This window comes from Streptopelia decaocto (assembly GCF_964273445.1).
Source record: "Streptopelia decaocto genome assembly, chromosome: 4".
Classification (NCBI taxonomy): domain Eukaryota; kingdom Metazoa; phylum Chordata; class Aves; order Columbiformes; family Columbidae; genus Streptopelia; species Streptopelia decaocto.
Window position 1 is genome coordinate 59,284,358 of NC_138658.1, and position 288,358 is coordinate 59,572,715.

At 41.5% G+C, this 288,358-nt stretch overlaps 1 protein-coding gene across 3 annotated transcripts; it reads left to right on the top strand.

Moving 5' to 3' along the window:
- Positions 1-52,844: 52,844 nt before the first annotated feature.
- Positions 52,845-221,486, top strand: PPARGC1A (PPARG coactivator 1 alpha; the record flags this gene model as incomplete). 3 transcript variants are annotated; one of them, XM_082050544.1, is made up of 13 exons in its annotated part: positions 52,845-52,925; positions 160,677-160,856; positions 190,219-190,413; positions 191,376-191,498; positions 192,394-192,598; positions 196,687-196,732; positions 196,841-196,914; positions 204,765-205,677; positions 206,244-206,348; positions 206,485-206,605; positions 215,441-215,562; positions 215,915-216,066; positions 218,945-221,486. In XM_082050544.1, 13 exons carry the CDS (start codon positions 52,845-52,847, stop codon positions 219,046-219,048), a joined length of 2,421 nt encoding a protein of 806 aa, XP_081906670.1. In that variant the 3' UTR covers positions 219,049-221,486. The 3 variants fall into 3 exon arrangements, with proteins under 3 accessions (XP_081906670.1, XP_081906671.1, XP_081906672.1); XM_082050545.1 differs by having other exon boundaries at positions 215,921-216,066; XM_082050546.1 differs by lacking the exon at positions 52,845-52,925 and adding an exon at positions 155,592-155,639.
- Between the last annotated feature and the right edge of the window lie 66,872 nt (positions 221,487-288,358).

Here is a 288,358-nt window from a genome sequence, read left to right on the forward strand (position 1 = left end):
AAATGTTAGCATTTCATCTGGAGCTGATTTTGCTGCAGCCCCAAACCCGCCTGAACTCTCTACCCTAATAGGCAGTGGGCCATTCTCTTGCTCTAACGGTACATTTTACTGCTCTGTGAGAACACCGCATTTAGGGAAGTGTCAAAACCAAAGTTGTCGAAATTGAAGGAATTTTCATTTTTTCATTTTATTTTATTTGTAGACTATTTGTATTATATTTTATAGATTTCCATGTATGTAACGTTGAATAGTAAAAAGCCTTTATTCTTGCAGGATCATAGCATGGCAAGAGGGTTTAGGGCTTTTTAGGACAGCATTAACTTCACATGCCTTTAACCACCTACAAAGCAGTTGATTATGATGAGGCAGCTGTTTAGGCACAGTGTCAGTGGGGAGGGAGAGATAGGGGCATCGCCGGGATGCACCTGCCACCAGTCTTTGATGCCAGACTAAGGATGTGGCAAAAGATATACTTGAGAAAATTAGTAAAAGAATTCAGGAGATTTTGCTGTGCTGCAACAATAGCTTTCTCTGAAGAGGCAATTTCAAGATGGTGTGAACTTACAATAGTTAGAAGCGATTTCTGTATTTTGTTAAACATAAATTTAACACCAAGAATAACCTAAAAATATGCAATATTTTTTATTTGTATTTCTACCCCTTTTAAAATGGTCCCAGTGTCTGCTTGAACTTTTTAGTAGCAGTCCAATAAAGACTTGTAGCATTTGTGAATATTAAAATATAATCTACTCTGTATCACAGTATCACAGTATGTTTGGGATTGGAAGGGACCTCAGAAGATCATCTAGTCCAATGATTAATAATAATTAATAAATACTTTCCTTGATGGCTGTATTAAATGAGGTGATTGATTTTGCACTAGAGAGCACCTTTCCTTACAGGATACTTTTAACTACCCTGAGAAAAAAATGTTTAAAATTAAAATATGCAGCACTTAAAGAAATATTTTATCAGTTCAAAACAGTTCTAAGCATCAATAAATTTATACTGTGAGCCACTAATTGTTAAAAAGCAACACGAAGTCTTTGGATGTTTTTACATCGCTGTGTTTCTCACTTTGCTGGTCGTGCAGCTCTGAGGTTTTACTGCCCTTGAAAAAGAACTGCACTTAGGCATCGATTGTGTACACACAGAGCGCTGTAATTTCATAGACGAGTACATAAGGTGCTGCCGTGTTACAGCTGAGCAACGCGTGTGCGAGTGGTGCTAATCTCCCGTTCTTTGGGAGGGTTTCTGAAGGTTACTGTGAAAACACCAACAACCTGTAGGCTTGTGCTTTGTTAATGGGAAGGGAAACCTGTTAGCACTTGTGTTTCCAAGGAAAGAACTTATATTTTGCTTTTCATATTTTATACTGTTCGCAAACCTCTTGTTAACTTTACTGCAGAGTGCCCCGTCACCTGCTCACACAGGGATCCTTCGTGCGTCACTGAGGTGCTGCTGCTGCTGGGATTGTCCCTTGTAGCTGCACGTCTTCGCTGGTCCATCAGGAGTGATGCGGAGGTTAATTTCTCCCACTGAAACTTCAAAGGAATTTTAAGAGGGCAGAACATAATTACCTGAGCTGAAAATCTGCCAAGACACAGGTTGAAGTTCCCACTCTTGAGCGTTTTCTGTTAAGACTACTAGCCTGGATAAATCCTGGTCCTTTAGAAGTCAGTGGTAGTTGTCCCCTGGATTTTGCCCTGTGAAGCACCTTCAGCCTCACCTAAGTCACATCTGGATTTGCAGCCCTTGACTGTGCAAAGCTGCTGGTGTCTTCAGGGTGAGCTGTGTATAAATTTGAGGTATGTGCACGTAACTGATCTCCAAGTAAGAATGAGAAACAGCTCATTGTATAGCTGGAAAAAGGATGGGGAAGCATGCAGTGAAAAGCAGTGCCAGCTGGAAATCGGGGGTGGCAGCTTTTTGGTCTGGCTGGCAAAAGCACAAAGAAATCCAGTGGCTGGAGTCTGAAGTTGGACACATTCAGCCACGTGCAGGAAGTTGAACACTATGTTTGCTATGAGATGTGGGGTGGGGTTTGCCATGGCTTGTGATTTTTGAGGTGAAGTTGAATGTTCCTTTAGAATAAGTTATTTTCACCTGTAGGAGAGTTTCTGTGGTCCTTTGGAGTCACGGTGAGGTGCGGGTGTGTGTTTCCCTTCATCTGTGTGCCCAGGGCCCCTCTTACCCTTTTTCCTGTGCCTGCTGCGGGCAGAACTGCAAGGAACAGGTTGTTTTTTCTTCCCCTCCTACAATTAACTGTATTTATTCTTTGTTTTATAACTGTTTACATCTGATGTATTCCACACTTGGCAGTGGGGCTCGGAAACAGGGGGCTACCAATGCTCACTCCTGAGCCACGTGACTTGTGTTTGACTGATGTGGACATAGTCTTGTGCCTCATCATGTGGAGATGGGAAGAAGTCTGTCAGACAGATGTGAATGTGTGGTCACCTGCCTTGGGTTGTTTTTCTGCTGCAAGGATCTTACCCGATTTCCTCATATTTACAGAGTCTTTGGTATTGGGTGGAGCTTTCGTTTCTGTTTAGTGAGTATTGAACTCTGGTCACCTGAGAGCTGAACTATTGTAATTTAACTGAAATTTTGGATTGAATGTAGAGCATCTGTGTGAAATGCAATAGCCTGTGGGGTAACAGAGATCATGTCATGTAATCTCATGGTCTGTTCTGTCTAGAAACTGTCTCCCTTCGATTTTATCGTCCAGATATTTTGATGAATAGATTTCAGTCTAATCTCTTACAGAGAACTGAAATGAAAGTTAAATCTTTGTGCTCTTTGGGCATTAAGTATGTGTGTTATTAACTGGTCTATAAACATAAGTCTCTTAAGGTACTTGCAGAGAGACCATGACCCCAGAAACTTTCATCTTGTGTATCATCCATAGATACACACCCATGAATGTGAGCACACCGCTTTTACGGTCCACTTGTCAACAGAGGAGTGAGTGGAAAGCCCAGGAGAGCATCTCGAGTGAGAGCAGGAGGCTACAGGAGAAGAAACTGGCACTATCTGCTGTGGTACTGCATTATATTTGGAAATGTGGATGATCAGTGGAGACCCTTAGCCCATGAAGGCAAACATTGCCTTGTTTTGAGTGGTCCCAGTGTGTTTATAATGTTATCTTTCAAAGGTTAAAAAATAAAGGTCAGAACTCAAAGAGGAGAGAGTTTACTAGCAGGGAGGGTCCATCACTAGGTGCTTATCTGTCTTTTGAGTTGCTAACAGATGCTTTGTCTGTGCTACTGGATGAAATAATGAAGTCTCTGTTTATTCTCATACATATAAAAATACTCATATAAATTAGTTATCCTGAAAGCCAATATTCCTGATGCTTATTTCCATACTATTAGAATTGCAGAAAATCTGAGACTAATATATGTCAATTAATATAAAATGTGCAAGCACATCTTTATTGAAAACTATATTTTTCTAATTTCTTGATTGTTTTTAAAAGCATTTATTTTTATTAACTAACAAACTTGCTTTGTTGGGCAGTTCATTAGCTGTAGAAAGATTTTATTATTTGCATCAAAAGTCTGTAATAAAATTCTAGCGATACCATTTAGAGCTGATTTTTTCATAAAGCTTTGTGCGTCAGGTAAATAGTCTGAATGTAAATGTCTACTTTAGGCAGGGTTCATTAACGGGTAGAAAAGATGCAATTTTGACTAGGAATGAAAAATAAAACAATGAACTATTTCCTGACATAAAAATGATCTGATATTTCAAACTGCCTTGTACCAAACCCTTAAGATTGTTAGATTTTAGATGTAGCTACTATTATTTTTACCCTACATTGGACCAGTGTAAGCCAGAGTATAGTTTACAACATTCAGCAGTGTACAAGCATATAGTGCTGAACAGTAGGTCTTGCTCAGCCATAAAACTAAAGCGCTTCCTGATTTTAAGATCTGCACCATGAAATGGCAGCAGATCAGGGCTCTTTCTCTAGTGAATATGTGTGTAAACAGGGACTCAGTTGAGTCACTGTGTGGATTGACTTTTAAGTTTTCATGGTAGAGATCCACTGCTTATGGGTACCAAGATGAGACCATTGATCCATTTCTCCCCAGTGCTCGAATAATCATTATTAATAGTAATTATATCTCGAATTTACAGACAGCTGTATATTCATCAGTTTTGTAAATTGTGTAGCAAGCAAAAGAAAAATCCTTTCCTTCCTACTTTCCAAGTAGTTCCTTTGACTCAGGGGGCATCTCATGTCTGTGATATATATGCAATAGATTTTTGTGCCAGTGCTTTTTACAAGGAGCTGATCAGCCTTTATTTTAAACTCGGAGAGATCTTTGATTCTGTATGAAATGCCTCCGTACCATCTAATATCATGGCAAATGCAGCCAAAGGGTAAAGATGACATTTATATGAGATTTCCAGCACATGACTGCCAGAGTGAAATAGCTGGGGCAAGTATAAACTGACTAAAGGGCTTTTCTTCCATTTTCTGCTGCACAGGAGTAGTTGGATATCCCAGAAGGTAGAATAATTTGTTCTGTTTTCTTAGTTTTCTTCTTTATGCAATTAAAGCTTAATCTCCTGTGTCGTATGTGGCAGACAGTTATCCTTGAAACTGGGAAGTAGAATGACCCTCCTTTTGCAGATGAGGAGTCTGGGGCACCTCAGATGGCTTTCTGAAAGCCAACAAGTGCCTGCACCACGTGAATCCAGGGGCCAGGAGAGATGAGAGGGGCAGCTAGGAGTTCTGGTCCTTAAGCCTCAGCTCATCTCTGGTTCTTCTTTCTCTATGAATTACATGGTGCTCTATAAAACATGAAATGCCCTGGTAGAGGGCTGAAAACCTTGCTAATACTCCCACTCACACCCCATTGAGACCAAGAACTTCAAAAGCCTCTTGAAGAATTTGTGTTGTGCTGCAACCTGAGCATATGTTCAGCTTCCTTGTCTGGAAAGAACATTTGAAAGAACTTCAGAAACTTTGATTACTTACTCTCTGAGTTGAAGAGGTGTCACCAATAGAGAGAGGTGGACCAGGTTTAGCATCTGTCCTCCATCCTTCAGTTTAAGCCTCCCTGTATCCCCAGGTGGTTTTAAATCCCCATTCTCAGCACATCACTGCTTCAGGTGAGCTTGGCCTGCTGGCTAAAACATATAACCAGGTAAAACAAGGGGGAAGATAACCTTTACAGTCTCCACTGTACAAAGCCAGCAACTTTTATCACTGAGTGTGTTAGTCCTTCTGTTGGGGTGGCTGTGCATGGACCAACATGGCTCCCAAAGAGAGAGTCTGTTTTCTGGGTGAAATAATAAGTTTCCCTTCTCCCCTCCTCTAGTCATTACTTCACAGAGAAAAACAGATCCTTAGGAACGCATCAAGTCTGTTGGGTAAAGGGTATGTTGCCTAATTTTGTTGCAACTCAGTAGTGAAGCTTGTGAAATAATAATATATATATACTGAAGGCTCTGTGGGAGACTGCAGTGAAGCAGTAGTTACTTCTCATAAAGTTTTTTAATAGGATGGGAGCTCCAGGATTCAAGGGAGAGAACATTAATGTCCTTTTCAGAACGTTGTGGAAAATAAATACTGTGCAGCACCAATCTCTTGGCAGTTTCAAAGAATGTCTAAAGAGGATCATTATGAGACCATTTATGATGGAAACATGACTCCATTGCAAGTCTTTGGAGTCTCTGCTGGGATGTTGTTCCTACTACTTGAGATTAGGAGAGGAAAGCAATTTCAATAGAAATCTGTGGAGACCGTGTGGCAATTACATTACTGACAATATCAGTATGATTTTAGTGCGAGTCCCCGGAGACCCTGACTTCTCAGCGAAGTGAAATGCATCATGCCCATACAAATTATATTATTGTTTGAAATAAGCCAGAATAAGTTAAAGCTAAACAAGGGGTGGAATAATAGGAGCATTCAAATCAATAAGCCTAGTGTCAGCTTAGGCAAGAAGTGCTGCCCACAGCCTTGCCATGGCCCCCGGCCGCCGTCCTTCACCCCTGCCTGCCTAGGGTGATAGGTGAGTGATGCTTTCTCTGGAAATCCCACATGGAAAGACTGGTTTATTTAAGTGTCTGTAGAGCTGATGTCCAGTTTAGAGAGGGAATTGTACAACTGTGTTGTTTTACTGAGCTCCTGCTCTGCCAGTGGTGATTTGCGGGGGCTGGAGATGGCAGAAGGTGAAGCTGTTAGTGGCCTGTCTGTTAGTGGTCTGTCAAAAAGAGACGAAGGAAGGAGCTGGGGTTAAAAATGTAGCGATGAATGAGCACAGCTTTTGGTGTCGTGGCAGTGGTGAAATGATGACTGGTTAAAACCATCTGGCTTGGGCAGTGGTTGAAGTCTGCTGAGCTCGGAGAAGCAGCTCCCAGGCTTCGCTTTGCTCCAAGTACACCAAGGCTGCCCTTGCTCTTGCTCATGTTTCGCAAAGTGTTTTTGCTCACTGGGAGCCCATTGCTGCCGGTTCCTGAAGTAGTGGAGTTCCAGCACAAAGAAGGTATATGTGTGTCCATTGCTGCTGGCTAGGAGCTGAGCAAGCCCCTGCTTTTCCTGCTGGTCGGTCACCCAGAACCTGTTTTTCCTCTTCCCTTTAACTGCGTTACGTCGGCTGTGAAGGGAGAGCTGCAGCATCTCCAGGGCTGGAGGAAGGCAGTCTGGAGCAGGCAGGGTAAAGTGCAGAGTTTGCATTTTATTGATTCTTACCTATTGATTCCGATGGGATGAAGTGTCTGTGAAAGAGAAGTGAGACTGGCAGGCAGACAAGAGCTGGGGCCTCAGAGGTAGCGCGGCCTTGGCTGACAGGAGCAAAATCATAAAAACAAACACCCCAGTTATTTCCTAGGTCAGGTCTAAGAAGAACCAAAGGAAAGGAGCGTTTTTCCTGGAGTGGAATGAGATTTACCAAATTAAGTTTAGTCTGAATTTGATCACCTCTGCAGATAAAATGGGGCAAGACAAATATGTGAGCGTTTTGTGACAGATTGCCTTGTGCCAGCTACATTTATGGTGCCATTTCATGTAAGCTGGAGGGTGACAAAATGTAAATCTACATCTCCTTGCATAGGAGGTGATTTTCGTTTGATGACTCAGAGGTGGGAACAAAGAAATATGCCATAGCCTGACCCATCAGGTAGAAGGATGATGTCTGAAGGGGCACTGAATATCCAAAATATATATTGATTGTGCTGAATCCATGCTCTACTCGGTATGCTTTATATGAATTATTTTATTGGAAAGGCTAAGCACATACTGAAGAAAGCATGCTCAATAAGAGTATTGATCTTATTAAGGGTTTCTCTGCAGATAAATGTATATATAATTTCAAACAAAGCTACTCCTCTGATTGTGGCCAGTTTATTACTGACTCGTTTAAAAAAAAAACAATCTGTGTGATTTGGCGATGAAGGGAGCACTGAATTCTCTCTTGTGCCCTCTGGATCCTGGGTGCTGCCAGAGTCAGAGATGCCCTGGGGTGAATGACAGTCCTGAGGGGCTTGCTTGAATCCCAGCGGACACACCGAGCAGCACCTGTGGCGACCGCCAGACCTGTGGCTGGAGCGGTGGCACCTTCCCTTGCGGCAGAGGCTGGAGACACAGCCCAAGCATTCAGGACCAACAGGGCTGAGCTGGCACGTCTCGATGGGGAGCCCGGGTCTGGCGTTAGCAGCCTTGTCTTTGCTTGAAGAAAACCACTTGAAAGTATCAATGTTGGAAGGCCTGTTGTGTCCAGTGCCCATGCTGCACCTACCAAACAGAAACCTTGACAAATGACCTTCTCACTTCATCTTCTGCCTCATAATTAATTGTTGAGCTCTCAAATAAAATTGGTCAAGTGCCAGGACAGTGACCCTCTTGTACAACCCTACAGAAAACATGGCCCCAGCCCATGGGGATCCCCAGCAATAGCTGTCAGCGGTGGTCCCCCCCTCAGTTTCTACCAGGCTCTGACTCTGTCCATTGCTTCTTCCCTGTGGAATAAGAACCCAGCGGTGCCTCTGGTGCCTTTGTTTCCCCTTTTGCTCCTCATCTTCTAGCACAGATTTCCTAGCAGCTCTCTTTCTGAGTGCCAAATGCATCCCTTTATGGGTGTTTTGCAGAAGCAGTGACAGAGCTGTCCCTGCTCGCCACTTCTCTTTAAATCCACCTCTCCTGTCTCTTAAACGACCCTCAGTTTCAGATGTGGTGGGATTGTGGACATGGAAGTGGATCTGATTGTAAATGAAAGGGTAAGTGACTTCATGGCATGAAAAAGAAATGCAAAAGATTATAAAAGGATAGAAGAGGGAAAAGAAGGACCTTTTTCTTCCAGTCGAAGTGATATTAATCAAAGGGCTATGAGTAATAGAAAAAAATAAGTAATATGAATAGTATATTTCCTCCATCCTGCAAAGTCTTCTATGCTTAAATATAAGAGTATATTAATTTTTTTTTTGAGATGCTAACACAAACTCGGTGTGGGGAAGCATACTAGAACACTGGTTTTTAACTCCCCATTTATTCCTGCTTCTTGATTTCTCTTGCTTACTGGTTTATAGGTTTACTGGAAGATAAAGTAATGTAAAATTCGCAAACCATGGCATGTCTTCTGTTCATATTGTAGAAGCAAAAAACAGAATGAAAAATTGAAACAATTTTATCCTGCTGCTTCCCTCACTTCTTGCCACCAGTGGGTGTTAGAGGAGACAATGATGAGACTGCATGGTGGAGTGGTGGGCTGCTTGGCCGGGAGAGGCCTGTGCTGGTTTGTGTGGATGTCTCCTGGCAGGACACCATGCGGCTGGTGGCAGTGATGGGCACGGTCAGACTGCCATGGCCCCCAGATTCGCTACTGTGTGCTCTGGGGTCCTGAACAGGCAGGGCAGGCTCAGGGGTCTGCCCCCCTGCTTCGGTCACCCCAGGGCACCTCTGCCTCCTGCCTCTGCCCTGCTCTGTGCCTTTTCGCTGTCCTGCTCAGGAGACACCCATGTCCTCTTGTACCCATTCTCTGCAGCCTGGGTGTACCAGTTGGCATCCAACCCGGCTGTCCTCTCGTCCTGGGTGCTGGTGTCACTGGGTGGTGGTGTCACTTCTTCCCAGCTGACACTGAGAAACGGGATGAGTTGTGTCTGAGTAGTGTCTTGCAGGCTCTGCTGGAAGAAGCGTGCTTAGCGCGCTCCTTGGCTTTAGCCGGCGGTGTGTTACCCGCAGTCTCTAATCCACTGGATTTTGAGCTGTAAACCTAAGACGTGCTGCTCTAAGGCCGTATATGACCCAGCATCCAAGGGTGAGATCCTGCCTACACAGGTCAGAATTAAGGATGTGCAATTTGAAAACACTGTTGCCTCTAATTTTTGCTTTCCTGTTATCCTGCATGCATTTTGAATGATCTTAAATCGTCGTGGCTTTTTGCTTAACCTATTGAAAGAAAACAATAGGCCTATCGTTAGGTTTAAATGCAAGATACAATTAAAAGCTCAGATCTCTGATGTGGCACTTTAAAAATTCCTCTGTAGATGGAAAGAGGTTTCTTTTCCATTGGGAACTCTGCATTATTTAGTAGATTTGCCTTGCAGGACAGATCGTTTCAAGGCTTTATGATTATATAGAGGATCAAACATTTCTGTGGCTTGAATTAAAGCAAAATAATCACCAGCTCAATGAAACTTTGTGGTTTCCTGGACAGGCTTTTTTCTTTCCTTACCTTCTCGTCCCTGAGAAGATTCTTTTTCCTAAACCCTCTTTATTTGACACATTTTTTCCTTCGGTCTGGTTCCCTAGTGAAGCAGCTTGGCCACCTCACATAAAACGAGAGCTTCAGTCAGCTGTTCATCGCCTCCTCTCGCGAGCACCCAGGAGTCTGTGCCCCAAAACCCTGTCTCCCAGAGACCAGAGAACCTCCTCCTTCTAGTCAAATGGAAAACTGGTTCATTTCGCCCTGCACTGTTCATACTCTTCTGCTGCTCCTTAATGTCTCTCCTTTACAGCACACTCTGTAAATGTAGAACTTCTTGGCATTTATTTTTCTTTGGCTGGTTTTGTTGCTGCCCTCAGTTTCTCCAGCTGAGCAGCACTTTTCTAATGCTTCTTCAGTTTTCTTGGAAGGATGCTGTACTACTCAGTGCTTGTATTGGTCCCTGGGGTGAAGAGCTACAGCTCGAACTGACATTCAAAAAATAAGTTATTCTGGGGGGGCAAGGAGGGGGCAAAGTGTTGTGCATTTTACATCTCCTTTAATACACAGCATATATTGGCATATGCTGGGTGGTTTGGTTTGAGAGAATATTCATACTGAATAAAAAGGTTTCATTTCTGCAGTGAATTGAGACTTTCCAAAGCATTGGTTCTTTATAAAGTACTTCTCCCCACAGTTTTTTTCAGTGAAATCTTGAATCCTGGCTGCCAACTGCTGTTTGTGGTGGTGGGCTGGTGCCCGAGCCGGGGCGGGCTTGGTGGCAGCCTTACATCTGCGCGCCGTAAATGATGTATGAAATGCAAAATCCTCACTTGCCCCGTGCGTGGGGAGGAGGGAGACACTGCGTTGCTGCCGCTGGTTCTCTGCTCTCTTAGCTGAAACTCCTCAGCGGAGAATCATTAAAAAATAAATACAACGATAAAGAAAACGAAATGACAGCTGGAAGACATTGCAAAACTGCAGAACAAACAAACAAGAGAGCCAGTTAAGGCCACCTACCACTGCCCGTGGCTGGCTGCACGAAATGACTGCCAGGCACGCTCCCTTCTTCTCTGACTTGATTCTTTTTATTTTCCTGAGGAACTGTGCTTTGTATCGCCCACAGCACCTGCTTGAATCCGTCTATTTATCTTTTTTTTTTTTTTTTTTTTTTTAATTAAGAAATAATGTCAGTGGGATGAAAATAAAACTGACAGGATGAAGATCTCCTACTGTATTATAAAAACAATGTGAAGGTGAAACTGAGATGTTTATATTTGAAAGCAAGAAATCATCTTCTAGTGGCAAGATCCCATTACTGGGAGCTTATTGTTGTTATATTAATGAATGAAAAATATATATGATGAAGTGAACAGCGGGAGATCTGACTAGACAACCAGAAACTAAGCTCCTCACACACGCGATGGTGCAAGTGAGGCTAGTGGTTGACTGCTATTTTTGGACAGCCTGTCCTGGCTGCCTCAGAGAGGATTTTGTTTGGAGTTAACTGGCCTGAAGAATTGCCAGGGAACCCTGGTAAGTGATGGGGGTGTCAGGTCCTTAATGCTCTTAACTCCCATTGACTGCAGTGGAGCTGACGATGGTTAAGAAGGCAGCACAGACGTCTGTAAGGCCTCTGGAGCTGAAGCCAGAATTGTCTGTCAGGCATGCAGGCTTCCTTGGTGGTGTCTGCTGAGGGCTAGTTGCTCGACTCTGGGAACCAAAACCTGTCAGCCTCACGAGAAGCAGCATGTCTGCACGCTCAGCTGCTTACTGCAATGGGAGAAGCAGAGGAAAATAATATTTTCCTTAGTTGTGCCTTTCAGACTATTTACTGATAGCCGCAGGGAAGGGTCTCGATCTACTCACAGTGTGCAGTCTTTTACTCTCTCCTCAAGGTGGGCACTCTCATCTTTGCCGTGGACAAATTAACTTGGCTTTTTTTCCTTTAGAGGGCACCTGAAAAGAACATCTCCCCTGTTGGGGAGATCTCCACCTGAGTGGTCAGGTTTGACCATGGTGAGTTGTCTGAGGGTCTGGGTTGTCTTCTTGTGGGGATGCCCACCAGGATGCCCACCCTCAGGAGTGTGGCTGTGGGCTGCAGGCTGGTCTCGGGGGACAGGTGGGCATCGAGTAGGACAGCTTTCACACCCTTCTCACCCTCACCGAGCTGAATTGGTGCCCAAAACTTCCCCAGAGCTGGGCAGCCAGCCAGCGGGGCGGAACGACGGGCAGCGATTAGAGCAGCTGGATAGGGAACTGTGTGTTCTTGCTCCCAGGAATATGTATTTCTAATTTAAATCACTCTTGGATACAATGAAGAATAAAGCATTTTGATCAGAGTTAGCGATGACCTATTTAACATTTAAACTGTTTGGCACTTATTTCAGCTCGTTTATGAGTCCTTAATGAGTTTAATGAGTTCTCTTGGATGTCAGCATTTACTACTAGTGTAACTTTATGGCCCTGGATTCAGGAGATGTGAGTGGATGGTTCTGTGACCTTGGGCAATGCTCTGAATGTAGTGGTGCCTCAGTTTCCCATAAATAGGAGGATGTGAGATACCTTTCATGGCTGCTTGCACTGCAATCTATTTGGGACAATTACTTTATTACATTTTGTTTGCGCAATACCCTCTATAATGGGCACCTGGCTTTCTGTAGGGCCTCTAAATGATGCTATTTTAAAAGTGAAAGATGATCGTTAAGAAATGCAGCATAGCATGACAGGGACACACATATATATGTACCGTCTTGTCTTAAAGAAGGCAGAAAAATAGCAGTGTCTATTAGTCAAAGTGATGCAGTCCCAGGACACCACAGCAATTATTTCATTTGTATTACTCTCTGCCTGTGTGAGAACCCATACCGGCTTTCCAGATTTTCAAACAGATAAGCAACTTTTTAATTGATGCTTAGCCTGAATATATCTAATGTCAGCCAACTGTTGTTAATAGGAGCTATTATAACATAAAAGTGCTGATATTTTAAATGTAGTTGGTCAATCCCAGCAGGACTATACATTCAGGCCTCTTCTACAAGGTTGTATTAGTCATTTGACACTGATGCTGAATTTATGTTGTCAGATCCATGCCAGCTATTGAAACTTGACAACTAATTCTGGATAAGACTGATTGGAATTGATAAACCCTCTTTTATTTTGGGGCGAAAAATTGGAAGTGGCTGCTAGTCCAAATAGAATCTCTTATCTAGTATGGCACGATGGCATTTAATGAAAAACATTCAAACAAATCTACTCTTGGATTGCCCTGAAGATAGAGAGTTGCAGAGTTGGATGCAATTCAAATCAGTAGTTCTTTATTTTGCATAACTTTGGGGCATGCCAAGATGTTTCATCAGTACCTGATGTCATTAACTCTGGCGGTCACTGCCTAAATGTTTTGCTCCTCACGTGTATGAAACATATTATTAGAGGAATGCTTGGAAGATAAGAAAATAAGTTTGCTTTGCATTTTTTTGTTGTTTCTTTGTTTTGTTTTTTTTTTTTTTCATATTCTTTGCATGTGCTACTAGTGACACCATAAGTTATTAGAACTGAAACACATTTTGAATTAAAATATAATTTTGCCTTGTATGAAAAGCATTGCTTTGGGCTTGCAGTATTACAGGGACTTTGACATTGAAAATTTGTTTATTTTTAAACACTGGCTCTGGCTCAGCTTCTTATTTTTTCATGCAATACCCCTAAACAAGCGATAAAGCTGCACAGAAGGTGGTGTCCACTGTCAGGCCACCTCCTCCTGCTGCAGCTCCGCTTGTCGCCCTGGAGCTGCATTACCATCAGGTTATGGTCACACCAGGAAGTGGGCATGAAAATTAGTCTGAGCCTAACACTGTGACAAGGTGTCTTGGTGGCCATAGCTCTGGCTTTGGCCTGTGCCTTGCTGCCTTGTCACAGAGGCAGAGCTGGTGCCACCATGTCTGTCCCTGCTGTGGGGATGGTTCCTGGAGAGCAGGGGAGGACCAGTGATCAGAAGCCAACTCAAGCTTTGTTGGTGGTTTTAAAAATAGGAGGGATCTCCAGAAGTCTTGACAGTGTCACCTTCAGCCCCTTTGTGATGGTACGGCCCTGTGTTACGTGTGATGCTGTGGGGCTGTGTTGTGTTTTCCAAGCAGGGCTCCCATTTTGAGGACTGTCTGCCCAACTTTGCCGGGGGAGTGGGCTTTTACAGGTTGGCTTTTTTTGATTTGGCTTTTCAATGTAATTTCCATCATTCTTCAGTGCTGCAGCATATGCTAATACATTTGAGGCGTTATTTCCTCTTGTAAATACAGGTAGATGAGCGATTGCCTTGGATGTTGTTGTGTGATGACCGCTCAGTGGACCAACTTCCCAGTAGTTGTGACCCTGCTCTCCTGGCCATGCCGATGTTGTTCTGGTAGCAGCAAACTTAAACTAATGTGATTTTAATTTGCACATAGGAACTATGGAGAGAAACGAAGCTTTTATCAGGTAATAAAGCAGAGACTTGACCTCATGCCTTGTGCTTCTAAGCAGGCTGTCTCTGAAGGCATTTCAGCAGGGATAGAGAGGATCACAGTAAGGTTCAAATGTGGGGGCAGCTGGTAGGAAATCAGAGGAATAGGGACACAGGTGGGATTTAGGCAGGCTGAGTTTAAGCTTAGGAGGGTAGCTCATCTTCTGGGATGGCCTTCAGATAGGGGAATCACCTGAGGCTGAGGAGCACATCACATATTTCAGCCTTCCTCGTCCTTCCCTCTTAGAGACCTCCCTCACTCCTAGTGACAGTTTGGCCACTGTCCCATTTCCCCAGACCTTGGCAGGGAAGGTGCCTCTCTCAGAAACTGCAGATGAGCTGTCTGTGTGTCCCTCCAGCCTGCCCGCCCCCCACACCCCCCTCCCCGTTTTGCCTACCAGAGTGCAAGGGAGAAAAGTTTGACAAATTGTTGTCCACCCAAAGGTTCCCGAGTTCTTTTACTCACTTCTATTTTTAGACTGATTCCCTTTGCTTTATTTTTTTCATTGTGCTACATTTTGCCAGATTTCTGCCCAGAGGAAATTTTTATAGCTCAATTTTAAAGCCCTTGCAATTGAGGATTTATCCTGGGAATGACACAGTCCAACTGGAGTAGCACAAATGGCACAGCACTGAAATAAAAGGTTATCAAGACTGTAATTTATTTGTTTAGGCTACTCAGAGTACAAAAATGCCTCTTATTTCTTCAGCTCCCGGAGTGGGATGCAGCACAGTGGATGCTTTCAGACCGTCTTGCTCTCTCCGTCAGTCATTTTCTCTACGGCAGCATTTTTCAGGAAGCACGATTAAAAAGCTGTTTCCTGATACACCCTCCCCCGCCTCTATTCCTTCCCTTCCCTTCCCCCTCAAAATCCCAGCTTGGGCACAGGTTGTTTCCTTCTTTCTCATCCAGGTGAGTCAGGGATGACAAAGGGTAATGAACTCTCCTCATGTCTTGTTACATGGCAAAAGATTGAAACAGCCAAGTGGCAGGCTTAATCTCCAGCACTGAGGGTGAGAAAGAGAGGCAGCACGTGAAAACCACTTAAAATATGTTTCCGTGTTCTAATATACATTTTGAATTTATAGAGAATTGACTCGTGCCATTTGTTCAAAGCCAGAAAATGCATGTGGTCTGCTGTTGGACTTATCACACTATAATAATGTGCCAGGCAGTTCTCAGGAGTGATGGATACTGTTTTTCACGAGTCCTTCCTGCTGAGCTGACTCAAGGCCAGCCACAATAAAGCCGGTGATGGTCATTAGCAGTGCCCCCTGCAAAGCTATTCAGCTAGGAGCTGGCAGGTTGAGGTAAGCAGCATTTTTGTGACCCTTCCTTGCTGGAAGCTCATTGGACCTAATCACAGAAGAAGATGGCATGGCCCTGGGGGTAAAGCGGGGCACGGAGTGATTAGTCTTTAATTAGAAGCCAACTGGAGGGCTGTAGGGAGTGACAAAGAGGGGTGACAGTTCCTTGCTAACTATAAGGAAGTTGTACTGTGCTCCAGATTAAGAGAGGGAGATAACCCAGGTCCCCAGGGCACCTGGGACATGCTGGTGCCACATCGAGGACCTCCAAGGAATGCTGCCTACTCAGGGGTAGGGAGAGGAACCGGGAGACGGGACCTGAGGTGGAGGTGTGGGGGAGAGTGGGTTTCTTGGGGAACACGCTTTAGTGGGCAGGTTTTATCTCCCCTTGGCTCTGTCTGCAGCAAATGAAAGGTTGGTGGCACCATCTGTGCCATGAGCTGGAAGCTCCGACACGGTAAGTGCAGGCCTGGCCCGGTGCTGTGCCCACACGGCGGTGCTGAGGTCGTCAGGGAGCACGGGGTGCCAGGACCTGCTGAGAGGTCACCTCCCGAATGCTGGTGGGCTTGTGATGGAGAGCCTTCCCTACTGAATGGGTGGGAGTAGGGGTGGGAAGGGACTTAGGACAAGGAATCCAGGCTTTTTTTGGACAAGGAATGTGACCAAGGAGTGTGCCAGTTTTTGACAACCCATGCTACAGGTGGCCGAAGGCAGAAGATCTAGATCCCCAGTGTTTCTGGTTTTACCTAAAAAATAACCAAGCAATTTTAGATGGCTCTCTGGACTTCTATTTCAGTCTACTTGCATCAGGCTGGAAGAGTTGAGAGGCCTCTCATGGACCAGGTAGCTCTGGCTGAACCCTGTGGTCCAGGCTCCTGTGCTAGAGCATCATAGCCAGATGCATGATGCATACCTTTCTCCTATAAGCATCTGTGAAAATTCTTTCCTGCTTTCTGCCACTCCTGGAATAGGTCTGTTTTGTGTCCTATGTAATATTTTTAAAACCTTTCCACATAGCTTCCTGGCATTTTTCTTTTCCTCTGATGTGAATTTATAACCTAGTCCAGTGCATCAAATATAGAAATAGATAAAATTTCTTTTCAGTTTATCTGCTGTTCCATACAGGCAAATGAATAGCCCAGATCAGAACCCATCACTGAAAAATGCTTCGTCCCACAGGTAGCTCCTCCTCACCCCCCTGCCCACTGCGTGACTCGTGAGGAGGGAGGCTGCCAAGAGTCCATTTCAGCACGGTTGCAGGTGACAACCACCATGCTTGCACAGACTGCCTATTTGCTCTGTGTCAGGTGAAGCGATGCTCCTCGCAGGCTGTTGCACCAGTGTCCGGCTTTTCCTGACGTGTACCACCGCCATCTGGGTGGGTTCTAACCATGTAGCATGAGTGCAAGGAAGAACCGGAATGTCAGAGGGAGATCTGCTCTGGGAGTCCCAGCAGGAATTTCCTTCTCTCTCTGCAGCTCACAAGTATGAGTTCACACCACTGTGCTTATGCAGGCAGGCCCAGTAGCCAGCTGTGTAAGATATTTGGGAAGTAGCACGGTGATAAGATGAGAGTTTGGCCCTTAGGCCAAACTGATTGTATTCCCTTAGCAAGAGGCAGAGCACAAGTACAGACACTTAGAGACACAACAAATAAATAATAAACGGACTCCTCAGCTACCCTGCATTTTTAAGACCTAATAGTGGCTGAAGTCTGTGCGAATATGATAAGTATCAAACACTTCTTTTTCCAACAGAATGACAAATGCATCTGGCTAAAAAAGGGTAATTGGGTAATGTGGAGTACAATAATATCTCGGCGGTCTCCCATTTCTTTTTTTAAAGAGAAGTACAAATCATAATGCATGCAAGCTAACATGCAGCTGGAAAATGACTCTCTCAAACCATATGCTGGCTCCTAACTGGCATCTGGTAGAAGTATTTCGGCAACTAGAAACCAAATGTAAAATCTTGATTTGGTTGTTTTGATAAGCACATCTCTCATTTTATATTGCTACGAATTTTAAAGTGTGAGATTTTTCACTGCTTTTAGGATGCTGTGCAGATTACAGAACTATAGCCCATGTGTACTAATCATAGATTCATAAAATGCCAGGTTGGAAAGCACCTTGAGGATCATCTGGTCCTACCTTCCTAGGCAAAAATGTGGTCTAGGCAAGGTAAAATAGTAATTTGAAAATAAGTGCTAAGGGTAAGAATGCTGTCAGTGTTTCTGCCACTTGAATAGCTGGTTCATCTCCATCCCGGTGCTGGGAGATGTTTGCTGGCTGGGCAGGGGAGTTTCTAAGTCTTCAAATATGTCGCGTATTCCAGAAGGATGATTGAAATATTGCAGCAGGAGGCTGGGATTCCCACATACAGTAAAGCAATGCTGTCTGCTGCCATGCGGGAGGACTATAAATGTGGCGTCCTCTATCTGCTGCTAAGGATTCCTGTGCTGGCCCTTCTGATCTGCAAACTACACATGCATTTCTGTCTCTTCCCTTCAAACTTGTATTTTTATGTGGATATCTCACAACAAAGGTTCTGAATTTAGCTGCTATGGATTCAGAGGCAAATAGGCTTTTCTTTTGTACTTTTTTTTTGGTCTGTGGGATAAGGACAGGGAGCTGGGCTTGCCCTAGTTTTTGATATCATTTCTTGGATAGAGATATGGACACAGGGGCTACACAGGTGGCCTGCACATGCTCCAAAAACACTTGCTTGGGACTTCCTGACATCCGTGTCGATGGCTGCAGAGATTTGTACATCCGAGGCATCTGGCCAAATTCCTCCTTCTTCACCTGGAAACAAACTTTCAGGTGGAAAAAGAGGTCTCGCCTGGGGAAGCTGGGACATACGGCAGCCCTAGATGAAGGTTAAATTGTGTCATTTGACACAATGCTAATGCTTGCAGAAGTGCTACTTAAATTTCCACTGCATTAAAATCTGTCCATGTGCTTTTTGGAGGTGAGGGGCAGGGGTGTGTGTGCATGAAAACTGACGTTTCACACCCATTCTGAACTTCATGTTTGTTATGACATTTCCCATAGCCCGTACACAAACGGTGCTCAAAAAAAAGGATACACCTACTTGTCTGTTTGGTCAATGTTCCTGTGTGGGTTGGGGGTATCACACAGCATTTTTATGCTTACACTTGAGAAATATTAACATTGAGGGGTACTGGCGGTTACAGGTTAATAGTGCGCACTGGGCAATCTGAAGGACTCTGCTGTCCCAGCTTGCTTTCCCTGCCTCTCTGTTCCCAAGTATCCAACGCCAGTAACGCCAGTAACAAATGCAGAAAACTTGGGCTTGCTGCAGGTTTCTGGAGGCTCCATGTGGGCAAAAGTAACACTGAGGTGCTTCTGGAGAGAATACTGTACAGAAGCCAGGGGTTGTACGATATTTGACAGTCTGGCAATGTCAAAGACAATCAGAGCTCGTAGAGTTCCGATGTATAAATATTAGGGACAAAAATATTCTATACCATTTCTCTGCAGTCACTCGCCCTCTACCAATGCATATAGACCAAAAAAAAGGGTTTCTCCTTTCTATAAAATGCTTTTGGATACTGAAAAAATGAAGGCTGTGCTATTGCCTGAGCAATATTGTGTGTCAGGATCCATCACTGTCTTGTGTTGCAAGTGGGAGATTTTTCCTCTTTCTGTGCAATGGCTGAAGTCTCCACTACACCTCTGCATCTGCTTTCTATCACCTGAATTCAGCCCATTTTTGCTGACATGGTAGTTTTAAAATATTTTCCTAAGTTATTTTAAATGCAAAAGAGCTTATTGATTTTTAAAGTATTATATTGTCATTTTTCTGTTTTATTAAAAGACAAAACCAGCACCAGTTTAACATATTTCACAGCTTGCATCCTGGGCTTGAAAGCTCTGCAAATACAAATAGATCACAAAGGAGAAAAAACCACATTGAAATGCAAAGGATTGGTATTACTAGATGAGTAGAAAATTAGCATGGTAACTATTTTACTGCTAAAACTACCTTGCCCAGTATATTTCTTACTCTCCAATTGAAGATGAAATAAAGTTTTGTCATCTTGTTTGTGTTGCTGATTTGTTGGATATTTATCGATTTACTGATCATAATGCATAATTTTTTCCCATCTACTGTAAGAATATTCTGTATCTGTCATGCTTTCCTATGAGTAACTGATTTTCTATGATCTGTAAAACTGGTTTGTGCCAATAGTCACTAGTCATCAGCATTTCCAAGGACTTTCTTGAAAGACACTAATTCATTCTGCTAGGAATCAATGAATTACAACTGAGCACTAATATTGTACCATCGGATTTTCTGTAAAACATGCTGGAGTAGATTTAAATGCAGGTAAGTTTCTATTGAATACATAAACATCTTTTATGTCTATTGTATGACTTAACTGTACTTCCTGGAAAAATCAAAATACCAGATCTTATGGGAAAAAAACCGCGGCATTCATCGTCCTGTTCAGCCCTTGTGCTGTTGAGAGCAGTAACATCACTGTGTCATTCTCACTCTCTGTTAGGAGCTCGAATGGTTCTTGACGGTCCTCCTCTGTTCAAGAGGGCCGAGGATCAAAGTTTGGTATCAGCCAACATAATGTGTACAGATAAGAGAGCTCTGACACAGCAGGGCTATGGGTTGTGACTGCAGCTTCACTGCCTAGTTTACCCATCCCTTTGTATGCAAAGAAAGGCAGCAACAAATGTGCTCCTGAGTCGTTTCTGATTTTCTTGTGATTTGGGTAGTTCCTGTGTTTGGCCAGAGACTGAGCTCTTCAGATGATGTGCTTTTTGCTGGAGCCCTGACCTGAGGAGCTGTTGGTAGGAAATGCAGAGAGAAGAGCGTCCTCCTCACCTTCGTGTACTTAGTATGCTGGGGAACAGAGGTAGTTGCAGCTATTTATTGCCTGAGAAATCTCATTACACAGGAAATATCCCCGAGGTTGAGGTCTGCTGTCTTTAAGCCTCTTTATGCTACAAGAGCAACAGAAAAGACCTTGGGGCACCAGAGAAAATTTGATCCACCCTGTTCAGGAGGGTTGCTGTACAGCATCTTAGTAGCCGTAGTTAAGACTTCGCCAAAGCCTACTGATGCTCTTTTATCAACGACGCTGTTGAGAGCTCATTTAAGTATTGCACCGATCTGTTTCAGTTTATCTTCAAACAATGCTAAATCTGTGGAAAAGATGCTGACACTTGCTGTGGCGTAATTTGTAACTGAAATTTTGATGATTTTTATGACCTGACAAGGCTATGGTTTTTAATTTAGCTGAGGAAGACACCTATGGCTACGAGTACGGGGTGTTCATCCTAAATGACTTTTCTCTAATAGGTTTTGTAATCGTGAGTGCAGAAATGCAGCTTTCTTGTAGATGCTTACAAGGTGCAGTAAACCAGCAAACTGAAATTAATGCCAGGTTCCAGCCTCTGCATTCGTGTGACTTCAGTTCTACATGTCTCTTTCAAACTTTCCTAATAACTGAACTTTTTTCTGAATGAGTAAGGAGCCTTATTAGCAAATGCCTTCTTGTAACAGTCGTCTGTCAGAATTTTTCATTCTGTACAATGGTCTTTTCAGGAAAGTAATAAACTGAGTTGTTGATTTATTATTTGAAGTGTTTCAGATCTGATTGGAACATTTGCTTTTTTGTATATTCTTTCAAAAGATAACGTACTGATTAATTAATAGTGAGACATTTGCATTGCTAAACACCTTAGAGCTCAAAACTCCCTTAGAATCATAGAATAGTTTGGGTTGGAAGGGACCTTCAAGGGTCATCTAGTCCAACCCCCCCTGCAATGAGCAGGGACATAATGAGCTTCAGTTCCAGGACCGAATCCTGGCAGGCACCGAGCTCAGCACCCGGCAGCAGGGGGTCATGCTGTGTCTTCACAAGGTGTTAGCTGACTATGTAAAGATTTGGTCTAAAGGTGTTTAATTTTTTTTTCTGGATTTTTATCTTTTTCTGGGATGTTATGAAAAACCTTTGTGCTGTGTTTTGTTGAAGGACTTTGAGGAGGAGCATGGCACACAAGGAGGGAGGGCGTGCTGCTCATGGAGGAGGGGAAGAAGGTGCAACAGAGGGACACGAAGGGACATTGCTGGAGAATGCAGGCGAGGGACCAGCAGCCAGGACATCAGTGCACAGGCAGGGTCAAGACTGCTCAGCTTTCCAAGTGGAGATGAATTGCATGAACTTAATGTGGAAGGGAAACAAGAGAAGAGCAGAGAGTGAGAGGAATGCCAGGGATGTTAGAAATGGGTTTTGTTTGTTCCCCTAGGTGACTTCACTTCTTATCGCTTTTTCATTATTTCAGGTAATTGGCTATCGAATTATCTCCTCGGTTTTGGGACAGTCTAATTTGTTATGACAGCTGTGAGGCCTGTGTGATTCACCTCCTCCATTTTAAGGCTTTGGAAATGTTCACATACTTTGGTTTTGTATTTGCTTGTAACTGGTTTTGTTGAAACAGGAGCTCAGCATTCAGACCTGTCGGTCCGTCTGCTCCTCCATCACACCCACCTGCCCGTCAAGTCTTTGCCTGGTGCTTCCTGGATGGCATCCACGCAACTTATCCCCCTACAGAAGACATTTTAAATATTTTGAAAGGAAATGGTAACTTTTTAGAGGCGATCTTGCTGGTGTAATGTTGATGCGGCAGCCTACAAGAACAAGTGACGTATTTTTTGCCATTTCTCTGGTCATCTAATGGCTTTTCCCTCTTGAACTGTCTAACAGTGTCCTGGCTCAGCATCTTCTAGTGCCTGTAATGACACATCCAGAGAAAAATCAACAGCCTGTCTTGCTCTGGGCAGACTACAGAAAGCAGTGTTAAGCAGCAGCAGCTTGCTTTCTTTCCAGAAGATTGTATTAGTCACCAGGTGATGCTTTCTTGTCACAGTTGTTCCAAGAATCAGTGCATCAATGGCCAGGGATGCACAAATTCTGTTGGTCACATTTTCATTCTTGATACTTGCATTATGTAAAATGGGTAAAATATACCATTAATCAGCTGTTTATAAAGAGCGTCCTGGCATAATGATGGAGTCTTTTACTACAGCCTAGTCCTGGCAATTTATTCCAGAGTTAAAGTCCTTTTTTGGGAATATTAGGCTTATCTATGGAAAGATAGATCTCTGTCTCCTTTCCATTTCTTTTAAATTAAATAATACAGCTCAGAAAAGTGAATTTGCAGGATTACATACAGGTGCAGACCATGGGCGGGAAGGAATTGAACTACTTTGTCTAATGTGAATTTTACGTGGTTCTTCTTTGCTTGGGTTTCATAAGCACATCCAGGTTCCTCATCACCTTTTAACCATGAAAATGTTGTATTCTGCTCTCAGCCTTCATGGGCTGGTGTTTAGAGGACACAAAGTATTGCCTCAGTACACCTAAAGTAAACCTGTTGAAGAAAATGAGTTAAATCACGTAAGGTATCAAGACAGGTGAAGTCTTTTGTGTTAATAAGGCTGAAAGATACTGATTGCTGTGAGGCTGAAATGGCATAAGCGTTACCTTTGGGTTTTACCTCCCCACCCCCCGCCCCGAATTTTTGCCTCTTTTTCTCTGATAATCAGGGTGTTGACAGAATGACCTGGGGTACCCAGCAGCTGCAGAAACCATTTTGATTCCTTTTGTCATACAGGGAATTAGGATACAATAGTCTCCCCACTACCATGCATTTGCTGGGTTACATTATCATTCATACAGTGTATCTTTGGGCATTTTATATAACATAACTAATTGGTAATAAAATAGTATTAGAATGTGGGAATTGTCACAGAGTTCATTAGACAGTAAGAGAGAGCAATAAAAGAAGAGCCTTGTAACCTACTGTAAAAATGGTACTATTAGCGTGCTTTTTTTGTTGTTGTTTTTAGCTGTTATCTCCTGCTTTTCCAGAAGGACAAGATTCCTCCCATGAAAAGCTGTTACTCCCTAACACTTGCCAGCAGAACTTAGGACAAGTGACAGATTTCCTTCACCGGATTTGAGTGTACATCCAAGAACATAAAAAAAAATTAAGAGATGCTGGACACAGGCCATGTAGTACCTTGTAGGTTAAAAGAGCAATTTTAAAATCAATACTTTTGTTTAACTGGCAACCAAGGTAGTCGTTTTGGACTGGGTGAAATATGTGAAGAGCAAACCCTTTTCACAAGGAGCTTATTCAGATTATGGGCACTGGAGTGCTATGCAAGGTTGTGTTGCATGTGCACGACGCCTGGGAATTGCAAATAAAACTCATCTTGATGTGACAAAATCATGCATAATTATTTCGAAACCCAAGGGAGGTTGAAATGGCCCCAACTTGGTGATGTCCCATCAGTGACAGACAGGCAGCTGTGGAATTTATAATGGCTCGTTTTCCTACAAGATGAAAAGGAAACTGAAAATAAGCTCTTCTGCTGCAGCTCTTGTATGTTTGCGCTCCTAACTGAGAGGCTTTGAGTGGGCTGGAGCAATGGCCAACCCTGCGGGGCATGGACAGGCTCCGATGGGCCCGTGCAGACCCCGGCTTTGCTCTTCCCCGGGCTGCGTGTACCAGCCCTGTCCGGCAGCATCACGGTGAGCATCTCTGTGAGTCTGCAGGTTTGCGGGTCTTCATTGTCCTGCTATTCTTTTTATTATTAAAATTACTATAAGAAATTGCAAATTCATCGGGGCACAGTTGTCTAGAAGTACCATCAAACAAATAGTGGAGAACAAAGTCTGAAATAGTGTAATTAACTGGGGAGGACCATTTCCCACCCTAGCTCCCTGATCCTTGGGAAAATCTCTTTCCCCCTCTCAGTAGTTCTCCGAATGTTTACCATCTGAAAAGGGAATCTAGTTATACACTAATAACGATATATGATACCCCCCAAAAATAAATCAATGTATCAATCTCTTTGGCCTATACCAAATTGGAAGTGATCAATCAAAACACCAAAGATACATCAGCCAGCTCGGTTGCAATTCATTTGCTTTAGACAGAACTAGATATTTTGCAGTCTTATAATGAGAAACTTTGTTTTCATTTTTAATGCATGAGGCAACAAGTAGGAAAAATCTTCATAACAATTCTTGTGTAAGAAAGTGAGGAAGTAACAAATGAGACACGTGAGGTCAGGAAGCAGCAGAAATAACTTCAGAGCAGAATTTCTTGGTTTCAATCATATATACCAGGACAGATTAACCACCAAGCAAGAAGAAGGAAAAAAAAACCCCACCATAATTGTTATCTGATAGTAAACAAAACAAAAGGTTGCACATCTTCTTCCTCTTCAGCCAAGGCAGTTTCTGCTGCCTGGTTACTGACTGGCGCAAACTGAGCTACACGAGAGAAGACGACCAAGGTTTTCAGAACAGAGGTTCTGTCTGACCCATTGGGCTGCCGAGGTTCAGGTGCCGCTGCCGTTCCCCCTCCCCTGGCGCTGTGTTGGCCTTTGGCTGCAACGCGCTCGTTCCATTGCGTGTCTGGAGATGGTTTCAGTGTCACGGCAGATGGACGTGTCGTGATAGTGGGCAGGGGAAGAAAAAGCTCATTTTTTCTTCTTGTTTGAAGTGCAAAAATTGTTGAGGAAGGGAGAGAAGAAGAATCGAGGTAGGTAGATAGCTCCTGAAAGTGATAAAAATGTTCCTGCTTAAAGAACATCAGAGAAATAATAGCAGGTGTTTTAAAGCTGTCAGAGTTGTGGTGCTTGGTAGCCTAAGATAAAAAGTTCAATTTTCTGAAAATTGGCTTGGCTCAGGTCCCCAGGTCCCCAAAATCAGAGCGCCTCAAAACACTCACTGCTTTTTGAAGGCCTGACCCATTTTATTTTGGTGGCTTTAAAAGCAATTAAATAGAGGAACAAAAAAAAAGTACGGTAACATGCAGAATAACATAAGACTAAAAAAGAACAGGCTGAAGAAAAAAATTTCAACGTATCTGCCTGACATACTAAAATAGTTCTGTTTTCTTGAAAATGTTTATTGGAAAATGCATTACAAAAGCTTGTAACAGCTGGAATATGGTGATCTAATTGCTGTTTCAATAGCGCTGCGAACATGCAAACATATTTCCTATGCAAAATGTCAAAAAGGCTGCAATCAAAGTGAGGCTTTAAGCTTCAAAACAAAGACACAATGAGCTGATTTGTAAACATTTATTTCTAAGGTTACATTTAAAACCAAAATAGAACAGCATAGGTTTGGAGACAGTGCGACAAATCTTTTTACAAGACAGTAGATCTGAAGAGACGAGAGGTTTACTGGCTAAAAAATACTTAGGCTGCATCGAGTTTTCGTTCCCAGTGGTGCTGCAGCTCCCTGAAACCATAAATTTCTTCGCATTCAAACGAGGAGCAAGTCTTTGAGTAAGGGAGTGGGATTTTTGCCACTAGCAGGACGTAGAGAGACCTGGAGATCCTTCCTGTACAGAAGTCACTGTTTACCTTCATTTGCACTATTGCGACCTCTCTGTGGATGTGCTTGTCTTGCCATGGGACTTGGGTCAGTGACGATGTTGACTTTTACTACAGATGTTGAGTGAGGCAGGTTTGGAGTCAGTGCTGATGGATGTGGTGGGTGTGGAGTGACCTGGCGGTCCGGTTCCTGGGACTAACTGGTTCAGGAGCTGGCTTTTGCTCACTTTGGTTGTCTTCTGACAGGACAGATTGTAACTTCAAGGTACAGCGTGAGCTGGTTGTGTTACAGCGCAGCCAGTGGCTGCAGTGCAACACCAATATTGAAGTCCAAGGATGCTGCCATGTGCAATGGTCTTTGTTGCCAGAAGAGCACTGTTGATTTTCCCGTGACTTACACTGCTGTGGTTGGCGTAACCCCACAGGCATTACTTGATTTAAATGAACGTGAAATCAGAACCAGTTAAAACGAACGCACCCGCTCTGCACCAAACTGTGCCAGCAGCATACAATGAAAATCCTCTCAAATATATACTTGATAAAGAAATAAATCAGTTTGAGGAGTAAATTTACTTTTCACCAAAGCCATCCATTTGTAAGATTCTTACTGTATTGTGCTTGCAAATAACATTTATTTCTGTAGTGTAAATATGCAAGAGTTCATTTTAATAAAAAGTAAGCCCTAAAATAAGATAAACCCCATGACTAGACTTGCATTGAAGATTTAAAGTGCATTCATCTGCTGTTTTTCTATATAAATATTCATTGGTTTAGTGCTCTCAGGTGTTGGAACTTTTAATCTGCATTCAGATGGAGGTACTTTAATCAGAGAGTTCATAAAAGTCTCTAACTTTTTTTCATAAAAAATAGAGTAGTAGATATAACGAAGGGTTGCAAAAGCTTAAAACAGCTAAACTGCAGCTCTAGGAGGGGAAAAAAAAAAGTAAACACCAAATGGCATTTAGTGCCGTAATATCAATATTCTATTAAAAATAAATCTCTCACTGTTAGACTGAAGAGTCTTAAACAACCTGTCGCTTTACTGCAGTCTTCAGAGATGACTGATAATGGGTAAAACATCCCATAGCATCTGTTTACCGTGTACTCACACAAACTGTTAGGAATGTTTTTAAATGTCAGCAGTAATGTATGCATGTATTAGCTATCACAGAGCAACAGCTCAACAAAGCCAGCATCGCTGCCACACTGGGGGCTCGCGCTCCAAATTAGGGAGGTCAAGTGGCGGAGATACAACCCAAGTGCGTTTGAAACCATATTGTTTGTCTTCCTAACTCGGGAGGAAATTGTGCAGTCAGCTGCAGTCACAGTGCCGACGTGCAGACTTTGTACACTTTGAAAACAGCTAAGTGGGATTATGTTAAATCTTTCAATTGCAAGGAGGTTAATCATGAAAGGCACCGAATTTAAGGTCGGTGGGATGCGCGTGGGGGGTAATGCTGTTGAGGCCGTCTGTTGCATTAGCAAGGTATCGCATTTCATTTGGGAACCCGGGTGTTCATCGAGTGTGGAGTGTCGTATAGGTGCAGCTGCTGACTAAACAGCACTTGTGTGACAGCGTTGTTAGCAGCGCTGCATTACTTGACAATTCTGCACTACTTAACTACGGCGATATGCTACGGGGTGTGTTGTCCTGGCAAAGTCATCGTGCTACAAGCCACTTTTCATGCTGAAATTCATAAATCAGGTTTTCTCCCCTGTTACTCACTAATCAAAATCTCCTTCATGTGTGCAGGTTTTTTTCTTGTTTGCCATTAAGAGCATATGTTGTTGAACCTTAGTTCTGCAGTCAAAATGTGAGAAGAGGGTTTTGCTAAATGATTGACAAATACATTTTTGTGCCCTAAGCTTGTGTTCTCTCAAAATGCAGTGAGCCTGGGCCTGACTTGAAAGTTGTGTGGGGTGTTGGGTATTAAGAAAAGTGACATTCAAAGCAGATCGCAGGTATAAATTAATTCATACCTCTGCCTTCTTCAGTTCCTCTCCAACAAGTAGATACTGGTGTTGACACAGATGTACCACCAGTGAGGATCTGTGGAGACAATGGTGGGTGTGATTGCAGGGCCAGGCCCCCACGTGTGAAGCCGGTGGGAGAGTTTCCTGGAGATCCAGCGATGGATGTGCTGCAGGTTCAGTGGGGAGCGGGGATTGATGGGCTGTGTGGATGCAGAGCGCCTTCTGCTTCGCCGCTCCCTCATCACACGGTGGGCATTTTGGAGCTGCCCATAAACGTGTGCCCTATACAGTATATGGCCTTTCATGAGTGAAGGGAACTCTGTTGAGCATTCGTTTGAAAGTCTCCTGTCCTGACATTTCTTTTATGTAGATATGGTCCATGATGGGTGATAGCCAGTGTCCGTGGAGTTGTAGTGGCCTTTAGATCTGGCAGTTAAAAATAAAAAAAGCCAAAGAAGAGCAGAGATAGATCAAGGACATAATGTTCTTGATGGAACAGACTGAAATCCCTGAACAACAAAGAGAGGTTTTTTTTCTTCTTTAATTATCTAGATCATTTGGCCAGCTGTGAGCCGTGAACCCAGCTGGCCAGCCGTTGGTGTGAAAAGAAGGTCTGCCGGGTTGTTTTGTCGGTGTAACTCTTTAGGCCACATTACAAACTAAGCATAAGTATTTCCTTCCTTGCAAAAATGATTCCTTAGGCTGTGAGGTAAGGCATCTGGGATGTGCGGGTGGAAGGGATCAGCAGGGTCCGGGTTCACCTCGGTGAGGGTCGTGGTGCTGTGGCCTGGCCGGCTCCTCGCTTGGGTGGTTTCGTTGGATCTCAGCAGAGCCGCCATCCAATTCTCCAGCCTCCGCAGTGGGCAATTGCAGTTGAATTAGAGCCTCAAGAAAGTAATTATAAGAGGCATTGTGGAACACCCTGCTAACCCTGCAGTAAATTAAACCATAGACTGGGAACAACTGGAGATAGTGAGATTAGAGCTTGCTTTTGGAAATTGTTTTTCACTTCTGGTAAGTGTATGTCTTTCTTTTTTCTGCTTCTGAGGCTGGATGCTGGTCTTGGGAGTGGTAGACTAGAGTCGCTCCTGTGATCAGCCCCAAAGAGATTCTCCGTGGTTGGAAAAAGGTTCTGAAACTAGACAGGAGGAAGACGTGTTGGTTTTAGAGCTGGAGAAAAGCCCTGTAGAGCAGACAAGAGAGACCTAAAGTTTAACACACAGTGCTCTGCATGTTTCTTTGCCTGCCTTATTTATATATGTATGCCTTACATATATAAAATTGTTTCATAATACGGACACTTAGGAGTAAGGACTTTGAGTTAGAATATTGCAAGAAAGAACCTGATTTCAGAAAAACTGCTTGAAATTATTACTTGCGCACAAGCAAATCTGGAAGAAGAACTGTGAAACAGTAGTGGGAGTAAACAGCAATTTCAGAGGGCAAATTTGTGCAACTTTTGTTCATGTAGCTGGTTCAGAAAGTATTGACAGGGTTTTGCACTTTTTACTGTTAAATGTTTAATTCACAACCAGCTCAAAGGTGCTCTTTTTAGGCATCAAATAAGATACCACTGCGAAATTACAGTTGAGTTATTTCCCCAAATTATGCATCATTTTTAATAGCGTGCAAAATATATTCTAAAGAGCAGAGAGCTGTCTTTTGACCTTTTAGAAAACTATAATTTTTGTATGCCTTTATTAATGCCCTAATAAAATACAGAATATACTCTTATATTTATGTGAATTTTAACCCATTCCATGTTTGGTTCTGAGACTGGTGCACTGATTTTTCCCAGCTAAGGATCTGATCCCATCCAGACTCAGCTTTTTTAGCCAATTGTACGATTTGTGAAATCATTCCTAATTTGAATTCTCAGCTGTAATTTCAGAATAAGAAGATGTCCGCATTTGGCAGATAAAAAGCTCTTGATGAAACCCAAGTAAGAACATGGTGCATCAGTGAGCAAAGCAGAAAACGGGGCTCCTCCTTGTTTCTTGGGATTAGAATAAGCATCCCTGAAACAGCAGAAGCCTGTTGGGATACCAGAGCAATTTACGTGTCCTTTCAGCTTTACTGCAGGCTCTTCATGGCTGGCCAGTCCTTCATTGTGAGCCCCTTGAGTTTGGAAAGTCCCTCAGACCAAATCAGAAATAACTGCTGCTAATAGAGATGTTCCTATATTTGGGCTTTCAGCACAGCTCTCTTCTCAGGGCATGTCTGCACAGCAGTGATAAATTGTAGACAGCCTCCTTTCCCACATCACACTCTTCTTTCTTGCTTGCATTAATGTATTTGCAACTGAACAGAAGCCTGGAATGTGTAAGTAGTGATAACTCTTTATGTAACTTTGAAACATTTTCCTTGGCCTCTCATCTGGATATTTGAGATGGTCATAACTCTAATTCCAGAAAGAGATGAGAGTAGCCAAATGCTCTGAGGCAAAATGTATTTTGTGCTGGTTTCCCCAGCACTTTGCTGCTCCGTGAGAGTCTGTGTGCGAGGCAGGAGGGACGGGTGCACGTTGTCCTCAGCTCATTTTTTACTTACATAAACTCAGCACAAGACCTTATATGTAGTTTGTATACATGCACACATATGTATGCATTGGTACTGTATGGGTTTATGGGAAGAATCTGTGAGACAGCCTGGGATTGCAGATGCCGTCGTTGGGCTGGAATTTGAGACAGACATTAATCCCCACAGTGAGTGCTCCGTTTTGTCTCCCAGCGTTTTTTAACTCCTGATGTGTGTTTGATGCGACCGTTGTCCCTTAACATTAGTTTCCAGGCAGCGAAATGAATGCATAAGTGACTCTGTTTTTCACCTACCCCTTGCTTTATGAGGTTCCTGTGTAGTGCTCCAACATCCTCCATCCAAGGTCCTTTCCAGGCGGGAATGAATTAAACATCTGATGGCCATGTAGTGGTATCCTGCTTTTGTACAGCAATAGAAGACTGGGACAGAAGCAGCTAAGTCACGCAGGTGACTGCATAAGCTTTTCTCTGTTTTTAGCCCAAAGGTAAACAAAGCACATGCTGAAAATTGGATGTGTTTTGGAAACTGGATGTACGTTCCTCAGGTGTTCCTGAAAACATTGTCCTGTATGGGTTTCCCACAGTCACTATAAATATGGAGTATTTTTTCTGTGGAAATTGTAGCACCTAGTACTGTGTTATCTAAGTGCTGATAATACACCGAGAGGCTCTGTTTCATGATTCCTAGTTGCATATTTTTACCCAAAGACAGATTTTCTTATTCCTCTCCTACAAAAGCAAATATTTCGGAAGTATCTTTGATTTTATACACTCGAGTGGTTCCAAGAGGAACAATTAAATCACCTCCAATATGTGGCCTTTGTACAGCATGATATGATTTCACTATAAGTTATATTTCTCAATGTAAATTTTTGAAAGGAAGTGAAACCTGCTTTGGAAAGCAGACATTCCCGGAGGCACGTAACAAGTGTAACAATGAAAATAATTGCAATCCTCCAGAATTAGACATGGTAAAAGGCCTTCTCTGTGTATGTGAGACATCATCATCTCGAAAATAAATGTCTCAGAGTCAGTTATCTGTGTTTTACTTTTGGCCTAGTAACTGGTGAGTTCCGTAGCCCTATAGACTTCACCGATTTACAGCTCTGTACCACCCTTTCCTGGTCAGACATTGTTACCTGCTTCTCCCTCGGAAAACCTGTAAGAGTGCAGCATAGGGGTGATGCAAAATTCTGGTCTCAGTTAAGCCAGTATAAATGCACGGTACCTCTTGGGAGTTTGTCTGGATTTCATATGTGGTGGTTGATATCTTTCTGGTTTTACCCAGAGAAGACTATACGGAGCAGTCTGGTTTAGATTAGACCTTGTGTTCTTCTCCCTGTCCTTTTACTTCAAACATAGGACATGAACTTGGGTTCACTGGGAATGCCATACCCAGCTTTCTGGAGGCAGATTTCTTCATCTTCAATCTACCAACATTTCTGTCTATTGCTGTGTAACATATGGTGCTGATTCTTAATAAACAACAGTGATTTCCAGTTTTTAAATTTTTAACTTAATTATACATTGTTTAGGTATCGATACTTAGTTTGAATTGATTATATTTCTATACCCTTATATTTTTTGTTTGTTTGGTTTGGTTTTGGTTTGTTTGTTTTTAAGGAGACTGACTCTGGCACTGGTAGGTGATGATCAAATTATCAAATTTTTCCACTAAAAATCCTTGGAAGTCTTCCTCTGGTTGTCCACATACAGTGATATCTCTATTCTAAAATGCTTGTGTTTCATCACTATTAGAATAAAACATTGCGGTTTTGATATTGCTGGCGGTGATTTGGCTGATGCAGTGCTAATGACTCCAATGGATATGCTTCTGATTTGCATTGAGATTGCGGAAAAGCAGGACTGGTCCCCAGATGGAGGAAAATTAGAAGTCCAGGGCTCAGTTCTTGCCTGCTTTGCATAATGTATGGTTGCTTGCAGGATGGGTGCAGAACTTAAGATTCAAGAGAGTGGGCAGTCAGATTTTTCTGGTTTTTAGAAGTGCGATGGTGGGTGGGTGAGGAGTAGCTACTCGAGCTTCATCCCCAGCTTTGCCTGTGGCGTCCTTGGAGACTGTGGCATTTTCATTTCCAGTCTGCAAAATAGGGTGGATAATACAACATGCTTAAATCAAAGTGTTGTTGAAAAGATTAATTATTTCTAAGTACACTGAAGCTAAATGCAAGTATTAATAACCAGAATTTGTAAAATGTTAGTTTTAGAGCCCTGTGGATTTCTAGTTGATTGATTGGCACTGAACAGACGGGTATTTAGAGATCTGAAAGTTCTTCTCTGTTGAGATAACAACTCTTGTCATGAAGGAGTAAAGAAATTTGGTGTCATCAGTTACAAAGGAAAATTTAATGATTCAGTAAAACCGGAGAATGGATTTATTACTTTCAGGGTAGGGATGTGAAGAATTTACTTAAAGTAATTGTAACAAGTAGGAAGGTTTTAATAAGTTTGCCATTTTCAGCACTTTTTTGTCATTGTGGTGTCTAGCACAAGATCTCTTGAGTATATCCTAGACTGAAGTTGCTGGTGCCCGTCTTAGGCAAAATCTGGGTGTCCATCGCCCCACCTTCCCAGCTGTGCCCGCCTCAGCTGCGGAGTGATGGTCCCCTTCATGGATCATGGGAGCAAAAGGGCAAGAAAAATAGATTTAGCCAAGTAATTTCTTACCCAGCACGTTCAAGTGTTGCAGGATCCTAGAAAGACACGAGTCAACCCTGGCCTTGGACCCATGGCTCCCTTTTCTTTCCTTTTGAGAGCGCAGAGTTCATGTCCTCTGGTTAGAAACTGTACTTGTCCCCTCAGCCTGAATCTCTTCTACAATTTTTCCATCTTCTTTTGCCTTTGGTAAGAAAAATCCCAAGCGTTAGCCCTGCCTGTTGGTTTCTGTATGGAGAACCATTAAAAAGTAATGGAGCTACTTACTGGAACAGAGGAAGAAAAAGAAACAACCAGAATTCATGATTTGTCTGTTGTTATCTGTAGCAAGCAGAAATGTGCTCTTACAGAACTGGGGTTCTACTTCACAGAGCAAGCTCTGATCCAGTGTGATAAAATACATGTTGTCTCCCGGATAACAGGCATTTCACATTCAGATAAGGGCATGTTTGCAATGTGTCACAAGCACACATAGCAGAAATACCAGAGATGCACTGATTTAATTTTTCTCAAAGATGTGGATACCAGATGTGGCTCAAAAACTGGGCTGATTCTTGAAAATTCTGCTCTCAATTTGGCGGGTTTTATATATATATATATATATATTAGACTTACAGGAAACAGCTGAAATGAGAGATGAACACTTAAATTTTTCATCTCTATAATGGTAATACTCTGTGAGTCTTGGGGAACAACTGAAGACGGTATCAGTACTTTCACCTTATAGTGCCTTATCTGGAACCATTGGTGGAAAGGAAAAAATTGTGTGAGTGAAAAATTAAGAATACTTTTATAGAAATAGTTGATGCTAGGAACTTTCTAAGCTTTTCTTACAAAATTCTAAAATATCTGGTTTTGTTCCCTTTTTTACCCCATATCTTTATTTCTCAGGATTTCTGTTGTTGCCTTACGTTACTGAGTACCTTGAAAAAGACTTATTTGTGATGTTTCTAAGAAAAATGGAAGCAGAAAATGTAAGAAACATCACAAGAAAACCTATTCTCACAAGATTTCCTCTAAGTTTGTATGGATTCAAAGGATTTTGTTTGCTCACATGGCATTCGCATTCTTTGACGACAGGTGATCAAGCTAAAGCTCAGCTGAGAGCTCTGGAGCTGCTTTTCTCTCCTCAGCACTTACATTTCTCAGTATGGTTGTTTCTCCTCCAACTTTCTAAAGCATTTTGCTTTAAGGGTGCAAGTAATTTTAGATCTGCATGTTTGTCTGAAATAGCAGACGGTTGAGTGCAAAGCAGAAGAATAAACCTGTTGTTAAAATTCTGGATGCGCTCCGCTGTCTGTTCTTTCTTCAGTGGATCCACAGAACGACTCCTAAATTTACCCACAGTCTGGCACGAGAAACTTAGTATGTTATCACAGTTGTCTATACATTAAGCTCAGTGCTGTAGGTAACGTCTTATTTGTAATGAAAATATGAGCAGACATTTCAGTGCTGAGCTATGGGCTGTGGTGAACTTCTCCGTTTCTGAAAACATTTTGTTGCAGATTTTTTTCTTCCAGGAAAGAGAATACCTGGTGGCCAAAGACATCGGGAGGACATGTTCACAAATACTGCTACAGGAATAAATCCACTGTAATTGTTCCTGAAGAAAGTATTATCTAATGATCTTGTTATTAAACTAAAACCAACCTGAATGATTTTATGACAAAGTTACAGCCATATTAAATTAAAATATGTACTGTATGCATCTGTTTATGTTAAAGCAGCATGCAGTGAAACCCTCCATAAATGAACACCTGATAAAGGCACACACTGATTGCAGAGGGTTACACTCCTGAAAGGTCATCACTGCTCCTACAAGAGGTACATCTTCTAGCGAGAGCAGGATAACAATGACTTTCATCTTGGATATTTTTACCCCAAACGGCCATTTTCTCTGTTAGGAGCCAGTATTCCTGGCATGTTAGGAAACAAGACTGAGTGAAAACGTACTGTATTGGCATGACTTCCATTTGATCTGCCGTGTGAAAGTGCGTGTGCTGGTGGGGGCAGAGTTCTGTTGATTACCCACCTCATGTTTGTTGGTGGTCGCTGAATCAGCATCAGCCTCTGAACTGAAAAAGAGATTGTGTCATTTTTTGTGTAAGTGGCATGTCTAGGGATGACGTGCCAGACAGGTGAAGCCCCAGGGCACTTCCCCTGGGAGAGGCAGGTTTACCAGAACGCCATGGCCTGGACAGGTGGACACCCACGGTGCTGTGGGGGCCAGGTACCCGTTTCTGTGTGCTTTGCTCTTCTGTGTGGTGTTTGACCCCAAACGCCGGGCAGCACAGGGTTACAGTTGGCTGGGTTCGGAGGTACAAAGGCAGAGCCAAATCTTATAGGGAAAAAACCCGAGATGCATCATAAATAGCCTCAGTGAGATATAAGGACCATTACCATGAGTCAGATTCCCTCTGGAAGTGAGTCAAAACCGTTTGACGAAGTGCAGCTGCATCTCTAAGCAGGAAAGTTCAGAGATGTTCTGTCAGTTTTGTGGCCCAATGTATGTCTAGACATGCCTCTCCGAGACGCCACTTTGAGAATGAGATAGTAATACCAATTGTCTGGATATGAAATGACAATATTTGACATCACTTCTGCTAATATTGCCTGCCAAAAAGGGACATTGGGGAATGATCTCCCTATCTATCTAGAGCTGGAATCAAAATCCTAATATTGATCGTCCTTGTTCCCCTGTCATTTCTGTTAGCTGCCCTTACAAGTTTGCTTCTCCCTCATACCTGATTTCATATGTTGCTATTTGATCTTATGTGTTAAATTTAGCATTTTACTATGACTTTATGATCACGGAGTCCCCCTCACTACGCTGGAAGCACATGCAGGCACCAGGCTATGGAGTCTTGAAAAAATGTGGTTAACATCTTGTATGTAATTTTGTCTGCTGATGGTAAACTTTTTTTAGGGGGAAAGAAGTTAACTTCTGAAAAACATGGCTTTATTTTGACTGATGTTTTGCAATTTTGTGGGATTTTTCCTAATAGCCTGACTCATGCCTATACCTGTAGGATTAAAATGCGATGTTGAGCAAGCGCTCATGAGGATCGGTTTTGTCAGGAGTCATTTTCTTCTTCAGAAATAACACATGGGACTTGCACACTTATCTGGCAAGGCTGTTGATTCATAACTGTGTGATCTGAGCTTAGTCACTGGACAAGTTTGAAAAGAAACATAAATGCCTCAGGGCTTGGGGGCTCCAAATTTTGTTGTGATTTCATAAAACTTTCTGAATTTTGAGGAGGCATGAGAAAGCAAGGCTTTGTGGTTGGTTGGTTGGTTGGTTTTTATCCCTTACCATCAAAATAAGCCACATAGGTTTGTCATAAACAGTTCATGTAATTACTTTTTAAACTGAAAAGCTGGGAAGAAAAAAATCAAAAACAACAACAACAAAACCCCACTACCAGCCAACCAACCAAACAAAACCACACACGTGCGCATACACAAAAGGAGGCAATATTTGTGTGGAGGATTAATAATCTTTTGTTAGATCAACTGATTTAGCTAGGAAAAAAGCAGAAAAGCTCTCTTGGGTGTAAAGAAGAATCAGCACACATGAAATGTGTCTCAGTTTGACTTTGGAAAATTCCCTTACTTTGAGAAAAATGCACAATGTGTACAAAAAAGGATATAGGTGATAGAGAAGTGATAATGTCATTTGCCCACCTGTAAGTAGGAAAACAGAGAAGAATGTTGAATTCAGTACACTGCTATTTCTAGAACTGTCTTTGTATAATTTCTTTCACAGTGCTGATCAAAATCCATGTTAAAACCATTTGCATTTTTCACGCTATTTTTGTTGCAAGCACATCCTGAAATCCTTTACTCTCATGTTTACAAACCTTCTTGTTTGCAATCTAAATAATAGCTCACTAGTTTATGCTGTATTCATTTTCTATATATCAAGAATAGGTCTTCTCATTTTGATGTTTATGCTCTAATTTAAAGCTAGTGGGCAAACTCTTCAAGTCTGCTTGGTAGAACACCTGTCATTCCTCTTCGGCACCCACGGGGTTTGTATCTGTCTCAGGAGCCAGAGCCGTGCTCGGGAGGCAGGAAAAGGTCTCACCAGAGCCATGGATGGGCCTGCTTGAGGCTACTTGGTTCCCTTCTGGTTCTTCTCTTCAACCCACCTTCTCCGTTTTAACCAAGGATTTCCCATCTAGATAAACACTTTGGCAAAGTCCAGAGACATGAGGTCACTGTATTGTCTTGAAAATTAGTTATCATACCAAAAGAAACTGTTAGTTTAGTTTAGTCTGGTCTTGATAAATCCATGTTGATTTTCATGGTGGTTTTCATTTGCGTACACCTCTTGTGGGTATCTTCTCTTGGAAGACTTGTTCTAAAGCCTTACAGGCCAGTAAGATCAGATGAATTGGTTCATATTTGCCTGAATGAGTACGTAGGTTATTTTATCTGCTGATCTTCAGCCATATATTTCCACCCTGGCTTAATCATTTGTTCAGATGCCCAACCTGTAATTTGGTCTGCTAGTTCTTCCAGAAGTCAGAAGCTGTGATCATCTTGTTCTCCTGACTTGAAGGAATTACGGAAATGGAGTTTTGCTTTAATTATTTTCATTTTTATGCCCATAACTGCTTTCGCCCCTATCACCATCAGCGCCAACATCTTTATTGTAATTTAATTTCTGTGGTGGAGATTGCTACTCTTTCATCTTCCCTTGTTGTCACTGCATCGTTTGCCCAACCTAGTCCAAGATGTTTACTGAATTTTGCCATTAAAGGTCAAATCCTGAAGAAGAGCTACTAGTTAACCCATTTTCATGAAAATCAATGGTAAAACTCTGCAAGTGCTCCCACTGAAATTTTGCATATGCCTTACATTGCTTTTTGAGAGAAAAAAAGGTGACAGAGGTGACAGGTGTAACATTTCAATTGATCTTTAAAAATAAAGTAGGCTTCGAATTTATACTGCCCCAAATAATAATTAAATTTTTCTGCAAAAATACATTTTGTTGTGCCTCCTCCTCCCTTTTTCTTAAAAAAAAAAAAAGAGCTGGTATTTTTAGAGGAAAAAATTCCAGCCAGTGTTGGCCTGTTTGTAGAATTATAGGAACTGCAGATTGCATAAATATATACCACTTGTCAATCTGAAGATTGTTTCACTGTAAACCTCTGCTTAAATGGCTGCATTTTGCAGATGATATTTAAAGTATCTGCATTTTGAGGCTGGAAGTGTGCACTTAGACTATTAGCTCTATAAAAAGAGAGTCAGATCTTAACATCCCTTATCTGGGATGGCTTGTGTAACGCTTACAGGACTGGTCCCTCGCCTTGCAAAGGTACCCGCTTCGAGCTCTCTCTTCCTTAGCAAACGTAGAATTTACCTGGCAATAGAAGGTATCTTTGTATCATGTATAGTCACAATAATGTTTATTTAAATGTTATCTGATTCCCTCAGCACTTTTATTATTTACCAATAGAAAAAATGACACCATTACTTTTCTTCTGAATTTTTTAAAATGACAACAGTGCAATTAAATTACTGAATTCATTTATATTTAATCGTACTTTTGGTTTTAATGTGCTATTGGAGGACATTTCTTTCCATGACTGTTAGTTTTCCATGCAACGTAAGAAAATCTAAAGCTATATTAAGGAAATATATTACATGGGCTAGACAAAGTCTCATTAGTGTTATTTATGGCATGCTGAAACCTCATTAGGAAGGTATGCTGGATTCAAAAATGCATTACTGAGAATGGGTTTTTGAGGGGGTTAGGAGAGAAATTGCTTTTATTGTGTTTCTTTATCACATACAGAGTGGTTACTGGACATGTTGGTTTCCTAAAGCGTAAAATAAATTAAGATAGAAGAAAAAGAGTAATTAATCTTAAGTAGTAAGTATAACCTCATTACAGATTGGGAATAGCCTGCACATGGTCACAAGGAGTTTCTGTTTACTGTTCACCTTAGTTTCAACTAACCATTAATTTTTAACTTCTTTCACTGAAGGTAAAAAGTGATATTTTTCAGCACAGTAGTTTGCATCTTAAGCAGTAATAATGTGCTTTTAGTGCACTTCAGACCAGGGATGAGTGAAACTCGAGGTGCAGAGTCACAAATAGCCCAATTTAGGTAGTAGTATTTGCTCTAATGAGAGCTATTTATCCATTCCTGCGTAAATATTGTTTGGTAGGCGTACAAGGAAACCATTATTTGCAAGTAAATGAGACGGAGAGGAGAGTCCCTGAGTTGTCAGCCTCGGACAGGAAAGTCATCCTGCGTGGGCAGTGTCCGTCCCCGGTGGTGCTGCCACCGTGCCCTCCTGGGGACTCGAGCACCCTGAAATGAAAGCCCCCGTTCCTGCACCCTCCACCCCTGCTGGCGCACACCAGCTGCCAGCCCTACGTTCCCCTCCTCGTCTGCTCCCTCCTGCCGCCGGCCGCTGTCACCGCTGCAGCACAGTGACAAACCCCTGGCGCTGGCGCTTCACCAGGCTGCCTCTTGACAGCCGCCTCACCTGCTGGCCACGCACATTGTTTTGACTTCTTACGCCAAATCCACTTAATGCCAGCGCTGCACACAACTGCTCTGATGGCCGTGAGTATTCCAACTCCCCACGCAGTGCCTGTTGCTAAATTGTGTGTACCTGTGGGGCTCTTCGATAATAGAACATCTATTCTTCTACTAATAGTTCTTCTTACAGCCACTCCATGTGTTGCATCCGTGGTGGCATCCGTAACATTTATGAATGTGGTTTATGGGGTTTCTGACCTTATTAATGTTTATAAATATATAAAGGGTGAGTGCCACGAGGATGGAGCCAGGCTCTTCTCGGTGGCAAACAATGATAGGACAAGGGGTAATGGGATCAAGCTGGAACACAAGAGGTTCCACTTAAATTTGAGAAAAAACTTCTTCTCAGTAAGGGTGACAGAGCACTGGAACAGGCTGCTCAGGGAGGTTGTGGAGTCTCGTTCTCTGGAGACATTCAAAACCCACATGGACATGTTCCTGTGTGACCTCACCTAGGCGTTCCTGCTCCAGCAGGGGGATTGGACTAGATGATCTTTGAGGTCCCTTCCAATCCCAAACATACTGTGATACTGCGATAGAAGTTGCAAATACATGCTAACTTACCACCGAGGCTGGGTCAGCTCAGTGAACCCAAAAACACTGCATACCACCTCTCCTTGCAGGCTTTTTTTTCCCAGTATGCCACCTTAGGTTTCCTCTGAGCCCCTCAGACGTCAATGGATAATTTTGTGATGGAGTCACATAATTATTATAAGCATGTTTATCTATCAGTGGGTGGATGACTAACGCCAGGTTTTTCTGTTTGGTTTTCGGTTTGGTGGTGGTGGTGGGGGCTTTGCTTGTTTTTTTTTTTTTTTTTTTTTTTTGTGAGGGGGGAAATCCTTACTTTGATATATGAAGACCTAATAGTTGAATGAGATGCTATCCATTTTCCCCGTCCTTTCTCCACCTACTCACTCTATCTGGGCCTTTTTGTCTTATGGTTGCAGGGGACATAGTATCGTGTTACTGCAAGCACCTGCAAAATACATCTGAAATGACGACCCTATTGAATTATTCCCTGTAGTGGTGGGAAGTCATAAGCAGTCTCTGCTTAAAAGTGATCTATTTATATAGACAAATCAGATTGGGAGTGGGTGGGTGGAAAGCATGCAGGCAAAACAAAGTGATGAGTTTTAGAAAGTAGAATCGTAAAATCATTTCGGTTGGAAGAGACCCTCAGGATCATTGAGTCTGGCACTGAACCATGTCCCCAAGAACCTCGTCTGAAAGCTGATGAAAGCTATCTTCTTTTTTGTTAGTCTTCTTCTTTAAAAGGTTTTTGGGAGAAGATGAGGGAGGAAGGGAGGGTATCTTTCTGTGCAGATAAAGAGAGATGGCGAGCCTGGGAGGGACACAGGAAGAAGTAAAAGAAACTGTGAACAAAATGGACTTTGGGGAATGGTTCAGCAGATCAGGGGTCAGTAGCAAAGGATGTTTGCAGCAAGGCCATAGAAAGTGGCTGGTTATGTCTGATACTGTCACTGTGCCAGGGGCCCAGCTACAGCTAACGTGCTCTTCCTGGAGTAGCATCAGAAAGGGCTGCCCATCAAAATGAGGCCACTTTGCTGTCAGGGTGCACATGTGTGTGATCTCAGCTCACTTCAGGTCCTTGCTATAAGTCTGCTGCCTTTGGAGGAAGCGGTACAAAAAAGAGGACCAAAGGAACAGGCCTAGAAGGCAAAGACAAGTTGAATTCACACAGGGAAAACAAAACAGGGTATTTCAAATATAGATAGAAATGAGAGGAGTAGGTAAAAGTGAGGAGCTGGCTTTTTTCAGGAATGGCTTTCTGCTCAGATTCACATAGATGAAGGAGAACAAGGAAGATTATGTTTTGCTTATGCCTTACGGAGACTGAAGCTGTGGGTCTGAGAGTTGCTGGAACGTGTGGAATAAACAATGTCAGTCTTTCTTCTCCTCTCTGTAATGCAGCTATCTTGTGCTGTGTGAAGAGGAAGCTATGGCAAGGTCTCATCCTCCTTCCTCCATCCCTACCCTGCACTTTCTCTCCATGTTGCAGTGGTGATGACGAATACCTGTCTTTCCTCCTGTGCCAGCCTGCTCTGTGCTCTAACTCACCATGTAGACTGACCAGTGCTGCCTCTTCTGTGAGAAAACAAAAGGAAGAAGCCTTACTGAAGACACTACTACCCCACATTCAAGATGTGCTTATGTTCACACCCTTATTCTGATCCCAGCACTCCTGGAAGCCACACAGTGAGCATCTCCAGAAGATGCACAGACTAGTTAGAAAAAGGTGGCAGTTATTCCTATAGAACAAATCCAGGCACGGCCCTGAAAAGGGTTGCACCATGAGGGCTTCCTATTCGTAATCACCTTCACAGAGCAGAGCTGTGTGTTAGGCTGGGGGTCTGAGCCAGCCCTGGCACTTGAGCAGGAAGATAGTTTGCATTAGTGGCATCCACTGGCAAGGTGGAAGAGGAGACCTGACGGCTGTAGAAGAGGACAGGGTGGCAAGCACCTCCGCATTATCTCTAGCTATAAGTAAGCCACACGTGATTTAGGCAAATTAAGAAATCAAAACATTCTCACTCAAATCCATGTGGGTCTTGTGCTTTTGACTTCAGAATTTATATCCTCTATCATTTGGGGTGATACTGGTAACTTCCTTGACATGGAGGATGTTAGTCCAGCCTTCCATCATTACAACCGTCATTTTAAACCATACCTTTAATAATAGTTCTTAATAGCACTGCAATATGTACATAGTGCATGCTAAAGATAGAAGACTCCAGATGTGTTCATGATGAGCCTAGGAAACCTTTGCGTGATTTAGATGAATTCTGTTACGGCCACTTGTTTTTGCATGTATTACTGTGAAAGGGGTAAGCAAAGAAACCATGTAGGCTGGTCCAAGTGCTCTCACAGCTAGCTGGATTTCCCTTTGGGACGAAAAGGGACAAGCCAGGATTCCTTTTGCATTAATTTCTGGAGCATTTGCATACTCAAACAAGTAAAAAAAGGAGTAATTTTCAAGTGTGGCCAAATTCCTGGCAGACTGTGACACTTCCACAATAATCATCACATTGAGGGCTGGTGTCACATGGAGATTTACTGGCAGTACTTGTGTGGAGGCCTACTTTGGAAAGAAAAGTGGGCAAATTTCATTCCAGTTCCACTCTAAAGAGGACAGGAGAGGAAAATGACTATGAATTTGATTTTTGCTTTTGTCGCTTTTCACAAAATGAGGGTGTCTCCTACAGCAGTACCTAAAGGCTGCAAGATCTTGCACCTGTCACTAGGAAACCTGCCTCAAGATTCGAGGCAATATATTACTTGAAGGATTTACACCATTTTCCCTTTGTCTGTTCTGTACCTTGTTAGTGTTACTAATCTTCTATTATCAGGAGTAGAGCAGGCTATTTGTTGCTCAAGTGTCTGTGATGATATGTGAGAAATTAATCTGAAGACACTTGGAAGTTCTCCACCACATCGACATTGATCGGGTGGAGAATCTGAAGATTATTAGTTTGCAGGAATGCCTGCTTTTTATCATAATGCCTCAATAACAGCAGCATAATAAGTGAGAGGAATAGAATGTGCAAAAGACAAGGCTCTGCCTTGAACATGGCACAGCAGTCGTTGCCCTTTTATAAATGGGAAATGAAAAATAGCCATTGGCAACCTTACTGAGCTCTGCAAGTTTGTTAAACAGAAAGTGGAGCCTGTAATTTTTATTTTGAATAATAATTCTCAAAGAATTTGAGAGCAGTCTAAGCTCAGCCAAGGATTTGGGGAAGAGGGCAGTAAACCAGCCATGCTGTGACTCCCATGAAGCTCCGCGCTCTCCAGGACACATGTGGGTGAAAATGGTGAACCTTCCCCAGAGAATGAGGCAGGATAGGTTGATCTGATAAAAATAAAGCTAAATACTTGGCCAGTGATGCTAAAATGGTATTTGCCTCCAGGAAAATAAACCTCTTAGGGATCAAAGGCCATTTTTTTGAAAAGTCCTTGCTGTTTTCACTGTGGATCCCATGGCAGCTGCAGGGGGGTTGAGGAGGGGTTGCCCTCCTTTGGAAGGGTTGGGTTTACTTGCTGCCCATGCGTTAGCGCCAGCACAAGCCAAGGCCGGCAGTCTGGAGGTCCCAGTGGGCCTCCACCGAGTGCCAAGGACACCGACCTGTGCAGTTCTTCACCACAGCCAATAATTATTTTGTTGTTAAATCCAGGCAGCATGCTTGTTAGCTCTGCAAGGATGAGCAGCGACTTCATAAGAGGGATTTAGAGAGGTTGTTTTGGTAATTAATGGTTTACCGTAGCATTTGGACTTATTTTCTCTATTTTCAGTAGCTGTATGACCTAAAATTAAATTGGGGGGGAAGGATTTTGCTTTACTCTCTTCCTGTTAGATAAGCAGATCCTTGCACTCAGCTATTCTAATTTGTATGGAATCCTAAAAATCAGAAATGAGAAGACCTGTTAGTCCTTCTAGTGAAGGATTGTTCCTTCCTTATAGACATCGTTCTTTCTGTAGCCTGGTTTTATATGATTCAGTTGATAAGACTAAGAATATTCAACAGGATATTGTTTCTGATACATAAAGGTGAGCATATAGATGGTCACAAGATCTAAGTCAGTGTCATTCATCTTCCAAAGGTCTCACTATCAGCACTCTTCATTTAAATCCTGAAGCAGGTCTGAGTATAAAGCATTTAGTTGCCTGCAATTCATTTAGAAATAATTTGTGCTGGTTTTGAAAGTGACTTAGTTGAGGTGGACATCCCAGGTCCTTTGCTGTATCTGCTGATGATGCCTGAAATCCATGGCTGTTGCAGGTCAGGGGCTGCAACAGGGAAGCTCCTTTTAGCACATGTTATTTAGTAATGTAATATCCTATACAAAGGCCAGTTATTCAAGCTGTAAATGGAAGAGCCGAATTGCCCCATAAAATTGAAGCTTATTAATCTGAGTTGCTTCTAATATTTCTATAGGGAAAAGCCCACTTATTGATCACTTGGGGCGCTGTCTTACTTCTGACATTAATTCAGTTGTAGATTAGGCTGGAATGTATTACATTCATAAAGATCCTGAGTGGCTGCAGTCACGCAGTGAAACCAAAGCACAAATACCAGCAGACTGTGTGGCTTGTGACACCTCGCAAATAGCAGGCGGCAGCAGTGAACTGGCACGCTTTCAGTTCGGCTTCCACTGAGAAGGCTTATTACAATAACAGACAACAGGTAGGGCTTTAATGAAATAGATCTCTTATTCGAGCTGCTCAGGGATCATCCGCAAAAGTCTCCCTCTAGGTGCTTTAGAATGAGTAAGGAGGCTTCAGCAAAGGATTCGGGCAAGTTTATGTCCAGCACTGGAATAGATGTCACAAGGGATTAGCAGAGCAAGTGCGTGAAGCCAACTATAATCTTGGTAGGAAGCATTACCATTGCCCAGAAATGGTATCGGTGGCAGGACAAATCTCCTGAGAGGGGTCAGGAAAGGGCAGAGCGAGATTAAGGCCATTTCGCTGCATTAGTTGAGAACCGTGGCCGTGCTAGGGTGGCAGGAGCTGGGAGGGGGCTGCTCCTGCATTTGGTCAGCTTCTCCTGAATCTTTGTGACAAATGTGCTTTGCTAGAATCCTGCGGGTAATACTGATGAGCGTTCTCAAAGTCGTAGCAGTGGGTGCCAGCTTCATCTTTTGTATTCCCTGTACTGGTTCTGGTTTACTGAGAAACAAGGCAGCATCTTTGGCTTGATCCATCCTGTCCACACAAAGGAAGAGCATATTTCCCAATGTCCACTGCAGTGTGATGGACAGCACATATTCCTCTTCCCCCAAAGGTGACAGGTTCCTCTCTTCACAAATGGAAAGTGTTACCTTCTACTCTCTGGAGTGGGAGGCTCGATCCTGTTAGCTCTGCTGTTCCTAACAGAAGTCTTCCAAGTCCTGCCACAGCAGCATCATGGACTTGAAGGCAATTGCATGGACTTGTGTTCGGCTTCTTTTGGCAGTAACTGAGGTTTTGGGATCTGTCTTGCCTGCAGATTGGAAAGATATAATTGGCAGATAATGAATGCAGATGCTGTTTAGGTGACAAAGATATGAACAAACAAGTAAGATTAGTTTCTGATGTTTACCTTTTGGTCTGTATGCACTAAGGGCTATAAATGGAATGAAGCTATAACTGTTGTAAACCCTGGGAATGCTCTGACTCTGAGCTGACATCTTCTCTCCAGTACAGCTGACATGGAGAATGGCAGCTGCCTGCCCAGGGAAGGCAGGAGGGTCCAGCGATGATCTGTGAGGCCACGGGAGCTGCTGTACCTCCCCGGCTCTCTGATGCATCCAGGCTGGACGGAGCCTGGTCTCTGAAACTGGCCAGCACCAGGTGTTTCCAGCAAAGGGCAGAGAAGGGTTGGGGCGTCAGAGCAGTCACACGTGCCGGTCCTGCCTTATGTTCGACGTGAATCTCCAGCTCTGCAGGCTGATACGTACTGTGAAGCACAAATCTTTGTTAGTCATACCTGCTTTAGGCTTGAATTTCTTACTATTATAGCTGCACTACATTCTTTCCCTCTGGCACTTCTTTTAGCCATTTCCACTCTCTAATTACATGTTTTGCAAGAAGCATTTGATTTGTTGGTTTGGATCTGCTACCTTTGGCTTTTGTGTGTGTCCTTACCTTGTTGTTTTGAGAGTCAGAAAGAATGGACCTGCTGCCTTTTTACCATTTCCTCCTTTAGAAAATTCTATCATGTCCTGTGCTAATCATTTTTCTTCCTTAAATGAAAAGAAACAGACCAAAAAAACCCAAACCAAAACAAACACCATTTTTTCTTTCACTTTTCATAGGAGGGATTTTCCATGTTCTATTTTCACTGCCCTTCTTTGACCTACTTCTGCAAAGGCGAGTGAGGAGTTCTGTATGTAGTCTTCAACAGGAGGCTGGAAGACATATATAAGCGTGTTTCCATTATACGTGATCTCAGCTTTCTTCTGCATGCATCCTACCCTGTAAGGACTTCTTTCATCATTAAAAGAAAAAGACAACGCATACATGGTAGGAAGGATTTAGTGTGTGGCTGTGACTTTTATAAACAAGAATTAGTGTGTGGCTGTGACTTTTATAAACAGGGGCTCAATAAAAGCAGAAATGTGTACCTTAAAGTGATCATCTGCATTAAGGGTAGATCCACAGGTGGTACAAAACTTTGCGTGTGAACCCAAGTCTTCTGTTGTCTGCTCTACCGTCGTGACTGTACAGTGGTGTTCCCATCGGGTTCCTGGCCTAGCATGCTATAGAAAGTGGGATCCAGAACATGCTACAGAAGGTGAGATCCAAAACCACAAAAAGAAAAAATATATCTATAAACATGTTAAATTGTTCAGGCCACTGGAGGTGGAAGGACCTCTGGAAAACACAGAATGCATCCTCAGTTGGTGATAAGTGACTTGGCGCACTTTTAGCCGTTCCTGGTTTTAGTATTGGTGCTATATTACTACTAGGGATCCAAGTCAGAGTCAGTATACGGTGCAAACACGTTACAGAAAGATGGCCACTGTCTTTTTGACTCAAGCCCAGAGCATGAAGGGAATTCACAATGAAAAGGAACATGTTTGAGTTAATATTTCATTCTCAACTTGTGTCAAAACAATTTAGTTGTTCTTTTCCTACTCCTCCCTTCTGTCCCCCTCTTCCTCAGTGATGCTGTTTAAGGACAGAGCTTCCAGCCTTAACCCTGAACTACCTTCCTTTGGGGTTTCAAGTAAGAGGCTGGATATTGCTTTAACATAGGGGTTTTGTAGTTTAATTTATTTTGGTTGGTAAAGAATATTCATCACTCATTTAATTCAGAAGGTATCTATTGATTCCTTTCTCCTCATCTGGTATTTTCTGACATTTTATAGCACTTGCTATTGATTTATACAAAATCCGTAGTCGGAATGTCCCAAGGAGTGCTTTATTCACTTGTCATTTGCTGTTTTTCTTAACTAATAAATTTAACAGCCATGTACATCCAGTCTGTTAAGATCTCGTGGCTCAGCTTTCAAAGAGATGACAATCTGGCACTAACAAATGAATAATTCTTTCAGGCAGGAGCTTAGAAGTTGCAAGATAGGCAAGACTGAGAAACGCGATCCTCCTTGACTGGTTAGCAAGACAAAGCAAACTCCTCTACTCAGAGGACACTTAGGTTAGGGTAGGGAAAATACAGCTGTGCTTCAGCCTGTGGAATGTCACACATTGTGGTGCTCTAATCGCAACGTTATTTATAGCTTGTCAACAGGTAATCAATTTAAGCGGCACAGGCAGCAGAGCAGGTACGTCTAAACGGGGCTGATCTGGCATGCTGTCAGCTTGCCAGCTGCCGGAGTTGGTTCTGCAGGGTTGCTGCAGGACGCGGGGGCTCTGCGAGGAGGGTCCACTGCGGGTAACAGTCTGAGCTGTTCTTCCAGGAGTGCTCAGGGGGTTTCACGAGCGTAAGTCTCTCTGAAGGTCAGTGGGATTAGGTCTCCTTCATCACTGGTACCTTCTAAACTTTCTTTTCATTTGGGAATGAGGTGTGAGCTTTGTGTGATCTCAGACATGTGGGAGAAGATTCTGGAGGCCTTTGGAGCAGGGGGACATGGGTTGTGCAGAGCTCTGGGTGCTCAGGGGGTGCTCAGGATGTGCCCAGACACCCTCTTACTTGCACTGTGGATGGTTCAGTCTTGGACATATATCCTGCACTGCACCATATGGGGATGGTGCTCAGAGAGACAAGGTGGCTGTGAGTTCCATCCGGAAAGATGTTGACTTTGCGTGGAGCCAGGGGAGGGGGAGTCCTCTGCAGCAGCTGGGCCACTTGGGCATTAGGTATGTAAGTCTGAGTGTCACCCTGAGTTCTTCCTGCTGCCAGCAAAAGCATGTCCCCGGGGTGATGGTTTGTGTCAGCCTGAGGTGAGTACCTGGGCTGAAGTTAGATGACCTGCCCTCTGCAAGTGCCTTCCTCCTGTCTCTACTAAAGGGACATGAGTGAGATATGGACAGGTGACATTCAGGTTCCACAAAGCAGGTGACTTGAGTGTCATCACCAGAAACTGCCTCCCTGTGTTGGGACATATCCTGAGTACAGCAGGTTTGACAGCAGCTCCCTGTGGACTGCTCTTTGCTATCTCTGGCCTGTTGATACAGGTTCCTAAAAGGGACCCTGGTTGATGAATAAGAAACACTGTTGTGAAGATCTTTAATATAGGCTGTGTAGAAAATTATGTAGCTGTGGCTTGGATTTAGTTCAGGGACAATTTAAGTTTTACGCTTAGTAACCACTGTGTAGTTAAAAGTGTTATCATGCAGTGTTCCTTGATCTGGCATGTACTTAAAAACATTTATAAACTCTTCCTCTACAATGTCTTAGAGGGTGCTAGAGGGACCTTTTTGCTATCAGTCTTGTGCCCCCACGAGTCAAGGTGCCAGCCATGAGTCTGGCACTGAAGACACACTATGTGCTGAAGACTTGAGATACAAGAGGCAGAAATGCATAAAGATGTTCTGCACTGAGCGATCCCAAGGATCCTTTGGTAAGTTTACTTGTTCACACCATCGTCCTCTGACGAGAAAACTCAGAAATGAAGGTTATGGCAAGGCTGCAATGGGTACATGGGGCAGGAAAACAAAACTGTAGCAGGAATTTGATGCATATGAGGTACTAGACTAATGTGTTTTTTCATGTGGTAACAGAGGTCAGAGTACAGTTTGGTTAGGGAGAAGGAAGTGAAAGGCACGTATAGATAGGGCTGTTAGGAGAACACGGAGCTTTGAAAGAAATATGTTGAAATGTGGTGGGCCCATGCTTTGCTGTGTCTGAGCTGACCTCACCATAACTTTTGAAGGAGATGGTGAAAATCACCCACCATACCAGTTAATCTGCTGGTATCCAGCATGATGCTGAGTCTCCTCAGAGTGGAGTTCAAAGCTCCACTGAAGACCCTTTGTAGCAGTGAGGACACCGGGAGGCACCCAGACCCTTTCCTGCTCCATCGTCACTCCTGTCCATGCCACTGGAGAGCCGATGGCTGAGCAGGAGCTCCGAGCTGCCCTGCCGAGGTGGGGATGTATCCTCCTGACCCAGTGTAGGTAACACGACTGTGCCTGGGCAGACAGGCTCGCAAGGGCTATGTGAGAAGCCAGTCCTTACCCAGAACCAGCACCCATTTCACAGGCCAAGTGTTTTGAAAAATCAGGATGTGCTCGGGTAGCTATTCAGCATTCAAAAAACCCTCGTGTTTTTCTCACTTACTTTCTTTACACTGCTGGCAGCTGTGTGGGGGTATCACAGTAATAAATTGTGGATCTATAAAAAAAAATAGCCTGTGGTTACAGTTGAAGCTGATCCTCAGGATGGACATCTGAAGCATCCTTGTTACCTGGTGCTGATAAATCCATTCTCACAGTAGCACTTTTCTTGCTATTGGAGATGGAATTGCAGCAAAAGCCTTTTAGACTCAGAGGTGTAATATCCAGAGATGTTTTGTTTAGAGTAGTGTAAAATCAAGTATAGTGTGTGAACTTCAAGCAAGGTACATTTGAGCTGAGTACTGGATTACAGAGAATGATATATGGAGCTTCTTTAACTGTGTGGAGTTAGATTTGATTCTTAGCAAATAAGTGACAGATTCATATGTAGGGGAAAATCGAAGTTCTCATCATTATATTGTTTTTATTATGTTCTTTTTTTTTGCTTCAGGCTCTAACATACCAAAGACACTGTGTGCAAAAAAACAGTTTGATTCCCGTCAATAAAGGTCTTCATATTCTTGCAGTTCATACACAATTTGGGTTATTTCATGGTGGTTAAAAAGACAAGGGGAAACCACAAAATAATTCATTGCAATCCATAGTGTCTTAGATTGGAAGCATCACTAATATTTACAATTATCGTCAAGCTCTTTCCGTGCGCTATCCGTCTTAGATTTAGAATTATGCTCCTGGCCCCGCACAAGCATGTCGGTATGTTGGTTTGCATCTGTCTCTGCCATATGCAGAGTAAGACAAGAATTCCTCCTGCTTTGTTTTTATTTTTTTTTATCGTACCCCTCCAAAATCAGACCAGCTGTTGCCTAGATGCTGCCTTTTGCAAATGACAATGCTCTTAAAAAGCAAGCTTATCTCATCTCAAGGATTTGTCACTGTCATCATTATATTTTGTTGTCACCTGGGGGGTAGGTCTCCGCATGGTCGGTACCACTGGCCTTTGTCACCCCTTTGCTGCCAGCCAGCATGTGGGTGGCTGTGAAGAAAGGCGTGTTCCACCATCCCAGTGGCTTTGGGTAACCTTTGCTGGTGCCTCTGTTTAATTGAAGTAAAAATTATTATTATTATTAATTTTTTTTTAACCCAGAAAGCAGAGTCCTAGTAAGTAATTTTTGAATGAAAAATCCCTTTGCACCTCTTTTGTTGCCAGCCTGATGCACCCCTCTGTGTCCGTGCAAGCATCTGGCTCCTTCCGGCGTTTGTACTGCTTTACCTTGTGCTCCTGGGTCTAAAAATAAAACATCCATATGTGTAAGAGGAACCGGCGCTCACGCGTGCTCCCAGTATGTAACACAAGTCCTAAAGTCACACTGAAGGCAGCAGAAACCCACACTGCCCCAGCTCCGGCGATTATTTAGCTAAAAGGAGAAAGGTGAGGAAAACAAACCACAGAGGGGAATGTGGAGCTGCAGGAGGGGGCTCACGACGTGCCACGGTGCGGAGCAGCTGGTGCTGCGTACCGCTCGGCACCTTCAGTGTTATGGTGGGGACACTGTCAAGCTGTGGAAGGCCCAAAATATCTGACAGTAGATGCTGAAGAAATTGGAAACGTTTTCCAGCAATCTAGAAGGCAGTTGCAAAGGAAGGGGGTTTTGTTTGCATTCCAGCAGCCCCGCGCAAGGGTCTGACTCAGCTCAGTGAGGATAACTGGGGGTCTGCAAATGCAAATCCCCGGGAGCAAAAATTAATCTAAAAATCAGTCCAAACTTTTTTGGTCTACCTAGTAAATAAACAGTGCGAACGGTTAATAGTGAACACTTTAAAAAAAAATCTCATCCAAATAGTCATAAACTTTATGAATTTTAAAGATATCACAATATAATATTCTTACATGAAAGAGTTGTTTCAGCTAAAAGCATGCTTAAAAATTAATCTATTGGTTTTGCACTGAAGCGGCACTTCCAAGAAAAGTGTTTGATTTTGTTGTTCTTTGTCACTGCCTGAAACCTTGATTTCCTAAATGCAATGAGTTCAGCATTCTCAGCTAATCTGTGATGAACGTTATAATGAAGTAGCAGCACGGAATCTCCGATTTTTATATATATATTTTTTTTAGTTTAGTAAAAAAGCCAGATGATGTTTTAAGGGTTGATGTGGAGACTAAGCTGTCTCTTGGTGGGATGAAAGATGGTGGTGCTCGGTTAAGGAGCGATGAAGAACGTCGTAAAGGAAATCTGTCCCTGCTCAGGATATGCAGCTGGCATTTCTAGGTGCGATGTATGGGGAGCAAGCTCAAGCAATTTTTTTTCAAATACATAACATTGGGACTGTTTTTTTCTGGTTTGGGGTTGAAATACTTGTGTCCTGCTGAACCCATTTCTGCATTGCTGAACCTGAGCTCTGAAAGAGCTCAGCAGCCAGTATGGTAATGAGCCCATTTCTATCAAAATGGCCTGTATTATTATTCATGTTTATTGGCTGCAGAGCGGTTCAGGAAGCACTTTTCAAACAGATACGCTAAAATATTTTCTTTTAAACAGGCCCAGCAGCTATTTGTATTTCCTTTGCTTGAATCCACACCCCCAACGCAGTCTTAATTATAATGACAGCAAATGAGACAATAATTGCAATATGTGGAAAAAAACACTTTTGGGAAAGGCGTGTGAGAGTACTTTGGGTAGTATTAGCAATTCTGCCATACTTTACATCTAATTAGGGCTGTTCCACAGTGTCACCAACCCTCTGTCATTACCCTGCGAACTCCCCGGCTGCAGCGATGCATTTTCTGGACCGGCAGGGATGTGTCAGACCGCAGTCACACTTCCCCGAATCTTTTCACGTGTGGATCCTTCGTGCCGACCCTTTCCCTCCCCGCTCTTCCCCTCTCCCCCCTCGCCTCCCCCCACCCGTGGTGTGACATTTTCTTCATGACAGCGTGTCTGGGAGCTGCACTCGCTGCCGCCTGGGCACAGCTCACAGAGAGCGCGGATCAGCCTGTGGCCAATCGAGTTCGCGCGAGCTCCGTCAGCGATGGATGAAACATCCACGAGAGAGAATAAGGACTTGGAAGAAAACTGGATAAAAGGGCTGCGACGGGAAGCTAGCTGGCAGGTTAGTGATACAAAGACGTGTGCTTGCAAGCGGATTGAATCTCAGCGCTAAAAATCTCTCAACTTTTTAGCCTAAGCATAGGTGAAACATGCACGTTTATTTGTAGCAATGCCTGAAAGCTTATTCCTGTGAGAGCAGTTATCATTATCTTCTTGTTGTCTTGGAAAGAAGAGTTGTGTGATTCCAAAGCCATGTATTCCAAATTGTAGGACGATTAGTTTTATAAATCTGCAGACATTACTAAATGCACACTGGCTTAATAAAGGTCCTTGCAATAACAAGTTGCAGGTGCATGCTGTAATATCAAAAGAAATACGTGCCTGTATATATGCAAGGTTAGTCCATTAAAAAATATACACCACCTGTCACCCTGTTACTTAATTGTGTCATAGGAACTGTAACAAGGGGTTTCTTTTAGCCTCTTTTAAAGAGGCAACATCTTTAAATGCAAAGTACTTGTTTTCTTTATTATATTGGACTCACAATAGATGTGTATGCAATTCAATCCAAAGGCAGGCAGTTTTCATTAAAGTGTGCAGAGCAATAGTGTTTACATTATGCAGTACCTTTCTGGAGTTTGCAGAATTAGATATCATTTCAGACCTGCTAAGCCCCACTGAGTGGTTGTGATTGCTCTTTACATTGCATCCTAAGCATCGTCTGTGCACTTTTTCTGCTCTATTGCATTTTAATTAGTCAATCAACAATATTCACCAAGTTATTTCTTTCCCCCTCCTTGCTGCTTCTTACAAGGGATTTTAAAGGAAGGTTATTATTATTATTATTTTGGTGGTGCAATTATACAAAATTCAGATAAAGTGGCGATTTGATCTGTTCCTATCAGGTGAAGCTGCACGAGAGTCCCAGCTTGATAGGAGTTACTGCGGCAGTCTAAGTGCTACATGGCATGCTTCCTTCCCCCAGGAGAATAGCTGGTTTAGTTTGGTCCTCTCCCATAACTTTGCTCTAGAAAAGGAAATACAAGTAATACTGCTTGTGGCTTTTGTCGTGGCACCTTTCTGGTCATCTGTCTGTATCACTGACAAAATGAAGTATAAAATCAGGATGTCATGAATATAGGAGCCAAATGATCCCCCCTGTCTGTGTCGTTGTGGAAGCAGGTGGGTGGAGGTGATGGAGAGGAGATGGTCGCTGTGCAGACACAGTGTGGGAGACCACTGCTGCCCCAAAGAGCTCGGCTCCACAGGTGGGTGACCTGGACAGGGGAAGACCTGGAGGAGATTAGGGAAAGGCCGGAGGAGAGCTGGGGCTGTGGAGGTGTCTGTAGCTAGTCCATACACCCGTTAAATGACCTGGAAATCTGTTCTGCTGCTGCCCTCGTTTGTGCTGTTTCTGCCAGGTCAGATGAGTGAAGAGTGAGTTGGAAAAACATGGAATTTGCCTGTAGTACCTGGCTGGAAACCAAGCGTGCTGTGGCACGAATTAATTTCTAGTCAGCAGCTTCTGCCTCCTTTTTTGTGTGAGGAAGCGGTGGCAGCACGGTCAGGGAAGAAGTCTCCAGTGCTGTAGGTGCCATGCCTACAGCCCTGAGATGGATGAAGGTGGAATCTTGTCTCCGAGGAGACAGCGTGCCCTGGTAACCCCTGCCTGCGTCCGTCACTGTTCTGCTCCTTGCCTGCAGAAATGCCGTCCCCATCAACTTCCACTTCGGCTGGAGCACAGGGGTGGTGCTTGTACATGTTTTGCTCTGGGATTGCAACCCTGTTACATGTGAGTGAGATTTTCAGAGAAGTCCCTGGGAAGGTGTTATCCAATTCTCACTTGGATTATAACTCATCCCATATTTCTTCACGCTGCAAAGTCTTTAGAAGTCCCAGGGTAGGGCAGAGCATCAGTCTTGAAAAGAGATGATGTAGAGTGAGCGTGGCAGAGCTGGAGCTCCTCTTCAGTCCTGTCTGCTGGGGAGCTACAAGGTGACGTTGTACATCCTTTCTTCTTAAATGGGCCAAGTTTTTTTAGAGCTAGGCCCTTACATCCATATTTAGTCTCCTAAATAAGTGTCCTGATTTTCCGAAGTGCTGAGTATCCTGGGAAGCCAGTAGACATTTCAGTTTTCCTGGACTTCAACTTGTGAGACCTGTGCTTCAGGCTGCGTGGTGGTGGGTACTTGTCGCGTGGTCCTGGGGTAGGAGGCAGGCTGGGGTGCTCGGCGGCAGCTGGAGGTTGTGACGGCTGTGAACTGCCCTTGAGAACTAATTACGGCACCTTGGAGCTGCCGTGTGGTTACCGGCTCTCCTCCGCCTCAGCTGCAGGTGGTGGCAGGCTGAGGGGACGCGGAGCGGGAGGGCCACCCCGGCGCCACGTGGCAAACGTGGATGAACGGCTGGTTGTGAGAGGCTCCCTCTTGTAGTAAGAGACCTGGCAGTTCTGACTTGGCACTTTGAAAAATCAGGCCGCTTATTTAGCAGGCTAAATATAGGTTAAGCAGCCAAGCTTGAGCATCCTGCCTTAAAATTTCTGGCGATAGTCATCTCCTATCCTACCTTTCAGCCAGCGCGCTCATCATGCTGTGAGAGGTCTGTGCGGTAGCCCCATGCACATGAATAAACATCAGCTTGCAAGTGAAAGAAGGAAGAAGCTTACCGTGTTTCTTTCAAGGGGATATACAGTTTGGAAAACAGATTGCTTTCTCTCTCCAAAATGAGTCATTTTTCTATTAAGTAAAAAAAAAAAAAGGAGTGCTAAAATGGTAATTGTGGTTTTATCATTTAGCTTTAACTTTTTATCTTCTCTTGTTCTTATCATCCCAGACTTTATTGTAGTGGTCTGTATCTATTTTTGATTTTTCATGGAGAAAGGTGGGCTTTCTTGCTCCTCTTAGCAGACCTTCAGAACAGGTTTTCAAAACCTCCTATAATCCCTTTTCCTGATGTTTCCTTGGGAACAGCTTCTGACATCCGACAGATCTATAGCTGTCACAAAGCTGGCACAGTTCTGCCATAGGCCAGGCACATCTTTGGGTGACCGCAACTGTGCAGATAGACTAAAGGTTAAGAAATCTATAAGGGTGTGGATGTCAATATTTAAAGAAAAAAGTCCTGCATATTTATAGAGACAAATGGATTTTCCTTCGCATTTACACATCCAGGGAAATTTGTGCTCTCAGAGATGCCAGAGTAACTCCAGTTGATTTAGAAGGGAATTTTTCTTTGCAAATAAGAGCAAATGGTGATCCAAAATGTCCTGAGAAAGGAGCAGCGCACCAATCCCAGCAACTTGTCAGAGCGGTGAATCCTTCTGCTGACATACTGAGATTGTGAAAGCCACAATTTTCTTCCTAATTGATGGCTCAATCGGGGTACGGCCTCTGTCTCAAGCTTACTTGTAAGCTTTGTCCTTGATGTGCTGGGTTACTGTATAGCCTAAAATATACTGCCTGTGTTGCAGAGGGAGGGGTGTAGAACAAGAAGTGTTTAAGTCATTCCAAAATCATTTGTGATCTTTCATCAAGATAGGCACGCAGTTGATGAAAAATAGCCCTTTTGTCAGAGCCTTCAGCAGTTTGATGGTCATTGCCTACAGAATAATAAAAGCAGACATGTCCTGCCATTTTCATTTAATTTTTCGTTCTTGTATGCATTTGTGGGGAGTGGGAGTAATTTGGCTGAAATGAGAGCTTATCAGGCTTCAGTGGAACTGGGGACACAGCAACACACAGTATAAAGTGCAAGAGACACAATAACCTGTCTTCTCCTGTGTCCTATGGTCCCATTGAGTTAATACAAATTGGAAAAGAACACTGGGAAATCACTATACCTATGTGAATTACGTGTGCAGACACGTATCTGTCTATCTACAATTGGACTTGAAGACCTAAAAGGCTTTTTCCAACCTAAATGATTCTACGATTCAGTCTGGGTGGGCGTGTGCCTCTAAGTGTGTATTCACATCTTCAAGGTGTGATAGTGCTGAAAATTGGATGTTTTGGAAAGAGAGATTTAGAAATGCCTGCCTGAAGTAATATGTAAAATGTTCCTGTTATTTCCTGTTCTGTCTAAAGTAGACATTCTTAAACCTTGTAAAATCTCCAATTCCTAATTTAATAAGTATTTAGCTCTCTTATGTCTACTACAATAACACAATGTTTTAAGCTGTCAAAATTTGGGGGTTTTGTTTCTTCCTCTTTTCACGAGGACCTGAATGCCATTCTGTGATGATGGAAACATGAGTGAAAAAGCCTGCAGGCTCATATTTTTTTAATATTTTTTTTGAGCTGATCACAGTGCTGATGGCACTGTCCTTCTGTTTTGATGACAGCCCAAATAGGGCTGTTAAACACCTGGTGATCCAGGCATGGAGTATAATCTACTACTTTTTGTATTATTCCACAAGTCTTCCCTCCACAATATTGGATGTGAAAATAGTGGAAAATTTAACTTTGTTGCCCAAAGTGTGGGTGGTTCAGGTGTAGTATATCCAGCAGCACCATTGTAATGCGCTTGCTGTGAACACTGAATTCCTTCAGTGAGGGAAGTTGCTGAAGTCATCTCCCCCCACCCCCCCCATAAGGGAGGAACGGTCACAATTCAGTTATTCTAGACAGATAACTTCTCAAACTGTTTACTTTTTGTTGTTCCCATGAGTATTGTATTGTCAAGACAATCATCATAAAAAGATTTGCTGCGGGATTAATTTTTAGCCTTACCTAGGTATTTCTTTGCCAGTTTCCATATTTGAGGTGCAGTACGAGGTCCGTGGCTGGGCCTCCGTCCCCTGGGTCACGCTGGGTGCCCTCGGAGGAGATTCACAGAATGATCGGCAACCAAACAGAGGCGTATCAGAACTGGAAATTCTTTATCAATTCTGCCTACAGTTTCTGATTTGATTTTTGCTTTATTTGATTTTGTATATTTAATACATATGCATGATGCTTCACAGTGTGATACTAACACAGCAAACTTATCTAGGAGCATTTGGGAGAAAATGCAGGTTATTGGTAGAGGCTGCTGCTGAGTGGCAGTGCAGTTACATCTTGGAGTTGTTAGACTCTGGTGCTGGTATTTGTCCACCTCTGATGTTACCTGGGCACTCGCTGACCTTTGCTCCATGTGCCACATGTGACACTGGCCGCTGGCGTTTGGGAGGGACGGACATGTCCATCCCTCTTAGAGTGCTGGCAGTGATCAGCCCATCTGTGGGATGGAGGGTTAGGCCCTATACTGTGAGGACAAAACAATTTGCCTTATTTTCATCAGGCCGGAGGAAATGTTCTCTTCTCTGCTCCTCATCAAGTACAGCGGGAGGGGAATGTTGCCTCGCGAGACAGGACGGTGTCAGTCCTTCTGAGAGCCGGCATCAGGCACGTAGCAGTAAGAAAAGAGACATAGATGCACCAGGGTAGTACGAGGTGTCTTTTTGATAATAAGGTACCTAATTAGAGTAAAGAGAAATAGGACTGATGTGTGATGTTGTATGGACTGTAGTTTTAGAAATCAAACGCCTTAAGACTAAACCAAGGGAGAGTATCTACCAGCCTCGGTTATTTACTACCCTGTGAAATGCTCTGTGCATGCTGTGCGTAGCTTGCTGCTGCTCAGTGCTTTAAGCCTGTTCATAACCGTTCACAGCACTTAAGATCTAAAGATACACTCATCCTTTGATAGGACAAGGTCAATTATTCTCGAATTTATTGCCAGTACCGAAGTGTTTATGCGGTTTTATTTATAAGCTGGGTTTGTGCTTTTCTAACATTAAAGACATTTGATAGTAAAAAAGGGCATTTCATTTGAAGATTACTTATTCTGTGACATATTTATATTAAAAAATGTGCATGCATGTATTCATATAAATGATATAAACCGTATCTTTTGGACACCACTTAGCTTCTTTTTAACCTGATAAATGAACGTTGCGCAATCCTGAGTTACATACTTGAAGTGTACTGATGCAAAGAAATCTGGGTCTGAGAATAACATTATTTAACTAGCCACCTTTTTTCAGTGGACAATTGGATTTGATCTTACAGTTGTTCAGGCTTTGTGTTTCTCTGCTGCGCTACTAGGACCAGCACCCAGAGCCACCTTTAATGCTTTTGTCCTTTAATACCAGTACTGTCTACAGAAGGGTGGCTCTGTTTCTGCAAAGCCTGGGGAGGCAGGAGTAAGTCTGTCCCTGTGTAATGAACCACTTAAGCCTGTGCCTAAGAGAAGCCTGTGTCAACTGTCTGGCTTGATAAAAATGAGCTGCTGGTTTGCTGATGGAAACATGTGGGCTCCCTGGCTCACTCTCCACCGGAGTTTTTGTTCTGTACCTATTCAGCAGTTCTAAAACTTTTTATTTTTGGCAAAGAGTTTATTTGACAACAGGCAAAAATAATATAATAATGTTTTTGAGTCTGCTGTTTGAATCACTTCCTCTCCTCTATTTATTCTCTCAAAATCTTTAAGGAAACATCTGGATGAAGAAGGTATTCCTCAGACATAAAAGTTTTACATTTAAACCATATTTACTTATTCATATTAAAGTGCTGGTTGCCATCACGTACCCATCTCTCTGGTGTTATCACAGTTTCAGTGTTCCCTGAAGGCTTCGCACCGTGACCGGTCTGCTTTGTGTCAGACTCAGGGCAATTATATTCCAGCTCTGGAGATGGGTAGTTGGCGCCTTACAGAAACGTTCACCTCCCTCTCCCCAGGTTACCCCAGGCAGAGTTTAGCCTGTTTACATCTCTTTGCTAATTTAGCCCTTTACTTGCATAAGAAATTACTCCCAGGCATGCATGAAAGAGGAGGACAAATTATTTTCAAATGAAAACCAGTATTTTTAGTTGTGTGATGTGTCTTTAAAATATGTTCCAGCATATTTCAGAGGGGGATGTGTGGCCAACACGCAACTCAGAGTTCACAAAACTTCTCGAATTCATGCATGTTCTTACCAAAAAATATTCTTTATTTTTTTTTAATACTTCTGACTGATGAATCGTAAGTCTCTCTCAATCCTGTCTGCCAAAACTGTATGGCACGGAATTGAGCGCTTGTCTTGCTCTGGCTATTGGCTCATTCCGTCTGTTTTGCTGGGGGATTTTCACAAGCCCTGAATGTCCCTCTGAGCTGGGATGGAGAGCAGGTGGTCAGCAAGGCACCACTGGCCCCTGCTCCTGCTTCCAGCCCTGGGGCTGCAGCTCAGGGCGGGGATGATGCCACCTGGGACGGCTCAGCCACCACTGAGGTGACAAGTAGCTGGAGACTCCTCCAGATGCCTCAACATTATCCTTCCTTCTCCCCACCCACCTTCCGCTGGATACGAGGAAACTGTAAACTTGGCTTTTCTGATTCTCAGAAGACTTTTCCAGCACTACCAGAATTAGGGGTTGTCACCGATTGACACCAGAAATGACATGACTAAGCCATCACGTCCTACTCAGCCCTTGGTCTTCAACAGGAATGATGCAGGGTGGTTATTGCAGACCTCCTTGATCACTGTAACTGGAGGACAGGTGGCCTTCAACATTTTAAGTAGCTGACAGAAGGATCTGTTCCCAGCCCCTTCCCTCTAGCTAAACCTGGGATGTGTCAACCCCATCTCCAGGACACAGACAGCGCTGTAATTTTGACCTTTTACCATATTATGTGCTCTGCTTTGCCCTAAGCTGGTTTTCTGCAAAATGAGCTGGATTTTGCTTTTTGGCAAAATAACTATAGAGAGCTGGAAAATCCAAATGAGCTGATACATCTTTTATTAGCGCTATCTTATTACCGAGCAATTTCTTTTTCTTTTCTTTTCTTTTTTTTTTGGACATTCATAACGTAGGCACAGTTGTATATGGTATCTGTTTGGTTTTTATGGTAAAGGCATCAAATGGTACATCTTTTTATATCTTGATTTAGAATTAATTCCAAAATAATGTAGTGAAGATGGTGATACTTCATATTCCACGTTTTGATTTTTTTATAGGAAATTAAAAATTTTTCAGAAGTTGGTTTTTCAACTAATAATGTGAATTATAGGAGCTGATAAATGTGAGATTAATAGCTAAGAAAGCAATCATTTCAGATGGATAATTTAGATTTTTATCATTTATTAATCATAAAAAGTAAACCTGCTGTATAACTAATTTTAGTTTTATCAAGAAGACGAATTGTTCCAGCTAATGAATGTATAGATATTCTATGCCAAAGGCATTCGTAGGAATCTGTTAATCATTTAACTGTGTCATGGCATATGCTTTGTCTTCATAAACCAATTAAAACACATAACTTCCTCCACTGAAATGCGTCTTGGTCTTCCGTGCCTACAGCAAATTAGAACAGCATTTGTCTTAAAATACACTTCAGTATTGCGGATACAAAAATTTCATGGGGCTGGTGCCTCCAGGTAGGGAGCATTGCTGGGCTGCCTGTGCCAGGGCTTGGGGAAGGCCGCACCGTTTGCAGTGTTTCAGGGAGCCGATCCCACAAATAAGAGTCACGTCTGCTAAGGGGAGGGGGCTGGTGAAGGGTCTCACCCTGATCCGCTGGAGTACTTCCCTCTTGAGCTTGAAGCGTGGGCATAAACACGTGAAAATGGGGCTTAAATACAGAACTGTCTGGATGGAAAGTGGCAGTGGCAAAGTTGGTGGTTATTTATAGCAGGTCAAGGAGATCAACTTAGACCTGGCAGTGATCATCATGGATTTCAAGAAGGGTATGGCTCTTTTTGGAGGATGAACTGTAGCAATGGGAAGAAAGGCTCTTTGTTGGGAGGTGTTTGTGGTGCAGGTCTGCACGCACCTGAGCAGTGCTAATGCAGGGTTGGAAGGGACATTCTGAAAGTCTACTTTTCCTGAAAATATGGGAGGCAGTTTTCAGCATTTTGGCTTGTTCCATGCCTATACTCATTAAAAATTTGCTTTCTTCTTTGCCATTTTCAAGAAGAGTCATTGCTTTTCTTCTGTTTTCGGAGAGTCTGCAATTGCTGTTCTGCAGACCCTTCTTGTTCAACAGCACAGCAGCGTCTCAGGCTTCCTAAGCCCTGGTGCAAGGAGGTCCTGCTGCTCTCACCTCCGGCCTTGCAGCCCAGGCTCCCTCAACAAGCGTGTCATGGCGTGTAGGACAGGCAGCCTGTGGGAGAGGTGGTCTCCTGTAATGAAGGTGATAATGCACTGCTGAGACTCATAGAATGATTTGGGTTGGAAGGGACCTTAAAGATCATCTAGTTCCAACCCCTCTATCGTGGGCAGGGACACCTTCCACCAGACCAGGTTGCTCAAAGCCCCATCCAGCCTGGCCTTGAACACTTCCAGGGATGGGGCATCCACAGCTTCTCTGGGCAACCTGTTCCAGTCTTTCATCATCCTCATCATAAAAAATTTCTACCTTATGTCCAAACTAAACCTACCCTCTTCTAATTGAATTGTGATAGTTCTGCCAGACCTGCTTCTTCAGCTGTGCAGTGTCCTCCTGCTTTCACAGAGCTGCTGCTGGTGCTTTCGGGAAGGGGAGATTGAGCTATGGTGTCCAGTGTGATCTGCACGGTCCCACCTGGGATTTCACTGTGCCTCAGCTGCCTCCATGCCAGGTGGAGCTCCCCCCTTCCTTGTCTGTCTCATATATTTAAGACAATCTCTTTTCCATTTACAGCCATTGAGATGGGGCTGATCTGTTACGTTAGACTTGTGTAAGAAATTACCTCGCTTGGACTTACTCTTGGCAAGGGCTGAGAGAGGCTGCTGTAATACAAAAAGCAGCGCTGATTGCTGCTGGAGATTTTCCTGAGAATGGCATATGCAGTTGAACCAAAGCTAGAGGTTAGAGGGTAATAATTGCACTCATAGTTATTTTTAGTCCATCCTGGAAGAGACAGTGAATTTTTTTTTTTAAATGGATTTTTATATTTAAGGAAATTACAGCTTTCTGGAAAAACTTCAGAGCTGTGACAAAAAGTGAGAGGCAAGAGGGTGTTTAAATTTGCAGGCTGGGTTTCTATATTCTGGTCATTCAAAGCTGTTTATTTCATCTCCTTTCTTACTCCCAGTGAGGTGAATAAAATAAAAGTGTGAATGTGTTTAGGTTTTATCCACAGCATTGTTGTGATGTCAAAGGAAATACAAACAGAGACAGACAGTAAGCCCACGATGGAGAAATCAAAAACCAGCAAACATTCAAATAACTAGCTCTATCTAATCCAACTCGAAAACACACTTTGTTTGGCTGGTTAACAACCTGTATGTTGCTGTACCACCTATACTGTGTTCTTTTATTTATATCTTTAATACGTTATCTGTAGGCGACATTATGGGTGAAGCACTGTTGCTAAAAGAGAAGGAAAAATTATAGTTATTGCTATAATAAACAGCTTGAGAATATCTTTTTAAGAAGATTGCAGTAATACAAAAGGAAATAGCGTTAGATTGCAACATCAATTATTTAGAACAATGTTGTTATATTCATTTTTTTACCCTATTTCTTTTCTCAGAGATAAAGTTCAGTCTTTCCAGCATCAGGTTTCTGGAGCCACAAAATGCCTGCCTGGGTCAAAAGTCCGCAGCTTTCTGATGAACCAGGTGTTGAGGATGGAGTGGGAGCGTGTCCTTGGCTGGAGGAGGCGGAGGTTCCCTGGGGTGGATTTGGGAGGTGGGGGTACCGGACCCAGCACCCCAGCATCTCGGCCGCGCGGTGTAAGGGAGAGGTGCCGGTGGCCTTGGCTTTTCTGGGACTTTGAGGAAAATAATAATTTTAGGCCATCTTGCCCTAGTTTTAGCAGGCTTCTGGGAATAAGAAAGGGAAAATGGATCTTTGTAAAGACTTAAAGAATGTTGCTGAGAGGGAGGGGGTGAAATCAGGTCCTTATGGAGCACTGAACCTGGTTTATAAATGGAGTGAGGAAATGTAAGTCATTGTGCACTTCTAAATTTGGGACTTTTGTATGGATATTACTTACTTAACTGAAGACAGAAACCTTCCCTAAAAAAGAAAACGCAATTGTGTCAGGCAGGCAGGATCGGTCGGGTTTCATTAGAGGCAAAGGCGAAAGCAGTAAGTTATCAGAAGCATAAAAAGATCTTTTTTTCCTTTCTTTTTAATTCTGTCCACATATAAGAGTTCATGAAATAAAGCCCCTTGTCTGTAAGACATACTAGTAAGCGTGTGGGTTGAGAACTTCACACTATATTAATGTTTGGAAACAATGGTATGAACAACCCGCTCAGCAATAGTTTTCTCAGTGCAAATAAAATCTTCAGTGGCACAAACCTCATAAAAATAAATGATATTTTTATATAAATGCTGAGTGAATACACATAAGCTGTGAGTACAGTTAGGGTAGCTGCCACTGCTTAAAGGTCAGTAAAGCATAGCATTAAACAGCACATTTTGTGCTCCCAGACACGTAACCCATGATAAATTTTATGCAGTACATTTCTGAAATATCTACAGACACATTTTCTTCAATAATTCACAATCCTTTAAAAGCTTTTTTTTTCCTTTTGACAATCAATATCAGGACATAGTGTCTATAAAAGTTGCTGGTACTGAACTTCCACGATCATTTTAATTGGAGGACGGATGATGTTAAACTCCCGTAGCAGCTGATCTGAGCTAAAGCCACGACACGCCAGCCCGGTCTGCAGGATACAGGCTGGACCTTTAGCCTGGTACTTGGACCATTTTGACTGGGGGAGGTTTTGATTATTTTTGTCTCCCTTTGCAAGGTGATGAGCTTCCGAAGCAAGCCTAGGAGGACTCAGAATGCGCGTTAGTGTGAGATATTTAGTGGGAAATGTCATTCCTACGACGCAACTTTTTCCTGCTTCTGTTTGCTGGTGTAAAGTCAGCAGAAGTAAATTAGCTGGCAGATTTCAATGGAGACTGTTACCGGCGTCCTCTGCCAGATAGTGTGTGGAGTGCCAAATTAGAATTGATTTCTCAATAAAATTGAGCTCAGCCTCTTCAACATAATCTAAGACAGAATGACAAAATCTCTCTCACTCACTTTTTAATTTTATTATTTTCAGTCAGTTTTGTTCTTGGATATTTTTGCTGCCCTAATTGCTTGTTATAATCTTCTTCCTCGAATCTTTTCCCTTGTCCAAGAGAGCAAAACCTCATCTGCTTTTTTAAGTAATTCAGGAGTGAAGTAAAAGGGAAAAGACGTCTGCACATCCCCTCCCTCGGCCCTTCTCGTGCTCTCAAGACTCTTCCAGCAGCGGAGCCAGGAGTGCGAGTTCCCTCTCCGTGCCGTGACTCAGAGGCTGAGAGCACAACAAGCTGTTTACAGTCCCATCCTCATTTCTCCTTCCCACTCACAGCACGTTGCTTTGGGAACCACCAACCAACCTAATTAAAACAAATTTTTCCTATTGCGGGAGCAATTCCCCAAATGATGCGCCTCGCCAGAATCATGCTGTGTCTGCTCAGTTCGCTACCTCCATCCAGCTCCCGAAGAGGCTCATCTTACTGTAAAGAAAATCAATGCCTTCTAATGTGGCTTTAATTCTTAAATTCAGCGCATTTATCACACATACTTCTAGGGAACCTCATGTAATATATGGAGGTGAAAAAATGTCTTCTTTTTAAAAGACGTGCACAGTAAGTGACTTCTGAAACATTAGCAAAGCCTGTTACATGATCAGGTAAGAGAGCTATGCAGAATTAAATAAAGCAGGACGTTAAGTGGGGAGGCGCAGGTGGAAACACAAGATGGCAGCACTGGAAGCATTGCAAAAAGGTCTGGAAGTGTAACCACGATCTGGAATTTGCTGCCTTGACTTGCATGGCAGACGAGGCATTGCACCCAGTTGTTATGCCCAGCCCAGCCTTACAGGCTTGCAAGGACAGCTGTGATTCTGTGATTTCAAGGTGTTGTGACCACTGTCTTCTTTCTTCAGTGTCTGAGTCCTGGTTCTCACCCCACGTGAACTCCAGCCACAGAGGTCAGCGAGGCTGCATGGCTGAGGCGGTTCAGTCTTCCCAGGCACTGAAATCTTCCATCCCTCAGCTCATTCTCTGGAAATCAATATATAACATGGTTTCTGAAAGCACCTCCAGTACTATTGGAAATACCTGTGTTTGAAAGTGTTCATCTGGTGTCACTTGTGTGCCTGTAGTTTCTAGGTTTAAATGGCATATGTTTATACCAGCCCTGTTTTCACAGAGTTCCTGAGAAGTGCTGAGCAACATGGTGGGTCTGTGGCATTCCTCAAAATATTTCTTTTTCAGCTGTTCAGCTTCTTTCCCTTGCCTTCTAGTTCCACCAGTTTCTAGCTTTCTCCTTCCATCAGGATGTCTGGACCAGCCACCTTTACATTCCCTCTTTTGCCCGTTTTCACAGAGCTTTACGCACGTTCTCTCTGGTGTGTGAGTGAAAACGTGACTCCAAACCTTATTTTTTTCTTTTTTCTTTTTCCATGTGAGATTGGTAGTTTTTTGAGTATTGAGAGTGTCCTCTCTGTTCTTTAATTCTCCAAACCAATACTGGTATGTAGCTGTCTTTCTTCCTCCTTTTCTCTCTTCACTTGCTGTGGTTCTAGGTCTCTCTGTTCCCACCTGTATTCTGCATATTTCTCTCTCTGCAGTAACCGCACTTAGATCATAAATCCTTCTTTACAGATGTTTACTACTGAAGAGCTGGAAATACAGAACCCTTACTGCCACAGTTTCGCTCAGAAATGGACCCCGTTGACATCACATGGTGCAGTGTAGGTATCAAAACACCAAGTGGCTGCCAGAACCTATGGAGACAGAAAGTGATGGGTCTGTGAGCTTTCAGGCATCTGAGAGCACCGTCCCTGTTCCAGCAAAACACTGGACGAGATGCTTAGTTTTAAGCATGTAAGCAATCTGGTGGAAATGGCTCAGACTAGTGATATACCTGATCTTCAACATATTCTTAACTACCCACAGGCTGGTGGAGCCTCAGAGTTGCTTTCACTCCCAACCCAAAAGCTCTGATGGAGTATGAAACAGAATAACTGAAATATTGACTAAGTGAAAGACACTTATTGGAGAGGAGGACTGCTGTTTCCAGCTGCTTCCAGCTGCAGAATGTGGGAATGAGAATTTCATTCAAAGGACTCTTGTGTCTCCTGAGTGCATTTGCAGACTGGCTGGTGGATCATGTTAGTTGTGCTTTCTAGGATTAGTGCTGGTTGTGAATGAGATGAACATTTCAGGTGAAAGGGCTGGGACGTGAGAGTCCTCATCCACCCGCGGAAGATCCTGTACTGGACATTTTTATGCTTCCAAGCTCTAATCAGTTACCTTTTCTCCGAGATCTCCCTTAATGGCTTTAGTCAAAGGCCAGGAAGGACCAACTGTTGGTGTCGTGTATCCATTAGCAGGCTTAGAGGTCCCCTCATTGCGATGGATTTGGTACTGAGATCCCTCCCCAGTACCAGCATGGATTTGAGACTTGCCCTGCTTTCATTCTTTCCTCTTTGGCCAAAGAGATTAAATGGATTAACTAACACTTTTGAGAGAAGTCTTCCTGGCAGTCTTTGAGTCTCAAAATGTTGTTTCTCAAGGCTGTCTTCACAAGGGAGTTAGTCCTATCTTTTGCCGGCAGGTTGAAATTACCCTCTATAGTTATTGTATTTTAAAAAAAAAAAAAGAGAGAGAAAGAAAAAGAAAAAAAAAAAACCAAACAGGAGAGCAGGGATTTGTAAAGGTGGGGGTTGATGACTGAGCGCTTATCCCATGGAGAGCGTATAGTGGGATGTGCAGGGTACAGGAACAGAGAAAATGAAAAGTGCTAGGTCATCCTGTCCTCTTCTCAGGCATATGCGTATCCCCTTGGTAGCGCAGGTTTATTTGCAGGAATGCTTTGTCCCTGAGTCACGCTGGATGGGGAGAGGCTGTTACATATGCAAAAAGGTGCTTTGTCTTCTAGAATTTTTACTGTTTCTGAAACCAGCTAATTTTGGTGAGCAGGTTTGAACACGTTAAGTAGTATATACACCATGTGCTAAGCATTATTATTATTTAGTGGTTTATTTACTATTAATGTATTTTTTATTAACCATTGGGACTTTCAACCCTTCCTTTGGGAAGCTATTGTACATTCTCATAGATTTCACTGTCAGAGTTTTTACTGATAGCTTGTATTTTCCTTTCCTTAATTGCTGCCTGTTACTTCTTCTTGTGTCCTCTTGTACCTAATTATAAATGTTACAACATCAATTTAGGAAAAATATCAGGGGAGGTTTCACGAGGGTCAGTGCTGATCGCAATATTGTTTAATACTTTCCTAAACAATATATACAGAGCAATACAATTTGCAGATGATGCCAAATTAAGAGGGATCATAAACACAGTGGAAGGCGGAGAGAGAGAGATAACAAAACGATGTTGAGAGTTTAAAGAACTGTGCAAAAATTAACAAGATGAGATTTAATTTAGATAAAATACAAGGTCATACACTACGGGAGAAAAATACCAACTACAAAATGGAAGATGCTGGTTAGAAAACAGCAATAACGGTGATATATTTTACATTTGTGTAGCTTCTTTCATCTTACAGAGTCCCAATAAGCCTTACAAATTAAATAAATTAATATAGAAACTACACATAATGATTATTTTATTCTCCACGGAGACACCTCCTGTGTTGGTGCAGAATATGACAGCTACTCAGCTGAACTCTGCAGTGCTGTGCAACAGTTCAGGACAAAATATTACAGGTCCCCTTGAAATGGCAGTAAAAGTTAACGGAAGCCAGCGTTTGTGCAGCAGGGCACTGCTCAAAACTGTTCCTCTGATGAAAACTGCCAGGGCTTTTTTTTTTTTAAAGCTGCAGATGAAGATGGCGGTTTTACATCTGTCTTTACCTTTGCTGCAGTAATGCAGAGGCGAGCCCACCGAGTCAGGGTGGACACCGACTGCATGAAAGCTCCTTGTGTGAGGCAGTTGGGAAAGAGCTGTGGGTTGGTTTGATTTTACTGGAATAGACAAATATATATGACCTATTTATTAGAATGTATATAACATTATCTGTAGTTATTTCAGGGCTATTCATTTTTACATGGACAGAGAGGTTTAACTGGAGGATGTATAAAACTGGTGATGGGTAAGGAAGACACATGGTGCTGAACTGATGGTCGATGGAAAGAGCGAGATGAAGAAGATGGAAGTCATAAATAAAGACGCAGCAGAAGGACAAGATGGGTCAGGATGAATAACACAGGAAAGGCTGGGGATATTTCCCTTAATACCTCTCATGTTGCCTGCTGTGACTACATTATTCGGTGAATATTCTTTCAGCGGTGGCATTTCAGAAGGACACAGCAAATTTGTGGAGGAATACTGCTCCTAACTCTAGCCAACATTATGAAGGTTGACACAGGGTTTGTATTTACTCACCTACAGATATATACGTGTCTCATCATGGAGGCACAGCACAGGTTCATAGAATCATAAAAAGGTTTGAGTTGGAAGGGACCTTCAAAACTCATCTAGTCCACCCCCCTGCACTGAGCAGGGACATCTGCAACTAGATCAGGTTGCTCAGAGCCCCATCCAGCCTGCTGTTGAATGTTTCCAGGGATGGAGCAGGTTGTGTGGGGAGGCATATAAGGTGTCTCCTCAGAAGCTAATGGAATGTTGTTTTCTGAAGGTGGCCGATGGCACAGCGTACCCAGTGTGATGGAGGAGTCTGTGTTCGTGGTGTGTACCAGCTCTAAGAGTTTGTTCTGGGGGGATCCCCAGGGGGACAGATGTGACTTCGAGGTGGCAGATGCATGCAGTGTGCTCATCCTGCACCCCAGGAACCACAAGTCTTTGCAGTGTCCAGGTCTGATACCCTTGATGCAAACTGCATAAACTCAGGTCATTCCACAAGCATCAACAGGTCGCATGTATCTTATCAAACAGATGGGTCTCTGATTGGGAACAACTCAGAGCCATTTCAGGCATCACCTTAAAGTGTCATTTGCCCTACTGAGGGGGATTTTCTGTTTTCAGTGGTCTGTGTGTGTGTCCCTCTGAATGTACGTTTAGTGCTTCTATCTACTGGGCCAAATTGAGAGTTCATTTGTCAGATTGGCCTCTCTTTCTCTCTGCAATGGCACTTGTAACATGTGGCTAGAAGCTGGAGGAATTAGAAAGGACATTTTTTGAGAAGAGTTTGCAGTACCTGTTTGAGCCTGTGTTTCTTGAATCTGCTCTTTTTTATTCTTCTTTTCTGTTTGGCAAATAAGAAGTAGAATTTGTTTTCTTCCTGCTCTCCCACCCCTTCAAATATTTTTGGTGCTCAGTTGGTGAGGGAAAGTTCTTACACTCATTTGACTATTTTGAGGTCAAGCTAAGTGCTTGGATGTGTAACTGCTGTCCCATGTAACCAAGCAAAGTGAGTTTAGGCTGACATCTCAAATTTTGAGGTTTTCCACATTTGGGTTCCAGAAGTTGCTTAATATTTCTGGTGAGCATCACCAGCGTGGCCTGTTACGTAGGGGGCAGCTGCTACTGCAGACTTACCTGATTTTCCACCAGCCCACCCCTTGTGTCACTACTCACAGCTGTGCAAAATGCCACCATTGTTCTTCAGCAGCGCTTTCGCATCCATTTTGCGCAGGGATGAGTGACGACAGAGAATGCAAGCTGGTGGAAAATTCACCTTGTGTTCTGTGCTCCATCTTAACTGAGGCACGAACCAGCACCCTCATGGTCTGTTGACTGTAAATCTCTTACTTTTAGATGAGCTAAGAAGGAGCCTTGCCATGGGTAACCTAGTGTGAATCATGCTAAGCTTACTTCAGCTAAAAAACCTCCCTTTTTCCTCGTGAACGCAGCCGTCCTCCCTCCCTGTGGCTGCGTTCGGCTGTGTGCAGTCTCACGGCATCCCCGTGCTGCCGAGCTCCACACATCTGGGAAAAATTGTGCTTTGGGGTTATTGCTCCCAGCCAGCACAGGGATGCTGGCTTTGGGCAAAAAGAATTCAAAATGAAGTGTTTCAAATAAGCGACTGCAGGAAGAAGGGGCTGGGTACTAGTCTGTTATGCTTTTAAAGTATATTAGCTCTGTACTCAAAATCCTTGTGGCTGTGCCTGTGTATGGAGTAGCTCAAGGTTTGTTCAGTTTTGGAGAGAACAAGCACTGTCCTTAAAAACTAAAACCTGCTCTTGAAGACCTTCTGAGGGAGCTGTCAAGCCAGCATCTCATTTGGTTTTTATTATGTCTGAGTAGTTGTTAAAACTGGAAAGGGAAGAAACCAGGCAGTTGAAGGACAGACCTTCTCTCCCCAAGTGTTGTAGAAGCGCCTGCTTCAGTCTGCTGCCATTTTGCTTGAGAGAGCTGGAGCACTTGAGTTATGGTGACATCTATTAGAATTCAATTAGAGGTAGTTCACTGACCCAAATTAACATTCTTTGTTAAACTCCAGTCAGTGTATACATATGCTATTTCCAGGCCAAACGGACCTGCATAGAAAAGAGGCTCCGAATCTCTGAGCTTGTTGGCAGTGTCTTAGTAACTGGATTCAGAGCACAAGCTTATCTAATGCCAGCGCTGTAGGCTGGCTAATAGAATTGCACATGTCTGTGGTTTGTAATTAAACTGTGTGGAGCTCTGACTCGAGGTGAGCGGGGAGAAGGACGACGATGGGGGACGTGCCTTGCGGCTCCTCTCCTCCATCCTGGGGCAGGGGCGACTGCTGGGGCATGTTGGAGGTGGTGGATCTCCACTGGGTTATGTTGGAGGTGGTGGATGTCTGCTGGAAAAGGCAGCCTGGCACGCAGGGTGGTTTGGAATATTTCAGCCTTGTGTTACTTCTTATTTCAAGCCTTTCACAGGCTCCTGACAGCATCAGATCTGCCCAGGTCCCAGACTGGATGGTGTCTGCTTTGGTGTTGGGCCCATTGACGCACTCCTCTCATCCACTAAACTTTTCAGGTGTTTGATCCATGCGTTGCTGGGTTTGTGGGAGTGATTTTGGCAGTACCTTGCATAGTTGGGCGTGACTGTCTTGGAAATAATACCATTGCAGTCAGTAATGCCATTCAGCGTCAGGAGAGGAAACCGAAGGAAATTCCCACTTTATTCCTTTACCATGGTCTGTTTGGTGCCTTGAGATGCTCTAGAGCTGTCCAGATGGTTGTAGTTTCCCTACAGTTTATTTTTTTGTTGAAAAAAATCCACTGCACGGTACTGACCTATGTTTGCACCTTTTTTTTTGTTGTTATTTCATGTGCTTGTATGGCTTTATCCCACTAAGAATGAGTGAATTGCTGGCTATGACCAAGTACGATTTCATTTGAAAAGAAAATGTGGCTTATTAGCGAATAGTTGCTAATGATTGATTTTTAAAGGGGAAAAAAATCTGTTTATGGTATTTTTTCACAGAGTCTACTTCCACGCTGACATTTACACTAAGACGGTGGGCAGAGACATGTTAGTCTGGATCTGTTCCCATGTGTCACTTTGACTAGTTTGAACTGTCACCAAGCATCTTAGCATAGTCAGCATCGTGTGTCGTGTGGATACCAGTCATTATATTTCACATTTTAATTTTAATGGCGACTGATGTAGATGTCAAAAAGTATTGAGGCATTTGGGCATTGAACTTATGGATATATTTTCTTATTTAATAGGGTTTTGTCTCAAGATACAGTTAACTATTATAAAACTAAATTCACTCCTGCTGCGACTGAATGTTTCCCATGTGTGTGGATTTTAATTTGGCCCATAGAGAGCGAGTGCTTTTTGTGTTGCAGTGATTTTCCTTCATTATCTGTGCCTGTTTTCTGTTTGGTAACTTAGATATACACATTTTAAATTTAAATACACCAGTCCCTATGAAAAAACAGCTAAATACATGTCAGCTTCCATAGAGCACATGTTTCTGATGCTGACTGTGCTCAGTACAAGGTAAAACTTCAGAAATCTGTTTCCAATATACTTGAAGGCATTTACTTATCAGCAGCACAGATGGCACTTGAAATGCTGAATAATAATAGTTAAGAGCCAACATAAACGATGGTGCAAATGTAAAAGCAGACACAGGAATTATAGTCTGTGTGGATTGCACTGCTTGTATAGACAGGTGATAAAATTTGCATGTGCAAACTCTGCTTTACTGCTGACACAATCAGCTAATGTGCCTATTTGCTTGTGGGAGCCTTGGGAGCAGAGGGCAGGGCAGCTGGCTACCCACTGAGGAATGAGGTGTCCAGGCCATGTTATAAACTCAAATTCCTGCTCGCCCTGCTTGGAAGTGACAAGGAGCAGGCTTTGTAGCCATGGATGCTCCAGCCTTTAAGGCAATACAATCTAACTGCTTTTTGGTTGCCTCAGGCCATACCTATATGAGCTGCCTCTCTCCTTCTGATAGCGGTTTCTTCTGGGTGGCCTTCATAAGCCTTCCGTAGGTTCTGGTGGCACATTGCAGTTTGCGGCCAGCATGTCTTTGGTGGAGAAATACGCCCAACACAACTCGGTATGGAATTCAGCATCAAGTTAAATGACACAGTGACCATCCCCCAGTTGTGGGTTTTTTTGATATGTCCAATAACATCTCTGCATCCGGTTGCTCATAAAGCCACTCCTGAAATGTGGCAATGCTGTAAGTTTTGCAAGTGCAGGGGTGCAGCGATGGAGGAGACTGGCAGCTCCGTGGGATCCGTGCTGTCAGAGGAGCTGCGGGAGCTCTGCCCACCCGCTCCGTCTCTGCCCCTACACCCCATGGCAGCCTCTGCCCGGGTGGCAGGAGGAGACAAGCGGAGAGCAGGACATGGAAGGGTAAGGAAGCTGTAAACACGGGGGGAAGAAATAAGTGTGTTGGGGAGCATGATGGATGGTGGTTTCAGTTCAACAGCAGCTTAACCCTTGCCAGTGTTTTTGTAGGCGTCATAGTAAAGGAGAGTTTTAAGTGATAATGTTGTGCTGGCACTCTTCACAGACTGGATCTCCACTCATGCTGGAGACTGCGTTCACCCAGAGAGCCTTTGCTGGAGCCTTAACTGTGCAAAGCCCAATAATCTTAATGATGAGCAATTGTTTTTTTTCCTTCTGGTATCAAATGGCCATATTTCTTTCCATCTTTTTAGGATTAGAGTAAGAATAGGTCTTGCAGCAAAGACAGCATCATTCAAAGGCTGTGGCTGACTGTGGCACCCAGCAGCACCCTGTTAGCCCTCCCTTCACCTCTCAATTTCTTCTAAGTTTGGCCAGTCCTCCTCCAAAGTTGTGAGAGTCTCCTCCCATTTCAGCTCTTTTCTAGCTGTTCATTTATTTACTGCTGCCATCCGGTATGGGACCACTTTCACCTGCGAATTCCCCATATCCTGATCGGCACCAGCAGCCAAAATTCACATCTGCAGCCGGAGATTTTATTCCTGCTGCTGTCCTCCCTCCTCTTGTGAGACAAAGTGGGATAGTATATGGCATATACTAGATACATAAGATAGAGAGTGCCATAGATTTCCATTGCTCGAATTACATGTAGATCCTTGGCTGGTGGCATGACTGTGGTGGTATAACAGAACTTGACTACCGAAGGCATTTGGAAAGTCTTGAAAATGTTTCTTTTAAATAGTTTATTTGGAAATATTTTGCTTTTAGTATCAGGAATGGATTAGGGATGGAGTTTGCTCTTTTTTTTTACTTTATAAATAAACCACCTCTAATATCCTTTGTCTCCATTTCTCATACCTCTGCCTATTCCCATCAACAGAGAAGAAGATGGAAATTTATATTAGGGGAATTAATCCTGTTAGCAAGATATTTTGCTCCTAGTTTCAGGCCAGCTTGGAATGCACAATAATAAAGCAACAGGCATTTTGTGGCAGAATATCTTTTTTTGGTTGGATTTACATGTGATATTAAAAAAGTCAGTGTCCATAGAGTAGATGAAATAACATTTTAGTACTCCATTGGCTACGTTCTCTTCAGGAGTCGATACAGAGCAGCATTTGCTCTGCGATGCAGAAAATAATCTGTTACAGAAAAAAAGATACGTACATCTGTAAGCTGCACTTAAAAAAACCCTCTAGACTAGCAAAGAACAATAGTATGTGACATTGAGACTGGAGAAGAGTTAATAAAATGTTGAAAGTTTTAAATGAAAAGTAAAATAAGGGAAAAGCGGTCAGCCTCCTTCATCGTCAAAAAACCCCATGGATAAGGAAATAGTTTGTGCATTTTGTTGCTTTACTCAGGTTGTGATTTCTCTTCAGAATTTTGGTTTTGCACCGAAATTCAACAGCCTTGAGGGCGTATTAATGCCGCGTGTTGGAGTAATTAGTCTGCATTTTAAGTTTATTAGTGGACTGACTAATGTACTCTTAAAAAGCTTTATTTGGAAAAAAGTCAATATATGAAGCCAATAGAGCTCTTGAGAGTTTGTGCCACATACGCATTCACACATAGAAAATCATGTTATCAATTTTCATTTGACTTTTAATCAATTACGGTGACAAAGAGATGATTTGAAGTCAATTTTCTGTTGGTGCTAAATTAGTGTTTGATCACAGATGTTTACTCTGGTGACTGCTTTCTTTTGCAGAAAGCCTTGTAGAACTCTATTGCAGAGACTGATGCTTCTCATTTTCAGGTGATTAGCAGGTTTTTCTCTATTTTGCTGCTTTTAGCAGCATGAGGGATGCGCCACTGCTGGGATATGACTGTGTGGGAACCTCTTAAGATAAACACAGAATTTAGTAATTTAGCGGCTTAGAAGTGCCGCTCTTTGAATGGAGATGCTCCTTCTCAGTGATCCAGCGCTAAATCAGTTCTCAGAACAACAGACTTCTCCATCCCATCTGTTTAGATTTGTAAAATATATGCTAACAATAGCTTTTGACCAAAAGAACATTTTGGCTCCTACTTATTTTTAAAGGAGCAAAAGAGCATTTTGCTTCTTACTTATTTTTAAGGAACGGAATACAAAAGAAGAAAAGAAGAAAATGCTATAAAAATAAATGTGAAAAATAAGATGCGAGGGTTCTTTGGAAGAGAGTCAGACAATCAACTGTGAAGCCTTTTTTTTATTATTATGCTCCTTCTTTATTTATGAGATGTTTAAAATAGATAGGCCAAGACTTTTCATTCTCTATTCATAGGAGAGCAGCTCCTGAGGCCACATAGTAGGCACGTGTGGAAAACTACTCTGTCTTCTTTTGCATTGCCTGGTTGGGATTCAGAATGTTGTTTTGATGTTTAAAATTGTATAAAGCCGAGCTTTAGACCAGATTTTGAAGTGGTCAGTGCTCTCAAATGCAGCCAGATTTTTTAAGAGTGCAATTTTTATTTAAATTCTAGCATCATTTGCCAGAGAGCAGGTGTGAAATGCTGGGATTTAATTCTTTTTTTTTAATCTGTGTGTCATCCTAAGAAATGCAGGATACTGAACGTCACTGAAAATCCAGCCATAGAAAAATACTGCATCAAATGCAAACCATAACACACACAACCCAAACCCATCATATAAATCAGCCTAAATCATCAAAGCGATAGATCAAACAAATGCCTCAAAATTCAATTCCCCAAATGCTTTGCATAATACCCTGAAGATCAGCAAACAGATTTTTCCTGGTATGCAGTAAAGTGAAGAATGCATTTTATTGAGGGACAATGGAATAAAAGGACCCACCAGGAGCCTTGACTGTGATAAACCGAGATTGTAATACCAGTGGCATTGCAAAGAGAAAATTCAGGGATTTTTCAGTTAGACTTCGGTGATTTGTTGTTAATTGTACTCAGAGTACACTGATTTAACACATCCTCTTCCACTGATAATCCCTGAATCATGACTGTATAGGTAGAAAATCATAGATTATATTTGGAGTCTACAGCTGCCTGAAAATTGATACATAGTTCTGATAACTAAATTTGTAATGCCTCGTAGCAAAATTACTACTTCACAAAAATGCTAAAGGCTTAAGTGTCCCAAATTGCCATCCCCAAAGAAAGTACATCAGCTTGTATTCTTTGGGACTTGCCTTCTCATCACCAAAAAAGTACTGAAGAAAACAGAAAAGTAAGAAACAAAGCAGCAGAAGGGACAGTTTGATAATCTTGAGGAAAAGTGAGAAAAATTCTACGCAAATGGTAATTGCTTTCTCTTGTAAAGGCAACACCCTTCTTTTACCAGTATTTACCAGAAATTTTCCATCAGTAGTACTGGGATTCGGTGTCAGAGGAAGGCTGTGGTTTTCTGCCGAGCTGCTCACATGCCAAGGTGGTGAAGCATCTGGTTGGTATATCCAGATGTGTCCCGCATCCTGCACCAACTCTTTGGAAGGAGATGGAGATGTGAGAAGTGGCTGAACTCTCCTGTTTGCCTTGCTGTGTGTAAGAGGTGAGCAAACTCTGTGCTGTGTGTAAGAGGCGAGCAAACTCAGTGAGGTGAGAAAACTCAGTGCTCTATGTGAGGGGTGGGCAAACTCATGGAAACCAGCTCTGTCTAATTTCAAAGCCCTGATTTCAAAACAATTGAATTTTGATCTCTGTGTGCTACATGGTGGAAGGATGCAGGAGGGAGTTAGCAGGGTGTCTCTGGGGGCAGAGCCCCCACTCTGTCACCAGCAGCAGCTTTGGTGCTCGTGCTGCTGTACCCCCGTGTGCCCATGGCATCAGCTCTCCCCATGTGTACCAGTCAACTACATGAGCTCCCTTACAAGAAGAAACGTCGTGACTCTTGCTAACAGTGCCACATCTGCAGCTAGAGCCCAGCTCTTTGTACCCTGACCAGGGCATAGACCCTTCTCTGGCATTTCCCTCCCGTTACCTCCCAATCCAGTACATTAGCATATGCAAATTATCAGGTTGCATACAATCTGCTTTCTTAGTCATGCATAAAAAGTCACCTCAGTGAATGATGACAGCAAAGTCCTGTGTTTAAAACACGGTGCCTTCAGTCTACAAGAGGTAGAAGAACATTGCCTTGGCTGTTCCTGTGCCTTGATTGTCTAAGAATAGAAGCTGGGGAGCTAATCAGATCTTTGTGCAATGCTGGTTTTATTTTACAAGCCTCCCTTTCATGCTATACTTACCTCTTCTGTTACACTGTTGTCTTACATCATTTTACTGGGGTTTTGTATTTAATGGGATAATCTGAGGACTGATTCACTTCCCGCATGACATGAATACCTCTCTCTGATTTTTAATCTTACTTTCTAGTAAAGTAAATAAGAATTATTTGTGTCTCAGGAGGAGAATCAGAACCTGGATTATTGGGGCTTTTTTTGGCTCCAGCTCTATTTTACAGGTTAATGTATCTTTTTAGAAATGCACATGGCGACTCTGTCTCCAATAATTGTTCAGTAGACATTGCTGTCTGCTCATGGGGAGAGATTTTTCTGCAAGAATAGAGGAAACCTCTTGCCTTGTTTTACTTCTGCTTCACTGTAGAAGGGAGTGCTCCCAGTGGTGTCCAGAAGGGCTCTTTCTTCTGTTTTCCATTTGTCAGTTTTGGTCTAGAACATGAAGGATGAAGTAGGTGGTTGGGGTGAATCTGCTCTGTTGGGAAGGGCCTGGCTAAGTCTAGAGATAATGAAGGGTTTTGTAAAACTTTGAAAAAAATGTCATTATGCATTAACCTATAAATCTGTAAGTATCAGGTGAGCTTTATATATAATATCACTTAGCAGGAGAAGAAAAGACATTTAAATGCTGTCAGGAGTTAATGATGAGAGATGCCTGGAAAGCTTCATGGCAGAAAAGTATTGCGTTCTTTGCTGCTTTACTTTTGTACTGAAATAAATATTCAAACTAAATTTAGCTGGTGTGATTGGGAGGCGTATGTCTTCAGCATTTCCATCAGGATTGACCCGTTCCAGCTGGCCATGTTGCCGTCATCGTCAGTGAAGTGACAAGCCAGTTGTTCTGTGCAGGAAGCCGGCCAGGGGTGGAGGGACAGAAGGACACCGCGTGGAAAGGGCTGGTCCGGGGGGTGGCCCAGAGCTCCTCCGTGGCACAGCTCTGGGTGCTCGTGTGAAACTTAAATTAATTCCCAGCAAGCAGCAGTGTGGACCCTGTGTGGCCATCAGATTTGTGGTGAGGCTTCTGTCTGCCTGCCCTCGTAGCAGTCTGGCACTTAACAAGGGGCTATTTAACTTGAAAAATAGTTTATTTTATGTAAGTTCCAACCAGTGTAATGTTTATTAAAACAGCCATAAAATTTCCTGCATACCACATGAAATTCAGCTTGATAATGACAGTGCTGCTATTGTGATTATCTAAGCACACAGCAGCTGATTTAACTAAGAAATAAATTCAAATAACATGTTCCTGACCTGCGGCTGGGCAAAAAATATGGGTCTTGAAAGCTGGTGCTGGAGTCAGTATGAGCATCAGCAACAGGCTGCACCAACTTTCAGCTTGAGGTTCCTCATCTGCATTGAAGCTGAATCAGTTACCACAATGTGACGGCTTTGTAGCAGTTTGCGTAAAATGAAGTGATGGTCTCAGGTCTGTTTCTCCTACACCCACAGCAGCAGCGAGGTGGCCAGCAGGGGAAGCTTCTGAAGAGAGGTTTAGCGTGGAACGGGGATGGGGCTGAACTTGCCCCCTTGCAGCAGGGACATTGTTCCCAGCCGCAGGGAGAGATCAGTGCTGCGTAGGTTCCCTGGGACATTTGGGCTGTGAGTCCTTGGGCTGCCATTCCCAAAGGGAGCCAGAGAGCTGTGAGCCCGCATGGGAAGGGTTGAAATGGCAGTGGGGGTGATTACTGGTGAATTTTCAAAACACTGGGTGGTACAGCTAGTAGTTGAGATCAGAGATATTAAGTGCTTTAAGAATTGCCATTTCGCCTTTTTTTGGGTGCCATTTTATTGTGTTTTTATTAGAAAAATAAAAGGTCAGCATCCTGGCAGGACATTGCATTGCCAGTCCTAGGCTCTTCAGGGCTCCATCTCTATCTATTTATTGCTTTCAGTTTTATCTCCTGCTGAAATTCATGTGAGAGAGAGCAAATAGACACATCCTGGGTAAAAGTTAGATGTAGCACATGCCAGAGTGAATGGATGCCTTTTAATTTTGGAGATTACATCAATCACATGAATGTTATTTGGACTAGCATGTGTGTTTGGAGCAAGCAGCCCATGCATATTTAACAGAACAGACCACAGATGATGAGAAGCCTTCAGGAGGCCGACAGTCTAACAGGTATTTGCATATATCACAGCATTTCCATAGAAGTACTGGGACTGAACCAGTAGCCACCCTCCTAAGTCAAATGAGTTGTGTTTGATTAGTTGTGTGCAAATATTATGCAGCCCTTGGTTCTTCAGCCTGATTTATTAACACCCCAGTCCATTCATTCTCACTTTATTTTGCTCTTGGACCCACACTCCTTCCACCCACACAGGAAAAAGTCTGCCCAGGTGCAGGTTTGGGGTGAATACCTGGCTGAGGGGTAGGTTTGGAGCAGAAGCCGCCACCTTCACTGCGCAGGGCCAGCCACATCCCTTGGGGACCAACAACCCCTCAGCTCTGCTGCTGCCATTTCCCCGAGGGACACGCAGGTTGCTTTGCGGTTGCACAGTCATCACAGTCATCTGGGAAGGAGTCTTACTGTGTCTTGGCACAAAAATCAATGAGATGTGCTTCCACATACCCTTAAGCAGGAGCTTGGAGCATGAACGCACAGCAAAACAGCCGCGAGTGTGCAGTAGGAGAGCTCACACCAGGGCTGTGCTATGAAGCTCAGACCTGGTTGCCAGTTGCCCAGGTTGACCTCAATGTATAGATGTAGCCCATATAGCCAAGCCTACCCGAGTCTTTGCTCAGACCAACATCAGGAGGTATGTCATCTTAAGCATCCCAATCCCAGGGCTTTTTTGCTTTCCTCTTTTTTTTTAAAGCAAATTCGTGACTAGTGAGTTTTGCTGTCCTTCATTTTTGCTGAACCACTGCCTCAACCGCTACTTCATCCTGTACCATCTGCACTGTATTTTTCTTTGCTGCTTTGCCTGTAACTACACACAGTTGAAAATATCCATCTGTTAAAGGCTGAGGTATTAGAGAGAGAGATAGATTTAAATAGGTATTACAGGCACGTCAAACTTAGTTAAACAGAAGATTACACAAAAACTGTCCCAGGAAAATCTGGGTGGCATTTTATCCTCACGAAAACATGAAAAATGATCAGAAGAGGGGTAGAAGGAAAAGGCTGTTTAATCAGAGAATCTCCCATTCTAGTTAGAGTTCTGTCATATTCCCAGAATACAATGATCTAACCATGACATGAAGATGGTGATGTGCAATTGACTGCATCAACAGTTTCACAGATGTTTATTTGAAGTTAATATTAATGAAATGCAGAGATGTGCCTCTTACATTTTTTTTTCTTTCCTCAGGTCTCAGTTTTCACATTTGGTCTTCCTAATAATGGAATTAATTTTTCTGATTTAGCACGTGAAGAACAACAGTCTTCAGGAAGTGATTTCATGAATGACTGCAGTAGGAGTCCTGTGTTTAAGATGGGCCAGGATGGAACAAGCGGACAGGTTAAAACTGAGTGAGCCTGTAGGACAAAAGATCTCTGTTGGGGTCTACTGGAAAATCTTATGTTGCAGCTCATAGTCTGGCAGGTTGAAACTCCCTTGTCACCAGGTCTGAATTTATCATTATTAACAGTACTAAGTAACATGTCATTGCCTTTGTAGCTGTGAGAGATAATTGCAGGCTCCATACTTTAAGGAAACAAACTGAGGAAAAGACTATTTACATACACTAGGAACATGCACAGATTAGCTTCGGCTGGCCTGTTTGTACTGTCAGCCTGTATTATATTGGAGATTAGATGAATGTACATAAATGTTAGGCATAACAAATATTTGGCAGTGTTTCTCTGTCCTTGCATTATGCTCCATGTAGCCCCTGACAGGACCTGCCTGAGAAGGCTGGGGACACAGAGGTGTTTAACTCCTTCAGGATGCTTGGGGTAATAGGCTGCCCAAGCAAAATGGTTTCTTAATAAGCCCCAATTTTTGGTGTATTTTTTCCTTCTGAATGTTCAGGTTGGAAACTGCTGCAGCTTAAAACTACGGATCAGGAGTAGGCATTATCAGGATATAATTCTGCTATTGCTTTTGTTTTATTTGTAGTTATCAGTTTGCATTGCCAAGTTAAGACCATTTGGTTACTTGTATTTAGCAGGTAACCAATCCGTTTACTCTGTGAACTGGGAATAATAAAACCTTAAAGATCTTAGCGATCAGCACTATCTATTTAAATATTTAGCATTGTATTTTGTAATTTCCTTCTCTGTATTTTTGTATTTAACTGTATTGATTTTTTTTCTTTTTTAATGGCACAAGAAGAAAAAAACTATATGTAGGAATAGAGTATGTTTGTCTCACCGGCAGAGTAGGAGAGCTGGGCAGCCAGGAGACAGTAGGGACAGATTCTGCTGTGTGTCCCTGGCAGTCCAGGTGTCCCTGCTCCGAAGGAGCATCCTCAGGGCCTCGGTGCAGTACAGCACTGGTGAACTAGAGCAGGGCCAGGAGCTCAGGGAATCTTTTCCCTTTCTCTTTGTTTCTCAAGGTTTCTCCTGCATAAGGTGATGAAGATTGCTCATCGTGAAATACACAGTTTAGTATTTGGCATGTGTCTGTTTTTCCATCCGTAGATTTCGAAAGGGATTACATAAGCGTATGGATTACTAGCTCATGCAGAGTAGTGCACAGAAAGCTAGACTTTGTTATTTAAAAAGTGGCCTGCTTTTTTGGCTGTCCAGTTGTAGACATCTGTTGCAGCTTTTCCAGGGGACCAAATGTGCCCCAGCTGCTGTTGTTTCAACATTCAACACTTACAATAATAAATACTATTTTATTACCCCAATACTCCATCTGGTGTCTGGCCCAGCAAGTGAATCCCAGGCTCTCAGAGCCAGTGCCATGAAACGGTCATGATCCATGAGGAATTCTTTGGAGCCTGGGAGAACCATCCTCACAAGCACAGTTGCAAAGGTGATGGCGTGGAGAAGAGGTGGCAAAGCACCTCATGAGGAAAGAAAAGCAAGAAATTATTGAGAAAATGAGATTCCAGAGAGCTGAGAATATGATTTCAGGTGTTATGTTTGGACAGGCTTGTTTGAGTATTCGCAAGTCAAAATGAATGAGTAAAGAAATTTGTCAATTTTAGACCTTGATAGTTTTTCAGCCTTCCTTGATATGAAGATCTGTGAAATATTTCTCCTGGATGTATTAACATCTGTACAGAAAGTTTAAGACTACAACCAGTAGTCTCACTTTGGTAGTAATAATTCCTCAACTCCTCAGAAATGGAGACTGAGAGTGATCTGCAGATCACAGATTGGAAAGCACTGTTTTGAGTGCTCTGGTAATTACAGAGCTGGCAACTGCTGAATCTCCAGAAATATTTCTAGTTGGGAATCTTCAGATTGCCTAAATACTAAAAACATCAGAGCTGCATAAGGGTTTTCTTATAGGAGCTGTGGGACTGTCTTTGTTGCCATATCTTATTAAAAGCTCAGTGGCTTCTTATTCATGTACATGGAAAGAGAGCTGATTTGAAGCTTGGGGTGAAACCTCCTCCTAGGTCCTGCAGTCTGGATGTGGCTGTCACCTGGCTGGGTGTTCTCCCTCGCTGGACCACGTGGCACATATCCCCCATCCATCCAGTTCCTCCCTCTGCTTCCCTTTGTCACTTGTCTCCTTCGCTGACTTTCACTGTACCTAATAACTGCACAATGAGAAAGAAATGGTATGGTGTTCCCTGATGTAAATTGGTGCTTTTAATATAATTTCCCTGTTGAGGTTTCTTTTGTTTGTTTACTTGCACTGAGTCTGTATTGAGCATGTTCTTTCTCTGAAGATTGTCCAAGTAGATTTCTTTTCTTTCCTGGTTACTAGAGTTTTGCTCTATATTTTTATATATATTTTAAAGTGCAAGACACAAATCATACAGAGCTTTAAGTGGCATTACCTTGTCAATAGTTGGTTCTGAACCTTCAGAAATTGGATATTTTGTCATCTCCTGTTAGCAGTTCGTTGCTGTAGATGGAGAAGACGCATCCAAAAGTGATAATGGAAAGATCTTCTGAAGATGATGTCAATATCGCTGATGTTATTTTCATAGGAATTCCAAAATGGACAGTGTGATGTATTTCTCTGAATACAATTATGCATATACTATCCCATTTCAAAGCAGAGAAATACATGCCCAAGCATATGTGTGGTCACCTGCTGCTTCAAAGGGAGTAGAAGGATGAGGCAGCTAGTGACAGTGAAAAATTCGATTACTGAGGCATGAAAGGAGAGTCTGAAGGTAAATGCTCTTAGTGCACAGAGCAGACTTTGGGAATCATGACATAAGGGCCTGTTTTCACTGCATCACGACTGGAAGGACACATCTTAAGATGTCCGACATGTTTTTGTATTATAGAGATATGCTAAACCTGCTAAATTGGATTTTTGGAGACAGCATAGAATATTAAAATATCAGGTAAGTAGCAGCTTCTACAGGTGTTTCCATTTGTACTGTACCTGTAAAATCCAGAAGCTCCTACTGACTGTAAAATTAATAATAGGCAAAGTCGATGCTAGGTGGCCTCAAGAAAAAAGGCACAAAAATCTTATAAAAAGTCAGGATCAATAGGATACCTCTTGCAGTACAATATTGAGCCTTCTTTCCCCTTCCCCCAAAATAACTTTGTCAGTTTTGCAGCAAAGCTTTTACTTACTTCTGCTAATGGAAAACTGTGATAACGATCTTTGAATAATAGGGGTTGAGAAACAGCAGCTGCTGGGTCCTCATACCAGTTTTACCAGTCAATACCGTAGTTTTCTTTTCAAGAGGCAGCAGTCCTGGATGCTAGGAAGGAATCAGTGCCACCCACCCAATAGATCTCGAATAATTTTTTTTTTCCATCTCAGATGAATTATTAAATGCAAATTCAGCAGTGCAAGGGAGGAAAAACCAGATTATTTTCCTTTTGAGTTTGCTGATTAGTCAATTGCCTAGTTCATGGAGGATGCCACTTGTGTCAAGTTTCTGTATACTTTCATAGAACTGGAGCACGATACTTACCATATCTCAAGTGAATGATTTTTCAATTAGCCTGCAGTTCCTTGGCTGTATTCCCTTTGCAGTCCTACCTGGGTGATGTAGAGCAAAGGTTTAAGAGGTTTTGGACAATTTATGATGTTTGGAGAGGCTATTTGTCAAGAAACAATATCTGCAACAACTTTTATGTTCCATTTTAGTCCTGGGTCTTTTGTTTATTTTTATAGCACTATTTTCTGAGGTGTTAAAGCTTACTTGAAGGTATTGTTTAAAATGGGGAGGGGGGAAGAAAGAGGAAAAAGGGCCAGTGTTAAAAGATCAAGATATCAGGGGGCACACAACTGTTTTTCTGATGGGAGTTGCAGATGGGAGTGCAGCGCGAATTGGTTTGCTCTGCCAGCCAAGCCACGAAAGAAAGAAAAGATCAGAAACATTTGAAAATGAGATCATACAGTACGTGAACTATACAGACATCTTGCCCATGTTTTTTTTTTGAGAAGTCTTAATGACATTTGAAAAGTAGAGACCTGTTCCCTAGTCTTAAGGTTGACTGACATTTAAGGGCAGCGTAAGGCATGATTTCCTTCTCCTCTTTTTAAATTGAAGTTTTCATAAATCGAGGTGAGGGAGAAGCCTGGTTACATCTTGCAAAGTGTTAAGATCTCTGTAGAAATATGAAGAAAGTAACCCGTGGCATTTTAAACACTTTGCTGAGTCTTGTTTTGTTCTACATCCATAGAGGCATGGATGTGGAGCTGCACCGTGACGGGGAGGGAGAGAACCTGAAAATGGTTTAACACCAGGTATTTATCACAGCAGCTCTTACGCAGTTGCACACAATTATCAAAATTAGGGAAATCTGGGGCAGTTTAAAAGCACCGCTGAAGAAGCTGCTTCTCTGTAAGAGCAGGGCAGCGTGTTTTATCTTTGTCCCAAATGCAAGCAGGCAGCCAGACCCGCTCCGGGGACAGATTCGGGTTCAGCTGCGCTTGCTGGTGTGGGTGGGCTATACCAGCCCTGGCAAAGGGCCCTCGGTGGGTGCCACAGATCCAGGGAACAAGCACCTACCGTTGGTCACTGAACGAGTGTCATTGTTCAGAAAACGTTCACCTTCCTATGTTTTTCTTCACTAATGTGTTTCTGTGCTCCGATAGGCTCAGGACACTTCCCCTGAACGGGCAGTACCACAGGTGATTTATAAGGCTGCTGCTGTTTCCAAGTGTCTTTGCTGAGGCTGAGCATCAGTCACAAAAAGCTTGAGTGGCTCCAACAGACTCAATGTAGAGTCTGTACTTACCCCTCAGCTGCATTTCTTCCAGCAAAGTCCGAGTGGCAGTTTCAGGGTGTTCTTAATTATAGAAACCAAACCTGCTTCCCTGTGAGGTTTTTGAGACATTCTCTTCTTTGACTCTCAAGCCAGCTTCAAATGGTCATGTAAGAACTTAAGGAATGGCCTGATCTGGACATCCTGAGTAATCAAAGGCAAGGTCCCATGGAGTTACTTAAACTGGGAACCAGGAGGATGTTTTGTGGTGGTTCAAAACCGGTTTCTGGGAGAGCAGCATCGCTCGACAGCTGGTCCTGCTTTTGTAGGTGATGCTGGCCAGACATTGCAGTCAGGCACTGAAACCAGTTTAGGACAATTGTTTTATTAAGGCTAATAAAGAGCATCAGTGGAGGACATTACTATTTAGATGGGTTCCTGTTAAAGCTAACTAAAGAGGAGTGATATAAAGTGACATAAAAATTCCCGTATTATAATTTGAGTAGCACAGAAGAGTGACGAATTAACAGCATTGCTTTTATAGCTAAATAGACTGAGAATAAGACTGGTTCTAATGCATGCCCACTACACAATTATCATGGGAAGAATTTATATCACTTTTTGTATTTCATTTGCAGTATCGTGTGTTGCATGTGTGTGTGTGAATATTGGCTTCTTTTGTGCTGAGGAACAAAAGCTGAGCAGTTCACCTTAACACTAATTTTGTATCTTTATCTCTTTCTAGTCTAGAAATCTTTCTATGTATATATTTGAAAAGCACTTGTTAACAACTTAGTAAGCCTTTTTTCACCAACACAAATTGTTTGTTTACTTATGTTGCTGTTACCTTTTTAAAATAAACACCGGGAATACAGCACAAGCTTGTCTGCTGCTCCAGCATCAGCCATCACAGAGTGGGAGGACATCAGGGAGCTATTAATGACACCTGGCTTCCCGAGTGATTACTGCTTAGGACACCAAATAAATGATAGTAGCTTCAGGGTTTCTCTGATGCCCATGATTTTCCTCTTTTACTGCTCCCAGCTTTCATCCATCTTCCCATCATGTAGAAGTTTCCTCCTTTCCTTTGAAGCAGCTGAGGTTCATTCAGAGACGTGTTAGCCTAACGTTGTCTCTTTCCCCTGCACCTTTCGTGAGCTTATTGTCAGGCATATTGCTTCCTCTTGTAAACAACTCCATGGAGGATGCTCGCAGCAGCATCCACAGCGCAGGACTAAGTCCTGATGCAGTGGGCCTGAGCTGCAAGGCGAGTGGCCTTGAGGTGCACTGGCCATCCAGGACCCACATCTCCAGGGCAGCGATGAAGCCAGGGGATGTGGCAGTTCCCTCTCGTCTCTATGCCACTTTTTTTAGTGTAGCCTGAGAGTTCCAGTCTGGAAGTGTTTTCCAGGTTTCTAGTGAGTATTTAACGATGTTTGACCATGTGGGACAGTATTGGTAAGAGTCTGGAGAGCAATAAACCTCCAAAGCCTTAGGGTCTGTGTTCAAAACATAGCAAACAGAGGAGAACACTCTGAATCTCACACCTTTGTAGTGAGTGCTTTCAACCTTCAGCCTTGCCTCTTCCTGGAAGTTTTGTGATCTTTTGGTTCCTCGAGACAATCCTTTTTTTTCCCTTTTTCTTGTGCCTGGGTTGTAGGACTCTAAAATAACTGCTTCGCTTGTAGAAGACTGCTTAGAAAGAGAAGATTTTGTCCAGTGGAAATATCAACATTGAGAAGAAAATCTCTTAAGGCTTTTGCTAGACAAAAAGGACAGTGGGTAATCCAGTAACTGTGTGAAAGAGATTTATTCTGGAACAAACATTGCAGAAGAAAGCATCCAGCCTTCTCCAACCACCTTGAATTCTGCAAATCTAAAAAGAAGGGAGGATCTAGCCCAGAGTGTCCATTCTTGCCGCCTGAGCTTTACTCTCTGGCTTGCACAGCCCCGCAGTACTGCACAGCACTGCAAAAGCTGGAGAAGAAAACCCATTGTGGTGGAGAGGTGAATCCCACCTCCAGTATTCATCTGTCTCTTCCCCTGAGGTAGTTACCAAAATAGTTATTTTCTTGATTTAGCTTGAGCAATGACTGAAGCACAGCTCTTATCTCCAGCTTGGAGAAGATAACTTCACAAGGTTTGGAAGCAAAGTGGGGAAACCTGGGTCCATCCCACCATGGAGCAGCCTATGGCGTCCTGAGTAGTCAATGGACAGAAGGTGATACCTGCAGAGGAGTCTCTAGGTCTTTGTTTGGAAAGAATCACACTCTGTGGTGGAGCCCCCAGCTGCCCTCGTGCTGACTGAGGTGCGTCAGCCGAGGCTTCAGGTTGGGAGTCTGAAGTGAGGCCTTGGAGACAGGAATGAGATACTGGGGTAGAAAGCAAGTGAATCAGTGAAACTTGGTGAAACTTCTGCCGTGCTTAGTTCTACTCTTCTTCTCCCAGCTAATGTTTAGGCTTATTTCTTCCATACTGTTAAGCCGGTGGTACTGAGTTATGATGAGAAAAGACTTGGTCTGTCACCAAGCATTAATTTTCAGATAATTAATACTTGGCACCAGAGTAGCACTTAACAACCATGACTGGAAGATGACTGACAAAAAGTCCAGGCATGGCATCATCTAATTATTACTTCTTTTGTATGTGCCAAGGACTTAAGGATTTTTTAGTTTTTCTAGGGGAAGGGGAAGTGATTACAGGTTTCTTATGGGAAGCAGAGGTACCACTGGCACCATTAGCAGTGCCGTGGGTATGAAGGGCAAATTAAGCTTGGTGATCCTGCCAGGCTTACTTACGTTCACCCAAGCCAGGCTCAGGATTTATAAACATTATTCTCTGGTGATAGATGTAAGCAGCCCTCTTAGCAACAAGTCTCCGTGTATTTTCTGCCCTTGTCCTTCACATCAGTTCTGTCTCTTAATGTTTTTGCACTTTCATCAGTCCCATCCCAGGATGTGGCTCATCCCCAGTGCTGCAGCTTGAGGTGCTGCCCTCTGGATGAAATGGTGCGTTGAAGCACCTCGTCCTGGTGACTAGTGGCCAGGTAGAAGTGGAAATATCCCAGAGAATTTGTTTATTTTTTTTGTAATTTATTAGTGAAAAAGGTATAATCCTTTTGTCCTGGTAGTATTTCCTCTTTCAGCAGAGCAAGTACAAATGTCAAGATCTGTGTGTAAGAGCCACAGGTAAGCACGTAGTGGCATCTCTCTTCAGGCAGATGGTCACTACCCTGGCAGTTTAGTAAAAGGTATTTAAGGTGCTGCGTATTTGAGAGGCAAATTATGAAACTAAACTTTGAAACTAAACTATGAAACTAAATTTTCAAATATAAGAAAACACAGAAACAAAAAGCCGAGTGCTGGGTTTCATATTGGATACTTCATTAACTTAAAAACAGAGTACGAATGTAAATTATAACCCTTGTTATTACTCATAACTACAGTTCAGACGATAACTTGGCAGTTTGCCCACAACTCTTTTATAAATCAGTAACCTCCGGAATAAATTATACATCATACATAATACATAATTGTCCTTAAAAAGGCAATAATTGTTCTAAAAAGTGGAGTTTGTTTCACATGAAATGCATGCCACAAAGCCAGCCTGGTTGCTTGGGCTCCAGGTTCCTGGAAAACCTGTGTGCTTGGTGGTACTGGAGCTTCAAGCTGTTGCCTCAAACTTGTGTCCCAGTATGGGACTATTCCACAAGCCCAATATCTCCTTTGCCAGGGATTTCTGTGCTTCCTTTAGCTTGGGCTATAGCAGGTGCCCTCAACTTTCTTTGATTTATTCTTGATGAATCCTGATGTACGTGGCCTGCGTCATCCTGGAAGGATAATCGCTGGGTGTAAAACAGAGTCTCATTTCTGCGCAGTCAGCCTAAATTCTTTGTTCTCCCACGATGAGCCACTTGTACTCAGCTGTGCTCTGAAGGGGACATCAGGACAAAGCCAACAGCAGAAACACCTCACGAGGAGCATCCTTTCCCCAGTCTCAACATCTCTTCAAGTACACAGGATTCTGTGTACACTATTATTGTGATATTCAGGTGAAGAACTAATACATCAAGAGTACCACACTCGGAGGAGTTATAGTGTTTGTCCTGCTAATCACCTGGTTATCTATTCAGAGCTACTCATTATTTGTATGGAGGATCATGTTATCTCCGTGCCAGTCAACTATTTATAATAATAATGTGCATTTCACAAAAACCCTCTTTCATAGTGTTTTGTGCCCACCACACCCTATCCCAAATCCTTTTTTGAAAACATGTTTCATCATGGTTTTTTGCTTCAGATTTTTTCGATTTGCAGTTTTATAATGTTAACGTTGGGTTAACAGCTTGAGGCTTTCTTTCTGTGATCAAACTTCCAGTTAATTCTCTTTGCTTGTAGGTATTTTTGTAAGATAGACAGCAAGAAGGTTATGTGTACTTTGTCTTTTTTTTCCTCTGTGTTTATTTGTCTACACAAGACACATTACAGGAAACCTTTCACACGGGAGTTGCCGTGTCGCTGTAATAATTGATACTGGAAAGTTATGTGAAGGTCTTATTGTGCTAAATAAACTAGCTTTTTCTCAGAACGGAAAGATAAATGGTGGGACCTAAAAAAGAAAACTCCTTAAAAATGACCTATGGTGTAAGATATATAAACTACAGGAGAAATACTCACATATTTTTATCATTGGAAAGAAAGGTCGCTATTTTTCTACCACAGTAACAGAATAATAATATGTTCAGTTAGCAAAAACTCATATAAGCAAATGTTAAGACGCTAATAGATGTTGCAAGCCATAACTTGAACAGAGAATTCTGCTTTTCTAATGTGGGTTTGCTGCCCTTCAAATGATTAGATTCTGTCAATCAAAGACTGTTTTCACATATAAAGCTATTATAGCCTGATCTTCCTCATTTTTGAAGGGCAACCAAACTTGAATGCTCTTGGTGATAAAATACTGGTTGCTTTATGTCCTGATTTTATAGATGGGTGTTAAAACAAATTTAGTCTCAAACTTTCTGTGGAAATAATTTGAAATGCAATTTACTATGCATGTATTCATCTTCTCTCCTCTTGCTCTTCAGATTTTTCCACTGATATATTGATCATAGTGGATAAGAAAGGTTGTCTTACAGCATTTTCCACCATGGCCCGTCTCACCATCCAGGCTTCCCGCTGAGCTTACTCTAAGCTATCTAAATGAAGAGCTGGCAAGAAAACACATCTCTGCTCCTGAGCTAGCAGCCTAATTTTAGGTCAGAGTAGAGTGAGAGTGGTCTTGGAGCCGGGTTACTCTGGCAATGTAGGGCTTGTAGGTCGCCTGCGTCTGTGCTGTCCTGCTAGCCTGGGTCACAAGTGACATGGAAACCCACACTCTGATGGTCAACACGGCCTCCCCTGTTCTGACTCTGGCTTTGCATTCATGGAAATTTCCCCACAGTAAGGGGAGATAGAGGGGACACCGGTGACCAAATGGCATGGCAGCCCTGCCCCAGGGACAGGCCATCTCCCCACCGCTGCCTGGGATGGGGCTTTCACCAGGGCTCACCGCGGTGCCACCACAGGAGGCGGCAGCAGAGGTGTAGTCGATAGAGAGAGCTGAATAACTGCAATCAACACACACAAAAAAACCCACGAGACTGAATAATTTAAAGCAAACATTAGTTAAATCTCAGTGTTTTGTGGTACGCTGTTGTGTTTTTTCTGTGTGAAATGCTAGATGATAATAAGGTTCTTGTGTCAAACTGTGGTAGTGCCTGTTGAGATTTCTTAATGATATTTATTAATTTCATTAAAGAAAAATAATTTATTTAAAGGTATAAGCACGAAGACAAAAGTAAAGTTGAAGTATCTATTCAAGCTCTGCATTTCCTGCTTTTTTTGAGCACTTGATTTCAACATTTATGTTAACAGTAACATGAACAGTATGTTTGGGAGTGGCGTGTATTTTTGAACAGATCATTACAGATATATCAGGTGTTGCTCTTCTTCTCTCAGGTCCAAAACTTTTTTTGGCTTTGGTGGTGCAACACTAAGTGTCTTATCTTTTGGGGTTAGGCCCATGAGGGTACGGTAGAGTTGCCATCTGTAGTGATACAAATGCGATAGACTGCTGCACTCTAGTCACCTAGAGTCTCTTCTAGTCTCTTTCTAAATACATCTTTCAAAACTGCCTGCTAAAATATCTCTGAAAAGTTAAGAGAAAAGGTTGCAGATACGGCTAGATGAAGTCCACTTCTTCCTCAAAATAATAATCATGGCTTTTAGCAATGGTACCTGGTCTAAACACCCTGTTTTTGTCAACAGCGGGTGTCTGGCACCACATACTGTACGAGGTTGTTTACTGGGAGGATCAATTCATTTTCTGGCAGGCTGGATGCCTTACAGCCCACCCAGTACCTTGCTCTGAATTTACCCAAGTCCTGGATAACTGGGCAAAACTTTCCTGCTGGATGCATCCTCCTCCTGCCCAGCCTAAGCTGACGTTGAATGCCGGTGTGCTCCTGGCAGAGGCATCTCACCCTTCCTATTCCCACGCTGGCTGGTTTGCCTTGCTGTCTCATTTATCTCAGCCCCCGCATCCCCGTTATGATACGTGGCTCCGGACAACTGCCTTGTTGATTTGTCCCCCAAAAGTTTTACCTTCTGTCTTCCCTCCTTCCTTCACGTTCTTATGCAGAAAACTGTGCATATCACAGCATGTTGACATCCAGTGTGGCGTGATGCTTAACTGCCTGCTCTGACGCTGTTCTCCTCCCAGAGGTACATCAGCAAGTGCCAGTTATCATGTCCTTGTCAGCCAGAGGTTGTCAAATAGTAACTAGCTTCCACCCGTGCCGCACGGTGCTTCCGTGGGAAAAGCGCTTAGAAACAACTTGGGTTTTCCTTGCTTTGGCTGTGAGGAAACCCCCTGGTTAGCCCATGATGTTAAGCTTGCTCTGCGTTGTGGCAGAGCCTGGCTTTACCGATGGGTTGTGACAGAGTTACGGTATCTCCTTGCGTGGAGTGCCCCGTGTTTGTGCACCACGAGCTCATTAAAGGCTGATACCCGGCCTAAGTAGTTTACATTTCTTTAACAGCTTTTATGGTGGTGTCGCGTGGAGTGAGATCTGTCTGAGGACAGCCAGCGTTCAGAGCAGTTAAAGCGTTTGAAGGAGATTACCGTAATTCCAAGTGATCAACATTCAGTGCTTTCTCCCTCCCTGCTCAGCCGAGCACGGCTTCTCCTGGGGCAGCTGCAGGGGGAAGGCTCAGAGAAAGTGGCTTGGGGGTGACATACAGACATGGTGCCCAAAAGGGTCATGTCGCTGCCGTCAGGTTCAAGTTGTTGCTGTATTTCCACCAAAGGCAACTGAATCGGTGCTGTGCTCAGCAGCGCTGTTATGGATACTCCTTACCTTCATCTGTTCTTTTGTATTTTAATCATGACCTCATCTTTTACGTAATTGAGATTCTTGTTCTGTTTAAGTGGCATTCCCCGCAGAATTGCTTAAGAATGCACCTGCAGGAATCTTACTTAGCAATCTTCCCTCAATTACATCCTGTTCTTGCAAATGTTTTGAGGGAGTAGACAAAAGTCATGATAGTGCTAAAAGAGTTAAAATGAAGAAATACAAATACATCCTGGATAGATGAAACCATTTTTCCACTAATTAATAGCATACTTCTAACAATGGAAAGCTATTAAAACATGAAGTTATGTTTTGTGACTCACATTTATCAACCACTATACGTGCCAAAGTTCCATTATTTCTTCTGTATTTTCAACGTAGCATATGGATTTTTTCATTCAAATGTAGAAGGTAGCAACAAAAAACATTTTTTCCTCCATTTAAGTATATATTCATGCAAAAATGAAAATGTAAAAAGAACAGTACATTTTTATGTCAACAGTAGCCTTTATATGTTGTTCTTTAGATAAAACTGTGAATATTGTAAAAGAAAAAAGAAAGATACGTGGTTCCCATATTTATCTTAGTCCAAAATCTATTTTACCCGCTGCTGGTTGTTGGCATTGTTTGATGATATGACACATTAATGCAGTATCAGATTATCAGAAAGGGAGATTCCTGATTTAATAGTTACTTGGAGAAGTCAAGGTTGTGTTGTTTTGTTATTTTTCCTTTATCTTAACATCTCAAAAGTAAGTAGCTGTTAAATTTCAAATTGTGTAGTCTTCCAGATTTATCATCATATCATGGATGCACTTGGCTGTCTAACATCAGGGAATCCAATAAGTCCTGTCACATAAGAAGAAAAGAGAAAATACTATTGGATAATGGTTTGCATTCTCCCCTACAGTGATTTATTTCTGTCACAAGACTTAATTTTATCATGGGGCAGATGCTTCATCTATATCAACTCAATACATTCCTGCATTCATTTGTTTCACACCAAAATTGTACCTGATCTATTTTCCGATGCATTTTGGCTTGTTTAGTACACGGAGTGATTAGATGGTGTTTAATCACATGTGTAATTTCCAGTTTTCATAATTCTCAAGCATAATAAAGTGAGGCCCATGTGAAGAAGCATAATATTAAATTAAATTGCAGAGAGGAGCAGTTAGAGATGCAGCTGGTGTTAACGTTTCGATCTCCAGCGTGTCACGGCAGAGCACGTCAAGTGGAATAAGCTGAGCTTAATCAGGTGATCAGCCCGAGGAGACCATGCCAACTTTGCCTTGCATTAATTTCGCCCAAGCTATAATGAAAAAAATAGTCATCACACCTTCTCCTTTGGAATCTGCAGTTCCTCCAAGTGCAGAAAGGCTATCCTGCATGTTTTAACGAGAAATGTGTGTCCTATCAATGCTTCCCCCCACCCGTCCGTCTGCTACTTAATACAGATTATACTCTCCTGAATAATCACCTTTATTCAGCGGGGCAGCTGAGGTGCACAGGTTGGGCTCTTCTGCCCACTGTCACACACCGTGGAGTGGGCGGCAGCTGCTTTTTGGGCCGAGGGAGCCCGGGCACCTGCTGGGGACACCGAGCGGTCCTGGAGAGAGGCTGTCAGAGCCGGGACTTCTCCGTCAGCGGAGGATGGATGTGATTCCCGTTTGACATTCTGCCTGGAGGACCGTGTCTTGTCAGCTGCCTTTGACAAGTGACAGCAGAGTTGTGACTTCCAGGAAGTTTATTTTCTTCTTCACCCTCCTTCCTACCATTCCCTTCTCTTTTTATAAATAAGGCTTGACCAGCCACCCCTTCCTTCCGTATGGAGCATGGACAGGTGAAGGTAGGCGCAATGTAAAGTTTCTCAAATTTACAATTTAGCGGTAGCACTGCAAGGGAATGCATAGATGGGGAAAGAGACTGAGTTAATGACAATTCTCTAAACAGCTGTTGTACGATTCAGCTTCACTACTTCAGTTAATTAATCAGCACCTTGCTGGCAACTCTAGGGGAGATACTCGTTAGATACTGGTAGCAAACAGGCAATGCTTTCATATCAAATATGTTCAACAACATCTAATACAGCGATAACTTCCACAAAAGAGGGCAGGGAATACAGAGGCTCGTAAAGGTGCTCACAAAGCAGCATTTAATATCGTGGTACACATGGATGTGCTACATATGCTGCTTACTTTGTTGTTGCTGTCTGGCTTAGAACACTGTGGACTAACAATTGCAATCTTCCATGTGTTCATTAGAGGTATTTCTTTAAGATAATATTTCTGTATGTATGTTAATGTAAGTATTGTGTATGAGTCTTCACCATATATTGCTGCGTTTGTGTAAGATTCCAGAGCAGACCATACGTTCTAAATGAAACTGCTCTGTATTTTGCCGCAGGATGAAAAATGGGCAAACTTAAATCCTTCATGAAAATATATCTTGTAGAAAGTCAAAATGTTATTAAGATCAAAAAACTCAATCGGGAGAGTGCTGAGTCTACACATCAGGTTGGAAAATGGCTGTTGTCTCAGAGGTTTCCCTCTTTCCTCTTTGGCTTTAAAAAGGAGAGACTTTGCATCCTACCTACTAAGTCGATAATAGCATTCATATTTTATGAGGAATAATGCACAGAAACCTTAAACCAATGAAATTACATCTCTACATTTGTAGTATATTTTATATTTTAGTACAGTCCTAAAATTGCCATTAATGAACGTTAGCTTCAAGTTCAAGACAAAACTGGCTTTAAAAAAAATGTTACAGCCTTGTTATAACAAAAATTTCTTTCTGCCATGCTGATTTACTGGTAAATTGCAATTCAATGCACTGTAGTTCCTTTTCTGAGACCTCTTCTCTTGCTTTATTCACTTTTCTGATTTAACCCTCTTGTAGTGTAGGCAGTAAATTGCAATGAAAATGACAGCGCTTAAGAGACCAAAATATATTTGCTGTCAAATGTTCCATACATGCTCAGTTTAATTTTTCAGTTGACTTTATTGATTTATTAAGAATGATAATAGCCTAGATATCACTTCATATACATAATTGTCACATAAATCTTCAATATTACTGGCACGTAATCGTGTCTGCCATGGGACGTAGTGAACGGGTTTAAATGTTTAATGCAGAGTTGTTTGTGGAGTTCAGCACCAGGTGGTTTGACGGGGCTTGGGGTTGTTCTGGGTCCTCCGAAGCCCCGCGGAGCTGCAGGTTGTGGCGTAACCTCGGCTGGGACTCGCTGGTGTCACCGTCGGAGTCACCGGTGCTCTGGAGCAGGGCTCGGGGTTGTGCTAAGCAATTTATGTGGACAATTTATCCAGTCTGCCGCTACGTACTGATGTAGACAATTATAGCTCCAGCTCTTTAATGAAACGTGCATTATGGTAGAAAGAATATCATAGCTTCTATTATACTCAGGGGAACTGTAAAGAGAAATGTCCTTTTTTAAATTAGCTTTACGGCACTGAAGCTTTTATGTATTTACATGCAAGTGCACTATTAACCCAAACTCCTTGTTTTGAACTCTCTCTGTTGTCAGCTCTCGGAAAGTGACACAGGCTGGTAGAAAAACTTCTTTTGTGCCTTCCTTTAAACGATGCTGGCCTTTCATGTTAATGCGGAGCCTGCTAAAACTTCCACTTTGCCGCAGTTGTTCACACGACAGAGCAGGATGCTTTCTTAATCCTCCCTAATCTGTAGCAAAAACCTCAGATAAAAAAGGACTTTTGTCTAATCCGGCTTCTCAGGTATGGTTTACTTTAGATTTGAGCTATAAATATCTTTCTTTACTTTGTTCTTCTGAGAAGCAAACTGTTGAAAGTGGGGCACGGATTCATTCTTCAGCTGCCTGTTCGAGAAAGAGAGAAAGACCATTTCTAATTTGGAAAAGAGAAAAATAGAGACAAGGCTTTTGGTGTGTGTCTCTGTTTGGTGAACGCACTTGGGAGCAAACCCTGTTGCAGAGCTGCCTTGTTGCTGTATCAACCCCTGGGCAGCCGTGGGCACGGGGTGCCCAGCACTGAGCGCTGTCGGGCATCACGGAGGTTCAGCCTTGGTTCTCAAGGGTTTAGGGCAGGTGCATCTGTGTCTGATTAATCATCTCCATAAACCTTGGTTTTAGCATTTTAAAAATATATACAATTGTATTCAGGCTTATGCATTCTTTTACGCTAAAAATGAAAATTGCACTGTGAAATGAGAGGTGGGATGGGGGAGAGACTGTCTGCTTGGAGTGAAATAGAATTAACAATTTTGCCATTGACTTCTGTCAACTCAGTATTTTATCTGCATGTTCTCTGTTTACATGCTCTATGTATCAGATAGATACCCTTAGATCACAGTTGATCTTTAGCAGAAAGCCAGTCCAAGCAGAAGTGAACTCCACAGCTTGTTTTTCTTTGTTACCAGTGATGAAGCTACATGAAATACCCACTTCCCTGCAGTCCAGTTTCTTGTGTACTGTTTCTTGTCGGAGGTCAAAAAATGGAAAGGAGGAATAGTTAAAAAGTGAAGTAAATGCCTGAGAAATGAATTGGAATGACTTGACACGAGGGGTTATAAAATTAATGGACTGTCTGAAGGCTTTTAATTATTCCTGGTTTCTTTTGCAAACTTTTTTGGGGGTTATAAATTGATATAAGAAAATTGCTTCTCAGAATTTACTTGATATTCAAAATCAGGCTTTAACAAGACCTTTAGTAAATCATTATTCTCTGTTAACAGTGTTACTTATGATCATCACCATATCCAGATGAAGGTGCCTGTTTAATGTTGTCACTCAGCTAAAAAAACCCTACATTTATGTCATCTGCCTGGGTACGGCTTTTGCACATCATATTCCACACAGCCCCCAATCTTCACCATAGCAATCCCTGGACGTCTTTGTGCAGTCTGAATAAATTTCCTTTCTTTTGCTTTGAAAATCTACTGAAAAAACTCCTTTTGAGGAAAAAAAAAAATGTCAGTGCCCTGAAAATAGGATGATTCTGAAATGTGCAATGTTTTCCATGTACTTAATGCAGGGGAAAGGTAAAGGGTGGATTTTATAATCCCTTGAAACCATGTATGTATATCATAGTTATAAAATGTATATAAAATTAGAGAGAAAAGGTTGAATTTGGATCTATAGTCATTGGGAGTCAAAGATTAACGATGACAGTGTCATCTGGTAATGAGGGGCTAATGGGGCTAAACTTCATCAATTAAATCCTTTCTCTTTTATAGATTCTTAGATTATAATGCCAAAAGAGAATACTGCGATAATCTAGTCTGACCTCGTTTTATAACATATACTATCAAACTTCCCTGAAATAATTATTGTTTGAACAAGAGCATTTCTTTCAGAAATAAAGCATCCAACCTTGATTTTAAAATTGCTGTGGTTGGAAATGCCTGAGAAACCTTGATAAATTGTTTGAATGGTTAATTATATCTCTGTTAAAGGGGCGCACCTTTTTTCTCCTCTGATCATTTCTCTCTTCTGGAGGATCTGGAGAAGCAGGGTCTGTGTGTGCTCTGGATGTGGTGTGGCATAGGTTGCCTGGGGGCTTTTTATCCTCAAACAAGCACTTGCAGGTGATTTAGAGAAGGTGAGCCAGAGCCTGCTCAACAAGGTATGAGTGTGTGCCTCACCCTGCGTCCCGACGGCAGAGGTAGCAAGCACAGCCTTGGTCAGCACAGGGGAACTCCCCGCGGGCATCGCTGCAGCACTCAGGATACGAGCACTCCCCGTGGGCATCCCTGCAGCCCACCACAGTGCTCGGGATGCGGGCACTCCCCGTGGGCATCCCTGCAGCCCACCGCGGTGCTCGGGATGCGGGCACTCCCCGTGGGCATCCCTGCAGCCCACCGCGGTGCTCGGGATGTGGGCACTCCCCGTGGGCATCCCTGCAGCCCACCGCGGTGCTCGGGATGTGGGCACTCCCCGTGGGCATCCCTGCAGCCCACCGCGGTGCTCGGGATGCGGGCACTCCCCGTGGGCATCCCTGCAGCCCACCGCGGTGCTCGGGATGCGGGCACTCCCTGTGGGCATCCCTGCAGCGCTCTGCAGCACTTGGGATGCGGGCACTCCCCATCGTCTGCCTGGAGCAGGGACCAGTATGTGTCCTATATGGCTTTTAAGCATCCTGAGCCTTCCTGTGCCTTGATAGCAAGATACTCTAGCTCAAGCATACCTTTAATTTGGGGACATCAGTTGTCCCTGAGTATCAGATGTGTAGCTATCAACTAAGTACCAGCCAGTGAGTAGTCCTTGGTATAAAGGACACAGTTGTCATCCTGGGACTTACCTGTGCTTTATGGGCTTGCCAGTGTTAGCTATAGGGGCAAAACTCTCTTGAACAGATACTGTTCAGAGTTGCTTTACTTGAGCACCTGTCTTTTTCCTGTCATACTGCCTGTCTCTGCCACTCTTCTCCTTGTTCAAAAACCACTTTTAAACAGGAGATAGTGCAGAGAGATGCTGCCTGAGGCCAAAGGGACTTACTTGCGCTGCTTTATTCCTAATCCTTTTGTTGCTTCCTCGCCGTTGCCCCTTTGCACTTTCTTCCTAAGGATGTGTCTGGGATGCAGTAAGTACTGAATAGTATTTACCAGGGAGCACTGAGAAGAGAAGGAATAGGTGAACTGCCTCCATGAATTGCTCAGCCCTCTCCCTCAACTCAATTGCTTTTGCCAGCCACCTCTTTGGAGGAGGAAGGAAAGGGATGCATTTCAGGGCCCTGCTGGAAGGGGAGAACGGCATATCAGTGCAGGGAGTAAATAATGGATGTATCAAAGCTTTGTCCTCCATCATAAGCCTTTCTCCTCAGCCCAGCTCATGCCTGAGCTGGCCACAGCCCCAGCATGTTCCTACTGAGGGGATGCAGTGCCCATTTAAGAAGTGCTCATCTAGAAAATGGAAGTAGAAAGGTTTCCTGAGAGACCCAGAAGAAAAACTACTTTAGTAATTAATGATATTTGTACATGTCTAACATTTAATATTATGCAAGGTTTTGCATGCACTGGAAAGTCTTTTGCTACTGATTCAGGTCTCTTGCAAACCGGGGACATAAAAATAATGGGGCTCACATGTGGGAGTGTAGAATTCTGGCTCTCCAGATCAAGAGGCAAATTTCTTACCAGTATTACTTTCACAGATTTTTTGTGTGGCTTATCCCAGTGTCTCTTCACGTTTTGCACATTTGCTGCACGGAGAAAATCTTTTGTATTGAGCAGAACATTTTCCCTGTGAAATTTTCTGATATATAGTTGTTGCATTTTTGATTGGGGAAACTTCAGAAATACACTTAGCAGGCCAGTAGCACTGTGACTGTGCTCCCTGTGGGATCGAGATTCTCCATTCAATGCAGTGAGAAACAAAGACCAAACAAAGTTTGGTGGCTGAAGACTGTCAGTCCAGTCCCATAAGGGCTAGCCTGTCAGACAACAGTCTGCAATTGCATTTTTCCTGAGAACAGGAATTCGGAGGGAATAAGGATTGCTTCTGGCCAAGAGTTAGGGCAGCCATCAGAATGGGTCAAATGAGGATTTCCAGATTATATTTTAAGCCCAATGAATATTTACGGCTTTTTCTGTAAGCCAAAAAGCCCTGAGTATCTCAGGAGGAGTTTATGGCCTTTCACTGTCTTCATTGATCAGGGTCAGTATTAATCAGGTAAATTAATCAGAAAAAGCTTTCGCCTCTGATCCTCACAAAGCAAAGCTCCACCTGTCTTGTCCCCCAGTATTTTTATTATATTGTTTTGACTGAGAAAAAAATTAGAGAACCCAGAAGTGCCAGGGCATCTGCAACTCCCAAATGAGGCTACTCCTGCAGCAAACTTTTCCCAAATAGCTTCCCATGTCAGTGGTACCTACGTGGCTCCAACGTGTCTGCATCACCAAAACACTGGCCCATGAACCTCATCGTTTCCCGAAATGCCCAGTGCTGCTCCTCGGCAGGAGCTCCGTCTCCAGAGAGGCCAGCTGTGCTCCTGCTGCTTGAAAGGACAGATAAATGGGGTTCTTTAAGGCAGATGGCAGTTTCTTATGGATAATGTAGTATTCCAGTAATTACTGTAGGAAAATAATGTAACCTAATGTGTATTAGTTCTGCTTACTATAATCTAAAATGTATTAATATTGTGGCAGTACTATTCTGTTTAATGGTTGCATTAATATATACGCTGTGGATATTACGGTACACTTGCATTTATACTGTACACTTTACTGCAGTGTTTACAATAGTATTATTTTCAAAACTATGAACAAAGTCACCTGATTTCATGGGTGGGTCCTACCACAAATAGTAGATTTTGTGGCTTGTTATAGATTATTAGGAAAGTCTTATGAGGGAATCATTTATATAGCTTAACTAGTTATCAATACAAATTTTATGAACAATATAAAAACCCCACCAGTCTCTCAACAGTAAATCTATTGACATACGTATTATAACATTTGTATTGAGGCTTCTGACCGCTTACTTGTTCCCAGGTATCAAGTTCGGTCAGTTGTGGGAGCACTCAGATGCTGGAAGCTGGGCTGGGTGGCCCAGGTTTCTTGAGGAGCCAGGCAGGATTGCAAAAATACCTTCTTGCCAACCAACACAGATCAAATCATGAAAGAAAATAGCCCTTTTAAGTTATGTCCAAAAACACCATTATAAATACAACCTATGGTTACTGTGTTGTACTTCCATATAGTATAGGTGTAATATGTTGCTACAGCTCTCTGCCCAACACTCAGGGAAATAAAGCACTCCCAGGCCTCTCAAATGTTAGGATTTTTAGCTTGATGCCTGTAAGTGTTTGATTTCCAGTTCTTCAGCCATGAGGATACTCATTAAACAGACTCAAGTGGGTCTTTCCCCACCAGCAGCCACTCTGGATACAAGTGGAACTGAAGTGACGGTCCAGCCCACAATACGGGGAGGCCTCCCTGTGGGTTACTCGCAGTTTCAGAGGTACAAAATGAACTGCACTGGGACAAGACAAATCCATCCATAATTCTTAGTGCTTTTCTGATCTCTCAGTTATTTTTTTGTTATCTAGAAGTAGATTTCATATTTTAGGCTATAACACTGGCAGGATCTGTTTAAAGACAATTAAAATGCAAAATTTAAGGTTGCATGAGAGTATAATTTAAAATGATTTACTGTCTGGCTTTTGCCAAGTACTTCACTGTCACCAGCATAACATTTGGTAAATAACTGAATTTAAGGAGTGTGCTAGCCACAAGTTATTATCATACCAGTCTTTTTGGTAATCTGCTTTGAACAAGCTGTTTTATATATTGAAATTTTGTTAACAAACAGAATGAGGCTTATACAAAAGGACTGAGCATTTAACATTTTCACATGCTACTGAAACATTAAACTTCAAAGATTTTTTATTCTCATTGTGAGGCCTTAAGTAAAGCAGATTGCAAAATGTTACAGTGTACAGTGTACAGTGAGAGATTTGCAGGAGGTATTTGGAATCATAACATCTCAGAGATGGTTTAGTTATATTTTCTTCTGACCTCTGAGCACAGAAGTTAACCAGCTGAGGTTCTGAGAGTAAATCCTGGCAGCATTAAAGCCAAGAGCAAATTCACTCAATCTCTGGAAAACAGGCCCTACAATTACAGACTTAAGCAGCTCAACCTACTTACTTTGTCCAAAAGGAGGATGTGAGATGATGGGATGATGGTCTACAAGGTATTACCTGAAGACAATTCCTTTGATAGCAGATAGCTCTTTAATCTAGCCGAAGAAGGCAGGCTGAGTTGCCAGGGTTAAAAGATGATCCCAACAAATTCAGAGGGGAAATGGGCCACACTTCGCAGGAGTTGGATGGATCAGTAGCTTCTGCATCGCGTTGCTTGGGAGCGGGATGCATTCCCCACCGGGAGCTTTTAAGTCAGATTACAGCTTCAGAGCCATGTTTCCCCCAGGGGATGGAGGACCCTGCTGGGACTTCTGGTGCCAGGACCTGTGGAAAGTGTTGCTGCACTAAGTGCAGTCAGAAGATTTTCTCCCAGAGAGTTTTATCAGTTTTGGTCTTGCATCTTACAGTCCCTTAGGCATCAAGCCTGACCCAGGCAGTGCTGTTCCCATCAGCTGCACCGTGGACATGTGGGTATGCATCACACATGCGAGTGACAAGAGAAATGACAGGGAATAGCTGGAAAGTCAAACCTAAAAAGGGTGTGGGTGAGACCAGTCTATCCCAGGCTGCCAAAAGCTTGGTGGTCCCAACAACTGCCTGTTGTAGAGTTACTGAGGTCAAGCAGATGCAGCTGTCACACTTTTCTGAGTGACATGTTGCTTCTGCAAGAAAGAAGTTGGAATTTCCTCCAAAATTAGAATTTCCTCTCCAAAGCTTCCTTGGAGGTTGTGGGGGTTAGTGCTTCCCATCCAGTCCCTCGCTATCCTTCCCTGCTGAGGACCACGCTGTCCACCTGGTACCCCACCAGGGATGGGAGTGCCGGGCTCCCTGCGCCGCTTCTCCCATGTTACGTGGGACTCGACATGGCTCTCCGGGCAAGGATGGGATAGAGGGGAAGTTATCCTGGCACACAACCTCATTTGCAGTAAAAAAAATGGCCTTCTGTAATGACAGAGGTTGTTATTCAGAAGATAGAGTGGAAAGAGGATTAAGATTCAGTCATACTTGCATGCTTGGTGTGGTGTTTGCTGTACATAGAAGGATGATGTACCTAAATTACATATCCCCAAAGTCTCCCTGACAAATACTTTGTGAGAGCCTTGAAGAGAAAAAAACCACCCCAACCTAGTGTCTTCTAAACCTGCCGTTAAAAGACCAATCCTCTAAGTGCTGTTTTGTTAAAAATAGTTCTGGGGCATTTCATCGAGCCATGTTTTCTCAGACTGCAGATTTCTTTGCAAGGGGTTTTAATTCTGAGAAGTCAAAAAGTCTTGTATTTAAAGACTAATTGATGTGGATAGCTATAAGGAAAACCATTGTGAATACCCTTTTTTATTCCTTTTCTTATCCAAGCTCTGTTACTCTCATGTAAATGTTTCAAAGGCATTTTTACTCTGCCTTAAGGCATTTCAATTAATGCTCAGATTCATGCTGATATAAAGCTTTACCTTATGGTTGTTTACTCTGAAATTCCTGGTATTCAGCAGCAGGTTTAGGACATCAATAGGTAGCAACAACTAACATGAAAAAGTGAATTAAACCTTTTTCTCTTGAGAGACTTAATATTTTTCACGTTGTTTTAGGAAGGCTGTGCTCCCTCCTTACTGGCAGAGATGGGTCCCTCTCTTGCAGGTAGTATTTCCATGCTTGTAGCTTGAGAGTGGGCTTGCCGAAAACAAAATGTGTGTTTTAATGACATCATAGTTATTATTAAAACCGGGGACAAGGCTATTCTTACCTAATTCCAATACACCAAAGCATTGCAGGAATATTTATGGTGTGCAGAGGTGTTAACATACCGTGTATCCTCTCCAGCAGACCCATGACCGAGTCAGAGCATCTTACTCATGTTCATTCACCCCTGGGCTGTGATACCCCACGAGTGGAGTTTGCAGCTGACAGCACTGACCTGACAGGCATTAAGCTGTGGGTTAAGATAGCTTCAACAGACTTTATTTATTGCAATTATTTGGTATTGAAACTGTACAACTAATTGTAAATCCCTTGGATTACTCCCTTCTCTCTCTCAAAGGGAACAAAAAAAAACTTTCTGTGGTGTGTAGATTCATGCTGTTTATTTTAACACTTAAAAGATCACCTTAAAACGACATGACATGGATTTATGGCTTTCATGTGATGTGAAAAGTTGGGTTTACTGTTGATTCCTTTTAATATGCTAAGAGTAATATTTATCCAGTTTGCGTTTGTGGAGCCAAGTCATTTCTAGTTGATTGGAGAAGAGGCTTTGGACATGCAGCACTGTGGAGCTTAAATGATGTGTTTACAGGCAGAGGGAGAATTCCTCTCTAATACTTCTGTAATACTGCAGTATTACTGAAATAATACTGCCATATTTTTCTGAAATACTGATATTTTCACATATTCCTCCAACAATACCGGAGTCAGTCTTCCCCACCAGCAATCCACTAGATGGACTGATACTTCTAAGCATGGGACAACCTGAAAAGATTGGTGGTATTTAAAAGTAGATAAAAGAGTGTAAGAAAAACCTGGAGCCCAAATAAACAGATTAATGACTTTCTGTAATGGTTTCATGGTCTCTCAGTGTTCTCCAGTTGTCTTTTTTTTCTGCTTTCCAGTCTATTGTCCTACTTCTAGGCTGAAGTAGGTGTTACTGATTTGCATGCGATGTCATTTTATTGGTAGAATAATTATATCTACATAGATATATATACACACATATAAATTATATTTCTGAGCGGGACCCTGATCTAGAAAGAGAGGAAGAAAAATTCATCATTAAACCTGTGACAGGGTATGTTATGTGAACCTAAGGAAAATATCTAGATTATATCTCACCCTCCTGATTTAGGCACATAGTGAAGCAGTCCTTCTGAAATAAATACCTACATTGTGAATAGAGAGAGGTCCACATAATTTAGGTTCCTAATCCCTAATTAATTAGATTCCTAATCCAGATCACCCTCTCTGATTACAGAGGAAATTTCCACCCTCATCTCCATAAACATGAGGGAGTTGGTTGAGCAGTAGTGGTGAGGAAAACCTGGAAACTGAGGTGACTGGGAGCAATAGGATGAAATGTGATTTAACATATGGGGCATGTCAGTCTATACAGAAGTGCATGTATGCGGATTTATGAGGGAAAGGGGAGACCTTTTGGCAGTAGCAGCAAGAAGAGAGGGAGCATTTCTACACTTGGATTGCACAGGGCTGTTCATAAGCTTCACTCATACAACACTCACTTCAGTGGAGCTAATTCTTGATAATTTTATTGCGACGCCTGTTTTCAGTGGAGCTGTTAAAACCCAACCAGTGTTCCTGGGCCGTTGCAAGTTCAAATGCAGAAAACTTCCCGAAAAATGTTTCAGTACTGAAGCTGAGTTTTGCAGAGCAGCAGTAGCTTCAAAACTGAACTCCAGAAGTCTGGTTCCTGCCTGGATTCCCGGTTTGCTGGGAATCTAGTTAGCTAATAAAAAATGTGCAACATTTTTCTGCCTAAGCTGCAGCAGCTATGTAAATATCAAACTGTTATTCTGGGTAATCAAACAATGAGAAAGTTGTTTGTGTGTACTGCATTATTGTTAATTAATTTACACCCAGAAGTACTTTAAATGTATAGGCAAACATACATTAATCATGCTTTAAAGGCAAATGTGGGAAGAGCAAAGCTTATAAGAGTAGCCATGTAGATGTAGAAACCGTTAATGTTTCCGATGCCCTGTGGTAGGAAGAAATATATTAAAAATTGATTTTTGGTTTCTGCCTTTTTCTTGGTAACATTTACAATAAAGGATATAGCAGAAAGTAGCCTTTAAATTGATATTTCAAAGCTTTTTATGTTTGGGATATGTTTTTCTGTATTGTTAATGGGTTTATATAGCAGAGTAAAAAGGTCAGCCTCTGAATATGAAGGTTTTATTCTTTAAAAAAAAAAAAAAGAGATGAGTTTAGCATTCATGAATTATTTAAGCATCAACCAAAATATTTGGCACACCACTACAGTAAGTGGTATTCTTAAAACAGGGCTCAGAGAAGTGTGTTGTCCTCCAAATGTGGGGTGAGCGCAGTGCAGGCGGCGTGTGGCGCCCGCTGGCTCTCAGTCGCAGCGCGGTGCTGCTGCTGTACCCGCGCGCTGCGTGCGGCGGGTGATGAGACGTGTATTTATGGTACTTCCACCGCCGGGATTCAATCTTCAGCCGTTTACACTTTTATAATTTAAGAGCCTCTCTTCGCCCAAGAAAAGCGAACTATAATGTGTTTCATAGCTTCTCCCAGTTCATAGCCACGCTGTATTGAGCAAGCAGCCCTGTCAGATTGTTTTCTTTTAATAAGATGCTTTGGAAAATAGCAGTTCTTCCCGGGCTTCCAGGTACGTCTGAAACACGACTCTGAGGAACCGCAGCAGTATGGAGTTGCTCTAGACACGGTCTCATTAATCAAATGCTGGGCCTAATACTGCCTTATTTTTTTTTACTTTTGCAAATAACATGCATTTTTGAGTAATTTCATAAGAGTAGTGTAGTCAGGTGCTAAGATTTACAACGTGTTGTTCTAACTCAGCAGAACTCTTCGGGGATATGGTTCTGTATTTTTTTTACAAGTATTTTTTAAGCCTTCAATACAGTCATAATGTTTTGAAGCGCTAATTGCCAAACCTCCTAAAGTGTATAAAGAATGACATTTCATGCAGCATCGTTGATCATATTTTTAGGGAGTCCGTTGATGGATTAATAAACCGTCGTAACCTTCTGTGCAAAAAGAATGTTGATAATAAATGGACTGTAATTTAAAAAGCCTACTGCTAAATGAATTGAAGTTGCAGCGGTAACTGAAAAACTGAATAATTATAATATCATGGTGACGAAACCCCGATGTGGACGTTAAGTCTTTGCAAGAGCTGCTCACGGAGGTGGGGGGCACGTTGTCCTCGGCTGTCCCCACCGCTCGACTCGCCTGTGGGGCGGTCAGGGCCGGTGGCAATGGGTCTGGGCAGCCCATCTGACCTGGAAGGAGCCTTTCGGCAAATATTTACTGAAAATGTGGTAACTGATGCCATTCAGTGCACTGTTGTAAAAAGTTTAGTGCCTGTTTAATGTTGCCGTAGCAGCTGTAATACATGAAAAGTGAAAATTTACATGGTAAATGAAATAATATATAAAGAGTAATAAGTAATTTAAAATCAGACATCAAACATAAAGGTGTCATTTAGCACTAGTTTATATTTTTTCAAACTTAGAGTCTTGTTCCTTGAAGTTTGATTACCACAAAACCAGATGGTTTCATTTTAACGTATTTAATAGTGATGAAAATAACTCATTCTTATTTGCATTTATATTTAATTAATATAAGTCAGATAGCAGGCTGAAGGCGGAGAGAGAGGATTATGATACAGGCTTTTAATGTACGCAGGCTGGGGTCAGATCAACTTTCTCCTCAAGCCGCAACCCACTAGGACATTTTCCCCCCTTTCACCTCCCAGCTCGTGTCTCATCAGCCACTCAAGGGGTATTTTTGGAAGGGGTTTTGAGCCACTGTTCTCACACAGGACGTACATGACCTAGTGCACTGTCGCTGCGATGCTGTATCTCCACGTTTAATGCCTCAGACACCCAGCCTCCCCACGACAGTTCCGCGTCTGCTGTATTTCTCACACTTATTTTTCGTGTTTTTGAAAAATAACGTTATGCTGTGGAGTGGTATTGCTAATGTAATTCAGTGTAAGCACATGACGTAGAATTGCCAAAATAACTGTCTGGACCCTTTATATATATATATATACACATATATGCGTACACATGTACGTATACATATTCATGTAGCGACATGTGTATATAAAGGTTTTGTATTCTGTTCCCACCCTGTAAAACCTCCAGGCAAGTGTACCCAGCATGTTCTCATGAGTTCTTTGCGACCACGTTGTGCTGTGAGAAAGGGCCGGATCCTGCTGATGTCACTCTCCTGCTGCTCTGCTCTCCATAGCGCTGCTGTCCTCCGCCATGCACGGGGGATTTGATCCTGTCGCAGCTGATCGTACTGGCCCCACAATGAGCGTACGTAGCGACTGCAGATACGGAGCAGCCTTTTTTCAAACTGGGACTGCCCTGTGAACGGAAGGGCGCAGGGCAAACCGTGATTTTTACACCCTTTCTTTTATCTTAATTGATGTTTCCATCTTATTCTTCTGTTCCTCCAAGTTATGACATTGTGTCCAAAACGACATTATGATATTCCCTCAAAATGTCATGGCATGAAAGAGTAATTTCTGGTGAGTGAATCCCCAAGGGGACAATTTGAACTCTCTCTGCTCCTGCTATTGAGTCCCATTCAATTAAACGTGGAAATCCACAGTCAGTCAAATGTGGAAGAGGAAAGCTTCACGGGATCTTCCCTGAAAGGCAGCTGTTAGCGGTGGGAAAACATTGAAGTCAGCACTCTTTAGTGTTGTTTCTTTTGTGAGACATACATTAAAAGAGCCGAAATCTCTTGAGATGCTTCTGATAAGCACTGATATTAAATGCCACGGTCCTATCATGCTTCTTTAAAGGTGAGCATTATTAATAGAGCACTGTGTCTTTCCATTGTGCTTCAGCTGTCTTAATTCTTTGGTTTCTCTCAGTTTCTTTGCCGGCTGCTGTGTCCAGTGTACCTATTTTCTGAAATCAAAGTAGCTATCTCTTGATACAGAAGTAGCTCTCCCCTTTTTCACTTAAAAAGAAAACAACTCTCCTACTTACAAGTTAGATGGCTCTGGTTACTTTAGTTTCTGTTCCCTATTAAAGAATTAATTTGGTGGTGGTGATGCTGTTGTTAGTGTTATTACCATCATCATCATCCTGGTACCTGGTGGTGGCCAGCTGTTCTGCAAGCCCTTTACCTTGGAATTTTTCTGGAAGGCATCTGTGATTTGCTCGTCTGTGGCTGAAGCCTGTACATCTTTTCTAAACCCTGCTTCATCTTTATCAAAGCTGGTGTAATCCCAGCCAGCCTCCGCGCAAAGCTTTCATACACACCATGTTCGAAACAATCCACGTTTTCAGACTGTGAGCATTCTAAATACGGAATTTTTTGGTGGTTTCTTCTGTATCACTTTCTTGACATCTCTGCTCTGACGGCCACAGTTCTCTGTGCCGTGCCCCCGTCACTTCAGCGTAAGCCTTACAAAGAGCAGGTAGAGGCTTGGTTGAGATTAAAATGGTATTGATGGAAATTATTGGTTCGTTGTTCAGGATTTCCACATGCAATGAATAATAGCTCTTGTTTTCAAACAAAACTGCAAACTAATGCTGCCATTGTCTCATTTATAGTGGGCTGTGGAAAATCTGTAGTGAATTATGCTTCAGCTGAAAACCAGAGATTATTAAAAGAACAGTATGTTTGGTGGCCTACCAGTGCTAGTCGCCAGCTTGTGTTTAGCCATGAACACTTCAAACTTCCACATTCTTTTCTCATAAAGCATTCCCTGAAGACTCTATTTCAAGTAGATAAGTGCTGGTAGTATTATTTCGATAAATTATAATTTATCAAGAACTTTGGCTGAGAGAAAGTTTCATCCTTAGATATCAGTTTTCCAATGGCAGACCAAAGTGAGAGCCAGCATTTCAGTTCTAAACCATCCCGACTTCCCACAGCAGCAAATTGAGCGGCAGTGCTTTACATCGATGGAGCACGCACTTTCTTTTGCCTGAGAAAATGCATGTTGGGGAAGGTTGTGTTTACATTCAATTAAGGCAGAAATGTTTCATGCTTACAGGTGGATATTTTCATCTGGGTGGAGTTTACTGAGTTATTAAAATGTATGTGAAATTTTACTGTGTAGTGAGAATGCAGTTCTGTTCAACCAAAGAAAAGGGTGCATGAAATTTTAGTATAGGCTGTTGGCTTTATCTTTAAGGAACATTAAAATGGACATCAAAAAATATAGTAATGTAGTGGGTTTAGAAAAACAGGAAGGAGAAGCACAGGAATTTGTGTGACAACCAATTTCATAGCAAAAACTTCGCAAGAAAAATTATGTATGTCCAGTGCTGATAAGACGTTGTGAGTGTTCATTTTCAGATGCAGTTCTCTTAGTATTCCACCCATCCACAACAGCACTCCAAGAATAGTAAGCACAGTCCCCAGCCTTCTCTCCATGAAAGGGGAATAAATATAGGGCACGAAACAAAACTTTGGTATACAGAACTGCCACTGCAAAGTTAAGGACCTGATATTGAGAGGAATTTGTAAAACACCCTTCCCTGGCTTCTCTGTCCCACTGCCTGCCATTTCAGTTTCCATTTGTATTTGCTGCCTCCTCTTATTCAGTGCTGTGAGACCTCAATGCATGAGCTGGTTGGCAGTGAGTGAAAATATATCTGTCTGAAGGAACCACTGACACCTACTCGTCTTAAATCCTTTTCTTGGGCACAGTGTATTTAAATTTTAGCAAATGTGTTTTTTATCGCAGAGCTCAGAGTTCCCTGCCTGAGATGCGGCTGTTGGCAAGGGGCAGCAGAAATACAAGTCAGGCACATAGTCGGTGGCATGAAAGAGAGGAGAGCCGGGCCTGGGGTTTGTTTCTGATGGCAACATGTCCCGAGCAGCTGCAGCGTGTTCCAGCCGAGCTGGGCCCTGCCGCTATTCAGGGCTCCTTCCAACAGCACCAGTCTGAGAGGAGTCATGGCAAAATATTATTTCCCTGCGTAGCTGCTGGGTTTTCCCCTGGAATAACAGTCCAGCCTTGTTCTTCAACGAGTTATTTCTCACATCTTTTTAAGAACAGCCCTTAATAATGTGCACTTGCATGTAGGTAGGTGGAGTGATTCTGAGAAGGGTTTTCCCGAGCATTTATTTTAGACGAAGGCTTAGTTATGACATTCTCGTGTGACATTCCTGGAGGCTTGATATTTGTGATCTTCACATGGTAATAACGTTCACTGTGGTAGGTAAAACGTAGCTATGGTAATTACGCCTTACTCGTGTTCGATGACAGGATGTTGTTTCTTTTTGTTTCCAAATAAAATCATGAGGAAAGAAAAGACGAGTGGTCCCTGCTGCCAGAGAGGGAAGGAAGGAAAGAGCACCTGGCATGACCCAGACTGGCTGTGGCGAGGAGGGCAGACCATGGCTGCTGCTGCTTTGCTGAGAATGGATTTTTGTGTTGAATGTGCTGCCAAGAGCCTGCCAAAAAAAACCTGGGAGTCTCCATTTCTGTGGCAGCAGGCCCTATATCTATATAGCATGCAATATGCAGACAGATGTGGGGACCAGTGACAGCATTGTTCATTTTACTGTCTTCATGTGGGTAGGAAAAGGCAGGGCAGAAAACTTATTACTTTTCATTTAATGGCTTCTTGATTTCAGGGGCTTCTAGGATCTTAGAAGCAAAAAGCATAAAAATCCCATGGACCAAAACCATCATTTCTTTATGACCCGCCCTTTCACATCAACCCCATTCATATACAAGTGTATGTATTCTGAGCTACCCCTTCCTTCCTCTCACACAAATGGCATTTCATTTTATTGAGATGTAGCTAAATGTGCAGTAGACGATTCTGGGTTTTTTTTCAGGCCCTTCCTTAATACTATTAAATAATAGTGTAATTAAAGGCTCCAGCAATTTGCCATCTCTTTTCACATAGAATTACATCAGATGCCTGGCATACACACTCACCCTGTTGTTCAAAGCCATTACAGTCCATACAGTCAATAATCTGCAAATTAAAAATTCAATAAGTAGGCGCATTAAAAATTGCATGGTTCCAATTCAGTCCATACTCCTGATTTAGGCTGCTTAGTGCTGGAAGGTGGTTTCTGAGAAGCAGGAGATGATGCCACCGTTGCAGGATGCCTCAGCCCATCCTCAGCACATGCCTCACCACGGCGTAGCTGCAGAACAAGGGCTGGCTTGCAGGCTGTAGTGAATCTGTCGCTATCATATGAATAGAGAACACAATAACTGTGTGTATGTGTTGTTTTCTCTCTTAACACCAAGCTATGGGAGTAGCTTGGCACGGTTGGTACTGGTCTGCGCATGCCCCTAAGGGGAAGTGTGTGTCTTACAGAGTCATCGAGAGCCCAACCTGGGCATCCTGAAGTGGCTCCCCGCTGAGGCTGCTCCAGCCCAGCCTCCTGCAACTCGGTCGGGAAGCAGTGTGGCTGAAAACCATCCATTCTGAGAATCGTTCAACAGAGATTATTGAAGGAGACTGGAGTTAAATCTCCATAGACCCTTCTCCTTGCTTGTTTGCTTGTTTTAATACAGCCTGTCGTTACGGGTTGGGAGGAGGGTGGTAGGAAGGTTGCAAACCATCATGCTTAATGTTTGTGCTTCCAGTTGTTTCACTCATGTTTCAAGACCTGGTTTCTAGTGGGGGATTTTTGTATGAAAGCCCAAACGATCAGTCTTGCAAATGTTGCTTTTCAGTAAGTAGTCCCTACTAGCGAGAGGCCACTGTAATTCAAAATTGCTGTTTTCGAAACATCTTGGGACTCACCCCCAGGGGAAGAAGCTTGTTACCTTTGCAGCAGTGGGGTTGTTAACACTGAGCACAGTGAAGATAGTTTTCCTTTCAAACAGAATAGACTAGAAACCAGCTAACAGGCCATAGCTACACTCTGGGGGCTCCGCATTGTGTGCAGTCAGTGGAGCAGTTCTGTAGGCACAGGTTGGTTGCACCCTTTTGAGGGACATGTAAAGCTGGCAAAATGATCACTCCCCAAAACCAGAAGACCCTGCTTGTGGAAGGCCTTTGTCTTTACTAGGGTTCTTGTTCTGCCCACCAGAAATGTTATTTTCCACAGCTTTCTCCATCCCCACCTTTTTCCCTGAAGTGAGAGGAGCTTCTTCACTGCAGCTATTGTGTCTCTTTTGAATCCCTGTCAGTCTATGCCTTTTACGCAAGAGATGCCATCAGACTGCACAGCATGCTTGGGAAGATGTAAAGCCCCAGATGGCTGTGCCCAGCACAGGCTTGACTTGACAGCAAAGGTAAAAAAAACCCAAACAAACAAACACACCACCACCAAAGCTACCAGATGACATTCGTTTTAATCAATGCAAAAATATTTTAGCCCTTTATTCACACATGATATTAGGGGCAGTTTTATCTCTAATTCTGATTGATCAGCACAGCGTTACACAGATGCTTTACATGTCTCTCTCTTTTATCTTTAGTGAAACGTTTGTACAGTGATTTGTTTTTTTTCTCCATTGTGGCCAAAGGCATAAAGACCACAAAACGGGATTTTCCTTCTGGTGCCAGGATGTAGGGGCCAGGGCAGTCACAAGCTCAGTGACAGGGGACTGTGCGCCCTGTGCTTGCAGGGCAGGGACCGTCACCGAGGCTCTGTGCATCCGTACCTGTGTGCTGCGGTTCTGTCCCAGCTGTGCCGCGTGATGAACAGGTTTGGGGGTGCCTGGAAAAATAAAAGTTTATTCAGGGTTTGAGAAGAGATAGGGATGGTGAATTTTAGCTCAGGTAGGTTTGAACTTGAGCAAACCTGATCTTTTGGAGGCTAAGGGGTGTCGGATCTGATAAGGATACACAACGCTGTGGCATGGCTGGTGGTCCTGGGTTTCCGTCCCAAGTGCATTTAGCCAAGCAGAACTTAGCCTGTTTATCCCGATAATTAGAATCTTGTTTTCTATTTAATATTTACTAATAACATGGTGCACTTACAGGGCCTTCCATCCAAGCACTTGACAAACCTTAATGGAATAAGCCTCATAGCACTCTGGGGAGGGAAGTGAATACCATTTTGTTTATCATGCTGAAATAGTAAGATGATGTAATTGTACCTCCCTGAGTTTATTTATTTCTTTTCTCCCATTATCTGTCTGATAAAAACCACTAACTAGCCAAAAAATCTATTGTTTTAGAAATCCTTCTGGTAGTTTAACTATAATATAAGATTAGTAGCCAATTTAGACAGGAGCCTAATTAGCGTAAATGTTTCCAGTAACTCCCTCTGATGAATGCCACTGCATTTGGATATTCACTTGTAGGACATGAAGCTGAATAATAAAGAGGTTTTCTCTACGCAGAGTGTGTAAGCGATGACTCTGAATGGAAGAAGGCTTAACCGGAACTCTCTGAGCTTTCCTGAGCCCCGCTGTCGGTGAGCAGAGGCAGAGCCACATCAAGCGTGGGTTGAGTGGGGCACCAAGAGCACACAAGGCGATGCCGTAGGGCCCAGTGAGAGGTGCTGCAGGAGATGGGACCAGCCCAGAGAGAGCACGCACTGGGTGGAAGATGCTGAGGGCACAAAAATGTCATGCTGTGGTTCTGATGGGGAAAATACGGAGTGAGTCATGAGAAAGTTGTATGTGCAGTGGCAATGGGGAGATCTCTGTCATGCTCTCCTCATGTCGTTAGCGTTAGAAATAAGCTAGAGAATTACTAAAAAAAATGCATGAAGCAATTTGTCTGGGTGATGCATACTTTTGCTGTGAGTTGTGGAAAAAAAAAATTGCAAACTTTTCTCTGATATTGATATATATATTAGGCTTTGCTTAGAGATTGTAAGTATTTATCATACCCACAAGTCTGTCTTCTGAGCATGTAATCGCCAGAATTAACACTGTGTCTTATGCAATTAAAAAAATGCTTGTTATTTCATATCAGACTGGGATAGGACTTTATTAGTCCCAATTTGAAGGTAATTCACTAATGGCAGTATTTCTCAGATGGGTTTTTGCAGTGTGGAAGCTGGTAGGAACTGTGGGAAAACAATCCAGGACGATGATTTGGGCTTGTTTTCACATTCCAGCCTGGAGTGCATTCTGCTACAGCACAACAGCTGAAATGTGTAAAGGAAACACATTTTACTTCTTCTGGCTCAGAGCGCAGCAGCAATTTGGCGAACAAGCCCACCATTTAAATCCTGGTGCACTTTAAATGACCAGGTGTCCGCTCACTTGCCTGCCTCATTCGCTGTCAAAAAAGGAGCTTCTCACTTGCTGCCGAGTTCATTTGGAGTGACCGTGCGGTGTGTGACACCTCCCTCCAATCTATGCGGTGGCATTTACATTTCCTCTCTGATCAGACAGTGAAGGAAGACTTGTTTGTATTGTAAAGGATCCTGGTTTTTTGATCCGGTCACTCTGCCCAACAGATACTGCCAATGCTGGGCCACACAGTTTGGCAATTTGGGGTTTTGGACCAACCCCTGCAAAAGACTGGTTGGGTGTCTTCTTGTTAGATCTCCTGAGGTTTCTCCACAACCTCTGTCCATCAGGATGAAAATACCTTTAGGTTTGCTTTTCAACAGAAATATAAGCTATCTTTTAAAACACATTTTTAAATATCCACATGTGAATGAAAGTCTTGCAGTCGAATATTACATCAGATAGAAAAAATGTATTTTCTCCCTCCTTCACTTTCTTTTTCTTAAAAATGACTTTATCTGCTTCAAGGGGAAAGCCTAGCCACATGCTAGAATATCTACTAATTATAGGGATTATGTTTAGACTGCTGTATTCAAGATTTAACTCTGAACTAGAAACACATATATATTTTCATATGATAGAAATGTATCAGTACTCTTAAAAATACCATTATGGGATTGAAACTAAATCACCTTCATCTTTAGGTTTGTTCTTAATAATGTATCTGAAATATTTGTTGAGACCCTTTTAACTTTAGTAGGCATTGATTTAGACCCTAAAAGAGGCAAATTCAAGGATTTCTGCTTTTTTGCATCACTTTATGTATAATAATAATAGTAACAATAATTATAACAACAGCAGTAATAACAATTTTTAATCTAGGATATGCTTTAAAATACCTTCCCTGGATGTTAAAAAATGCGAAGTAAAATTTACTTGGATATTTTTATGCCATCATAAGTAATTTTTATTCATTGTAAACACATTTCTTGTTTTATAAATCAGTTTTGTTTAGTACTCACTGCAGATAAGAAAATGTATTTCCAAAGGTTTTCAGGTGTAGAAAATTTAACAATTCCTAGTAGAAACTTAATTGTTATCTAGTGCTTTCAATACAGTTAGAAAGTATCAGCAAAAAATCCTAGCCTTGGATTTGTTTCCCATTTCACATAATATATTACAAGCACTCCTTAATAAATTTAGCAGTTGGAAATTGATTTATGCTGAACCTTTGTGGTATTAACATTCTCATTTTATAATTACGAGCAAAAGGGGCATAACCTTTTCCTAATATATGGAAAAGAGAGATGTGATGTTTCAGGGAAAATCATATGTCACCGTTTTTACTTCTCTCTCTCTCTCGTTAGCCGTGCTCTCGGTTCTTCAGCGAACACGTAGTGAAAGTACCAAGGCTGCAGCAAAGCTCTGCGCTTCTGTCTCGTCGTCAGGAATGCAACGTGTGGTCCCTTGGCACACTCCCTAAATATTGAAGTAGCATGTGGATCCTTGCAAGCTTCTGGGATCTTTATTAATACAAAAATAACAAAACCCTTTGTAGTCTCTGCTTTAAAATGTTGGCATAGACATATAAGGCCTGATTTTAAAATACCTTGAGTAGCATTGGTGTCAGTCTTTCTTTATTTTTCAGGACCATTTTCAACATGAAAAATGAAGTATATTATGATAAAGGGTTTTTACATTGCATTATAGCTGTGAAAACTACAAAGTACATGCTGTTGTTTTACATAGGTTCTGATGCTGAAGAGACCTGAGATCAAAAGTGGGTTTTTTCTCTGTATCAGTGATATCTCTTTACACCTGAAATTTTCATTAATATAGATAGAGGGGTTGACACTTAAATCCCCGCACGACCTACAGTCAGCTGTGCCGTCTGTTTAAAGGGCAGCTCTGCTCCCCGGCTCCATCCAGCCTGCCTGAGCTGCACAAGAAGAGCTGCATGATGGAGCTGCTGTGTGGGATCAGCAAACAGAAGCTGGGCGGGAAATAATTTAGAGTTGTTATTCTGTCTTAAGGGGGTAGGGGGGGAGAATAGTGTGTTTTTTAAATACTCCCAAGTCCTGAAAATGCAAGGTTTTCCTCTTAGCAGCAGATGGGCTTTTTTTTGCCTTTCCTTTGGGAAGGTATCACCTCCCCATCCCAGAATTATTGAAAAGCATCAGGTACTAAACAATGAAGTGAGGAGCTTTGGCAGAATAATGTGTTGTGGGGTTTTTGTTTGATTGGTTGTTTTCCTGGAGAAAATATTAGTTGAAAAGAGAGAGTTCTGATCAATAAGTCTATTTTTAAAAAAGGATGACTTTCTATCAATACATTTTTAACAGGCTTTAAGAAAAAAAACTGGTTCTCTAAGAGGCACCCATCTCACTGTTGGAAGGCAGCTGCCATTTCCACTTGAAGTTAAAATAGATCTTTTCTTTATCTCATCTGGGTGCTGTATAAGGTCCTGGAGGTGCCTTGCTCTCCTCTCCCCCATCCCCTCTGCAGTTTGGGAGCCCCTGCAGAGACAGAATTTCTACCATGCATAAGGGCTCAAATCCAGAAGAGCATTTAATTCAAGTGTGTGAATAATCCTACAGAAGTGATTTAAAGTAATCATATGCTTAAAGTTAAGTGTGTGCTTAGAAGCTTTGCTAGGCTGGGGCATGGCCTGCCCCCAGACACCACACCAAGGCAGATCTGTGGCCAGGAGATCTGCTGCAGCAAACAGGATTGCCTCCCGTGGCCTCTGAACTTGAATTTCACCTGCTAATTTATGCTGTACCTATGTTTTTTCCTGCTACACAAAACACCCCAAAATATTGAAGAGAAGGTTCTCAAGACGTTAAAAAATATAAAATGTGAAAGACGTAGTAAGTGAAAATTGCAAATATGACACAATTGCTAAAAAAGTAATTAAAGTAATTATTAATGCTAAACCCAAATATGTTTGGTGTTATACAAGCATATGCCTGGGACTTGCCTATTAACAAAACTGCAATACACAGAAACAGTGAAAGTCCCTGTGCATTACTAAACTGCTAGAGTGGAAAAATTAAGCATGCCTTTTTTTTTTTTCCTGTCCACATTCAGTATAGTCAGTTTGTTCTAAAGACCATCCCTATTTTTTCCTTGGTTTTGTTTTTGATTGTGCTTTTTTGAGAAAGAAAATGTCCTGGATATAGTTCGACAAAGGCTATTATCACATAGATAATACACGTCACATTTAGATGCTGATAAAATGGATTTGGATTTCCTTTGCTTTGCTGCAGCGTTGATGGTGCATCAAAAACTGTAATATAAAGCGACTTTCTGTCTTTTAATATTTTTAAGTATTTAAGACTGCTATCAAAACCAGTTTTTGAATGACAGCATAGTTGTTAGGCATAGGCATGATACCAACTCCTCTGCCCTGTACTGCAAGAGAAATAGGCTGTGTTATACCACAGTTTGTGAACATAGTTTATATTTTTAAATGCTATTATTTAACTGGCTAGTTCAGTTTTAACTGTCCATTCAATTTCAAAATATAACAGAGTTCTGTTTACCCAATTTCATAGTGGGTGGATATTGTGGTATATACCGAATATATTTATGGTTTAAAAGAATGATGATTCAGCAAACTTACTGCATAATAATCCTTACTTCATTGTTATACTGTAAGTGGTTAAAGCCAAGTATACATGAATATATAATGTGTTCCTCCAGTTTTGTAGCATAGTAATACATTATACTGGTGAGCTACTGAGACATTTATTCCGAAGGAAATGCAGAGAGTGATTTAGAAATGCCAATAACAATAATGCAATTACAGTTGCAAAACATCTTAGTTGACCAAACAAATCTTTTCTAAACGCACCTAGAATATTTCTTTAGCACATTTAATTAAGTATATATTCAGCATATTTAGTTTAGGACCCAATTAAGCCCCAAAAGCACAGAGGTATAAAATACGATGCTTGTCTTCCAGACTCTCCTGCTTAAATTCAGCAACAGTTGCATTTGGAGGCATAATATTGCTGCAAAGATGCGAAAGACAATACAAGCACAAGAGTCCATATTGTAAACTGTCACTGGTATCTACAGTAATTATAGGAATCATTGAGATGTTCTAGAAGTCCATACAGCTGAACTTTAGACAGGTTGCAGCTCTTCATTTTTTAATGCAATATTTTTTCTTTATGAACTTCTCAAGTCAGTCTCCTCCTTGTAAATGTGTAATTAGTTGTGTTAGATTCTCTTCAACTTTGTAGGAATGGATCCTAGGGCAGTATTTACAACTATCTTTGAGTCTCTGGTTTGTATATCAAGGTGTCAAGATGTCTCAGAGGCAAAGAGCAGAACACATGCAGCGAAAGTGACAGTGACGTGAAGTTCCATCGCTCCAAACAGTAAATCATGATGCTGAGGGAGCGGAAGACATTGACAATAAGATCTAAACAGAAGGACATTTTGACCTACAGCATAGCACCAGATTAATGGCTGGCTGATACTAACTGTCCCTATTTCTAGTGGCCGATAAAAAGCTGCTGTTGATGTTTGTGCAGCTCCTGCCGGGTGCAGCCGGGGTGCCGGGCAGGCTGTGCAGCTCTCAGCCTGCCAGCTGCAGCGGCTCTTGCTGGGGTGGATGGGGCCACTGTCCCAAGGCTTTCCAGCCAGGGTCCCAACCTCAGTGCTGCGCCAGCGACCAGGCAATGCTCTTATGTTCCTGACGGTACTTTACCAGGCATTTGCACACACGCTTGTCTCCTACAAAGAACAGCAGCGCTGCACGTGCCTGGCTGCGCATTTCTGCCTGGCCGCCCTCGCTCACGGCCCGGCAGAGCGGCTCCTCGGGCATGGGGATTTTCACAGCTTCATCTTTGCCTTGCAGAGCTGTGGCGGGGAAAGCTATCAGATTTCTCCTGCTGTCCTCCATCTGGTGTAAAGCTTCGTGACAGGGTTAGAGAACCAAGGGGTCTTTCTGGCTGACGGTGCCCGCTGAGGTGAGCACCCTCTCCCTAGTCCTGACGGGAGGCTGTCACCCATGTTCGTTAGTGGCTGTGAACAGTGGGCATGGTGTAACTCACAGCAGTGGCTCCACCGTAGAAACAGATCCTGCAGTGGTATCTTGTACAAGTACCATAATCTGTCTGTGTTTTCAGGATGGGCATATGGTACATCTCTCTGAGATTTTTTCTGTCATTGACTGATAGTTTCTGTTACAGCAGCATGTCCTTAAACTCCGGTGTATACTTGAGGTTTAGGTTAGGCAAACAATGCAAAAATGCTAAAAGGAAAAACCTCTGAATGTCTCGTAAAGGATTTCTTGCCCTTGAAAAATTGATAGGCTGTCATTTAACCTTGTGGCACCTCTTCCAGCTGTCAGTCAGAGAACATTTGAGACTGGTGAAGTATGATACGGAGTAGCAAAATGGTATCCACTTGTTCAAAATAGTGAGTATTGGATTAATCTCTTGAAGTATGTTGATAACAGATGGAATGAAAAATCATGTGGCACAGCTCACATAGGTTCAGGTTAACCCCAATGTCCTGGGCAGTGTCCCTTTTCTTGTTTAATGCCACTGCTAATTACCTGGCACAAGTGTTTGCAGCCTTATGTGGGATGTTGCTGGAAGCCTGCTGACTGCTGGCATACCTCGCTGCAACCTCTACCTGTATAGCACTGCTTGATTTGTGTTAACTTAGTCTTGTGCTGGGCACCCTTAGCAATGGGGAGGGGGCAGAATTGCTGCAAATGCTCTTGTATTTGCCCCTTTCCTAGGGGTTGCTGTGTCTGGATGCAAGTGGGAGGTTCAGTTGGCTCATCAGAAAGTTAAGGAGCTGCTCTGCTTTTGGTCGCTGTGTTGGCTTCTCCAGCAGCAGCAGAACTGGTCAGATCAAGCTGAAGAAGATAACAGCAGTTAACATGGAGATGCTGGTCTTCTCCCCAACTTTGCCTTTACATTTTGCACTTCATGCAGGTGTTCATTGTGACTGGAAAGAACTGGGCCCCTCTTTCGTTATAAAGAGGAGAATGGTTCAAGTTCAGTAGGTTGCATAGTATTTTTTTTCCTCTAAAGTTACATTTAAGTTCAGGCTAAAATGATTTCTTCCTTGCTAAACAAAGAAATAATAAGACCTTTTATGCTGCAATACAGTGTTCTAGCTTCTGGTCTTTGTCTACATACTTAGATTTATATATATATATATATATATGTCTTTATTGTGAGTCAGTAAGTGCCAAGTACACTTAGGATTTTGTGTATCTGAGAATAACAGCAGCATCCTGTAGATATGTCCCATATCTTTCTGCTTGTGCTATTTCCATGGCATATTTGGTGATGTGACCCCATCAAAAATACTCTGTACAATTCAGGTTGTCTGTATGCACAAATGATAAATTTAGTTTAGAATGGGTACTGAGAAGATCAGAGAAATGGTGTGTCTGTCTTGTGAGAGAAGACTTAAAGAGCTTGGCTTGGGTAGCCTAGCAAAACAAAGGCAGAGAGAGGATTTGCTTGCTTACCATAAATACTTCAGAGGGATGAACACCAGCAAGGGAAAGGACTGTTCAAGCTATAAGAAAATGTTGCCACAAGATTAAATGGGTATAAAGAAGCCATGAGTACAGGTTGGCTGAAAATGAGAGGAAGAAGTTTAGACTGTGAACTGGGTGCTGCTGCTGCCGAGGGTAGTGGGGAGACCCCTTAGGGGGGCTGGTGATTGCTTTCCAAGAGGGACCGCACCGCGTTGTAGCTTGTGACACCAGGGGCCTGGATTTGACGACTGAGAAGATCATTTCCATTCCCGAGTCCCTGTAGCCCTATTTAGTGCAAGGTTTGTCTTGTACTGATATGCTGGCAGGGCTCCTTTCCCCCTCTCCCATCTAAAAGGGGTAGATGCCAGGCTGTCATTTGCTTTTCTTTCAAAGCATCATGCTGCTGAGATTAGAATCAGGACTTAAAAGAAGATACAAGAATAAGTAATGCTGTGATCTTTCAGAGGATGTTTTATTTTCATCTCTGTTTCCATTGTGTGTGATGCAAGGAGATTTTGCTCCTTTGTACACCGATGTTGTTTTTCTGTCAGCTTTTTGGCATGCAAAATTAGGAAAGGAAGTGTCCTAGCGTTAAACTAGAGACTCAGGGACTGGGAAATACTCCTGCTCTCTACGTGTAGCAGTACAAGGCTATTCTTCAACCTGAAGGGACTATAGAAAGCAACACATTATGTTGGCAATTGTTGGAGCGAACGCTGCATCGTCTGGCAAGAGGCTCAGCTTGATGTGGACAAAAAGTGAATTTCTCCTTTGTGCGTACATCCTTAGCTCCCTCGTGATGAAAATAGAACGTGCTTTAATCTTCCCGGGGCTGACGGAAAGATATCTTGCAGACTGCAAGTCAGCAGTTGCCCACACAATTGTTTGGCAAAATCTATTTTTAAAAGTCCATAAATTCCCCAACTAGACAAACCAGGATCTAACAAAAAAATATCGTCACTAATGTACTATCCTTTTAAAGAAAGACAATACTCTCCCCTCTCCTCCTTCTCTCTTGGGGGAAACCTGCATATTTTAAAACGTGAATGCAAAGTGCCTCTGAAGAGCCAAAGCAGGCCCGATGCTGCCCCTCGGCTGCTGCCCGGCCGTGCCCCACAGCCCTGTGGATGGTGGGGGGACGAGGGGTGTGGCGCAGGCAGCGGGGCAGCACTGGTCCCCGTGGCAGTGCTGTTCCCCGTGGCAGTGCTGTTCCCCGTGGCAGTGCTGGTCCCCACCGCCACACCTCGCAGATCACATGCAAGCGACCTTCTCGGGCGTGCGTCAGCAGGGCTGGAAACACAAACTGGGAAATCAGGTTAAGCCTCCTCTCAGTTGCCATTCCCCTGCGCAAACCCTTCTTTCCTGCTCACTGGAGTGCGCTACGTGGGAAGCTTTTGCTGACTGTGGAGTCCGCCTTGTAATTTTTTTCCACTTATTAAGGTTACAGACTCAGAATGAGTTAAAATTGCCTGTCCTTACCACTGTTGAAAAAACCTGGAATATGTAAGAACACACTGTGCACATGAGTCACCTGCACTAAATACCCTTTGAAAATATAGCCCTGGGCTTTGATATACAGGCTTGTATTATTTTTCTTATATTTTAAACCATTCATGAGTGGTTTTCAGGCTGACCTACTGGTCTTTTATGCAGAAAACTGTACAGATTACCTGAAGTGAATCTGTAGCGCAGAAGTTTATTTAACTCTCTATCCTTACACGTAAGAATTTCATATATGAAAGGGTTATTTGTGCATGAATGAGCTTGCACTCAACACATAAATTGTTTATGTAAATCTTCAGTGAGGAAGCCTCCTTTTTGAATTAACACCTCCCTCCCCCTAAAAGAAACCCTAAACCAACAACCTGAAATGAGAAGTGATTATGATAGAATTATAGTTTTCGATGTGTATTATTATATGTGCCTACATTTAGATTCCCAAAGGGACCAATTTACTAATATTAAGTATTCTTGCAATAAATGGGATGTGGTAAAGAGAGAGCTGCATATCTTTCTTTTTTCCTTTTCTTTAAAAAATAAAACAAAACTTAAGAGTTGAATTTCAAATGAATAATAGTAGCACCGGAGTTCCAAATGAATGGGACTTTTCCCTAAACCTCTTATTAATTAGGAATTATCATAGCACAAAATATCTGCATTAATTTGCCAAAGGGAGAATAAAGATTGGTGTACTGCAGTACTCACAAACTTATTCTGGTGGTGCTGCAATGCACAAAACTTCTAATAAATTGGGGAAAATGATGAATTTGACAACAGGCAATTAATGCTAATCTTTCCCTTTGCAGGGGTACATTTTATGCTGGTGTTGTAAGAGCAGAATTTTTAGCTCTTCCACTTCACATTCAGCCAAACTGCATGCAGCATTCTGCAGTATGTTGTAGTAGTCTGTGAAATGCCTCCTCAAAACAATGCTTGTGGCTCACAAACGGCAAGAAGCTGAATTTGGGGATGATCCTGTAGACAGAAGACAGAGTAAGACAGCTTGGCTACTTCTGCTGCCCCCTTTGTAAACTCCATGTCTTCAGCAATGAGAAGATGCTTTCAGAATAGTTTGCATTGTGTTCTCAAGCAGCTCATTGTTGTGAGTCTGAAATTTGGATGGATGTGATTCATTTACTGAGGAAAAGAGCTAAACATTTACTGAAGCAAATGGCAGTTTTTTATAAAGCTAATTATTCATTTTTTTCTTCATATATAATTAAAATAATGTTAAATTATTGCGGGGGGAAAAAAGCCCTATAGTTTCTTGTGGTTATAATGGTATCTGGTTAGCAAACTCTTGTTCTTCTGAATACCCAGTGCATGTAATAGAGCATGGGACACGTTCAGAGTCTATGAAAGTCTCTCAATGGAGAGCTGACACAGATCATAAAAATAAATAGCTTAGTGTGTCTGTATGCATTGTGAGGGTTTCATTTTTTAAAGTCCCTATTGTTCCTATTTTTAATTTCTGAGCTGTTTTGTATTAGAATAGACCTGGGCACATGGGACACTATAATAATATTTAGGCATTGGATATTTGCAACTTTGGTTTAATTTCTATTGCCAGTTCATTTCAGTTAGCAGAAGAAAAGATATGCCTACATAAGTATCAGATTTCCTTCCTTCCTTCCTTCCTTCCTTCCTTCCTTCCTTCCTTCCTTCCTGCCTGCCTGCCTGCCTGCCTGCCTGCCTGCCTGCCTGCCTGCCTGCCTCCCTCTCTCCCTTCCCTCTCCCCCTGCCTTGGGTTTCAGTTGTTTGGGGTACAAAGTATTTGGTAAACAAATACTATTTTCTTTCTTTGTGTATGTGTTGATACCAGGTGTAAAGATACATAACTCTGTGTGAGTTAACACGAGTGCTGAGTGACAAACCCCAGTGCTTCCTGATCTGTGAGACACGGGATTACCAGTAGAGAATAGCCCCATTGTTAGAAGCGGAGGTTTAAGGCGCTAGTTTAGCATTATTGTCATGCTCTATCTTGAAATCAATTTCAAAACTAATTACAGCGCTTGCTTCTACTATTCCTTTTCTTACTCATAAATCTAGCTGCATCTCTTGTGTGTGCTTGCAGGTATGTATAAATTTTTATATATATTTTTTTCTTCTCCTGTCCCACCGAACACCTCCACCAAAAGCCAGGTCTTCCTGTACTAGATGGAAGTGTCCATCAGCCAAAGGCCAATACTAGTGTATTATTTCCATCTCTGGTTTCAGCAGCAGAAACAATAGCAAGCCACATTTGTTTGCGTACCTTTATAGGCCACTGTAAAGCAGTTGCCTGTGTCATTTTGTATGTCTGACATGAAATGATTCAAATATTGCTCTGCTCCCATCATCCAGTGGTCACTGGACCATCCAGTGGGGACAGCCAATCGTGCTCCTGGTCTAGCCCAAATAGCTGAGTGAGGCCTGGGGGATTTTGGCATGGACAGTGAGAAGAGGAAATGACCTGTAACAGACTGGAGAGAAGGAAAAAAAGTCTAGATGAGATTGAGATGATGTTGCTTGTTTTCTGGAGTGCTTGCAGGTTTCTGAGAACATACAAGCAAATATACAAGTTCTCGTGTGCCTACATATGCACACCAACGCCCCACGGCATGTGTAGGTAATTTCCATCATGTTCAGGACACTGTGGTATATCCATAGGTCTCAGCCATCATCCTGTCGGATTTTGATGTGCCAAGTCCACTGGTGAGCTCCATATAGGACAATGTCAGTTTCTACTGGGACAATGGGAAGCCTGAGGTGGTCCTTAGAAGGAAACCTTCTGTAAGCCCAAGTAGTCCTAGGCCTTACAGAGAAATATTCTGGGCATTAACCTTTCAGTGAGGGAACAGGAAGATTTTGAAGGTATAAGGCAGACACAGCCCATTACATCTCCCTAGATGAGTAGCTCTCCTCGCAGTACACTGAAGTGACTGAGGGAGGAGAGTGGAGATTTCTGTAGCAAATGAGAGTTTCTCTGCCAGCAGCTAAATCCCATGTGGGAGCATCAGCTACACTTCCAGACAGGAGCGGAGTCCTGTGGCTGCTGGAGAGATAGCGTTAGTTCCAGCCTTGAGATTGCTGAAACTCCCCACGGGGCTTTCCAAACAGGAGTAAATCTGTTATTCTCTGACACAAACTGCTGAAGCTGGGTCTTCCCCATCTGCACAGTGCCCCTTTTTCCCCTGAACAGAAATAAGGCATCTTTTGCCTTCCAGAGCTCCTATGGTTCAAGCAGGAACTGGTGCTTTCCACTGGGTTAGGTTCTGTGAGCTTTGCATATTCTTTTTACCATATTTTGCTCTGCAGGACTGCTGAGGAGATAGGGGACATTCCTTCCACCTGGACTTTGCATATGTATAGTAGGATCCAGCGCTGCTTGTGGAGTTTTCACCCGCAATGTTATTTCACATTTGTTAGCACTCTATCATTTGTGCTGCATCTTAAAAATCACTGCAGTGCTCGCTGTGAAGGTGCCCCACAGACGTTGATACTGCAATTTTTAAGGAGCAAAGATCATTACGTTTTTAAATGTTCTTTTAGGATCCTGATTTAAAGCCAGACGAAAAACCTAAAAGAATCCAAGTTAAAGCAGGAACAGTTCCATGCTAGAATAGCTGCAAATGGTAAATCATACACTTAGTTACGTTTGATTGAGAGAGTTTATTGCTCATGTGAGCAAAATGTCTAGCCCCAGGCACTGCGTGGGTAGTTACTGTGCAAGCATACCACCTGCAGCCATGCCAGAATACCCAAACCCCCTGATACCACAGCGTTCACTGTCCTGAATAGGAATTGGAGGTCATGCCAGATTGCATTGCGGTGCAGTGAAGTGGACTAGAAAGAGGCCACCCACCTCATTTGCACTTGTGCCTTACAGTAATCGGTGCTTGAATGTCAGTGGGTGGTGATAAAAGGCTAATTTACTCACCCCCAGTGCCGAGCACACCCCCTTTCTGCACGTGTGGTGGAGATCATAAAGGATGCAAGATTGCCCACTGTACTGAGGCCTCCATGTTACTTTTACATCTTTTTTTTTTTTTCTTTTTTTTTTTTTTTTTTTTAATCTTGTATGCTCCAGTTGAGCTACATTAGTGGATTAGAATACAGTGTGATCTTGGGAGAATTCCACTACAATAGATAGATAGTTGGATGGACAGACAGACAGATGCAAGTTTAAAGCACAAGAGGATTTGCATATTTAGTTCTGCTTTACAGCCTCCTTTAGAGAGTGGGATTAATGATCTGCTAAATTATCACAGTTGAGAGTCTTCAGCATTAGTGTGAATGCGTATCCTGCCAGAGCTAGTTTTACAACTTTTCCAGAGACATTTACAAATCTTACTGCTGGCGAGGTGGGGAAGGGAATGGGGGGATATCTGCTTGTTGATAAAGCAGCTGGTGACTAAAGGCGAAAAATCAGAACATCGTCCCTTTTCTGGCAGGTCTAAGAGCCATTCTGTCACCTACCACATGCATTTACAGCAAGAGAAGGAAGAGTGTTCTCCAAGGACTGTTTACTTTTTGAGTACCTGAGATGCTATGTTAAGCACTTATTGCAAGTTGGCTTAGAGAAATGTCTTCCAAAAACATTTATTTGGAAAGGAAAAAAAATGCTCATGAAATCAGGTGAATGCCTAGCACACCTTTTGGTCCCTGATTTTAAAGATTTTAAAACTGTGTGCTTGAGCAAGGTGTGCTGCAGAGGATCTGGGGAAAATGCCACTACTGACTGAGCCAGCACCAGCCTCATAAACTTGCCTTTGATGTAGCCATTAAAGGGAAGAACATTACTTGGCATATTTCTTGGTTACACATATTGCATTCTTTGGTCCCATTAAATAATAATGAATAATAAATGGTGTAGTTTGGAACTAAATTCTGCACAGCTCAGTAAGAGGAGAGGGCTAACATACCTTCTGCCTCTCATGGAGGGAGATGTGAGTGCATCTCAGAGCCCTGCCTAGGGTTAGAGGTCCTAAAAAAGCAGGGAGCCATTTCCAGCCATTTCACTGTTGTGTAACACCAGTTTTGACATGTGTCAGTAGAAGAGAAAAAAAGCTCAGGCTGCGGTTAGGTAGGAAAAAAGGGTGCTAGCTCCTGAGATGACATCCCACAGTATCCGGACTGTATCCTAGAGGTGATTCTTCACAAGAACCGTGCAGGAACTGGGACCATCTAATTTTAGGAAACAAATTTATGCTCCTAGATTTATCCCACTTAATTTAATGACTAGAGAGCATAGTTGTTTTCAAAGAATGAGACAGATATGTCCATAAAATGATTCAAGTTTTAACTGAGCCAAGAGGTGCCCGTGTCCATTGACTGTAAGCAACCCAGCACCTGTTTGCACGTCTCAATGTGAGCGCCCCTTCCCTCTCCTCCTTCAGTGCAATACCCAAGAGAGCAGGTATTAACGTCGTGCCCAAGAGACCTGCAAGTGCCAAGGAAGGAATGTCTTTCTGTTGTGCAGTTTTTGTCTCTTTGCTGAGGCTGTCATGCTGAGTGAGAGACAGATGATCATTCTTGGCAAGCCCAGGCCTGATCCAGCCACCCTTTTCTGTTGTCTTCAGGACAAGGTCTGGGTGAGCAGCCTCTGCAGCCCACATTTTGAATACTCTGGCTTCACTGAGCTTGTTTGACGCCATTCTTTTTGGCTTAATGGGGGGTTAATATGGGGATGCATTCAGTGCCCAGTGGCAGTTTAATGTTACAGAGATTAACTTTTGCTGGATGCTTAGCAGTAAGATTCAAAATCCAGATCTCGTCGTCAGGGGGCAAAACTTGCTGTTTTAGGAGGTACAAATGGATTATGCTGCAGTTTGTAAGGACAGAGATAATTCTGGGGAAAAAAGTCACTATTTTTCCATTTTCTTTTAACTTCTCTCTAATGCTATGTTTCCATTTCATATTTTTTGGCAGTTGTTTCACTCATTTTCCTTTTTTTTCCTTTACTTCCCTTCCTTCACACAACAGTCCCATTCTACATTTGTGTTTCCTCCCCTTGCCCCCTCCGCAAGCTGATACTTTGCACCAGCCTTGCACAGCTCTTCTCATGTCTTGGCAGTCCAGCTGTCCCCCTTGCCCTCTCCGGAGAGCGGCTCCGCACCACGCAGCCAGGCTGGCAGCTGCCAGAGCTTTGCCATATTGCTGAGGCACAGCCTGGTAGAGCCCGAAAGCTGAGCCGTAGGAGATAGGCAGACTCATACTGCTGGAGCTCTGGCAGGATAACATGATTCTTGTCAAGAAGGATGTCTTCACATCCCTTGTAGCTCTGCAGCAGATTTCCCTTCGCCTCTTGTTTAAGCAGGGTATTCGTACCGTTTCCCTGGTTTGCTCAGCACCAGCTCACAGCCTGCTGCTGGCCTGGGCTTGCTGATATTACTTGTGCTTATTTGACATCCTTGAACCCCAAGGCAGCATTGTGCAGGAAACTTTACACACAAACAAAAAAAGGCATCTCCCTTACCTAAAACAAATGAAGTATAAACCAGCAGACAGATACACGGGGAGATCGTATTAACCCCCTCTGAGCTGACCTGGCCTGTAAGTGGTGGGTCTGAGTTGTGGTTCATAGGGTCCAGGGGAGGTTGTTCCCTCTCTCTGGGTGGGTCATAGGCACCCTGTGAGTGGGTTCAGAGTAGTCTAGGGATTTGTAGCTGGAGCTCTTGACTTTTCTTACATTTTCATTGCTTTTGGCACCTCTCAAGGCCTGCACCAACCAGTTCTGTCCCTTTCTTTTTTTTGCTTGATTTCTTGCACCAATTTCTCCAATATTTTCTTTCCTCTTTTTGACCACTGTAAGTTGGCCCTTTTTGCCCTCCTTGAAGCAGATGCTCCCAGCCTTGCCGCCTCTCCTTGTGGCACCTGCTCCCCTCCATGTACCTCTGCCCTGCCCTTACCCCCCTCCCGCTCCCCAGCCAGGGTCCCTCCTCCTCCCAGCCCCTGCCCTGCCTCTCTGCTCCCTGTTTGGCCCAGGGCTGCTCACACCTCCCCGCAGAGCCAGGAGCAGGGGACAGGCAGGAAGCACTGGTCAAAAAAGGAAAAGTCACCCTGCGTGCCCCCTGCCAGAAGTGCTTCCCTCACCCCAGAGCCAACTTATAAAAATCAGAGGGGGGTGTCCAGAGGGTGCTTGGGGCGGCAGGAGGTTTCCCCTCGCAGGTGCAGGGAAGCGTCCTGTAACGCCAGCACACCTTGTGCTGGTGTAAAACTATCTAAGCCAAAGTTCAGGTGAAGGGCAGCCATGTAGCCAGAAAGTCATGTGGCTCTCATGTTGGTTAGTATGTCACTTTGAACAGCCCTTATCTGATATTATTATGACTAACCCGGTGCTGACAGCATGGAACAGATTACAGGAGCCATGTGATGATTATTTAAGGCATCGCTGAGTGTAACATGCGGCTAATATTAACCCATTCTTTCCAGGGCAGCTCCGTCTCTCTGTCAGCAACACCCGCAGCAGCAGCCCTGCCCTGGAGTCTCTGTCACTGAGCTCACCTCAGGTGCCATCCTTCAGACAGGACTATTTTTTAACCATTCCTCTGTTTTAATGTGGCCTTACAGTTCAGAGCAGTTCTGCAAGCTATAATTGTGTTTTATTTTATTTTGTGTGGTTTTTTTTTTTTAAGGATCAGTTGTGACAGGTGCCCGTATTCCATATTTCTTGTGGCAGCACGTGCCAATAAAATTCAGAAGCCTTTTTGTTTTGTTATGGTTGATCTTTAAAGTTATTGAGAACAGCGCTGAAGTCATAGCTGGCAAAATAGACCTCACTGTTCTACATAAATGTCAACAGCGCCAAGGCGATACTTTCCGAGAGGTAACGATTCGCACGCTGAGGGGAAGGCAAGGCGAGCACACATATTATACCCTTTACACAGGCTGACACCTGTGCGGGACATTCAGAAAACAATGCTAAAAATGCAGCATTATATAAAGCGTGACAGTAGCCCTAACTGTTAAACCACTGCGACAGATGCATTAAATGCCATGTGCGAGGATACTGGCCGAAAAAGCTTGGGCTCCTGGTGAAGTGCTGCGTGCTGGCCCCAGGGCTGCAGCCTCGGGCAGGCTGAGGGGGCCAGGGTGATGGTGTCTCTCCCTCACAAGGTAATGTCAAAGGTGTGAAGAATTTAAATTTCACGTGTGGAAATTCTGGTCACAAGAGTAACGTTACTCATGTGGTAACCGGAGGGTAAGGTTACACCAGCAACCTCTGGAGTGAAAAGTGAAACGCTGGTGGGATGGGGGCCATGGTTGTCTCCTCGCTGTCTCCTCTTCGGAGCTGCCTGCAGCTCACCCTGTACCATGGGCAGGGAACGGGGCAACAGAAAATTGAGGCGTTGGGATCAGCTTCCCTTTGCATGAAGGGGAGAAATGGGAGTGTGAAATCAGCATTGTCGCTGGTGTGAAGGCCTTTCCTGGGGCTGTGAAGCCGGAGAAGGTTTGGCTGCTGGTCGGGAACTGGGAGAAAGCCCAACAGAAAGGTGTTGCGTGAAGAAAAAATCATGGCACTCCTCTGGCCCTGTATGAGTGACCATATATCTCTTCCTCTCATGTCTGCAAAACCTCAGCCACAGGGGAAAAACAAACAAACAAACAAACAAACATGAGGGAGAAAGGTTACGAAAGTCTGGAGCAGGAACGTGCAATTGGTGCCAACCCTTCCCTCCATTTTCCCTCCAGTTGGGCCAAACCCATCTGCGATCACAAGGATTAAGGACTACAGAACATGGCTGAAACTAATTACAGTGAGACTGGAAAGGCCCAGAAGCTTTTGGAAAGGGGCTCAAAAATCCCTGAGATGGGGCCTTGAGCACTCTTTGTTTAAATTAAAAAAATTAAAAAGTAAAGAAAGAGGGAAACAAAAGAGAAACAAAAACCCCCATGGGTGCACATGCACAAGTCAGTGTGTTGGCAGAACACATCCGTGTGGGATTTGTATCGCTTGGGCGGGGAAAACTGCAGAAGCACAAAGATGTCCATGTTGGTGTGGGGCTTTGCTTCCTCCTGCAGCCAAACTGCAAAAGGTAGAGCCACCAGGGTAGGGAACAAAAGAACGACAGACTGAACTGTGTAATAGTAATAGTTGTAGTAACAGTGATAGGACTAATTTATTGGGAGCTTTGGTCAGTACTTGAGCCCAGCTCTCAGGGTGCTCAGGCCTGCAGGTCAGTTCACGCTGCCTATGTGTATCATAGTTGCTCCGTCTGTAAAACATGACTGATGAATTGCTAATGCGCAGATTTGTGATGAGCTCAGATCATTAGTATTTTGCATTGCTTAGAGATCCTTGATTAGAAGTGCACAGAAGACTAAACCATTACTTTCTTCTTTTCTTGAGCCAAATTACTCTTGGAAAAAACTATTTTCTGCAGAGGCTCTATGAGATGTTTGTCCTAATGCTGATTTATGGTGAGTGGCACTGATGGAACGGGTGCTGGTATGAAGCAGATGTATCTGTGTAATAGTTTACTTTGATGGCTCCTTTAAGAGGCTTCATAATCTTTATATTTTACCATTGGGTTTGGAATTTTATGCTCCTTTAACAGGTGTATTACCTTGATCAGATGTTTTCATTTTAAACTATTGACTTATGAGCACATGGCCTGCAGGGATTGATGTGCAGCAAATTGATTCCTTTTAAAAGATTTATTCTTGTATTCTCTTTTTATTTAGTCCAGGAGTTCACTAGAAAACATAAATGCTTGATAATGACAGTTCATGAGTAAAAATGAAAGTGTCCCGCAATTAAAACCTACATTTCCCCCTATGTTTTCCTTTGGTTAAAAGCACATCTGTAGAAAGAAATCTGTAAGGATGGAAATACGTGTAGAAAAATCCAATCTAAAATCAGACAGTTTAGTTATCTGGGTTAACATTTAAAACACCCCTGCTTTTTAAACATTTCTTCTCCACTCACAGCCACTATTGTTTTTGCGCTCTTTTGTCGTTCAAAGAGTTCAAGCTATTTGAATAGGATGTGTACAAAGATTACCTTAAAATGACTCATTGTAAAAGCTCCCTACCTGATGAATTTGTCTTATCAGAACCAACATCCATTTTAACAGAACCCACTAAAAAAGCTCAATCCCTTTAGCCTGCGAAATGGAATGCAGCGGCAGAGTCCTGCCATGAAAATAGCTTGCGTAATCAGTGGAATATAAATGGCAACAGCATCTTGTACTCCCTTTTATGATGGTGGGCAGAAAAGGAATTCAGTGGGCAACCATATGACCAGATCCTGCATGACTGGGAAGCTCACATTTTTGCGTTGCGCTGTGGCACAGGATCTCATGTGTCCAAGAGGAGCTAGATTGTTCCTGTGCCTTGTGACCAGAATCTGTGTCTGGAGGAAGAAGCAGAATAAAGGACCATTATTTTAGCAAAGGCATTAGAAATCTGTGCAACTGCTGGAAGCATTAATTAACAAAATATTTTCTCATAATGGCTAGCATTCTTCTGAAAATAAGAGTGGGGAAGCTGCTTGAAATAAAAAACTGCATATATGTCTGGGCAGCTTATAGTTTTTAAGCACTGCCTATGCTGACAGAAGAGGCAAGGACATGGCAATTACTGAAGGTTTAATACAAGGATAAATTTAAAGCAACTGTATTCTGTATGTGAGCCTCCTATATGTATGCATGATTTGTGTTGGTGCCAATGTGGATGGCATTCCTTAGACTCTGGTTGGAGCCCAGTCTGTGTTGCTGCATGAAACAAGTGTGATGGGGTCAGGTCAGTCCTCTCTGAATGATAATCCACATCATAAAGCTACTGTAAATGATTCAGCATGGTTTAGTATTATTTTCAGCCAATGCCCAGGAGAGGCCAGGACTGAGCCAGCATTAAGAACGAATTGTCCATGCTTCCCACTCTTTTATAACTGCAGGTTCAGGTCACAGAGAAGTACGTCAGAAAAATGAATGCAGGTTCCTTCTGCAATGTAAATTACTTGTCTTCCTTAAGCAAAGGTTCAGAACCAAGGTGGAGGGATGGGACATGGGCTACAAATGCATTTGATTTTCAGAAGGCACCTCAAAGCTTCCTGGAGAAACTGAGTTACAATGCTGCAAGTTGCCAGGATTTTAGGGAAGCTGCTGAATATCCGCTAGTGCCACAGTAACCATTTCCCCCATTTTTGTAAGCAGTCGGCATGTTGAGATTGCACATTTAATTTCTAAGTGGATGTAATGTGTTACCTTAAGGCCAACAATTCAGTTGCAGACAGGTTATTGCTGGAATTGGTGGCCATTGTAATTTTTTTACTGCTTGATTCTTCTTTGATCACTTACTTAGGCACCTTTGCAACATTAATTTCATTAAATTTTTGTTTCAGGTCATACCATATTGCCATTTTCTTTTATTGTCATCCTCAAAAGGGTCTGAATAACTTACTGATGTAGATAGATAGGTCATTTTTTAAGTGACTGAAGAAGGCTACAAAAAGGCGGATTGAGATGCTGGACTTAAGAAAGGGACAGAGCAGAAGGAAAGAGAGAAAATTCACAAAAGCAGAAACCGTAATTCTTAATTGTCTAAACTTCATTTTGTAGCAGCTACATTTAGGCTGGACTGATGGCTGCATGATTGCTCCATTTCATTGAGTAAAAATTATGAATATTGTGGAGTTTTACTTACATACCAGGAAAAAAAAAATAAAGCTTGTGTGCTTCAGACTTGGCTAGCGATTCCAGCCAAGAACAGATGGAAACTCTGCCAAGTCCTTTTTCATTGAAGAGTTTTCTTGAAGCTTTAAGAGGGGAGATAGAGCACTGCAGACTAAATTGCTGATTCCTGCTCAGGGCACCACTCTCTTCCCTGTGCTTAGGGCCATCCTGCAAATGTGGGCTGGGCGCCTGACAAACCTAGGCTGAGTTCAGGGACTGTGTTTGTGAGGTCTGCCCAGGCTCAAGGACCATTTGACTTGGGTCTGAGATTAAGCAAAATCTGCTGCATTTTGTTCATGTATTTTTAGGAGCTTTGAAACCCTGCTGTTTAGCGTTGCCACTAAGGGACAGTTTCATCCTGTCCCTGGCCAGTGGGAGATCCCACGTAGAAGGCTTGGTGGTGTTTGTGTTGCTTCCTCACGATGGAGCTTACACTGTCAGCTATAATGTGCTACTGGTGCAGGCGCCAGCCACAGTTGGGCTTTTCCTGCCTCCTAGAAATGTCAGTATCTTTTTTTTTCCCTAGTTCTTCAGTAGTTACATTGTCCTTCCAAGTATACATGTGCTCCTTTAGTTACAGAATTTTTTCTCCTTTAGGACTGTACAATCCCATTATTTCAAAGGGGACTGTGTCCTAAAAGAGTAGAAAAAAATGTTTGTTTCTGAGTCTTTTTTCACTCATATATAAAGAAATGCCATGAAAAACCCATGGAGATGGAGTTCATTATGTTAATCCCATCTCTAAAAACACTGCGGTGCTGCGGGCCTCTCTTGTCAATAAAATGTCAAGCAATGGCATGTACAGCATGTTGTGCAGACTTCAAAATGCCGCAGCTGTAGGACCGCGCTGTGTTTTCTACACAAGAGCTGAGAAATATGGGAGGGATTAATATCAGGTGCAAGCCTAAATGTTAATACTGAAAACCAAAAAAAAAACCCCACAACGTACAAAGAGTTTTCTTCAGCATATTTGTAAAACGGGTTGTCATTCTTCATACTGTGAAAGGCATCTGTTCACATTTTATAGTTCACCCCTAGTTTACCTAGGAAAGCTGGTATACTAGCTTGCTTTCTCAAAGGGGCAATATCTTTCCAAGTGTTAACACCAGTGTACAGCGTAATAGTTTCAAAGAAGGGCAAAACCTAAAAAATGGGGACCTTTTGGTGCTATATCATAGTTATAGCCATTAATTTATCACACTTGTGATAATATGGGGCTAGGTAAAATACCAGAAAGCAATTTGCCCTTTTAATACCAATAAAAGGGATTTTTCTTCAGCACCAACTTGTTTTATGAAATTGTGGATTTTGTGTTGTAAAGGACCTGGTGCAAAACTGTGACCAGTTTGAAGGGCTCCCCTCCTGTTATGGGCATGCCCGGCTACAGGAAGGTGAGCCAAACACATTAAAAATATGACACTCACCAGCAGAAAGGAATGGGGAAAGTATTACTTTCCTGGAGATGGGTTTTTATTGGTGTAGTACAGAGACTAAAGGACAGCACCATTTTGCATTCTCCTAAGCACTAAAACAGGTAACTTCGCCAGAGTCTGGGCATGGGATAAGGGGAGTAATGGCTGTGAGCAGGTAAACTACCCCTACTGTAACTCTGAAATAAGTGTCACACCTTGTTTCTCACATGTAGTCTTCTGAAAAATTCCTCTTTTATCGGAGGGGTATCACCATCACCACCACAGCACTGACACAGTGTCAGCCACTGGTGTGCATTAATACCAGGTCTACATTATAGACACAGTTTCTACTATACGTGAGCCTCTGTGGCCTTCCCGCTGTACTTGCTGTATGGAGCTTTGCCTTCTGCACGGGGGGCCAGCCACTCTGCTGTTTAACTCCATCCACCTCTCCCTAGAGTAGCTTTGTGAGGTTTCCTATAATTATGGTTGATGTCTCTCAAAAAATATTGCATGTTATATTTTATGTTCCCTTTTGACACCTCATGATAGGGTTTCTTTCAGCAGATCTCTATGTGCAAAATGTGGAAAGATTGCAGCTATAAAATTAATTTCATTTGTATTTAGCCAGGTGTGGGTATTAAGAGACAACCAAAATCTGGCATCATAAATCCTCTTCCAGGGAAAAAAAAAAAAAAAAAAAATTAGTATCTGCATTCTGGGTTTCTCTTGTCTTCCAGGCTCTTTTTTGTTGTTTCACTGAACACGCTGGTGCTGCCAGGTTCCTTACAGCCATTCTCATTTTGTCTGCTGCTGGTTTGTGTGCTGATTCAGTAGCTACAGTAGTGCACCTTCCCTTCTTTCCTCCCTCCCTTCTGCTTTCCCTTCTCTCCTTCCTTCTTTTTCTCCAATATGGGGCCAGACAACCTGAAAAATACTTTCATCAGCACATAAAAAGGTTACGCTTGCAACCAGCTCTGTGTCTAGTGATTCTGTGACAAACTGTTTTATCAAACCTCATTTTTTTTTTCAGTGTGGGGGCATCTCTTTTTATAAGTAATATCAACAGAGATGCTCTCTTTATGTACAGTTTTGGTGTGTTACAGGTAGCTCCATAATAACCTGTATGTCCCAAAAAGTAATCTTCTACTTGGAGGAGGATTTGGATTTAGCAGAGGGAGCCGGGGCTGTTGTCAGGGCTTTGGTGCATGGTGTGGTCTGCTGGGCTAAGTTAGGCAGCAGCGCAGGACTTTCTAAGAGTAGGTATGAGGATGAAGAGGTGCTACTTTTGTGCAGAGCCCTTGTGACTGACATTTCTACTTGGAAGAATCCCCCTTTTAAGGGTGAGAAATAGTTTAGTTTGTCTGCTTGGCCCTCTGTGATATGTTCCTACTTCATGCTAATGCCAGTCATATCAGATAGTTCTAATTATAAATGTGAGAGCTCTGAGAATTTGGATTTTAAAATCCTGTGGGGTTTTTTGTTTGTTTTGTTTTGTTTTCATGTGATATGCTGCAACTCCAAACTAGAAAAAGTTACTAGTAGGCTTCACCAAGTTAGAAGGCAGTGGTTTAGCCACAAAAGCACCCAGTCCACACCTGGATTTGAGCCAGGGAGTACATCTGCTATATATCTCGGAGAGAAAAACAAAAGTATCCTATGCCCTGAGATTGGTATCAGCAGGGTCCCCAGTTTCCAACCATGCACATTTGCTCTAAGTCATGAAGTTAATTAATGGAGAAAATGTCTTGTAAAATAGAGCAGCAGTTCTGATTTACATGACTTCTGTGCATTTGCAAGCATTTTTTCCCCCTATGGCTAGGGCTGTATTAGCAGGTTTTGTTCCAATAAACAAACTTACAAGCATGCATTAGGCTGAGATCTGAGGGATCCAGTCTCTGCAACAACTTCTGGCTTTCCCTCCCTTTTGTGTATTTGCACCGATCCAGATGCCTCCCTCTCCATGCCATCTCTCTCTCCCCCAGCTTAGCTACTAAGCCACCTCTTCGGTGGCTGCAGTGAATCAGCACTTCTGGCAGGCTCATCCCTCCCGCGCTGCCTCCCAGCACGATGCCGGCGCAGCGCACAGACCCCTCTTGCTCCCATTCATTGACGATGGATCAGGGTTTGGCCCTTAAGGCAGTTTTCGTGCAATTTTACAAAATAGCAAGTAGTAGATCAAAAAGTCACACTGGCTTTTCCTGCCTTTTGGGAGGAGAAGATTTTTGCTGATGGTGATCCAGGGGAGATTTGCAGCCTCATTTAAAGCACTGTTTGTAATAAGTGTAATAAATACACTAAGAAATGAAAGAAATTGAAACTAGACACATTACACTTGGAAAAGATGGACCTTGTAAGATTCACAGATCTTCGAAAATTTTGATAAACTCTCTGAAATAACTGCAGAAAATAAGCATAAATCCAATAAATGCACAAGCTCTCTCCCCTCTCCAAGCTTGTTTGTAAATCTTTTTTAGGTCATGCTACCTAAAAAAGAAAGGAAGAGAAGAGAGTTCTTGTATTTATTTCATTACAAGCAAGATTTTCAAACCCAGGAAGGTCACTTACTCCAAGTAAACCCCCTCAGAAGATGCTCAGTTTCTCTCTGGGCCTTTGGAAATGTTCCCCGAATTATTAATATCTCCTTTGGTCTGGCAATGCAGAGCAAGAGGGTATTTGTAATCCCTTTGCTTGGAATGAATAATACTTGAAACCACAGCTGATCTCACCAAGCTGGTTGGTGAATAAGGTGTTACTGAATTAAAGGCCCAGAGTATGGCCCGCAGGAAAGGATAAATCCTGCTTCACTGGAATCTGTGGCAAGGCTGTTGTTGATGGGGTTGCAGAAGGGCAGGATCAGGCTCTGTGTTTTGCTTTGAATGCAGTTTTCTTAAATGGTAAGGGAAATGAAAATAATTTGCCTCCAAAAAAAGTTTTCTCTTAACCAGTACAGTAGCAATATGCAGCAGCATTCGGAGGTCCTGAGCTGTATTGTTGTTGTTTTATCGTTGAATAGTTTTTTTCTCTTCTTACCTTCGAATCTGAACTCAAATCCTAGCTCAGATCCTTTGTGTGTGTTTTCATGTGTGGTTCTGTAGGTGTTGTTTTCCTTAACGTCCACTGATATAAATAGTTAAATAACGGAGGGAACTAGAACCATCTAGTTACTCCTCTTCATCAGATAATTGGTGCTTTGCGGGCCTAATATGCAATATGTTGATTAGTGCTTTTGTTATATTAAGGAGTTTATTTTTAACGTATGCCAAATCTACTGTAGATCAGGCTCCTGTATGCAGTTCATTAGCTGTCTTGGATGAGGTTTGCAAAGTGATGTCAACCTTGCCTCTACTTGGGAACTCAGTCCTGCAGAAAATCACGATATAATCTATGCATGCAATGCCTGTCACCTCAAGTGAGACACTGGGGACCTCCAGAGTTCAAAACATGAGCTCCTGGTGTTGGCTCTGAAGTGCCAAAGTTCCCTCGGTGGTCACGAACAGACTCACTTCCTTCTGGAGGTCGTGCACGGAGGGTGCCCTACAACACAGGTTGATCAGTGGAGCGCTGCACATCTCAGGTGGCGTTCACGTGTGTCCGTGTCATCCTGTGTATGCTGACGTGTTCTCCCCTCTGCCGTGCAGGGAGTTGTACGAAGGAATGCATGCAGGTGTTGGCCCGCAGAGGGATGTGTGAATATAAATGGAGTCTATATTTTCAAAAGTGGTCCATTGTCTTGAGGATTAATGGGAAACTTGATTATCCGGTTATTGCCTGTAACTGCATACCCTGTGAATACACCCAGTATTCCACATTTAGTGGTACGGGTTTGTGGTTTTTAAGGTGATGATTGCTGAAAGGATTATTTTTTTCTTTCTGTTTACTTTAGTAAGGCAATTAGAAATTTCAAGACTAGGAGGTGTTTTTCCAGGTCTTATGATACCTTTAGTTAAGCAAGAGAGGGATAAGTGAAGAAAGAAAACAAAGGGCAGAATAAACTGTGTAAATAAAATACAATCACTTCTGGTCTGGTAGCATCTTGCTGAGCAGCCTGATTATTGACTACCCAGCCAGTTCTGCTGATACAACCAACATAAATTCATCTTTGCTGCTTTTTTTACCGATGCTAATGCCAAAGAACCAGAGGAGCTCTAGGAAAGGAGAGCTGGATTCAATTCTGGATCATGAATCACATATTGAATTGTCAGAAAAGGAACAAATTCTGCCCCAATTACCACTATAACTATGATAGGTTGTACTCTTGTGTCTCAGGGCAGGATATGGTCTGAAATGAAACAGGTGAGGTCATAATCTTTTTTCATTGATCACAGAGAAGGCAGTGAAGCTGTAGAGGCAAATGTGACAGCAAAATATTGTCAGCAAGGCCATTCCTCTTGCCAGTCATGTATCACAGCAAAAAATAAGGCTGTTTGATTTTCAACCTTCATGATGTCTTGGTTGGGTTGATAAAAAAAATAATCTTTCTGTAAGCAAGCAAATTGAACTGAAAGTAAGACACAGTGATTGACACTGAGTTGCAAGATGCCATTTATGTGCATTCTTTTTCCATGGTGGGGGGGGGGGAATCAAGGGACATTTTGCTTTTGTTGGAGAAAGTATTATTTTTTTAATTTTTTTACTTATATTTGTAGAATACTACAAAAGGGAGACCAGGAATGTGATTCCAGGAATATTTTTTTTATTCCATTGTATGTTCTGCAGCCCATTCCATAAAGATGACAATAATAAAGAAGCAAGGGATAGAAAATGAGAAACAACTTTCTGTTAGGGTGGATGGCTTTATAGAATGGATACTGAAGCAGCAAAGAACTGAAAGTGGTTTCTGAGAAGTGTTGACCTCCTTTCGTGCCACTTACTGTGAATTAAAGCTGTGAGCAAGAACTAGTTTGGGCATGTGGTACAGCACTTACAGCAACTGCTGCCAAGGAGCAAGATTGTGTTTCTAAGGAAATGCAACAAAAGAAAATGGTTTAAGAGGCAGTGGCTGTCACTGTGTAAAAAAAGTATGTAAGTACAGATAGGAAAGGCCAAATTGGGTTATTCTATACACAGGTTAGTGTATGTGTGAATTCTTGTAACGTGAGATTCAAAATGAAACAAGTGCGGATTGTGCAGGATTTAGCATATCTCACACTGGTGGAGTTTACAAAGTCGAGCTCGCTAAAAGCAGTTGTGAGCTGCTCTGTGCCTCTGACTGACTGTTGTTTGTCATTCTTACGGGCATTATTAGCAACAGTGAGCTGCTGTAGGGAAGGGATACATTTAGAGCAAGGAAACTGGGGTTTGTGGCTTCTTGGAACTCCTTTCTTAGCAAACCAAAAGGCAAAAATCTTGAGCACTTCCAAACCAAGGCTGCCAAACAGTATCACTTACCACTACCTTTAGGGTTATAAATATCTTAGGACATGACATCCACTCACTGATTTGTAGCAAAGATGTTACGAGAATTGTTCATGCACTGAAGTTTCATTAAGGGATGAAAACCGTAGCAAAACACCGAGGAAAAAATATTGCTATATTTACACCATGTCTTAACTCCCTTTTTCCCCCTTCTGGGTTGGAAAGGGAACCACCTGTCTCCTTTGCTGATGTCAGATTGCTCCCTGGAGACACGGTGCTATTGGAAAGCACATGATACTGTACGTATTTACACCAAGCTCGTATCTGATTGAGATTGGGCTACGAGACCCGTGAGTTCACAAGTTTCTTCATCATACTCTCATGCATTAAACATGTGTTTGAACTCTGGCTTGAAAGCCGTGTGATCTTATGATAGGCGTATTTATGTAATAGTTAAATGAATGATCATGCGCTCTCCAGCTCCTTTTCCATGCAAATGCAGAGGAAATTGAATATTATAATATTTCAGTGAGATGTCCTCAATAACAAATTACTATTTAAAATAACCAATATTTGTATGTATATCAATTGCCTAGCAGTTATTTTTGTCTGCTGTTTGCATGATATGGAAAAGACTTTTTCTAGCAAACGTTTTAAGCTACTTGGTGCTGCTTTCTTTTGGAATGATCACAAGGGTGCACATTTAGGGACGTATTTTCCATCTGTTTTTTTGAAGCTGGCAAAGCGCATGATTTGGAATAGAAAAGAAGAAGTCTGAAAGTACCCAGATTTGAACTGGTATGTGTTTCAGCCATTCTAGGAATTCTTATTCTGTAGCAGTTGGTGAAAGTGAAGGACTATATTGTGCCCTTGGTTGCAGTACACCTGCAGTGCTCAAGGCCAGTGGGAGCCCAGTGTGAGTGCCCAGGGGCACACTGGGACCCCTGAGACCTTCACCGCCCTGTTCCCGAGGCAGAACCTGAGATGATTAGGAGGACTCTCTGAACCCCAGCTATTTGATGCTGTCCTGGGGTGTGCAGGCTGTTTGAAATGGGTCCGGGTGCTTTTGCAAAGTCCTGGGCTCGTGCATTGCTTCGTACAGTCTTGATGGACACACCTGCCAGAGGGACCCACTGAATCTTTGGTATCCAGCAGTGGTGGGCATGGGGCTCCCAGCGCTACCAGGCTGTGGGATTGCTGAAATGTCCCTGTGACTTTTTCCACAACACAGGATCTTTGCAAGCCAACATCAAGCTTGCTGCAGCTATATGACCCATGTACAGCTTGAAACCTGAGCTTCCACGCAGAGCAGTGCTGGGGTAACGATGCCTCTTTTTGGAGCGGTGGTCTTCACCCGCTGAACCACAGCTCACCCATGCTCCCTCTGCTCATCCAGAAGTGTCACCTTAACTCCTCACACTGGTCACCCTTTTGATGTGGCTGCTTGTTGCACGTGGTGAATGGAAGAATCTGGCCCTATGGCTCTGCTAGTGGTTGGATCAAGCTGAGCATGGTGCAGTGCAATAATTTCTCAATATAGGTGGACATTTTGAAAGCACCGAAATACTTGGAGATGCCAGTGCTCTTGGGAATCAAAGGGGCTGCAGCAGGTGGGAAAAAAAGGCTCAGAGAAATGTGAACTGCCCCTGAACCTTGCTGCAAAACCTCTCTAACTATGGGGACTAGAGTAGATACGGAGATTTTGGGTTAATAGTGTGCCTGAGGTCTCAGGTTGCCCAAATCAAGCCCTGAGAAAAGAACTGCATTTCTTTTTGCCATGTTCTAGAGTAGGATGGCTACACTACAGCTGTTGAACTGCTTATGTCTCCTGAGCAAGTGCAATTCCTGGGCTAAGGAGATGTGTTTTCATTAACAACTGGATTTTTTTGTGTCTGAAGGCTGGTAGGTCCCCATGGAAAAAACATACCAGTGGGGTTTGCTGAAGACAGCACTTCTGGGGCATCGTGGGATCTAGCTTATTGCCAGTGTACACCCAGCTCATGGTGGTACAAAGGGAGCTATCAGTGTCTCATGCTCCAAGATCGCCTTCCTTTCATTTTTTTTTTTTTAGGATATATGATATATTTATTGTAGTTCTTGGCTGCATGTTATGCATTTTTTTAAATTGAGATTGAATGGTAAGGAAAATCTGGCCATCCCTGTCCTAGAGACAGAGAAGTTACAGCCAGAAATTAATTCTTGGGTCATCTGTTTCATCCTCATGTGGCAACACCTTTTTTTTTGTATACTAAACCACACGGTGTTGTAGTATATGATTGATATTAATTAGGTTTCTGCAAAGTACTGCACTCCTCAACTTGAACTGAACCTGAAATAAATATATTGCCATATATTAACATTTTATTAGTTGAGAAGAAGAATAGGATGAAGGCACCTATGTGAAATCCAAAGTATGAGCTTCAGATTGAATTAATGCCAGCAGCACCTTGAGATTAATTTGGTTACTATGGGTACAGAATAAGAAGTAGTATACCATAATGTAACTATGTTTACTGATTCATTTCTGGCATTAAAAACTAAAACCATATTATATATGCAACAACAGTCTTTTCTTCCTTGGATGAAGAAGGTGGGTACATTTTAGTAATTAAAGTGAATGTTGCCCTCTGAAAAGTGCCAGTAATCTACTGGAAGAAGAGTTGCTGTTGTTTTACAGGATCTGCCCCATCACAAGCAGGAAAGCTGCAATATTCCAAAAGAGACCTAAAAGCTAGAGAAAATGCTGCCACCCCAGGAAGCTTCCAGTCTTCTACAGTTTCTCATTAAATATCTCTTGTAACAGGATAACATCTGCTTCAGGTACCATTCAACTGTATTGGTCAAATGGCAGTTTTCTATCCTTGTGCCACTTCATATCTCATCAGTATGTAGAAGAGGGAGCAAGTTTTGCATCTTAAGATGTTGAAAGCTGGGTAATAATAAAATAATGCAATGGAAATACCATATATTCAGAAAGCAATTATTTTAAGGGGTTTCAGTTCTGACATAGCTAGATTAAGTATGAAGCTTTTTGGTTTTTATACTTGCTGTCAAGAATGTTGTTAAATACTGATACCACCTCCTAAGAGAACAACTTTTAAATACCAAAATGAAAAGGATAAGCATTAAATATTTTGGTAGATATATTGTACCATAATGTCTACTGCCTTGTTCTTAATACAAAGCACAGTAGGGCTTAATTAAAAAGTGATTGTACGATCTATCACAAACCTGCATTAGGGATATGGATGCCAAGAAAATTAAGTTGAAAAGGTGGTGATAATGAAATCGATATTTTATTGAATAGTTTTTATTCCTATGCCTTTGTCTCCTATTCTTGCCTCTCTGTCAGCAGGTAAGATATTTTCCATCCAAAATTCTTTGAAAGAACTCATTTAGTCTGTTGCTGCTTTGTTTCCTTGTTTGATCAGTATAAGTTATTTCGTTCATTTTTTGGCAGACTGAAATGCCTTGATAAACTTTTGACTCTGTCAGAACAGAGCATGGCAGTAAACAAAGAAAAGCAAGTCCTTTCGAGCTCATTCCTGCTAGGAATAGCAAGCTAACAACTGGTACAAGGTGATTTTCTATTTCGTGTAAGCAAAAGTCACAGTCACTCAAAGCCTCCAGGGCAGCCCTATAACCTGGTTTAATACACATTTCTCCTGTTCCAGCTCCTGGTGTGGCTTCTGGACCTGCTAAGCAGAGTGTTTAGCAGTAGCGAACATGGAAGTACATTCACCAAAGCATAACACCCAGTGAAGAATATTTACAATAAAAGAGTTTGTACAGCCTGGGCCCAAATCACCCTTGTTATAACTTCATCAACTTAAAATGCTATTGATTTTTCAGATACGACTGACCTGAAGTTGCTGGGATTGTGCTTGGGATGAATTCGACCTGTACTGTTGAAGCCAAGCAGAATCACAATTTAGAAAGTGCAATGCAAAGAAATAGTTACCGCGTAATCTGCTGTCTTGTAATTCTACACCAGTCACTCAGGGTTCAGGGCACTGTTGGAAAGTCTCATCTTTAAATGGATAGAAGTGTGTCTGCGAGCGCTGTAGCAAACAATAAGACAAAAGAGCTTATTGTTCCCTGACATATTTTTAAGAGTTGTATATTGCAAACCAGGCAGCTTGCTTGTTGTGAGCAGAGCTGCTGGGTCAGCCGGCACAGCTTCGTTTTCACATCCTCACCAGGTTCGATGTTGCCAGTGTCCTTATTGAGGCAAACTCAAACAGCCAAAAGGGAAGGCTGGTTTTGATGCTCTTGCTGCATATCCCGAATTAACACATATCACATAATTCAACATGCTGCACATTGCGACTTGCAGCTCATCTCGTGCCTGGGTGCGATACACAACAAGGGATAATGTGCTAGAGGAGAAGACAGACACAGCACAAGGATCTGAAAGCCAGGAGAGGCACTGAAAGCTTGTGTTTCTGGTATGCAGCAGTATAGACATTGGAAAGGTTAGGTCTGGTCTATTTTTAGGTAGCCTTCACTTTGGGACTGATCTAAAAATGAAGGTGAAATAAAAATTGCACGTGTCTCTCCTGATTTGTCAGAGATTTTTGACAAAATGCATAAAAAAGACTATTCTCTGAGAGATTTTATTCTGAAGAAAAGCTGTGCCTCTTATTTAGGAGTCTATATTCTTGATTGAAATGCTAGTGCCGTCTATTTCACTCCAAGATCAGCATTTTCAGATTTTAGCAAAGTTAAAGAAATATGACTTTCCCACTTATTGTTTCAGAAGATTTATTCACTTGTGTAAATGAATTTTAAAAAATTGGCAAGGCCTTTTATCTCATATAAAATAAATCTGAAGATAAATGATCTTTTCCGCTAACATCACCTATCATTAAAGTGGCTAAATGAAAATCAAAATGTGTTCCTATTTAGTGCCTGCTTGCCTTTTTACGGGAGATGAAATTGAGCATGTTTACTGGGCAGGAGTTGACAGCAATGCTTCAATTTATAGCATTGTCCAGGATGCAAATTAACAACTGCTGTTTCCCCCTCTCCCTGGAAGACGGTAGCCCTGTCTCCCCAACGTGTACATCTCCAGCTTGCTGTGTGCGCGCCTACCCTGCCTTACACAAAACCTGCAAACAATGTGAAATTTTGTTGCATTGAGCTGAAGCACAAACATTTTTCCGTGCCTTTGTGAAGAGGAGCGCATGTGAGAATGACACAGCTGGAGGTCTACCTCCAGAAACCCCTGGGGATGTGTCACACTCATTTCTCCAGTCTGTGCAATCTCGGTTTAATAAATTGGTAAAAATATTATGATGAAGTGCTCGTTGGTGTTGGTTTGCTGTTTTTTTCAGAGATTTTTTTTCATAGCAACTTGCAACATAAATTAAAATAATTTTCTATTCAAACAGTTCCCTATTTTTACTTGGTTCTTTGCTCCTGAGAGAGAAAGGGGGAGCCTGCAATGGGCAATAGGGAAGGTGCACTGTGGGGAGGTCTCTATTTCAGTGGGAATCCTACACGGTCCTTTCATTGCTTTCACCTAAATGCATTGTCCTGGCTTTCTGTTCTGCATGTGGAGTTCAACAGAGCAGAGACAACAATTAATGTTTAATTGTGTCAGATTGTCAGGGAATTTTATTATGGTAGAGATCCATTAGGGACAAACATGAAAGAAGCAAACTTGTCTTATCTGTTGATTGGCATGAAGTAATTAAAGTACAGTCATGGCTCTTTTGGGGAGGAGGTATGAATCTTTGCTGGTACCCACTTAAAAAATAATTGTGAGACTAACCAGTGCCCCAGAGCAAAGGATGTTCAGCAGATACTACACAAAGATGCCCAAAATGGTGATAGCTGGTGCAGTCTCAGCGCTTTATCCCTGTTCCATTCACCGGGGAAAGCTGGGGAAACCCAAGTAGTATGAAATTTTTTAAAAGGTAGAAATGTGTGCAGGAGTTTCTGCTTTAAACTGTCTTGGTCCCACCTTCTGTGATAAGGTCTGATTCAAAGCCTGCCTATATCCATTTAAAAATTCCCATTCCCTTCCAAAGGATTTAGAGCAATCACCCCTTCCAGCCACTTTAATCCCTCTTTTACTTTGTTGCATTTTTCCTGTACAGCCATGCAAGCAGGTGATTTGGATAGGATAGAATAAAATAAAATTAGAATAAGATATTAACTCAGCCCAGACCTCTCTATGGGTAGTATGGCTAGTTCTCCCATTTCACCTCTGCACTAGTTTGTTTGGTCCTGAGTCAAAGGTGGAAGTACTGACAAATTTCTCGTCAAAAGCATCGCTGGAGAAGGGGCAGCCTCCAAAGGTTTCCAGCTGCCATTTGGTACAGCTAATAACCCCTGGGCTAAATGCTCATCTTCCTTTCTTTCAGTTATCTGGATTGGGGATGGAGGCAGGATGACATCTCTTGCCATTTGTGCAACTTTTTTAGATTAATATTGCAGCTCCAAGAAAAATGAATAATTGGACTTTTGAGCAGAGAGTGGAACCACGAAACCCATAGGGATTCCTCTAGCACTAGTCACTAGTTTGCATATTGCAAGTTAACTGCAGCTCATGAAGGGTTCTGGCTAAAAATAACTTCAGGGCTCGATTTTGGCCGCCAGGAACTACTAGTTAAGAGGTCAGGCTAAGCTGATCCTTCAGGAGCCTTGTCTGTGGGAAGACTGTGTTGGCTGTCGCGGTGAGGTGACCCCGTTTCCTCTTGGCCTCTCCTTGGCTGACTTGGGAAAACGGGGTGCAGGGGCTGTGGGCAGCTGGGGAAGGGGACATTTGCTGCGGTCTGGGACCGTTGGAGGCCACACAGCGTGTGCTGGCTGCTGCGGGAGAGCAGCTCTGCTGCCCACCAACCGCAGCCCCGCAGGAGCTCGCCCTCCTCCGCAGCCAGGTACAACCCTATAAAGGGTGAGGTGGTGCATAAGCAGGTTTAAAACAAAATAAAACACAAAACACAACAACTCCAGTTCTTTTGTGTGATATCTTCATTTTATTTTGTTTGCCTAAAACTGCAACAAAGCAAATCTGTGGCCTGTGTTACTAAAATCCACTCAGATGACTACAGTTCAGAATTATTTCCACATTATACTTTGTTTTAATACAAAAAATGCCAAGAGCTAGGCCCAAGAAAAAAGGCTGACTCAGTTCCACTGAGCTCTGTCTGAAGAAAGTCTTATTTGAAGATGAGAGATGTGTTGGTAAGGCTGTCTGTCATCTCTAGTTTATTAAAAAAAATTGCTAGGAGGCACTAAAGCTGTCCACTGCCTTTCCCTCTGTTCCTTCACTCAAAGGTGCTTCATTCACATCGACTTTACCATAGCGGTTTTGTGTAAAACAAGATTTGATTTTAGCGTATTTAAAGGTTACTGTTCTCTCCAGTGCGGCGCTGCAGACTTGTGTGTGCTCCACTGCAATCGCCTTCCCAGCCATTTCAGAGAACAGATAGGCTGTGTTATGGAAATACGGGGTTTTTTTTCTTCCATTAGCTACCACGGGCCTTGTCGTGGGGCCAGCAGGAGTGTGCTCTCCTGTGCTGCCATGGCAGCCTGGGCACCACGGCTTCCCACTGAGCTGGGAGGTTGCACCTTGGTGGCCAACTGGCCAGGTGGCAAAGCCAGCCCAAATGCAGCGTGGCAGCCGAGCTGCAGCCTCAGCAAGGGATGGTGGCTGCGGAACAGCCCTGGCTCCCACCACACTGCTTACAGTTGCATCAGGGAATCTTTTCTGTACCCTAAGATATCAAAACAATGGTGGTTGTTCCTGGGATCATCTTCAGATCCCCCTCAGAAAAAGTCAGTAGAAACTTGATGGTGTTAATGATGAATGAGTCAGGAAACAAGAGCTCCAAGGTAATACTCTAGATGCCCCAGGGAAGGTGGTGCAAGGTGGATGCTCGTAGGGCTAACAGGAAGGATCTGGGCGGGGTTTTCTAGGGCCCTGCAGAGCGTTATAATTACCACATGTATCTCTGAAGCTTCCCTAGGTTCTATGCTTTGTGGCTGGAGCTGGAGGAGACAGTTTCCCATGCCCAAAAGGGTTGTGTGAGCATCTTGGCGAGGCTGGGCAGGGAAGAGGAAGGACACAGCTTCTGAATTTGTGGGGACAATGCGCCCAACTGCTGAACAGGAGTGCCAGAAGCCACTTCCCTGGGTCTGATAATATCAGATGTGAGCAGGTTTTGGTCTCTTCCCAGAGATTTAAATGCTTGGAAGGAAAAAGCAGGGGGGAAAGAATTTTATGAGTTCTTTTGTTCCAAGGAAATATCAGTGGTGAGGTGAGTAGAGGAGAGTTGATGAAGATCTGCAATGGTCTGCAATTTTGATGTGGTCGTGCCTGCTCTGCCAATGTGCAAGAAGTTGCAAAACTGGAATGTGTCTCCTTGGCTTGTCTGGGTGTCTGCACCCAAACAGCACCAAAGCCTCCGCAGGAAACTGATGATTTTACAGGGCTCCATTTCTCAGACATATAGCAGCAATAAATTTAAATGTAGATGCTCTTTTACAGATTAGTCTCTCTGCGAAACAGTAGCACCCGAGTGAAAGGCATTGTTCATGCTGCTTTTAACAGGCCTGACAAGCTGGATTTTCCTGCAAATCATAGTAAATGTGGGTCCTGGAGAACATATGCTCCAAATGTTGGGGAAACAAGTGACAAATATTTTTTTTTATGTAATCAGCTGGGTGGCTTTGCTTTTCATGTTTTAATAATAAGTGAAATATGCTTGTGAAGAGAGACATGTTCAGGGAGGTATGAGGAAATTCATGAAGATTTCTTGTAGCGGGTACCTGTGCTCCTGCTTCACTTAGGCAGTCCTGGAAGGTTTTACTACATGCCCCAAGTTATAAAGAGTTGCATGTCTGCAAGCCTGGTTAACACTGATAATCAGCTAATCTGCATTAATAGTGAATATTCAGAGTCAGGTCCATTTGCATGTGAACAAGCAAGCGAATTCCCCTGGCATTCAGTGCTGTTTATTTGAGCCCTCAGTCTGGAGGCAGATGTGGCAAAATTCAGCATGGTGTTAGTAATGTCAGTAACGCATTGCTGTTCAGAGAAAGTTATTTTGGAATCTCTAATATATGGCTCCTGAGACAGCAGCCTGTTGTCCATAGTTGGGCCAGAAATTAATTTGGCCCAAATCTCTTGAGTTTTACAGAGAGGTGGTGTGGAGCACCATTGTGGTTTTCCTCTCTCTCTCTCTCTCTATGTATATATATATATCAGTTCATAACTGCCCTGGCAAAATTGGAGAGGGCATACTGCTTTATTCCATTGTAGAATTACTGCACCAGTGAACCCAGAAGTTCAAGGAGTTTGACTCACTGGCTTATGCTATTGAGAGTGTATTCTGGGTAGGATGAACTGGATAAATAAGTAAAATAAACTGAGAAGGAAAAAAAAAATCAGCAAACAAATAGGATAGAAGTGGAACTGAGAGAATGGAGTGGAAAACAAATACAGAACTGTGCAAAAAATAAGAGTAAAGATGCACAGAAGGAAGATTTCTAATAAAAAATTAATAGGGTACATATACTTTATATAGAAGTCCATTCACGCTAACACACCTTTGGAGTGCAGTTTGTTCTTTTATATACAGCACTGGCTGATCTTCTGCTGTAAGGCCATTCTGTCTTGGAGGGTCGAGTGGAAAGGGTTTAACTGGTGTAAGAACTGGTTTGCAAACATCAGCTTGGTGAAACTCCAGCACTGTTTTTATATACCAGTCTGGCTGTCCTTACTGCACTGAAAAAGGAGCAAACTTTGCTGAAAATCAACAAGTACCATAGTCTTGGGGGCAAGGAAAGAAATTCTTTCTTCCTCAGTGCCATGATGAAGGGACTAAGTTTTGGGTTTCAAAATTATGGGGGGCTCCAAAATCAGTAGCTTCTTTGAGAAATCTAAACTGCAGGGAATAAAAACATGATCATGGTTAGAAAACGTGGGTGAAAGAAGAGGAAGAAGAGATAAAATGAATGCTGAATTCAGGAAAAAGTCAAGGACAGAGTGCCTGAAGGCTTTGGTCTTTGAATCCTATTCCGTGTTGTTGCAGGCAGACATACCTTCCAGTCCCATTAAAAAATGTATCAGCATTTGGGAATTTGTGTCCAAACGCTGTTGGAAGGCTTGCCAGAACTCTCTTTGACTATGGCCCTTGAAGAACAAAAGACAAAGCTTGGGAATCTCTGAGAATATGTACAGAGTAACCTGAAAACCAGGGAAGCGCAGGGATTGAGGGGGTGGTCTGATCACGGACATTTCAGCAGGGCAGATTGGGCCAAAGGGACCGGCAGACTTTGCTGAAAGAGGGTTTTCTTTGGATGTGTTTGTTATGGAACCAAATAACGTGCACGTGCTCAGGTATTGCCCCGGGAAAGATGTTTGTGCAATTCTTTAGTGTTGTCAAAACACAAGGGGAGGGCATTGCTAAAGCCACTAGGGAATGTTCAGAAGACAAGGTTTTCTTTGAGGAGAGCAGCTTAGGTGCTGGCTGGGTTTCACAGGCTTCATTTACTTAGGCTGAGTCTGCACCGTTTCCAAACTGCACCACCACTGCAACTGCCTGCCTTGATTTTCTTCTCTTATGTGCGCTACGCTCAATAAAACACATTAAAACATATGAGAAAAAAGGTCCTAGTGAGTAAATTTATACCATGGCTGGGGTAAGACACTTTGATTTTTAAAAATAAAATTCTTCCTGAGCAATGCGGAACCTTTGTTGAAAGCTCAGAGTCTTTTGTAGTTGGAATTGTGCTTGGCATCCGTTCCAGGTAGCGCTGGGACTGCCAGTAAAGTTCAAGCTGTAATGTGGACAGGGCCATAGAAAAGCTCTCGGGGACTCTGTTGTTATTACCTATGGCTTGCACTGTCTACAGTGCACTAAGAAAGTTCTCCAATCTCTAAAGCTTGTATAGTGAGAGCACCACTAAGGTCACAGTTTATATTTATCAGTTAACTTGCTAATTTGAAGGGAAAGCAGTGAAGTGGAAATGTAGAAAATAGAAACAACATGAGCAGGTCAAAATATCCAAAACAGCAATATGAAATGTTCCAGTGTAAATACATTTCTATAAAAGGTGTGAATGAAACCTCAAAAAAAAACAGATGATGGATTCGGCACAGTCAATGAACACAATTATAAGTAAGTATTGAAGGAGAATATTCCACCAACCATGGATCCACAGATAATAATTAATAAGAACCGACTCCACTCCAGGCAGGCAGGTGCCCAGCATTATTTCACAGTTGACTGTTTGGGGAGGGTAGAGGTACTCACCTTTGCCCCAAATCTTAATAATTTACTGCTGTTTTATCATTAAATCAGCATATAATTGGGAAGGAAATGAAGTTTTTTTTTCATTGTGCGAGCAAAGCAATACCGTTAATTTAATCACTCGTAGGAAAGGCTTTCTGTAGTCATTCAGTATTTTGCTGTGGTTTTTTTTAATTAAGTAAAGTAAAAACAATGCCATTTTTGTCATCTGTGCTTGGTGAAAATATGACAGTGTGATGTGATTTGCAACTTAAGCAAGAGCCGGGAAAACTGTACATTTTATCAGGACTGGCAATAATGAATTACAAGGGAACACAAATAAGCTAAGAATATATCTGAGACCTCCTACCATTTCTGAAGTTTCCAGTGTCTGCGGGAGAAAGACTATTTCAAGAACTGTACTTCTTTTTATTTATTTTTTCTCTCAGCAAAGTCGCCACAGCCTTGTATAATAATTGAATTCATTTAGCCTTTAGAATACTGAAGTTTGCAAATAACAATGAAAATGAATATTTCATGACAAGGAGGATGATCAATTATAGTTTTGTGACTGACTGCTAGCCCAGTGCGACGGAGCCAGCGCTTACATTTCACGAGATTTTTGCACCCAGCTAATTAATATACCTGCAACTTAAGTCAATAAGCAGGCAGGTGGGGATAGTTACACAAGACCTTTATTTGATTTTTTTGTCCCTGTTGTGGGCAGCGTTTTGCGGTTCAGCGTGGTCCCTGGAGTTTGTTGGGTGCGCAGGGGCATCACAAACCAGTTGCACCTGCAGCAGCCCCTGTTTTCTGGGCACGGCTTCGAGGAGGAGACACTTGTGTTAGCAGCGTGGCGGGGTGTTCACACGACAAGAGGGGTTTTCTGATTTTCAATGTGAGAACGCTGGCTCCAGGTCAGAGAGGCTGGTGCGTGGTGTTTGTACAGAAATGCACCCTGGGGCAGCGGTGCTTGTAGGGAAAGCAGACGGGGGGCTGAGCGGTTATGGGCAGGACTGTGGCGGCTGCTTGTAACAACCCTGGTTTCTAGGGGGAGTACACTGGGACAGATAAGTGATTAAAGAGCAGCTGAGAAATACTGTAATCTAGCTGGGAACAGGATCAGGCTCCCTCCTTATAGCAGGTGAGATAACTGTATGAATGTTTTTTATAGATGCTTACTCCATTCCTGGGAAATGCTGGGGGGTGGGAGGGGGTGCGTGCTGGTGCATTTGGTGTGGAAATAAACTCACTCAAGTTGAAGTTGCCGGCGAGAACCTGTTAAACTTACGAAAATACTTGATGAGATGCACAGTCCTCAAGTGGAAAAAAATAAAACTGTTCAAAGGTGTCATAACTTTTGGCGAACTCTGGGACAGCCTCTCGGAAGGAGGGAGCGCCGGCAGCCCGTGTGGGTGCTGCAGAGGTTGGGCTCGGGCTGCTCGGAGCACGCAGGCTGGAGCTCGCCTGGGACTTACTTCACTTTTTCTTTATAAGCACAGCTCTGCCTGTTGTTTGCGTGGAGGGAGGGGGTGGAAAAAGAAAGCAAGCCAAGAAATTTAAAAGATAGGGAGGGCTAGGAGCTGCGCTACGGCAGGAGCAGAGTTTCGGGGGTGTGGCGTGGAAATGTGCTTGGGATCGCAGCGTGGTGCCGCGGCCGCCCAGCTCTGAGCGGGTTTTGCAAAGATTTACTTCACTTCAGGCTGGGTCTGCCCCTGGTGACGTCACGGGCTGGAGCAGCGGCACCAGAAGGCTGGATGAGTGACAGCCCAGCCTACTTTTTAATAGCTTTGTCATGTGACGGGGAACAGTAGTAAGACAGGTGCCTTCGGTTCACTCTCAGAGAGGGTCTCGTTGCCTGCATGAGTGTCTGCTTGCTGCCTGCCTGCCTCTGGACCGTAGTTTGCCAGCTTTCCTGCCGTCGCTCCGCAGCTGGATGGCGTGGGACATGTGCAACCAGGACTCTGTATGGAGTGATCTGGAGGTGAGGGCAGCGCGGCGTGGGCAGCGCGTGGGGCGCGGGCACGGTGGGCTTGCCAGGGGCCGGCAGGATGGCCGAGGAGGCAGACTTTGCAAACAAGTCCCAATCTTATCTTAACTCCACTAAGTTTGCTATTTTAAGGTTACTCTGTGATGCCTTGAGCAAATCAAAGCTGAGCTCCTGTCATCAGTATCTCCTGCAGTTGGAAACTATTTTCATGTGCCTCTGGCTCGCTTTCCTGTCATATGCAATATTTATGCTCTAAGATATTGATATGAATCGGTGTCTGAAGTCTTTCCAGTGGCATTTAGTGGCCTGGTTGGAAAAATGCCATGTTTATTTACAATAAGATTAACATTAATTTCCCCCCCTAAAAAAAAAAAAAAAAAAAAAAAAGTTGTTAAAATTAACCAACGGCTTCATATTTTAATTGCTTGTTTTACTGTGCTCTGTCGAAGGTTTTTTTTCCTTGTTTATCAGCTGCAGAATTCAAACATGCACACAAGAATGAATACCCTGTTGTTTGGCTTTAAATGCTTTAAAAAGAGATTTCTGGAAGGAAACGTTTCCCTGCTTCTTGTGATACTGGAATAATGACGCTGTAGCTAATGTCCAGTAGAGCAGGGTCGCAGGCAATCCAAGTAGTCCAGCAAATGGTTAAATCCCGCTGTACGGCAGAGACAACAGGATGAACCATGAGAATAGAGTTTATGCAGGACTGTGTGAACTGCTGCTGCCACTGCTGCCGCTGCTGCTTGTGTAAAAATAGACGGCAATACATCAAATCCACAGCTTCTGCTGGCTACAATTCATAAAGGGGAAAGAAAAAAAAAAAAAAAGGCAAGCAGCTCCCTGGTAATCTCTGGAGTATAAAGTGAGGTTTGAGGATTTCTACATGTTTGCATTTGGCAAAATGGAGCGTTACCTGAAAGTTCGGGCAACTTGCAAAGCAAGACAAACTTTCTTTGGACCCTATGGAGAGGAATCCCAAATACAGACCTGCTCAAAGGAACTAACCCTCTGGCTGCGAGCTTGGAATAAGTGCTTAAAATGCTCCCCTCAGGCAACGGGGGAAGGAAAAACAGGTTACAGGCGATGCTTTTTAGGTATGATGTTCATGCCGTAGAGAGCTACCCATCTAAAGTAAAAACGTTCCTGTGTTCTCCAGTACATTTTTCCCATCTGGTGGGGCATGCATACGGATTCTCAAGTCTTTTTGTCGTGTTTTAAATATTTGCAGCTTGCCATTGTATCCACTGATTTCTGTTTGCATATTGTAATTGCTCTTATCTTGTTTTGATTTCTTGGTAAAGTGGAATAGATATGGATAATTCATATGTCCTGTAGCTATTATGAGTCAAGGCTGTAAGTGGATGACTTTCTGGCTCCAAAGTCCTAATTGTTTCTGAGTAGCTGGAGTATCCTGTGGGTTGTTGTCTGGCTTGTAGTGTGGGTCTCAGCTGCCGTAGCTTCATTTTTCCATCATGTATTATTCCTAATGCTGCTAGGAGCTGATTGAAGAACCAGCTTATATGGAAATACTGAAGATTTATTTTAATCACTAGAGTTCCTGCAGTAATTTCAAGCTAGTAACAGAATAGATAATTTATGTCAATGACTTTTTCATAGTGCGAAGAAGAAGAAAAAAAAAAAGGTTTGATCTTAATATTAATTGTGTGGTGGATGGATTAACTGTGGGTAGGATTTTACCAACGTGCTCCTGCATTGCACTTCCTATAGCAATACAGTAGTGTCTGTGTGGTGCTTTGGCTCGGGGGATCATCTTTACTGATCTAAAATATCACAGGCGGCAGGTACTAGAGGCAGCTTTCATTTTTTGAATCATTAATGTTTGCTGTCAACGTAAAATGTATTATACTCTCACTCACATAATGACAGGATGGCGTGTTGCTTAATAAAGGCCTGCATCACTGTAGCTGATCAGCGTCCCCAGTGCTTCACAGCTTAATGAAGGTGATATACAGTAAGGTTGCAAAGATTGATAGAGAGAATCCACATGACACACATTCTGTCAAGTCTCTCTTTCTGGGGTTCACCCCCTAGACTGTTTGAAAAATTTGTTAAAAATAAATTGTAGATTATTTTTTCATTAATATAATTAATATGGCACAAGTCCAGTCTTTTTTTTTTTTTTTTTTTTTTAAATTTACCTTCAAAGGCACAAAAACATCCAAAAGGTTAATGGAGAATTATACTTAATTATAACGATTCACTGTTGTCAGTGCAGTTAAGCTAATTTATTGTTTGCACCTGAACTAAGAGAAAAAAAGTCTGTTGGAGTGAAATAATGCACAGTAATTAGCCTTTTGTGTTTAGTGACTGCTTTATCCTCCTAGATATTACTATAAAATTAAAGCTATAGTTATGGAATAACTATAATATCAAATAACGGTGGGAAGACAGTAAAACGTATGCTAGCAATGCGGGTGCACCTGTTACAGATGTATAGGCAAACAGTAAATATCAGTGTGTCAGATGAGGACAGTTTTAGGACTTGGAGTGTTAAATCTGGCATCATCAAAAGGCCAAATACAAATTAATAACAGGAACACTTGCTAGTAATGTGTCTCAGATTAGAAGCATAATGTCATATTCAGAAACATTGATTTTATTATCATGTCAACATTGGCAAGAGCATATATACTTCACTTCAGCAATTAAATTTTTTTAGGTGACATTGCAGTCACTATAGGCAAATTAAAGCTGCGATGAGCAGGATTTTTTTTTTTAATGCCATCATTTATGTTGCTTCAAAAGCCCACTGTAGGAACTTAAAAATGCAGATTACCAAGAGTAAACATGTTTAAGTAGGTGGTTCACCGAGTGAAGCTATTTTTACAAACGAAAGCAGTAACAGATCAGCAGGATACTTTAGAAGTCTACAGTATCGGTTATAAGCTACTGACCTCCACAACACAAACCTGAGAATAATGCTGAAAATCTACCTTTTCAGTCAAAAACTAGATTATCCTTTAATGAGATCAGAGATTTCGGCCAAGCATCAAAAAAGGTCATCCCTGCATTATAAGATTGCTGCGGGAAGGTTGTGTCTCGCACTAAAGAAGAGGGAACGCTCTAATTTTTTTTTTTCTCTCCCCTATGACCAAAATAATGATAAAAAATTGTGTGCAGTGAAAATTGTTTAAGTGGGGTTTTGACTTCTTAAAGTTCTGCAGCCGCTTAAATAATAGGAAGAAAAGCAACTGCTATTTCAGAGCCTCATTTCGCAGCCTCGCAGCTCCCTTGCCCCTTGGCCTGTGGGGTGATTATCTCGCAGTGTCCTGGTAGACGTAGAAGTTGTCTGGTAAATTATAGCTCACACCAGCTGCACCGACTCTTTGTGCCAACAGACAAAATCTTTGCTGGTGGCTGCGCTGCTGCATCCAGCCCGCGCACTGCAGACGCACTGAGGTTCCCAGGGACAAAAACCTCAATGAAATGCACCTTCAGCAGCTCCCGCTGGCATTGTTGTGAAAGGCGGTCCTTGCGAGAGTGACATAACCGGTATCGAGCAATTTGCATCCGTGGACACTGTGTTAGTGCCCTACAGACATTCCTCTTCAGAAAGTGACGCTTTTTGGCTTGACTTCAGTTCAAGTAGAAGTTGGGAAATCATTCAACCCACCCGGTCAACTGACGGGAGTTGAGGAGGACCTGCTGCTGACCATCCATAATACAACACTAGAAATATGCAGGGTGGAAGCCCTTAAACACAGCTGACTTTAAATGACTTTTAACCATTCAGCGCCTAGTGCCTTTTCAGCTTTATGTGTGGTTTGCAGTACAGCCATGTCAGCGCAGGTGTTCGGAGATGGGTTACAAAGGTGCGTGGTGCAGTGCAGGAGGAATTACTTCATCAAGCTGCGTTGACGTATGGCACTCTGCTATTTACCAAGCTGTCACTTTGTGTTTTCCATAATTAGGAAATGGTTTTGGTGGGTACTCTTAACATTTCAATTGCCGTGCTAAAGTGGATGTGTGTTATTAATATTTTCTTGCTCGGTGGGTCAGTCAATACCCTATCTAGCTTCATACTAGCATATAAAAGGACACTTATTCCAGGTTTATTTGTATTTATCACTATTCTCTTGGTAAGTCACAGAGACAAAACCAGTTTGCACTGCTCAAGAGGGTCTGTGCAGACTAGACTTTGTTTACTACCTCAGCCAAAATGTTTCACAGACCCTTTACATTAGAATTACTGGATCAGAGGCTGCTAGAGGAGGAAAATCTATTTGTTTCCCTCACTGCAGCCACTGTCTGGGGACACTTAGGAAGCGGACTGGGACAATATACGTGTTCACACCAAGCAGGCGAAAGGCTGCGTTAACTAACTCTGCCTGACATCCGGAGGTGAACACGGGGGTGTTTCAGAATTCCCTTCATTTGTGAGGACCCTGATGTGTAAGTGGGTGGTTGTGGTTTGTGCATCACAGCGTGCATCGGGAAAAGGGCACAGCAGCATCACCTACCTGTACCTTTTTTGTGCCCATATGGTAGCCACCATCATGACTGACCTCAAGGAATACAGTGAGGATCTGCAGAAGTGTCACTATCTCCAGCTTGAGCTAGCCTCCAGGGCTGAAGGCTGTAACAGGCTGTGCCTCTTTAACCTGAATGCATCAGGAAATGCATGACAGACCTTGCCCAGAGGTATTCATCTGTAACTTCTACCTGCACTGGTTCGCTCTGAAGCAGAATAAGGCCATGCTTTGGCCTCTGCTGTTGGATTTAATAAAGCTTTGAACACGATTGTTATCAAAGAGTATAGGGAGAAGGAAAGCTGTTGCCCCTGGACAGAGATATGATAGAGAAGGCAGCTTACGCCCTTCTGTTTCCCCTTCCCCATTGCATACCTGTATAGAGCTAACAATGATTTAATATTTAGTGGCATTTTCTTCCAGAAAACAAAGTCAGTTCTAGTGACCCTGTGCTTAATCAAGGCTTAATTCTTATCACATGATATTAGTATATTCCTGGTAAGTAATGAAACTGCTTCTGTGTTGCTGTTTCCTGCAGTGTGCTGCTCTGGTTGGCGAAGACCAGCCTCTTTGCCCGGATCTCCCAGAACTTGACCTCTCCGAATTAGATGTGAACGACCTGGATGCAGACAGCTTTCTGGGAGGACTCAAGTGGTACAGCGACCAGTCAGAGATCATCTCCAATCAGTACAGCAATGAACCTGCCAACATATTCGAGGTAAGGCAAGGTGATGCAAGTACACGTTGCAAAATCCTTGCTTACTTTTTTTCTATTTTCTTTAGCCTGGTGGACAACAGTTTTACCATTTTTCCCCTGTTAAGAGACAGCAAACATAGTGATGTGTGTTATGGATTATTACAGGCACCCTTAATCCTCATGATGAAAACCAGGCCTGTGATCTGGAGAGAGGAGGGAAAAAAACCTTGAAAGGAGTGAAATGGAACTTTTCACTTTTAAAAGAAATGGCTTAACAGTGCCTAGAGAGCACTGCCCTGTGGTGTCACGGTGAGGAGTTGCACGGCTGTCAGCTATGAAGAAAAACAAAAGTTGAAACGTGTTTGTTGTCTTCCACTTGCATTCCCCAGCAAGAAGTGGAGTGTGGCACAGCAGCTAGCTGATGAGTAGCATTTCTAATGAAGGTTTTGGCTGCTTGGAGTGTTACAGTGTAAGGCACTTGCACACAAATTGAGAGCTCCTTGTAGTTGATGTATAGGGGAGAAAAAGCGTGGACGTGGCAGAGAAGGCAGCGAGGGCTGTGAGGAGTTCAGGAACCAGCACATCATTTGGGATGTTTCATAGATCTCTTGGTGGAGAGCAGTCTTAAAGTAAAAGTTGAAGGGCGGTAAGAAAGATTTAAATGTTTTCTTTAAAATTCTGCATAGAGGATTAAGGTGTATGAGAGGAGGGTTACGATCTCTTCATCTCTGTCTTCAGTCTTCCTGCTTTTGTTGTGCAAAACCTTCATGATTCTCCCTGTGGTTATGGAATAGCCATGCCTCTCCTAAACCCTAACCTCCCTCCCTCCTTGTTGATAGGAGATGCCATAGATCATCCACTGACTAGGAAAAGGGACAATAAATTGATTAGCTGGCAGGAAGACCTTGTGCAACAGCAAGCCGCGGGTGCTGCCTCTCACACAGCAGGTGCCACAGCTCCAGGAGGTGCGGCTGGCCCACTGGCTCAGGGAAACCCTGAGTTATCATACTGGAGTTTAAGGGCTTGAAAAAATAACTGAAACAGTATAGTAAAATGCTTACCCAAGATGTCCTGAAAAAAAAATTCTTTATATAGCTCTAAACCGCAGTGATCTCCCTGATGCAGATGATGTTACTCTGGATTTATACTAGTGTAACTGGTAACAGAAACTGGTCCTCTCTTTTGAATTTCTATCATTTACACCTAAGTAACTTGGTGTTAATTTTATTCAAATAAAAGTGAAATTAGTCCTGCAAAACCCCTTGCTTAGGCCCTTTTTTTTTCGTTAGTTGTATAATGTTCTGTGCCTTGTTTTACAAAGTTTCCAAAGCCTGTCTAGTGTTTGAATTGCAGTTGTACAGCCTCAGGCAGGGTGCGGTGTGCCGGTCTGCAGGTCTGGATGGTCAGTGGCAGGGGGGCAGGGAACATGTTTGCAGCTGCTGTGAGGGATGGTGGTTTTGCTTTTCACATAACCGAGATGTATTTTAACTCATTCATAAAAAAACAAATACAGATGCATTTTTCTTTTGGAAAATGGACTTCTAAGTTGCAAGTTCCTGATAAGTAATATAATTAGCCATCTACCAGCTTTAAGCACACAAATTGTTCCAGTAAAACCAGTAGAACTTGATGTGACTTACCACAGATTCATTGCTTGCCCTGTGCATAACTGCTCGGCTGCACTGGTGGCCCCAGCTGCTGAGTACAAAATTGTCTCATATAGGTAGTGATGATTCCCCTATATACCTTTTATAGGAATTGTCACTTCCTATATGAGACAATTCCCATCTCAAATCAACGCATATTGCAAACTGTGAGACAAACGGTTAAGCATGTGTGTAACGGTGTTGGGAGAGGGTGACACCAGGTACTGGTCATTACGTGTAACCTCTCATGGGCCCGTTCGGGTGTGTCTGAGGATGAGCAGCCCCAGTGTGACGAAATAGGTGGTATGCAACTGGGGAATACATCTAGGCAGCAACTAATAGGTCAGAAATGATAGTTTGGAAATGAAATATGCGGCTTCCTTCCTAATGGGTAAATTCTGTTGTCCCTTCTACAAACGCACAATTTCCTCACCCTCCCCAGTGTCAGTTGCAGGCTGTCTTGCTGTCTCTGACAGCACCATTTGGCCCACACAACATCTAGGGACAAACTGCTCTGGTGGCATTTTGCAATACTGCAGTGCAAGATTAGACTATTTTCAGCTTCATACTATGTTATATTTACATTGCTTGGTTGCTTGGCCTAGAAAGATGGGAATGAAACAGTTATTTTCTCCTCCCATACATGAACCCTGTCCCCATTCTCCATCGTGCAGCTGGATACCTTGCACTATTTCTCGCCTCTGCCACTCTGTAATGTGACGACTGGGGGTGCTCAAGAACAGAAGAAGATGTTTTCTTCCTCCAGAGACTAACTCACATGCTCTGTAAGGAACTATTTGATTTAGCTGAGAGAATGAAAAGTTTTGTGCAGTTTCCCAGTTGGCAGTCTCTAGGTTTTTTTCATATTGATCTGCATTGCCTTTTATTTTTAAAGAAAATAACTAGTTTTGTTTTTTTTTTTTTCTTTTCTTCTCTCTTATTATCATGGGAGCAGTAAGCTTCCAGGTGAGACCTTGTCATACAAAAATGGAAATACAGTCTGTTTAGGATGGAAGGGAAAGAACCAGAATGGCAAACAAACGTTGGGAAGTACAAGTACAGTGTTTATTGTACAAGCTGTACAAGCTACCAGACCTAACCTTGAATGAAGCATGCTCTCCTTTGAGGTATTAATGCAGTACATGTGGCATTGTCTAGGTGAGGGCCGGTGCTCAAAAGCCCTTTACAAAGTTCCTGGATGTCTCAAGCTGGTGCACTTCTTTTTAAGAAAGGCTTGTCATTCACAAAGTGAATTTTCTAGCTTTCTGCAAACGACATGCCTGGAAGCTCGCCTGAGCTGAGCACCCACAAGCTTAGACACTCCCAGTGGCACTGGGACTCTCACGGACTAAAAATTAATAGTTATGGTAGCAACCAAGAGCCAAGTGAGATAAAGGTCCAATTAGTGTAGGTAGAACGTTACTGTTGACTATAAATCCCTGCTCTCGTCCACTTAGGTGTGATGAGATACTGGCGTTCTCCGTAGTATTAAAACACACCAGTAGACGTACCTAATTCATCACTGCGTTATTCTGCTCACGTGCCAGTGTAACCGATACTGATCCTGAATTGAGCCTGTACCGTCTGCCCCAGCGCGGAGGCTCTTCTTATCAACGTGTGTACAGATGTATGTTATGAATTAGTTGATTTCTTTCTATTCATAGCTTGATCGCTTCTGTTTTTCACCTAGTTTTCTTTGCGGGTTGTTCTGACTATTGGCAAGATAAAATGAAGGAGTTCTTGCCCCTCAGGGCACACTGTCTATTGACACAAGTTCATGCAAGTAAATAGTTAACAAGTCACCCAAGACCAGTTATTTAGATGGTTCACTTTCAGGATTTGCTTTTTGTGAAGAACTAGACTTTAAAAAACTTACATTTGTAAAAAAATTAATTTGGCTACTTTTAGAAAATCAGAATTATTAGTTTTTCCTTCTCAAAGGCAATGCTATGTGAAAGCGTGAACAAACATACAACTTAATGTGGCATGAGTGAGAATGCTTTTTGTTTGGGAAAACTGTTGTCCCCTGAGGCTTCTTCAAATATACCATACCCTATCATATAAGGTTAGTCATATTCAAAATTATTTATGACTCATGCCTAGCATTATGGAGAGAAAAGACATCTACAGTGGATATATCTGTTGGCATTGCTTACACATAACTCAGCTGATGTTAACAGAAAATGCAGCCCGTAGATAGGCAGTAATCTGTTTAAGTATAATGAACTTATGTAAAATCATAAAGATTTCTAAGTGTGGTATTCTTGGCAAAACACTTTTCTTAGCCTTTAAAAAGACTTCAGACAACCCACATTGCTTGCCGTTCCATGGACTTAATTTATTTACGTAATTCTGTGTTCCAGAGAGATGCTTGCCGTATTTGATGACTATATTTTTAATTGTTTTGCATAGGTGTAACCCAGGTTACTTTTCAAGACCACGCGATGTTCCATGTATTTGGAAAGCCTAAATAGGCTACTATGTTTTATTGTAGGCTGCCAAAAAATGCTGTATTACAAGCAATGAGAATGTGGGGTGAGAAAGAGATGCACAATAAAATGCATACTGTCTTGCCTCTGGCAGCAGGGAAATTTGTGGAGATAAATGATTTCTTATTTATCTGGAAGGGAAGATGGTGAGGGCAAGGGGGAGCCTTAACATCACCAGGATAATTTGCATTGGTTCCGATTATAAATTCCCTCATGTTCTGTAGTGCTGCCAGTCTCTTTCACTATTTCAGGTTATCCATTCAAGGTTTGCAGCCAGATTCATTAATGAATTACCAGATCTTGCGTAAAATGACTTGGCCTGACTTTTAAACAACCACCAATGTTTTCTTTGCCAGTCTTGTGACTGGTGTTAATGGGTTTCCAGAGAACTGAGCCTATATAGACTTTCTGTACTGGCCTCCCCTAGCATTTTTTTCCACTTTTTAATTTTCTCCAAAACTAGTAGCCCAGGGCAGGCAGTTCAAGGAGATATAATCTCAGGGGGGGAAAAAAAGACATAGTAGTCAAATCCTTGATGGCTGATGCCCTTCAGTGCCAAATCAGCATGATTTATCATAGCCATCTATTCAGCACAACAGAGGCTGGAGGTGAGCTGCATGGTATACCTCACACAATATGCATAACTAGAGCTCTGAACTTTGAAGGAAAGCCTCAGAGCTATTTGCAAAGTGCTGGTGCTTAGTGAATACTAAATTACATTTAGGAAATAGTCTACTGCTACCAGTTATACTTCATTTTTATTCTTGACACAGACACCTAAATCAGAGAACAGTAACATTTCAGAGATTATGGTAGCAGTTTGGGTATGTTCCAACACTATAATAGGATCAGAATTTTAAGGCCTTTTTTATTATTACCAATAGTCACTTAGTTTCTACTGCAGCGTACTTTGTAGGGAATTACAGCTTTTACTAAAAAGATTAAAATGCTATTATGCAAATGATTGCAGTATGTTATTATGTTTACAAATTAACATCCATGGCTCAACACACAAATTAACTAACTATTCCATCTATATTATTAAGGATTTAATAAAGTAACTGTTGATAAAAATGAGGAGCTTGGAACAGTTAATAGGAACTGATTGTGATTTAACATAGAACTTAAACATTGTGTTTAATGTTCTAGATGGTATAATGGCAGAGTAAAGCTTATCAAAGTGCTTAGAAGAACTGAGATTGTGTGCACGGCATGGCAGCATGTCTGGGGCCTCAGAGAGCATGAATTAAACAGCTCTGGGCAGTAACACAGAGTGAGCAGCATATTGTTGAATCTGAAGGTTGTACAGGACCATCTCATATCAACATGTAGTTTCCTGCTCTGATAAGTAGGGTTTTTTTGAAATTCAGATTCATACATATTGAGTGTTTTACATTATGTTTTACATGATAAGCACAGGTAGGGAGGGTACTTGGGAACTTGCGTCCCTCTAAAATGCATCCTGTAATGAAATGTTTCTATGGCAAATGGGATTTCACTGCAGAGAGTATCGCTGTATGGCAGAAAAGGGGAAGGCTGAGTTCAGTCTGAGATGACTTTACAAACAGCACTGCAAATTGCTATTCCTAGCAGTTCATAAGAGATCATAAAAGCAAACAGATAAGAGCTACTGAGGTCCTAGAGAAATGAATGTACAGTATGTGCTTACAGGATAGATTTAGTAGGGAGACAGACAACATTGTAGGTTTAATACAACAATAAACATAAAAGGCAAAAGATGCAGATTTGGGATAGGAAACTTTATAAGAACAATAAAAGGTAACAATGCCTCATAAAAACCGTTTGCGAGAGTAGGAAAAAGACCCTCAGTTCCAGGAGAAGAAAACAGTGGAGGCTGGGCTAAAGTGCCAGAATTTTTATATTGCTAATGGAGCAATGTTACCCTCCTTGTATGTTTGAATGCTTCACCTTTTCCAGTGTCTCTGACCTGACTCAGGTTTCTACGTCTCCTAAAGAGGAGACCAGCAGAATAACATCACATCTATGGGGATGATGTATGTAAACTATAATCTATGGCTAGCTATGCTGAAATTTAAAAAGGCTCAAGCAGTAAGTGGAATTTATTTTACTCGAACCAGCTGCTAGGTAATAGGGAAGAGTTTATGCAAATGCTCTGTATCAAGCATTAGCAAGGTGTTCTGCTGCTCCCTTTCCGGCGTGGACAAACTACAAACTGTCTAAATGTGTCTCTGTTTTAAAGCAAGAACCTTGCATGTTGTTTGAAACCTTCAGGCAGAAAATAAGTCCCAAATGAGCAAAAAAACAATTGCTTTGAGAGCTTATTGTTTGATGTATGAGGCCACCAAGACCATTCCCCAGGCATCTGATCAAGAAAATGCAAGTGATTGCTTTCGCAGTCCCATTAAGGAGATATTTCACCTGGAGCAGCCATGGCTTGAGGTACCCACGGTGTCTCTGCTCTGCTGAGCACCTGTCCTTTCTGCAAGAGGGAAGGCTAACACTCACCAGAACAGTAGTAAGCTAATTAGGTCATTAGACGAATGTCTTGGCCTGTGTTAAAACCAGCCCTTGAGGACACTGTGTTACACTCTGTTCCCACTGGCTCCGTATCTAAATACAAACTGGTGTCAGCTGCCATACAGACAAAAATGCAGTAGCCTCCTTTCGCAGAGGTCATCTTAAATCCACTTTGGTCACAGTCACACTCCACATCTGTTTTAGTGAGATGCAGCTTCTTAAGGTGGCATTTGGACTTCATAAGCACGCAAACAACCGAGCTATAAATTGCTACTGCTGGAGTTATTTTGAATAAGTGTATACTGTTTCATATTTATAATGGTGAGGCTTCATAATATTCACAGTGAATATATAACACAGATCAGTTCAACAAGCATGAAATTGTATGTTGTCAACTTGTCACATAAATAGAGCCATATTCTAGCTTACGATAATGTTGAACTAAATATTTTCTCCCTAGAACTGCAGAGAGGGTCTCAAAAAAGTGGGACAGAGGCTCTGTCTTTTAGGAAAACACAGGGACATTGCAAGTGTGAAGTAAATATTTCTGATTAGATTTTTCTGTTTTTTACTTCCCAGCTTGCTTAACAACAGCAACAGAAAGTTTGCCTTTCTTAGACAAATGCTAATTGGCTAAACTGTTAAATTTATTTCCCTTAATGGTTTTATTTCTAGTGTAACCTCTTTTCTTTTTTTTTTTTTTTTATTGTTGCTATTTTTGCACTGTGCATCACTGCTAATTGCTACTAAATGCTCCATCTTAACCCTGGCGTGCTCTTTCCCTGCTGCCCCGTCCCACTTAACATTAACTCCGGCCCATGCCATTACAGGAGGATAAAATCATAGCAAGGCTTAATTTAGGATTTTTTTTTTTCTTAGTGCCACTAACCTATTGTGTATGTGTAGGTCGGGAGGAAGAAATCGCATGGAGCAAATTTGTTGCAAGGAGAAAGTTTTAGTAGTGACTCATGTAGAACTCTTTTTTCCCCCTGTGAGGAGAAAAGAGACAAGGGAGAATGTATGTGTGCACATGTGTGTCTATGAAAACTTATCCACTTGTAGCTCTTGTTATACTACAGTGGTTAATACTCAGACACATCAGAAATTTGCAGCCTTCCTGGAGCAGTGCTCCCTGCCAGATTTTTGGGGTGTTTTTTTCTCCAGTGTCTGTTCTTTATTTTGGTGGCTTTGTGCAGGTGCACACAGGATCCTAGTGCCCACGTTTGGCGGACTGCAGCACTGGCACGCACGGGGATCGGGCTGTGCGCTCACGCGTGCTCAGCCACGGAGGCTGGTTTCGGGTGTCTGTGGAAAGCAGCACCTTCGCAACACGTAGTTGGTGGCTCTGCCTGAGTGTTCCATTCTGACACCATGGAGCAACAGCCTTCTTTCATAATCACCACTTTGTGGTGATGATGGGTCTGAAAGTCTGTGATTGGAGTTAGCTTTTTACCACATGCAGTAATCACTGGGGTTTGTTTATCAAAGCACAAAACCAAAACCTATAGAGATTTTGGTGTTGTCCTGAATTCTGAGCTGTGTGATGCACTGGAATAACATTTCCATTTCCTCACACACATCTGTGCTTTTGTGCTTTACTGTGAGTAACGCAATGGGATGTTGGTCCATAACGGGTACTTCTGATCACTAAGATGATGTTCAGAAGAACAGGGTATTTCTGTGGGGAGCCACAGTGGCAGCCTTGGCCAAGTGTTGTTGACTTGTTCATTTATGACAGCTTTGAGTTGCCTGAACTGCTCACAGCCATCTAGCTCATCACATGAAGTACAGAAGGATCAGCCCTTCCAAGTTTGGTACAAGGTTAGGAGTGTCAACTGGGCAGAGAGAACTTCCTACACCTCTGCACTTCTGTCTGCTCCTTGAAGGCTCAGCAGTATTAAATCTTCATAGGCATTTGGAGAGGTAGTCCATCAGGTTGTCTGATGGACTGCAAATCTCTCCTACGGGAGACACACTTGCCTGAAAATAGAGAAATTGGGTGGAAAACTTGTTTCTCACCCAAGAGTTTACCTGCAAGGAGGTGGTGACAACAGTTATCTGGAGGATTGGTTTGGTCAGAGGAACATTCTGCTTCCCTGTGAGCTGCTAGAAGAAACAATCGGAGTTTTCTCCTGGGATAGTAGTTTCTTCTAGAAGTATTCCTAAACTTTTGTGAAAAAAACAGTTGTGTCCAAGTTGCTGTTTAAGCGGTGACATAATGATCTAGAAACTGCATTGGAGAGCGTAGGTAATAAACATTATGGAAGTGAGACTTCTCACTGGGATTTTTACTCTAGTGACAACGCTGAGAGTTTGCACTTTTCCACAGGGCAGTCAGTGACCCTAAGTGAAAAACACGTATGATAAGACTATTAAAAGTCTTCTAGTATTCAGGATTTTTTTAAAAAATAAATATGCATTAGTTGACATGGGACATCTAATTATAAGGTGCTCTATCCTGCCAGGCCCTGTGTGTTGAGACTGAGTGAAGAGGACCTTGGGTCTATTGTCTCTACTTCAGGAGAGCTTGTGGGTGAGGTGTGGGCAGCCAGGCAGTGCAGGTGACAGTGTGGCTGGTAAAGCATGAAGAATGAGTTTGGAGCAGGGGAAGGTTTCGCAGAATCACAGAGCGATTGAAGTGGGAAGGGACCTTGGGAGGTCATTTGTTGCAACCCCTCCTGCTCAGGCAGGGCCACCCAGAGGTGGAAGTTGAAGAATGATTTCTGCAATTCCTCTGCTGCTGCTTCTTCCCCCTTAAAATGGCACTTCATTAGGCCTGGTAGTGAGTTCCTGATCCTATTTGGAAAACCTTACACTATAGTCTTGAGCAACTGTAGATTCTCCAGGAGCCATGTCTCTGTAAAACAAAAGCCCATCATGACCAAATCCTAGTTTTCAGAGGAAGATGGCTGGCAGGCAGGAGTGTTCTCAGTCTGGCCTCAGTTTTCATGTCAAATTTTCATTTAGGGAAACCTACCACTTGGGCTAGTCCTAGCATCCACAGGTACTTAGCTCATCCATTTCCAGACTTGTTGGACTAGGGAAATCTTAAAGTTGCCAAGTAAAAAAGGATGCATATGCAATTACTTAAGTGTTATTTTAAAAAACAATAGCCTAAGTACATGCTTATTAACATCTGGTTGGATGTGTCCTGTAAGGCTGTTGACCCCCCAGGCACGCACAAAAGAAGCAATAGGCTTTTATTTCTGCCCATCTGAGGGAAACTTACGCATTTTTTAAATTCTTTCTCTGGTTTTATATTTGCTTTACTTTTTTGCCCCCACCAGGATGGTGTGGATTTTCTTGGCTGTATTGACTGTCCTTAAAAGCCTAACAAGCACTCTTCACACAAATATGAAGGTATCAAGCAAAATGTTACCGATTGTCACCTCAATTGCATCTGGAGAAGAGCCAGAAAAACTTGCAGGTTTTTTTTTTCTAAGGCATAAGAAAATATTGCACAGGCCTCAACATGACAGAGACATTCATCCATTTCCAGTGAAAGGGTGTTAAACTGCTTCTGCTCATATGTGATGGGAGTGTTGCCATCTCTTGTCATTCTCTTTGCTGTTGATCCCACTCTGGTATAGGAAGGGTCAGGTCAAATGCCTCTCTGGAGACCAGGTCTCCCATTTGCAGCAGGAAATCTTGGGCAGAGAGGATAACGTTACAAAACAGTGGCTAACATTACAAAACAGCTCTGCTGCCTCTGGCGCAGTCTAGAGCATCACAGACCAATAATTCCTATCATGTCACTCTTGCAGGACCTTATTATCTATGTTTTTCTGTAAATCCGATCTGAGACTGTCATTACCAGTTTCAGGTAGGTGAACACCATCTGGGGGAAATAACCATGTGCCAGTGATGGGCTGGAGGGGGCTTTTGTTAGTTAATCATCCCTGCCTTCCCTTTGATGAGTTAATTTGTCTGTTGAGCCATGGAGGAGCCCCCAAGAGCTCCCAAGAGCCCCTTGTTAAAATTCTGCCGACAAATGGGAAGATAGGGATGATTTCACTCTTTTTGCTGGAGCCTGTGCTATCTATGATATTGCTAAATCATCCGTAAGGCATAACTTTCTATGCAATCTTTTTGTTACAGTTCTGGCAGCACATTACTTCTTTGTGCATTTACTTTTTAAACATTGTCACTGGATACCTAACCCTCCTGAAAATCTCGTGCCATGTATTAAGGTTAATTGTAGTACTTCCATGTGGCATTTTCGTAGCTGCCATACCTCAGCTATGATACCAAGCTACACTCATTTTTTTGTTCCCCCAGTTTTTTGTTGTGTTTTTTTTTTTTTTTTTTTTTTTTTCACTTACTCAACACAGGCTTTATAGACTTGTCTCATGGTAATGCCTGAAAATGCTACTGGGCTTAGTCTCTTTGTATGTAGCAGTGACCAGCCCATCCCTGTTTTATAGTGTGCACTTTGAAATTCTCAGAAGGAGCAAAGATAGTGAGAGAAGAAAAGAGCTGGTCCTTGCAGCTTGTGAGTGAAGACAAACTCGAGTTATTTTTCCTCTGCTGTCTAACTGGACTCTTCTTCCTCCCAGCCAGCTGGAGGTGGTTACAGCCTGCTGATCTTGCCCAACCCAGGGAATGAAGTTCTAACCTACAACACAGCTAGGAGATGCTCACTTGAAGTTGCAGTTGTGTCAACATGATTTGGGACTACTGAACCTGGGGAGAAGCTGCCTTACATAGTACATCCCAACATGGAGACTTGTTTATCTCCAAACCTAAGAAGAAAAATAATTAAATTGAAAAAAAATTTAAAACAAAACAAACAAGCACCCCCAAAAGACTATGAAGCTAAGAAATACTGTCATTTGGAAAACGCTCTGCTCCAGTTTTGACTAATCAGACAGGAGTTATTAGCTCTGATACAGTGCTCTTGCAGGCAGATGAGGAGTTCCTCTTGCCAGGCAGTAACTGTGTCTCTGCATAGTGCTGATGGCTGCTGTCAGTGGATTTATTAGCTTTCACTCAATATTGATGTTTCTCCTAGGTTCCGTTTGGAGGGCAAAATCCCTCCTGCTAAAACAGAGGGAAAATGATGGAGGGGCACTGGAGTAAATCTGGAAGGGTCAGCTGGGATCCTACCAGTTTATAGGCTCTGGTTAGAGCTGACCATGATGTACCAAGCAGGTTCCTGCAGAGTTAATCGATGTCTTTGTATCATGTTTTCAGTTCTGGGCTGGGAAGGAGTATTTGGCTTCATCTTGTCCACATCTAGATGGTGTCCAAGAAGCTGCTCTCTGCTGCAACTGCCCAGGGTGCTTCCCCAGCATGCCAGGGAGCAAGAATTATGTTGAGGTCTCCACATTGAGTCAGTTCAAGTCCTGTATGGTCAGAGCTAGTAGGCCACGGAGGGCTAACTCTCTGCTGGACCATCAGCATCACCTTCCAGACGGCTCCCGGCACTTGCAGCTCTATGAACACAGTCCAGATACACTTGAACTGTCTCTCTGTTGACACCATCTGGACCTAAGAGGGCTTGTTGAGGGCAGCCCCATGCTGTATGTAAATGGTTATTCTCTTTCTCGATCTCTCACAAGATTAGAAACTTCAATTTTTAGACTCAAAGCTGAAAGAGGAAAAAAGACCTATCCCTGAACTTCAACCTATAATAGCTCGTATTTCCTAAACTGTGTTTTTGAAAATTGTGTCTATATATTCTTAAAGATGTGCTTTGGCCCAGCAGGCATGTCAGAAACTTTTTAGAAAATGGCTTTTGTGGGTAGTGAGCTTTTCTGGCAGTCCAACTTGAAACGTCCAGGAACGCTGCCTTCACCAGCCTGTTACTCCAAGTTGTACCACACCTTTAGCAGGAACCTCAAACTGAACCCTTCCACTTGATCTCCCTTTATTCCCTTGTATACCATCATTCCAGCTTGCCCTCCATCACTATAGTGTTACCTATTTGCTGCAGCTTCCATCAGCTTGCTTTTTTCCTTTACCAGAATTCATAGGGAGGAACAAAAATCCACTCATGTCTCTTGTCCTTCCCTACACCTGCTTCTGGGAGTGCAATGACAGATACCAGTTTTATTGTGTGCCAATGTTACCGCTCTGTTTACAGCAGATTTAAGAGTTTACATTAGGCCACAGTGTTATCTTCCAGTTTTCCTAATTCTATCTGCTGGCAATCCCAGCGATGCAGTTGGGGTGGCTGCCCCTGTCCTAAAGGAATTTGTGTCAATTTCTGCAGGGACAAATCCTCCCTGCACTAAACCGCTTTGCAGTATTTGCTCAAACTGAAATTTTGACACAGACATTCTGTCCACATCCACCAGGACAGATCGCCTGTTTTTTTTTCAGATGCACTTGGAGGTAGATGCATTGGAAGCTGCCTGTACCTGGCTGATAACTGAGACTGAGCGTCTATGTAGCACGATCCATGCCCTTTTCTAATTTGTCTTTGAATGACAAATGTGTCTTCACTGAGTCAGCAGAAGAAGAGATCCTACAGTAGAACTCATTGCCCTTCTATCCCTTTTAAGTGAGCAGCTCAGTTTTCCCAATTCCTTCCAAAAATTAGTCTTTAAAAGAGCTCTTATAAAGATATTCTTCAAATGTATTGTCCAGAACTGCATTATATTCTCTAGTTATTTCCAATTAAGACTCATCATGTGCTGTTATTTCTTTAGAACCCCTCCTTAAACATAGTGGTATGTTCCCAATTGGAAAAAAAAAATCTTTTTGAAAATCAAAGTTGCTGGGATTTGGTGACAGTCCATGAGTCCTCACCGCTCTTGCATCTAGAGAGTCAAGTATAAGAGCAGAGTGTGGATGACCTCAAAAAAGAAAAGCAGATTTCATTGCAAGCTTCTGAATTTCACGCAGGAACCATGCACACGTTAGCCAAGGTTCTCTTGAGAGGCTTTAAGACAATAAATTAGTCAAATTTTGCATGGCTTCAGTTTTCATTGTAAGTGTTCCATTCAGTTCTAAGATAACACCTTTTTAACTTTGAAACTGCAAACTGATAAGCCAGCCCTTTCTCATGGGAAACACCTTAGTAAAATAACTGTCTTTGTGAGGAAGATGGCAGGACAATAGTGTAGCATACTAACATGCTTGTTTTCAATAGCAAAAATGCTCGTAGACTTTGAATGAAAACGACAAAATGTTGCTGACTGCTATTTAAATGTTTGAATGCATCTGAATTACTTCTGTGCAAAGAAAATGCATCTCCTAGTGCCAAATTTGTGCACTGTAGAATTCTTGGAGATGTCTGCCTCCTACTTTTTGAATACTTGTACCTTTGGATATGTGCAGGTGTCCTTTATGGTTCTAAATGCTGCTCAACTAGTGAAGGATCAGGGCCACTTTACCTGATGTTCCCCCTCTCTGAAATCCAATAATTGTTTTGCATCAGGGTATAATTGTACCTGTAGGTATTAGACAAACCTGGTAATTCAGAGTCTGTAACTCTTGACTATCTTCCCAAATTGAATTCCATGATTTGGTTAGATTATATCTTATCTCTAACCTTCTTGCTTCAATAAACACACAATATCTAGCCTGTCTTCTCACACCTTATACACAAGGAAAATCATCAAGACTTAATCTGTTGCTGGCATTAATGACACGATTCCTCATCTTAATTCCCATTCACGCTACCTGATATCCCACAAATGCCTTTGAGAAAGTGTTTCATCCCTGATGGTGTGCCAAAGACACTTTCTTCCTCCATCACTGCTGTTTGACTTCTTGTGGGCTTTGTAATGACCTTTGCAGGCTGTGGTGGATGACACAGTCTTACTTACAAAAGTCCACAATCAGTGCCACACCTCAGGTCAGAAGATCCATAACAGCAGATCCCTGATCTTGAGCTATTACTGTATCAAGAAAGTGTAGCCTTTTCACTAGCAAAGAAAATAATGCAAAAGCATGCAGTTAAAAAGGGGGGCAGCAACACAACAGCTTTTTTTCCTCTGTTTTTCTGTCTGGAAGGTGGTCAGACATTGCAGACACCCATGCACTGCTCTCCCATGGGTTCTGCTCCTCGGGGCCTGCATGCAATACAGCTGCTGTCACAGCAGCCTGATGGGGACAAACAAGGGTTTTTTTGTTTCTAAGTACTATCCATATTCTAAAGTAAAATGTTTTCTTCTGTGGCTTGTAGTAATTTGGGAGTCTTTGAGATGAAACTCTGCTGAACCCTCAGTCCACTTTCTCCAGCTTATCTTTCCTTGGGCAAACCTGTCTGTGTGACTATCTGTACAGGTAATGACTTACCCAGCCAGCTTTGGATGTTTTCTGGTTTTTATCTTCCCAAAGTAAGTTATGCAGAGAGAAGGCCCCACTCAAGTAATACGCTTTGTGGACCCTTTGCCTTTCCAAGATGCTCAGTTGCTGTTACAGCATTTTCCTTGTGTGTTTTGGGGGGTTGGCACAAGTTTTCATGTTAAGCTGGATGTTCTCCTTATTAAGTTTTGAGCTGAGCCATTAGTGTGTTTCTTCCCGCTGGTCCAGACTTGTTTCTTTTGCTGTAGTGCACTGATGTTCTCCCTAACATCTGCTACATTGTACAGGTATTCTGTGGCTTTCTGGTAGGAAGGTACATCTAGCACAACTATCCTTGTTCTGTTGTGGCCGTTCACTACTGCCTCTGTGTTAACTTTCCGTGGAGGACTCCATTCTGGAATGCCACTAATAAGTAAGCAAATATGATGGAGACTTTTTCAGTACAAAAAATGGCAAAATCACCAAGTTCCAGGAATGCACAAAATGAGCCTCCCCTTATTTATATTGCTGTGACTCAAATACTCTTGACAAGCAGTTTCCAGTCTTCTTCTGCCAGCTGGAAGCTCAGGTGCAAGTGCTTTGGGACAGGAGCTGTGTGCACTGTTGGTGTCCGTGAAATGTTGTGCCCTGCTTGGAGGGAGAGGCTGGTGTTGCTGGTTGGAGCCCTGCCCGTGGGCACTCTCTGGCCTGGACAAATTAATTAATCTCTGTGCATCAAATCCCCTGCTATAAAGTGAGGATTATAATCCTCCTTTCTTGGTATTGTCTGTTTGAACTGTGAGTACTTTCTGCAGATACTTTCCATTACGATGTGACGGGAGATCATTCAGTGCAACAGGGCTGTTGTCTGGGTAGTGCTAAAGTAACACTTAACCAGGAGAAATTTAAATTGCAGGAGATGGATGGTAAGTTTAATCATCATCATGGAGATGGAGCATTATTTTTGCTGCATGACTGTGGAAGGAAAAGCTGAGAAAAAAGTAGCTAAAGTGACTGAGTGCATATTTTCAAAGACAGGGCTTGTTCAGCAGCCAGGTGACAACAGACATGTTGTTTATTTGACAGAGAGGCTGTGAACTTAACTCCTTGACTCAAAAAGAAAACTTGTTTCCCAAATGAAGACATATGGAGGGTTTTAATGGCAGTTGCAAGACATGTGGCTAGGTTATGCCTCTATGCGTGATCTTATAAAGGCACTGGGTATATATCTGGTGAGGGAATCTGTGAATTCCACCACTATTTAAGAGTGAAAACATTTCTCACCCTGAAAAGAGAGCAAAAGAAAAATTGTGTTTGAGAGGACAGGCCCTGCCAGCTCCGCAGCAGTCAGATACGATGCCGGCCCAGCAAGGGAAGGAACTTCTGTTCAGTTGCATGGTTGGGTTTTAGCTTGACCTTGCCCAGCTGTGCCTTGGGTCTTTAGAAGTTGGCCTTACTCAAGGTGTGGGTTTTAAATTATATTAAAAGTCACAGTAACACCAGGGAGAGGAAAAAATACTTGGAAAACATGCTAAAATACATAACTGAATCAGCTTCCATTTGGTACCCTTGTTACAGCAATCACTCAGGTACCCAGACTGGTGAAGGACATGGTGTGAAAGGCAGTGGGCAGGAATTGGTGAGCAGAGGCACTTGCTGCAGGACTTCTGATGTTCCCCATCAGAGCTGGTACAGGGAGTGCCCACGGTGGCATTACCTGCAGAAGTGCAGAGAGTGGGGGCAAGAACAGCAGCGGGGACGTTACACCGCGTGGCTGATTTCTGCAGTGATGTCTTTCAGACTGACTGTGTAGCACAAGTAAAATGGATGTGAGGGCTGAGAAAATTTGTGCTTCGCTTTGGAGTTTCATTGTTGTGATATCTTCTTGTTTTCAGTGACGAGCAGATAAACGGGTATCCTGCTTAAGATCATAGAATCATAGAATGTCTTGAGTTGGAAGGGACCCACAAGGATCATGGAGTCCAGCTCCTGTCCCTGCATATGACAACCCCACAGCTCACACCATGTGTCTGAGGGCATTGTCCAGTCTCTTTTTGAACACTGTCATGACTTAAAAAGCACTGCTTGTAGCTGTTAAAAAAAAAAAAAAAAAAAAAGCTAATTTTACGTGTTTTAAAGTTGAGGTGGCTTCATGAAAGACTGGACTGTAGGGTCTTGCAGTTTTACCCCAAAGAAAACACTCATAGTTCAGCTGGCAGGGAGCAACGTCAGACTGTGCAGCCGTGCCTCTATGTGTGAGTCCTCTTGCAGCACCAAAAAACATTTGGTTTTCTTCTAAAGTTCTGGGCAGTGAGCTAAAAATGTCTCACTCAAATACGCGTTTTGGAATTTCAGAATTAAATGTAATAAAGCAGATTTTTATTTTTACTCTCTTTTGATGAGACACGCAATGAGAAAGTGAGGACGTGGCGTTAGAATATCTTTTGATTTGCTATTTGCTATGAGTTAAACATTTATATTTCAAAGAAGCGTTTGTACCTATACCGAGTGTTTGGCAAATCCAACAGCTCATTAGATGTTAACAATAGCAACGCTGCTAAATACAAAGGATTCATAGGCAAAGTACCCCTCAGGCTATATCTCTGAGAGAAAATGTGGCAAATAGAATCAGAAACTAATTAAATAGTCAGCTAAAGCGAGCATAACTTTAAAAAGCTCTAAAACTACCAAAAATGGAAACATATTACAGTTATCTGCATTCACAGTGCAGAACAAGTTTGGTAGTATTTAAGATAATTCTCTAGTGCCTGCTATTTTTAGTCCAAGGGTAAGCTTCTGTAAGAGCCTTTCAGCGTTGCATCCCTTTAACCTGGCCTAACAAGCTAAGCCAGTAAGCTGTCTGATTTCCGCCTTAAAGGAGGCAGAGAGATAGCTAAAACAAACCATTTGTGGTGAAAACACTCAGGCTAGCTTGTCTTAAGAGCTTGCTTCGTATAGATTTTATTTTGGTTTATTTTCCAAACGCCCCACTATTAAGCATTGCTTGTCGGAGACCAAAATGTCAGGCTTTGCTGTTTGGAAATCATAGAAGCGCAGGAATGAAAAGGAGGATTTTATAGACCTAGCCTAATGGAAATAAACATCCTCGTGTTGCCACCGGTGAAACCCAATCAGGGCTGTTTAGGCTATTGATATCCATGTGTCTGAGGAAAAAGGAACATATTTCGTTTTTCTCGGGGAAGGAATGGCAGACATAAAGGGTCTGATTTGCCTTCTCACTTACATTTAATCTGTCCTGGTTTAACTCCATTGACTTCGCCGGGTGACGCTTGGTTTGTGCTGCTCTAATCCAGGGGAGTTGAGCTGGGGCCAGTGTTGTGCTGCCGGGGCTGCCGGGGCTTGGGTCTGGGGCACCTTTGCTGTTGAAAAAGGGGCAAGGGCACATGCGGCTGTAAAACACTGCGGTTCTCCTTGCATGCTGGTGCTTTGGAGTGCTTCAGGTCGATAAAACTTTGCAATATATTTCATTTACAGATAGCTCTTTTTTACTGGAAATACTAGGTGGGTTCCACCCCCACTCCCTACCTTATAGGATAAAATGCAACTGTATTTACTTTCTTCTCTTTCCCCTTCTCTTTTCTCTCTCTCTTGTTCTTTTCTTCCTCCCCACCCCCCAGCCTCTGATGGTGTGTGATCCTGGCATGCTTACAAAACAGGATTTTATTGCTACCTAAACACCAGTGGTCGCACCCGCTCCTCTCAGCCAGCTGAGCAAGACTTCAGCACAGTATCCTGCCCTCTGTCTGAAATAGCTGGAAATGTCAATTTAATAGGATTTCCCTTCCCAGGACAATGAATCAGGATTGCCGCTCTTTCATCTTGGGCTGCTCCTAGTCTGCATCTCCCTTGCCCTCTTTCTTTGTCCTCATTTTGGGTGCTGATAGAGCAGGCCAAATGTCTCAATACAATGGGAGGACATCTGAGCCAAGAAAACCTTGGCTATGTTGAAGCCAGTGACCTGCAGGGTCCCACCTCTGGTTTACTATTCAAATGGCTGCAATTTAATGACTATTCCTGAGGTCAGGTATGTCCTGTGTGGTTTTGGCTGTGCATCTAGCGGCTACATAGGCTTGAATTATAACTTGGGTTAACTTCAGTAGGAATAACTTTGAAGATGCACTGACATGAGCACATATATCAGAGCATTTCCAGTAGGAAAGGATGTTCATGAGCGCAGTTTCTACTTCATTGCAAGATGCACCCAAGCCACATTTGAACTCATCTGCTTAGTCATAGCAATGTAGCGCTCAGCTGAAAAACTCACTTGGTAAGTAGGAAGAATTGGCTCTTACTGGCCTTGGGCTGGACTGCTGTTAGTCGCAGGCCAGGCTGCTCCACGTAACAAGTATGCAGGAGCTGCTGCTCTCAGTTTCAGCATCAACATACCCAATGAGCAGAGGACCAGGGCCTCAGCTGGTATAAATCTGCATAGCTCTGTTAAAAGCCATGGAGAGGCCCTAATTTACAGTGGCCCTAATTTACAGCTGAACATCTGGACCCAAGTTCTTTTGGTTACTAGCTGGATTAAATAGAAGTACCCAGAATTATTTATTTTAGGTTCTGTGGCAGCATCTCAAAGCCCAATTGTAAATCAGGACACTATTGTGAAAGGGGTTGTGTGAAAACATAACAAAAAGACAGTCCCTGCCTAAAGGAAATTGTGGCCTAATTAATAATGGAACTTAGTGCATTAATAGGTACAGCTGGACTTGACTGCTTGTTATGGGTCATTTTTAAAGACACAGGGCAAAAAAAAGATGCCTAGATTCATTTTCACCATTTGTGATGAAAAAGGGACCGGTTAACATCGAAGCCTCGCAAAGAAAAATGAAATCTTTTACGTTGTACAGACGGAGCGCTGGTGATCAAGAGCACACACTTTTAAAGGACTAGCAGAGAATGAGCAATATGTTCAGTTTTGACTAAGAAATAAATAGAAGAGAGGCGACTGTGGTGGTAGCTGTAGCATGCAGGACAGTATGCATGTGCTACATAACTCTTCAAGGCTCACTGAGGGTAGATGAACAAGGAAGCTTTAGCATAAACTAGCACGTTAGTTTTACATGTTAGTGTCAACCCCATTTTATCAACATTATCTATGGAGACTAGTAACTTCCAGGAAACTTAGAAATGAGGCAACAGCCGATGAGCTCTAGAGGAGGCTTTGCAAAAGATAGCTCTTCAGTGATCTTTATATTTTTTTTTAAGGTTTTTGGTTTTAAAATCACCATCTCTAGTTTATGATTCTATTCGCAGACACAAAATTGCATTGAAAGAACATTAAAGTCTTGGCACCTAGTGACAAATCAAGGAAATACATAGTTAAGGATATTATGAGACATCTAAACGAATTCAAATGCTTAACTGGTGGAAAATTCAGACGCATCTCCTCATCCTGAAGAGTGTCCTTGGTGGCTGTAGGGATTTACCAGGATGCCCTGTTCAGTTGCTGCTTTTTGAGGCGAGTGCTTATTTGCCTGCTGGGATAAGCTTACATTTTGTTTTCATGGGACTGTAAAAGCAAACTGAAAAGTCTGGCAAAATGTACCAGTGACCTGTGCAGTGTTAAACCCTATACCTGTTAGCACCTTCCTTACTCTGGCATCTCCACATTCTCACTTGGTGCTTCATTAAAAAGGAAACTTTTATTGCTCACAGCCTGGGATGCTCATGGTAAAGGTACCTGGGCTGTTCTCTCAGCTGAGCATCTCCTTAGATACAGGGATGCCACCGAGGTTTTTTGAAATTTCTTTAGCATGGTAAGAGTAGAGCCCACGTATCTACTTTTTTTTCCCCCTTCATAGTGATTTCCTCAGGGGGGTTTTTTGGTGCCTTTTTTTTTTTTTTTTTTTTTTTTTTTTTTTTTTTTTTTTTTTAGGGCTAACATCTGCTACCTTAATTTATTTTATCTAGCTAAACCACCTCTGTAAATGGTATGTGTGGCACTCAACACATCTGCTGGTATACAGCCATTGCTGTGACACTAAAAGACAGGAGTATAGCTACGTAGGTGAAACATATAGAGTAAATGCATCTTTGTCCTTGTAAACAAGTTTTTGTGTTGTGCCTGTATAAACTCTTTTAGCCAGCTCAGACCAGATAGCATCCATCCACTTAGATCACAATAAAAAATGATGGGAAGCCCTGATGTATTAATGATGTACTGATCCATTCATGCTGCAGGTCTAAGGAGAACTGGTATTTTTCTTCCCATGCAACATGACTTGTATTTGTCGTACCTGTTCAGCAGGCATGGTGGGTAGGTTTGATGAAGCTGAACGTGCTGAAAAATTAAAACATCGTAAAAAGCATTTAATGAAGTTGATACTTTACAAATGCTAATTTTCTGGTCAAATCAAATTCTAATTTTCTAACAGTAAAAGCACCAGATAGAAGTGTCTTATTTTGCAGTTTAAAAAGGAATTTTTGAGTGTGTGTTCTGTTCGCACAAACACGTTTCCACATAATTGAACAAAATTTAGAAGTATATGTAAACTCTTCTCTGCTATATTGAATATAATTTTAGCCTGAAATTTATTTTTGTATAGTCATAAATCTCTAGAAAGAAGCGGGGATTATGATAGACATCCTGACGCATCCAGTGTAATTAAAACTAAAGCAAATGCAACACTGAAGTGGAGAATGAACAAAAGCAACAAGATTATGCTTTATAGTTGGCAAAGGAAGGCTCTGTACTACCACTCAAGTGCATTTTTTAGAAATGTCTGTCATTATCAAGAGGAAAAATAAGTTTTTATGTCCATTACATGTGTGAAATAATCATCGCAAAGTATATGTAGCTTTTTTTTTCCCTGAACGTGCCATGCTGCCTAACAAAGGTATATGAGTGTTGAAAAATTTTATGTCGATGCATAGAGGGATTAGTGTGGGTACCATAAATCAAGCAAATAAATAAATCTGAGCAAGCAGTGTTTGAATTTGGACTGAAATACTGCTGACACTGTCACTCAAAGCTCTGCCACAGGGAGAGTCCCAAATATCTTCCTGACCTGATGCTGTAGCCTGCAGCCTTCCTGCCCCCTCTTCCCTCTTTCTGCAGTACCCATTCCTTGTTAGAGCTATGGATTGGGACCCTTGGTTGGGAACCATGACTCTCTGCCCTCCAGTATATTTTAAGTGCATAATAATAATAAAAAATACCTGTCTGGGTTGTTGCTCAGGACCATATCACGTGCATGAACAACTGATTGTCTGTAAAAGGGACACTACTGCTGGCAGCCAGCAGTCACCTCCCCGTGTCCTTTTCTGGCCATGTTGCACATTGGAGGAAAACTTTCTTTTTTCTGTTGCTCTTCATCAAGCTCTTCCCTTTGCACTTCTGCCCTTTTCATGCTCCTGTTTCTCCCTAACAAAGACTTAGGTAGAGTTTTGTGGCTCGGTGTGGAGCTTTGCCCAAACCTGACCCGCCATGGGCTGGACAAGATGTGCCAGGTCTCCTCTCCCTGCAGCTCCTCACCCATGAACACCGCATCGTCTTCCCCAGCCCTGGGCGAGGCAGCAGGACAGTGTGTCCATGGTGTGCCTCAGTGCTGTGGGAAAGCGGTTCCTGCTAAGAGGTTTGGTAATGTTTTTACAGTGTCAAGTCCTGTACAAGTTAAAAAGCCCCTCTGGTGAGCTAACCCAACATAGGTAATGCATTTATTTAGTAATCAGAAAATTAGCCTATGTAGTCAGTAAATGTTGAGGCCCAAACTGCTGATAAGATGATTTGCTTTCAGGTGTTTTCTCAATATAGTGCTCAGCATCAAGTATAAATTGAATAGAGTGACCTTTTGATACTGAGTCAAATTGACCGTGTTTCCAAAGATTCTGCGGTTGCAATTACTATAAATTTTTGATACTGGGTCTACCACCAGTGCTCTGATTCCAGCACAGCAATATCTTAGCATTGGTCCCCTTTACACAGTCAATGGCATGATAGCTTGCTTTTAGATTATTTTTTGTTTTCTCTTTTCCCCAGAATCAAAGATTACTATCATACGGGGGAAGGATGCAGTTTACACAAATGAAATGGAAATGGCTTGCAAAACGTGAATGAATGTTGGTCGGAAGATGTAAAACAGGTTACAGGTTGCTAGCTGGATCCTCAGTTTGCCAGATGAATAAGTCAATTAGTAGCTCTTCAGTTTATTAGAAACTTAATTGCCAGGCTGTAATGGAAACTTCTGAACTGCAACAACTTGTTACAAGCAATAAAAAAGTGGCTTTGTGGTAGAAGAATATTTAGTAGGCTTTTTTTTGTTTGTTTGTTTTAGCAGGCTCTTTTAAACTGACATGTTTAGGTTAGATTTTTCACCTGAAAAGATAGACCATCTCACAGGAGCTGTGGTGGCATTACTGCAGGTGATGAAGGGCACAATCTTAAAGAAAACTCTCTTTGCAAATGGCCTGTACAATGGGTTTGCATTGTGGTGGCTTAATCCCAGATTCTTGACAGAAGTTTTATGAAGTCTGGTGAGCATGTCTTCTTTTAAAAAGAGAGAGTAACCTGAGTTCAGATACCAAGAATAAAGAGGAGAACCTTTTGAGACTAGAAATATACGCCATGTTGAGTATATGCGTAATAAGAAGTATTGTTAATTTTATGTCATCGTACCCTGGAGAAGGGAGGAGGGGAATGTATGCTGCGGCTGTTCCCATCTCCTTCAGCCTGTGGACCTTGCGCAGGTCCTTCCTGCGGTGCTGTAATGTCCCTGGGAGTGATGCTGGGAGGTTATTCTACTCCAGGGACCTGGCTCTGAAAGTTAAGCATTGCAGTACCTGCATTGTGTGTAATTACACTGTTTGTTTAACATTGTTTTGGAGGAGAGTGGTATGGCAGAGCCAGGTCTGTACAATATCCAGAAATCCAGCTGCAGTAAAGCTTTTACATGAATAGGGGGACATGGTCAGTCCTAGAGATGAGATATATTCACAGTCCGTATGTTGGGGAGTGTGACTGCCAAAATCAGAAGGCACGCTCTGCATTCAAGTGGTCTTTGCCTACAGGGGCATGTGAGGAGTACGAGTGTAGCTGTCTCCTTCAAGAAGAAGAGAAGATCTCTTATTTCTTCCCATACCCTAAAGGCATTTGCACAGGGGTGGTGATAATTAATCCCCACATTTATACTACATATAAAGAAACCTGGCTGTAATTTTCTCCTAGTGGGACTCCATTTTGTTTTTAAAGATAATTGATAGCTCTGGACTTAAGCATTTCAATTATGGGAGTGTCTCCTGGGGACCAGACTAACAGACCTTGGAAAAACGTTCTAATGCAAATGCATCATGTGGATTTTTACTGTAAGACAGCTCAGGATGCCTGAGGATTTGCAAAGGAGTTGAACAGTAAAATAAAAGCTGAAATACATAATATATATAAAATAAATAATGGCATGGGACTGGTTGTGAGGAGGTAGAGTGGATCAAGTGGTTCACCTCTTGGACCATTGATTCCTTTTTGGCCCGGGGAGAAGATACTGCCAGCTACAGCCAGCTCTAAGTTGAAGGAAGGAGAAGGAGGCACTTGCCTTGGACAGCAGATTGAGAAGGCAGCACAATGACCATGACAGCACTATCTGCACCAGTGCTGTGGCAGGTTGGCTCCTTCTGCTCCAGACATGGGAAAGCTTGGGCTGTAATTCTTCCCTTTCACTGTCCCTGACCTCAGCTCTCATTTTTCACCAGCAGGAGCAGGAAGACCAGCCTGCATCCTAGTCCCTGCCCTGCGTCTGCCTCCCTGCGCTCCTGCCCAGCCTGCAGCTCCTGAGCTTGGTTGTGGGGCCAGGGCTGAGATACCACCTGCCCCTGCTGCAGGTTTGTTGACAGGAGGTACTCAGGGCTGGGGTGGTGTTCGTGAGCTTTTCAGGGCCTCTGTGTCCCTATGTGCAAAATAGGGCAAATCTGTACCCCTCGTTTCTCTTAGTGGTGTGAATCTTAAGGATGTTCTTATTCCAAAATGCGTCATTAAGGAATTAAATCCTGTTGGAAGTCCCAGATGTGCTCACAAGGCCTTTTTTGTGCTTTCGAAAGTAGTACCATAATGTATTAGTATTTTTAGAGCACTTGGATATTTTCAGCTGGAGGGAAATCTTTTATTTTCTTTGTTAATAGTGCTATGAATAGATCTCAGGCTACTGAGGAGAAATGAGTCGATATGTTGAAATGGTGATCCCTCATGAGTTCAAATGTACACCTGGCTGCTCTGAATTGCTTGCTGAGCTGGGCTGCTGGAGTGGTGACAGCTTCTACCAGCTGTGGATCTGTCCCAAAGTTTCCTGGGCTTTTTACAAAGATGTGGCAAGCTGCCACTACTCCCAGCTCCTCGGGGCTGTGGATTAATGCCACAGTTTAGACCCTGATCTTTCAGTATGAATCAAGATCGTCCCCATACACCATTCAAATTATCGATAAAGAAACTTCAGAGCAGCAGCATCATTCATTAGCTGATTTCACTCCTTGAGATACAGTAAGCAAAAGCTGTGCATGTGATCATCACAAATGAAAGGCGGAGGGAATCAACCAGAGGGAAAATGTTGGAAGGTACTATTAACATTTGGAAAAGCTTTTCTAAATGATGGGCTTGACCCTTTTCTGGGGTGAATCAGCATACCCAGGCTGACTGTGAGAGAGCTACAGCAGACTCTTGTGTCTGGACCTCTGCAGGGTGGCTTCAAGGTTTTCAAGAAAGGGTGTTGGTGTAGATGAAAGACGAGAGGGCCGAATCTTTGTTACAGCTCAGTCTTAGGCACCTGCAATGGGATTGCTGACAAGCAACGTGTATTACAGACACAAATGCTAACCGTGAGGTTGAACACGGCTCCATCAGTAGGCAGAATAAGCAAAGGGGAAAGAATTATCAGGGGTAGAGGATTTAAATACCTTTGTGTGGGTAAATTATCAACTCATTTCTTATAGCTTTTTGCTGGCCAAAGAGAGAATATCTCTGGAGGCATTTTACTGAATACAGAAACCCAATTAGAATAAGATTATTACACAACTAATAAAGTGTTTTCAGACAGAGAATTCTTTTTAGTGCTGTAGAAATATTAAAGCGTTTTAGAGCAAAACATGTAAAAGCAGAGAAGAGAGCAGTTAGAAACTTTTCATTATCTTTAGGCTCCTAGATCTCTCGTTTTTTGAGGATCAGTTGATGTTCTGTCAGCTTACGGTGCTAGCCGGCTTTCCCCATTGCGTTTGCCCGTGCACAGTGACACCGATGCCAAATTTTATTTCTTTTCAGAGCTAATGTCATTCTGGATATACAAGGAACATTTCCTGTCAGAAACACCGAAGTGTGTGCATTCAGTGGGGTACTCTGGTTCCTTCCCTTCTGCTGGATGGAAGTCTACAGGGTCAGAAAACCTCTTGGCCCCCATGTCTTAATGTTAAACTAACAACCAAGGGTGTGAAGAAGTTCACACGGTTTGGCTGGGAAGTGATGCATAACTGCTTCTGAATTAAAAACATCCATTAGTTAGCAAGATGCAGTCATTACAAATTGTTTTCATAAGTGTTTAATAATTGCATGCATTTGCCATGCAGCTCTACGTTCCAGATCAGCCTCCATCCCTTTTTCTTACACAATGTAGTTCATTTAGATGGTCTAAATACTTAGGATCTCCTCCTTTAGAATAAGCACACGCTTTCAGTGTGACCCTGCTTAGAAGTTAGGGGCACGGCAGGGTGGGATACTGAGAGCCCATGGCGCTTCCTCTGAGCTCAGTGGAGATCGAAGGTGCTCAGCTCCTCCTGACCCACCGAGCCTGTGCGACGTGCGGGTTGGATGCCAGTCTGAAACAAGAGCTTCTCTGGTGACACTGCTGAAACGGTGCAAGAGCCTGCATTTGGCCATGGTGCTCCTGCTCCCCAGTGCTGTCAACACCAAGACTCAAGTTGTGATTGCAAGGCAGAAAGCTGCTGCTTCGCTCATTATTGCACAGACGTTGATGTAGCCGACCATCTCTCCCTCCGCATCTCCCCTCAGCACCATTTCTGCTGTATCTAATAATTGTGTTTCTTTATAAACAGTAATTTAGGACAATTAGGAGCAATAGCAGAGTTAAACCTTTGAAAGGTTATCTGGCAATGTCATTTTCTTGACTAATGTGTTCCTGCTGCCATGTCATTTGTGAATAGACATGTGTTAGCCAGCTAGTGTGCTTCATCTGTGGTGACTTTGATTTATTTGCTCTGTAAATTGGGACTGAAGCAATAATGGAAAGTGACATTAATTGTTTAACAGAGTCCTCTTTGTCACATCCTGTGCTTTCTCTGGGGTGTTTGAATGTTGAAACTTGTACAAAACTAATTGAAATTGCTGTGATGAGGACCAGTGTCCACTCAACTTTCTGTTCTTGAATGTCAGCACACTTGAATGTCTGTTTAAAGCACGAGAGCTGAGCAGCTAACAGCAAATATCAGGGTTTCTTCTGGCATGCTGTTATTAAATAAGGCATTCCCCGTTAGAAATAGTAACACTTCCAGCTTTGTTGTCAGCTTTATAAGCTGCAAGGCTCAGTACGGGGGGGCAGTGGTGCACCCCACCAGCTGGAGAACTTCCCGGTGCGGGGCTGCAGGTCAGGCAGGCAGAGCCCCCCAGTTTCCCCAGGGCTGAGGGCTGGTTCTCCCCGTCCCACCACCTGCGAGCGCTTTGAAATGCCGCTGGAAAAAAGTCAGTGCTCTGTTACATCGCAAAGCACTTTTTCACCTGGTAACACCTTTTTGTACTCTTCTAGAAGTGGCACCATGATTTCATCTTTGCATCTCAAAAAGTAGCTGTGAAAAGCTGCATTTGGAGCACAGTTTTATTTGCAAGGTGGCTTCCCTCTGCTTTCCATACTCTGCTCACTGAATTATCACAGCACTGTGCATATGTCTGCGTGGTACGGTGGAAATCACCAGATACCCAGACTTACACTCTCTGTCTCAGTGGCCAAGCTCCTTTTGGCCTTTTAAGTAATTGCTTCTCCTTAGCATTAGCTTTGCCTGAGTGTTTATTTGTTTCTTGGGGATGATGCTGTAAGCACCAGAACAGTCTGTGCTCTGCCATAGCTTCCTAGCTGGAAGACAGAGCTTTTCTGTAAGAAGCCGTGAGGTGTGATTTGGCAGAGAAGCCTGGCAGGAGGAGTTATCTGTGTGGTTTATGAGCATCTCTGTTCAGAGTCTGGTAGATACAGTATTATTGAAAAAAGCCATGCTATTGGGGATACACGGATTCACCTGATTTTTGTTTTCTCTTCTGAGGTATTACTGGCAATGATGTTTTTTTATTGACTTTTTCTTTTTTCAAATGGACAGCTTTTTGTTTGTCTTACTGGTGTGTTCCTTGCTAGTTCACTTTTAAACGATGAGATTTGAACTTAGCTGAAATCTCTTTGCAGTGTGTATCTGGAGCGTGATGAACCACTCTGAAGGTGGTGGAAAAACTCCCAATTTGATATCCCTAGAATCAGTGAAAGGCTTTTCATTTACTTTAATAGCACTAGGATCAGCCTAGGAAACCTAGATAATTGATCTGTCAAGATCAATTTCCAGTCTTTCTGAAAAATAAATATAATGATTTTTACACAATTCTATTCCTTAGAACTCTCAGTACTCTAAAAATCTGTACCTTAATATACAGTAGGGACTATATTTCATTTAAAAAATTGGAAGCCATTTAAATTTACTCAATTTGACAAAAGAAGTCTTGTTGCTGAAATAAGATATCTAATATAAATTAACATCTGATTAGGAATTAATCTACTTTTTATAATTGCAGTCTGAATTAGATAAATGCATACAATAGTTGCATTGAGCACTCAAACGACGTAACTCGAAAGGACAACTTCAAAGACAACCTGCCTCATACATTTTTTTAAAAGAAACCCAAGAGCTTGTCATTTACAATATGAGTCCTGATGGAGAGTCTGATGCTGAAATGCTCAGAAATGAGAAGCTGCTTGTTGGGTTTGGAGCATGGATTTCCATGAGTGTGGAAGGGAGGCCCTTTCCCTCTTACAGCAAAGCCACATATGTGAACAAGTTTTTCCAGATTTCACTTGTGATTCATTTTGGTCTTCTGATGAGCTGTCTTATTCTCTGATTCTTGTAGTTTTGTCAGGTCAATTAACAGGTGTTCAGTGTTGAAAAGAGAAAGAAAGAGGCAGCCTGGGCTGACACCATCACTAGGTGTCAGCAGTTTAGGCGCGTCCTGTAATACAATCCCTGGGTGATTACTTCTCATTGTTAACACTTGACTTTTTTATAAAAAAGTATTGTGGAAGAAAAGTAAACTGAAGCAATACACAGCGACTGCCAAAAAGTTTCTCCTGAACAGAGAGATGGATCATTTTATTGCACTTAATGACGTCTTCTGAGATGCTGTTGCAGGTTGCCGTTTCAAGGGCTGATTTAATTGTGTTTTGACTGCTTTTTCACATACAGGGGCATCATTTTGTTCCTTTTCTCTTCTCACCTGGTTCTGCTTTTTTGTTTTGTCCACTCCCACAGAAGATAGATGAAGAGAGTGAGGCAAACTTGCTAGCCGTTCTCACTGAAACACTGGACAGCATCCCTGTGGATGAGGATGGGTTGCCTTCATTTGATGCACTGACAGATGGAGATGTGACCAACGAAAATGCCGCTAGCCCTTCCCCAATGCCTGACGGCACCCCTCCAACTCAGGAGGCAGAAGAGCCGTCTCTAGTAAGAACCCTTCCTACTGTTTAACAGGAATTGGATGTGCCTCTGGCTACCCGCTGCATGGGTATGATGTAGTCACAGTAAGGTCTGGACTTTTCATTTAGACTGAAAAGGAAAATCAAGTAAAGAACTGAAAATTAAGTGGGGGAAAAAAACCCCACCAGATAGCCATAAGATGATTAATAAGGGAATCTATTAAAAAGTGTGTTGAAGAGATTGTTTTTGAGATTCTTGTGCTAATGGCTGACACTTTTGCTTATCATTCTGTTCAAATAAGTCAGGGTAATGGCTTTTAATTCATATTTCATTTCTTGGGGCTCTTCCTGTATGTATGTTTAGACATCACTTTTGGGGATCTGTAAAGAAAGACCCCTTGAGTCTGGTGGGATGTAGCCCTAATGTTGTGCTTTTAACATTGATTTGACCAGTAAGCACCAGCTTAGTACTAATCAGGGCAAGCCCAAACCTTGACTGAGGATGTGGGTGAAACCTTATATGCGTTTTGCTCAGTAAAACCGGTCAGAGACGCGATTCTGTTTCTGCTGAAAGCCCTTTATCACTGGCTTCTGCGGAAGCAGGGCCAGATATGTGCATCTTGATGCTGTATCCATTAGTCTGTTAAAGTTAACATCTCTCTTTAGATCAGAGGCCTCTCCTGTCAGACAGATTGCCAAGAATTTCATTTTGCCATGGATTTAGAAATCCAAGGCCCCTGTCATTTCTGCCTGCCCTGCAGTATACTGCAGTAAAGGGAGCAGAAATACACTGCCAAGCCCGAAGAAAATGAAATCTGTTTACTCCTGGGAATATTGAACCTTTCTTTCTGTTTGGTTGTAGTTTGCTTGCTGAAATTGATACAGCTAATTTTAAGTAACTATGCAAAAATGTAGGTAAGTCATTTTAATCCATAATGATGCATAACTTTACTCTTTTCCTTCCACCTCCCTTTCCCTATGTGTTTGTAGCTTAAGAAGCTCTTGCTGGCTCCAGCCAACACTCAACTAAGTTACAATGAATGCAGTGGTCTCAGCACACAAAACCATGCAAACACTAATCACAGGATCAGAACAAGCCCTGTGGTTGTTAAGGTACAAACTTAATCTTTGTAATAACAAAAAAAAAAGAGTATAGCAAGGTCTTTAATGTTTACAGCAACTAAGCAAGCAGCAGATCTATATGTATTGTATTAATCTGCCTACTATCCTGCACCTGCTTTAGAAAAAAAAAAAAAACATGAACAGATTATAGACTGGGTTGCAGAAGTTCACCTGAGCTCCTTTATGCTCTGAATTTTTCATTTATGCTTTTTCTCTTGGCACAGTTCAATTGTAGTCCCACCGTCTGTTACTCTCACCTACTTTATTGATACACAGAGTAGTAGGGGGTACTATAAAATTTGCTGATGGGCTGATGTTGTTTGTGAGATACTCCAGGATGCAGGACTGCCATTTTGCCAGCTGTCTGAGCTGAGAAAAATGACACTGGATTCTTGACAAAAAGACATATATCGGCCATTAATTGGATAGAATGGGGGCTCTGACATAATTCTGTTAGCAGGCAGTATTAAACAATGTTTGTCTTGCTGTTCACTGTAACTGAAAACGGAGCGTTTAGGGGTACTTAAGAGAGTTGTGAATACTGGGCTCAAGCGATCAGCAGCAAATTAAGGTTTAAACCAGCTTATTTTTTTGTTCACAGTAAAGGCGCTGTAGGGTCTTGTTAGTTACATGTTGCTGAGTAGGAACATTGAAATGTGGGAGAAATGAAATAAAAAGCTGCATAAATGTCATTTAGGAATTTTAAATGTAATTTTCTTTCCTTGTTCTGCAAACAATTATTCACAGCTCATAGATCTAGTACACTTAGACTGAACACTTCATTGAAAATCTCATCTCTTCAGAAAACCTGTATCTATTCTGATAAGGTTCAGCTCACTAATTTTAGCTTTTTTTTTATTTTATTTTATTATGCTCTGTTTTTAAGACTGAGAATTCATGGAGCAATAAAGCGAAGAGCATTTGTCAACAGCAAAAGCCTCAAAGACGTCCCTGCTCTGAACTTCTCAAATATCTGACTACAAATGATGACCCTCCTCAGACCAAACCAGCAGAGAACAGGAACAGCAGCAAAGAGAAATGCACCTCCAAAAGGAAGCCTCATCTGCAGACTCAGACAAATCATCTGCAAGGTAGGTGTGGGACTGCAGAGCGCAGCTTTGGTACCAGCAGTAATGCTGAAATACCACAGCTCTGAATACCCTCGATACCTCTTCTGTTCTTTGGATTAGTATTGTAAATCCGGCATCTCTTCTGCATAGGGAGAATTTTAAAACAGTGTAATGAAGTTAGAATTAGTGTGCTAGATTTAGCTTTTAAGCAATTCTAATCCTGTCTCTATCACCCTCAAACTCAGAAAAGGAATCTCAGGGAGAAAAAATTTTAACAAATACCGTATGTTAATATACCAAGTTAGCTGGAAATATTTATTCAGAGAGTACTGTACCACGAAGAAATCATTATAACCCTAAACAAGCTGGGCAGGCTGGTTCATTAGTGACTTTCTTTCTGGTTTTGCTAGTGTAAAACTGAAGGCATTGTTAACCTGCCACATAGTCCTTAAGAGACAATAAATAGTGCTCTCACTGCTACAGAGAAAGCAATAAATGTGTCATTCCTGTTAAAGCTGGAATGCCGGTTTGTAATTTTATTTTGTAAATAGTTGAAAGTTTAGCTGCCATGCTGATCTTTCTCTCTCTTTTTAGATTCTTTATGGCCAAAACTAAACAATTCTGTTGACTTTTAGTGTCCTCTGGTGCCTGAAGAACTGGTCTATATTACAACTACCTTCTAAGGCAGACGTGCAAGAGCTTAAAGACCCCTCTCTTGCTTTCTCTTCCCCTGCCTGTTTTCCCAAGATAAAGGAAAGCTGTAAAAGCTTGCAAGCCCAAAGGGAGCTTTTTTAAAGTTACTATTACTTTAAAATACATCTGTGTATTTATATGTTGTACCAGCATTTAGAAGGCCAAGTGCCTGTCTCAGTCACATCACTGCCAATCCTGGATGACTCCACTGAAGTCAGTGGAAGTTATCCAGATGCAACAGAGATCAAGTTATGACCTTAAATGTGTTGTTCTGGTATTTTTAAAGCAGCAATTATAAACTGCATATGTTCTTTACTTGTCTTCCCCTCCCCCTGCTTTTTCTGCCCCCATCACATCTTATTTTTCACTCTTCATAGGAAGTATAAGCAAACTTAACAAAAATGATCTTACCTTCCCACCACTAAATCTCCTTTTTGCAGCTGTACATTCTGACGTCCTAAGTATAGTTTTCCCTATTATGGTCTTAAATTCTATGAACAACGTTCCTTGTAAGAAAGAAATCTAACTGCCCCTAGAGCTTCTTGGATGCCAGCTGCCACTCCTTCTGGATGGCTTCAGCAGTCTGCTTCACAGCAAAACCCAGACTGAACTGTTCTTGTAGAACCTGGGTGTCTGACTGCAGTGGCACTGAAACATAGATTTGCCAGAGGCTATAGGGGGCTTTACTGATATGGTTGAGTGTTAAAGTGATATGTGATAAGGTATATCATGTATAACATGCTATATGCACCTGTAAGCTATACACATACATAGATGCATGTGCCCACACACATAAATACTGATTACAAAATCTTCCTATTCAGGTCAGAGCTCCATTTTTTCCCCAGCCGAAGCAATTGTTTAGATTCAGTGTAGTGAAACAAGGCACATTGTGTTGTGGAAACAGCACGGAAGGAGAGGTTAGGAAAGTCCAAAGGGACATATAGCTAACTTACTTGTGTTTAACAGATGGCTGTGACTTTGATGATATTGCAGGTGAGTCTGTGGGCAGAGAGAAAGAACTCTCTTCATTAATTCCTGCAGTTTAATTCACACGCTTCTGCAATGTTGTTTTTTCATCAAATTTACCTCATACACCAACATATGACTTCAATATCAATGGATTTGCATATAATACAAATACAAGAATATAATGCTTTCAGCTTGGACAGTCAATTCATGCAGAGTCAACCTTGCAAATTTAACTAGTATTCGCAGACCTGCAGTTATTTGTTCATACATTTAATCAAAAGTATTAGAAAATTGGCTCCTTCTGTTTTAAAAAATAATTAAGGTCTTATATTTTCTTTCAAAGTTAGGGGAAGCTCACAAAGGATAAGTCAAATGGTATTTTCCTTCAGGCTTGCTGTTGCAAACATATTGCAAACCCACAGGAATGTCCACAAACCCATTCATGCCAAAGATCATCTGTGGTTTTGCATTGAAATTTGCCCATGAGGAAACTTAGTGCTTTTGAACATGAATGTTTTCATTTTACATGGACAAGAAACTTCATGTGAACCCTTTTTAATAAGAAAAAAACCACACCACCATAGACCTTGGAACTCTAATAAACAGGCACCATGGAAAATGATAGTGTTTTGGTTAAATATTTACACTATCAATAGCTGTATGTGAGGACAAATCCTTTGCAGGAATACTGTTTGGTCAAGCCCATGCCTAGCAATAAGAAAACTGATGGCTGTTTTGGTATGTGAATTTCTCAGTGGGAGAGCTCAGTGATATCTGCTTAAAATGAATACATACGAGTGTGAGATAATGCTTTGGTTCTGTGCCCATCTCCGGCAGATTTGCAGTGTGCCTCAGTGCTTCAGATTATACATACATACATATATCTCAGAAAAAATGTATATATATTCTGATGTGGGACTATTTTGTGGGACTAATGAAAGCTTGAATTAGACTTTTTAGGGGCTTAAATGGCTCTTTCACATTCAAATTCCTTAGAAAACCTAAACTGGGTAAGAAAGGAAGCCTTTGTACAAAACTTTATTCCTGAGCCTTTTTATAAAGTATCTTTTTTTTTTTTTTTAAGCCAGTTTCTCCTCTAGGTAGCCACTGGCAAATATGAGTGTCCCTAGATGTATATAAAATACACAAAAGATGTGCCAGGTTACATTCAGTCTTATAGCACCTGGTTTTATTCACAAATCAGTGGCAGTGCCAGATCAGACAAGTAACTCATTGAGGTGCATCTCATTACTCCGGCGGTGACTTCTGAGGAAGGTGAACCTGAGGTGAACACCTGAGCTTCCATTTCTAACTTTCATATGGGGAGGAGGAGAAACAATATGCAGCTCTTGAGAATTGAGTTAATTTTAAAAAAAATGCAGTATTACTTCAGGAATGCTCTAGAGCTTATAAAAGTAATCAATTTGCATATAAAATCCTTTAATGTGGATGAGAGCTCCAAGTCTGGAATGAATACGAAATACACAGTAGTGACACTCTGGACAAAAGATCTGCAGTGCAGGAGTGTTCAAGGGGAACATTTTGTCTTAAGTAATTAATTTGCAGAAGAGATCCCCTGCTGTTGTTCTTGGTACAATGCTTTCTGCGTTTAAATGTCAGTCTAACTTCTGAAAAGTAAAATTTGCAAGTAATATTATTCTTAATTTTTAAACATTTTACTAGCAATTAAATGAATCTTGGTTGTATTACAATATCCTATCTATTGGCTTGCTTTGGGAAAATACAAGTTTGCATGAATAAAAGCTACAAAGACTTGTATTTTTATAGCTAGGGCTTTGTTTTTTGTGTATGTTTGGATTGTAGCGCTGAGAGCTTCAACCCCATTTTTAACCATCTGTGACTATGTCAGTGGCTTATCGTAGTTTGCAGGATAATTTGCAGAAATTTGGACTATAACTGGTTGGACTCTAGCCTCATAGAAACAACCTATTCTCGGTGTTATATATGAAATTGTATATTGTAGAAGTAAAATTAACTGAATATTCATAACGTTCTGTTACTTGATAGTTATTCTGCTGCTCCTTTTTCGAAATAAAACGTGAACTGTAGCCTAAATTAACTCTAAGAGAAGTAACATTTTCACAGTGTATCCTGTACAGTTCTTCATTGATTTTTAACATGTACCACTCTTCTTGTGAAAGGTTCTTGGCATTTGGGTTGTGTACTGTATTTCAGAGGTATAGTAATTGGTGTAAATCATTGTTGAAATTTAGGTGCCCTTTTGGTACCAGTTATAAGGAATCAGGATGAGTCTCATTTATCTATCTAAGATACGCTGAAGTGGCTTGAAGTATCAGAGCTCAGCCCTAACTGACTAACATGGGATTCCAGCACCAAAATTAAAAAAAAAATAATAAAAATCTTTTTAGTATGTGTTACAGAGTGTTTAAATATTGCATAATTGTTTTCTTTTTTCCCTTCAGCCAAACCAACAAGTTTATCACTTCCATTGACACCCGAGTCACCAAAGTAAGTACTAAAAAGTGTAAACATTTATAAAAGGGAGGGGGGTTCAATAGATTTTGGCTACAGCAACTCCATTTCAGCTTGTTTTTATAAATGTGCCCTGTCTTCCAGTGATCCCAAGGGTTCCCCATTTGAGAACAAGACTATTGAACAAACCTTAAGTGTGGAACTCTCTGGAACTGCAGGTGAGAAATGGGGAGTGCTCGCTCTCCCATTAAGCATGGTTTGTGTGTGTGTTTGTACATTTTAATATAACACACGTACACCGAGATCTCTCAGAGGTCTCCAGTAGATTAACTTCAGTGCAGTCTAGCTTTGACTTTTTATCCAGTTACTTGAGAAGAAATGTGTTTGAAAATATGTCTCCAAACCTACACAAGAGAGCATAATTTCTGGGAAAATATGAATGAAGCCATTTGTCTGTTATACTTCCCCATTTCCCCATAGATTTGTGTACTGCTGAGCACCATCTTTCAAAGACAAACCCCAAAGAAGAGAGTAATAGATGTTACAGATGGAAAACTTATGTCATCCAGTCTGTCTCCAGGCCGGTCCAGGGCTGTACATGACTGCGTGTTTCAGTGCTTTGTCAATTCTAGATTAATATGTCACAAATAACAGCTTTCTCCTCTACCACTGAAAAACTATTCCATAGCTTAGAGGCAATTTTTAAAATTGATATTCATTTTATATTCTTGCTTCCTTTTTATATCTTCCATTAGCAAACTTCACACAACCTCCCTTTATCCTCCTCCTTTCAGATCCCTGGTGTTTGTACCTTTTGAAGATTTGTAGATTTTTTTATCATGTGCTGGTGTAGTTGATGCGTCACCTGTTACACTCATTTAATTCATCTGCTCTTTCTGCTAAAGTCAATTCCTTTAGACCTCAGATCTGTTTTATTGCTTTCCTCCTAGCTCTGTTTTGCTTCCATTTTCCTGAAGTGTGCAGAACTGAGCCCAAGAGCACACGATGAGCTATTGCCAAGACTGTTTTTTTTCTCAGTTGTGTAATATTAAAAAAAAAAAAAAAAAAAAGACATATTTGACATGTCTTTCTCTTGGGAGCATCCCTCAGGGATGACAGTAGATTGTAAATGGTGTGATCTCTAGCATTTTGGGGTCCATCACAAAATATATCTTCAGGTACTATACGTCAGCTGGGCACCCCTGAATTCAGTGACAGCTTTACACAAGAGCAGGTCCAAGCACTAAGTTTGTGTAAGTACTTGGGGCTTTCACTTCCCTGCAACCATCATTTCACTTTTGCGGAAACTTCTTCATTAGTTCGGCATTAAAACACGCACACTTACCTCTACCATGTCCTGAAAACCTGCAGTCTTAATAATTCCTCTCATGACAAAAGAAAGTACCTTCCAATGTACCTTCTTTTTGCAAAACCAGCATGAACATGGCAAAATTCACTGTATGCAGCAGGATAATCCCATTCAGTGCCAGTAGGCCTGCACTGTGGAGGAGCCTCTTTTGTCTTACTGGAGAGCAAATCTGCATGAGGGTGCCCATTTGTAAGCACGCTGGTAAGTCAGTGCTTAGTGCTGCCAACTGAAAGGGGCAGATGAGGTGAGTTCCGCAGAGTGGTACAGGCAGCCATGGAAATCACTGGAGGGGGAGCAGTGTTTTCTCCCGGCCAGAAAGTCAGCAGCCTGCTCTCCCTAGCAGCTTACTAGATGGAAACTGGGGGTTGGTCTGACCCCTGGATAATTCTCTAGCATTGCCTCCGGAACGGCAACAGGAATGGCCTTGATATTACCAAATTCATTCCACTCCATCAGCTGTGCACAGAGGAGGAAATGGAACAGCTCTGTAGTTCTCTTAGACAGTCTAACCAGAACTACCATATTAAAAAATGTGTCAGAAGCTGCGAAACAGCACAACTGGATGAATATGTGAACAGGAACGTTCCACTATGAAAACGTGATTTTTTTCTTTTCCCTCCGGAAGTAAATAGAGTCTAGCTAGAAAACAAACTGATGATAATCAGGAAGAGAAAAGAGTTGTTGGAGCATGTGTGGCCAGGGAGTTGGGGTAGTGTTACCAACAGCTTACATGATGGTGGCTCTTGGATTTCATGTTGTTCTTGCTCTGGTCTTCACAATCCCTGGTGAGGAGGTTTCAGGAGATTGTATGTAATCACTTGGTAGCAGAATTAATCTCTGCCTTCACATACACATAGACTTTATTTGTATATTCATATATATATATATGTATTTCTATAAAAAGATAAGTGGTCGTGCATGTATTTTTAACTCATTTGTATTGCAATAGTGTCTTGTGTCATGAGTCTGTGCTGGAAGCAGACAAGTACATAACAGAAACAACCTCAAGTACTAAAGAACTTACAGTGTATGTGAGTAGATCATGGCAGAACTGGGACCCACTTCAGGGAAAACAAACCACCACAAAAAAAAAAAAAAGAAAGGAAAAATAGTGGCAGTAGTGATTAATAATACCTTGGAGTTCTTTAGTAAGACCCTGGCAACTCCAAATTATATCCAGATAACCGCATTGCTCAGTGTCCTTATATCGGGCAGCTTGCACTGTACAAGCACTATTTATTATAATTTAAATAGGAGTTGCCTTGATCTCACTGCCGAATTGAAAAGACCATTAGCAGTGCTGCTCGCACTATCGAAGCACAAAGTATTTTAATATAAATAGCAGCTCCCTTGATCTCTCTGCTGAAAACAACATTGGTTCCCTCACTGATGAATTAACTATAGAGTAGAAAAATAAATAAATAAAAGCATTTCACACATGAGCCATCAATCTTCGTCACACACACAATTTGGATTCATGTATCTAAAGTCAAACTGAAACTATTCTCTTATTGATGCTATATCTTGCTTTAGAATGCATTTGTTAGTAGTCTAGAATGTAACTTTGTCCTCCCTAAACTGTCAAAACTTTGATTTGTCAAATTACAAGGAACAAGTATTTTTTTAAGTGTTTTCAAGCCACACATAAGAATTCTTTGAATGCACTTAAAATAAATGGCCTCTGGTAGAGGGATAAGTCCATTGCTATCTAAAATCCCAACTTCTGCAGCTGATTTCTGGTGCTATTCTGAGGAAGATGGACCAGAACATCATGATATGGAGGGAGTCCTAGGTGATGATAATGTAGTGAATGAAATTTCTGTGTAAAAGACAAGTTTCATTCTGAGTAAGGGACTTGCAAGAGGTCCTTCTCCCTTTGTTTCCACAGCTGGCTGTGTTACCAGCACCTTGCTAAGGGGCTGTGGGCTGGAAACTCTCTGATGTCTTCCAGGAACCTGGGATGGTTCTTTCCCCTTAGTTACCAGTCAGGCTGGGGGGGACCTGCAGGCACAGGGACCAGGAGGATCACTCACCCTCTGGAGTGACTGTCTCTTAGTGACTGAGGTCTCCCCCGTGATTGTCTTAGACTTTCTGCTGGACTTCTAAATGCCAGAAATTGGATGGTGTGGCTCCTGAATGTTTGAAATTCATCTCTCTCTGATCTCTCAGTGTCTTTTTAAGCCTTCACTACTAAGTAGTTGAAACCATCATGTAAGTGCACAAAGTGAGTTTACATGCTTGAGTCTCAATCAGTAACTGGAAGGCTATTTCCACCTTCTTATCTACAACAGGTGACTTGTTGAAAAGTCTCATATTTGCACACAGATCCCTGTAATTTACCTAAGCATAAAACTCCTCACTGGTCTTTCTTGGGTGCAAAATTTCTCAAAAAAAAAAGGACAGAAAAGCTGTATGAACACAGTCAGCTTGAATAGTGATTTAGAATTCATGAGCATTCTTGAGGATACTTGTACCCTGCTGTTTGCCCACCTCTAGATCTGTGTTGCCTCTTAGTTGTCAGAACAAATACTTAAAATCCATTGTTTAAGAATTTGTTTGACCTTAGAATGATCTCTGATAAAATGAGATGTGAGATGCAGAATTGTCCAGAGGGAATGAAATCTAGTAAATTATTTGATATTTTCAGACATCTGTGTTTATTGTCTGCAGCACTGACAACAGGATTAAACTGAATACTCAACGAGCATGTAGTTTTTTATTATATGATGGCTGTTTAGTTTTATTATATTTTCCTGGCTTCTGCAATCTTGTGCCACACAAAAGCTCTTCTGATTCTTTTACTGATCTGAGCTGTTGTCTTGTGTTCGGTGTTTTAAATGGCCTCAAACAATGTTTCCCTTGACAATCCATTTTCAAACTTAAAAGGTACAAAAGAATTCATTTTCAATGCCTCTCAAAAGTCCTGTGCAGATGTAGAAAGGTTCCAGGGCTGTGTTCCCCAGAAGACACTAATTCTCAGCCCCCTCAAAGCACAACAAACGTCATGAAACTTTTAAATGCTAACAGAGTTTTAGAAAGATCGGTGTCTATGTAAAACAGCATTGCAAATCAGTCCTTAAAAGTCAAGATGTCATGTTTTATGCAAAGGCAGTCCCCTAATTTATCAGCCCAGCTGAGCTAAATTAGTTACTAAGGGTTTTTTAGTGGAGCTTTGAAATGTAGCAGAAGTAGTTTCACTCTCCCAGAGACTTCCTTGAAAGAAGCCGTCCTGCCAAGGCGGCAGAGTCAGCACACGTGCAAACACCTTTTGTTGCACAGAGGCGGGGAGGCCGGGGCTGCTTCGGCAGCAGTGCTGTTTTCATGAGCGAGATCGCCGAGCGAGTTCGTAGGATACAGACACAGCCAGGCAAAGTGCAAACGTACCATTTACCAAAGCCATTCAATTAGAGAAAAGTCCCTACAAAGAAAATGGTTTTATAGCATGTAATGAAAAAATACTTGCCTTTTACTTTAAAAAGAAAAAAGACTGTTTAAGGGGGATGATTGTAGAGTATGTACCACTTCTAGCAGATTTGCTGTGCAGAAGTACATAAGTGTGAGTGATGTAGAGGTACTTGTTTATTATAGAGCACATTTCAATGCAGTAATCATAAATATTGCTAAGGTTGTGCTCTGTTGAAATATGACCTACATACTCTTGATTGTTTGTGTTACGTGATTTGTCTGACACCCATTACATTCTGGGTAATGGCAGCCATTTGTTGCTGTGCACAGCAGGCTCTTTTGACAAAAGAAAATAGGCAGCAATAAAAAAGCTATAGTCTGAATTACATTCTGCACAGCGCTGCACTGCTGAGAGTTTGTGCAAGTGTGTTAACAATGCTCTGAACTGCCTCTTGTCAGCCTTCAGCCCGTAATGGCCATCTGTCCTTCCATAAATCTGTCAAAACCTGCTAAGTTCAAGAGAGAGCACAGAATATACCTTGTGCTGTCAACGCTAAAATGTACACATGGGTGGAGAAATCAGCGCGTATGAAATAATCCCACGGTTATAGAATATTGTAACGATGTTGATGTGGGATCGTGGCCCTTGGTGACGATTACCAGGGTTTAGTGTGAAGATGAACAAGTCTGCAACCAACTGGTTTTCTCAAAGTTCACGGTTTGGACACTGGTCACGGGACACGCTGAAGGTGGAATCCACAGTGGTGACATGAATTCAAAACTTCCCTCCCTTCTCCATCCCCCGATGGATATTTGTTCAGAAGTTAAATGAATGTTTTCCAACTTTTATCTTTTTCTACTTGACTGTGCGCTTCCTGCTTCTGCTGAAAACCAGGAAAAAAGCCAAAATGCCACGAGGAAGCCCTTTCTTAGGCTGTCCCCAGCACAGTTTTGCCAGCAAGTGAAGTGCCAGTAAATTTAGCTCAGCCTGTACTTTTGCAAGGGATTTTTTGTGTGTTGTTTTTTGGTTTTGTTTTTGTGTTTGTTTGGGTGCTTTGGTGGTTTTTTTGGTGTTTTCCCCCTCTCCTATAAAGATTGTTGGACTCCTTGGTAGGCTTCTGGAAATCACTGTGCTCTGTGTTTAGCTTTAAAGAAATGGAAATTGAAACAATATTTTATTTTGTATATTAGATTATCCCTGGCACTTCTTTGCCTGAAATTCTTCAATATGCATGTTCTTTGTGGAGTGGTTGTAAGTTGTAACGAAGCGGGGGCTGGAATTAATATTCTGCTTCATTCTTTCTTTAAAACTACATCCAAAAAATCAGTAACTAAACCCACAGCTGCTCATGGGCTGTAGAATTTCATGAGTAAAAGTGACAGTTCTAAACTTTTTTTATATAAAAGAGTCTTTGCTTACTGAAATCTTTGTTGAATCGGAGCCTAAATTTTTAACCCAGAAATTATTACTGCAGAATTTTGAAGAGGACTGTTCTCTTTATTTTACCAAAAATTCATTTGGTAGTCAAAATATTTGCTAGCGAGAGGGTGGACAAGGTGTGAAAAACATACTGCTATCTCAAGTGAATTTTCAGGAAGGAATTAAAAGTTGAGGACTCAAAGGAAATAGTTTAACAGTGATGACTTTGCACTAAACTTTTTCACTATTAAATTCAAATTTGAGGTAACTAGAGTTTTAGGTGTCATTACCTTTGCCTCTGATTCTCTGACTTTGGTGACATTAGGCAAAGTCATATCCATGATAGCTCATAGCCATTTTTTCCAAATGTGCAGACAAAAATCAAGCTTCTCCCTCACATCAAGTATTCATGCCTTGGTACTCCTGTCGTCTTTTCTCCTGGAACAAATTCATTGCAGCTAATGCAATGGGACTCCCAGTCTCCATTTACGCTCCTTAGGGAGCACTGTGCATTGATGGACACTTTTCCTTCTTTACAGCAAAACGCTATAAAACATGTTCCATTTGCATTGATCTGCTGAGCTGTTGCGTGGTTAAAAATACAGAACAAAATTCTGTATCCATGTATGAAATACACATTTCCTGTAAGTGTCTCTGCCCTCCTTTTTCATTCTCACTAAGAAATTAATAGAGACCTCATTGCTTGGGCTAGAAGATGAAATCTTGGGCAGCATCAGCCGCTGGAGCACTTAAGGGTGGTCTGGATTATCTAGGACAACTCCCTAATCTCAGCCTAATTTGTTTAATTTTAAGCATATATACTTCTAAATTACATTAGGGTCAATTGGAGGGAAGCACCTTTTTCAGACATAATATATTAAGTACCTTCCTGAAGAGTGGCTGCAATTTGCTGTTACTGTCTCCTGGTGTCTTGTGTTACTCTTTTGTAAAGTCTGAAGAACTTCCATGATTTCTACATAAAATATTGAGAGTTATATTCTACCCTTATAAAAAATACTTTGATTCCTAGGTTTTACTCAAATGGGCACTAGTCCTTCCTGCAATTTTGTCTCACCATAGCGATATAATCTATTGAAGTTATGTGAAAAATCCTGGTAGTTACTGATATTTTTAGTCTTTGAATACTTATCTGTTTCATTTTGACTCCTTGCTTCATGACTCACACTAATACTTAGTTCTAAATGCAATGATTATTTACAGTTGCAGTTGTCCTGTTCACTTGGTTTTCAGTTGCAGAACCACATTTCAGGTGAAATGTATTAGTTATGCTTGCAAGAATGTATTTATACATACATTAGCAATGGTTTACTAAGTTAATGGACTGTGGAGACGAAGAGTCATTGCATTTGAGTTGTAGAGTCGCTGTACTGCCTTGTATTCAAGTTCTGCATCCTACCGAGGCTCCTTTGGTAGCACTCATTTATTTTTCTCAGGCTTGCTTTTATTCAGGTTTTTGTGTGATAATTTCTTTAGGTTTTTGACGGTGCCATTCTTTTGACTTTTGATTTTTAGATCAAAAACTTTTCTGATTTTTAACAAAAAACTCTTTTGATTTTTATCTCTTGATCTTTTCTGTCAAAATCTACAGAAAGAGAGGTGTATGTCATGGAAGAAGGGGAGGGGCAGAAGTGATGCTGAAGATTAATGGCAATGCATTAGTACTGTTGCTGTTATTACCAGACCTTTGGTGTCTCATACCCTAAAAACTCTTGTTCCCAGTATTAGCAGTGTTAAATTAAAGTGACACAGAATGAGTCTTGCTTTGTATCTGTTTTAAAGAAACACATGAGCCACCTTCATAAACATTGTATGTGTGCTTAAAAATATTCTGTTCCTCCTTTTTTTCCCCTCAGGCCTAACTCCACCTACGACCCCTCCTCATAAAGCCAACCAGGATAATCCTTTTAGGACTTCACCTAAGCCGAAGTCATCATGCAAGACTGTTGTACCACCTTCCAAAAAGCCCCGCTATAGTGAGTCTTCTGGTTCTCAAGGAAATAACCCAACCAAGAAGGGTCCAGAACAGTCTGAGCTGTACGTACAGCTTAGCAAGACTACAGGACTGTCCAGTGGACATGAGGAGAGAAAGACGAAACGGCCCAGTTTGCGGCTGTTTGGTGACCATGACTACTGTCAATCTGTGAATTCAAAATCGGAAATACACATTAAAATATCCCAGGAACTTCAGGACTCCACACAACTAGAATGTAAGGATTCTTCACCTGGGTGGCAGTGTCAGATTTGTTCTTCTTTAGAACAAGACCAGTATTTCAAGAAAGAGACTTTACAGACAAGTAAGCAGGGATCCCATGGTAATAACAGAAAACAGCTCCAAGACCAGGAAATTCGGGCTGAACTGAATAAGCATTTTGGTCACCCCAGCCAAGCTGTTTTTGATGAAGAAGCAGATAAGACCAGAGAACTAAGGGACAGTGATTACAGTAATGAACAATTCTCCAAACTACCTATGTTTATAAATTCAGGACTAGCAATGGATGGTCTCTTCGATGACAGTGAAGATGAAAGTGATAAACTATGCTACCCTTGGGATGGGACACAAGCCTATTCATTATTTGATGTATCGCCTTCTTGCTCTTCTTTTAACTCTCCATGCAGAGATTCAGTGTCTCCACCCAAATCCTTATTTTCTCAAAGATCCCAAAGGACACTCTCTAGATCAAGGTCCTTTCCTCAACGCAGGTCTTGTTCCCGTTCTCCATATTCCCGATCGAGATCAAGGTCGCCCTGTAGCAGATCCTCTTCAAGGTACAGTACAGCAAATTCATGTATCATCTTCATAGTTAATAAGAAGAAAAACAGCAAAAACATAAAGCAACCTAAAGGAAAGAGAGAAAAGACAAGAAATAGCTCAATCCAGCGCAATTCATTCTGTCGCTCCTGAGCTGATTAACTCTGAAGGTTACGGGGTTTCTACAGAAACACTTGTTGCCATTATCCTTTAAATTTGCTAAGTTTACACTTTCTGAGTGGAGGCAGTCAGGTCAGCGGCAGAGCAATTGGTGAGAGATGTACACAACTAACCTTTCCCATTATCTGTGAGCTGCCCACTGCCAATCTAGCTGCACTCCCTATCAGATGAAGTTGACAGTGGCTGACTCTCTGCTCTGTGTTACTCTCAATAAGGAACATTACAGAAGGGGTTGGGGGTGGCGGAAATCACCTGAGACCCCTTAGTCGACTAGGACATAGCAAACTGTCACTGGGAAATCTCACTGGTAGCTTAGAAAAAACTGTAAGTTCAGGGAAGAGATGGAAAATTGTGTCAATAGATTCAAACTGAATGACAGAAGTGAATGTGTTTCTTCCTGCAGATCTTGTTGCTATTATGAGTCCAGCCACTGTAGACACCGAGCACACAGAAGTTCTCCCTCACATGCAAGATCGCGATCCAGATCACCGTGCAGTCGCAGACCCAGGTAGAGTATTTTGTGTGCATTTGGTTGGCTTTGCAGCTGGTTCTCAAGAGATAACAAAGCTTTGCAGAAACTGTATTGCTAATTTTACATTCACAAATGCAGGTGCTTGATTTAATGACTAAGTTATGTTTCCTAGATATGACAGCTATGAGGAATATCAGCATGAAAGGCTGAAGAGGGAAGAATACCGCAAAGAGTATGAAAAACGGGAATCTGAAAGGGCCAAACAAAGGGAGAGACAGAGGCAGAAAGCAATTGTAAGCACTGTGAAGATAACTTTTATTTTGAAATAGATTTCTGTTTCTTTTCATAGATACCTAAAGCTAGAACTCAGACTTTATTTTCTTCCTTTTTTATAAAAGAAAAAAAAATACAAAAGTCTACTTATGTGTATTTCTTAGTATTTAGAATTTTAGGCAAATACATGTTTTTGTAACAATTTGTGTTTTGTTATTACAATACTATTTTTTTCAGGTTCTATAAATTGCAACTCTCCATGTTTTTCACAGTCAACAGATACAAAGGGCTTACTAGAAAACGGTTTCATCTCTTGACAACAGACAACTAAAAGTGAACCAGTCTGTTTCTTTCACAGATGTATCAGTGAACCTGCATTTTATACTATATATCACCTACCAGAGTACCATTAATTAATGTTTATTATCTATATTTCTTCTTTTTTACATAAAGAGCATAAGGAGTCAGCTTACATACCAATTGCTGGACTTTCATAGTAGCTGTAATTGTCTGTGTAGAGGGTGCAGATGACAGAATTCAAAACTACGATCAAAAACCATGAGTTTAATTCTTTTTTCTGTCTATGGCTCGCTTAATTTTTAAGTTATTTTTAGAAAAATAAATAGTCTGAAGACATGATGCAATTTAAAAATGTCACTTTATGCTGGCCCTTTCATAATGGGTATGTATTATTTAATTATTTGTTCATCATTGTTCTGTGTGAAAGAACTGAAATATCTTGAGGCGAAGGAAATACCCATGTGGGGCTGAGCAACTCTCTTGGCTGTTGTAGCTGTAGGATGGAAGAATGGCTATTAAACGGACAGGTGGCTTTTGCCCCTTTTTAGTTCCCCATTGGCAACTGTGTGATGGTTTTGATAAATTAAATTGGGAGCTGCTATAAATCTGGACTCCTAGTAGTTGCTAAGCCCCTTTGGTGGCTTGCCTTAACATTTTCCGCTTGGATTTCTGTGTCTTGCTCTTTCCATTCAGTTGCGCCATTACTGCTGTTCTGGCGGTGCTCTGGCTCTTGCATGAACCGGCAGTCTGGGACACTTCACCTTCGTTTCCAGGTTTTCCCTTAGTGGTCTGTCCAGGGCTCACCACAAGAAATAGATCTTTTTTCCAGTGCTTTAGTGGACTTTGTAGTAAAAGGTAATTTGTCACACACTTGGTAGCATTTCTTCTAATAGCTACAGAACTGGGAGTGCACAGAGGTTGGCAGAGGCTGGTGTAGTCTGTGGCAACAAAAAGTTCTGGGGAGTAATGGACACCTTTAGTTTCTGATTCTTGTCTCTGCTGCTGTTGTTCTTAGTGAGCTTCATCATATCATTTCACTTTTCTCTGCTTCAGGGCCCCTGTCTACAAAGTGTGGGTGATAACGTATATTTTGTAAACCATGAGATTTAGAGCCATAACATGCTCTGCTGTGCTGATCTGCAACTCAGTGAAGGCAATAGAATAATTTTGCTTGGCTTCAGACAGGGCTATATTTAAGTCAATTGTTGCAGTTAGTTTTAAAATATCTGGCTTCCATCTGCTTAGAGATGAGCACTACCTTCCAGCAATCGTAACTTACACAGCCTGTTCTCATGTAGATCTAACACAAATTAGAGATTCAAGTAGACCTCTGTCATGGGTGTATCTTGCTACTTCTCAATTACGGTACCTTGCTGGTATAAAAAAACCTGAATTTGCCTGAGGAGGCAGGAAATTTGATTTAGTTTAAAACAAACAAATATTTGGCAATGAGCTAATCAAGAGAAAAAGAAGGAAAGGAAAGAAAATAAATTTAAAAAGCTCCAGATACACTGCGTCATAACTTACTGTGTTAAAAATTTTAGATTTTTCAAAACCAAGGTTGAATTTATTTTCTTTCTAAATTGAGCATTGTCAAGATAATTAACTTCATTAATGAAATTATTTATTAATGGACATCAGTAAATCAGAACTAAAAAAATAAATATCAATAAATAGAACATTGCAGAAAATTAATCCGGTCACCTGTGTATAAGAGCTACAGGAGATGTAGATGAAATCCTGTTAACTCCTTTATCCAAAGTCTATCAGCACTTTTACTTTAAAGATCTATATTGAATCATGCCAGTTTACTCCCTGTGCAAATAAGTGAGGGTTAGGGGACAGCAGAGAAAGGAAAGCCCATGAAGTCAGTGATAAAATTTGTATTATTTCTAGCATTCTCTGCTCCTTTTCTTACTCCTTTTGGCTTCACAGAATGGTTGGGGTTGGAAGAGACCTCTGGAGATCATCTAGTCCAACTCACCTGCTAAAGCAGGTTCACCCAGAGCAGATCGCACAGGAATGTGTCGGGCAGGTCCTGAATGTCTCCAGACAAGGAGACTCCACACCCTCTCTGGGCAGCCAGTTCCAGGGCTCCGGCACCCTCAAAGTAATGAAGTTTTTCCTCAAATTCAGATGGAACCTCCAATGCTTCAGTCTGTTGAAGCATGGCTTATGGGTCTCTCCTGTGTCACTGTTTTCTTTCTTGAGGGGCTCAACTCATTTATTGTTCAGCCACAAGAATCTCCTCTCTCTTTTACTTGAACTCTTTCTACAGTCGCCTAAGTTTAGATTTCTTTGCTGTCTGCACTGGGGAATTTTTTACTCTCTTTCTAGCTCATTCTTTTGCTGCATGAATTGATTTATGGTCACGTCCCTCCAGATACTGAAAAGAGTGGCCTAAAATTGGGCAGTACTAATGCCTCAGGTGTTACACAGGGCAGGTGACTTTTCTTCATGACAAGCACCATGCTATGATCTCAGGATTTACTTGTAGAAAGGATGAACAGTGGAAACAAAACAAATTACGACTGAGCTGAAATCCATCAAGTATTATTGGTTCAATATCTAGAATCAGCCTCCACGTGACAAGCAGAGTGGGAAATCTAGGAAAAACAAATGCGGAAAAAATTCACATATTTTAATCTGTCAAAACCATATGTGCAGCAGGGCCCTCTGCTTGTGCAGGCGGCTCGTATTTTGGCAGATGTGAAGGCATATTGGCGGAATGCTGAGGAGGTTTGTTGCAGAAGCCTGCGCTCGTGCTCTCTGGCGGGAGCATGTTTAAATGGCTGCCCCTTCAGTCTTGCTTGCACCACCATGGCAGCGGTGCCTTCAGAGCAACGGAGAGCCCGGGCTAGCATTTCCCTCCATGGGCTCCTGAATTCCTGTCTAGACCTACATCTATACACAGGCAGTTTGACTTCAAAAGGTACTGTGATATTCTTCTCCTTTTCCTTTTCTTTTCCCCTCTCCGATTACTGGAGATTCGGTGCCTGTTTTATAGATTGGGGTCTTAATTTTGAGCAGTCACATTTGAAAAATATGGGTGAAGCTCACAAGCTGTTTTCCATTTAGAGAGTAAGAACTATTTTTTTCATTCATTTTATTTTTGCTTTTGTTTGTGGTTCCTTTGCTCATGGAACAAACTTTAGCACAGTTTAGCTTGATCATGACTTATTTCACTGGGTTGACATTTCATTTTAGAGTGGCTGCTCATTGAACATAAGGATGATCTACCACCAACACTTGCTTAATAATGCTAACCAGATCACAGTGTAGACACATTCATGATGAAAACTGAGGAGCAACTGCAGGACAGGACAGTCTGCTCAGGGCCTTGTAGGAACTGTGATCCAGTCCCCAAGCAAAGCAGATCACAGTGATTTGCCAAGAAGCCTGAGAACCACTTTTTTCTTCCAATACACCCCAGGAAATTTCTGAGCTATGCAGGACTTTTACTCCAGCAGCTTATTAGACCATGTGGCAAATACTTGCCAAGACACGGCTCTAGAAATACGGTTAGCATGTTTCAATTCTGGAGCCATCAGTTTGTGCTTCCTCTTTGGCATGGTGCAGCAGGGCTGGGAGATTAAAGTGTCTGATGAGCAGCCTGGTGCTCTGGATCCGTGCTGCATGCTCTGACTGCTGCTAGGAGGGATAACAAAGTCTGCTTTTATACCTGAATGGAAAATTACTATTAACATTACTGCTTTTCATTTCTAAGTGCTGACAGCTTCCATCAGACAAGCATAAAGAGTCCCTGTCCCAAAGAGCTTACAAGCATAAGAAAATAAATGTGCTGTGAGGCCACTGCAGCGGAAAGAAACACATGGTTTCAAAAAAAATAAATTGCTCTACAACAGGAAGGCAGGAGAAGGGTGGTTTCATAAATGAGTGCTTGGCTTCTCTAAAGTCTAAAACCGGAGTCAGAGTATAATGGAGTGCATTCCCGATAATGGAGGATCCAATGTACATTGTATATTTAGTTTGGATTTTTTTTGTTGTTGCTCATGTTGATGGTCCTGATCCCCAGCGCTCTACCTTTGCTGTATGAGTTGCTGAAAATGGATCGAACAGGTTACCAAAGTATTGAGTTCTGCTGGTCCATCACTGTTTTTCTAGCAGTCACCAAGGAGACTGATGCAGCTGATCTGTTTCAGTCCTCAGCTGCACAGTAGCATTTGAAAGTTTTGTGCGATGTTCTTTCTTTCTTTTCCAGTTTTTGTGTATCATGCTTTTGCCATTCATACTTGCCCAGGTCATACTTAGTCCACAATTCTTCTTTAATCTAAAGCAAATTTTTTGTATTCTTATTATGGCAGAATCTTAAGCTTTACTGTCTTTTCCATCCATAGCATTTCTGGTCTTTGAACTCCGCCCAACTCCACCCATTGTGCTTTCAAAATGGTATTTGTCCTCCAGCTCTAAGGATAAAAGTCTTCATGGCTTTCTACTGGAAGAGCAGAGGTTACTGGGTATGGAGGGCAAAGCAGGCCCGGGGCTTGCACCCAGCCAGCCACCCTTGCTGGCAGGAGCAGCAGAGCCTTTCACAAGCCCATGGCAGACCCCAGCTTTAAAACAGCCCTGGATTTCTTCTCTCAGCTTCACATGAACTATTACCTGGCTCTTAAAGAGCTAAGTATGCACCACAGGTGTGCAGACAACAGGCAGTAGGGACGGCAGCACTGTGGGTTTTACCACTGGAGTGGCTGCCCTCAGCTCCACAGGCTACTTAGCCCAGTGCAAAAAACCTGTGGAAACTAATATGCCCAGTGGTCTGCACTTTATTTCCATGTGAAATAAAGGTTTAAGAATGAGGAAGGGAACACAAAGTAAAGTTTTGGAGAAAGCCTTTGCAACACAAAAATATCCTTAGCATCAGTAAATGTTTTGCAGGATGAGGGGTCCCTTTATTGCTCCTTAGATGTGTAAGGTATATCCTGGTCCTGATTTCTCAGGTTTTGACATTTCTAATACTATTTTCATTTGAGAATTGAAATGCTGCTTTTCAGTCTGAAATTTGCTGCCACATCTGCCCATTCAAATGTTTTTTACTGCAAGGAAGAAAGAGCAAGATTATGAAGGAATTTAGATAAACCAAAAGAAGACAGATATGTTGAGGCTGAGGGTGGTGGCTGGACTCTTCTTCTTTTATTTACCTGGTACATCAATGAACTATGCTTAAACCTTACAATGCAAAATAAATCAACTGCACTTTTGGGAGAGAAATATGAACAGTATCTTCTGGAGTTTCCTGCATCTTCCCTCTGCCCACATTAAATTGAAAACAAAAGCTTTTCACTGCCATTCTCTAGGTTCCTAAGTCATATATCATCTGCTCTAACAAGTGCAGTAAAAAGCATACTTAATATGCATAAACGGACATATGGATGTAACTTATTATAAAATAAAGGTCTTTAACATTTAGAGGTGTGTTGTAATCTTGTTAGGCTTGTATAGCTCTTTATTATTAATGGGAATAAAAGGCAGGTGTCTCTGTGAATACAAATACATTTTTCATAGTTGCTTTAAATAAACTAAAGTTAACCAAGACAATGCTGTATGAATCCTGTGCTCTCCGGTGTATTCCACCATCATGGCATTCTGCTTAAAAAATACTTGAAAGAACATCTCATGTGTGCACACTGGAGAACATATGGTGCATTTCAGCTTTAAATTTGAATTTCCTCAATTTTGAAGGTTTAACTTATTCCCTTAATGATAGTTTAACAGGCTTTTTTAAAAATTGTTCAGTTTTGCTTTATTACAGTTGTCTTAAAGGGGTATTAGAGCTATAAAAGTTATTAGAGGGGTAGAAGAAGGAAAAATTGTGCAGGCATGCACACAGTCTTATGGAAGAGTATGCAATAGTTATTTCTATCACACTGTAATATAACAATCTCCATGTCAGTGAGCAAAACATTATGTTTTTTCAGTCGAGATGTATTATCTCAGCTAAAGTATATTAGACAGTCTGCTATGTTATGTTCTGCTCCATCTGGTCAGTCATTTAGGTTCAATAGCAGGTATCAATGGAATTGTTTCTTATCAAGTGTTTCAGTGCGGTTAAATCCTTGATTTGGTAAAACAGTCTGAAAAAGTAATTACTGTGCATATGCAGATTTTCCTGATTTTCAAGTTTATGGCACCTAACCATACTGAAAGTAGGCGGAATTAGAATGGGGAAAATGGAAGAAATGCAGATTTCATTTGCTTGCACTCTAGAGTCCCTAGCTCACTGGAGCCCTACCCAGACTCCTTTGGACTGGGACACAGTAGAGACAGAGATAAAAACCAGCAGCTGTCTGTAAAGTTCCCCTCTTCCCTGGATTTATGGCCACCCATGAGCATACTTATCCTTCTTTTAGCTTCTCCAGACTGCACTGCAATGGTAGAGAACAAGGACAGCTTTTGGACCACACACTTCAGATGATACAGCATTTGAAAGTGAAAGGTCCTGTCCGAGCAGGGTTAGAGGGGACCACCAAAGCTGTCACCTCGGTTCCTCGTGTAATCAAAAGAAGCAGTAGTTTAGAGCATCTAAATGAGATACTTACCTGATCCTGTTGATTAAGGAGAGCATGTACATACTTTGGTAGAGCAACCAGGGACTCTGCTGGGCTGACCAGGGAGCTAGGACCCAGGTGGTTCCAGTGGTCACATTTTCGGCCACACCTCAGCGGATAGGGCTTTGGGGTGCGAGTAATTGGATTTCTTGGATTTCTGTTTTCTGGATCTGTGAACTGACTGTCGTTTCTCAGGAGCTTAGATTAACTGGATCTGAGCCCCTGAAATTTGTGAGGCCAGGAAAAGTGTCAGTGAAAATAGGTGACTGAGTGTGGCAGTGAGAAGGAGTTTTTGTTGAGAGGCAGGTGTATTAGTTTCAGCTTCCTGCTGCAGAAATTGTTTATTTTGTATTAATCAGTTCGCCGGAGGGAGTGCTCTTTTGGGAACGGGGAGCCACAATTGGAACCCTGGTAGCTAAGAAGAATTCTGATGGTCCCTTTATTTCAAATGAGTGCTCAAAGAAGTAAAGAAGAGCCATCAGGATAATTTCTGTTTCTACATGTGTTGGGTCAAACCTCAATCCCTTTATCTGTGGTCCAGGAATGCCTAGTGCTTTATGCCTCTCTGGGGACTCATGGAAAAGATCCATTTCTTGCTATATCTGAATTTCAACATTATAAGCTACCTATCTCTCAAGGCTAGGATGTTTCTGAGCAGGAATGCAAGTCTGTATTTAGGTCCCATGGGCCTTTCGCATTGCACAGTTGAGGTGTCATTAGCCTTTAGGCACCTCCAGGTTACGACAGTCATGAATTCTCAACAGTGAGTATAGCTCCTTTGGCATTTGGCACCTAAATTCTGTGCAAATCTCAGGTGCCGAAGCTCATGGTTTAAACTGACATTGCTCCACTGACTGACAGATTTACGCCAGCTGAGAATGTGGTGGTGGTGGTTTGATTTATGGGACCAATGTGTGGGGGATGAGCAGTAGGGCCAGTAGTGCCAGGGTTCTTCAGGCCATAGGTGATCTGAGACAGGAAGGCTGAGCACCCAGGCCATGTGTAGCTGGTGCTTCTTTGCCCTGATTAACTTAAGGTCAGTGTTTTGAAGATCTCTTTCTGCTTTTTGCTTTGCTTGGCGCTCTATCTTCATTAAAGTGTTCATCAAAAAAATCATAAAGTGACATTCACAGGGTTTCCTAGTCCTTCTGTCATTCTGCTGAGCATTTCCACTCAGAAAGGAAGGGTATGACCGTGACTCAATTGTTTTAAAAGTATCTTTGATGCTTTGCTCCAAATGTCAAAGGAACATGTAAATGACAGCCTAGCCTGTAAAAATCAGGGAATTCAATCAGGTTCTTTTTCCTAGGAAAGGAAAAGGTAATGGTGACCACTGGGCATATTTTATTCTGCTGCTTTCATGCAAAAATAATTATTTTCATAAAAGTTATCTTCTAAGCCCCTAACAGTTTTCCCTCTTTTTTAAGGTATGGAATGTGGTAGAAAAGCTAATTGCCGAATGAGTCAGCTAATGAGTCATCTGAGTTTATGATGTTATGTTTGTTACACATTTTGTCACGTCTAGGGTATATTTCTGCAATTACTTGTTACTTTGTTCTACTCCACAACTAAGATGGATTTTGCCCAGTATTGGATACATGACAAGAGAAAGGGAGCTCCTGATTTGGAAGGGTTTACAGTCGTAGAGGGGAAGTGGTAGAAAGGGCAGAAGGGAAGAAGGTGCAACAGGATGCAAAGGGGGTTGTCTGTCAGTGTGTAGCAGAACTGTGACAGCAAGCACTGAAACCTTCCAGGAGCACACCGCCTGACACCACAGTGTCGTTTAAATACCTTAGATGCTTTCCAGGAGAGAACTATCTCACTTACTAGCAGGATGAACTAAGTCTTCCACAAGAGACTATTAACTATAATTATACATTATATAGCTCTGCACATCCATGTGTGTCTTGCAAGCATATATGTAGAGGTCCATCTCTATTACACATTTGATAAAAATATGCCTTCCCTGTTGCTGTTTCTCAATAGGAGGAACGTCGTGTGATTTATCTGGGTAAAATCAGACCTGACACAACCCGAACAGAACTGAGGGACCGGTTCGAAGTTTTTGGTGAAATTGAGGAGTGCACAGTAAATTTGCAGGATGATGGGTAAGAACTTTTGAGATGATTACTTCTTGTTTGCGAGCTGCCATATGTAAAAAATCATGTCAGTAGGATTACTGGTATGGGAGTTACTATTGTAAGTGCTGTGACAGATGACATGCTGAGTTCAAAACCTTATTTATTTTCTTTCATCCTTATTTATTAATCTTGCTAGTTGAGATTTCCTGTCCCAGAAATAAGTATTTAGCTGCATGACAGAACAATCATGCTGATAAATGGATGCAGTACTTCTGGCATTTCCACTGCTGGATCTCCTGTTCTTGCTCTCAGGAAGGGGTTACACTATATGTGTTAACTCTTTTCAGCTTTTGTTCACAACTGTATTTTTCAATTGCAGAGACAGCTATGGTTTCATCACCTACCGCTATACTTGTGACGCCTTTGCTGCTCTTGAAAATGGATACACTTTACGCAGGTCAAATGAACCTGACTTTGAGCTGTACTTTTGTGGACGCAAGCAATTTTGCAAGTCTAACTATGCAGACCTAGGTAGGTATTTTGCTTTATATGAATTAAAGTACATCAATGGAAGCTTGCAACTCAGGAGGATTTAGTATTTGCTTCTCTTTTGTTTGCTGCTTATATTACTTAAATGATTGGGGGAGTTAAAGGAAGTGATCTTCATTTCCTGCAAGAAGTTTAAAAATCTACTGATCTGAGCTGTAATCTGAGCTGGCTTCTTTCACATATTACAGGCTCTGAAAATTCTTTTAAACCTCATTTCCATCATTATCAAAAACAAGTGCCCAGTATTCCCGTATTGAAATGATAGCACCGCAAAAACATCCCGCACACTTTACTATTCATTGCTATGCTATGACTGCTTGGTTCTAAGACTCGGTTTATTTCTATGATCAATAAACAGAGACCAAAGTAGATGCCTCACCCCCCAAAATTCATTGATTCTTACATTGCCGTGAGTTGTGCTGTAGAAGTGTAGGACTTTGCAGAGACTCTCCTTAAACAGAATGCATAGTTTCTCAGATTTAAGAGCTAGAAGGGGTTGTGACCAAATACGACTCTTGGTATAGCAAAGGCCATGGGTCTCAACTGATAGTTCTGACATCATGCATAAGCATCTATGTATGAAAGTGTCCCCTTTCAGGGCCTTCCAGTCATGACATAAGAGGCTCCAGCCTGTGGAGAGCTTAGCAAATCTCTTGGTGTTTGCTGTCCCCCTGATGTCGGGCACTGTGTACACCAGTCTCCAGACCTCAGTATGCTGAGATAACTCCAGTCCCAGCTGTGCATACTAGCTGCGATAACACACCTGGGTCTGTCCTAGTCCTCTCTCGGCAAAAATGTGTGGTTCTGTCCCATGCTCTGGGCCAAGGTCTGATGCTTCCCCTTGCAACAATGTTTGGAGACGCTCAAACTGATACAGCAGGAATGCTAATGTTAAGTATATGCAGAAAGAGACCATGCAGACTACCAAAACGTCCTCTGTAATATTATAATATGTCATAAACTCGCCGTTTATTTAATTACCTTTTAAAATGTAAAGTATTCATTGAATGTTAAACCTTTCCTGACACCTGTATAAATAGACTAAAGGTATGGGAGATACTCTTTTCTGAATAAAATAGCAAGGGACATTTTGCCGTTGAATCTATATTAATCAGATATTGTAGGTTTTTTATGAAAAAACGACCACAGTCATTAAAATCTCTCATAACCCTGTAACATAGTGCTAATGAAATCTTGTATGTGCTGCCCTCAGCTTTGTACAATGCAGGAAGTGAATACAGATATATTTTTTCTAACCAATTGATGTATTTTCAGAGTAAATGGTAAAGATGATATGCATTGTTCACAATGAATATGCTATAATTCACTTCAGTGGCTAAACCGATAATGTAAAGCTAAGAAAAGGCAATTGACTGCTGAAGAGATATAGGGTTGATGTTGAAAATATAAAAGGTAGCAAGGCATTTGTCAAAATGTAGGCTGATAAAAACAGTAAAACCAGATTGAAGTCTTGACTTGATTTGACTTATCTTCAGCAGTGGAAGCCAGGGTCATCTCTGTATCTCAGAAAATCTGGGGTTTAAAATAAGTTGTCTGAAGGGAACCCTCTTGAACATTATTCATCACAGGGAGTATTCCCTGGCAGGTCTCTCCATACCAAGTGGGATTCCCGGAGTATCTCTGAGCAGGATATTTTCACTTTGTCCTGCTGACAGCTTGAGCTTCTCTACTTCAGACTGCATTCCCTGTATTTTGCAGAGTATCTGGTAGAGCTACATAAGGAAATGGCAGGATGAACTTTAAAATTCATGAGCTAGTACAAGGACAGAGAGAATTAATCAGCCTTGGGTTGAGTACAGAAGAAAGAAAACACTTGAAAATAGTAGTCAGAAGTTTTAACACCTCTCCTCTGTGAGAAGATATTGTCTTAACAGAACTTGTAATGAACATTTAATGCACAGTATGTCTTATAGTGGTAGATGGGGAGTTCTCATTAATTCAACACAAGAAATGGCAAGAAAAGGGCACTCTAGTAACGGAGCTGTGACACAGGAGCCAGGGAGAGTCAGTGTTAATCAGAGATTACTCCAAAATTCAGTGCTTGCAGCCATGTCAATAATTGTCCTTCTGGAACGGTATGGCCACAAACGCACAATCCCTCCTCTGTGCTAGGAAGAGACTGACATCTGTGTCTGAGCAACTAGCAAAGCTGGAGTGGGTATCGCAGGTCACAAGAGCTGGACGGTTGCTCCTGCTCTGACTCACCCACGTATGCTGCAAAAAGCTGAGGAGCTCACCTGAGATTGTGCAGTGATGCTGAGGCTTGGCCATGAATTGGGCACACACTAAACAAGCAAAGCCCCAAAAAATCAGAGTAGAAGCAAAAACAGAGACCCCGAGGCAGGGCAGGCATGCACAACGGTGTCCCCTGCGTGCTGCCGACAGGCTGCCCTGGCTTCCTGCAGAGCCACCCCCTATTAGCTTTGTCAGAAGAAGTCTTGGGCGTTGCATGTTGCAAAATGATGGTGGAGTTTTCAGTGAAGCATCTATCGAGATCATCTGGACTCCTCTGAGACCTATACACAGCAGTGTGTTGTTGCTCAAGTCCTTGGAGAAACTGGTTTTGGTTTACGTGCTCTGTATGCACGTGCAGTTTATGGCATGCCCCCTGCAATGAGGTGTGCTTGTTTTGTTGAGTCCTGCTTCGTATCAGAAAGCTCTGTCCAGACTTAAAGCTTTTCTGATGACCATTTTTGGGCTTTTATCATCCTGTATAAGCTGTGGTCACAAGTGGATTGGTTCTGCAGTGCCGTTTGTACCATTGTACAAAGAAAATAGTATTAAGTACTCAAGAGCCGTTCTTGCCTCTGACCTGAACTTGCTTCTCTTTGGGTTTCAGATTCAAACTCAGATGATTTTGATCCTGCTTCCACTAAAAGCAAGTATGACTCCATGGATTTTGATAGTTTACTTAAAGAGGCACAGCGGAGCCTGCGTAGGTAACATGCATCACACCTGAGGAAAACGGAGGGATGGCGAATACCTCACGGACATCACGTCCTTCAATAACGGACAATTAAGAAGTCATACTTAGGAATTTCTCCTACTTTACACTCTCTGTTCAAAACCATGGTTTACATGAACACAGCTGCTCAACGAGTGAAGGGCAGGATGCCTGTCCAGTAAGCACATGCGTGTCCATGGGTGTCAGCTTGGCTTTCGCAGGGGATCCGTGTTGGGGGAGCCGGCCGGGCTTCCCTCGCCAGTTCGATGCAAACCACGAGACATGGCAGCAGTTCCACAGAGAAACACGTACAACGATGAACTGCAAAATCTGTACATATTGCATTTTAACAAAAAAAGAGAACAAAAATGAACAAAAAAAAAAACCCTAAATTTGAGAACTATGGCTGCTGATGTCTGGGAATCAGACACTGCATTATTATTTTTTTTAAATGAAGCTTCTTCTCATGACATAGTGATAATATGACAATCCAGAAGAAACCACAGGTCCCAGAAGCCTACAATCTGTTTTAGCTTTGTTTTAAGATTTTTCCTTTCTTTGTTTTTTTGGGGGAGGGGTTGGTTTGTGGTTGGTTTTTTTTTTCAGTCCTTGCAGAAGAGAAAACGAAAGGCTCAAGCTTCCCTAACATTTTGAAGTTTCATCTTTTAATTCTGACACCCATGTAAATGTCTACAACGTTGATCTTCCACAGCAAAATTTTCAAAGCCTTGTTAATGGTCAAATGTGCAGCTTGTTCAGCGATTTATTCTAATGAGCGGACGTGGTGTTACATTATTAATGAGAGTTGGATATAACTATCTGGGTGTGTGCACATTCTCTAAAGTAGTTGCGTATTTACAAATGTTAAATGGAGTATTTTTATTTATGTACATACTGTATGATGATGTTCTTTTTTTGTTACAGCTATGCACTGTAAATGCAGCCTTCTTTTCAAAAACTGCTGAATTTTTCTTAATCAAGAATATTCAAATGTAATTATATGAGGCAAAACAATTATTGTACACTAACATATGTAGAAAGCTGAACTTATGCTTATATATATTTGATTGTAAAAAAGAGAGAAAAGCGTGCGGGTGAGGGGGTGTTTGTGTATATGCGTGCGTGCGTGTGTCTGAGTGCAAAAGCGCTTTACACATATCCATCCCTTCTTTGGTGAGCTTACATAAGAATTTTGTCAAGACTTATCCTAGCCCAAAAGGTGTTAACCACTTCTGCAGTATTTTTTCACACTTTTATCATTGCTTGATTTTCTTTTGCAGTTTTATACATGGAATTTGTTAGGGGAATGAAATTTTCTCATCTAAATTTTTCTAGGAGATATCATAATTTTATGTAAAGTCCCTCAGATGGGTAATCATTCAGAAATGTTTTTATTTTATGTATCAACAGTAGTTTTGGAACTAGAGGTCAAAAATCTTTTTAAAATGCTATTTTGTTTTAATTTTTGTGATTTTAATTTGATAAAAAGATGCTGAGGTACTAAGTACACTATGATTTTTACAGCGATTCTGTGTCTAAACACTGTTCTTGAAGCCAGTAATCTTTTCATTGGCAAAGTTTAATGATGGTATTTATATTTTTTACAGTTATGCATCCTGTATAAATACCTATCCTTCATTCCTTTGTTTACTAAAGAGACATATTTATCAGTTACAATTATCCTATTTATTATAAATTATGAGATGACTAAAATAATTAAAAGGCCAGTGGAAATTTTATACCTAGGATGCATGACGGTTGTCAGTTTGGAGTTAGTGCTTCATCTGGAAATTCAGCTTTTGCAGAAGCAGTGGGTTGTTGTTTTTTTTTCTTCTTCTTTTCCGATGCACTAGCATGGCCTCTGATGTGCCCATGACATTGTTGCTGATGACATTGCTTCTGCTAAATTAAATAGAAACTTCAGGAAGGAAAAAAACCACAAGAGTAAACTACTGCTTTTCTGAGCATCAGAATTTCATCTGAACTTGGAGTCTCTAGACTGAATCAGCGAAGTCTGGAATTTGCTCGCGAATGTATAGATTTGGTATTCTATTACTGTTTGGCATTCATGACTCCTCTTAAAGGTATGGCACACCCAACTATTTAATCTCCTTTCCCACTCCCAATCATAGAAAACCGATTCCACCCCTGTGCCAGTGCAGTTGATTTGGATGGCTGCATTCATTTTATCACCAGCATATTGTGTTCTGAGAGATTCCACTGTCTGCCCTGTCGAATGCTCGCTTGATTTTTTGGCTTCTTATTTCTCAGTAGATAGATAGCAATAAAAAAAAAAAAAAAAAGAAAAAAAAAGAGAAAAAAAAAGAACTTTTTCGAAGGTTCTGTGTTACAACTGTAACATTCTTTAATCTGCATAATTCTTGTTGTTGCTCTGTAGGTTAAAAATGCAGGTATTTTAACTTTGTGTGAATGCCAAACTAAAAGTTTACAATTTTCCTTTCTGGATTTTGAGTATCTTCTGTTGTAAAGAAAAATATTAAAAGCAATAAATTATTTTTAAGAAATCAATATTTAGTATATCATATTACGCGTTCAAGGACCAGATGCATTACCTATTTTGCCTTTACATTTCTGTGATTAAATTTTAAACACATTCTCTTTTGCCCAGCATTGCTGACATGAATAAATTGGTGTGGGCTTTGGGGGGGATTATTTATTTTTCACCAAGCAGGCACAATGACATGAGTCAATTTTTTTTTTCACTGGCCTGGTAAACATTCTCATCTTTAAGATGGCTTTCCTCTGTGGATTTACAAATTACATGTGAAATTAATGTAGAGCTAGGATTGCTGAATAAAGCTATTTGTATCCTTTGTAGACACTGTAGTAGGTAACCCATCAAAATATAAACTCAGTGTTTTTCTTTTTTTGTCCCCCAAGAACATTTCAAATTAGAACATGTACCACGTTGTCACCGGAGGCAAATTGCGGCATAGCTCTGTGTGTCTTTTAGATGAAGATTGTACTGCTGCTTTCATGCTGTGGTAAGTACCACATCTGCAACACAGGTAACAGAACTGGTACTTAGAAACTATGGTCTTTCCTAGAGCTGTAAAAGAGTAATTTCTACATAACATAAAATAATCCAAATCCAAACAGAGGGAGCCTAAAATTGAAGAAAAATACCTGTGCTAAACTACTCTGAAAAGCAGTTGGGCTGCCATCACCAAGAGCAGCCCTGAGAGGAAGGTTCGTGCCTCTGGGGTGTAATACTTGGGTCAGTTGAAAAAAAAACCAAAACAACCACACCTTCTTCTCATCCCTTTAGATGTGAGCGTGCAGTGGGTAATGATTATGTGTCCTTTTTGATGGCTGTAATGGGAACTTCAGTCACTGTAGTATAAGATCTGATCTATAAATGACCTAGAATAGCCATGTAATATAATGTGATGATTCTAAATTTGTACCTGTGTGACAGGCATTTTTAATAATGTGAATCACTGACCTGATGGAGCTACTGTAAAATTTGTACAGTAGGTGAACACACCAAGTGTTTGGTTGGACTATGCTGAACAGGGAAAGCGAGATATCAGTTAAGCCCGAGCTGGGCTATTTTCCACCTGCCAATTCTACATGTACTTTTGTGGTTTAACTCATTGTATGAAAATTCCTGTGATTTTTTTTTTTTTTTTTTTAATGTGCAGTACACATCAGCCTCACTGAGCAAATAAAGGGAAACGAATGTTTCAAATCCATTTCTGTTTCTCTTTTTTATCACAAGTGACAGGTTTTTCCCCCTCAGCTGGTCATGTACTGTGTTTTCTGGTACTCTTCCTAATGGTCATAGTTGATTTCAGATAGTACTCCAGATCACACCTGCATGATGGCACTCTGGGCCGGGGACAGAACCACTAGTTTTAGTAAGTTCAGTAGCAGAATGATGCTATCTGCCTTTCTGCTGTGAGAACCCAGGGCTGTTGAAGGGCCCAACATAAACCTCGTGGGAAAACTTTTGAAAAATGCTCAGTGGAGTTTGGGGAGCTGCTGGTTTGAGTTAGGAGAAGGTGGGGAATGTAAGGGCTTTTCTGCATGGCCATGCTTGGATCCTGGTTGTACAGGTAGTAGGGACTAACAAGTCTAAAATAGTTGGTGTCTTCCTTCCTGAGATGATCAATATCTGTACTAGGCAGAAGCACCACCGTGATTGTCCTTTACCAGCCTCTTTGTCTCAGCAGACAGGCTAGGAGGGTCAGAGAGGTGGGCAGGTGGACAAACATGAATTTTCTGGATAGCTGGCAAATGGTATTCACAGCCCTCTCATTGAGATGCGCAATAAAAAGGGAAAGGAATGGCTTTGGTTTGCCCAGGGTTGGTTCACAGGTACTCAAGGTACCGCTATCCCCTTTGTCTCTGTGGCTCAGCAGCACTACAGGCTCTGACGGAGCCTTCTCATCTCTGGGGGTTCCTCAGAAGGTACCGCAGGTGTGTGCAGCTGCTGGCCAGGCTGGTTCTGCTCTTCAGGTAGAGAGGACCACTGAAGTCACTTTAAAAAATTGCCTCTTTCAAGACAAACACCCTCTACCTCATCTCTGCTCCTAACATTACTGTTTACTTTATACTCTGTCATGATATTTTTTTACTTGCAAAAAATATATAGCTTTTGCATTTTTACCATTTACTAATCCACCCCATTGTGCTTGGTGCTTGCAACAGTGATAGAGCAAAATTCTTCGCTGTGTGCGATTTGCTTTGTTGACTCACTGCTCCTGATCAAATTAATACTCAAAATGTAGTGGGCCAAATCCTTCCCTGATGTACTTCATCACTAGTGCTGCTGTTCCACAAGGCATGAATTTAGCCCAATATTTCTCCAGTTACTAGGCTTTTTAATTTGATTTGTTTATTCATTTAATATTTTTGCATAGCACTTCAATGCTTGCAAAAAAAGCACTCTATTAGATTTCCAGAAAGTATTGTGTTTTACCTCCTGTCCCTTCATTTTATGTTATTAAGGTTTATTGCATAAAATCAGGATCTCATTTATTAAGAAATCATCCCTTCCATTGCCTGCTCTCCTGGGTTACCATTTTCTCCCCCGGTGAATGCTGCAAGCTGAGCACCTGAAATCAAATTCAGGCACCTCAATGAGTGGCCTGATTTTCAGAAATGCTGAGCATTTCGCAGCTCCTATTGACTTCAATTAGACCTGCCCACTCTCAGCACTTTTAAAATCAAACCGCATATTTAGAGCCCAAATTCAGCACAGCATTTACATTTGTGCTTAAGTCTGTCCTGATTCGGCAAAGCACTTAAGCACGAGTGTTTTTAGATCCATTGAAGTCAAGTGCTCGGCTGCTTTGAATAAAAATAGACTCCTGGATTGGGGCCTAAGAATCCAAATACAGACATCAACGCCTAATTTTAGGCTCCATTTGGAAAACTTCGGCCTTGCCCACCACCTTTAACCTTTAGTGCTTGCAGAAAACAAAAAAACACCCATCAGGTCATGAGGGGAAGAGCAGGAGGTTTAGGGAAAAGAAGTGGAAGCCACAGACAAATTTTTTCCTTGAGGAAAATGTTTTGAAAACTTTAAATCCAGCTTTAGCAAGGTGCCTTGCTTCATCACTATTATTTCATGTTGCACTGCTAGAATCTCATTCAAGATTAACATGCAGTTATTCTATTGTCCTCCACCATTAATTAATAAACCGCTATATTAAACTTTAACCAACGCCAACTTCCCCTGCTTTTCTGCGAGTCACACTCTCGCCATTGGCATGCCATGTTCACAAGCAAACTAAACTATAAATCAATTTTCTCTACTTTATCAAACAGCAGAAAGTAATAAAGAAGGTCACAAATAGTACAGTAGTTCCTTGGAGGTTTGTAACATCATAATTTAAGGCTCAGAAAGATTGAATCAAAAGTTGAATTAATCCCTAAGGGAAAAGATTCTATATAGATTCTATTGATAGACGTAGGGCAGCCTATCTTCATTGGGAGCTGGTATATTTGTTAATACTTTGGGACAAAGGAGACTAGTCTTCTCAGCAAAGAAGAAAATGAAATCCTCCACGAGAGGAAGTGAATATATCCTCTGCACTTCCCGTTGCTGTGCTCTCCTTGTGCTGCTTTGCTGAAAAAAAGAGAAAGCAAACTCATCTTCTGCTGCACGATGTGCTCTGCTGAATGGCTGGTGTCTGTGCAATGCAATTATGGAAACTGCAGCTGGATGGAATACATACATAAATCGTAAATGTTGCACTTGATCGGTGTTTATTCCTCGACTGATATTTTTTCAGTCAAGCAACCTGAGCCCAAAATCTTTGCAGTCTAATGAAAGGTTGGGTTTTTTTCAGTGACAAATTTTGGTGAAGTTACAAATATTTCTTCTGCAGCTGGAAACATATTCCTTAAAACTTGTTTATCATTTGGGGTTCTTTTCAATTATTGCAGCTTCCTTTCAACATGCTTCTGAAATCATACTTTTACAAAGGCATTTCTGATTCTCTTTTATTTAAAAAAATCTATAACCTTAACGACGTGACTGGACCTGATGAATTAAGCGCTTCCAAATTCATATGGAATTAATTGGGAAAAAAAGACTCCCATATAAAGGAAAAAAAAAAATTCAATAATGGCCTCAGCTGGAAAAGTTATACACATAGGTGTGGTAAATGTTGAGATCTGAGATCCAGTGTACCTTTTTGGAACACATGCATGGTGAAGTACCAGGTGATAGAAGGATTTGCACATGCATACTGGCTATTTTATTCTGGTATTTGCTAGTGGAGAGGAACTGAGCTGCTCTGTGACAAAGGCAGCTGAACAGAAAACAGGTACAATCCCAGCCTCTCCAAAATCGGTGACTAAACTCCAGCCCTTGTCAGCCTTTTATTAACCTCAGCTTGTGTAAATAGTGGACAGTGATCAAATGTAAATAATCTCACATGCCTTATTTGCGTCATGATAGATTGTCGGCCAGATGTAGTGTAAATTAAACCCATAGCTATGTATGAAGAAAGCCATGTCTGAAAGAGCATAATATGTAAATTACTATTAGCACTCTTAATTGAATGAAATATTTGCTACAATTTATTTTTGACAATGTGCATTCCATTCTCTATTAAATTAGTGCTTGGTAAAGTAATAAAATTATTACAGCCGTAAAGTTACTGTGCTATACCTTCAAGGCAAGGCATTCGAGAGATCTTCTCGTTCTCCTCAGATTATTGACTTTGGCATTATGAAAAACGCACATTGGTGCCTTATACTAATTCTTTCCTACTGCATTTGCAACTCAGGCCTAGGCTTATTCATGCAATGTGTTGGCAGTAAATTAAAAAAAAAAAAAAGAAAAAACAGCCACACACTTGAAAACTACTGGAGTGCTTTCTTTTTTTAACCATTTATTGGAACAATACCATAGCTAACTGTAGTTTTCTACTGCATGAATAATGTATTGTTGTAGCTAGGCATGCCCTCAGTTACACACTCCTGCCAGCAAGTAGTGGAGTGGTGAATGCTGTTGCTGAATAATGATTAATTACTCGCCCTTCTGAAGGAGGCCGGTTTTGTAAACTGGTCACACAGCATGTTACGTGGATTGTGTCTGCTACACAAAAGGTTACTTGCAATCACATAATGAGACATAATGATGCACATCACAACAATTCTTTGGTACGAATCTGCACACAGTGGAATTCAGATAGAAACCCATTTATTTACATATCCTGTTTGCCAGAGGGTACAAAACTTAACTGCATTGCTGCAGTGCTGCCATTGCTCCTTCTGCAATGCTGACATTTGGGGTGGAAACAACGAGATGGCTTCTTCAGGAACCTCCAGCCGCAGCTTTGCAGAACTGCCCTGTGAGAGCCTGCTGGCAAACGCTGGCAGGGCCTGGGATCCAACGGTGGGGTGGAAACGTGAGCAGGATGTTTGCCGAGGCGTCTCTCGGTGGGAGGCTGGGATGCAGTTCCTCACTGCAAGGCGAGGAGTTCACGTACAGTATGGGGTGAGCACACCTACGAGTGCTTGTACCAGTCTGATCTGGGAAGGGTAAGCAGGGAATACGACTTTTGCAATATATTACGCTTCATTGTGCAGTTAAAGGAAGAAGGGCGTTCAGAAGTACCATTCTAAAACCTAGAGCCACATCTTTTCTGAAGCCTTCAGGGAAGCAGATCTAGTTGTTCTCAGCTCCTGCTCTCTGTAAAACACGAGGGCCAGGGCTGTCCCAGGGCTGCTGATGGCAGAGCAGCAGTGGCTCGTCCTGCCTGTTCTCAGCAGGAGGCGTTTGACTGTCCAGTGACCTGTGGGCTACTTTGACGTTGCTTGTGAGCCCCTGTCACGGAGGCACCCCAAGGTTAGTTTAAGGGACAACAGGGTCCAAACCAACTTTTATCATACCGGTGAGAAGCAGGGCTTTAGCACTCCAAAAGAGACTTAAATACAGGTTGGGGTATCAGTTGAGGAAAATTATTAAGGGGCAGCAACTAACACAACAGGCGGTCCACAGAGTGCATGCATGTGGCTTCACCAAAACAATGCCGGAGCTGTCTCTGAGTCCCGGACGAATACACACTTGCCTACACACGGTGTGGGATTATTTTAAAGAGATACACGTACTCGTAGTGAGTACGGAAGGTTTACACTCGTGATTCTGCGAGGGTAAATTGATAATACACTCACAGTCCTGCGAGGGTTAATACGCGTGCAAATGTGCACGGAATATTACACGTGCTTATGTGGAACACGGGAGGAAAATACACTCGCGATTGTGCGAGGAAATAATTTATACACGTGCTCGTAATGAGCACGGAAAGTTACACGTGCAAATGTGCATGGAAAGTACACGTGCAAATATGCACGGCATATTACACGTGCTTGTGTTAAGGACGGAAAGTACGCGTGCAAATGTGCACGGAAAGTTACACATGCTTATGTGGAAGCATGGGAGGAAAATACACCCGCAATTATGTGAGGATTAATATTACACGTGCTCATACTGAGCACAGAAAGTTACACGTGCAAATGTGCACGGAAAGTATAAATACACTCGCAATCCTGCGAGAAGTTTTACTCACACCCGTGGCAGCAAGGCAAGCGGAGTCTCCATCCCAGGGAGGGGGGCTCTCGGCGGCAGCATCTTGCTTGTGCTCCGAGAGACTCGAGACAATCGGCGAAGTCTCGACGAGAGTCCCGTTATTATATTGGCTGATCAGATCTGACTGTAGGCATTCCAGAAGCTTCTCTGCACCCCCACACTGGCTGTGGGTGCCCCTGAAGCCTCCAAACATCCCCCACACTGGCCACAGGCACCCAGCGGCTCACTGGCGCCTCGGCACTCCCTTCTCCTAATGGCCCTGGCCAGGGTGCTCTGGGGCCAAACAAAAGAAGCTGTTAGCCTCAAGTAGCAGAGAGAGAGGGAGATGTGCCTACTCCTTCCATACTGAAGGAGGAAGGGGGAGAGAGGAGGGTTTGCATCCTGCCACAGCCCCTAAGGCCCTGTTGGTCAAGCTCATCAATAAAGCTGCAGAAGTTCGAGTTACTGAAGATGTGTCATGGGACTTGGTGTTCAAGAACTCCTTGGCATCTTTTAGCCAAACTGCTTGTTTTGTCCATTGTTGTCTCAAGAAGAACAAAATGTTATGGTATTGTTTGTAGAAGATTTGTTACCCTATAAAACTTCTTGTTTTCCTATAAATGAGGTGCACTTTGCTTATGTGGCATGAGTTTCTACTTCGTATATGCAGCAATGAATAAACTGCTTCCTATGACCAGATCATCATCAGCCTCTAATGCAATTATGTACTTACATGGAGCTAGAGAAGGTTGTTGAGGGTAAGACCAGCAAATGGCACCGTGCTACAACCAACATGGCAGATATTTCTGCTGACATTTCCCACAGCCTTGCCCTCTAGCAATGTCACGGTCTCAGCCACCACTTTGCCCTCCAACACATGACAGTTATGCGAACCATGATGGAGTGCTATGTGCCCTTTCAGCGAGCACAAGGCAACCATGAGACGCTTTGTGGGGTGCCAGGGGCCCGGTGGAGCATGCCAGCAGCCCGGCAGGAGGGTGGCCATAGCGCCGTGGGGGCACACGGTTTGTGTAGTGGCTGTCATACACCGAGCCAACAGCTGGCTTAATTCTGCAGCTAACAAATATAATTTTTCTTCCATGAATAGTTCCTTGAGCAGTAGATCATGCGCAGGCTGATTTACTGCAGCGCTCTCCTGTGCGGATTCTCTGATTTGTTATAATCTCGCCGAGGCGGCTCTGCAGCCTTTCGCTCCGCAGCAGCGATAACAGAGGGTGTCTCTGCCTCCATCCCTCCCACTGGTTTCATGAAATAGAAAATCTCATCCTCTCAGGAAGTGAGGGGAAAAAAAAAAACCTCAGTGGAATTCTCCACTTTGATGGCTCAATAGTTCTGGTATTATTTCCTAGCCACCCAGACATTGTCCATCTAACTAATAAGGTGTCAGTAGTTTCAGATTCGGACTTTGCATATTTACAGCTGGGCAACTGTAGTGAGATTTTTGTAGAAACCTTAATGAGAGTGGACAGGGAATGGACATGAAGCATCAAGTATGAAGCCTCAGAGCTGTGAAGCTGTACAGGGAGGCTTATCAGACATATCTCAATCATACCAACTCTTTCTTCTGCTATTCCTAAGCTGTTGACATTGTATGAAAGCTGATATGTAATCGAAGAATCTACATATTCATTTAACAATGGAAAAGGCATATAAATAATAAGACTGCTCCTTAGTGACCCTCCTAGGATGCACCTTCCTAGCAGAAGCAGCTTAGCAGGTACCTATTTACACTTTTACTCTGAATCTCATGGCACTGGTCTTGCTCTACAATGCTGGGTCTGATGAGATCAGATGAGGTTAAGCTGCCACGAATATCTGCTGACTGGCAGTTTATTCCCTCGCTTGCTCAACAGTGTCAGACTCACTACATGTCTGGGAGGCAAAGAATACAGTTAGGCTAGACAAATGGAATAGGAACCAACTGCAAAGTGAATCCTGCGCTGTCATATACATTTTTTATTCGCATTGCACATAAATCTCATCTGAGCTCATGGGAGAACTTTAGCATCCCCTTAAACTCCCATTTATTCTCCATCCTTCTCATTCTTTGCACTATTAAGAAACAGATTTATTTTCTGAAAACTACTCTTAATCATTGTGCAAATAGCAATGGAATATTTATACTCAAAGTAATAAGTTGATGATTCACATCATAATACAAGACTGGAGATTATTCTGACTTATTTGTGTTTACTTCGTGTAACACACAGATGCTATTCTCACTCTCTGATAGAAATGTTAATTACGGGATTTCACTATTCTCATTTAGATTTATGGCTGGTTTTGTTTTTGTTTTTGTTTTGTTGTTTGTTTGTTTGGTTTTTTTTAACGCCATAATGTGCATGGGACAATTCTACAAGACATGAAATGAAGGTGTTCAGTGTTCCAAAACACTAAAGACAGAGAAAAAGAAAATTAGGTTTAACTGGACAGGGCAATAAACTGAAGATCTGTGCAAAATACAGAGTAACAGGAAGCATGAAAATCCACTTGTTATTATGCTGGTTAGTGGTCAGTCTCTAGAAGAACAAGCCATAGCTTTCAATGATAATGAGAACATCGTAAAGTGACGGTACGGTCAGCTCTAGAGTTTATGTCCCTTGCCACAGAACTAATATTGTCAATTCAAGTACCTCTGAATATGGGAAAGTGGATTGTCAAGTCCTGTTAGAGTGGTTCTTCTTGGACGAATAGGAAATGTTTTCTCTGGTTATGTCTGACTTTATTATTTTATACTGCCAAGGGCAGTATCTGGCCCTTGGAACTATATATTTGTTGCGTGCACAGAGAAACATTACACAATGTTTTCATTGCTCCATTTTGCTCACACAGGTTCAGGTAATGCCAAGGAAACTATTCTGTGGTCAAACTAAAAGTCATGCGGACCTTGGGTTCCTTTCCCAGGGCTGTAAGACTTGTTTGACATTTAACCTCTTGAGGTATGTTTAATCTTCATTAATCTGTCGGCATGCCTGTTCTTCAGCCAACACATGCACACACCTGCATGTGTACCAGATATGTGTGTGTTTATAAGTGTATATGTGCAGATATACTTATCAATACCCTAATATAGAAAAGATACATGTGCACGTAGACTACTCATCTGGGATTTGTCACTGAGAAACCTCTCTGTTGTAATAAAACATGGACTCCAATAATAGTTTTATCTCCAAACAAGGCTGTAGGCTCTATCTACATCCTTATGTTGCAGAAGAATTACTTCCTGCAGGCCAGTACAAAGCTCTGATTCCTCTTGTACCCTGCTGACATTATTGCAAGGAGCCTTCCTGCCTGGATCACCATCACAAATGGAGTCAAAGGGAATGTCTTCTGCTCTGTGGGCATGACAGCCCCCTTGCATTCACGGCGTTGCTTGTAAACTGGTTGGGAGATATGCAGTACTGCTTAACTTGTGGTAATTTGAGTGTTTCTAATCATTCATCTCAAACCTGTTTCCTATACTTTTACAGTCATAGTAACCGAGTTCAGGGCTGCCTAAAAAAATAAATAGTTGTTCCTAAAGTTGTTCTTTAGATACAGATTTGTGTGCTCTACAAGCTGTTGGTAATGGGCAGACTCAGACCCTGTGATTTTAACCCAATGACACTAAAAAGGTGGAAAACAGCAGTTTTTCACTTACAGTGAACCAGTGTCTGTTGAAATTGCTCTGCAGGTACCTAGTGTCTCCAAGGCTGTGGGCTCCACAGAGCTTCCACACCACCTTGGCTGCTTCCCAGGAGCTGAAAACAGCCTGGGGAGCGAAAGAGTCCCAGTCTCAGCACCACACGGGTACAACCAGGGATCACTTCAACGTGAAGGAAATTGTCATTTCCTTAAATCTGGGATGGTGTATCAACCAGTCCAAAACATGTGAACTGGTAATAGAAACTTTCAGCTAATGAACTCCTACGAACTGCTTCCTCCAATTATACAGGGCCGTATCTGTCAACTGAACGGGAGTTTGATTTTTTTGTCCCAATTTCCGTATGTTTGTTCTATGATTAAATTAATGGTAGCCTGTAGTGTTTTAAATGTCAGTTCCAATCCCTGATCATAAACCAGGAAACATTCTCCTTCAACAACTCATAGTGATGACACTGTAAGGATTTGTTCCAGCTCCTATATTTAAGAATTCATTTATTTGTTTATTGATTTCTTACAACACACTTTGGTACTTTTCAATAGCACCTCTAAACTGAAATAGTTAATGTCCGATGCAACAGCACCAGGTGGCTTCTCAGCACAGCCTTCCCAAATCAGCTCAATTGGCCACAGTTGGGCAGAAAATGAGGGGAGCATGTTGGCTTCTGTAGGAGTGCCTGGGATATCCATATCTATGGTTACTCTGAAGTCTCAGTTTTGTGCTCAGCACAAAATTCCACTCCGTTTTTGAGTGTTACTACCACAGCTCTCCAGGGCTAAGTAGCAAAGGTAATTTCTTTTGATTATGTCTGACTTTGTATTTACAACATGTGGCACTATCCTATTTATTTAATAAGAACTATATACTCCCACTTAAGAAATCGTTCTATTCAGATGTTTAAAGGGAAATAATTGCTCCATTCTACTGAATGTCTATTATTACGGGAGAAAGTATTTAAAGATTTGAAGATGCCCCTGCTGCACCCTTCAAGAGCTTTACAATCTCTTTCTTGTGTTTTTATCACTTCAGCATTGCACTAGCTTTCCTTTAGCTTTTGATGAAATCACCTCCTTGATGAAATCACTGGAAAACCAGGCTCTGGGAAAGTGCTTTATCTGAGATCCCAAAGACAAGTTTGTTCTAAAGATGTTCATGCTTTACAGTCTTCATATTTAGACCTCTCCAGTGATAGTACAAAGTCTTTGCAAATGCTCATATTGTTTCTCCAGGCCTTGGGTTACTTCGCCAGAGAGATGTTCTTTTGTTAATTAAGTGCTCTTTGAGGATAAAATGTTCATCAGAAGTCAGAGTTGCAATATCATTATTTTCATCATATTACTTTGAAAAGACATCATTTATTTATTTTTTTTTAACCTATTTTCCTAGGGCATATGTAACAAAGGGATTTTCCTGCCTCCTGTCTGAACTTTGTAGCAATTATGTAATGGGGCAGAGTAAAGCCTCCAGCCAGCCCGTTCAGCTGGATATCTGAAATTAAAAACCTCTTGTGGATTAATTTTTGGCATCCTTTTGCAGTCATACATTGTTTTATCTCTCTTTGTACGTCTCCCTATAATGTGGTGCTCCCTTCCAACAATATGTAGATAAAATGCAGATCTATAAATTGAGGTAATTAACAAAGTAATTAAAAATAAAACTACTGGTGTCTTGTGGTGTGTACTAAAGGAATATAATGCATATGTATATCTAAGCACATGCATATGTGTGTTTATATATCTATATCTATATATATCTGTGCACTGAAAATATTCCCAGCTTGAATAGGGAGAACAAATTCTGGAACGAGCTCCCTAATATCTTTCACAGGAACAACCCCAGCTGACCCTTGAGGATGGTCTGATAGATATGAATTGCTAGTGGCATTATGCTATTGGAGAAACAGGGCTACTTTGCCAAAAAAATGAATCCATTTAGTCATAAACACCACAGCTAAGTTGATTCAGGGTTTATCTAAAATAGCCCAGCAGGTTTGGTGTAAAATGAAAGGCAGAATGTTAATTTAGATGGCAATTGTTTTTCAATAATGCTAATTTGCACTAAACATCCTGATTTACATAAGCAAACAAAGGCCAAATATTAGGCCAAGGAGCACAATCAAATCTTGGGTTCAATTATAGAGGAAAACCAGGCTGCTAGAAACACAATTCACTAAAAACAGCTTTTTCAGCTTTTGCCAGCTTTCAGTCCCTAAGCATTTTCCAGTGGAAGTGGGGACACCTCTGTCATTAAACTTAACCCAATACATGTATACTTAATTTACTTAGTTGTCCTTCATTCATCCATTGAAAGTAACCTTAGAGGCTCTGGGACCACAGGCTGAAAAGCCCTGCTGTGCTCCCGCTGCTCCTTTGTCTCGCTTTCTCTGCGGTTCTGCCATTTCCCACAAGACAAATATCTCATCTTGGGAATCCTCGGAGCTTCTGTTCACCCTGGTATTGCCCTCGATCTGCCTACAGACACTTCACTGCTCTCATCTTGTGCTCCTCTTTTGACTCGTCTTGTAACGCAGCCCCAATGGAGCAGGCGGGTTTATTTCTCCTGAAGAATGGGCAGGTTCCACAATCTGGTCCCACTTGTGTCACTACTCCTGGATGAGACTCCTGGATTCCTTTTGTGTCTTAAGCCAGGAACTGAACTGATACCACTGATGGATAAAAATTTCCCCTGTGAACTTGTGCATTTGGGTTTATCTGTGTTGACAGTTACACAAAGGTCTCCCCAAGAGAAGCCCCCACCATTGCTGATGGATCCACAGGGCTCTGTGCCTCCCCAGCCCTGCAGTTCCAGTTGCCACAAGCCCTGCTTCTCTCTGCCTAAGGCAGTTCACCGATTCCTTGAATCTGCCTCGTTCTAGTGAAAAAAAATGGAAGCTTCCATTTAAAACAAACAAAAAAAAAAATCAGCATTTTTCCACTGTTCCTGATGAGTTCTTGATGGTTTAAAACAAGAAATCTGGGGGAGGAAAACTGAAAATCAGCTATTATCTCAACGAAGTATTTTTTCATAAATAAATGAAAAGGGAAATAATCTCTAAAGCAATATTTAAAGTTATGTTACTGCCATTTCAGTTGTTTGTCAAAATGCAACCTAGAGCTAATAACTATTCAAAATGAAGTTGCTTAATTCAGTTTTTCGAATTAAGCAATTGTAATTGCAATATATATCAAATTTATTTGCCTTGGCAGTGAATTAAGGATATATATGATATAATCCTGATTTCCCAAGCTTATTTTCTAGAAATCTGAATTTAGCCTGAATCATTTATTATTATATATTACATCTTTACAATATTACATCGTCATCTATTAACTTACTAGCTGAAACCCTAGAGTATACAGAACTTTCAATTATGGTAACAATAGTGGTTCCTTTTTTTTAATCAAAATATACATTCTCATTTGAAGGGAATGAATGGCTATACAATTCCAGAGCGTGTGGCCTGTACACTGGCTGTATTTTACCTGGCCTTAGCTGTACGGGGATTAGTCTGGTTGGGTGCCTGGACTTGCCCCTGGTCAGTGGAGTCCTGGTGCCATTTCCCAACCCTCGCAACCCGCACAGCTTGTACCTCAGTTAACAGGGAACAATTGCAACTTGAGCTCCTGATTTCTCTTCATTAACTATGTAGGAAACACAGAGGCTGATTTAGGGACCTGAAATTTGGACGGATGAAATCAGATGTAATGAGACCCGCTCTTGAGGTGTACTATGCCTCAGCCACTAGCAGTAGGTACGTTTGTTGTTACCTGAGGTGAAGAATGCCTTGTCTTTTATTTCATAAACATATGTATGAGTCCTCTATGTACTGAATAAATTGCACTCAATGGCCTGCTCATCCTTAAAGAGGCAAAGCAAGTTTAGTTTCGATAAGCAGAGAACCAGGAAGGCATTACTCTTTCTTCTCAAATTTCTTTCCCAGTACCTCAGAAGAATGACATCGGTTCTTCCTTGTACCTTCAGCAATGTGGGCACAGAGTCAGTGCTTTGAGCAAACTGCAGCTGGATTCCTGCAGCAAAAAATATTGTGGCTGAAAGAGTCTGAAACTCATAAATGCCGTCCCAAGTCCTTTCTTCAGCCCAGAATCCAGCATATGTCATTGCACTGAGCTAGGATGTGGATTTGTGCAACTAAGATAAATACAATTTTTAGAATTGCACCAAAATCCTGGGCATTCTTTTGCAGTCATACAGAAGTGCAAAAATCCATGCAAATTTTTTCCTCCTTCATCTGTAACAGAACAAAATTAGTGTATGTGATGATTTACTATCTCTGAAGAAACATGTCCTTTTTATTTTTAAACCTAAGCAAAAAAGCTTCAAAGTGCAAATCCTTTAAAAAATAGATTTCTGGCCCTAGCAAAATAAAAGTCAGACTTTCAAAAGAAAAGCAGATGTTTCCTTATATTAATTAGAAAAACGCTTCCTACCATTGGCACATGTTAACATCCTGTAAGTCACACTCCCCTATTATTTTACCTTATCTTTGTACTGATCACTCAGACCAAGGCTTAAATATATGTATTATATAACAAACCATTAAAATTGTCTAACCTTGTTGTGCTCTACCATTCTTTCTTATTGAACAGTAACAAAATGAGCGAAAGGGACCTGGAGTTTATACTAGTAACTGTGTTGGAGAAAAGCAGTTACCGCGCAGTCCATTTCTTGCTTAGGCTACGTGTCCTTTTTCCGCTGGCAATCATACACTGTGCTGTGACCCCAAAGGCTGTTTGCTGTTTCTTTTTCACACATGCCTATGCAGGAGCATGGATTCTCTAGAGTGGGCTTTAGTTTGCCCCTGGCCTTTTAAGCATTCTTTTAAAACCTGTTCTTGCAATAGTAACCAATTAAACTACTTACTAAGAAGGAAGCATGTTTCAGCACTTAAGTTAATTGAACTGTTACAAACTAAATATGATTCCAAATTGTTTCTGTATTCCAAATCACTTCATGCATGCAGATAAAATGAAAAAATTACTAAATCGTTTTGAAATGTGCAAATCAGGCATACAATACTGGCATTTAGATCTGTGACCTGATCACAATGTAGTAAGTACCTTTGAAAACTTTGCAGATTTTAAAGCTGTCATATGAAACCCTTGAACCACTGCTTGATGTGATATTCAATAAGTGGAAGTCAGGCTGCAATCAAATTGTGGAACTGTCTGCATCAGGGTTTTACTACCAATTTACCCAGAAAATAATCTTTCCCTGATTCATTTCACGGGCCAAGTAAGAAAGGAGGAATGACTTAATGTATAAAACACCATGCTTTATTCTTTGGGACCTTGGTTTGAGTTCAATTTGTGGACCTAACTAAAATGAGCAGCTCAATCCCTTATGAACAGTAGTCCATATCGCTGAACTACCACACACAATTAGGCACAATTGGCTGTCTCTGCTTAGGAGAAGTTGCAGAGTGATTCAGCATGGAGACTAAATCACTTATTTCATCTGTAAAGTGGGGTGGCCCTTTCTGAGACTCCGTGACAAAAAAACCCAAAACAGACCTCGTATTGTTTCTTTATTTCAACATTTCTTTAGTACAAGAAAAATAAGGGATAGGAAAAGCCTCATTTTCTTATAATAAAAGCCAGATGGCAGCCCTAATTTGCAGCTATTCTCTTTTATTAAGAAACTAGTAACTCCCATAACTGGCAGAGTGGTGGTAAAAATACCGGTATAGGGAACAAATGGACACGACTAAAAAGAGAAGGGCAAAAAAGATGATGAAGAAGAAAAGCAATGATGCTGGAAGTTGGCAAAAGCTTTCCTCTCTGAATCCTGGAGTAGGAGAAGCTCTTGCTGGGTAATACATCTATCTAGCTGCATGTCATACACAGTATTGAAGGGTTTAGCTGTCCTGGGATTTAAACATGTTGCTACTGGGATAAGCTGCACTTCTACAACACAGAGTAGTGTAAACTATTTTGCCAGCAGTATGAGTGGCGAAGCTTTGGCAGAGGTGATTTGAGACTATCAAGGCTTGCGCTGCAGTACAGGGAGGAGAGGGCGATAGCTGGACAGACTGCATGAGCCTCAGAGAGAGCTCAGCCAGGGGTGAAGGGAGCTGCAGCACCGCTAAGCAGGGGATTATAGGGAAGCTGAAGGCAAAAAAGAGCCTACACCCGTGTGGTATAACGAGAGAATTAAATTAAGTCACTGGATCTATTTCACAATACATCAGCAGAGGATATTGGCTAGTACTATAAAAGAGAGAGATTTAGCATCTCTACCTAGAACCGTCCTAAAACGTAAGGATCAGAGCATACTTTACTATATTATTGTGTATTAACAGGCTCAGTTGAGTCCTGGAAGACCATTAGTGTGGTGCTCCACTTTGAGAAACAGGTCACAGTAGCTTGGCAGTGGGGTGCAAGGGCAGGGCTGCACCGCTCGCGGTACCTGGGCTGCTGCAATCAGGGTTCCCTCCTGGGGATCGGGGCATCACTTTGCTGTGACATACAGACGAGAGGCTCTGGGGGTAGCTGGAGAAAGCTATCAGCCCTTGCACTACAAACTTTTGTTCAACCCTGTGTACTAACATTAGATCTCAGAGGAAATTCACAAGCTTTTCTTTTTAACAGTATTTTTTTTACCTGTTCTCAGGGATTCCATTAATTTTCATTATGAACTATACTTGCCTCTTTCATCTTAGGAAGAAAAGACTGCAACTGGAGGTACACGGCAGCTCTCCCTTTTTAGCTGCTGGGAATAAGTTAATAAATGCAGTCACAATACAGGGTACCATTCTCTTTCCTTATTGATACCAACTATACTCTAACAATGAATTTCAAAGTGCTGCTGATGTAAACTCTACCTGAAGCCTGTTTGATCTCAGATAAGCATCTTCATCCCATTCTTCATTTCAAGAAAAGAAAATCTTACTGCACAGCAACATATTCATCTGCTTTGGGTTCAGTTCAAGATAAGCCGTGCTTTGCAGAAAACCTAATTAATATCAATCACAAGGAAAACAGAAATTGGAAGGAACTGTTCTTTCATTTCTTGATAAACAGATCACCCATGATACGTACGCAAATGGACATACCAATTTGCTTTGTTATGGAAGTATCAGAAAAGAAACGGTTCTGTAGGAAGCATTTTTTTAAAGAATAAAGGAGTAGTTGCACTCTTGCCCTGGTGTAAATAAGAGTCACTTCATTCTGTTAAATAGGAGTTGAATGGTGTAAGTCAGACCAGAATTACATCTTGTAATGGTGGATTTAATGACATATAAAAGAGTGTTTACTCCTAGCACTCAGAATAATAATTATTAATGATAGCTCATAAATACATTTTTTAAAGTTCCTATAATGTATTTCATGCATTTCTTTTCTTCTTTCTCCTCCCTCCTGTCAGAAGAAAAGCCATGGCTTATGACCTAAGCGACCTTATGTGCTTAGAATAGGACTTTTAAGGGTAATTATTCATATTTGAAAAAAATCTTGCAAAATCTGAGCAGATAGCTTCTGTCGCAAGTCTGCTTCACAAAATAACAGTGCAGTAGACCTTTGAGGAATTTTGCTGTTGACCAGCACACTTTCACACCCATGGATATTAGACTTGGGACTGGCCATATAGTACTGGCTATATAGCTACTTCCAAATTATGTCGGACTTGGTTTGGATCTGAATCACAAAATCTTCTTGCACAAAGCAGAGTTCTGCTCTTATCAGTGCTCTAGGTCACTTTGAGAAGGAGAGGGTTTGGAGGAAAGGTCACTAATCTTCAGCAAGATCCCCACCTTGGCTATCAATCCACATTTGAATTCCTTCATGTTAACATTTCAAGTGACAGTATGGTATATACTGAGCTTGGGAAGAAATACAAGCATTAGATGGTTTAGTTTCATTAAGGCATTGACTCAACAAAGAATTTATGTGTGTAAAATATCATTCCATTTGACCCCAAGTGAATATTAAAAAAAAAAAAAATTATTTAAAAATTTCCTTTGAGCTTCCCAGTACTTGCAGCTCTGTTCTAGCTTGTCTTCAGCTGTTTTCATATGATGCAGCTTTTTAGCTGCAACATTACAAGGGTTTATCCACACAAAAAAACCAAAGGACCGAGCTGTTAATATACTAAATGTTTAAAGGATAGGTCCAAACACTGGATTGCTGGAATGACTGGAACACAGTAGCTGAGGAAACCTCTGTTTCTTTCCTTAAACTTTGTGGGTATAATGTATGTGTGCACATCCTTTAATGTATTTCAGATGGTGTCCCTTCACAACCTCTGCTTTCCTCCATTTAGTGATGTCTTGTGTTCAGCTATGGGAATGATGTCTTTTTGGCATTTTGTGGCATTACTGACAAAGTTTCTGATGCAATGAGTCACTTTAAGGACACAAAAATCTGCTGCCTATGCTGAAAGGACTGATCCTTTCATTGCAGGAGGAAAAAGTGGAAATAAAATGCAAAAAAACTGCCTTTAACAGCTTTGAAGGAGATACAAACATGAAGAATGAAAAGCTTTGGCTTAAGATGAAGATCCAGACCTTGGATTAATTCCTGATTCAGCAAGTAAGCCATCAGTGCGCTATTATTTAGCCAATGGTCCATAAGGTATTGGTGGTCCGTACAAGTCCTTAGGTGTTTCTGAAAATCAATGCATCTCTAAGGGCAAGAGAAAAAAAAGAGAGAAGAAAAGATTGAAGCACTGCAGTAGTTAATCTTGCTCTCTCCTTTATTTTATTTTATTTTATTTTATATTTTATTTTATTTTATTTTATTTTATTTTATTTTATTTTATTTTATTTTATTTTATTTTATTTTATTTTATTTTATTTTATTTTATTTTATTTTATTTTATTTTATTTTTTTCTCAGTGTTTACCTGCACTGACACTAAGATATTAACTATCTAGTCTACCTCTAACTGCAGAGTTTGTCTAGCAGTCTGGCTGCATCAATGCTATCTTACTGCCAAAATAAATCCTCAGATTCTCTGTTTTCTTGAACCCCTGCACAGATATTTTCTGCTGAAGCTTTCCTTGGTGAAAAATAGCTAGGATATGTATGTGTGGTATGTCGGTAGTAATAAACCTTAGGTAGAGCATGGACCTACTCCACAGAATGCATTTGGGTATTGTATTATGCTGTAAATAATGTGAGAAGTACGTAGATAGATGGATTTATGTTGCTATTTTTCAAGTAACAGTGGCTTTGAGGCACAGTGCATGTATCTGTCAAAATAATACACACAGCTCTGCAGTTAACTATTTACAAGGGATTAAAGTTTAGCTCCTAATAAGATCTACTCTCTGATGCTTTTGCATTTGCTACCTAATACCATGAGAAAAGTCTGTACAAATTACAAAGAGAATGTAGGAATTCATGCAGATCTGAAATATTCTGTTCAAAGGTGCGTATCCAGAATAGAAAAAAACAGTCCAGACAAAAGCATTTCTTGCACGATGTAAGAAGCAAAATAGAAGCAAACCTTTATTTAAGTTCAAGAGTGACTTAGACATACTTCTTTGTTTTGTTGGGTTTCCATAAGGCAAGAGATCCAGAAAGCTACAATACTTGAGGTCATATTTCTCCCAGCACTTCAGATGAAACTCTCTTGCTTCACCAAAAAACAGTGAGCTATCTAAGGAGAAAGGTCTACGTGAAAAGTTTCGACTATATAAAAGCTACAAGTAATTTGTATGAAGTTTACAGCTAAATATTGCTTATTTGCTATTTTTTTAAATTTGTCTCTCCATCATTTTGAATATTTATTTTCCCCAGCCTCCTTTTGGCAGAATGTGATTCTTTGAATGAGGGAAAGCTGACACTATGTGGATACTCCTCTGCATCTGTGTTTCTAAGTTAACCACTGTTTTTTTTTCCTAATTGGGAATCACATTAGCATATGGACTCACCTTTGTTAAGTCATGTTGTCATTCTGTGCATATCCACTGAATAACTGGGATTTTGGAAGAAATAATGACTTTATTAAAACAAAATGGAAACAGACAAATGACATTTAAAATTAGAAAGATTACAGAGGTGTTTTTAAAACAAAGACTAAAGGAGCACTAAAAGCTGTAGAAGATCACAGGTTCCTGGCTGATAAGTCCTCTCAGCTGAAGTCATAGAGATGCTGTATCCTCAATGATAGGATACAGTAGAAGCTGACAAAACTTAAAGCATCTAATAATAAGGACAAGGTGAGCAAATTAGTTCCTATTTAAGTAGAACCACATAAGTGGCAATTAGACAAAGGACTGGCACTGCTTTACGCACTTTAGAAGTCTAAAAAAATAAAACAGGAGTATGTGGCTTTAAACAAGGATCTGGTGTATCATAAACTTGGTGGAAGAAAGAGAATCAGCCAGACCATGTAATACCAGAGGGCAAACTGCAGAAAATAAAGAATTTCATGGAGGGGAAGGAGTGGTGCAACATGTGACAGCATTCTGATAGTTAAATCTTGTGAATAACTTAAACATATCCACAGATAATATAGATTCTGTACAGATGGTAATTATACCTACATGGAGAAATGACAGCACTGTCTGTTGACATCAGCCACCCGTTCAGGTTGGTTATACCTCATTGTGACAAACAACATGATCAAAGAGGCTATTATGATAGGATACTTCAGTTGTAAATTAGGATGTAAATTAAGATGTCACAGACAGAAAATGATGCCAAGGTTAAGTTTTCTGATGTAACGAATGATTGTTTAATGGAGAGATAAATAGGAGTCCCAGAGGAGAAGAGCAACTCTTTACTACCAGAAGATCTGGTTCAAAATTTTGCTATTACTAAGCCAGCATAACAGTGCCTATGATGTAACTATAAACAAAACCCTTGCTTGAACAACAAAATCCAATGGAAAGTGAAAATTAAAACTAATTTTTTAAATGGGAACTTCACATTTTTCTTATTTAGTCTTTTACTATTTTAACTATGAATGCAGGAGTAGGAACTCTTCTGGTTGCCCTTGATGGCCCTTGTAAGCATCAACTCCAGGTGAATTTTGATTATCCTAGTGCCATCCTTATGTGCACAGGTTTTTCATATGTCCTTCCATAGACTGACAAACAAAGAGAAATAAGAAACACAAGGGGAGTTCACAAGTGAATATGTGGCAAAATGGAAAATTGTTATGCATATGATTCACAGCATATGCATTAAGGGTCTAGAAATTATCTTGAGTTTGCTGAGGATGATAAGTTAGTCTAAGGAATACCAAAACAATGGTAGACTGTTGCCAAGGGATTCTACAAAATCAAGTTACTGAGCAATAGAATGGCAGATATATTTGAAGTTAATAAGGGCAATATGACATACATTTGGAAAAAAGATCTGGACGTTATATTCATAATATTAGGTCAATGTTCTGTACTGTGCAAATAAATGAGATGAATGGCAGGAAGCATTAAGGAGGAGATAGCAGCAGCAAACTTCATTATATCATTGTTTAAACTATTTTGACCACAACTTCAATATTACATACAGTTCATTCTATTCAGTCTTGAAAAGTATATCATAGCATTAAAAAGGCTGGAAAGAGGAAGGATTATGAGAGAACCTTCCATATGAAAAATGACTAAATTGGACAAAAACATCTCAGCCTAGAAAAGACATAACTGAGGCACAGATGTGATGGAGATAAAGAAAACATAAATGGAAAGAGGAGGCAGATATAAAATAATTATTCACTAAGTATTATAATAGCAGCAGGACATAAAATCTGCCCGTCTAAGATGTCTCAAACACAGTAAGAGGTGGAATTCTGGTGTGCTGTGAAGCTAGATAGTTCCTGTCTCAGGAGGTCAGTGTGGTAGATGCCAAATTTTACATGTGTTCAGAAAGTTACCTGACAAACTCATGGAAATAAATCATCCAGAATTATTAAGACAAGGATGTTCTCAAGTCCAGGCTGCAGATCACTAGAAGGTGGAAGGCTTTACCAAGGGAAATAGGACTGTCCAGATATTTCCATCTAGCTCACCGTGTCCTGGCACTCCTCACTAAACTTTACATTAGACGGGACACACGCACACAGGGGGTGCAACCAGCCCATGTGTGGGTGTGGTGCCCTTATTCACTAAAACAGGAGCAATACTCAGTCTTTTCAGTTGGCCCAGGGCAGCACAGAACCTCCACTACTTTTGTAACCTGAAAGAGGCTAAATCAGGCACTAGGATAAAGAAAGATATGTTCCTGATGTCCATTGGTCCGTTTGTCTTAAAATCGGCACAGAAGAGCCAAACATGTGTCTGGGGAGAAAGAGAAATAAGAAATAGAGGGAAATTAGTTTTCAATTGCTCATTTAGAATTGCTAGTTTCAATCAATGACAATTTCAAGGCGTTAAACACATTCCAGAGTAACTTGTCAAAAAAAAAAACACCCTGCAGTTGCTGACATTCTCAGAAGTTTTTTAATAAGATCAGGGTCAGTGATGGGAAATAAGCAGGAAGATGAATAGGATGTCAAAATTAAATTGAGTTCCAGAAGAGTTATCTTAAGTTCCCAGAAAAATAGAAACTCATGAAACTTTGTCTCAAACTAAACAGGAAACACATGTTTTAGCGTAGAAGGTAGCGAGAAGGCTGATGACTGTCTTTAGAGGTATTAACAACCCATGCTATTTTAGCAGCTTGAAAAACACCTTTGTCCTTTGAATTCTGGAACAGAGAAGGTTCTACTTATTTTCAATCCTAATGATTTCTGCTGCACCAAGCTCTTTCATTTTTACACAGGAAAACCAGATTAATTGTTTCAACCATCTGACTATCCATTACAATCAGAGGATGTACTTCTTGTTAAAGTTTCAGAACTGTTGAATGAAATACCATTTTAACAACCCATATGTCCATGTTTTTGTTCTGTTCTCTTTTGCTAAATGTTGTAGCACTTCGTCTTCTGGAGTCCACATACACTATCGGCCAGACTGTCATTAATCATCATTGTTGTCAATGAACAAAAATCCAGTGAGAGAAAACAATTGAATGCCTAGGACTGCAGAACAGTTCAGGTTTCTGAATGACCACGCTGATTAATAATATGACTTTCATTTGGGAATTTGTCTATGCACCACTTACAAATTCTGCTCAGGTCTGTGGTCTCGCTATATATTTATGCCATTGTTTAAGATAGTCTGTCTACCTACTTCTTGGGCTCAAGGAGGCAGAATGCTGGGTCTGAATAAGAGCACTAAAACTGTAATTAAAAACAGTTATCTCTTCTCCTACCAAAATTGTGCAATGACTTGATCACAGGAAAACAAGTTCTCTCTAGCTTGGCTGTGGATCAAAACCTAGAGTTTTAAGGATCAGAAAACCCTTAAAATGAACAAAAAGACCAAGGACTGTATAAAGGCAGGGTTAAGTAAAGGAAGCCTTGACAAGCAGGGAGTAACACAGGAATAGATTTTGCACTGATGTTATGGAGTGCCAAGCAAACAGGACCACCAGAGCAAGTGAAATAATGAAAAAACAGCATTTCAAGGAGTCACCCTGAGCCAGGTAATGCAGTCCAGCAGGAGGGACCTGTAACTTAAAGGTCAGGAAGATCTTTAGGACCCCGGGGGAGAGGGTAAAGATGGGGATGTTGCATGTTTCACATAAAACTACATCTCTTGGTCTATGTGAAATAAACAAAGACCATATAGTGAGTTGTTTCTGTTTGCTTCGAGTAGCTTGAATATGTTAGAACAACAGTGAAATTGCCCTCAAGAATGGAGGTATGGGAAAGGAGGTTTTTAAGCTTTTTTAGGAGCTCTCTTTTGGAAAAGACTGTCATTTATAGGTAAAGCAAGGGATGTATAATGTTGCATTTAACAAGAGTACTGAATGAGTTAGACCCAGAAATGATGGCTGGAGGCAACCCAGAACAAAGGAGAGCTTACAAGTTCAGAGACCCAACTTGTAGGTACGTCGCAGCAGCTTGGTGGAATCCAATGAAGCGACGGAATGAGCTTCATAAAAAACATTTGAGCTCATTTCTTAACCAAGTTCACAATCTAAATGTTAGGTCTTTCGTGTCTTCTGCCATACTCCAACTGCTGACTTAACAGCACTGCTGCTATAAGTACCTAGTAGATCGATTTTTATAGTTACACTTATCTATATCAAGTTAGTGCTGTTTTCTACTCAAAAACTTGTGATTTTCATTGAGGTTCTGCTCTTAGCATTTTATGTCTCTTTAATCTACAATACAGTCTCTTAACTAAATGTCATTTCACACCTTCTTGGTTCTCCAATAAGGTGTTCTTGCCTTACTACTCTAAAAAGCACTGTTGTAGGGACTTAGAGCATCATTAGTTTCTATGCTTAAACATAGAAAATGATATATAAGATCTAAGCTTTATTATTCTTAATGTTTTCATATGCTTGCAGGGAACTGAAAGTCTACAGGGGACAGAAATAAAAATGGAAATATAGTTACATTTTACTAATATAGGAGTGGCTGTGAGGGAATGAGTGTTATGCTCCTGAGCTCAGGGAATGCTGATGCAGAAAAAGACTGACTCACCTGAAACCAGAAACCAGAGAGGACCTGCATGTGCCAGCTGGACACATAGGAAGATGCTGGACTCCCTCACTGTGCCTTCTTGTACCTCTGAACTTGAATCCCAGGACATGAGACTGCCTATCTGGGTGTGCAAAACATGAACACGGATGTATCAGGCTATATGGTGCACATGTGGGTAGTCGTGTATTGCGTGTGGGTCCTTGTGTATCATGTCACACAATGAGGGGTTGGTGGTGGGGCAAGGCTGAGAAATGCTCCAATGCAGGGCACCATCGTGCTGGTCAGCGACTGCTGCTCTGTTGGGCCCAGGGGCAACCTGCTGTCCTTCCCTTTTCACCTGGAATGAGCTGCTAGTCTTCTCCAGACTGAATGCAATGATGTGGTGACATCCATGCAGATTTAATTTATATATAAAATATATATATACATGAGTCTGACTCAGAGCTGTAGGCATCAGGCTGTTGTACTTTATATTTACTCTGGGCTTGATGGAAGAAAGTATTAAAATGACTGATAAGTTCTCTGTGTTAACGGATTTTAAAGAAAAGTTAGATATTCTGGGTCACTGTGCAGGAAGTTTATTTACTTCAGTAATTTAAAATCTAATGACTTTCATGGTTAATCCTGTTTCCTTTGCTGCTGCTTTATCTCTTTTGGTAGTGATGTAAGCTTGAATGTAAGTGTGAAGGGCATAAGTTTATACCTGGAAAGTCACTGAGGTCCTCTATTTGATCATGCAGATCTGTCTCACAAAGACCTGAAACCGTGCGAGGGACTATGTGCTACATTTATTCCAGTGACAACATCTATTTCTTTCCTGATGCTCTCATTGAAAATGAAAATTGCCTGCTTCCTAGTCCTAGAAATACATAATTTCCTGTATATTTCTTCCCTCGACTTACTTCAATCTCTTCTTCTAATCTAGCTCAGCATTGTACATATCAGCTCTGGTCACAATTCAAGGAAGTGAATTTAGAGTGGTTCTCTTCACTGAAGGCCCGACTCCTTCACTGTTGACATCAGAGGCAAAATTCAATTATTTCATTAGTATGCAGAATCCGTTACAGAGAACTAAAGTCAGAATATGGAGAATGGGAATAGTCAAACTATTGCAAGAAATGGGTCAGGATACCTGAACACAAATTTAAAAGAAAGTCCCACAAAGAGCAGAAAACTCTGGAGAAAATGGAAGTTCTTCAGTGTTGGAATATATTGATTTGTCAACAAGCGTCCTCAGTGAAACACTGGTGGGATTAAGGATTTCTACAAATGTTGCTGTTCTTTTTGACTCATGAATGCCAAGGGCAGTTTGTGTTTCTGGAAATGAGGTGTTCTCAGAAGCAGCTGAGCCATATGATACAGTCGTGACTCATTTCTTGACTCAACTGAGTTCAGAAAGAATGGTGGAGGAGGACAGATAAAGCGAGGGCATGGAATAGATCACCATTGCAGTCAGTTTGTTTGCTCTCTAAATGAAGTGGGCAAAATTCTGAATCTCAGAGAAAAAGTATATTATGGTAGGAACTTGCATAAACACCGCAAAATCAAAATTTCTCTGTAAAGCTGTAAATTAAAGGAAAAAAAATCATTTTTCACCCACTTAATAGCTTGCATGTAGATGAATATAATTCAAGTTTTTTGTATTGTATTGCTTCTGTATTGAATTAAGTCTTTGTCCATTTAAAAGCCCCATCTTGTTCTGTCAATCTCTGAAGCAGCTATTCAGCAGCCAACCAACACAACAGAATTTCTCTATGCTGAACGTTCTTTTTCATTTTTGCATTGTATCCTATTCTCTTATTATAATGGTGCTGCTAGCAGAACTATAGACAAGCATGTGTCAATATTTCTATGTCAAACCCTGTTTTATTAGTAGATGTTTGTAACAAGACCATTCTAATTTATATAACCAAGATGAAGCTAAATACAATTATTATCCATCCTGACACTGGTTTCCTCTAGAAATATGCTTTATTTTCTCAATCACTTTTAAAAGATTGGTAATCAAAAGCTAAAAAAGTCCTGAGATTGCAAAAAAGCGTAAGACACCGTGTAGACATTTAACTCTAGTATTTTGATACACTAGAGGCCAGGGATCTCCTTGTCGTGGCTGAAGGTTTTTTCTGTCTTCAGAATGTTTATTTTGACCTTGGTCTGCAAAGCAGGAGACTATCTGTAGCTGCAGATGTAGTTTATCTTCCATTAAAATGATTTTGTTTGTAATTTGTATTTTACATTGTACATAATTTGGGGTTTGGGCTTTGTTATTTTTTCTTTTCTTTTTCCTCCTGATGACTGCAGAGGACATAAATGACAGTTGTATCTATGCCATGTCTGTTTTCAGGAAAAGTGTTTGCTGCCAGCCATGGCTATGAGTGTGAAGGGAAAAGATAAGCTCGTGGAACGTATGGCCTCATTTGCATACTATTTTTAGTAAAGACCAATTCTTTCATCTTTGTAATGACTTCACTTCTTGCACAAGGTGAACTAAAAATAGTATTTGTTTCTCCCTTGGTGCTATACGGCAATGAACTGTACTGCAGCTGTCCAGCTTTCAGATCTGCCGAGTTTTGAAGTCCAGAGCTCCTGACATTTGCAGATCTCACAGGCTCTCTTAAAACATTCCCCAAAGTTCAACCAATGACCAAAAGATTGCTTGAATTCCACTTAATATCATGGTAGATTTCCATAGAACTAGTAATTTCTTTCAATGCTGGAATTAATAGTATGGTTTTAGCTTACAGTGATGACTACAGATGTGAGCCTAACAGCTTGGGGCTACAAAAGAGCTCTCCTGCGTTCTCTCTTGTGTCTCCTTTTCCCTCTCCTGTACCCATCTGCGTTCGTACTGTCCTCTTCCTTGCACTAGTTCAGATAAGTTTTGGCCTTTCCTGTGGGCTCATTTATCCACTAACTAACCAGGCAGCTAAATACATTTTTGCTGACTTAGTTTTCTCTGGAGCCAGTGAGCTGAGTCAGTTCAGACGAGCTCTGATGGTAAATGGTGGGAACACACAGGCAGGAGCATTGAGGCAGAAGAAGGGGGCAGGTGTGTTTAGGGAGGAGGGAGATCTCCCCTTTCTGCTGATAGTGAATTGTGAGATCGTTTCACCCTATTTCAATGAGCTACACCCTATGTAATCTGCAATATAGCAAATGTGGAACTACTGCAATTTCCCCTACAAACCAGGCCAGAATTGAGGTTCAGTGATCTTACTGCAACAAGGATTTGAAATATTTTCTTGCTCAACATCATTGTTCAAGTTCATAGCCCGCTTGTGAAAGTGGCTTGTTGGAACTGCCTCTCCGGGGAGAGCTGGGATTATCACCACACTGTGCAATGTGGATGATACAGCTGGTGCTGCTCCTGGCCTGCACAGCTTAACATCACACACTATGATCACTTGTAGGCAGCTTGTCATAAACAACTCAAATCCTTGAGCTAGAGGAGCACATTAGACCTGCCAGACTAAAGCTTCTCTTTTTTGTTTTGTTTTGTTTTGTTTTTTCAGTGGGCAGAAGAGGAGGGGGCTTTCGCATGAAATTTCACCCCTGGATAAGTACACACCAGGTGAAATTTGCATTTATTTGTATTTTTAATCTGAATTTTGCACTAAAAATCCCCAGATGAATATGAATATTGGCCTCTGTTCACAGGGTTGCTCTTTATGCTTTCCCATGGTAGTAAATTTGACTCCTGCTAATGGCAGGTGAAACTGCTTTTCGTGGAACAAGACACTGCTAAAAATCTTTAACTCTTTTCTTGATGGATTGTTGCAGACATTTGTAAATGCATATGTTTGAGGTTTCTTTGACATTTTAAATTAATAACTACACATGTTTTTTTAGTATGTGCTATTGTTTTACCACAAACAAACAAAGCCCTCACTTAGAAGACTGAGGAGGATGAACCCTCCCAGATTTATCGCATTCCCCCAGTGAAGCCAATGGCCCTTTTATGCACCTGTTGTTATATGACTACATTTTCTTGGCCAAGAATGTCTAGAAATGTACCTTACTTTCTGGATGACAATTTCCCGGAACTACAGTTGGAATAAAATTAGGAAACAACTTTAAAACATGACAATTTTCCTATTTCTGACTACATCTCTTTGGTTATGCCATAGGAACCTATTTTTAGACATAGGTTCTGAAATATGTCTCAGTGTTAGCTCACAAAGATATATGTTCAGCAATATGGATACAACCTTTTCCCTTTTTTGTTCCTTTTATTTCCAAAGGACAAACTCGGAGTTGATGCATGAGTTCATGCAATAAAACATTACTCTATATTAGTTTGTGATTTCTGCTGTCTTATTCCACCCAGAAGCCACTGTCCTTTTTCAGAGTTCAAATTGCTCAGTGAGGGTATCTTGTTCTGTCCCTTCCTAAGAAGACTGATTAAAAGTGCAGAGTGAGGTATGCTTTGTGTGACTGAAGGTCCTGGATATTTGCAGTGTGCTTGACAGTGCAAAATGTTACCAAAGTATCGATTAGAATCGGTAGCATATTAAATTCCCTAAACTTTACAATGATGTGTCTGATTATTTTTGTATTTATCAATATTTCCAGTTGTGTCACACATTCTTTTTCATGCTTAATGACTCAGCAAACATGATTTTCTTTCAAGGAGTTATAGTCCTCTCTTTGAAGTTAACATTCAGTTCTATATTGTATTAAATGTTCATTGCCACTTTGCAATTCCAATCAATCAAGCACCATCTCTTTATTCTGTCACTGTACTTTCTACCAGTGGAAAATTTTAAATACCCATTATTTTGGGTTGAAAAATTGAGAATATAAACTCTGCAGAAACAGCTAATTGATTGACATGGTGGCATGCTCTGTGATAGAAGAGTTTTCCCCAGGAAAAAAAATGTTAATCCTAAAATCATAAAATATATACTCAAAACAAAGAGAAAGAGAGAGGAGTAAAGGAATTAAGTTAATTATACAATTCCACTAATGGGAAGAAAAAACCTAATCAGACATGAACAGCTTGTATAACCATTAACCAGGCTATGGTAAACCATTACTTAGCTCTGACTTAAGAGATCCATCATGGGATTCATGGCAGCCAGTTAACTAATGCTTAAACAATTCCACAGTAATTTAAAGCTGTGGTAAATGGCATCACTCAACCAAGCAGTGACTCTCAGTCCTAAGAGGTATTTTTAACTGGTATGAAGTTATGCTAACTCCCTCCTCCCTTTCCCTGCCTAAACTGTAATCCTAACAAGTCTTTACTAGCTGTGTGACACTGTATGAAGTCCTGTAGTGAAGTCCAGGCAGATGACATTCATTGTTTGGGGTTTTTTTCTGAAAAAAAAAAAAAAAAAATTAAAAAAAAAATTCTCCACTGAAGAGTAGTGTCAAATGAATCTGGCAAAATCTCCCTTGGCTATCACTGTATTTCATTTAAATCTTTGTATTTATTACCTTATTTTTAATTATTTTGGACTTTAAAAGTCATTCAGAAATGGTATACTATTAAGATCAATCTAACAGCTGGTAGCTATCCAACTCATTTTTTCCTGCATTCTCACTGACTAATAATCAATCAAACTAGGGGAGGGAAGTGAGTCGCATCAGGGTGGTAAAAAGTTGACTAAAGTGAACATGACCCTGATGAGTGTTGAAGAGGTAGTGGGTGACAGGAGCGAGGCTACTGGGGAGTTTTACAGTGGCTCTGTATTTGTTTACTATTTTTACTTTGAACCTGAGAATCAAAAGTGGGAGTGAACCAATAAATTATGATAGTGACACAAAACTGAGTGGCATTGCCTCTGCAGAGAAGGATCAAAATATCATACAGGAACAACTGGATCACTGAGGACAGAAGTAAAAAGAAACGGATGAAACTTAATAGTACAAAGTTCAAGGTCATGCAGTCACAGCCCAAAAAGAATTTCTGCCAAGAACCTCATAGCCTGTATTTTGGAAACAGTTGAAGAGAAGGAAAAGACTTGAGGCTACTGGCTGGTTATAGGTGAGCAGGAAAATTAAATTCCTTCTGTGTTTTGTTCGGCAGTAGAGCCACTCTCTGTGCCTTTCTTCCCACACCTCACAAGGCACACATTCCTGTCCCTGTGCCACAGATTGCTGCCCACTCGATGATGCCAGTGCAATGGGATCCTTCTGTAAAGTACACTGTGGCAAAAAAATAAAAGAAGTTGGAAGCTGTTCCAGGTGAAGTAATTGCAAAATGTCCACTGTATCTATGGAGGCCACGTCATGGAAAATCCTCCATGCAGCCCTGGTCAAACATGTGCAAGAAATGTGAACACAAAGTGGAAGATGCACATGAAACGGCTACAGGGTATATTTTGGAGCACAGAACTCTTGTCTTACTAGAAGACGTAAAATCTCCTGGCTAGTTTTGCTTAGCAAAATGGCATCCCAGAAAGCCTCATGTAAAATATGTCAGGGCAAAGGAGAAAGGATAGATAAAAGGGAGAGGAAAAACTATTTAAACTGTTGGAAAACGTTACTGTGACAATAAATAGATTCAAAGTAGAATTCATTTAACACAGGCATGTTTTGCCCTGTGAATTAAAATTAGGTTCCTAACCACCAGGTCAGTAGTAACCAGGGGAGCTCTGGTCCAGAACCGTCTGCCTGGTGGAACAAAAATCTGTTCTTGTCGGACTAGAGATTGATTTGTTATGAAATATTATTTGATATGGAGCCTGTGATAGCAGGGGCATGAACTGTGTCTCAAGAGGCTTCCAATCCTAAATTCCTGGGCAGTAGAAAGTGTTTGGTATAGGCAGGATGTAGAGGATTGATCTGTAATGAATACCTGACAGGAGCTTTTGTGCTTTAAAATTTAAAAGTTCAGAACTGGATTTTGCTTTCAAATACACATATTTTTCTGCAGACTTTGTTTTATGAGGCTCAGGGAACAAGAACTTATTCTGTGGGAACCAGCTGAAATGTTTAATATATGGCTGATTATAGGTGACACCAGTAAATAATGACACAATAATTTTATGTATTTCTATTTTTTTCCCCTGCCCCAGAACATAAGTATTTAGAGAATCTGGAAATGAGTCAATTCAAACAAACTCTCTTCTACAACCGGCAAGAAAGCAGAAAGGAGCTTACAAGGAGAAAATGAGACCTCTTGCACCGATTCTGACACCCCACTGTCTGCCTCCCAGCCCCAGCTGGTGACCGGTGTCAGGTTAATGATGGGGAGATGGCAGCACGCCTCTGCTGTAGTGGCTCTTTCTTCCTGTAGCATCCCTGATGATCTCCCTATAGCGCATCTCTGCATAAGCAAGCTATTAGCACTGAAGAGCAATTCTAGGAGTTCCATCGTGCTTTCTCTCGGACACTGATGCTCCTGCTGATGAAGAAGAAAGTGGTAGACTTGGCCATGCTGCAACATGGAAAAGGGGACGGATGGAAAGAAAGAGAGAGGGAGAGGAAAATGACAGTCTGGTGTTATTTCAGGAGGTATGATGTGTTAAGGGTCAGCATGTATAATTGTCTTGTTACAACTCATTTGAAAAGTAGTTTAAGATCAGTTATTGAATAGAAAGAGCTGCAAGGGAAGGAGCATCATTCTTCATTACACAGGCTTGAGGTGAGATCCAAATCAGACCTGCCACATATATTCTCCCAGCTGCACATGTGTGTAGCCAGAAGACTGACAGCTTGATACCTACTACATGTCAGTCACTCTCTTTACCCGAGATAAACTTTTGCTTCTGTGGTATCCTATGCTTCAAAGCAATGCTGACAAGGATTTATTGAATTAACCTAAATGGCTTTAAGCCCCAATTCATGCTGGTGCAGCATGTCTCTATCAGGGGTTTGCACTGGTATAACTAATTGATTTAGTTACAGATGGGAAAATTTTCTTAACAAGAGAAGGCCTTAACTGCTGGCCAGGCTGCCTTTGTTGTTTGCAAGTAATCTCCCTCAGCCTGTTGTTAGCATAAATCTGTTCTATTTTGGATTCCCATAGAGCTAATTTGCACAGGAGTCACACAATAGCATGGTTTACATTTCCAGCTTCTTTTCAAAATGGGATGGCAGGTTTTTTTTTTTTTTTTTAAATTACTTTTCATGAGTTGTCTGCATTTCTGTGAATATTTCATTGCCTTCATCACAGTGTGGAAGAGCAATTCATTTGATAAATGAGCTTTTTCTAATTGGGCGCAGAGGGCAGGGTGTGCAGTTCTGCTCCTGGAGTGGCTACACTGGACACACAGCACCCTTTGAATCATATTTCTGATATAAAATGCTATATTAACAAATCAGACAGCTGCTTCCTTTGGCTATCCTGTAATACTTAATATGAATTTTGTCTTATTGGTCTTAGTGCTAAGCTTAATCTGCTACTGTGTCCATGGGAGCTCAGCTGAAAACCCATGCATGTGTCTGAAACCAACAGGATGAAATCCGAATTGATATTCACAGAAAATGTTCCAACATATTCTCACCTGAATAGAATTAAATTGAAAATTAAATCAACCTTTTTGGGGGGAATTATGTATGAGGTCTAAGTTCAGGTAAATCAGGTTTGGAGGTCCGTTATATACAGGTGTAGAACCTGGGACAACTGGATCTTGGTTCCATTTATTTTATACACACATTTATAAACACAATGAGTTACTGAAAGCTTTCCTGCTTATTCTAGAAGACACTGGAATTAGGGATAATTTTTTATAGTCCATTTATGTACTTTTACATTTTTTATGTCTTTTCAGGGGACCAATGCAGAAATCTGGATACAAACTCCATCAATTACTATCGCTTCTCAAAACATACAGTGTTTTAGGAAACATTTTACATAGGACAGTATGTTTGTTACCCCCCAAAAGTGTGTGTGTGTATGCATGTGTGTGTGTGTTTGTTTGTTTTTTTAATTATCAGCTTGATTCCTCTTTAGTTCTAGTCTGTTGTATTGTTCCAGTAATTATGAAGTAGAGGTGGTACTACTGAATGGGTCCAAATGATTCACGTTAATTTAGGAAATATATAACCATTGCAGTCTTTGCCACAGTGAGAACTGTATTTTCCTTGAAATCATTCATGCTCTTTGTATATTTGAACAGTACCCATTTTGCAGTCTAATCCGAAGAAGAAATGGTCAGAAAGTGTGGCATTACAGAATCTGATAAAGAGCAGGTGAGTACATCATAGCAATATTTTATTTGCCTATATCATTAACCTGTGTGTCTAAAATAGCTTTAAAATGTTCACCTAATTGAAAAATAAAGCATTTCCAAAAGAAAATAAACATGGACAGGAGACTTTTTACTATGTTAAGTATTCTTGTTGCTGTCTTTTTGCTTAAACTAATTCAAAAGAAAATGGTGTTTCCATATCAGGAACAAATAATTCCATTCTCTAAAGTATATTGTTATGGCCATATACTTTTTTCTTAGTTATTGCAAAAAGATAGACATGAATAAGTAATGCAATTTTCAAGGAGAAGATGTTGCTACAGCCCAGAAATATGAACTTCTATCATACAACATTGTATATTGCAAAGACTTCTGAAAATCAGCTAAAGGACTGGTTCAATAGTTGGAGAAGGAATTGAGATGTATCTTGACTCACTTACCAGACTGTGCAACGTTTATGCAGCAACTTAAACATTTGTTTACCAATGAAAATCTTCAAATATATATCTAGCTCAGAATTAAATTCTCTCTGAAAAGTCAGTCAAAAGCAGAAGAAACTACTCACTTATATGATCTGGATATAAATGTAGATTTTATTTTTCATTGTGGGAAATGCCCTACTATTTCTAACAATGTTGATAATTTTCCGATGCTTCTGTGGTTTGTACCAGAGTTTTTTCTCCGTTTTAGGAGGGTCTCTGGCTGCTTGACAAAGTGCAAGGCTTAGTAGTGCAACAACCAGGAGTCAGGCACAGGGTGAAGGAGCAGAATCCATGGTAAAAAGTATCGATGTTCCTTACACACTAAACACTGAAGTTCGGCTCCAAGGATGGGATTTGTAACAACCACTATGGTGTAGGGCAGGGGTGTCAAACTCATTTTCACCAGGCCCCACATCACCTTCGTGGTTGCCCTCAAATTGCCAAATGTAATTTTGGGACTGTGTAAATGTAACTACTCCTACTTTTATACAGTCCCAAATTTATGTTTGGCCCTTTGAAGGCAACTGCGAGGCTGATGTGGCCCCCGGTGAAAATGAGTTTGACACCCCATCCTAATCTATACTTCTCTGGGTACTCACAGAATGCTAAATAAATGAGGAATAGAGTCATCATCACAATAACATTTGTTGACTACAGGAGTCACGTATATGCTATCGGGGTGGGTTTTTCAAGGACGCTATTGGTAGCTCCCATTCTGACATGCAAGTGCCACATTTGAATTTTACTTGCTCTAGCCACTATATATAAATGCATGCCATGTATTTTAATACACACTGTATCTTCTACAATAACATATTGATGCGAAATATTTTATGTATTTCATATGTTCTATAAAACATAATGTAACATGTTCTTTTTCAATAAACAAGGTAAAATGACACTAAAAGAAAAATTAAAGATTTATAGTTGCTTGAACTTCATGTGAATGGCTGTGTCCTTGAGGAGCCAATACTGATTCTATTGAAAAAGATTAATCCATACATATAATTAAAAGAATCCAGATGCATAAAGCACAGAGGATAGAGAGTGGCTTGCTGGAGTCTAAACTCATCTGTCCCTTTCTTCTGATCTCAGTTAACATGAGTAAATTAGGTTGCTGCTTTAACATCATATGTTTTCAGGTCAATGCCAAGAATTACTAATAATTTCTCAGAACACGTTTTATAATAGAAACATCTGACCAGTGTAGAAATTAAAAAGGACCCTCTTGGCACTTCAGGCACGTGTGGAGGGAGAGCACAAGAGTTTATAGTCATCTAAGCAGACCAGCTGGAGAGTAAGTGGTTGGTTGAACAGCTGATGTGAGAAGGAGCCATCACAGGAGCAAGTATGAGTTCTGAATGCCTGTGGAATGAGATGAGGAAGTAATTTGCTTCATATAGACACTGTCATCCTATGAATGCTTGTTTATGTATTAATTTCATGCCAATGAGTAGCCTTACTGACTTAATTAGGACTACCTATGTGTTTAAGTTTAATCACAATATTTTTCAGCTAACATTAATGTATTGCCTCAGATCTGAGACCTATAGTATTGCTTACCAGTGTAAACACTGGTCACCTGCAAATCACATCACAGGTCACCCAACACTGGACCTGCTTCATGGGAACCAGATCAACATCTGGGCCTGCAGCCCTTGGCTGAAGATGGAGCAGGACACACTGGAGCCAGGGAACAGCAGAAGGTGAAGGTGAAAATAGCAGTAAACTGAAAAGAGAGCAAAGGGAAGTTGCTTAGAAAAGCTCCTGGGGGCCAAGGACTTTTGAAAGAGTGGAGGAGTATAGCAAGGCAGAGGTACACATGATATTTTACATCAGCCTTTTCAATAGGTAAAAATTAGCACTGGTTTAATGTTTGAGCAATGCTATATTTATTTCTGCTGCATTAAAACACCAAACATCTAATGTGCAGTGTGGTAACACAGAACCCTTTGTTACAGAAAAAAATACTCTGTTGCTTGAATTAGTAAAGTTTTATTTGTTTATTTTTAAAAATATAAGTATCTACAGATGCTTGCAGTCTAATTTCTTAGTGACTGACTTCAGAGTAGAACCTCCCCCTCCCTCACAAGTATTTAAATACCTGGTTGTTCTCAAACTTGCCAGGCTGCAGCAGGTAGGAGGTGACACCTGGGAGTGTGACCTATTATCTCCTCTGGTACCCACTGCTTCACTGCAAGTGATGGGCAAATACATTCTTCCTCTGGGGATCATAAACCTGGAATCCTCTCCTGATAGCAGTCTTCTGTAATGATTTCTTCAAAGAATTGATCCCAGCTCTCTCATCTCTTTTAACATTCAGGCAGGGAAAGGTGGTTTCCTTGATTCCTGTTAGAGATCAGAGCGCTCGCTGAGGAAGTGAGACACCCAGGCTCAATACCTGCTGCAGTATGAAATGGTTCAAATGCACGTCTCTCTAATTAGTGGGGAATGTGCAAAGCAGCCTCTTGGAACTCTCAGAGAACTTTGGCTGAAATAGCCACAGCACGCTTCCCGGAGGCAGCGTGGTCCACATCCCCCATGGGCACTGTGTGCAGGAACCTGGCTGACCTCTCAGCAGACTGTTCTGCAAAGAGGGCTTTCTAGGGAGAGGTAGGGTGTAGCCAGAGCTATGGATTGCGGTGGAGTGTTAGGTGGGAGATAAGCATTCATTGCCTCAGGACAGGCACTTAAGAGCATATCTGGGAAAATAAATGCCTGGAGAACTGGCAGATGAAGTAGGGATATGGCTGATAAATCTGGGTCCTTCAATAGACCTTTGGTGGGTTTAGAGCCCCTAACTTAGAGATAAGAAGTTGCTGGGCTGGATCTTCCCAACATAAAGCTCAGATGGTCAGAAAAACTGTCAGAATGCATTTAAATGAAAAACTTAAATGAAAATGTTTTTTAATTCATTCCCTCCTCTTCTCCTTTCCTTTTTATGTCCTGTTATGAATTTGAACTCTTTCTCAGAATTTGTCTCTGGAGGGCTCCTCTATCTCACACTTTAGGTTCCTCAGATTTAGAGAGAAATATAAAGACTATTTTTACTTCTGCACTGGGATTAATAGAATCCAGCCCGTCTAGCTGCAGGGTAAATCAGCACAATTTCCCTCTATGCCACATGCCAGTGGTTTGTCATAGATGTGCTTAAGTCCCATCATTAACTGTGGCTTGCAGTACACGCTGTGTACTAGTAGTGGTTAGCTAAGGGGAGAAAGATACAAATGATACCCAAAAGGCTAAGTAAGACCCCCTTTCATACATCCTGTGACCATATCCCAAAAATGAGAGCAGCTATGCTTTGCTGATCATAAATGTTATATTATTTGGATGGACTCTTTAAACCCTGACATTTTTGGCATTTAAAAATAAAAGGAAAAACAAAACCACATCTGGTCTGCAAATGTGCATGCCATGTTTGAGCTTGATGCAATTCTGAATTAGTTGTTAAACATTGAAAATCAGGGTTCATAAGGGAAATGCCTACTCAGCTGATTGTAGTGCAACTGGTGCAGCTATAATAGACGCCAGACACTCCTGGAATAGTAGATAACTGTGTATGGCTACACAGGCATAGATGGAAAGAAAAGCCAGATGGTGTACTTAACTGCACTTAAAATCTGATTGTGTGTGTCAATAATGAATGCCCAAATCGGATTCTGCCATAAAAAACAACTATGTGTGCATACTAGTAGAACAAATGTAGCCGTATAGTAAAAAAGTGTGGATTCCATCACGGCGATGATGGTTATTATGATGATCAGTTATTTTGTATTTGCTGTAGGTTTTTTAAGTCTAAACATTAAGTATGTTACAACACAGTAACAAAAATAGGGAAAACTCTGACAAATAGAAAACTATTATTTATAGCCAGTTTATTTAAAAATACAAATGATGTCTGCTGCTCAGATTGCTGGAAAAAGTTGCTGGATGCTACAGTCTTAAACTATTTCCCTTCCTTGGACATCACAATGAAATCCTAGCAGGGTCAGCTGAGTTCTTCATCATTTCAAGGCAGATTAAGTTGTTTATTCTGGGTGAAAGTTAGGCCTGGTGGTAATCAATGGAAGCTTTACTGTCAACCACAGCATCATACATATGAACAAACATTTCATTTTGTGCTTTAAAATAAAGAATTTTCACTTTTCTGTATGGAAATTAAGGTGCCCACAGTTATTCAGTCTGAGAAAAAGAATTTCCTTGGCTTGATTAAATAAGAACAATTAAAGAATATAATTCCCTGTAATTCCTCCATATGGTCACTCCCTCTCTGTAATGGAGAGATTCTGAACCCATTACATTGAGTGTATTTACTGTTGGCAGCCCGACTGATTCCAGTTGGAAAACTTTTGGAGTAGGATGCTAATCAGTTTCAGTAAAGCTGGCAAAAGCTGGCCTTAAATAAGGACTAAATTCTGTCTGACTCAAACATATTAATCAAATTAGTCTCAATATTTTATCTGGATATGTTCAGAAGGCACGGTCTAAAGCTATGCCATGATACCAGCCCAAGTACACTGGCAAAGGCGAATTTGTTAAGTGTTACCTCTCCTAGGGTTTTATCTCTGCATGGAGTGCCATGTAGACATGTCGTCCTAATGCCTCCACTTCTGGAACTACCAGCGTTTCCTCTAGCTGGAGTAATAGCAACTAAGGTTGCAATGACACTCACAGAATTTAGGCTCTCAAATCTCTAAAGTACTTTGGAAAATTGTATGCAATATTTATTACCCCTTCAAATTGCAATTCAGTGGAGCAGCAGAAGAGAATCAGACTGCCTTTCATTATAGTTTCCTGACCTTTTATCTAATGTAAAAACCTATTTTTAATTGCTGGTATCTTTGCCAAATCTTAAGAATTGCCTTATATGGCCTTAAATGAGCCCCAGTGGGTGTGAGCATTATGACATTGTCTAATTACATGGTCACATTTGAATTTTGTTCTAAACTATTTGTGCTTCAGTCTGTGCACAGGACAGAAGGAGCTTAGTTCAAAAGCAAATATTCAGTTTCAGTTCTCTTCCCATTGCTCAGTATGTCCCCCATGCCTTATTTACTGCATAGTATTCAAACCCTGCTATGAAGATAATTACCATGTCCCTTCCAGGTTTTAATATGGTGCTTGTTGCTATAGTACCTGAACATTTTACAAACTTTATTAAATTTATATGCACAAAACCCCTCTGAAGTGAGGACTAGTAGTATTCCATTTTGCAGATGCTAAAATGAGACAGTGTTAAAAAGAAAAACCCAGGCCTCAGATTTGAGGTGATGAGGTCTGAATTTTTGTTGTCCTACTTTATATATTCAAAATTGCAGTGCGCTACTTGTATAACACAGATATCAAATCAGTCATTTGGAAAATCAGGAGTGAACAAACAGTGTGAACACAAGACTTAAACAAATCCCTCCCAACACATATGCCAGTGACATAAATCCAGCATTCCAGGTCATTTTTCCATTGCCTTAACTTGAAACCCTCTTCCCAAAATCCTTGCCCAAGTAACCACTTTTTTGTAGTGAAGAGGCGCGGGTCCCATAGACAACATTCTTTCCTATACAGCCAGGCAGATTTAAATCCTTCTCTCAGCAGAGCAGAAGGAAATACTGCCAGCTCTGCAGGTCGGCTGATGACGGGGTCATGTAAGGAGAGCTCAGTGAGGGCAAGGCTGTGGCGGAGATGGTAAATAAGTGTTCTGCTCTGATGTTCGCCATAGGAAGACTGGGAGGGAGCCCCAAACCCTTTGAGAGGACTCAGCAAGGGATTGTCTGAAACAGAAGAAACTGTGGAGAAGTAATCGAATAAAGAGATGATAGGATAAACACTAAGAAATCACTGGGGCTGTATGATGTTCACCCAAGAGTCTTAACAGAATTAAAGGATGAAATAGTTGAATTATTGGTGGTGCTGTGCAACTTTCCTCTTAAAATGTCACTCATTCCTGAGGAGCGGGCAGTGGTGAGTGTGGCACAAATTTTTCAAAGAGTTTCTAGAGAAGATCTCAAAGCCTTGTGAGCTTGTCATTAAGGATGACTCTCTTGCTACAATCTGCCTGATTTCCAGAACATTTTTGACAAAGTCCCGCACCACAGGATTTTAAGGAAATGAAGCTGACATGGCTTAAGAGAAAAGGTCCTAGCTTGGACAAATAATAGGCTCAGAAACATAAACAGAAAGTAGGACTAAATGTTTGTTTTTCGAAATGGAAGGAGGGCTCCAGGGCTCTTTTAGGACCTGTGCTATGCAATGTGTCTATAAGCAACCTGGAAAACACAGCAAAGAGCAAGGTGACAACACTTGCTGGCTATAAAAAAATTGCAGAATGGGATTATGAGACTAGGAAATAAAAGGGCAGGTAAAATTCAATATAGATAAAGTGGTTCAGATGGAAAAAAATAATCCTAAATTTACATAGGAAGTAGTTGTCTCTGACCCTCCTATTACAACTCAGGAGTGAAACCTTAGGTCTTATCATAGAGAGCCTGAAAAAAACCAGGTCAGTGCTCAGCAACTGTCAGAAAAACAAATTGGATTTTAGGGGAAAATTGTGAAAGGAACAGAAAGGAAAATGAGAAAACAGCATTACAGCTCTGTAGCTATGGTCCAGCTGCCCCCTGAATACTATGTATTGTTCCTGTCTCCTTGTTTCAGAAGTGCATGATAGGACAGAGAAGGATCTGAAGAAGGGAATCATAGAATCATTTCAGCTGGAATCAGGAATGATTAGAGTCATGTTGCAGTTTCTGTACCAGGAATTGTGAAATGGGGTGTGTTTCTTCTGACTGGAAAAGAGAAAATTTGACTGTGGGGGAACAGACATCTTTGGAGTCATGAACGCTGTAGGAAAGTGCAACTGGGAATCAACTGCTTCCTCCAGGACAGGAATCAAGGGGCAATGACATCTAACGTCCACAGGTAACAGACCTACAAAGCTCCTCACTGAAGGATATTGTGTGCCTAAGAAGTTTCAAGAGGAGACTGGGGAAGCACTTGGAAGAGGGGCATGTTGTTGGTGATAACACGGAGAAACTACAGCAGGCTCAGGATTACCCCTGGCTGAAAAGTGTCAGCACAGAGGGACTGCTGGGAGAGGCTGGCTGTGCCCCCGGCGTGACACTGGCCCAGGCTGTCCCCACTGGTGGCACTGCTGGAGGCAAGGTACCAGGACCCTGCTCTGGATCTTCATGACTGCTCTGATGCCTTATCCTGCTGTGAAGAAGGTAACAGTCTCAGGTATGTGGTCAGGCATCATAATGCATAATGCAAAGACGCTGAATTAGGTCATATCCTCTCCTCTGATTATAGGATAGAAGAATGTCTGATTACAGTGTCTTGGGACTGCTATGAAACAGGCTTGCAAAATCAATGCCTTGTTATATTTTGAAAATGAACAGAAACTGAGAAATGAAACCCACACATTTAAAGATGCTAAGGCTGATGAGAACATTTTCACTTTCTCCATTTGAAAGAAATATAATGAAAGCTGGGGATCTGTTTAGGGATACTCCCGCATTTGAGAAATGCTCATATGCACACTGCACACTGGGTGTTGTGGGAACAGACAAGGAGTAATCTAAAGATGATTTTCAAGTCAAGAGAGAGACATCAATCAGTAGCGGTAAGTAAATTGGAACTGGCACCTTAAGTGCCTTAAACGTTAGAAGTTAAACCTGAAATGGTATCCTGATTCTTAAAGGAAGGTAGTAAATTACTTGCTGAACAAATGGGTGACATAATCAAAATGAGTAACGTTACTGAATCCTGAAAAGAGTGTGGAGTCTGGGAGTAAGGAGTTAGGAGACAGGGCAGGAGTGGATTGCCAGTTTCCACGTAAACATCACAAAAAAACATAAGATATGTAAGAGGCACAATTGTAAAAAAGACAGTCTTTATTTTGTGCCAGTCTTAGTTGAGCTTAGCAAGAGAAATCCCAATTCTCAGGCAACTCACCTTACATAAATTTTGATGTTATCACCCACCAGTGTATGCAACAAAAACATGAACCCAAACAAGTAGTAAAATAGAACAATCCTCCCTCCTAAAGTTGAGATGAAATTAAACTAGATATATTTTCCTCTTCAAGAATCTCTCATTATTATCTTCAGAGTGCTTTTCTGATAGTGAAATGAGTGATAAGATGGTTCTAGATGAAAAGGAAAGCCTTTTAATTTACTAAGGAAAAACCCCAGAAGGCTACTGTGACTGGCAATATTAAAACTTACTCTTCTGTAATTGACTTGTGTCTAATCTAACTTATTTACTCAGCATTAATGTTGGTCATGACAGTGAAACAATATTACTCACTCTAAGAAATATCAAAGATCTCATTTTTTCAGAAAACAAACTGGATGGCTAGGAGGTAGAGATCCCAGAACTGCCAACAAAGAAGAATTTTGCTTGTACAAAGAGTAAGCTAGTGCGGATATTTTAAAGTCACTTTTGAGTCTGACCTCAGGTTGCCCCACAGGAGGGCAATTGACCTCAATTTGGAGATTGGCCTCAGGTTGCCCTCCTGTTCTATATAACAGTGTATGGCTGCCTCAAAACAATTAATTTGCTATGCAGAGGTCTAACAGGAACTGGTCTGCTGATAACTCATCTCTGCTTCTGGGCTTGTCCTTCCTTCTTGTGCTAAAAAGGAGAGGAGAAAAAAAGCAGAACTGCCTGGTGTTGTAAGCAAGGAATTTTTTCACAGGTGCTTGGTAGATCTCATAGAATATCTGCCTGCAAACTTGTATGGATTGGAAGTCCAGCAAGTTGAAACAGAGCTGACCTTGCACCTGGGGGTTAGTACCTTGCTGGTCACCAGGAACTGGACAAGTTGTTATGGGTAACTGGCTTTTGTAGACTTTAAAGAAGTTCTAAGACAGAGAGTCATTAGATGTAGTCTAATGAAATCTCATAGCTGTTACTGGGGTGACCTGAAAAGAGAAGATCCACTGTGGCTCAGATCTACTATGATCTACTTAGACCTACTATGGCTTAGACAGCTTGTTGTGTAATGTTTATTTCTTTACATTTTACAAGGAGCCTAGAGGTTACAGATGAAAACTGCAAGTTACAGCACCAGTTATAAAAAAGGCCGTGCATGATTTGGGAACTTGCTGCAAATTCTGAAGTGACTTGGGCAACATGAGTCAGATTTTTAAAGGCATTTCAGTGTTGAAAATGTTAAGGGCTTTTGATACCTAAGCATTTCAAAAATTCTTCTGAGTACCGCTCTGTAACTTTAGCAATGGAAACACCTTCATATCTGGCATGAATACCCTTAAAGATATAATCAGTTTGCACAACAGGCAGGTGGTCTGTGTCCAAGAGCTTAATTACTTCTGAAAGTGGGCCCAAGTTCCCTAGTTCACTCAAGTTTGAAAAGTGATATTTTTTCTTTCCTTCTGACTGTTCCTTGTGCTTATCATGCTCTATGTATAAACTTAAAAATGAAAGAATTTATAGCACTGTTATAGCACAAGTCTAACTTGTTTGATTTCTAGCCTGCATGTAAAAGCTGAGTAACATATCTAACATTTTGAGGCTGGGATATAGGGATCCATTTTATTTATCTACCTGTGCTTTTTGAAGACCAGCTATTCCGTTTTATTGAAATACATAATCTTAGTATGCCAGACATCAGTGCTATGAAATGTCATCTGTGCCCATTTCTCTATATTATAAATCCTTCTACATTGCAAAACCAGTTAAAGAGTAGAAGCAGTTAAAAGACAATGAAGAAATTGTAAATTATATATCTGCATGCATTGGCCTAATTCTTATTTGTAACTTGATCTGTTCATACTGACAGAAAAACATAGCTCTCAACTAAGTGCAAGTGCAGTCTGCAAGTTTTGCATCACTTTAAACTCATACTAGACTGGCTCCATGCTGACTACCACCCATGAGCTCATGGTCTTAGGCTCTTTATATCAGTGCAATTATTTATATCAGTGTAACAATTAACATCAGTTGCTTACACAAATATAAAAGAAATTTAATCTATGAAATCCCCATAAAATATATAAAAGGACTTGATACTTATATCAAAAGTTTAACTACATGTAGGCAGGTAAAAACCCTTTCATATTTTGTTCACTTTGTTCTTCCTCCAAACTATCTGGGAGCAACGAGCACTTGATTTATGCAATATGAAGAACTGGCTACCTACCTGTAGTGAGCAGCAGGTTGGATAAACTTGAACTTGGCAGTTTCCTAATGATAACTACTGGACAGACCAGCTGAAATCACTAACAGTTCCAGGCACAGTACTGCATGTACACACTAGGAGTAAATAAAAGTCATGCCTTATCAGCACAGAAGCCTGATCTATTCATTTTTTATAGATCCGTCTGATATGAATTGCTGAGGTTAATTGCACTGCATGGGTACAAGGTTTGTATGAATGGATGAACTGGGCCCTACATATTTAAAGTAGCATACTTAGTTAACTTGTGCATTAATTGAACACAGAACAAATGCCATTACAACCAGATGAGGAGGAGTTGTTTATATTATGACTTCATCTGGCCCTGTACCTGTTTAATTGGGAGGCTCCTACAAGCTCTTTTAAGGTTATTTGTCTTGTATTGACATCCTCCCTTTCCATATGTTTTTAGACACTGCAATATGAATTATGCTTATTATGGAAATGACAGCCAAATCTATTTTGCTCCTACAAGTGATGTGCCAAGACAGCCTCTGTTCTGTCAGCAAGCATTGCCAAAGTACAAATGCATATGGCAGAAACCCGTTTTCAAGTTAAAACAGAAATGCTGAAAACTGACTTCACTAATTTATCAAAACTGCTTCCTGGCTCTCCCAGGATTTCTTCTGGCGGCTACAAGACATCCTTCTCCAATGCAACTGGAAACTTTTTGGAGCGAAGTCAATATTTTCATTCACAATTCATGTTAACACTGAACCTGAACATTGCAAGGTGCTGAATCTGTTGACAGGGAGGCAACCAGCACTTTCCAACAAAGAAATCATAGCCCTACTCTACTGGTTTGCTGCCACAGCTTTGGGCTTTGTAAAATTACTTCTAGTTGTAAAGAAATTGGTTTGAATTACTACTAACTGAATATCTGCATTTTATCCTCATTCTTCCTTCTCATTGCGTATAAATGTACCTGTGGGGTCAGCATAGAGAAGAATAAGTCACAACTCCTTTTTCTGCCACAGGATTTAAAATCTTAATACTGGGAACAGTGAGACTAGAGGCCTCCTCTCTGCCTTCCTTCCTGCAGAAGCTCATGTGCTTGATTGTCCTCTGGTAGCTTTGGTAGGCTTGAGGCATGGTTCACCTCATAAAGGAGCTGCTTTGCCCCTTTTCTCTTCCATGTTCACATCTATCCCTGTTTTGATTCTGAGAACTGGAGAGCCCAGTGCTGTTGTCCTTTGACCAGCAGAGAAATATCACTCAGCAGTTCCCTGTTTTATGAGCCTGACTTGGAAAGAGAGCTGCATGCTTTACATCTTCAGGAATTATTTACAGTCATTTGTTAGCTGAATTCACTGATAAAGTTCTTCAGTGCCTTTAGACATTTATGAATGCTGCTGCCATGTATCTTAACTTCACTAGCTCTGCTCAGTATACAAAAGACCCTTTTTTATAATCATTGTACTGGTTTCTTGTGTATAGCGAATCAACTAGTGAAACACACTTTAATTTTGTGTAGTGTAAGAATTGTGTTGGGGAAGGGCTGTTCTTGAAGGTGAATGGATCCTGAGTTTTTTCACTGGAGGAGCAATGACATCTCTGAGGGACAATGACACTGTCATCTCGATATTGTAATGGAGATTTCAGTTACTCTCTTCCTATTCTGAAGGTTCTTGTTTAAGAATGGAAAAGCCACTTCAGTCACTCAAAACACTAAATCTCTGTTTGGCATTTTTAAAATGAATGCCTTTTAGGTGCTACTGATCATAACCCAAATCCTTAGCTAGTATTAATCATTAGAGGCCTTATTGGGTTCGAATATGATGCTGATTTACACAAGTTAAATGTACAGACAGGGCCTGTAGGGCATAATCATTAGGAAGGAGCAAATTTTCATGGGTTTTATTCATTTGGGTCATGAACTAGCAGCATTTTTTGTAACTGTCACCTCAAAAATAGCTTTCTGAGATCTAGGCACTAGCAAAATTAATCATAATAGTTCCCAATACAGGAATTCCTTCAGAGAGCGGCAAATCTCACCTACCTCCTTAGGAATCTGAGTTACATACCTAATGACTAGAAGTGGTATGTGTGAGTTTCATGGCTTGGGATTGTTAATACATAACAAGCTCATGGATATGGGGTCAAAATAGAAAATGCCTTGTTGTTTCTTACAAAATGCAATCTTGAATTTTATTTCTTATATGTGAAACTTCAAGCATGTCCCCTCTGAAATCAGTGTCGAAACTCTCCTTGGCACCAAGCAAGAGCAGGGCTGAGTCAGCTGACGGCTCTGCTTTGAGCTGCTCCTGCAGGAATGTGAAGGATGAATACACACAGAGTTGTACCACTAGATTAGAGAGTCCCTAAATTGGATAGGTCTGCCCCTGCGTCTGGCCATCACTTGGCAGACATAACAGTGCTAAGTTTAGCTCTGTATCGATTGCATTTTGCTGTGGGATGCTGGGCAGGGAGGAAGATCTAGAAATGGAAGATTATAATGTATTATTGCATTCACAGTATTGATATTATTGCAAATCGTTCCCTAATTTCTACAGGAATACTTTGGGCACAGCCACATGAAAATACTAAAAATAACAGCCTTGTTCTGTCATTTGGAGAGCCAGAAAAATGTTAGATTGCATACTGTGTAATAGAGTTAATTCCTTTCATAAGTTGGGAATTGTTTAAGATGCGTCTGAACTGAACTTCTTCCTAACTGCATTTTAGATTAACCAAAGTCTACAAATTTGCAATAACAGATTTGGAAAGTGACTGTTGATAGGAAATGAAGAGTTACAAAGTGTCCACTTGAATGAAAATCTGAAAATGCCGAAGTACTTAACTTTCACTAAAGAAAGAAAATGTTTCCAGAGACTAGAAGAAAACAACAATGTGTTTCCAGGCTTTCCAGCAACTCTACAGCTGTAAATCTGCACAGAGCATTTAATGACACCAGAAGGTGTGGACTGGCACGGGCATACACACCAATAAGGTATGAATGAGGAATGAGCAATAACATGCCAAGGTGTATGAATCAGCTGAAGTCACACAGGCTGAAAAGACCTACAAAGGGAGTCTTGGCAGTGGAAGGAACAACCAGCTCAACCTTTCCCTCTTATTTTGCTTTAAAGTGTAAAACTCAAGGCAAAGAATTCTAAGGCACTTGGTGCTTTACAGACACTTTGCCCTGTAGCACTGTCCGTTTACCTGAAATGGTTTCAGCTGCTCTAACCCTCAGTACAAAGCAGTATGACCACATCTGCATGGTACTTCATTCAGGAAATTCAGTCCTTTTGAGGTTGGTCAGGTATGAGCTGCACTTGGTAAATCCAGGCTGGCTCTTCCTACTCACCTCCTGGTCCTCCGTGTGTTTGGATATAGCTTCCAAGAGACTTTGTTCCCACTGCTTTCCTGGAAATCAAGGTCAGGATGACCACTCTGTTTTGCCTCAGATGCTCCTTCTTGCCCTTGTGAAAGAGACATGTGGTGTTTGCCTTGTTCCAGACATCAGGAACTTCCTCTGAGTGCTACAATCTTTCCAAGGTGGTAGAGAGTGACCTTGCAATGACATTGGGTAGCTCCCACAGCACCATTGTCACCCACAGCATCCCATTCCATCAATGTGCAATCTGCTAAAGTGGTTGCTAAGTCTATCTTTCTCTATTTCATGTAATGTCTCACTCCTGTGTCTCTGACAAGGCTTAAAGAACCACAAGGTGTATGTGCAGACTTTATCAGTAAAAGCCAAGGCAGAGAAAGTATTGAGTGTCTCATCCTTTTGGCTGTCACAAGGGCCTCATCCCCACAGCACGCTCATGTTTTCTTTTGCTTTACTTTTTCTGATAATATGCTCTAGAAGCATTTTGTCTTTCAGATTGCCGAGTAGTTTCAACTTCAGCTGAGTTTTGGCCTTCTTAATTGCATCCCTGCAGGCTTGGGCAGTGCCTTGATACTCCACCTGGCTTGCTCACTCCCGCTTCCACATGACATAGATCCTAGGTCATGTATTGCTGATACAATTTAATGCTGTGCACTGCAAAACTCCTTTTCTTCTTAATACCATTTGCTAGGATCAACTCCAGTGATCTCTGGTCACTTCGTCTATCAGTTTAGTTGCTGCCATCTTGTGATCACTGCCACCTTGTGACCAGCCTCAACAATATGCCAAATTTTAACCTCTTATGGTAGCCTAGAAACCAGGAGGTGGAGCCAAATTGTTGTTTTCCTTATGGTAAATAGAAAATGGCTGATCAGGAAATAATTGATTACTAGGACAACTGCACTGAATGAATGTTTGTTTTCTCTGCATTGAGTTGTGGATCTTTTATCCAAACAGAACAGCTCTTTGCAGATACTTAGGTCAAATGACGCTTAGTTCTTCAGTTGTAAGAAAGATAAGCTGACACTCCCAAGAAGAGAAATATAAAGGTGTACATCTAGCACATTTACAACTAGGATTATACAGAATGAGACTGGCAGAACAAAAATACAGCATTCACCCTCCAGATGTTAATCATAGTAACACATTATACATAATAATTCTTTCCCCCTAATGGTTTCAAGAATAAATAAGGAGTCTTAAGTGCTTACAGGCTACAATAATGGAAGCCTACTGTGTTATTTCAGAAGGGATAAATAGACCAAGATGCCTTGGATATGAAGGCAAGAGAGAAAAAACTTTCAGAGATATAAATTAACTGAGCTTTATGAAGCATGGTTTTGAAATAAAACATTTCTACCCTTCCCCATCTTTTTACAGGGTTTTTCCACTCAGATAATGTAGATGCTTAAGGTACAATTATAACATCTTTAGAAGATTGTTAGATTATATGAAAGAGGAAATAGTAATATACGTACAGAGAGATACTGAGAAAGAGGGTATGTGGTTTGAGTCAGAAATCCTCTGATCTCAAAAGAAGCAGATGATGCAGATAAAATGCAGGCTTCACTGGCACAGCTAGCAGGGAACTTTTATGTGTACACAAAGCAATTATAAAAGGTGTTTGATTTTGTATTAAAGCAGCCAATTAGTTCCTTTTTTGACTAAAAATATATATTTCTACTTTTTGTATTTTCAGCAGACAACAAACCGAAATGAAGCTTGGTAGAAGTCATTGACTGGAAAAAGATTAAAAGTGCAGTAATTCTGATAGGAAAAGTCGCCCCCATACCGAGACACCTTTCCCACAAACTACATGCAGAGGCTTCCCAAGAAAACTGGCAAAGATGGTGGTTTCAGAAAGACACCTTTGCTTCTGGGATAAACTTGGACATTCAAAGGCAGAGTCAAGGTGCTGTTTGCTGGGCAGCCCGCATGAATGACATGTTGGCCATAGCTGCGGTGAACCCTTGCTGCAGGGTTATTCCACGTAGAGCTGTTTGTTGGTTTTGCAAGTATATTTCTCTTGAAAATAGGAAGGGGTCAAGAAATGCCAGTAACAAGTGACTGACTGTGACACAGAACAGAGAGCACTGGGACTGCCATACACGGGAGAGCACTGGAGTCTCTGTTTGTTTTTTGCTGTTGTAATTGCACTGTTGTATTATTACACAATGTATTTAGCTTTTGCTCTCGTGTGGGAACAGCTTGCAGGAAGGTTTCTGCAGCATAATAGCTTCCCATGAGAAATGATTTCAAAGGGTAACTCTGAGATATAGATGTAAGAGGGCTGCTGATTTTAACATGTTTTCATAGCAATTGTTTCAGAATAACCATGTTTTAAAGTACTAACGTTCATTTATCAAAGAATATTTACTCAGAGGTAAGCACTGCAACCTATTTAATATTCCTGCATTTCTTGTAGCCTCTCAAAAATCATTAATGTTATTTCCAGACATTATTTAAATATTTTTAAATAAAAAATTGTTAATATTGATAAAACAGGATGCTTGAAACAAGATTAAACTGACTCATGGGGATGTGGAAAATTTGCATATAAAAAGTCTTGGAGGCTATGTCATGAGACCAGAGGATCAAGATTGCTATCCTGGCACAGAACAAAAGGGATGTACCCTGTCACAGATATGTTTGGTAGCATTTTAAGGATTTGAGAATGCTTCAGTCATATTCACATGAGCACTGAAGTAGGTCAGTCACCACTGTGTGTTGTGCTCATGGAATACCCCAGTATCACTGATTTTTCAGTCTTTCATCTGTTGTGAATCTGTTCAGATTCACTGATTAAGAGAGATGCCCCAAAACTCACTTCCATTTCCAGTACGAAGCAATGGCAACGCTATAATAAGATTTTGAATGAATGGGACTAGCACTGAGATTTTAAGCCTCATGTGGATATCTTCAGCTGGTTTTGATAAGACTTCCCTGTATCTTGTGTAGTGCATTTGGAGACCTTATACGTGGTTATTTTATTGGGCAATCTCAGGAACCAAAAGACAATAGGACATACTCTTCTAGCCAGCCTTGATTATTACCCAGGGAAGAACTAATTTATTTTGAGCATACAGCTGATAGCAGATGAGGGGAGAGGACACAATCAATGTTCTGGTTCATAACACAGACCTTGCCTTTTCCATGCTGAACATAAGCTGCTAAATTCAGTATATCTCTTGAAAGTATCTATTCAAGAATTTTTATGTATGCTGTTAACATGAACAACCTTGATAGCTTGTTACTCAGCTGTTTTTAAGAATTTCAGGTAGAAACAGCTCTGTAAAAAAATGTAAGGTGATAAATTCAGAAGGCTTTCACTGCAGGCCATGCTGTAAAAAAGATATTTCAGAAATAACTTTCTCCAAAAACTCTTAAGTAAAATAAACCTTTATTGTTGGCAAACAGTGCTAGAGTTAGATGCTTACTAGCATTTGGCACCTCTCTCTTTTCTCATTATTTCCTTTCTTTTTACATTTTTTTAAATTTTTTTTTTATCCCCAAGGATGAGTTTTAAATCAATCTATCTATCTATCTATCTATCTATCTATCTATCTATCTATCTATCTATCTATCTATCTATCATCTATCTATCTATATCTATCTATATATATCTTGAAGAAGCAGAAAAGATCAACTCTTTTAGATGGACAACAAGGAAAAGCTCTGCAAAGGAACGGTGTCTGTGAAAAACACATTGAGAAACTGAACTCTTTAAAAAGCAGGGAACTCTCCAAACTCATGATAAAGGTTTAAGGTGTGTTCCTTTGTAGGGAACAAGGTCGGTTCTGAGCCATCCAGCTCCTGTATTACTCTGAACTTATGGACTTTTCTTCCTACTAAAAGTAAGTGGAAGAAAGCTGTATAAAGGCCAATGTGGACTTTGGGAGGTAGATGCCTGAACTAAGGAGGCTTTTGCTCATGCAAATCATGCCTCTCTGTGGTACAGATCAAAAACCACTGTAATCAGGAGCATTTTTTTATCACCAGTCTACTAATCAAAAGCAAGAGGAGCCTTTTCTGCTGCTGTGAAATCATGAATTTCAGATGCTGAGATTACCATCTGTGGGACATACTAAGTGGGGTGTATACCACACTGCTGATGTTAGCTGGCTTCCCAGCTGAAGTGCCTTATGCAGCAGCTAATCACCTGCTTCTGAGAAGGAGGAGGTACAGGAAGAATTTGTTTTTCCTATAAATTGATCTCTGATCCTTTCATCCCTCAGTATAGTTGTACTTGCTTAGTCTACAGAGGCCTCTTAGGGCTAACACGTAATGAAGCACAATCGCATAAGGATGTTCATAGCCACAGCAGTGCTGTTAGCTGTGCTCTTTAATGGATTTGGATAAAACCTCTCTCAGTAAATAGCATGCTAAAAACAAATATTCTCTTTGTTGTCTTAGGATATACTGTCCCCATTGCTGTACTGCATTTGTTCTCAAAACAGACCCACACATGGCTGCATTTTGATCTTTGAACTCTGAGCTGACCGGTTGTCAGATACTGATGCCTCAGTGTGAACTTTAGCACAGAAACAGATCATTGGATTTGAAATAGCAGGAGAAGGCGTGCTCTCCTGGTGGGCGAGCCATGTGGTAGCTTTCTAATTTATTCATAATTTTATTGAAATACGAGGTTGTATGCAAAAGTAAATTAAGTAAATACCCAGCTGAATGCAGTCTGTTTGAGCTGCTCCGCACTGTGCAGCCAACCGTGAGGGGGGGAAATACAGCCTTAGGACAGCAAAGGCGGTGAGGCCAAAAGCTCAAGGGGTGACTAAAGCACCCAACACATTCATAAAGATGGCAAAAATAATTAAATCCATTCCACTGCTGCTCACCAGATGCCACTGCAGAAATGAATTAATTGCACACAGTGAGCCAAATGGTGTTGTCCTTTCTGACAGAGGGCTACATCTTGGTTTGGACTGTGCAAGAAGCCAGTGCAGGTCTTCACCTCTTGTGATCCCATCTTTGAGCATTAGGACTTTGACATCAAGGGCTATAAGCAAAAAGGTGGATAATTTCTCACTAACATCAATGACAAATCTGGAATTTGATCTTTCCCTGCCACAGGTTTAGGGGCAAGTCAGATTCCCCCTTTCCTGTCTGGAAGAAGGGGAAAGGGCAGAACTTTGGTTTTGTCTGTTTTCTGGCTGAAGCATTGTGGCCAGTGCTGGGGTTTAGAAATTACTCTCCTAAAAGCCATGAGTCACGCTGCTCCCCAGGCCACTGCTGGGACCTCCCAGACCAGGCAGTGCTGTCAGCCTCAGGCTGTGCCCACAGCCACAGCCTCACCACCAGCCACCTCCTGGAAACCTCTACCCAGTGTGTGCTCCCCTGGTTGGCAAACAGATTTGGGAAGGGGTAGCAGAGGGGTGTGTTCATTTAACAGGTGTGCCTTTGGCATGCCAGGTCCCAGAGTGAAAAGGCATAACAGTGTGAATAGGAGGTTTAATATTGCACCAAAATGTCAAAGCTTAAAGCACCTGCTGGAGCAATGGAAATGCCTATGTGAGGCTGAAGTGAAAGCACAGAACACTGTAGAATTCTTATAGCATTAATACCAATGTGATCGTTAGAGTAGTTATTCACTGTAGATATGGTTAGTAGTATGCAGGCAGCAGGTTTTTAGTTCTGTGGCATTTTGCTGACTTTACAGTAAAATGGTCTTCCTTTCTCAGATTTTAATGTGCTATGTCAGGAGTAAATTATATAATGGATGCCTGGGACTTTTATCTTGTGGTTTGATTCTATAACAAATTTCACCCTTCTTTTCCTCAGAGAGGGTAATTAATGAAGTGTACTATGATTTCCATATGAGATAATCTTCAGAGAACTTTTTTTAGTTGTGTATGTATAGTCTTGTGAATCACTTGGTTTTAAAAGAAACTGCATTGTGCAACGCTTAAGCAGTACTGACGATCCGTTTTTCTGCAAAGTACCTATGTAAAGTATTCATCTTTCTATTTCTTACTGAGTTAAACATTTGTATTTTTTAGCATTTACCTAGCTCTGTAGATCTACACACAACCTTTTGTAGTAAAAGATGGTTTTAACATTTATGTAGGTTCAATGAACTAAGAACATCTCCCATAGGTAGAAGCTGTAGGATCAGATTACTTAACTCTGTAGTTAATTTACTGTTAAGCAGTGCATGCTTCAGTTTCAGACTACAGATCAGTAAAGGCAAGTGTCCATAAAGCAACAACGTTATTGTTACATCGAATAAAATCTAATTATGCTGATCTTAGCAAACTGAAGTGACTCACACTAGTCCTGAAGCTTTTTTTTTTTTTTCAAACTGAAAGTCAACATGGAGAATAGATCCAAGAATGGGGGAAACAAGAAAAAGAGGAATGAGAATTCTCTGTGACTTTATTGTCTTTGTTCACCTGCAGTAGTAAAAGTTGCCTGAGTATGTGGTAAAATAATCATTTATCAAAGAGGTAAACTTACTGTACACGCATGTTCTGCATTTAAAAGATCCCTAGTGTACTATGAACTATATAGTGTTCATAAAAAGTCATACTCAAGAGTCAAATATTCTTCCTTCTTCAATTACTGTAGTTTTCCACTGTCTCTAAGAATGGGCTATTAAACACTCAGTGTCAAGGCACACTACACTGTACTTCTATGATGTATGATATGTTAATTAGGTCACATTTTCTTAAAAAAATAAAGTTCTGATCATATGTAGGAATAGTTATCATGGACTCCAAGAAAAAAAGAAAAAAAAAGAGGGGGGGGGGGGGGGCGGTGCTCTAAAAACCAGGCAGTCAGTAGGCAGAGTGACTCCGAGGATACTGCACTTCCGTTCATGAAAGCCTGAGGTCATTTTTGCTTGGACATTGCATAAAGTGTGCCTGCCAGATTCAATATATATAATCCAGTGCCAAGTGACCAAAATTAGGGTTTTACTGTTTGATCTTTCAGGCAAGTAAGCAAATTGTCACTTTCGTTTCTCAGTAATTCCTGGGATAACAGATCTGGCTGTTATTTTTTCCAGTCTACACTATTAACCAAGATATGGAGGAAGGAGTCTAATCAAAGGTAATTAACGATCCTGAACAAGACTTCATTGGGGTATTGGATCACATTTCCTTTACACATGTCAAGGGGAGTATATCTGAAAAGAGGACAAGGCTGGTTAAATGGAAATGAAGCTTCCAGGGAAAGTTACGTTCTTTTAGAGGTAATATGCTAAAAGGCTGAGATTACAGAACTATTGCTGAAGGAGCAGCATGCTCTTACACATTGTTAAGTGCCCCCAAGCTGACATCATCATTAGTTATTTATAGCACACTAATATCTGAAGGTCCTAGTCAGAAATAAGACCTCCTGATATCATCCTCTGTCCAAACTAGAAGAATGTCCTTGGTCCCCAAAAGCCCACAACGACATTTAATATCATTGGTGATGAAGGCAAGAAGAACACCTAAGCTGGGGTTTGAAACTATACGACGAAAAGGTTTTTGCAGAAACAGCATCTCAGAGAAACCTTTCTTGACGGGTAGATTAATAATTCCTTAATGAAATATTTTAATTAATTTGGCTGACACAGGCAAGTACTATGAATTGAATGAAATGGAACTTAAAATTATCACATACCACTCTTCTTCAAACTAGCATAACTTTAAACATAATAAGGGAAAAATTTCTTTAAAGATTTGATTAAAATAATATCTTTCATGATCTAACAGTATATAAGGACATATAGTCAAGAAGAGATGACAGATACAGGAACATATATATTTGTGCATTGCAGTTTCTGTCAAGTGACTGACAGTGGAGTGAACAATTTGAGAATTCAGAGTAGTGGTGGTACTCAAACCTGGAGGTTGTGATAAAACATTTTTGAAGGTTGCCTATTTTACACAGCATTTAAGTCAATACAACTGCTGCGCCTGCCTTACAAGAAATCCATTATTTCTTACCAGAGAGTGAAGAAGTTCTGTTTTTCTGTTTTTTAGAAAGCACTTTTTCAAATCTTTCTAATCTGTATTCTGCAAACCCACCACTAATGGCAGGTTTGTTGGAGTGTAAACCACTCTCTACTTTGCCTTGGGCTGTCTGGTTTGTTCAAGTTACCCTGAAACAGAAATAGCTGTAGTTTTGGCAGTATCAGTCCTGCTTTACTATGGGGAATACATCACTATTTATCAGTGAGCATTTCCAAATGCAAATGACCCTCCAAATTAGGGATGTCCTGCCTCTTAGAACCACTACTAAACGACCACCTGCATGTGTTCATATTCAAAGCTGGTCTACTCACCCCATATGCATCTCCTCCAGTGTTTTATTCGACAATCTGTTTCAGCTTCGCAAGGGAGCTAGCAAATTATGTATTGCTCATTTTGTCAAAGTCATCATTGATGACAATTCCGGCATCAAGAGCCTCATTTTGTTCTGCAGATGTTTTTTTCAAATAGAAGATAAATCGAGGTTTTCAATCTTCTTTCTCTCTCTCTCTCTCTTTCTTTCTTTCTTTCTTTCTTTCTTTCTTTCTTTCTTTCTTTCTTTCTTTCTTTCTTTCTTTCGAGTGAGCATATGTGCTGTGATGCTAGGAATAGGACTGGGAACACATAAAAAATAAATTAATACAAAAAATATTGAACCTCAAGAGGAAATCCACTGCAAGCCTACAGAGCCCATTAGTATGTTATATTTAGCACCAGCATAATGGATAGGAAAAAAAAAAGTTGTTTATATAAAGGGAATGGTCTCATTCATGTTGGATAACATCCCAAATTCCAAACCATGATTTACAGTCTCTGGCCAACCCACAGCTGTTTTGTGACACAGGATTTCCCAAGCTTGTAAAGTGGCACCTTCAGATGAAAAGAACAAGTGATCTCAGAGGTAAGACGCTGTAAGAGACTCTTTTTACATTCTTTAGAAGCGCAGCTTGCCCAATGGCTATATTTTACACTGGGAAAGGAACACACTTTGCTGCCAGTCTCTTGAAGTTGGCAGTTAGTGTTCCTAATTTCAGGGCATAACGTTCACAATAAATTAATTTTTTCAAGAGCCCTCAGTTTTCATTGACAAATGAAGTGATCGCATTTTCCAAGAAAATACACTGCTCCACGCTTTCACTATTTTTAGTAGAAACTGTGAAATTCCCTGAACCTTACTGGAAGATGGGCTGTTCTCCACTGAATGTCTTAACTTCTTTGGTGTCCAGCTCCCTCAAATAATTTAGAGATACTTTTTTCACCCTTTTGAAAAGAAATCATGGTGTTCCTCCTCTGTAAGTTGAAGTGACATGTCATGGGAGTCTCAAGGGTTAAGTGTATCAAGAAAACTAGACTTGAAATGACTGATAAATCTCACAGAGAGGAATAGATATGTAGCTCATGTACTGCAGTTCCCTTGAGGGAATTGAGTGGAGAGACATATAGACACACTGTTCAAGTGTGCAGGGGTGGGGTTAGAAAAATGAAAGCCCACTCAGAGTTGAATCTGGCAAGGGAGATGAAAGGCATCAAGAAAGGTTTCTACAGGTGTATCAGCTGCAAAAGGAGTATGAGGGAATATGTGAACTCACTGCTAAATAGGGCAGGGGAGCTGGTGACAGAGGACAGGGAGAAGCCTGAGGTACTCAGTGCCTTCCTTCCCTTTGTCTTTACTGGGAAGACTGACCTTCAGCAACCCCAGGGCTCTGAGAACAGAGGGAATGTCCAGAGCAAGGAAGACTTATCCTTAGTGGAGGAGGATCAGGTTAGGGAACACTTGGACAAAATGTACATACACACAAATGCATGGACCCTTAATAGGTTCAGAGAAATGTAAGAAAAAAACCTTTTTACTGTAAGGGTGGTCAAACACTGGACCAGGTTGCCCAGAGATGTTGTAGAGTCTACATTCCTGGAGGTATTCAAACCTCAAATGATCACAGCCCTCGGTAAACCTGCTCCACCTGATCCTGGTCTGAGCATGAAGTTGGACTAGATCATCTCCAGAGGTGACTTCTGACCTCAACCATTCTCTGATTATGTGTGATTCTGTATGAGTTTGTGGGACAGAAATAGTTCTGTTTTAAGCAGCACTTAAATTCATTCATTACTGTAGGATTGCATTAATTTTTAGCAATACAGCATTTCAAATACAAGTGACACACAGAAAAATGGATTTAGCTGAAGGCACAGTTTACCAATAAAACTCAGGTAGTTGTTGTTGTTTGTTTGTTTGTTTGTTTTCATTGTTGTTGTTGTTTAAACTAGGTTTGACATTGAACAGTTCTGTAAAATGTAACCATTTCATTTAAGTTTTTATTTCCACTTTTAAAAAAATCTGTCTTTAAAAAAACCCCAAGAAGCAATATCATCTGGTAATTTAAGTGCACACAGGATATTTCAAAATTCAAAGCATTCTGATAAAAATTATCATCATCTAAACTTGTGACAGTTATACCAAATAACAGACTCATGCGAACGTATCTGATGTGAAAAGAAATTCCTTCCAATGGCTTTTGAATGGGGAAAATTTTAGTCTCTTTTCAAAGCTAGGAAACTCTGGGTGTGGAAGAATGCCCACTGCACAGCGTTCTACACAATTATGCTAACAGCTTTAGACATCTCTGGTGCTTGCTGTTGAAGTTTCGGTGTTATATTTTAGATGAATACTATGAGAAAAGGATCAATATGTAGTTAGTATATTTTCTATCCAGAACAGCCTTACAGGACAGAGAACACGAGAGTCTTGACCTCGTAGCAATTTAGAAGCGACAGCCAGCATCAACCAGGATACCTCTATGCCAGTTTAAGAGCAGGGGCTGAAAAGAACTTGTGATGAAATATTAGACAACTTGCAAGAAATTCACAAAACCAGATGCTCATGTATGTCCTTTTGGAAGGACAGTCCGTTTGCCTCTGAAGAACGCTGTAACTAATTTGTTGAAGACACCAGATAACGTCACATATAAAGGTAGCCATGTCATATTTTCAGACTATCCAGAGCTCTAACGCTATTAAACTATTATGGAGCAAGAAAAGGTTGTTTGATACAGTGGCCAAACATGACAAATAATAATTTTGAACCCATTAGAATAGCAGCCCAAGTGAACAAAAAGAAAATAATAGTGAATGTAAATCTATAGACTTCCCACAGGACTGTGAAGAAAAGCAGACAGTCCTTTTCAACATGAACCATTAATCTTGTAAACACTGAAAACTCTTTAGACTTGTGGAAATCAGACAAACTGCTGGAAGTCATAGCAGTGACCACCCCAAGAAATTGACATCTCACTCAATTTACCATCCAAACTTATTGGCTTCAGATAAAGGAACCTGAATGACTTTTCATGAGTTGATAGAATATGCCCAGGAATATGAATTTTTCCATATTCCAACATCATTGCGTTGCTGCTAGAGAAATAGCAATGTCTGGGTCACTGTTGTCATTGCAAAGATTTTAGTAAAGAAAGTTGAAGAAACAAAGAAATAATTCTTTAATGGAGAAACAGTTCCATGGAACCTTAATCTCAATAACACCCAAGTATTTTGGCACATTCAGCAAGTGAAGTACTAAATCATACAGTGGTTGAAAAAAAAGCTAGGCAAAAAAATGAGCCACCTTTGCCCAAGACAACCTCACTACTGTAAACAAGCCCAATTTCATCAAACATTTCCTCATTACAAAATGCGTACATGAAAACAAGTCACCTGCGCTGAACTGCTGTGTCTTATTCAGATAATACAAAGTGGATTGACTGATATTTCACCAAACCCACTAATGTGTTTACTCACTATGAGCACAACACAACAAATACGGACATACAGGGTCATGAAATATGTGTTCCATTGTGATTTGATGAAGAAGACTTGAAAAGAAGAAAAGTTTGACAAGCAGCTGAGTTATATAAGAATAGATAATTAACCAACTTATCTCCAAAAGAACCAAAGTGCAAAGCAGACTTGTCAGACTGGAATGTCAGCAGAGTCCTGTTTCTTCCACAGAAGCCATGAAATATACTCCATCTAAATATTCAAGAGAGAATTATCACTTTATTTCCCATCCACTTGCTTAGCAAGGCTTGCTAAAATCAAAATACATTGCCAAAACTTGGGCTACTACTCTAGCTTTTATATATAGATTAAAAGAAACTCACTTTTATGTGAGTCGCTATAAAGGTTTAGGCAGAAAGAGATACAAAAGTTCAGATAAGGGTTTAATAAGCTTTCACCAAATTGATGTAAAGAGATGGAAACCTGAAAGTGTGAAAATAACAGGAAAATAACACACCAGAGACTTGTCAGCACACACACAACCTTCCAACAGATCTGAAATATGAACAATTTTAAAAACTTCATTTCAGTTAAGCTTTGTTTTAATGACTTTATTTCTTTCTATTTGGAAACCAGTTGAGTTTTATTAATCTCCTACAGCTTTTTGTCATTTTCTATGGGGCTATCTTTTATTCCGTTCCCTCACAATATGTTTTACAGACTGATTTTCAGACACAGTTTACTGTTTCCTGCAAAGAACAAAAGTCGTGGAACTAGCAGCTAGAGTTATTGTTAGCACACAAATAGACTAAGACAGATCATAAAGTTGCTGGTGATCCAGGAACTATAAAATGCTGACTAGCTCCAGCAGTGCCAGCAGAAATTTCATAAGCCAGTGCTTAGATTTCAGCAAGCTCATTCCACCCAGTTCTTTCTGCCTGAGGACCGGCTAAACCTGACCTTATCAAAGCCATAAGCACCGCACTCTTCTCAACCTGGAAGGAATGTTTGGGTGGTTAGTGTCAAGTCGCTTCTCTGCAGACACCCCCCAAATTCCTGGGTGGGGTGGTGGTGGGCTGAGCACTTCCAAACACTTTAGACCACATCGCAGGCATTTGCTGAGGGGACACCCACCACTTGGGTGGCTCAGGCTTCAGCTGGGTAAGAGAAGTGGGCACTGCAGCGCTGCTGACAAATAGCTTTGGAGATTGTTTAATCTGCAGTGGAAAAGTGCTACTGAGTGAGGGGGGTTATGTGAGGATCTATGTCAGATGCTTCACATTCCTCTTTGACTTTACCCTGGCATAACTTAGAAGTGGAGACAAGCCCTTATATGCGAGGCATAAAAAGTAACAGAGGGACTCCTGCTATGTAATGCTCAGTATTTCCAAGAGGGGAACAAACTCACCTTCTTACTTTTCTGAATAGCTGCAAATAGGAACTAACTGTAAAAGTGTTTTGGCTCTATCTTGGTGCTAATCTTTTTGGCTCAATGTGTGCTTTTTTCTAGCCGGATCCATGCTGTGCTGTAGTGTATCTGGCTTCTCTTTCATTCCCATGGAGTGAGCCTGGAAATTCTGCAGCAGCTTCCTTTACATTTAAGAAAGAGGTATTTGCTGCATTAAATACAAGCATGAATAATAACATCAGGACAGATGTCCCTGATTGATCGATCGATCGATCGATCGATCTGTCTAGTTATTTTTACAATGAAATTTAATTTATTACCTGTTTTTTTCCTAGATTTTTGGTCTTGGTCTTCAGTATGCTATAGATTCCTATCCTGGTAACAAACTATTGCATTATAGATACTGTAGATCAGAAGGAGCTGGTGGGTCTGAGATACCCAGACATTCGGGAGAAGCTAGTTATGGGGCCTAATTGCATTAGTGAGCTTTTTCATTTGATCAGCAGTGAAACAGTTAATGAGACTGAAGTGTAAGCTATCTGCAAGGCTTCAGAGTTAACATTGATTGGGATGAACAGAACAGTTCACACTTCTCAGAACTAATCTCTCAGGCTGAAAGTTTTGTTCACTGTTCTGGAAGGTCACTTAATTACCATGAGAAGTACAGACATAATCATACGATGAAGGTTAAGCTCCAGTATGTTATTCTGAGGCAAGGAGTGGAAAATCAAAGCAGATTCAGCAGCTATGCAGGCATGAAATACGTGGTCTATGTTTGTAGCTGTTTTGACCAAGTCTCATTCTTCAAAATAGACAGTAGGAATCTCATCACCAAATATTCTTTGTGGTGCAAGGACAGGGTTTTTTTGTATTAAATGTGTTCCATTCACAGTCTGGTTTTATATGAGATGAGTTACTGAGGATTATTATCCACTGTAAATACTAGTAGGACAGTAGTCTTTTCTAGAGAATGGCATCATGTTAAAGGATGAGTGAAGTTACACTGACATTAAGCATGGTATAACAGCCCAAGTAGACAAAAAGCCTTTGGCATAAACAAAACCTCTTTGATTTTATGTCACTTAGTTAAGGTCAGTGGGAACAGGAGTATAAGAGCACTGGAAAACATATCCTGTGTCAATGCATCTACTGTCTGTTTGGCAACCTGAAAACCTGAATCCTTTTTCAGATGCTCTAAGGTGGGCTGAAGACTACTGAAATAATACAGCAGTCCTTCAGTTGTATCAGCAACCAGGTTTTACATGTTCCGGTGGTGGCACTTGTCTATTCTACATCATTAGCAGCTGTGTATGATCACTAGTATGTTAACTTGTACAAGCAGTCCACAACTCCCTCAGGTAGATAAACCTGGAAAATGTACTGGAATTAAGAGGACAATATTTAAACAATACTCCTGGCAGTCCTGGAACTAAAGAAACCTGTTTTCCCACAATTTTAATACATATAAACCTTTACAATTTATAAACTCTATCTCTCATGTAGATTTGTCCACTGTTTAAAGCATGTAAAAGATGTGCATACTCACATGGAAATTTGTCATTCCCACATGGGGAAAACTTGCAGTTTTTTTTTTTTTTCTTTGTGTGGTTATATAATTTCATAAAGCTTACAGATTTATTATTTCATTAATTATCACCTAATGATGTTAATTAATTATTAATAAAATGCAGATTTAATTATTTTAGACAATGAAGGTTAAAGGTACCCTTCAGTCAAATTTGGCTGAAATCAACTAATGAGGTCAGAAGTTATTAGCAGAGAGATACAAACTGATAGACAAATATGCGCACACTGTGACGTCCTTGGGACTAAAATAAGGCTCTTTTCATCTCAGTTCATAGAAACTAGAGCTGTAAAAGAGATTTCTACTCACTCCACTCTGGTTCTTGTGTTTTGATAACACAGGACCTTTTTGGCCAAGTACCTCTGTATTTCTCATCTCCTGGTTAAAATAACTAGGTTTGGAATAGCATTACAGACAAATCTACTTGCCAGCATCTGCTTGTGTAAAATGTGATGGTCCTGGGAGGAAACACTTAAAGCAGTTGGTGTGAGGAATTGTCGGGGTGTCACTGGGAAGCCCGACCTGAAGCGCTGGTTGTGCTTGCAGCATCTCTTTGGACATGAATTGTCATGGTGAGGCAAGAAAGCTTTAGAATGTGGATGCCTCTCAAGTTTTGACTCAGCAGGGAGTATGTGAGATGTGTTGGAAACAGTCAGGCCACTGAGTCTCACAGTGAGAAACTGTCTGGTTTGCAGGCAAATACCAGCTAAAAGCAAACCAGAGAGGCAGCATGAAAGTAGCACTAGAAGTGTCCTCCCACAAAATCACTGCCTTCTACAAAAACTTTTGCACAAGAATGAAAATATTGGAAATTAAAACTGAGCCTCTATCCAGAGGTCAGCATGTTGGACTAGCAGTTTCTCACTGGAAAAATACATTAAAAGCGAATCATTGGCAATTTTTGGCAGGTAATATATTTAATACATGGAGTGACATTGTATTGTCACTTGTAGAGGAAGAGGAAGTTCTTTTTTCACCTGAATCAGAGAAACCTCAAGGAAGACAAACATTTATACAGCAGAGATGGAAACTCTGGTTCTATGGCTGTGAGCTATTCTTGTCTCTGAAGGAAAACAGATCCTCCTGCTGGAAGATGAGTCCTTGGGTGATAGGGGTGGGAGAATAAAATCTGAATCCTAGAAAATTTTCTATGAAGAGTGTGAACTACTGAAATGCCCATCATCAAAACAGTGACAGCTGGTTGCACAGAACAAGCATATAGGTTTGAAGGGTTTGCAAGGGTCTACAAGCAGCACAAATTGTAAAGAAACTCAAAACACACAAATACAAATGCTCAGCCTTATAAGCAGTCATTCAAGAGAAGTAGGGAAAAAAAGGGTCTGTTTTAATCTCACCAGAGAAAATGAAAACAACATTACCTGCAGTGGCTGAGAACAATGATTTCCAATACAGAGAAAGCTGTCTGCAAAGGGACTTTGGCAAATTCAAAGATGTCTGCTGATTCAAATACATAAATACACTGCAGAAGAAGGCTGCTGACCGAAAGCTGCCGTACTCATTGGGGTACTAAATAATCACCAGGCCATATAGTCCAGCTGAATTCTGGAGCCAACCGCAACACAGATTGAGCACCACATGTCAGTGCCAATATCAGACTTCAGAAATGTGACAAAGGACTGATGATATTTAGCAAAAGCTCTCTAGGGGCACTGGACATGTGCAGGCTGACTCCTGAAAGGCAAAATTTTTGCTTGGAGCATGTAGTTATCGACACAAAGAGGCACCAGTGGCTGCTGAGCAACAAGGCAGAGCAAGTCACGGAGCTCATCACCAGACAGACTTACAACATCCAGAGAAAACCAGAGCATTCATCTTGGGGTCAGTGAAGAATTTAAACCTAAGGACATACTTCAAGGACTGTACACCCTGAGGGCAAAATCAAAGTAGAAATACATCCCTATTTGTAGCTGAGGAAAGTAATGAAATGCAAAGTACTATTAACTGTGATGAGGCCTCCGAAGGAAGGACTGACAAGGCTTCAAACAAGAGGTATTAATATGCTCATTGAAACTAGCACAGAGTGAATCAGCAGCCAAAAAGTAGTTAGAAAGTCCTCAGGTAAACCAAGGATCTGGTCTGAGCCAAAGCCACTAAGCAAAGCGCTTGGAAGTATTCAGTATCCATTGCCACTGATTGGAGACAGGTTACTGTGATTTATTCATGGTTAAACTGCTTGTGACGTCAAGAACAGATTCTGGCATGTTAAGCTAGTGAGCCATCTAGCTTCTCAACAATCTTTGCCATAGCTATTGGCAGAAGTTTTGGGTGTACAGGCATCAAGCTCAGCTTGACATGGACTGAAAATGGACTTTTAGATGTAAAGAGTATAGCCATGATTGTCATAGAAGAAGGGGTTGTTGAGGTTATCTGTGTCCATGAAGTCAAACTGAAGCAACTTAGCAAATGCTGACACAGAATATGAAACTATAAACACATAAATTAAGGTGAGAAGAGCTGCATTTGTCTTTTACCACACGCTTTCTGATGTTCTTTTTCAGAACTGTGAGAACTGTGACACTGAGAAAATGCCCAGGCTGGCAGTTGTGAAGAAGAAATTGTATAATTGTATAAGTTTTTACATTCTGCACATGCCCTTCAGATACCTCTGAACTCTTAAGACAGACCACAGTGATGCAGCATGAGACTTGTAGGAGTACATGAAGTAGGAACTTGAAAGAATAAAGAAAATTCTATGCAAGCACCAGCTTTAAGGTGCTGAGGTATTTTTGCAACAGTTGAAACTACAACATGATACCTCAGGAGGAGGCAAAGTGGCCTTTTGCAAAGCCCACTGTAATGGAGCCCTAACAGACACAGGGAGGTGACACATCAGATTTAAAAGGAAGTGCTGGCTCTGCTTCCTGTAGTGAAAGGTTTCTTTTGAGCACAAGGTAGACTTCTGTCTAGACACGACAGAATAGGGTATTGGATAAAACAGTCTCACTTATTTTCTAAATCATTTCTTATACGCTCATGATCAATCTTAACAGCTACTCACCCTCATTGGTAAGAATTTTCTTCTTATGTTTCTTCAATCATTACAAACAAGACAATTTTGAGAACAGCTGAAAATTTCACTGTGCAAGATCTAAACTTGATTTATAAATTTATAAATAGAACAATTTCATAAATATTTCTAGGCATTTCCCAGTCCAAAAGATTCTTAAGAAGACTGGAGATCCAGCCAGAGACCCAGGAGAGATGCTCTTAGTTTGCTGGTCCATCACAGACTTCCTGTGTGAACTTCAGTTCCTTATAATGTGCATCATACCCAATTTCTAAAGTGTGTGTGTGTGATTTCACTTACCGATCACAATGCTGTCTGATGCACTCTGAAGAATGCTCTGAAATGTGGTTGGACAATGGGTTGGACATGTATACACCATACCTACACATGCTTGCAGATATTTACTTTTTTGTGAATATGTCTAGATGTTAATGATTCAATAGCATCCAATTAACTACATAATACTATTTACATGAACAAAGTTTAATCACATTCTCATTAGAAGCCTATTACAATTGTTACTCACTATTTATATAAAACCAAAATGAATTAGCATTTTACGTGCATTGAGGATACTACCATATACACCTGCCTTCTCTTTTACCTTACAAACTTCTAAGAATTTTACTAATTCAATAGTCTTTTTTCTTCAAATTTTTGTAAAATGTCCAATAATAACACATACATTCATGTTAAATGTATCGTGGATGACTTTGGTAGTATTCCATTGGCTGAAACCCAAGTTACATCCTTCTTGCAATTGTTTCATAAGATGTCCCAACTAAAGATCTTTCTGTTTCATACAGCAGAAACATATACTTATCACATATAATTTGTTAGAAGCAATAATAGCACTTATTTCCTGACTTCTTTACAATGCTTATTTAAAAATTAAATAAATTGTTAATATTGCTGTGCAGGAAAAACATGCTTCTTATTACACTTCAGGTTTCATTCCTGCTGATGAAGATAATGTGAGACTAGAATGAATTGGAAGCAAGAGATTTCAACTATAATATCAAGAAATATGATTAATTATTTGAGAAGAGTTTGACAAAAGAAGGTGAAATAAAAAAAAATTCTGTGCTCTCTTCTGATCTAACAGCACCATTCAAATCTGCATGTGCTTTTACTAAAGTAACTAAGCCATGTCAAGGCAAAAGTGTCAAGATCAAGCAGGAC